At 43.1% G+C, this 288,358-nt stretch overlaps 1 protein-coding gene and 7 long non-coding RNA genes across 16 annotated transcripts; 5 read left to right on the forward strand and 3 right to left on the reverse strand.

Moving 5' to 3' along the window:
* The first annotated feature begins 2,742 nt into the window (after window positions 1-2,742).
* On the forward strand, window positions 2,743-11,930 carry LOC310706772. The gene is made up of 2 exons (XR_014526167.1): window positions 2,743-3,076; window positions 9,618-11,930. It is a non-coding gene; the product is annotated as an uncharacterized lncRNA (long non-coding RNA).
* Window positions 11,931-20,840: 8,910 nt separating this feature from the next.
* On the forward strand, window positions 20,841-110,590 carry SH2D4B (SH2 domain containing 4B). Of its 6 annotated transcripts, none has more exons than XM_083502759.1 (8): window positions 20,841-21,064; window positions 52,806-52,965; window positions 54,528-54,675; window positions 63,018-63,165; window positions 70,541-70,751; window positions 74,198-74,325; window positions 103,250-103,470; window positions 109,447-110,590. In XM_083502759.1, the coding sequence occupies exons 1-8, from the start codon at window positions 21,037-21,039 to the stop codon at window positions 109,537-109,539; spliced, it is 1,137 nt and encodes a 378-aa protein (XP_083358885.1). In that variant the 5' UTR covers window positions 20,841-21,036; the 3' UTR covers window positions 109,540-110,590. The 6 variants fall into 6 exon arrangements, 5 of the variants coding, with proteins under 5 accessions (XP_083358885.1, XP_083358884.1, XP_083358888.1 ...); XR_014525919.1 differs by lacking the exons at window positions 20,841-21,064; window positions 109,447-110,590 and adding exons at window positions 24,767-26,264; window positions 105,250-105,595 and having other exon boundaries at window positions 103,250-105,089; XM_083502758.1 differs by lacking the exon at window positions 20,841-21,064 and adding an exon at window positions 24,767-26,264.
* Window positions 24,390-25,791, reverse strand: LOC310706717. Its single transcript, XR_014526108.1, has 2 exons — window positions 25,691-25,791; window positions 24,390-24,767 (listed from the first exon to the last, which is right to left on the reverse strand). It is a non-coding gene; the product is annotated as an uncharacterized lncRNA (long non-coding RNA).
* On the reverse strand, window positions 75,583-90,366 carry LOC310706678. 3 transcript variants are annotated; one of them, XR_014526050.1, is made up of 4 exons: window positions 90,236-90,366; window positions 83,501-83,652; window positions 78,056-78,278; window positions 75,583-75,707 (listed from the first exon to the last, which is right to left on the reverse strand). It is a non-coding gene; the product is annotated as an uncharacterized lncRNA (long non-coding RNA). The 3 variants fall into 3 exon arrangements; XR_014526051.1 differs by having other exon boundaries at window positions 78,056-78,281; XR_014526052.1 differs by lacking the exon at window positions 75,583-75,707 and adding an exon at window positions 76,784-77,033.
* LOC310706677 lies at window positions 90,499-99,059 on the forward strand. The gene is made up of 3 exons (XR_014526049.1): window positions 90,499-90,623; window positions 94,858-94,906; window positions 98,865-99,059. It is a non-coding gene; the product is annotated as an uncharacterized lncRNA (long non-coding RNA).
* Window positions 110,591-111,347: 757 nt separating the features above from the next.
* LOC310706660 lies at window positions 111,348-125,030 on the forward strand. Its single transcript, XR_014526023.1, has 2 exons — window positions 111,348-117,302; window positions 122,774-125,030. It is a non-coding gene; the product is annotated as an uncharacterized lncRNA (long non-coding RNA).
* A 478-nt stretch (window positions 125,031-125,508) lies between these two features.
* LOC310706689 lies at window positions 125,509-134,731 on the forward strand. Its single transcript, XR_014526069.1, has 2 exons — window positions 125,509-126,346; window positions 131,111-134,731. It is a non-coding gene; the product is annotated as an uncharacterized lncRNA (long non-coding RNA).
* LOC310706724 lies at window positions 133,361-137,308 on the reverse strand. 2 transcript variants are annotated; one of them, XR_014526117.1, is made up of 3 exons: window positions 137,254-137,308; window positions 135,351-135,560; window positions 133,361-133,441 (listed from the first exon to the last, which is right to left on the reverse strand). It is a non-coding gene; the product is annotated as an uncharacterized lncRNA (long non-coding RNA). The 2 variants fall into 2 exon arrangements; XR_014526118.1 differs by lacking the exon at window positions 133,361-133,441 and adding an exon at window positions 134,674-134,868.
* Window positions 137,309-288,358: the final 151,050 nt, after the last annotated feature.

A 288,358-nucleotide genomic window follows, 5' to 3' on the forward strand; every position in this document is an offset into this window, starting at 1 on the left:
CCTGTACTCTGTTCCTCAGATTTGTAGGGATGAGTTTATGCAATTGTGTATAGCATGACTGGTGTGGAAGAAGAAATCCAAACATAAAAGGGGCACAACCCTGGAGAAGTTAGTCATCATAACCAAGGCTCAGTCCACATGAAGCCATGTGGTAAAACCATTTATGTGTTCAGACCCAGAAACGTCCCTCCTAAATAAATTCACACTTGACTCAAATTTTTGGTTGGTTTTTGGCAGAATTTAGGCCACAACTTTATTGATTACAGAAAGTGACTGGTTGCATAGGCTCTGGTTTGACTAGCTCCCTGCCATGCAGATAGCGCTGACCCAGGGCACCAGCATAGGTCAGCCAAGGGTGAACTCCTAGATAAGCGGAAAGCTGGGAACAGGCTATCTCCACCACCCAAATGTCCCCCGGACTCAGGCACGGGCACAACCCCCTCTCAGGGGTTGACCAAACCATCAAGTCCATGGATTCCTTTAACAGAATACCCTACACATAGGGATGGCGAGAGCGTTCTCCCATCCCTATCACCTGAGCCAGAGCCTATCCACAACCTTACAAGTTATGACGATTTGCTACGTGGCAGGTGAAACCCAAATGTCAACAGCCAATCAGCGAAGGGGGGAAAACTCCTGCCGTGCCCCTGTCCCAATGACAGACAACACACGACGGCATAGCAAGGTCAAGCGCAACAAGCCCTAAAAGTAGGGACAGGTGGCCGGGTGTTCCGATGCACAAGCCGAAAGAGGAAGTTCTGGGTCACGTGCATGGGCATAAATTTAGAGTTTTTGCTTAATGGTTGCCATCAATTTGATTTTAATTAATTTTTATAATGAAATGTTTTTAGAATGTTGCATTATTTTATTGTTGTTAGCCGCCCTGAGCCTGGCTTTGGCTGGGGAGGGTGGGATATAAATAAAATGTATTATTTATTCCAGGCCTTTGGTCAGGGCGCAGCCTGACTCCCTCCTTTGGCAATCTGCACAGAATAAATAGGTCCCTCGAACCGTTTGAACTGTGTCCCATTGGCCAAATTGTACCCAGATTCAAGGGACCTACCAATTGGGTGTTGTGGCTTATGAATTGTACCCACCCACAATACATGAGGTCGGTTGTCCAGGTCTCACCACAATACGTGTCCTCTTTAAGGGAGGACCTGATTTCTGAATCATTGCCTGCAAGTATCAGTGACTATCTGTTCCTACCAGGACCAGAGAGGGCATGCTTCTGAATATCACTTGCTGGAGAAGAACCGTGGGAGAGGGTTATTTTGTTCTGCTATTGTCTGCTTGTGGAGCTCCCAGGGACATCTGGGCAGAGGCATAGGATGGGTGGGGCTTTGAGGGTGATTGCCCTGAGTGCATTTTTTAGGAAGATGCACTGCTCAAGCTGCCCTCCCTGAGCCAGCCCTGTGCCGCTTTGCGAGGCTGCGATCAGCCTCACAAAGTGGCTCAGGGATGGCGTCGCTCTGGTGGCATCAGCAGCAAGTGCTGGGCTGGGCTGGGCCCTGTTCACTCCCTGGTGTGAGTTCCCTGGGCACCATGAAAACATGCTGCACCCGGGAGTCCAGTAGGAGAAGCAGGATGCTGTTCTAACAGGGCTTTGGGACTGATGCAGCAAGCATACCTTTCTAATGTTGACTGTGCCCCTTCAGACAACAAACTCTTCAGGTTTTTGCGTGTCTGTGTGGAATATTTGAATATTCCTCCTTGGAAAAAAGAGCATGATGATGAATCCTCTCTGACGTGTTGTATTTTTTGATGTGGAGCAGCCTTCCCCAGCCTAGTGCTCCCTAGATGGTTTGGACAACATCTCCCACCATCCCAAGCATGTGGAGGGTGTGTGCATGTGCAGTGTGATGCAGTGGTTAGAGGAGATCAGAGGACATCTGGGTTCAAATCGCCACTCAGCCATGAAGCTCTCAGGGTTGTTGTGGGGATTAAATGAAGGTGGTGAAAACCAGGTACACCATCTTGAGCTCCTTAATGGAAAGGTGGGATTAAATAAATAAACAGAGGAATTCAATGGAATATCCTTCACCTAACATCTGAAAGGAGAACTTGCCAGGGGCAACTTTTGCTGCATGATCTGTGGTGTATATAGACCAGCCTTACCTTTATAGCACTTAAATTCATTGTTGCTGAATCGTCTTCCATTGCTATCAGTGTAGCACATTCAGTGCCAGATTGTGGTTCATATATTTTGGGGAGTGAACAAGAATTGATTGTCCAAGTGGTAGCTGAAGTCTTGGATTTGGAAAATTTCCCTTGACATGCCTTCTAGCAATGCTGCAATTTGCAGAATGTAAAGTTGACAGCACACCAAGCACAGTTCCCAGGGCAGTGTAGCTGTGCTACACCAGGCCGACACCAATTCCCATATCTTGTCATTGCAACTTGTTATAGGTCAGATCCCCAGTGGCATTTGGGTGAAGCATGACAAATTAAGTGGATGTTAACAGATGTCTTGCATATTGCCTGCTAGTGTACATTTGTCTAAGGAAACCACTGGACAGTGGCTGGGTAGTCTATGGTCTCAGGGCACAGCCACCTGGTTGAACCTAAACAGACCTGAGTTGGGTCAGTTAGCAGACCATAGGAAGGTCCATGTGTGATGCCTTAAATTCTGTGATGGAAAAAAGACAGGATGTAACTATTAATAATCACATTATAATAGCCTAGCTTGGATCCATGTTCTGTGTGGAGAATACAGTGGTACCTTGGTTCTCAAACGCCTTGGTTCCCAAATGCTGAAAACCGGGAAGTAAGTGTTCTGGTTTTTGAACATTTTTCGGAAGCTGAATGTCCAATGCGGCTGTCAGCTATTGTTTCCAGGGCACCTGCACCAATCAGAAGCTGCACCTTGGTTTCTGAGCATTTTGGATGTCAAACGAACTTCTGGAATGGATTAAGTTTGGTGCTTTTGCTATTTATTTTGTATTTTTATTTTTGAGGCTTTTTCGGTTAATTTGTTTTTGTGACTGTGTGGAACCCAGTTCAGCTACTGATTGATTATGTGACTGCAGAAATGGATAAAAGCCCCCCATCCAAACAATGACTATCATCAGTGCAGGTAAGATTTTTTTATATTTTTTTATCATCTACAATACTGTCTTATTTATTTTATAGTATAGTACATTGTTGCTTTTGTTTTATGGATCAATGGCCTCGTTAGATAGCAAAATTCATGTTAAACTGCTGTTTTAGGGGTTGTTTTTAAAAGTCTGAAACGGATTAATCCATTTTGCATAACTTTCTATGGGAAAGTGAGTCTTGGTTTTGGAACACTATGGTTTTGGAACGGACTTCTGGAACGGATTAAGTTTGAGAACCAAGGTACCACTGTAAAGGCAAGAAATATTATGATGAATATTATATCACATTTTACATTATTTATGCACAGTCCCAATAATACTTGTTATTGCTCTGTAAGGTAGGCTTGTGTTGGACTTGCATGTTATAGGTGGTGTTGTTGCCAAGAAGCTGACCTTGTTGTTTTAGTTATTTCTTTAGCACCTTGACTCTGAAATCTGGAGTTTGCTGGGAAAGTATGCAAAGTAAGAACTTTATGTATATGAGGCAAGAAAGTTGCTGTGCATGCTAGCTGACCTCTAACTTTGTAAATCAATAGGAAGACCTCACACTGACTATGCATTAGTGCTTGAGTTCCCATGAAAATGCAAATGTCTTCCTGCCTGCCTGAACTGTAAGCTAATCAAACTATCCAAGACACATCAGAGTAATAAGGTAGTCACAGAACCACTCATTAGCATCACTTAAGGATTAGAACCCTCCACTATGCAGGATGGGATTTAGTAGGTAGGAGAGGATATAGTAATTGCACTTTATCCCTCCACGTACCCATGCGTGTGGGTTGAACTGAGTTTTAAAATCCCACCCAGCAAAAATTAAAAGCATAGGAATTAGGCTGAAGAACTTATTTTGAGCAAGTCCAGCTACGAAGTAAGCTGGCTCCCCTTTCTTACCCTGCTTAACAAAGTATCAGGCACCAACTTGTAAAGTAAGTTTTAAAATATGATTTACAGTCATACCTTGGGTTACAGATGCTTCAGGTTGTGTTTTTTCAGGCTACGGACCCGCCGAAACCTGGAAGTACTGGAACAGGTTACTTCCGGGTTTGGGGAGTCGCACATGCGCAGAAGTGCTAAATCGCGCTTTGCGCATGCGCAGAAGACCAAATTGCAACCCATGTGTGCGCAGATGCTGCGCTGTGAGTTGCGAACGCTGCAGGTTGCGAACATGCATCCCACACGGATCATGGTCGCAACCCAAGCGTCAACTGTACTTACTCTTGCCTTGGCTCACAGCAATGACAGCAGTAAAAACTTATATTTACAGTATAACAGAGGCATGTCTGCATCCATTGCTGCCCCAAGAAAGAGAGAGAGGAGAGAGGAACAGGAAGTACTATATGCTCCTTCTTCTCCAGTGGTCATCACAGTGATAGTTCCAGAAAGTGCAGGCCCACAAATTGAGCCCCTGGAGGTTTGACCTGCACTCGCTGTCCCATTGTTAGCTTCCCTCTGGTTGTTTGTTGGCAAGGAGTCAAGGCATTTGACCTCTAAGACTTGGTCAGGTACTGCCTAAGTCAGTGACGGCCAAACTTGGCCCTCCAGCTGTTTTGGGACTACACTTCCCATCACCCCTGACCACTGGTCCTGTTAGCTAGGGATGATGGGAGTTGTAGTCCCAAAACAGCTGGAGGGCCAAGTTTTGCCATCACTGGCCTAAGTAATCCCTAGTGGCCTGGTGCTTAGGACAAACTTATTTACTGTTACTCCTTGGAGAAGAATTGCTCTCCGTTCCCCCCACCTTGGGATATCCATGCTTATATTTCTCTCTCCACCTTCCTTTCCCAGCTTTTACACAGGCAGCTATGATGCACGGAAGCAACATTCATTTCTATTTGAACTCTACTCTCTGTGTGCATTCCTCTATGGTGTCTGTAAATACACTGCCTGCATAAACAACCTTCTATCTGCGTATTAATCTCTGTCTTTTGTAGTAAACTGTACACTTTCCGATTCTAAGCTTTGTTTGCCATCTCATTGCTGAGGACCCCTGAGTATGCCGTTTACTTCTGGTATACAGTGGTACCTCTGGTTACGTACTTAATTCGTTCCGGAGGTTGGTTCTTAACCTGAAACTGTTCTTAACCTGAAACACCACTTTAGCTAATGGGGCCTCCTGCTGCTGCCTCGCCGCCGGAGCACGATTTCTGTTCTCATACTGAAGCAAAGTTCTTAACCTGAGGTACTATTTCTGGGTTAGCGGAGTCTGTAACCTGAAGCGTATGTAACCTGAAGCGTCTGTAACCCGAGGTACCACTGTACTGTGACTCTTGAGTTAAAGACCCCGAAACACTTGTTTATCCTGTGTACTTGAAAAGTATAATACATGTGGATGAGGACTAGTGACTGAAGGATGATAGGGAAACAAGGAATGTACATGAGTAAATGCAGTCAAATGTATTTAGGCTTTGTTTTGGTTGGGGATGAGGACTGAAAGGGTTAAGATAAAAGGTATTCTGGAGCAAGGCACTGCAGGGAGCTTTGCTGAATTCTATTCCCGAATGCATCTGAGTATAGCAGCAAGCATTATCAGAAAAAATAAGATAAATTCTGCTTCTTGGCAATTAGCCCACTTATAGCTCAAGGGGGAAGTGGCAGCGCAGATGTTTGTTTCTATTGGTCCCCATTTATCTCTATCAGGTTCTTCAGAGTCGGGCTTGGCACTCTGGATGTCAGATTCAATTTATTACTATGTCTCTCCAAAGATTCTTTCTCACGATTAGGTGTCCGGTATGTAATCTATTAATTACATTTTTGGAGAGGGGGGGAAAAACCACACACCCCACCTACATTTCTTCTTACTACACTTAGAGATCACTTATGGTATTGTCTTTCCTCTGCTATTCACGCAGATTGTGTATCACAGTTGCGACAAAGCCGTCTCTGCATATGGATGATCATGCTGCAAAGTTAGCTATGAACCTTCTCCCTGACATTCTAATTCTGTATGCTTGTGGGGGGCATTCAAACCACAACTGTAGTCTCGAATGACACAACCCAGAGAGATGGTCTGCTCCAAGTATCACTAAGGGAGAATTCCTAAATTTGGTAAAACAGGATAAATTATGCTGGTGCAGCTTAAGATGGTGTAAAATACAGTGGTACCTCAGGTTACATACGCTTTGGGTTACAGACTCCGCTAACCCAGAAATAGTACCTCGGGTTAAGAACTTTGCTTCAGGGTGAGAACAGAAATCGTGCTCTGGCAGCGCAGCGGCAGCAGGAGGCCTCATTAGTTAAAGTGGTGCTTCAGGTTAAGAACAGTTTCAGGGACCTCCGGAACGAATTAAGTACTTAACCCGAGGTACCACTGTATGACAGATCCAGACTCTGTTCAGAAGTGGAGCTACAGCCAGCCTATAAAACAGACATTTGCATACACCACTATTTGGGCCAGCATACTATTTGGCTCTAACAGCATACCATGACCAAGCGGAACAGAGTTTGGCTCTAACAGAGCAGGGCTGGCCCACACATGAGGCAAGATGAGGAGGACACCTCAGGCGGTAGGATTCACAGGGGCAGCAGATCCAGCTTCCAAGCATTACCTCAAAGCAACAGCTGTGGCACAATCCTTGGAGACCAGATCTGCCCACCCCATGCCACCTCTATGGTGGCCTCTTGGCGAATAGGAGGTGTTGCTGGTCTCCCCCCAGCCTTACTCTTGATGTACCTAACAGGTACACCGGCTTGTTGCAGTGGGATATTGAGGGGGCCTGGCCCTGTCATTGAATTTTTTTTGGGGGGAGAGGGGACAAGGTACCTCAGCCCCCCTAGCTGGCACTCCTGGTTCCTGATGTAGATCTTCATCCACCCTTCCTTCCCTGGCTGGCAGGTGTGTGTGTGTGTGTGTGGATTTTTTTGTGGTATGCCTCAGATGCCAAAATACTTTGTGCCAGCCCTGCAACACGGTAAGTCCCCCCCGTGCCTGGTCTTGCTCCAGCCACTCCCCTGGAGCACCCATCTTTCACAGCGTACCCAGGAGTAAATTTTGTAAAGCTCAGCTTAGCTGGCTGGGCCTTAACTGAGCCAGGATAGGGGAGTTATGCCAGTGTATCTTCAGCTGAAATGGGGCTGGGGGATTACGCCCGCATAGCCCGGCTGAGATGGGAACCCACCAGCTAAGCCAGAGATCCACCACATCTCAACTTGTCCATCCTGAGGGTGAGGCTTGCACCCGAAGTCTGTGTCAAATCCATTCTATTCCTAATGACTTGGTTGCTCAGATTCTTGTTGGTGTTGCAAAATGACAAAGAATGCTCCGAGCTCCGTATGAGGAGAGCTGACCTGTATTCCGTAGCACATGTTATTTTATTCTCTGACTGTGACAGAAGGAGCAAAAAAAGAGAATTTGCTGATGCTGACTAATCTGCAAGCAAATCTGATGAATCGTAAAGGGGGACCGTAAACTGCTTTGTTTCCATTCCTATAACTGATATTACGATGACAAGTCTTATCATTTTATGAGACTAAAATAAAAACTAAATAAAATTACCAGCCCAAGACTATTGTATTATCTCCATCCCCCTTGGCAGTTATTTGCCTTTAAGTGCTGGCAACTGTGCTTGGTGACATCTTTGTTTGAAAGCAGCCTGCCTTGCTTTGGCGGGAGCTTGTTATATTAGGTTAGAGCGGATATATATAAATGCTATAGCAACACTTTAGTCGGCTGGAATATCAAGCCCTGGATATGTTTCAGTTACTCCAGGGACTTATGATTGAGCTTGCACAATTCATATCCCCAGCAACCAATTGTGATGTCACAAGGAGAGGCAGATCTGGTAGTAACATAAATAGATTTTTCTATTGAATCGTACTGTTTTCAATGGAACATTTGTTACTTTTTCCTGTGGTCAACACTATATAATGAAGAAATTCCACATGCTGTTTAGTGCGGTTTTTGTGATGGTTTTTGTGTTGGACACTTTTACAAATAAGCTGTCCATAGATGTTCATGTAAACAAATAAAATAAAGGTGTGTGATGAGGCAACTGAGGAAAATGAATGAATAAGATTGGTGGTGTGCAGATACGGGTCTGTTGGGGCACATGAACCTCATATATTTCAATGGGGCTTGTGCAGAATAACTATTTATTTATAAAATGTATACTGCTTAATATACGGTAATAATCTTTTAAGCAGTTCACACAAATGAGGGTGGCTAGTACCTATGGGCTATATAATTTGAGCATCCCATGGCTGCCCTCTGCTTATCATATTAGTGGGGACTTTTCTGTAATAGTAGGGGTCACAGAAGTATCACCTGCTGGCAATATAAGGCAATATTTTTTTTTTGGGGGGGGGCAGGACAGACGGATGCAGAGGCCACCAGCTATGGAGACCTCAATATGGGTCACAAGTAAGCTGCTTGTGCCGTACCCACTTCCAATAATATTTCTAGCCTAAGGACTAGAAACTTTAAAATTAAAAGAAATAGGAGCTGCTGAAATAACCATGTCACTGAATTATTATGTGCACAGCCCTGACTTTGGGATGATTGAATTGGAGGAGGAAATAGCTTGAGGCAAGGGTATTATAGGAAATAAGGGCAAAGAGGAAGGGTGTTACTTTCAGAGACATTGTCCCCATTTCAACCTTAAAAGAATTTACTCTTCAAGACAAGAGTTTGATGAAGATCTGCCTACCCCACTCATAACTAGGTCTTTTCATTGGCAAGGAAGAGGCTATGGTAGCTTAGGCGAAGAAAATCTGACTCCCAGAAATGTAGCTGGGGACATGACTAATTCAGTCAATGTCTTCCATAAAGCTACTAGGTCATGTTGATTAACTTCCTCTCCTATCGGTGGCCTCTAATCACACCAGCAATCAATTCAGCCTCCTAACACGATGTGAGGCCAACGCAGCACAACCAATGCATTATACATAATGTTGCTAAATGGTGCTGGAGAGTGCACTAAAAAAATTATTGCGGGAATAACATATTTTGCTGCGTTTAGAGGCAGACGGAAAAGCTATACAGTATCTGCATACCCAATAAAGGAAATTTCCCCAATTCATTAATGGGATATTTGCCCCATGGTGGAAATGTTTGAAATACAGTGGTACCTCAGGTTAAGAACTTAATTCGTTCTGGAGGTCCGTTCTTAACCTGAAACTGTTCTTAACCTGAGGTACCACTTTAGCTAATGGGGCCTCCTGCTGCCGCTGTACTGCCACCGCACAATTTCTGTTCTCATCCTGAAGCAAAGTTCTTAACCTGAGGTACTATTTCTGGGTTAGCGCAGTCTGTAACCTGAAGCATCTGTAACCCGAGGTACCACTGTAAGCAGTATCGCCCAGGTTACGATTGTGATGTCAGAATTCCCAAGCCTGCCAACAGGAGGACAGAGGAATATAAGGAAATCACAACTCATTTTAACTCTGTGCTGAGCAAGCCTTTTCCTTTACAAGGGGGACCCATAGCATTTGAAGAAGGGTGTCTCCTTTCCACCCAGCTTGAGAGGCCATCAGTTCTCCAAACACAATCTTAATACCTCCCCCATCTCTCTTTTTCTGCTACAGAAGTTATTCTCCCCCCACTAGTGAAGGAGGAAGATGAGATGGACAGATATGGAGACATCTCAGACAGTATCCTAGAAATTAGCAGAATACCTTTCATGATGCTGGGAACGGATGAAGGGCAGAGGGAATATGCCATGGGCCAGGAGTCAGCTTTGTCTGCTGAACAGCAGCCTGAGGGGGGAGAAGCCGGAGTGACTCCATCTGCAGCTGATCAGCCTTCAAGGATTCAGAGGAGAAGGTGCCGATGAGAACCAACTAGCTTCTTAAGCAGGGCTTCCAGCCTCACTCAGATGCTGGCAACAACACTTGTTGTTTCTGGCCCAACTTTGCTGTTTCTTGCTCCTCTTGACCTTTGAAAATCGGATTCCCTGGACCCTCTGACAATGTGAACTGCTGGTTGCTTGACCCTAGGACTGGACCTGACTTTGGATACGAATTCTGCCTACAGGCAAGTGCACCTCTGAAAGCATGGACATAGCCAGGATTTATTTTAGAGGGGCAGAACCAAGTTATCTGTGACACAATTGGTCGGTTACATTTAAGTATTTTTATTTATTTACTTGATGGGGGGGGCAGCTACCCCCTCTGCCCACGTCTGAGACTGTCGATTGGCTGGCCTCCCTCTCCCCTGAGATCACTCATTGCTCAACACAAGACTGCGACAAAAGATCACTATTTTGCAGAGCTGTTAATAGAAACTAGACCACTTAGCATTAGGGTGGCAGGATGGTGGGGGAGGAGTGAATTTAATCAGAATTTAATCAGAGCTACTAGTAACTGAGCCCAATTTTATGTTAATAGTTTTGCTTTGATTCCATTTTTTGGACTAGACTGTGATAGAGGGAACAAGGAAATCAAAACATGACTAGAGAAATAAACTCTAAGGCATTCCATGTGCAGGAGAAAATATAGAGCTCTAGTCCTCTTTCACAGATGTTTTACAGATGTTTTACAACTTGTTCTTATCCCAAAACTCACTCTCCCACAGCTCAGTGTTGCTGATATGCTGTTTCATTTTGGTAGTAATGGAAAGCTGGCATGCATTTAGTATTTAGTGTTTTGACTATATTTGATATTCACCATGCAATGTTGTTTATTATCTTACATCATATGGCTTTATTGCATGATGGGTTTTGAAGTAAAATGGCACATTCAGAACAAATTCAAACGTTGAGTGCAAAATTTACTTCAAAATTGAGCAGTGAAATTGTGCCTGGGAATTTAATATGTGCTTACAAAAATAGAGGTATTACTACCCCCCATTTCTTCTATTCAGCATGATACAAAAATGTGTGGCATTATTGCAGTTGTCTACCACAGGAGCAGCTATGTTGTGTAGTGTCTGGGGAAAAAAAACCCTACTTATTGTTTAGCCAAGTTCTTTGGTGCAACATGATTACCAGATCATGGAAGCATCCCAGAGGGCTGCTTGTCTAGCTCTGTGAATGTAGGGGTGTACAAATGCTTTTGAAATGTGCAGCAGTTTTGAACCATTGCAAAGGTTTCACAAAGAAGTCTGCAAAGTAACATGGGAGTCTGCTTTCCTCTAGTGCTCACCTACAAACCCCACAAAACAACTGCCCATAAGCAGTCTCTTGGATGCAGCCCAAGTAGTCCTTAAGAAGTTGCTTTATTACAGAAAAAAGAAGCATGCATTCCAAACTACCTGAAAGATAAACCCATTGAACAACAATGAATAAGCCTAATAGCGAAGCATGTCTAATATATAAAATGAAAGTGGAGCACATCTATCTTGCTATAGAAAAAGAGAAAATTACTGGAACTGGATAAACTACAGTTAGGAAAGTTCGCCCAGTTGTATTAGCCTCCGCCCTTTGTAAATGCGGGTCAGATTTTCAAACACCATCCACCAATTGAAACAAAAATTGGAGTCATGCCCTCTCTGACCAGCTTGTCAAAGCTTTAAGAAATTCTGCTGAACTATGCAGGCCTTTGCCAGACTCAAAAGTAATCATATGTACTACAAGGGCACCAAGGGACACAAATAGACAAACTGAAAAAGTGTTCCGTGTGGCTCAGGTGTCAGCCTGGAAGATGAAACCACAATGCCCTTTAAAACATTAGTCTGGGGTGGTGGGAGGTGCAGTGTTGTAGGTACATCCCACAATGCTAGTTTAACGTTTACAGAACTGTAACCAGGCTGACAGAGTCTTTTTTGCGGAGTTGGTCTCAGAGTGGGGGATAGACCTGATTTCTTGCAGCCAAACAGAGGCGAAATCAAATGGATCAGTAGAAAAAGCTACGTTGGAGAATGAACTCTCAAGCTGAAAATAAATGGCATGCCCTCAAACACTTTGTAGACAAAGCCAGGGATGTTGTTGCGTGCTTGTAGTTCCTCTAACTCACGCCAAGGATCACTGCCTGAATGCCTTCCCATCTCCCCATCTCAAAAACAAAACCAGACTATAAAAACGTAAACACGGACAAATCTAACAAACGACAGCGTATCACATCTGCCAACGATAATTTAGGTCCATCATAGCCACATATATATAATGTTAAGAGCTCATTGTCTCACATTTTCATCGAGTTCTGTTCTGTTCCAGGATCTAAAAATAAAAACACATTTCCCAAGGAATCTCTGTATGTATTGGTGAAGGCTCATTACCTGCTGTGCACAGTAGTGCAGTTAGGTAATTTTAGACTCAGCCTAGACTTAATGGTCTTATGAGGAGCCCCCTCGTTAGAGGTTAATATGTTTTGCTTCCACATGGGGTGAGCCAGCCTCGCCGCATATGGAGGGCCCTCTTCATTCTGCTGAATGGGGCACTCGATTTTTGCCCTGAAGTCCTGCCCTGAAATCACTGCTAGCTGTATATTGCATTCGCTGGCTCCAAAGTTGCCCATCCTGCATTGGCTGAAAGCTACAACAACTGAAGAATGTCAGTAGAATGTTTAATCATTCTATACCTCTGGGTATGGGGTGGTATATAAATTCAATAAATAATAATGATAATAATAGGCCCAAATTCTATTGTGCCACTGGGAGCCCTCACCTCCCTTGTGTATAGATGTTGTATGTACTTCATTCAATAATGCCAGCCTGTTTAGTGTGTTCTGAAAAAGAGGCACAGGTACACCTGGTGAGAGGAGTGGTCCATGAGGTGATATGGTTGATGATACCTTCCTACACTGCTTGTCCTGCCTTTCTTCTTTGCACTGCCATGTTCATGTCCTTTCGCCTAGTACTTTTAAACAGCTGAGCTTCACTGATCACATGTGACAGTACGTTTCCTTCCCCAGGTGTGATGGCAGCTTCCACTTGGCCAAAGAGAATCTCAAAGCAATAGCTCTTTCTAATGACCGACCAAGAGACCACCAGAAATCGGAATGTGGTTCTGGGCATCCTCCTAGCCCAGGCACTGTGAGGGAGGAACTCTCCTCTCTTCCTCCTGCTTTCATTTTCTTCATTGCCATTGAGGAGAGCATACCCTTCTGGCTTCGACAAAGAAAATGAGTTGCCTCGATTCGGTCACTAAAGAAGACTTCAGCCATTTTTTGAGGGCAGCTCATGTGATGCAGGGAGATGCTTTTTGGGATGTTGGCTTGCACTTTTCTCCTGTTCATTGAGGCTAAATATGATGGCCTGGGATTCGGACTCAGAGGCTGAACCTGAGGAATCCCAGCCTGCACAGGAGTCCCTGCCTCCAGAACCAGCTGAGCCGGGGCTGGGGCCTGAGCCTGAAGGGTCCTCACCTGTGCTGGATCCTCAGGTGCAGGCACCAGCTGAGTCTGCTCTAGCCCCAGAGGTGATGGAGGACCCATTGCCTGCAGGTGCTCCACTCCCAGCCCCGTCAGGGGAAGATGAGGTTGCCTCTGGGTCTAGTAACCCTCCAGCCTCTCCTGGTCTGCAGAGGCTCAGGGCAGAGAGGTGGAGGGAACTAAGTTCCTGCAGGAGGAGTGCTCGCCTCCAGGCCAGGAGAGGCGAGTCACCTGTGGACCGGGGCTGCCCTATGCCTTGGGGCAGATAAAAGCCAGTCAGCCCCAGTCCCAGATTGCGGGAGCAACGTTGTTGCTAGCCTGTTCCTGCCTGCACCCTGACCTGCTCTTCTGCCAGAGTTCCCGACCTCAACTGACTCCCCGCCTTGGACCCAGCTACAGCTTTGACAGACAGCCTCCATACCGCACCATCAACCTCGGACTGGACTCGGACCTCACCTCTCGGTTAGCCCTCGGGACCAGACACTAACGTAGTCTGATTTCCCATTCAAGGCACTCAACCCCAAACACCGACCTTGGCAGACAACTAGCCATGGAAGAGATGTGGGCTCTGTTTGGTGCCAGAGCTGTATCTCACACAGGCACGATGCTGTAGTGTCTCTCCCACCTCCATTATATCAGCAGCTAGTGACAAAACTGAGCCTGATGGCTTCCTCTCCCTCCCCAGTTCCCAGATGTGGAGTCACTCCTCCTGGGTTTGATTATTCAGGGATGCAGCACAGCATCTCTGGCGCTTGCTGCAAAATAACATGGCAATCACACTTGCCACTCATGCCATACCAATATCTTCCCTGGGTGTGAACTGCCTTCCTTTCATCCCTCCAATTCTTTTCCATCTGTAAAACTGAGTACTGCTGCTCCCACTGCTGCTCTGACCATTCCAAGCTCACGTGACAGTCAGATATTTTATTTCCACTTCCGTTTTTGTGCTGATACACCAACAAATCCCAAAATTGTATACAGTATATATATGGCTGATTTCAAAAATGCCAAGAGGAAGGAGCTGTTTTCCACCACAACCAGATAAAACTCAGGGAACAAGCTGTGCTATTACAAAGACGAAGGCCTCAGGTGCAAACTCTAGATAATATTTTAGAGACTAAGACCTAAACCACATTTCTAATGGCTGTCATATTCATATGGTTTATTGTCATATTCGATTGTTAATTCAAACTTAATTCTATTGGGCTTCATGTTTGCTTAGCACGGTATGTGAACCTGGTCTGGGACCGTAATAAATTTCATTCATACAACCAGATAACTTTAACCATACCAAATTACTGTGGATTTTAAGGCACTGCAATCTTAAGTGCACTCAGTAGGGAGCAAGACCAGTAGAACCCCATGGAATTTCTACCTCAGAAAACATACGTAGATGGGGATGACAGAGGACGAGATGGTTGGATAGTGTTCTCGAAGCTACCAGCATGAGTTTGACCAAACTGCGGGAGGCCGTGGAAGACAGGAGTACCTGGCATGCTCTAGTCCATGGAGTCATGAAGAGTCAGACACGACTAAACAACAACAGTAGTCTTTCTAGTAGGCTGAACCCCTACATCAGGAAGGTGCCACTCGCTTTAGCTTACATTGTGGCATTGTAATTGGGAATATCGCTGTACATTAGTTCACTTACAATATTGACACTCATCCTTTCACAATCACATCCCCTGCAAATGTTCCAGAAAAACCAGGACATTCCGTTTTTTATCGTGAAAGAATGGCAGCCATTTTAGTTGCCCTGATCTCACACGATTTTGTAGCATGCTTTCCCCCATAAAAAGTGTTATTTTGGGTTGCAATGCTGCATGGTATACCCAAAATGTGTGTTTTGTGGCACTGTGCATGGAAAAGCACTTTTTCGGGGGGGGGGGGGGAGAGGCCACGGCGCATAACTGCACAAGATCATGGCACCCAAGATGGCTGCCGTGCTCTCGTGATAAAAATGGGAAGATGGTGCCCAGAAAGATGGCATCCTGGATTTTGTCTTCAAGGCATTGGAGGGCATGCAATCACACTTTCCAAGGCAGTTTACAGCAGATAAGTGGAGCCATAGTTAGCAAGACTCTCCCTTCCCCCTATTTGAAAGCACCATGTAGGCTGGCCATGAGAGGGCACCATAGACTTAACTATGTCCTTTGAAAGGGGAAACGAAATAGAAAATGAAAGGAGACAAACAAACCATCCATAATTAAAGCAGGGTGGGGAGAAAACAGGGTTTCGGTATTCCATTTTTAAGAATAGACAGTAGCGTTTGGGTAGATCGGAGGCAGGGAAGATTTGTTTGGGTGAGTGTTCGCTTGCATTTTCTTTTCTCATTGACGCTTCTCTGCGTGGGAAGACAGCCACAAATAAAACATTATCGCCCTCACCCCTTTCTCAGGCTGTCAGCTTGCTTCTCCCACTGCTTGATCCCAGATTCCATGGTCTATGGTGACACAACCATTATGTTTCCAAGGTTCACAAAATAATAAATGCTGTGCACCTCTAATGTGCCACATGCAAACAGTATTTATGGGTGCATAATCAAGAGATAATATGACTTTTGTTATGCCTTAACACGGTTTAGCTAGCCGGTTGACTCATACTTATACTTTGAAATTTAATTAGATAAAAGCTTGTGTTTTCCCTCCCTTTCTCATGGCATCATAGCATTGTAGAGTTGGAAGGGATCGTGAGGGTCATCCAGTCCAGCCCCCTGCATTGCAGGTATCTCAACATGAGGTCTCCCATACAATTTGAAATCGTACCAGACCCTGCTTTGCTTTGCAAATGTGCTAGCAGTTTCATTGCTGCATTTATATATTCAGAGTGTACTTTTTATGAGAGCCCATTTCTGTTTTACATTTTGCTTGCTTTTTTCCTGGCCACGTGTTGGAAGCCCTTTGTGGGGAAAATCTGGGCGCCCTTTTCGCAGCCGATGATGCTCTACATCTGTATTGCCACTTCAGCCTGGGCAATTAGTATACTTGAGAGAGATGTGAAGCTTTATACTGAAGTGTATGCAACAGCTTTTTGGCCATGGTAGAAAAGCCTGGGAACCAGAATTCACTAGATGCTTGTGCTGTAGTGATCAGACACCCCACCCCATCTGAACCTAGCTGTGCATTAGGGTTTATTCACCACCCACCTGTTTCTACCTGCAAGGTACTCTTTCGACCTTGTCTGTTAAGGAACCCCTGTGAAATGCAGAGGATCGTGGGACCTATTATTCACCAGAACAGGTCTGTTTCTGGGTGTGAGTGGGTTCTCAGGTGGGCCTCCCACCTTGGTGCCCCTTTCCTTACCTGGTAATGGCAGGTAGGCAGCAACAGCTGTCATGTTCCAAGGGCTGCAATGATGGCACCCCTCCACGGCGAACCTTTCTGAAGGGGGGACTCAACTAAGTTTTATGCAAAGTGGACCCATTGAAATTAATGGCCATGGCCTCATTAAGTCCATTAATTTCAAGGGGTTTACACTGAGTAAAACTGAGTTGAATGCCACTCTATATACACCAGCACTGCTGATACCACTTTGCCCACCTGGCTTTCTAAAGCCAATCTGTTTATCTGGTAGGTGGGTGGTTCTTTGCTAGAGAGAACACTGAGAAAAATTGCTCAGAGCGTTTTATTGTTTCAAATAGTGATGCATTTGGAAGTACATACCTCCTCAAGGTTAGTGATAGCTTGGAAGTTACATAAAGATGGTAGAAATCCAAAATATACATTGTGGAGTATTTTTCTTTGGACTACACTGTTTACAGTGGTGCCCCGCAAGACGAATGCCTCGCAAGACGGAAAACCCGCTAGACGAAAGGGTTTTCCGTTTTTGAGCTGCTTCGCAAGACGATTTTCCCTATGGGCTTGCTTTGCAAGACGAAAACGTCTTGCGAGTGTTCCGATTTTTTTTTGCTCCCCCCCCACTTTTTCTAAGCCGCTAAGCCGCTAATAGCCTTTTAGCCACTAATCCGCTAAGCCTTTAATAGCCGCTAAGCCTTTAATAGCCGCTAAACCGCTAATAGCACTAATCCGCTAATAGGGTTGCTTCGCAAGACGAAAAAACCGCTAGATGAAGAGACTCGTGGAACGGATTAATTTCGTCTTGCGAGGCACCACTGTATATAAATTGAGTGCATCTATTTAAATAGAGTTCTTTTATTTGAATCAAAAGTTCTCAGGTACATTCCTCACCACCCATGTTATTTTATTTATTAAATTTATATACCGCTGCTTCATCCAAGGGTGTTTTACAATTGCTGTTGCTGATACTGCAACTGATGCCACTGATAAATTGGGTAGAGGGCTGGTGGGCCACTCTAGAAATTTTTGAAGGCCATTTCCCTACCCCTGATGTAGGGTGCAGAATTTAAACCAATCTGAGACCAAACTGGCATAATTAGCACTAGTTAAGTCAGTACTCACAATTAGCACTAGTTAAGTCAGTACTCTGTTCATTTTTGTTTCTCAGAATTCTGGTTAGAATAGTTGCTCACTGTCAGTAAATATTTCAATTGCATTGCCCTATAGTCCAGGCATAGGCAAGCTCAGCCCTCCAGATGTTTTGAGACTACATTTCCCATCATCCCTGATCACAGGTCCTGTTAGCTAGGGATGATGGGAGTTGTAGTCCCAAAACATCTGGAGGGTCGAGTTTGCCTATGCCTGCTATAGTCAGTATTGTCATGACATCACCCTTTCTGTATGATATGTGATTGGTTCTACCATGTGATTTTTTTAAAAAATTATTTACTCATCCTCAGTGATGTCCTGTTTGCAGGCTTCCCATTGGCATCTGATTCACCCCGTCAGTACAGGATATGTCAGTGTGATAACATAATGACATCCACCTGTTATCTAGTACCTGAGTGACTTGTACACCCCATGATAAACATAGAACCGAATGAGAACTGTTGCCTAAAAATGACACCAAGAGGTATCAATTCAAACATTGACAATTTCAGAAGGTTTGACAAAGGTTTAATCCCCCCCCCCGCCTGCAAAAAGAGCAAGCTTTAAGAAGGAAAACCTCTGAAAATCCTGAATTCTGAAAATTCAGTACCATAGCTAGGCTAACTGCCTAATTCCCTAAAATGGCAAAATACTACAATATGTGGGATTACAATTTTAATACAGATTACTAATTGTAAATACAGCAGTGGTAGTAATTCCAGGCCAATTAATCCAGAATGAAATGTCATGATCTTGTATATGTCATGTACTTGGTCTAGGATTGAGATTTTTATTTCTAACATCCTCTCTATTTCAGAAGGTCTCCCCCTCCATCTTCCTTTCCACATATGCAGTACCTGACTGTTTTTATATAAATGTCACAGCCGAGGTGGGCTTTGGCTATGTCATAAACTCTGAATAAAATTCTTTTTGTGCTGCTTCAGCATTCTTGCGTTTTAGCCAGAGAGCTGTTTAGTTTAGAGAAAGGAAGTTATGTGAAAATATAAAATCAAGGTGAGCGAATAAGGTAGATTACCAGTTAAAGCAGTGCTGCTTAACCTGTTATTGGCTCACAGTAACCTTTGAAAATCTGACAAAAGCTATGGACCCCAGACCCCCCCCAATACAATTTTCAAAGCAATAGGAAGGAAATAGAATGCATCTGTCTGTCTGTCTGTCGGTCTATCTATCTATCTATCTATCTATCTATCTATCTATCTATATCTCAAGGTTAAAGGCAACTGAACATGAGATACTAACCTTTTGCTGGGTGAATGATCTGGAGATATGAGGTTAAAACTACATTGGCAACTCAAGTACCTTGCCAAGTAAGGAGTTGTGATAAAAGTCAGCACAATCAATTGGTTAGGGCATTGACCTGATGTCCAGAAGTGTCATCTTGTAGAAGTTATTTTCTCTAAGCATCAGTTGTGCTCATCTGTAAAATGGGAATTGAGGTCGTCTTCTTCTTCTTCTTCTTCTTCTTCTTCTTCTTCTTCATGGGCTTGTTATGAAAAGCAAATAAAAAATAATACTATATTTTTATCCTACTTTTCAAACAATGACAGCCTCTCAAAATGACTCTCATCAATTGAAAGAGAGAAGGGTACTGCCATAAGGGTTATATAAAGAGACACAAAGGAAGCGAAGAGGTAGAGGAGAGTGGTCAGTCCTTCAAGGCCAGAACAAAATGGTGAGTTACATGGGAGTTAATGTCCAGTTGCATCCAGGCTCAATTTCCCTCGTGATGTTCTTGCTTGAAGAGCAGTTGGTGGCTTTAATAGCAGTTGGTGCTGTTCCAGAGGTGGGCAACTGGCAGTTGGAGTCAAGTGTTCTTGGAATCAAGATAAGGAAGGGGGCTTTTGGAATCAAGACAGCTCCTCCCAATGAATGAGGCCAGGTTGATCTCTCACTTGCCATGGTATTTGTAAGCTGGATGGCAGGAGGAGACTTCCAAGGATTCCTTGGCTAAAGGTAGAGCTCAGAGTATGCTGTCTTCAAAGCTTCTTCTTCTTCTTCTTCTTCTTCTTCTTCTTCTTCTTCTTCTTCTTCTTCTTCTTCTTCTCCTCCTCCTCCTCCTCCTCCTCCTCCTCCTCCTCCTCCTCCTCCTCTTATTAATATCTACAGAAGTCTGTGTCACCAACAAATAAACTACATGAAAGTTCACAGTAGGTAGAATCTGCCTGCGATTCTACAATGGCTCCCAGGTGATCTTTAGAGAGGGCTCAGAAGCCACTTGCTTGGTGGGGTGAAGCCACATCAATAATCTCCAGGCAGCAACGACATTAGCACTTAGGAGAGGGGTGAGACAGCAGCAACAATGGAGCTGTGTGGGCTTCCCATTGGGAGCACTGGATTGGCACCACCAGTCTGCCCATGCAACCCCAACTTGGCCACCATCTTCCCCTTTCCTCTCCCAGTAAGTGGCAGTGACACGGCTGCTGAGTGGCTACTGCTTTGGCTGCACCCCATTGGGCAAGCTGTCCCTGCTGAGGGTCACCAATACACTGGGTAGAATCCAGACTAATTTAGTTGCACTGAAATTCCATGGATTTCATAGCACAAATCATAACTAGGTTGTCCTGTTGCACCTAACTTAGTCTAGATCTGACCCATTGACTTTTGGATGACCTGGAGAATATATTGGCTAGGTAGCTATTTTGTGTCTTGGAGATGCTAACCCCCCACCCCTATGCTTGAAGATCCTGTAACATAAATCTTCTCCAATGACATTTACAAGCTTTACTATCTAAGGCTGCCTAGTGGCTTCTTGCTTGATAAGAGCGAGCTGACACACATACCTTCAGTTGCTATGTTACACCTACTTTCACTTGAGACAATTGCACTTGGCTGTACAACTATGCTGTGTCCAGCTTGAAGGCTGTGTTGTTCATCTATATGCAAAATATCTGCTTAATAATAATAGTAATTTGTTACAAAAGCACGATAGTTTAGAGGATTTATACAGGCTTCTCTAACATTTGACTGTCAGACATAAACAGGGCACCTCTACACTATTTCCTGAATTCAATAGGTAATTTTTGTATATGGACAGAGTCCCAAGAGCTTAGCCTTCAGTCTGTGAAAGTGGTATATAAACAGCTGGTCCGACAAAACTTCATGTGCTATGCAGTGATAGCAACCACGCGCATAGTAATACATTCTGAACTTTGCTCTAGAAAACAACAATTCTGCTCTTATTTGAAGAAAGGGGAATTATAAGGCAAAGGCCTAGACACCAAGTTTACCAAATGCTGAGTGACAACATTAAAGCAGCAGGTAACAAGAGACCTTTAAGTCAAAGATTTGGCTGGCTATTTCAAATCAATATGTGAGCTTCATCTTTCATCCCTTCTACAGATCCCTAGGCTTGTGCGGGTCTCTTTTCTGCCCCCACTCTCTTTCAGCTTTCCTTCTTTCCTCTGAAATTATTTTCCAGTTTTGTGCTTAGTTAATTTCAGACTCTGCATTTAATAGTCTTGGAGGGATCCCCCCTCCTGCTGTGTGGTAGGTCAGTCCTGTCATGTTTGGTGGCACCCATCCTATTCATTCTACCCCAACCAATTGCCCTGACAGCAGCTCTGTAGATCTTCCTTTTCATTTTCTAATCTAGGCTGCTGCAATTTTGCAGACCACTCTCTTTCCCTAGAGACCTCTGCTTCTTCTGTTGATTCTTCCTGCCTTGCTTTTCTGTAGGATTAAGCAGTCCAGGCAATGATAGCTGGATACACTTCTGCCTACTTTTCCAACCTGTGACATTAGGATAGCTCATCCAATCCCTATCAGAGGCTTCCCTACTGTAACCTCCACAACTAACCTAAAATCATTCTGTTGAATTCATCTCAGACAAGCATGTACCATAAAAAAAAAATCAAAGGGAGAGGTGTGGGGCAAGAAGGGAAGATGTTTCTTTCTTTTACCTTCTCTCTTTACACCCCTCCAATTCCTGTCGATGGAGCTGGCTGTGGGAACAACCCATGGAGCTCCCCTGTTCAAGGAAGTCATCACCAGTCTCAAGCAGAGAGGTTGTTGTGAGTCTCCCCAAATTCTACTCCACTCAATGGAGTTGATGTGCAAGAGGAGCCAACAGGGACTTTGCTGCCCACAAGCAAACTGGAACAAACTGTACAAAAATAGGCATGCAGGTAAGTTTGCAAATAAAAAGAAGAAAATACTCCGCCAATGGGTGTCTTCATGCTGCCAATGAACATTTTTTTTAATTAACATTCTTGTGTTACATATGTATACATTGTCATATTACATTACATGGCTTATTATAATATGAATTTCAACATGTATACAAAATTTATATACAATATATATATACCTAAAGAAGGGGGGGGGAGAGAAAAAAAGAGAAAAACTATTCCAAAATCATATATGTACCAACACTACAGACTTCCTGTCAATCACGTTGTATATTCCTTTTTTACAAACGAATGTACTCTTATTATTGTATATTTCTTTACATTTTATCTGATACATTCCTATATCAATATGTACCCTTAATCTTATTTCTCAACTCAATTTCTCTCCAACGTCAATCAAATGCTAGCATAGATAGCGAACCTTTACTGTATTTCTGAACATATATCTTATATCTATCCCTCATGCTGCCAATGAGCATTAGAAGCAGAGAGTGTCTACAGAAGTCTAGTGTTCCAAACATGGGAAGTAATAGTACTGCTCTAGTCTGCCTTGGTGAGACCACAGCTGAAGTACTGTGTCCAGTTCTGGGTGACCAAGATGCTCAAGGATCTGCAAACCAAGCCCTATGAGGAACTGTTGAAGGAGCTGGGTATGTTTAGCCTGGAAAATAGGTGACTGAAGAGATATGATAACCATCTTCAAGTATCTGAAGGGTGTCACATGGAAGATGGAGAAAGCTTGTTTTCTCCTCTAGATAGTAGGGACCAGACCAATGGCTTTGCATTACAAAATAGGAGACTAAACAGCAGCAAGAACTTTCTGACAGCAAAAGCTGTTGACAGTGGCATGGACTCCTTCAAGAGGTGGTGGACTCTCCTTCCTTGGAGGTTTTTAAGCAGAAGTTGGATGGCCATCTGCCTTGGATGCTTTAGTTGAGATTCTTGCATTACAGGACTAGATGACCCTTGGGGTCCCTTCCAGTACTACAATTCTATGAAATGTACCAAAATGCCTATAATAATGTATATTCTAGGAAAAATCAATTTTAGAAATGCATAATTTGAGAGAAAATTTGTTTAGAAATGTATATTTTGTCAGCAACTGTAAATACAAATTTTCAAAATCTTTTATGAGTTTTTTTATATAAAGAAAATAACAGATTAAAGCAGAAATGGAATAGGACAGAATTACAAATGAACACCCGTGAACCTGGCAGAGAGTGATCCACTCATTCCGATGCTGAACTGCTCTGATAATTAACACAAAGCTTTCTTGGTGGTGTAAACTGACTGTAGAATTTTGCCAAGGAAGCTTCTGCCAAAAAGAAAAAAGAAAGACCTTGACCAGAATAATCATTTAGAGAATTTTGCCCTTTTCTGTTACCTTGAATCATGATCAGTAAATGTCCACCTCTTAAAACAAACAAGTTGTTTGATTTACATCATTCTCACTGACGTTGGGGAAAAGATATGTGAGAAGCTTGGAAACCTTCCATTAGGGGGGATAGTTCTATCAGCAGCTACCAGCTATGATAGTTAAATGGAACCTCCAAGTCCAGCAGCAATATATGCGTATGAATGCCGAGTTGTGGGAACAAAGAACAGAGGGGAAACTCTTCCCACAATGTCTTATGTTGCCTATGCAAAAAGTCACACACAAAAATATTTCACCAAGGGCAACTGTAATACAAAGGGTAGTGATGTGATAGCAAAATGCAATACAGTGGTACCTCTGGTTACGTACTTAATTCGTTCCGGAGGTCTGTTCTTAACCTGAAACTGTTCTTAACCTGAAGCACCACTTTAGCTAATGGGGCCTCCCGCTGCCGCCGCGCCACCGCCGCACGATTTCTGTTCTCATCCTGAAGCAAAGTTCCTGACCCGAGCTACTATTTCTGGGTTAGCGGAGTCTGTAATCCGAAGCGTATGCAACCTGAAGCATATGTAACCCGAGGTACCACTGTATCTTTGTGTGAATTTGCATTTTGTTATTATATCACTGCTCTGTGTATTGTGTTGCCTATGGCAGATATTTTGGTCAGTTTATGGGTGGAAATAGCTGCACTTCGCAGTTTTCTTTAGCTGAAAATGGAGCAGAGGTTTTTAGGTCACATTCATGTCATACATGTAGAGCACGAAGCTTCACCCAAAAATCCTGGGAACTGTAATTGCTGGGAATTGCAGCTCTGTAAGGGTAAACTACAGCTCCCAGGATTCTTTGGGGGAATTCATGTGCTTTGGATGTATGATGTGGATTTCACTGTAGATGGAAGTTGGATTACAACCGAGACTTGCAACAAAATGTTGTATTCTTGCCTTCTAAGAGAAATGTTCCTATTCAGGGTACTAGCTAGCCAGCTAAGTCCTCCTCTGGGGTAGTATAAACTATAAGGGGCTCCAAAACACCCATTTGCTTCTTATCCCCAACTTTCTGTGGCTACTCAGCATGCTTGGTATTCATCAGGCTGTTTTTTAATGGTTCTTTTAGGTTTTATTTTGAAAAGCCTTTTTTTATACGACTCGGTTCTCTCGAGTATGACGATACCTTCCTTAGAGGCACTGGAATTGTTCCAGTCTAAATGCTATGATGTGGTTAAGGTGTCACTCCACCTAAGACAGGCATAGAGGAATCCGATACAAGTTGGCCAAGGATGTGACTCTCAGCCGATGAAGATCTGAAGTCAGAAAGCTAATGTTAAGGTCATGTAGCCTTTTGAATTAATGGTTCTCTTGATGTTCCAGAGAGACTGCCTTCCCTTAGCATCCTGCTTGACCTTTTGCTCTAATCCAGCAGGACTCTTACATTCTGATGATCCAAAAAATAGTTATCTTTTCTAAAAAGCAAGGGGAAAAAAGAGTAGATGTCTTACAAAACTATTTTGATGATATCTGAATAATTCAAAGAAGCCTGAGCATCTTGTTAGACTATTAACATCTCCATGGCCTTTTGGTGGCCTGAGTTCAACTGGTTGGCAGTTTTGTTATGCATTTAGCTGTTTCAAATGGGATTTTAACAGAATTTTACCATCGTCTATTATGCTTTAAAATCTATTATTACACATCTTAGACCTTAGAGGCTGGACTGATTAGTTGCATATAAATTATTGTAATAGAAACCCCGAGGAGCTAACAATAGTATTTCACGGAGAGCAGGAAAATGCCAGTAAACAGCAAAAGGTCACCATTTGCTTAAAAAGCAATCTCGTCTCTATCTTCCCACCGCAGAATGGAAAACACACCGATGGCAGGAGGGTTAACGCAGTGTGCTTGAACTGCCAAGGCCAGACTTTGGCTTAATTAATATTAATTAGCTGCCTTGCAAGTTTTCCTCCTGACAGCTTTGGGCTGCTCTTCCATTCCTTTCTGCAAGTTTGAGAGAGGGGAAAACCCCCTTAAGAAACTTTTTAATCCGTTAGTGCTGAATCACCATGTCTGTTGGCAGTAAGTAAACATGACCCTAGACAGAGCCAGGTGGTGGTGTGTGCTCCAGCGACCGGGGAGAGTAAGCAGCGCTAGAGATAATGTGTAAACGTGTGTTGCCTTTTATCGGAAGGGATCAGTTCCCAAAAGGCGCTGGAATGACATAGATATCACCGGTGTAGTTGTTACTTTTCACCATGACATCATAGATTTAAAAATAAACCCCGGGGCACAAATCCCCAGCACTACATCAAGAGGAACACACCACCGTGGAAATGAGAAGCAAGAAACCTGGGACACCGTGCCATAATCGGATCAGTTTTGTAAAATACTGAACTGTTTCCAGGTATTTAAGTGGCAGCTGTCAGGAGTTATCCTCTTTCCCCTTTTGGGGAGCCTTTTAATACCATCCGAGTGGCTCATCCTTGTTTGTACACCTTCGCCCTGCCAATCTCCTGTTCCATCTCTCTCTCCCCCCCATTGGACACCTGTTGATAGGTGACACAAGCTATTATTATTGTGGCGATTAACGGAAAGCGATCGGAGCATGAAAGAGAACCCAATCCCTCTCAGGAAGGGCCAGCACTTTCATTTCAAGTTGTTTTTGAGGAAGTGCTAAAAGCGTTAAGTTGGCTGGACTGGACAGGGTATTTTTCCTTCGGTTTTGAATTTTGTCTTTTCCACCTGGCCACTGCACACGCGTTGCTTTCTTGACCGGATTGCCATGCTGCAGCAAATTTTGCGGGATATGTACATTGACCCGGAGCTACTGGCCGAACTGAATGAAGAACAGAAGCATGTCCTCTTCTACAAGATGAGGGAAGAGCAGGTCAGGCGATGGAGGGAGAGAGAGGAAGACACGCAGGAGGGAGAGGCGGCTGTGCTGCAAAGGACAGCGAGACTCAAGCAGAGTAAGATTTGACAGCTTTTCTGATCACCAGTCATTTCTGTGGGGAGTTGAATGTCTCAATGTCTGTGTATTCCTCATATTGTCTGCTCTGGCAGTTGCCCTGTGAAGGAAATCTCAAGAAGATGGAAACTGAGACCTCACCCAGGCAACTGCCAGGTGTATTGGTCTTGAACCTAAGCATTCCAAGGTAAGGCCTAGAACTCTGCCCAATGAGTCACAATGGCTCCAGTGCAGAATACGGTAGTTGCAGTTCAGTCGCATTGAAATGAAGGGGGATTAAGTCAGCTCTGAATTTTTTCTCCTCTATGGATTAAGCACGACTCTTTGTTTCTCTTTATGCGTGGGGATTTGTGTCTTTCGACTTGCACACGTAATCCATAGACTCATTGTTTCTGTATAATGCTTAACAGTGTGTAAAACTAGCGGAGCAGAAATGTAGGGCCTACTGGCAGCACCAGTCCCCCTACTGGGGTGTGAATGGGCTAGAGTGGGGTGGTGGGCAATACCCTCCCTCTCTAAATTGTCCTCTGAATGCTTCATGAGGACATGATTATACATTAATTCAGGCATAGGCAAACTTGGCCCTCCAGATGTTTTGGGACTACCATCATCCCCAGCTAACAGGACCAGTGGTCAGAGATGATGGGAATTGTAGTCTCAAAACATCTTGAGGACCGAGTTTGCCTATGCCTGCATTATTTCATGGCACACCCTCCAAGTGTCCCTATTTTCCAAGGACAGTCCTGGATTTACAGAAGCTGTCCCAGTTTCTGATTTGATCCTGAATATCCCACTTTTCCTTAAGGCATCCCTATTTTCCTTGGAGAAATGTTGGGCAGTATGGAGTTATTTGGCCCGTGAGTCAAGGAGATAGGTAACTATACAAGCTTTTGAAGACATCTGAGGGCAGCCCTGTATAGGGAAGTTTTTTTTTTTTTTAAAAAAAGTTTAATGCTTCTATATAAGTTGGAAGCCTCCCAGAGTAGCTGGGGCAACCCAGTCAGATGAGTGGCGTATAAATAATAAAATTATTATTGTGGAATAGGACGTCCCTATTGTCATTGGAGGAATGTTGTAGGGTATGTCACGGTGGCTGGGGGAACACACCCAGATGGGCAGGGCATTAATAATAATAATAATTGCAAATGGAACCCATCCCAGAAAAGCAAGTAGCTCAGCAGAGAAATGGCACCCTGGGATGTCTTTCTTAGCTATTTACTTTACTGTTTATATTCTTTGAATTTGTTCCATTTTCATTTCATATTTATTTTTGTACCTGTTTTGTTTTTGTTTGTATGTAGGTGTGTGTGTTTTTCTTTTCCTTTTCTTTTCTTGTCTTTATTTTTGCCAGATGTATGTACGCTTTGCCTTTGCTTTGTATTTGCATAATAAATCAATAACAACAACAACTATATAGTTTTTCCTGTAAACAAAGCAAAGACTATGAAATAATTGTGTGCTATAGTCGTCTGGGGTCAGAAGCATAGACACACGTCAGTCAGAGGTGTTTTGCAGGCACAGAGTAGGAAGTGCCCCAAATGGCCCATTCACACTGGGACTGAAAGACTTTATAATCTCTGATTCGCTTGTCTAAGACCCACTGTTTTTAAATACAGTGTGAAGGGTATCTCTTCGGGAGACCTTCAAGAGCATTCTTGCATTCTTGCAGTTCCCTCCCATGTGCAAATAAAAGCCTGTTCAGTTTGATTGATCTGTCATTTGTTGGGAGTAGGGGGTTCAGAATGCAGCTCAGCTCTGTGCGCCAAAACAACATTAAGAGGATGAAGATTGTCTTGTGCAGAAGATGAACATAATGCACACTAACACCGAAAAATGTAACTGCAACATTTTTATATAGTAATTTGTCACAGTGTTGACAGCTGCATTTCCATATATAAATTATACATTAAACCTATTCTGCTTTTTAGTGCACAGAATTGTTTTCCGGGTAATTAATTTTCTGGTTTACAAAGAATGATGAAAAAGAGGAGAAAACGATCACAGGAAACTTTATACTGTCTTTCTATCTCTGCATGCATGCGTCTCACCTATGCTCAATGTTTTATGACACTTTGCTCCTTCCAAATGACTTGCCCATCTCTTTAGCTGCAGTTTTTGTGTGTGTGGGGGTGGTGGTTGTGAAATTGGGGCAGAGTGACTGGCGAAAGTTGTTTCCATCCTTCATAAAAGGGAAGGACAATGTTTTTCACCTTAAATGGGAACAAAGGCAGCCTGATCAATTCTGAACTCAGTTGGAGTACAATGGAGACCAAGGTTATGCCAGTAGGCTAAGCTGAAAAACTTACATGGGTGACTTTGAATTGGCACTGCAGCTTGCATGGTGAGAAGGAGTCTCACAGCCGTGTGTTCCACAGAAAGCCCTATGCCAGCCAGTGCGCTGTAGTGGTTAGAGTGTTGGGATTCAGAGTGGGGAGACGGAGACCCTGGTTCAAAGCCACAATCAGTTGTGTAACTCTCACTTGGTGACTAACTTACCTTTGTTGTGAGGGTGAAAAGGGGGCTGGAGAGAACCTTGTACACCCCTCAAGGATGAGCTGTGGAAATATAAAGAGAATTAAAAATATTTCAAATTACCTAGAGTTTTAGGAATGTTACAAGGCTGGTGCACATTTTTCAATGTTTTCTGGCTGCAGCTTATTTGCATGTTTGAGCTATTGTAGCTTAAACACCCCAGACAAATCTTTGGGCTCACTCCTGTTTGCCCCATGCCTAGAAAGCATGGGTTCAAATGGCTTTGCCGATTCCCTCCGGAAAACCTGCTCCTTGGCACTAAATCAGAACAAGCGTCAAGCTGCAGAGAACCTGATTGCCATTTGTTCCGATTCAGCGCTAAAGATCCGGTTTCCACGAGGGAAAGCAGCAGGGCAAACGGAGGTGTGGCTAAGCCCTTTGATTCTCACTTGCCTCCTAGGGCTTCTCTATGTCTAGAGTCATGCAATCCTAGAATTGTACAGTTGGAAGGGACCACAAGGGTCATCTAGTCCACCCCTTGCAATGCACAAATCTTTTGGCCCAACATGGGGCTTGAACCCACAATCCTGAGATTAAGTCTCAGGCTCTACCGATGGAGCTATCCAGCACCTGGCATCCAGATTTCAGCCCATTTCAGAAACACATATTTGCTTTGCTCCTGGTCTTGGAACCCTGTGATTGTGCTAGGGATCTTTAATAAGGCTGAGAATGAGTTTTTGTCCCAGGTAAGTCTTGAACCAGGAGCTTCCATAGCTTGCTTTCTTAAAGCATCATTCGACGCTTCTTTAGCGAGAAGTAGGACCCACAATGCTTAGGTGGATATATATCTCCAACTGAGTGTGCCAGGGATTGCAACCCTAGCCTGTACATTATACCATGTGAATCTGAAAATTTTAATCGCATATATCCTCTCGCCCTCTGAAAGGAAGATTCTTACTTCAAATGGAGAAGCAATACTTTACTGTAAAATTTCACTAGAAAGGTCTTTCCATAGAAGGAGGCAGGTCTCTCTATGCCCTGTGATATTGTGGTGTTTCTTCAGCACATACCTCTCATCTCAGATCATAAACTTGGGAAATACATATTTATCCATTTTCCATTTTAAGCCTTCATTAATACGCATACGTTTTCATTTCAGTGTGAATTAAATCAACTATACTTAGCCCCACACCTGAAATTACATGATGTCAAGTTGTGGGGCAGGTGAACATGGCTTGGCAAAAATGGCCTCACAGGGCAAATTAGGACCAATTTGTCTGGTGGCCAGAGGTTCATACAGTACCTACCCTAGGTTAATCCAGAGGCTTAATCTTGCCTGTCAGTCACAGGGACTGAAGCTCACACACGATTCCCTTCTGTGTCTGTAGACCTGCATACCCTCAGACCCAGCCTTGAACCCGGAGGGTCTCCATTCAAGCCCCAAAGTCCTTTATAATAGGTCACCTTAGTAGGGCTGGTAGTTAGGCACTTGTGTAGAAACAGGATGATTTTTTCTGCCTAATGCTGGGCTCCCTTGTTGCGCATAAATCTTGCTTCTTTTACTTAAGAGCTAAACGATTAAACAAGTCTTGTAGTAACAGATGTGCCTTAGCTTGGGCTCCTGCCTCCATCAGCTCTTTGCATAGCTGTCAGGATAGTTTTAGATGTTATGAATGGGAACTTGGTTTCGATCATAACAGCAAAACCAACTTCAACAGATTCTAAATAAATTGGAAAACCATCCCTGCCCTTTGGACATACTTAAAAAGTGTGTGTTAATGTCCGCGGACTGGTTAAACCATACAGAAATGGAGTAGGAAATCTTTCACAAGTGAGTACCTTGGGCTCAAGAGAGCTTAAAATTATTTTTCCTTTTCTCTTTCTCCCAGAACACAGTTACGTGTATCTTGGAGCACAATATGGGAGTTGCTCTTCAACATGATCTTGCAGAGCTGTATAACTTTTCCATTTACTCAGAGTAGGAGGCTAGAATAGATCTCTGCTTCCAAGGACCTCCACATTAGGGCACCCACAAAGGGGAATTGACCATTACCCCTCCCTGGGGCCTCCCTGACAAAAATGAGAAGAGCAAGTTTGGCAGGTGTCTATACCCTGTGATCAAAGGTTGCTGAGAGAAAAAGTAGGATCAATAGGGCCATATCATTTTCCCTTAGTGATTTCTAAGTGAAGATCATTGATCAAAGCAATAGGTGCCGCCTCTGTGCTGTTTCCAGCATGCAGGCTGAACTAGCAGCACCCGCTTCTTAGCCACATACCTACCATAGAGTTGGAATCATAGAGTTGGAAGGGACCCTGAGGATCATCTAGTCCAACCCCCTGCAATGCAGGAATATGCAGCTGTCCCATGTGGGGATCAAACCTGCAACCTTGGCATTATCAGCCCCACGCTCTAACCAACTGAGCTATCTGGGACACGAAACAACTACTCTGAAATCACTGAGCGTGAGCCTTTCACTAAGGTTCCTTATATGCCATTTGATTGCTACTGACTTGGGGGCTTGTCCTAAAATAGCAAAATCCAGATAATAGCCTGAATATGCCATTTATTAACCACCCACGTCTTTTGTCAACAAAGCATTTGTGCTAATCAATTATGGATAATGCCTTCCTTCATCAATTATAGAATGACAAATCTGCAGGGTTTTTTTTCTTTTTCTTTTAAAAAAATCTGACCCTGAATGGTGAGAAGACCGCCTTCCAGGATGATCAAAGCACCTTTACTGATGAGGGGGGAAACCTGCTGTTCTGGAAAATTCAACAGCATCTGGCTCTGTCCCTTTTGATTATGCGGAAGGTGGAGCCTGTCTAAGAGACCATCTTTCAACCATACAACTCTTCCACTATGGTCACAGTGGCACCATTTTCAAACAATGTTTCCATTGAAATATTTTGCCTTAGGAGCCACTTATAATTCGGGAATAAGTTGTGGCGTTTGTCTCTTCTGCCTATCAGCTTATAAGTGACAATCTGCACAGAGAATTGATCACTACTGAAAAGCGAAGAAATATTTAATGAAATAAATAAATAAATAAGTAAATAAATAGAAAGCTCCACGGCTAAGTGAATATGTCATGTCTCGCCAGGCAAAGTACAATGTCCAGTTTAGTATAGTATATAAGGCAGAAATACTAATTTTAGTGGGAAGCAATGGTGGATTTTTTTTTGCCTGTCTGATTTTTTTGTGTTGTTGTTTGTAGTATGTCAGGAGAAGCCAATTAGAAAAAATTATCATGTACTTTTAAAGCAGCCTAATTAGTATTAGAAGGAAATGGGTCATTTCACCCTCGTTTCAAATCTGCTGTGACGCTAATATTCTATTTGACAGTGCTATCTTTTCCCAAGCTTCTTATCTGTTTTTATATATAAAGCTTGTTGGCCTCTTCTCCACAAAATGCCCAAACTGTTGTACAATAAAACAAATAATTAAAATAGCGTATCTGTTAAAGACAAGCATAACTTAAAACTAGCAAGAGTTTATAACCTGCAGCAATAAAAACACCTATATAAAACCCCCCTCAACTCAGCCTTCCAGCAGTTTTATTTTAAAAGGCTGTCCAATAATGATAACGATAAGAATAAACAAAATACAACAACTTGCTGGAGAAGTTAGCACATGGATAAAGAGGCATATTTAATGTGGCTAGCTGTCCCACAAGACCCCTGAAAAGCGCTTTTTAAAAAACACAGTGCCCCCAAATGCACACTTTGGAGCACTGCACAAGATCTCTGCCCTGAATAAAAGCTTTTTTTTTGGGGGGGGGCACAATCTCATGTGAGTCACATGATTCACACGCAGCCCTGAAAAATGGTATCCTGGTTTTGGGCCACTTCGTATTGGAAATTTTGGGAGTGGAAGCACTGCAGCACTGTGACCACTAGGTCCAACCCATGGAGATGATCCAGTCTCGATGGTATCAAAAGCCAAATAGAAGGAGGAAAAAGCCACTGGACCATACTCCCTGAAAATCCCTTAGGGCAACCAAGGCTGCTTCTGTCCCCGAACCAGGCCTGAATCCAGTCTGAATTAGGCCCATGTGATTTGTTTCATCCAATAACTCCTGCAGCAGAGCAGCTTTGCATATCCCCTCACAAAGTCTTGGCTCCTTTTCCTCACCCTTCTCAGTGGGCGATCACTCGGAGAGCTGTCCACTTGAAGAGGCAGTGAGAGCTCTTGTTCACCTGGGACTCCTGATCAAGGCTGTTTCATTTCCCTTCCTTCCAGGGCCTGTGACTCTTGCACCTTGTCCAGAGGGCATGTCTTTGGGGGAGACCACAAGCGCTCTCATCCTGAAGTCCTCAGCCCAGGAGGAGCAGCTGGCAGGAGATAGGAACAGTAGTTGCAGCATGAACACACAGCAGTGAATAGAAGGCTTACAACGCATGAAACTTGGGATTATTTTTATGGTTTAGGGTAGGTTTAGGCCGCAATCCTAGGCACACTTACTCAAGAGTAAGTACCACTGCAATTGATGCTACAGAACATTGGCTGTGACCTTGTTAACATCCTTAAACTGGGTGTCAAATGTATGAGAGGGTGTTTGGGGGAAGTTGCTAACCTGCCCACCTGCTACACTTTGAGCTTTACTGAACCCAACGTTCAGCATCACCTGGCAGCAAAAGCCACTAGATAGGGTGCTGAACCCTACTTCCAGCCATGGAGCTTTGGTTGTGTGTCGGCAGAATGCGTGGTACTGTTTCAGCATAAGAGTGTGACACAGTTGTGGAAGGGCTAGGTATTCTCTTTGCCATTGCCTTTTTTCTTTAGTGAGTAACAGTTGGTTTCTTGCCTCCATCTGGTGTGGGTATTAGCTTTCTTAGCAGCATTTGCATCCTCCCCCTATGTCTTCTGTATATCTATAGGTAGCTCTTTCAATAGCATTTAGTTTCCCCACCCTTCACTTGGTGTAAGTTAGCTTTTCCCCTGTCACTCCATTTGCCTGTTTCATTGTTGTTCCCAATTGCCTCCCAATTTCTTTATCCCGTCTGCCATCTTGTTGCCTCCTCTCCTCATGTTTGCCTTTTAAACTCAGAAAACACCCCTCTCTGTTTCTTTCCTGTTGCTTCCCATTGGCCAATGAAATTTAAGGCAACGCTTACAAAATCAAGACTCATTTAAGCACAATGGCTTTTTCCAGATGGAGTGGAGCTGGTCAACTACACTAAATAGCAGTCTAAAGCAGGGATGACTATCCCACGGCTTGACTTTGGTAAGAACTGCATACCCTCCAACATTTCTCCAATGAAAATAGGGACATCCCATTCCATAAACTGTTAGAATTCCTGCTCTGTGATTGCAGTCATGGGATTGTTGTCTGCAAGTGATGGAGACAGGATATTTGTGTTACTGTGTTCCGTGAAGTGGAACTATTGTCCTTTGTTTTTTCTCTTTGCTGTCTGATGCTAGAGAGAGAGGGAGCCATGTTGCAGTGCTCCATGTGTGTTTATATAAATAAAGTAGATTAGCCAAAATGCTGAGTTGCTGAGGTCTGTTACGCAAGCTGCGCAAACTCTGCGGATCCCTAAGTGTGCCGGTATCTGTTGGCATCGGTTGCTGTGATGTTCGGGCTGAAGAAAGCTTCTGAAGCTCCGAATCATCGACCAGGAGGGAGGGAACATGCCAGTCGGGCATGTGTCTCTGCCAGGGTCCTACTCGAGTGTAGGACGAGCTCCTGACATGAACACCATTTATACCCTGCCCATCTGGCTGGCTTGCCCCAGCCACTCTGTGTGACTTCTAACATACATAAAAACATAATAAAACATTAAACATTGAAAAAACTTTCCTTTACATGGCTGCCTTCAGATGTCTTCCAAAAGTTGTGTACAGTTGACCCTCCAGATATGAACTTAATTCGTTCTGGAGGTCCTTACGTACCCCGAAAAGCCCACAACATGAGGCGCCACTTCTGAAAATGCACGTGGCGCGATAGAGTGCTTCTGCATGTGGCACGCAGAGCGCTTCTGTGCATGTGTGCGCAGCAAAACCCAGAAGTATACATTTCCGGGTTTGCCACATTCACAACCCGAAAGTTACGTTACCTGAAGGTAACGTAACCCGAGAGTCCACTGTAGTTACTTATCTCCTTGGCTCGGGGGGGGGGGGGTCACATAACACCATACTGTCCAACATTTTTTCCAGTAAAAACAAGATAATCCTAAGGAAAAGCAGGACATTCAAAGATCAAATCAGAAACCAGGACAGCTTCTGTAAATCCAGGACTGTCCCTGGAAAATAAGGACACTTGGAGGGTCTGCAACTGTTGTTTTAAATGCTTGGAGCAAGTTTTTGAGTCTTTGGCATTGAGTGGTGGTGGGAGAAAGCAATATTACATTATTAGGCTGGGTATTTTCTTAATGTTTCTGTGCTATCTATTAAAACAGAGGACCAAGAAGTCAATGCAGGCATATGGCTAGCATTCTGTGTCTGCATTAATTTGGAGTTAATGACATTGATTAGACTCTGTACATCAGTGAGGCCAACACACTGTAGTGCCATTTCATACATTATTTCGGAACCTATTGCCAAACATGCTGATGGCATGCATGTCTATTATCTGCAATATTTGCTGGGAAATGCTTGTAAGCAGGACCCAGGCCCTTAATGGGGCACTGCTTGCAGGGATTTTGCCAGAAAAGGCTATGATTTATACATGTGTGAGCTGAACCATTCATCAATAATGCTGTGTGTACTTTGTACTCAGAAATAGGTTCCCCAACAGGGAAAATAAAAATGAATTGGCCCTAAGATATGCCTTTTAAAATACAAGTCACCTAGCAACCCTAACTCCCAAAGTTCCAGAGGCTCTAATTGGATGATTTTGCAAGTATTCATAAATGATTCCTATTGAAAGAATTTTTTTTACAGGCTTTAATGAACTAGAGGCTAGGCAAGAGTTATCAGCCAGTTTTATAAGAATAGGAAAGGCATTTTGAATCATGAGTGAAAACTGACTGAATTTTCAGCAAGGATGAATGAGAAAACCATATATGATTTCTCACTAGTATAACTGGGATGGGCACAACCTGAACAAGGTGCAAAATTGGCAATAAATATTACATTATCAACACTGAAGTAAAATGATGGTCAGTTGTGCAATGTTTACAGGATGGAAAGACCAGGTATCAGTATGGTTGGTGAGGGTAGCAGACCAGATGGAATGGCACCATTGCAACTTCTGATTGACTCTATACCTGGACCTTAAAACAATAAAGTGTGTTCTGCTACTGAAAAAAGAAACTACAGGTGGTGATGAGAACATCAGACGTTCAGCACTGGAACCATTAACTGGTGAGGTTGGCATGGTGCAAATGCACCAGCAGATCCAATCTGGTGCTGCTGCCAGTGTGTTTGCACCACACTGACCTGCCTGCTATGCTCCTTCCCCTCCCTTTCCCAGTATGATGCAGGAACTGAAGGAGTATACCTGAAAGACCGTCTCCACCTCCATCGTTCAGCCCGGACACTGAGGTCTAGTGCCGAGGGCCTTCTGGAGGTTCCCTCACTGCGAGAAGTGAAGTTACAGGGAACCAGGCACCTGCCCTGTGGAATACCCTCCCATCACATGTCAAGGAAATAAACAATTATCCGACTTTTAGAAGACATCTGAAGGCAGCCCTGTTTAGGAAAGTTTTTAATGTTTGAAGTTTTATTCTGTTTTTAATATTCTGTTGAAAGCCGCCCAGAGTGGCTGGGGAAACCCAGCCAGATGGGTGGGTTAGAAATAAATTATTATTATTATTATTATTATTATTATTATTATTATTATTATTCAGCTGATCAAAGGTCACATGAGCAGCATAGTCTTACCATGCCAATTGCAGCTGCTCAGCAGTGAGAATGTGTCATCTCAGCAGCAACACTCATGAACTTGGTTTATGGTAGAGGGCATATAAGTGGCTAGCAGGGGCACTGCTGCATCTCATAGCAGCAGGGAGGATGAAGGCATGTTTCACAGCACTCAGATAAGGAGGGACTATTTTTGCCTATGGTGTCTCAGCTTCAGCTTAATGGAGAGTGAGAGTTTTCAGAATTCAAAGCTGCCCATCAATTCTTTGCATTTGTGGCAACTGAAAATGGAGAACAGCACACACAGTTCTTAACAATACTGTATGCATGGGGGAAGATAATTAATAAGCTACAGTGAGAAAACAGAGGCATGGAAACAAGGCAAAAATGGGACAAAGCTAGTATGGCTATCAATGGCCTAAGCAGGTATCATGAATATTACCGACATCTAAGCCCAGAAATGTGGGTGAAGAGCTCAAATATGCTCGTATCATGTGCTCCAATGCAGCTTTTATAAGGGCATTATTAGCCCATTGATTATGAAACTGAACAGTATTTATCCTGCAGATTTGACAAATCCATATCAGAACGTGTGACAATTCATCAACAGTGAGCATTGATAAAAAATGTAAGTGGTAGTTAATTTCATTGCCCATCCCCTGTGCTAAACCATTCAGTACATTAGGATGCACTAGGCTTCAAAATACGTGGTGGGAGAGAAGGAGGGAGGGAGGGAGAGAAAACAAGCCTTCAAAAGCTTGTCTCAAAAACTACAAGGAAGAATGATTAGGTCTATGGTGGATCACTGAATGCTGATGGAGCATATTTGAAATGTGCAGAACAGCTGCAGCAGAATATAGCAGAAAGGAAACAAATAAGTATGAAATCTTTTAAGCAGCAAGGATGAGAACACAACTTTCTAAATGTAAGGTCAGGTGATTTGTTTGTTTCAAATAACCTGTCCTGAGCCCTGGGGATGCATGACCTAAGGGTTCAATAAACAAGCAGTTCAAATAAACATACAATAGCCAAATAACGCTTTGACTTAAGGAAAGTGATGAAAATGTGTTATTTTTAACAGATGATGCGTCTCTGCAATTGCGTGTCTCAAGCTTCCCTCCTGAATTCTTTTGGTAGCTAAGGAGGAGAAGGAAAGTACTAAGCTTTATTTGAGGAACTTACTATATTTCTCTTAGGAGGACCCCAACTGCTTCTTCTCTCAAGGGGCTCTATACTGGGACAGGACTGCTTCCTCTTGCTTTAGCAGGGAGTAGCTCAGGGTCTTTGTGACATCAGCAGCTACTGCACAAATCTCCACGGCCAGGTCAAATCTAAATTCCAGAGGAGATTGGTTCAATGGCAGCTGATGTCACAAAGTCAGCTCTTTTCTTCCAGCATGGCTACAGAGGTGGACTACAGCTGAACAGTATAAGGAGGAGGCAAAGGCTGCAGGAAATCTGAGCTTCAGCTGCAGAGGAAGCAGTGGACAGAGTCCAAATGGACAGCGAGAGGCAAAGAAAGTTGGGTCAAAGCCAGCTGGAAAGGGATGTAGCCAGGTATAGCCAACCACTTGATGGTCCTTCCAACCACCCAATGGGCCTCCAGCTTGTTAAGAACCTTGGTTGCCATGGCAGCCAAAACAGAATCCTGTGCTTCTGAATGAGAGTCTAGGATTGAAATTGAAACTGAAATACTTTATTGTCACTTGTACTGAAGCACGTGAACGCAAGCAGGTACTCGCTTGTCGTTAATAAGGATCAGGCAGACGCAGCAATGGAGAATAAGAAGGTGAAGTTTATTGCCAGGCAATAAGGACCCAGTTTGGAATCTCTTCCAAAAGGAACTGGGACCCCGATTGACAGAAATCCAGAGGTCTTTATACCTGAGCAGATCACAGCAAATCATAGATCATGAGACAACCATGAGGCAGTCACGATATTGCCAGCGAAAATTAGCCAATTAGCAAGCTTCTTGCCATGCTTCCAGCTCCTGGTCAAGCACTGGTCAAGCACGGAGTTCTAGTTCTGCTTTCCATTGCTTGCAGTGACGCTCTGTCTAACCTCTCCCCTAGTTATGACAGGACAGGGAGTTTTGGAGATTTTGTGGTTTTGCTCTTCCTGTTCTGTGGATTAATTTAGCCTGTATCTGAGGGGATTTTGTACCAGTATCTCTGATTCATGTCTTCCCCTTGTTCAGGGTACACGGATGTTTGTAGGGGAAAGGTCGGCTCCTAATTTTGCTGTTTCAATCAGTTTGCAGTTAGCTAAGGCACAGCTTCCCTTTGATTCAAAATGGATTATAAAATACTGTAAGCCCTGATTATGTGTGAGCATATATATGAATATATTGATTACTGATAACTGATTATATGGATAGCATAGGGGTAGCCCTTCTTCCTTGCCTCAGTACAACTTGTATACAGTGAGATTACACGAGCACCCCCCACTCGGCTCTCTTAGTCTTAATTCCCCTCGTTTACTGACGCACACCCACCAAACCCAAAAGTCAGTGGCCCTGTTGTTATCTTTTCATTCAACAGCCTAACAGCCCATGGATAGAAGCTGTTCTTTACCCTGTTGGTGTGACTAATCATGCTTCTATATCTTCTGCCTGAGGGCAGGAGATCAAGAAAGTGCCGGCCAGGGTGTGAATCATCCCCGAGAAATTTCCTCACTCTCCTGAGGCAACGTTCTTCTGCTATTTCATCCAGCGGATTTACAGGACACCACCGCCCTCTGTAGGCACTTCCTATCAGATGGTGTCAAACCAGCGTACCACACCGTGATGCAGTATGAAAGGACACTTTCTATTGTTGACCGGTAGAAGGAGATAATCAAATGTTGATTGACACCCTTTTTCCACAATACTCTGAGGAGATGGAGTCTCTGTTAGGCTTTCTTAACCACCTGGGTTGTATTTATTTTCCAAGTAAGGTCTTCACTGAGATAAACTCCTAGTAATTTAAAGGAAGAGACTCTCTCCACACAGCCCTCCCTGATGTACAGCGGGGCTAGTTCTCCTCTCTTCTTCTGAAAGTCCAACACCATCTCCTTTGTCTTGCTGATATTAAGGTGCAAGTTGTTCCCTGTAGATATTTTTTGGACCTCCCCTCTATACGCTGATTCGCCCCCACCTGTTATTAAACCCATTATGGTGGTGTCATCTGCAAACTTAATAAAACTTAATAATAATAATAAACTTAATAATATGGGGAGAGCCATAGCTGTGGATGAACACCACACAAGACAAAATGGTAGAAATCGGGACTGTGCCACAGCAGGTTTTTGTCTTATATTTTTAAATTCTTCCTCATATTAACCAACCGTCCACATGAAACAAGCTAGGACCTTAGGAAGACAAGTTTAGTGCAGTCCAGTTTCTATTATACTAGTTTACTGCATCTAGGGAGCTTTAGTTGTGAGGAACATGTGATAGAAACAAAGGGATTAAACAGGAAATTGTAGTCAGCAGCAAGCAGGATTTGGAAGTACCTTAATGTTACTAAGGTTCCAAGGCAATGATCCACTAAAACGATAATTTAATTAGCAATTAATCTGCCACACAATAGAGTGACTGAAGTACCTGAATATTTCGTTCGGCTGAGTGTGCTGCAACCCTTGTCTAACTAATGGTATTTCTCTGAGATTTGATATCCAATTGGGTTTGCAATGGACTTTCCACACAAAAATGAATCAATTTCAAAAGGCTGTGGAGATGGCAAACAATGGGGAATTGTCAAGGATGCCATAATTGCTAAAAACAATGATAAATGAGCCTGCATGCAATGAGCTGATTCTAGCAATATCCCATCAACTGCAGCCCCAGTTATTTTAAATGGCTTTTAATTAGCAGCATGAATGCAAATGACTTGAGGCCTCAAATGAGAGATGCAGATCTTTCTGTACCTGCCTGACTTCTGCTGGGGCTGGAGACAGATTTTCTTACATATGTTCTTAGGTTTGTTAAAAATGGATGAATATAATATTGGTATGCAGCATCTTAATTCTGGTAGCCATTATCGATGGACCCCGAAAACTGTATTACAGGTTATCACAGGGAATCCTGGATCCAGGTTCTTAGGTGCCAAGGTTTATCCAGGTGAAGGTTTATCCAGACTTGCCTTTGCTGCACTGAGGAAACCCACTCTTTACCATTGAATTGGAGCAAAACATTGATTGGGTTTTCTCTGGGTTGATGTTTGCTCCAATTTATAGTTAAAGAGTGGGTTTTCTGGGGGAAAGCAGCAAGGCAAGGTCAAAACTGCTCTTACCCATGCTAGAAAGTGTGGGGCAAGGGGAAAACTGCTCTGACACCTGCTTTTTTTCAAGGACAAGGGCAATTATGGATGAGCCCTCAGATTGCTGATCAGACAAGCAGACCTGATGGGGGTTTGGGTGTCCTGGATTTGGGATGGAAAAAGTTGGCACGTACGCTGATCTTCCCTCACAAAAGGAAGGGGGAGAGCAACATGTCAGTGGCTCGGAAGGGAAACTCTCAGATCCCTTCCATTCCAAAGCTCTCTTCCCTACCCCTTTTCTGTCACCGATGGATAGAAGTGAGTGGATGGTGATAATGAAAATTCTGAGGAAGTGTGAAAAGTACCTTCAATTAATCACAGGGGACCATAAATGGGGATGCTGACTTAGTTTTTTTTTGGGGGGGGGGTAGCACTCCCCATGAATAATGCTGCATTATTGCCATGAAATTGTTTTTTATTTAGTTCATAGTTTTGCAGGTCAGAGGGTCTTCTTCATAAAATTCTTACTGCCTGGTCTATTGTGGAAGGTTCTTCCTCTGCTTCCCCTCCCCTCTTAATGTTCTGAAACTTCTTTTTTCTTTTAGTTTTGTTGGCCTTTTGCGAGCATGAGGCTGGGAACAGCCACTCCAGACCATGGCATACATTAGACTGGCAGTGCAGTTCATTGGAGACTAATGATTCTTATAGGCCAGAGTCCTAAGCTCCGTATTGCTCTCAAAGGCCTTGTTTCCTGAGTTCATTGCTGTGAAGTTCAGCCAGAAGTGGTTTCTATTTATCTGTCATAGAAGGCACTGGAAAAGGACAAGCAAATATTATGGTTCTGGTGCTAGCGCTGCTTGTGTTTACGAGCAATAGTGAGTATACATTTTCAATGTTATATTAGTCACAGCCTCCTGCCTCCTGGAAGGCTGCCATTGTAGTCACTGGCACTGCAAAAAGAGAATGTGCTGTGTACTTACCACACGGATGCAGCCTAGAATGATATTCGTTGAGGATGTAATCCGAACAATTCTTAGGGATGCTGGTTTGCTTAGCACAGGTGAAGCCAAAGGGCCAGAGATGAGTGAACTCTCCAAAATAGCCTCAGATGGAACTTGTTACCTATCTGTCCTGCCCCCCACTGCTCCACATATCAGGGGAAATAGGATATTTTCCAGTCAATTGGAGGGTACCAGGCTGCCTCCAGATGACCTATTTATTGATATTTATCTTAACTTGTTTTTAGAGAGATTCCTAGCCTGAATTTCATTATTCAGGGAACAGTGACACTCTGGGTGGAAAAGAAATGTTCCTGCATATAAAAGTGATGCCCGTTCTTGGATCTAAGGCAAAGGAAGAAAACTGTTTCTGCTCCAGTTCTTGAGTTTGTGTTTGCTGCAGTGCTACGTTCTCAGAAAGACCTCTATTTAAGTCCGGATGTGCATGCTCTGTACAGAAGAGTGCACTGCAGAAGGCCAGCAGTCACATGCATACAAGTGGGCAAGGGCAGATCTGCTATGAAACTAAGGAAGCTCAGACCCTCCACATGTCCATATTTTCCAGGGACAGTCCTGGATTTACAGAAAGCTGTCCCAAAGTTTGAGAGTCAGTAGCACAAATGTTGTAAAGGTGTGGTGATCTGTCATGGAACAGGCCCATTGAAGAAGATAACAGTGGTTACCCAGACTTTGTTGCTGGTTGCAAAGGGGCCACCATGACAGTTCAAGCTTCAAGGCCCCCAAAATGTAGGTCTGCCCCTGCATGTGGCTGAGAAACATCCATCTCTGCCAGTCTAAACTTATTTCTCATGTAGGAAGCCATCAAAACTAAGGGTTTGCGGCACATCAGAGGTTTTCAACCTTTTTGGGTCCACGGCTCCCTTGACCAACTACGTCCTTTCTGTGGCACCCCTGTGGGGCTCAGGAGCCCAGTTATGTCAACCCTTGCTTGCAGAGCTGGCAGTCTCTCACCCCTTTTCAAACACCCTCTCTTGTGGGGTGTTCCCTCAGCCTCCTCTCCCCTCTTCTTGGGAGTCCTCTGGGCAACCACTGCTAGCACCCCTGCACTCTGACCTGCCCCCCTGCCCCAAAGAGAGGTGCCTTCACACACTGCTCCACAGGGGCTTAGAAAGGACCCCCTGACCAGCCCCAGACATACCATTCTCCTGCTGAGCTTGTAGCCAGGGCTGCTGCAACAAACAGCTGTGCAAGCCTTTGGGAGGCAGAGATGCAAGAGGGCATCAGAGGATGGAGGGAAGGAAAGAGGGACAGAGGCCAGTGTTGCCTGCAGCACCCCAGACGATTATTCAAGGCACCCCAGGGTGCCACAGCACACTGGTTGAAAACCACTGGTTTGTTGATACCACTGTACTTTGGGTTACAGACGCTTCAGGTTACAGACTCCGCTAACCCAGAAATAGTACCTCGGGTTAAGAACTTTGCTTCAGGATGAGAACAGAAATTGTGTGGAGGTAGCAGGAGGCCCCTTTAGCTAAAGTGGTACCTCAGGATAAGAACTGTTTCAGGTTAAGAACGGACCTCCAGAACGAATTAAGTTCTTAATCCGAGGTACGACTGTAGTTGCTGTCCACTCATCAGCTATAGTAATGGGGAGTAGGAGAGACTAAAGACCTTGCTTAGCCATAAGCAATGTTTTACATAGTGTCCATTAACACAAGAGAATGAACTGCGAATTGAAGTGTTGCCTCCTACCATCCATCATTCACATCACAGTAGTGAATAATGAGAATAAAACGTCCACAAACTCTTATTTGATAGGAGTCTTGCTGTTGATGTGTGCCGATGCAAAACAGCCATTTTCCAGAGGTACATCAGGATAATTTTACCTCAGCATTTGTTCATAAAACAAGTCAACTGCAGCTCATGACAGTCTGTTTTATTTATTATTTTAAATAATTTATATACTGCTTACCTACTGTGATGGGATGATTAGCTGCTTGTGCGTAAAATCGTGCTCCCTCAGAGTTTGTGCCACTCCACAAACCTCTGTGTGTGACAGAGCTCCACAAACATGTCTGCCCTAGTCACTTGTAGATTCCGACAGTGGTTGTTTTCGGAATCGTCTCCAACATAAGAGCTCCTTAACGGAAACCCGCCTTCTGGACTCACGGCGTGACAGTTTCTGGCGAGGCGTGGGTCTCCCTATGGGAGCTTCAGATACCTCCCCACTGTTCTCGCTGGAAGCGTCTCTGAGCCCTCCCTCCTGCTCGCATTCCCTCAGAGATCCACTCCTCCCCCTGCTGGTTCCTGCTTCAGCTGTTGAGTCTCTTCCTTCCTCCCTGAGCCCCTCCACCACCTGTCCCTCCGATGGCAGTTCCCTGACATCCACCTCCCCTCCAGGGCCCCCCTCACCCCTCCCATTTCCTCTCCTCTGGGAGGTGAAGAGGTAAAACCCCGAAAAGAATCTTCTTCATCTTCAGACGTCTCGAACAATTCCCTCCATCGATCGCCGTCCTGGCTCGCTGAATCCTCCTCCTCCTCTGAATCTGTGAACCCCTCCAACTCCTCTTCTTCGTCGGTGGTGGCAAAGTATTCCCTCCGGAACCTCGCTTCAGGCTGAGGTTTACGTGGGAACCTCTGATGAAAAATTTCTATTAAAACTTCGTCATTGACATCCTCTGCCCTAACCCAGGTGTTTTCCGACTCCGGTTCCCCTTCCCACATTACCAAATACTCTACTTGATCTCCCTTCCACCTGGAATCGAGGATCTCCGCTACATTGTAGCTTTGTTCCCTTTCCTCCATTGCTGGTCCCCGAGTGACCCTCCCTTCTCTGTCCCCTTTATACAGTGACAGCAATGACCTGTGGAAAACTGGGTGCAGCTTCATGTGGTTCGGTAACCGGAGTCTGAAAGCCACTGGATTTACCTGTTGTGTGATTTCAAATGGGCCCAGTCTTTTGGGTCTTAACTTCTTACAACCCCCTTTGAAGGGTAACCCTTGGGTTGACAGCCACACTTGGTCCCCCACCCTAATGGTTTCACCTTCTCTCCTGTGTTTGTCTGCCTGCCTCTTATATTCCTCCTTGGCCCTGTCTAAGTTAAGTTGGAGCTGGCGATGGATGGCTTCCATTTCTTCTACGAACTGTTCGGCAGCTGGAACGCTCCATCTCTCCCCTTCCCCCCCTGGGAAAGCCCTGGGATGGCACCCGTAATTTGCCAAAAAGGGGCTCATCCCCGTGGACACGTTTTCCGCATTGTTGTAGGCAAATTCTGCCAATGCCAACTTCTCCACCCAATCATTCTCTCTATCATTGACGTAACACCTCAAATATTGTTGGAGGATGCCATTGGCTCTTTCCGCCTGCCCATTGGTTTCAGGATGCCGGGCAGTCGAGAAATTTACCTCTACATGCAGTAAGCTCATGAGCTTCCTCTAGAACCTGGAAGTAAATTGTTTCCCCCGGTCTGAAACCACCCTCAAGGGGGCGCCATGCAACCTAAACACATTTTCTACAAACAATTTAGCGGTTTCTTCTGCCGTGACCGCATGCGAGCAGGCTATAAAGTGTGCCATTTTGGTTAACAGGTCTACCACAACCATGATGGCTGTTTTCCCTCTGGACCTTGGCAGATCAGTCATGAAATCTATAGCCACTGCTTCCCATGGTCTTTCTGGTGTGGGTAGCGGTTCTAATAACCCTGCCGGCGCCCGCCTTTCCCCTTTGGCTCGCTGGCATTGGTCACAACTCCTCACATACTCCCGCACGTCTTCCCTGACCTTAGGCCACCAAAATTCCCTGGTCACCAGCCACATGGTTCTGTGTTGCCCAAAATGCCCCGCTGTGGGGCTATCGTGCAGCTGCTTGAGTACCTTCCCCCTCAACTCTCCTTCCGGTATATATAACTCTCCCTTGTAGTACAACGCCCCGTTTCTCTCCTCAAAACCTCCGGGTTTATCTCCCTCCCTCCTGAGTCCCCTGAGTTTGTCCTGTGCGTATTCATCGTTCTCCGTTCCCTCTACCAGTTCTCTTTGCCCCACCAATGCCGCCCCACACACCCAGCGGTCCTCTGGAATGACATGTCTCTCTTCGGGTGCTCCCTCCCCCTCCAAATATTCAGGTTTACGTGAGAGAGCATCCGCCCTAACGTTCTCTGGGCCTGGCACATAACAAATCTCAAAGTTAAATCTGGAGAACTCCTGGGCCCATCTCAACTGCCGTTGGTTGAGCACTCGTGCCGTTCTCCAATACTCTAGGTTCTTGTGGTCAGTGCACACTTGCACCTTATGTTGTGCGCCAATTAGCAGGTGCCTCCATCTCCGAAAAGCCTCATGGATAGCGAGAAGTTCTCGATCGTACACCGTGTAGTTCCTCTCGGATTTGTTCAGTTTTCGCGAAAAAAAAGCACACGGTCTCCACTCTGACTCCTCCCCCCCTGGCTGCAGGAGAAGCACCGCCCCAATGGCTCTGTCTGATGCGTCTGTTTCGACTCTCATCTTTTTTTGTAAATCCACATGCAGAAGTTGTTCTTCAGAGGCGAAGGCCCTTTTTAGCTCCTCAAAAGCTTGCTCCGCCTCCTCAGTCCAAACAAATTTCTTCTTACTGCTGAGACAGTCCGTTATGGGCGCCGTCAAGTGGGCAAAGTTTCGGATGAACTTACGGTAAAAGTTCCCAAACCCTAGGAACCTCTGCACATCTTTCTTTGTTTTGGGAGTTTTCCATTCCAGCACTGCCTGGACCTTGCCGGGATCCATAGCCAATCCCTTGTCTGACAGGCGGTACCCCAGGAACTCCACCTCCTTGGTATGAAACTGACACTTCTCCAGTTTCACCCACAGCCGGTTGTCTAGCAGCCTGCGCAACACTTCTCTGACGTCTCTCACATGCTGCTCCTCATTCTCAGAATACACCAACACGTCATCCAGGAAGGCCACACAATTCTTGTAAAGCAAAGGCCCTAGTACGTGGTTCATCAGCGATTGAAAGCACGCTGAGCCTGCTTGTAATCCAAATGGCATAACGAGATATTCAAATGCCCCCAAAGGGGTGAACATGGTGGTTTTCCATTCATCCCCTTTCCTTATACGTATCAGATTGTACGCCCCCCTTAGGTCCAGCTTAGTAAAAATCTTTCCCTTCCGCACCCTGTTCAAAATGTCATCTATTCTAGGCATGGGAAAGGCCAATGGTTCTGACACTGCGTTTAAGGCCCTAAAATCACACCCAAGTCTCGGCTTGTCCGTGTTTTTTTTATCCACAAAAAACACTGGACTCCCCCCCACTGCCCTTGACTCTCTGATGAAACCCCTCTTCAGGTTCTTGTCAATGAATTCTCGTAACTCCTGCATTTCTCTGTCTGACATGGCATACAACTTGCCTACAGGGAGCTGTGCCCCAGGGAGTAAATTGATTTGACAATCAAAGGGTCTATGCGGGGGTAGTTGGTCAGCTTCCCTTTCGCTGAACACGTCGCTGAGATCTGCGTATTGTTGTGGTACCTTCACTTTCTCCGTTACTTCCGTCCCTGCTAGGGTAGCTTGGGCTCCTGCTGAACCTTTTCCCTCCCTGCAGTGTTCTAAGCAATGTGCGGAACCAAAGGAAACCACTCTCTGATGCCAGCCCACCAGTGGATCATGTAACGCCAGCCAGCTCATCCCCAAAATAATGGGAGCCCCTCCCAAGGTAGCCACATTAAACGCTATCAGTTCCGTGTGCCTTGCCACCTTCATTGTCATTGGGACGGTCTGCAAGCTGACTTCCCCTCCCAACAGCTCCCTGCCATCGATCGTGGTCACCTGTAGGGGGTTGCTTAAAGGGATCGTCTGTATCTGGTGTTCAGCTGCAAACTCCTTGCTCATGAAATTGCAGGAGCTGCCTGAGTCCAACAGCGCCTTAATCTTCAGAGGGTATCCGTTTTGCAACTCTAGTGACACCTCTATCACTAGGGCAGGTTTGGGGGGTTCTGGCGTGGGCACTTTCACTGCTCTTTGGCCTGGCTGCTGTGCCCTGACGGTGGCAGCCAGGCGTTGGCTTTTACTTGCTCCGATATCTCTTCCACTCCTCCCTCAACAGCTCCCACCATTCCTTGCCATTCCTTCCTCTGGGGGCAGACTCTGGCAAAGTGACCTGGCTGTTGGCAGAGATAGCATTTCCGGGCGCCTTTTCCCTCCTTCCTACCCCCTTCGCTGGGCTTTGAAACTGCGCGCGCGCGCGCTGTTCCGATTTCCATCGGCTCTGCCGGCGGGAAAGCTGGCTCAGGAATGTCTGGAATGCGGAACTCCTTCCAACGTTCCCCTTTACCTTCCCGCCTCTCCAAGGCTCTTGCCTCCTGGCGCGCTCCTATGGTCAGCGCAGATTTGGTCAGCTGATCCATAGACACCGCCCTGGGGCTCCGGGACAGTTCGTCTTTCACAGCCGAAGAAAGACCTTCTTCAAATAGCATCTGAATGGGTGCCGCCGATAAATCCCACCCCAATCTGTGAACCAGCATGGTAAACTCAGTCCAGTACTCACGGACAGATCTGCTCCCCTGCTTGCAAGCCATTAGCTGTCTGCGCACCACTCCCTCCTCAATATCGCTGGAAAACATGATATCCATTGCACGAAAGAACTTCATGGTGTCCTTTAGGACGTCATTATGCGTTGCCATCAGGGGTCTAACCCAGTCCCTTGCCCCCCTCTCAAGATGCCCAATCACGAAAGCAACTCGCGATTCCTCATCAGGGAATTCATCAAACTGCACATTAAGGGCATATTGCATCTCTGTCCTAAAGGCATGGTAGTCCTTGGGGTCCCCCCCAAACTTCTGCACCAATCCTGGTACCTTTCTGGTGAACTGGGTGGCTCTCCCCTTCTTGTCTGCATCCTGAGCCCTTCTCTCCTCAAGCCTCGCCGTCTGCAGCGCAAGTTGGATTTCCAACGCTCGGTACCTTTCTTCCAAGCTTGGACCAGCTCCAACCCCTGCTCCTTCGGTTCCGGCTGGGTCGCTCATGATGCCTGCTCCTGCACAAACAGCTTACAAAGACTGTCAGAATGCTGTGATGGGATGATTAGCTGCTTGTGCATAAAATCGTGCTCCCTCAGAGTTTGTGCCACTCCACAAACCTCTGTGTGTGACAGAGCTCCACAAACATGTCTGCCCTAGTCACTTGTAGATTCCGACAGTGGTTGTTTTTGGAATCGTCTCCAACATAAGAGCTCCTTAACGGAAACCCGCCTTCTGGACTCACGGCGTGACAGTTTCCGGCGAGGCGTGGGTCTCCCTATGGGAGCTTCAGATACCTCCCCACTGTTCTCGCTGGAAGCGTCTCTGAGCCCTCCCTCCTGCTCGCATTCCCTCAGAGATCCACTCCTCCCCCTGCTGGTTCCTGCTTCAGCTGTTGAGTCTCTTCCTTCCTCCCTGAGCCCCTCCACCACCTGTCCCTCCGATGGCAGTTCCCTGACACCTACCATCATCTCGACTGTGTTGCTGAATTCAGGATCCTAGAGAACATGACCAAGCATTAAAGTTCACCTTACTTTAAATGTAAGTGTCCCATGTTTTAGATTCCTTCTGTCTTTTATTGGTGCGCATGATGCAGGGATATATGAAAGTACCTCAATCTGCTCCATCAAAATTTTTTATTCTGATTTTAAATTATTGGAATCTATTCCAACTGGGACCAAAGGGTGGGTTATAAATGTTTCTATTTTTAAAAAGTATCACATAACTTCATTAGGCCCAATATATATCTAGCATAAATGTATGTTGTTGATTCATCATAGTGTTGGACACTGTCTTCCAAATGTGCTAGATTTGCACAATCATGTGCCTTGTACTTCTTCAAAATTTTGTTTCATGAAAAGCAGCATTTGAACACACGCCAACGTTTATGTGGGTGAAAATGTATTAGGTTGTAGGCAGTTCTATTTTTTTCCTAGAAAAAGAGGTGCCTGAATGCACCATAGACACCCCCCTTGTTCTCTTTTAATGGCACTAGCGCCCACCTGAGACATGCCGGAACCGAGTTCCGGCAAGTTCTGGCTGAAAAAAAGCCCCAGTTGTACTTCTCTATTGCCTGTGTACAAGCATACACTTCAAAAACCTTTTCCAGTTTGAGGAGTGTTGTTATGCCTCCTCTTTTCATGGCTGATGGAATATTCTTGGGATTACTTTAATTATTCTAGGTCTAAATGCAACATTCTGACACAAATAAATACATCTGAATTCATTTGTTTGATGAGCAAGGTTAAAACAGTTCTTGATTTTCTGCTCATTGCATTCTTAAATCACTTGGTTCTAATATATCTAAAACCGCTCACAAGCTATTCTTCGGGATACAGGTTTGTTGTTATGACATACTGTTTCCTGTATATGAAAACATTATACTCCATGTCCATGTGGAGTTTTAAAATTGGTTTCCACAAAAAAGTGCACTGTTATCACTGTCTTTGCCCTATTGTTTCTGCCTTTAGGGAGACACATAAACAACTTTGTTTATACTTTGCTGACTTGTGAATTTCTCCCATTTTTTTGGATGTTATATTTATACTGCTTCTGCTTCTTGACACTTTACTGTATGAACCCCTCTACTTGGTTCCTGGTAGGGGGTGTGTGTGAACTTCATTTACTTCCTGAATTATGAGGCAGATAGGAGTGATATGGACGAGGTTTCCACATGCCTGAGTTGGAGCATGCTGTTTAACAAGAGCTTTTGAGTCAGATAAGGGGCTCCCTAAAGCCCCAAGTTACTCTGTGAAGTCAGGTGCGCCCCCCCCCAGCATTTTCAAAGCTATCACTGCGTTAAAATAAAATGAAATACAGTAAAAGCAAAATGAAGCTGATAGCAAAACATCCTGAACTTAAGTGGTGGAAAGATGCAGGGAATCTTTTGTCTAGGCTTTAATCACAGTTAATTATCCCATGGCACTCGAACCACGGTAATTTGTGGGAGAGATGTTGAGCAAAATATTAAAAAGTGTTTGTTTTTCACACTGATCTGTTCTGTTTTTTCCTACCATCACCCTTTCATGTCTCTCTCCCTGGGAGAAGTGGCTATATCCCCAAAAATCCCAGGGGGAGAGCAGAAGCCCACCGTACCAACAAACTTTGTGGTAACAGGGTCTTTTCTGGGTGCCAGGTAGGTGGGTAATATTTTCCCCACTTCAGAATTTCTTTGGGATCTATACTAATTACTTCAGTATCCTGGTCACCCTATGATTTCTATTGTAACCTCTCCCCCCCCCCCAAGTATGTTCTTGAAGAAGAATCACTGCACTTATAATTCTGAAATTTGGCAGGCTTCATCTTTTCAACAGGGCTGATCATGCCTCCATTTCTGGCAGAAAACAAGATACAGATATCAAAAATAATAACAATTAAAGATCAAACTTCAAAGATTTCTTGCACAAAACTCATGGAATGTGTCTGCCTATGATTTGGCAGGCTTAATCCACTCTGGAGGGGCTTGTATGCCTGCGATTTTCATTCACTTCTGTGAAAAAGTGTGTGTGTGTGTGTGTGTGTGTGTGTGTGGAGTTTTAGTCTTTTTTTTTAAATTCCCCATAATTGAATGTGGGCGGGGAGAGTTTTGTTTTAATCAGATCTAATTTGGTCCCAAACAGGAAGGCACCAAACAGCTCTCAAACTGTCTCAAGCACCCTGATCTACAAATACAAACACAAATCGATTTTTGTGGCCATTGCATGCCCCTAGTTATTGATACGGTTTCAAACAGTTATTAGACAGTATTTCCCCATGATTCCCCTCTCTCACACACACATTTCTTTCCCCACACATAAACATTATTTTCAGTCGATCTGCTTTGGGACTTTTATCATTTTTCTCTGGCTTGACTTAAATTGAACAACTTTTTTCTTTCTCTTCACTGCCTTTTTGTATATGTATGGAAACATCCCTTCATGTTTTATTTATACAATTATATTAACTTTTTGATTTGGTAGCTGTTCTGTTTCTTCAAAGTAGGAGCTGCTATCAACTCTCCCCCACCCGACGGCCACCATGCTTTTTATGAGATTTCTGTTTAATTTTTGCAGACTCTGATTTTTCTTTTTTTCATTCAGTTCTGACCATTCAGTGGCAGCTGGTGACATTTTCACTTCATAGGGCTGCAACTTTTAACCTTGCTGTTTCCATCAAAATAGAACTTGTGCCACACTTATTTAGGAACGTGTGCCATTACACATGTGCAGTGTCATTGTCTCATGCTCTCTAAATAAAATAAAATCAATTAATTTCTGCACATATCTTGACAAGGAAGCAGTTTCCATTTAAGAGACCTAAGTATGTTTTTCAGACAAGATTGACTCCATAATGTTAATGACCAGAGCTGTGGGAACTTCTGGGATCATTTGAGGTTTATATTGTATATCTATATTCATTTCACATGATTCTTGCTCAGGAACTCAAAACATAATTTTAACTTCTAACCCAATTCTGTTTGATAGGTTTGGTGTGTCTTGTTCTTCCTGGGTAGCCTGGGCATATATCCTGTTGTAACAGACTCGGGAAAAGGTTATGGGTAGCCTCCTTCACACAGTTCTGCATTTACAGAAAGATTTCACACTTCAAAAGACTGTATTTTTTACCTCCGGTGATGTATTGTGATGTCATCTTGAGTGATCAACAGCCAGCATTATGAAGTCAGCAGTAAACTGCTTTGTTGCACAAAACCAAGTGCAATAGCAGGAAAGGGAAGTTTATATGGGAGCAGGGAAAGGCAAGGAAGTGAGTAAAACAAACTGGTGAAGCTGATGGGAGTCTGCCGCTTTCTTTCTTTTCTTTTCTTTTTTTACCAAAAGAGAAGTGATGGCTCAGAAATTGAAGCCTGCAGCTTAGCTCCCAGGAGGTTAGTTGCTGGTCCTGATGTTCACTCAGAGTGTTGCCACAAATAAGCACAGGGTTGGTGTAACATATGAAGGTTGGCTTCGCTTCTGTGAAACAGCTCATGTGCTTAGGTCCATGATTTGTATTTTGATCCTTGTGCCGACTGTGTGTTATTGACTCTTGAGAACATCATTCCCTTGTTGTAAAGCCTTTTTATTGTGTATTTTGACGGCTCTTGCAGGTAATGACAAACGAGTGCAGTGGCTCTGTGGGACTGATGGTGAGGTCTGGGTTTGGATTATGGGAGAAGCTCCTGGAGACAAGCCTTATGAGCAGCTTACAGAGGAACTTATTGCAGAAAGAGCCAGACAACAAGCCCAGAAGGAAGCAGAAGAATTATGGTGAGCATTTTGCAAAACCAAAGTTACTCATGTCAGCGATGTTGGATAAGGAGGCTCACATTTCTAGAACACTGTCTCCTCAAAGTATAGGACAATGCTTTCATTTCAAAACCGTTTTCAATTTTTAATCTAAAATATCAAGTAGATCCATCTTTGCTTTTGTTATAAATAACCCACTTTGGTTAGGTCAGCTATGACATTAGTGCTAAACAAAACAAAAACCCAACCAACCAACAAAGCCATAAAACCTAATCAATTTGCATTTAAGTTTTTTTTTAAAAAAATCTTAAGTATATTATGTCTCTTGCTTTAATCAGGAATCTTTTCCAGTTTTTGCCATGATCTTTGATACCCACAAAGACCTCTATATGGATGAAGAGGTTGTAAATACATGGACCTCTGTGTTTCCATTGTTGTTGGGAATCATCTGAATCCATGGAGCTTTAGTCTTCAGTTCTGAGGTTTTGTCTCTCAGACAGTAGGGTGGTTGCATGAAAGAATGCCAATAATTACCAGTCTCAGTGATATCTTGCTGTGAATTACAGTCTGAGATCCTGCCCCCACTCTCATGACACTACAGGCAACCTATTGGGAGTAAAATGTTATCCTTGGTTGGCAGGTATATATATATAGAGGGGAGGAAGGAAATAATAATAATAATAATAATAATAATAATAATAATAATAATAATTTATTTGTACCCCGCCCATCTGGCTGGGTTTCCCCAGCCACTCTGGGCGGCTTTCACAAAGACAAAAAATACACTAAGATGACACACATTAAAAACTTCCCTGAACAGGGCTGCCTTAAGATGTCTTCTGAATGTCAGGTAGTTGTTTATCTCTTTGACATCTGATGGAAGGGCGTTCCACAGGGCGGGCGCCACTACTGAGAAGGCCCTCTGCCTGGTTCCCTGTAGCTTTGTTTCTCGCAATGAGGGAACCGCCAGAAGGCCCTTTGCGCTGGACCTCAGCGTCCGGGCAGAATGATGGGGGTGGAGACGCTCCTTCAGGTATACTGGGCCGAGGCCGTTTAGGGATTTAAAGGACAACACCAACACTTCGAATTGTGCTCAGAAACGTACTGGGAGCCAATGTAGGTCTTTCAAGACCAGTGTTATGTGGTCTTGGCGGCCGCCCCCCCAGTCACCAGTCTAGCTGCCACATTCTGGATTAGTTGTAGTTTCCGGGTCACCTTCAAAGGTAGCCCCACGTCTCTACTCTGCAGGCCAAATTTGGGCCACTAGGTCTTCCCATTGGGCCCATAGCAGATGTCATATGTGGGGCAGGCAGAGATGTAGCTGGATCCTGCAGCTGGAAAGCAGGACTCCCTGCACATCAGTTCATGAGTGTGTAATTCAATCTTGCTTGGTCTTTATCTCTGTCCATCCTGCAGGCCAACTTTGACTGGTGGGTGGGGAGGTAAAGATCTGGCCCACCAAGTCTGTGTGTTTCCTAATCCCTGGCATACCTCAAAATAAACTTGTGAGCTTTTAAGGAGTCACAATTCACTTTGCTGTTTTTACTTCTTTTTACGTGCCTACCTGCTCCTCTTTTTTAAAGGAAGCAAAAAGAAGCGGAAATCACAAAGAAATTTCGAGATGCTATGGCGAAGGAGAAAGCTCGAATCGTGGCAGAGAAGTGGAAGATAGAGACAGAAGATCGCAAAGCAGCCAAAATGATGGAGGAGAAAATCCAGGAGGAACTAAAGGTTTGTTGACTCCCTGAACTTATATGTTTGCATTCTGCCATCGATCTTCCTGGGATGGCAAGACTCTCTTGGAATATCACAGCATTTTCACTTATGGTGAAGGCTATCTCTGAGGTGATATGTACAAATGGAGTTGGCCCTTAGGATGTGTGGTAGCTGAAAAGAGCAGCCCTGTGTAATATTCTCCAGCTTATTTCCCCCCAGATTTACCTGTGGCACTTCCCAAAGTTTTTTTGCCCCTGCCAGTAGCAGCCACCCAGTGATGGTGACCAGAGGTGACCCAATACATTTTGCTGCTGTAGTTGAAGGACAAATGTCCACCCTTCTCCATTCCACATACAGAAGCTGACTGGACTGGCAGCTGAGGTTTTCATCATTACTGGACTGGACAGTGTAATCCAGTCACTCAAGGGTAGCTGACTAGCTTAGGTGGACACAGACAGATCATGTGGCATGTTCTTCAACCTCTCGCTACCATTCTTCATTTGCTGCTTGAGGCAGCTGTCTCACTCTGCCTAATAAGAACTATTGACTAAATGTTCCAGGAAATGGGAGACCTGCAACAAACATCACATCTAGTTTCATGCCCAGGATATATCCAAAATTGAAAATTAACACATGTTAGGGACTGATGGCACATGGCAGAAGTTCAGATTTGATAGGAGAACTAGCACTGGGGAAGAGAGCACTTAAATATTTTCCTTTTGGTCCATTTCTGAGCAAGACCACCTACACTGAGTTGTTTTTCTACATGTGTGTGTATGGGGGGGGGGGAGAAATATTGGCGTCATTTGAAAACTATTGAAAACCATTGGTAACATGAACCCCAACCTACAAATTCCAGATTTGTAAGATCCTAAAAAGTTCTTATTATAGGAACCAATTCCTAGGGCCCGAGATCCCTTCTTCCCCTCCAATAAGATATTTGAGGGGGTGGGCCCCCCCAAGTTGAAGCTGTTTGTGCTCCATGTCTTGTATTTTATTCAATTCCAACTGAACCTGAAGTGTGTGAAAAAAAATGTACTTGTGTGCATTTTCTAGTTGGCTCCACAGGAATGCATTTCAAATAATAATAATAATAATAATAATAATAATAATAATAATAATACCCCACCCATCTGGCTGAGTTTCCCCAGCCACTCTGAGAAGCTGTATTTAGTGTGTTTTCTATAGCTTCTTTTGAAAGATTTGGATTTGAGCTCTTCTTTACTGCAGCAAAGCTGTGGACTTTGTAGGCAGAAGGTGGGGATTTGGCGCAGGGATGGGAGGAAGTGGCTGCAAGGATAATGTGGGAAATGGAAGAGCCACCAGGTTGGATCTGGGTCCTGGAGACTTCCCTTGGAACTTTTTAATCTGCCACTCAACCAGAAGATGAAGCAGGCATTTCTCCTCCTCCTTTCCCCTTTGATGTGATTCTTTCCCACCCCCTCTTCCTCCACCCTGCCTGTGGTTTGACATAACCAGAGCCCTGTTTGCTATAGCTTGCAGAGATGAAATGTGGATGAAAAAAACCGGGGAGCAGGAACACATTGCAGGAGAAGCCGCAAGTACCTTATCTCCCAATTAAGTTAGAGATTTAGAGGTCCAAGGTTGCAACCTAGCAACCCTAGTAGAAGATGAAAGCTGTTTTTCTCCTGTTTCCTACAAATAAAAAACTGGAGTCTAGTTGGTGGAAGACACACGCAGAACAACAGTTTCTTTATCTGTTCCCTTGTGCACAACCCCTTTTTTTTGGCAGATTCACAATTAGTCTTCCTGTGCTTCATGAAATGAGGTGCTCTGCAACTCCCCCCCCTTTTGTAAGGGAGCATATGAGTGGCTTTGTTAAGACTGTACTCCAGATTTAATGAGCAGTTATAATACACCTCTGCCCCCTAAAGTGCAAAAGCCTCTTGACCTTGGATGACCCACCTGCCCTCAAAAACAGCTGCTCAGCCTGTGTGCTAGAATCAAACGGCACTTTCCACAAGCGCAATGGGTGGAAATGTTTCATACGTAGCGATCCATACAGATAAGCTGTAAGAGGTTCAGCAGAAAACCTCACAACAGCTTCCTTGGCTACTAAAGTGGATGGGTCAAATGCCACCTCCACTAACATTAGTATGTTAGTAGTAGTGAGAGCCAGTGTGGTGTAGTGGTTAAGAGCGGTAGTCTCGTAATCTGGGGAACCGGGTTCGCGTCTCCGCTCCTCCACATGCAGCTGCTGGGTGACCTTGGGCCAGTCACACTTCTTTGAAGTCTCTCAGCCCCACTCACCTCACAGAGTGTTTGTTGTGGGGGAGGAAGGGAAAGGAGAATGTTAGCTGCTTTGAGACTCCTTAAAGGGAGTGAAAGGTGGGATATCAAATCCAAACTCTTCTTCTTCTTAAAAATTTTTTTTTGTTGTTCTCTAGGATTTCCACTCCCTGCCCCGCTCTCCCCCTTTAGCAGGAGTTGACCAGAGTACAAATGATTGAGGTCAGGTCTGGTTACTTTACGAAATGGTGGATTTGCCCTTTGAGATGATGCTGGTACAAAGTGCCAATTTTTAAAGATAATCTATTCACCGCCCTTTGTGCAACAAGCAAACAGGTTCTTAAAAATTTGTAAAATAATGCAACTCTTAAAACAAATCACAAACTCCCCCTCCAAAAAAAAAAGAAAAAGGAAAAGGAAAAAAATTAATAGCAGCAGCAGTCAGGTCTCTCCTTCAAATGCCAAGAAGGATGCAGCTAGTCACCTAAAATTATAAAGAAATGAGATCAGATATACCTTAGTAGGGGGGAAGTTCCACATACAAGGAGCCACCATGCTAGGTGTTCTGGGTACTCCAGAACTACCACAGTTTGTTTGTTCACTTTTTACAGGAATCTACTTGGTGTGACCATCAAACTGTTGTTCTCCTGTGTTTTCCCGTGCTTACTCTGTCTATTTTGAGAGCTTACAAAAGGTGATGTTGTGGAAAGAGCAGTGTAGGGTCTGCAAATGTAGACATTTCCATCTTTTTAAAGAGTCATGGTTTTGATGTGTGCAGTGACATTTTGAGTATATGAGCATATTGCCACGTATGCACACATCTTCACTATTACCTTATTAGCAGTGTTTATTTTTTTAAAAAAACTTTTAATTTGTGACAAAAAATGCTTTTTTGCCTTTTGAAAAAGTAAAATAAAATCCTGCAATAGCACTTAAATAAGGAAATGTTTAGTACACATATAAACTTTGATTTAAAAAAGAATGTGTGCTCCAAAATAATATGTTTGGGTGTGGTGTTGTTGTTGTTAGAATTTATATAGCATCCTATACCCAATTGTCTGTCTCATGTCCACATGACTATAGCATGGCTACTAGGGTTGGATAGAACTTGGCTGGATGTACAGACACAAAAAATTGCTATACCTCCTGACACTTGCAATTCCACACACACTAGTCTGGAACCACCCCCAGATCTTTCTTCCCTCTACAGGAGACATTTCCAAAGTCTGCTTCAGTCGGTTTAATCTGGCCCCTGTAGCAGTTTATTTCATGGGTTAAAATCCTAAAAAACAACTTCAACTCTAAAAAAAGGTCAATAACCTTGGTTGGCCCTTTGGTCGGCCCTCACAGCCCTTCACTTCTTCAAATCTGGCCCTCTTAAAAAAGTTTGGACACCACTGCTCTACAGGAACAAATGCTATTACAAGGATGCACATGGGTGCTTCAGTTACAAATCTGTTCATGCTTGAAGAAATGAAGAAACGAAACTTTAATGAATGGTTCAGCAGGGGTGGAACAGTTGCAGACCAGTTAACATGCTCATTTTACAATGCTTAAAATATTTAATACACCATTAATATATATTTTTTCCTGGGAAAATGACCGGGGCAATATCTGAAACAATCTTCAGAAGAGAGAGAACAAAAACCATGAACTCCATTAAAGTTTCATCATCTGGAAGCATTTTGATTTGGGAAATGAAAGTGTGCTGTCCATTGTGAGAAGGTGTCTAACCATTAATCACACAGTATTATCGGACCCCTCTCTCAAAAAAAATCACTTTTATTCCTTCTGCTATATATCAGGATCCCAAAGTTGGCCAGACGAGAAAAATTATATCTTTACTTACCAAAGTGAATAGGGAATCCTTCTTCCTCTTGGCAATATTGTAATAATGGTGGCTGGAAGAGGAGTCTATGAATGGACTCTACTGGAAAGCAAGAGATGATGTAATAATTCACTTTTGGGATGTCTCAGGATAGTTCTGGGTCATTTGCACACCCTGTTGTGGTAACCGAGTGATGGAAATTCATATGCGAACCAACCCGTAGAATTTTGGGTGTGAATTCGGAGTGTGCTGTTTGTGGCAAAACATTAACAAACACCAATGGATTGTGTGATGTTACCGTATATGAGAGAGTGCTGGAGGGGAAATAGTTAAATAGGCTGCACAGACAGGACCCAGGGGGGGGTGGAGTCAGTGGGTCTATAAAGGAGTTCTGGGAGGAGTTCTGGGGGGTTAGTTCGTTGGGAGTTGTGCGTGGGTGGGTGGTCGGTTTGAGTGGGTTGGCTGGTTGGGAAAGGCAGTTGGTAATAGAAAGACAGTTAGGGCAGTTGGTCCCTGAGTGTGGGGTGGTAGCAGAGATAGAGAGAGGAACATAAGACTAAGAAAGTAAAGAGGAACACTGTTTGGAATGCTGTAATAGTTTTGTTTTAAGTCTGAAATAAAATACACTCTTCTTTATGAATTGAATAGCTGACTGAGACTGAAGTGATTTTACCAGGGAGGACCTGGTTGGTGGCAGCGGATTAGTGGTGTACGGGTCAATAGTCCGTGAGACGACCGGGGGCTCTGTACAAACGCCACAGATTGCATGTTCAATGTTTCTTTGTTATACGTACTAGCTTTCATAGACAGAAATGAAGGAACTGGCACAGACAATTTAATATGGTATTTTGCTACCCTAAGCTGAATTCCAGTGTGTCTCAGGGTGGTGAAATGTTCCATAACAAATTCACTTATCTGTTTCCATGGGCCCTAACTTTTTTTTGCTTGAAAAAACTACATGGGACTTTTTTACTCCAGTGTATTAACTTTAACTGATACCCAGCAAAAAGCATCCCAATTGCAAAAATCAACAGAGTTCATTAACTAATTTTTGCCTCAGCACTTTTTGTTTATAGAAGGAAAACTGTAAATCGTAGGTGGCTGAAGTGTGGATATTGTTTACTACTATGCAGGTGACACTATTCTAGAAGGACTATACTGTAGGTTTGCTTCTGTTCAAATTCTGTAATGAAAAGTGAACCTGGGGTTGATTTCAACCCTGGTTTTGGTAGGAAGGCTAGAGGAGGAACAGGAAATTACTTCTTATAGCATCAGAACTGAGCTGTGCATTATAAAGGACAACTTTTTTATTATTATGCACATATCTCCTTTGACTTTAATTAAAACTCTCTCCATGCTTGAAGAAGGCAAACAGTTTTCTTACTAGGAAATAATTCTCTTCCCGCCCTCTCAGGGCTCCACCGTAGTTTTTGCTGGTATGCCGTTACTTGATTAACATAACAAATATAAGAGGATCCTGTAGAGCGGCATCTATTATGTGACAGGTCCCATTACCATATGCGGTAGATGACATCTGTTTTATGACTGTAAAATGGGCATAATGTTCACACACTATGAGTAACAATGTCTCAATAGAACCTCAGTAATGAAAAAGTTCCACTAACACAAATGTATGGTTTCCAGCTCCGGCGCCATGGAAAAGTCCACACCATTGTTCTCTTTCAGACTTGTGTAGAATAGAGATGTCTGCCAGGCGCCATGCCACATTTTAAAAGGAATTTCTAAAGCAGTGATTTCTAAACTGTATTCAGGGCACACTAGTTAGGGGAACTGAACATTGGAACTGCCATGTTGACTACAAGGGTGGACTTAGGTATTATGGCACCCTGTGCAAGGCCAAAATTTGGTGCCCCACTCAGCCCTCACGCTGCCTTCCCAAAGGTGGGTAAAGAGGCAACTGGCTTTGGGAAGGATGCATGAGGGCTCCGGCAGGATCCTAGTGCCCTCCTACTTCCTTCTCAAAGCTGGGAAAGTGCTAATGAGGTTTTGGGAGGGGAGGACTATAGGACCCTGTCAGAGCCTCACACCTTCCCAAAGTCCAGCGCCTTGCTTACCTGGCTTTGAAACAGCAAGTTCTTGGCTCAGTGTCTAAATCTGCCCCCGTTGAGTACGTCTGCCACTATATCTGTAGGAGCAGATAAGCCACATGCAGCAACCACTGTCCTATGTTAGGGGAGGGAAGAGACGTAACCTCTAGGAAGGATGTTCTGTAGGCTTTCTTATGCAACCTGTTCTATGGCTGTTGCACAGAAAGTGCAGGTTGTCTCTGGACCATGACTGACTGGAAGGCTGAAGGCAATGAACTGGGCCATCCCAGAATTGTGAGAAGGATATCTACCTATTATTCTTAGAGATGATAAAGAAGCTAACTAAGTTTTGCATTGTGTTGAGTATGCCTCGAATATTTTTTCCCTGGGCATTAAAAGGTTGAGGAACAACTACCTTAAAGGGAGAGAAACCCTCTTAGGTTTTGGCCTGGAAACCCTGCAGGGTCTTGTTAACTTTCATGGGTCTCTTCATGCACCAACATCCTCTGTAAAACAAGTTGCTGAGTTCCCAGCTGATATAAACGGCAAGTACGAAATTTCATGATACCTACTTAACTGAAGCTGAACGAGATGTCACCCTTATAACGGTATTCAGACCACCTGGAATAACACCTTGATTACTTCCCAAAGGTAGAAAGTTGCACTCTTTCCAATTTTATATTCCTTGAATATCATAATTGCCTATAATTAGCAAATTGCTTACTTTATTCCAGTCATTTTTGAAATGTCATTGGGCAGAAACCATCTAGAGAAACCATCCTTGTGAAGCCTAAGACACCTGTCTTTGTTTATTTTCTTCCCCTCTCCTTACTAATAGAAAGTGCCAACTCTCCTTAACCGTATTCTTAAATAAATAAAAATGTTTGTCTCTGAGCAGTGAAGCAACCTGAGCACTTGCTGGTATTTTAAAGGTCAGGAAGAAACAGTGTAGGATCTTCTTTTGAAAGATCTTTGAATGTTGACAGTGCTAAAACTCCCACTACGCACCCAGCATCTCTCAAGGTGCAACAGCGCTGAGAACCAAGCTGTAAAGAAACAAAAAGGCAACGCTCTTCATAGAAACAAAGCAATTTCTTAAGTCTCCTGCGCAGCTTCTTGGATTTCTCTGCTGTCAACGGCTCATCTGGTTTGTGTGTGGATACAGCAATTAGTGGAAACTTTTATGACAAATTGCGTAGAGTTAGGGCACACTCCTGACATTACATTTGCACAGATATATATGTAGCTCATTTATTTGTCCTTGTTTGAAGCAAGGACCCCAGGAGCCCTGTGTCTGTCTTGTCTTTACTCAATGGCATGCCACCATCTTGTGCAATGGGACTTACCGTATATACTCATGTATAAGCTGACTTTTTCAGCACATTTTTTATGCTGAAAAAGCCCCCCCGGCTTGTACTCGAGTGAGGGTCCCACCCCTTTCGGGCTGCTTGTTCTTCCTCCACCGCTGCCGCCACCAGACTCTGGTAGGCAGGGGGACAGGAGGGGCTGGGGGGGAGAGAGAAGCCCCCTCTGCTGTGTGCACATGCGCGTGCACACACATGCACTCTGGCCCACCAGGAGGTTTGTGGTGTGGTAAACCGGCTTATACTCGAGTCAATAAATTTTCCCGTTTTTTGTGGTAAAATTAGGTGCCTTGGTTTATATTCGGGTCGGCTTATACTCAAGTATATACGGTAATTTCCAAACAATAGGATTGCTTTCTCTCCAGAAAGTCTTGGACAATTAGAGAAGTGAGAGGCTGCATACTTCCTTTCCAGTATTTATTTCTTTGCTCTTCGTTCTCATTTTCCCCCGCTTGGACTACTGCAATGCGCTCTACGTGGGGCTACCTTTGAAGGTGACCCGGAAACTGCAATTAATCCAGAATGTGGCAGCTAGACTGGTGACTGGGAGTGGCCGCCAGGACCACATAACACCGGTCCTGAGAGATCTGCATTGGCTCCCAGTACGTTTCCGAGCACAATTCAAAGTGTTGGTGCTGACCTTTAAAGTCCTAAACGGCCTTGGTCCTGTATACCTGAAGGAGCGTTTCCACCCCCATCGTTCAGCCCGGACACTGAGATCCAACGCCGAGGGCCTTCTGGCGGTTCCCTCATTGCGAGAAGTGAGGTTACAGGGAACCAGACAGAGGGCCTTCTCGGTAGTGGCGCCCACATAGGAAGTTTCCTTATTTGCTGTTTGATTCCCTCCATCCTTTTTTATTTTTTTAGAAAAGAGAGGAAGAAGAGAGGCAAAGAGGTGAAGAGCAGATACGGCAACAGGAGGAACGCAGAGCTCAAGAGCTGTACCTGAGCCTCAAGCAAGCCCAGCAATATAGCCCGCAGAATGAAAAGGAAGACCATGAATGGGAAGAACAACGTGAGTAAATTCTAACCGGCAGAGGGTTTTAAATGATGCCAAGATCTTGGTTTAGCCTGGGAAAACGGCAGTGTGATGCCGTATGATTTGTGAGCCGGGCCTTGAATGGAAAGCATTGTGATCTGGAAGAACTGGTAGGATTAGAAAGGACAAAAACACGGTGCCTTTCTAAATGGCTCAACAGGAAGAAAGAGCTTTAATAGCTTAGATCAGGGATGGGGAACCTGTGGCCCTACAAACGCTGATAACTGCATTTCCCACCACCTTGACCTTAACACCATTGGTCATGCTAGCTGAAGATGATGGGAATCTGGAGTCAGACAACAAGAGGAGCGGGGGGTTGGAGAAGCAACACCTCTCCTGTTGATCTTACAGGAATTTTAACACAAACACTTTGCTCCAGTTTTGAGCTTTCAGTGTTGTTTTTGCTGGACTGATGTGATTTTCTGCATATTTTCCATTTTCCTTGGTGAGTTCTTGTTTATGAATCTTGTGCTAGCTTATTGCTACTTACTGGGTCTCAAAGAATACAAAACAAATTAGTTGGCCCAATAAAATGCATAACCACCTTATCTCATTTCATTTTCATTTTCGAGTTTATGAAGAATGCTAATAAAAAGCACCAGAAAAAAGCAATATGAAAGTGAATTTTATCTGCATCATCATTGTATTCCCTACTTTAGTCCTGGAAGAGAAATATATTGGTGTGTTGAGAATCCTAGTCAAGGACAGTGAAACTAGTAGTAATAAGTGGAATTTACTGGTTTTAAACCTCAGACTCTAGCCTAATTATTTTTTAAAAAACCAAAAAACCATAAGATGAGCAAACTTTTGCTGGGGCTGTACCACTTCAGACTACAGGTACGGTTCACATGGTTGAGAGACCATGCAAAAAGATAGTAATCCTGCACTTTATTCTTAGTATTTCTGAGTTGTCTGTATCTAAGGTCCCATCTGCACTATACATTTAAAGCAGTATCATCCCACTTTGTACAGTGGCTTCTCTTGAAGCAGGCTTCCTCAAACTCGGCCTTCCAGATGTTTTTGGCCTACAACTCCTATGATCCTTAGCTAGTAGGACCAGTGGTCAGAGATGATGGGAATTGTAGTCCCAAAACACCTGGAGGGCCGAGTTTGAGGAAGCCTGTTGAGGAAACCTAGGAACTGTAGTTTCTTAAGGGGGATGAGAGTTGTTAAGAGACCCCTATTCCACTCACTGAGCTATAAATCCCAGAGTGGTTTAATAATTCCGCCTATCTCCACAGTAGTGTGGTGTTGAGGAATAGGGCCAGCCTGCTGCCAAAGCAGTCCCTGTGCTGTGTCTTCCCACCAGAGGGAGATGTAACAGGCCTTTCCCTGTGGCTGGAAAGATTCCAGGTGAGCCTGCTGGCCAGATTGGCCAATGGATTGGTTGCCTGATTGAGCCCAGGAATAAAGGTGGGCCCGCTGCATACCTTTCTTGGGTCTCCCACCGTCCCTCCCGATTGTTGTGCTTCGAACACCCACTTCAGTGGGTAGGTTGGATCTGATCTTGCTATAGATGAAGTCGGTTGCCATATTCAGGGCACCAGGGAGGAATTTCACTACCTCTGGCAAGGGAGGAGTAAGGATGCATGCAAAATGCCAACTTGATTGTTTTTATGTGCTTAACAAGTTCAAACTGGCATTCCCAATATATAATGTTGCGCCCTGAGGCCCCCAAGCCCTTTCCCAGTAAATAACTTCAAATGGACACATAATTTTAGTTTAAATTTTTGGGCAAAATTTAGGCCACAGCTTTATTGATTACAAAACAAATTGAGCAGTATTGGCCTAGGCATTGGTCAGGGACTATAACTGACTCCTGCCTCTCTGGCTGGCAGTCTGAAAAGGTAAACACCAAACGAGGGGCAACATCGGTGAAGATTGATTGAAGCTCACCCCGGGGTTCCTGTGGTCCTGGCATGGCCCTAGCCCCTCAAGCGGACTTTGGACGAGATCCAGGACACCCAGATCCCTTTAACCTATTTCTGGAGGGGCAGGTGATGGCCACACCTCCCCTCCCGCACATTTCTATAAACCAATGCCTAACCGCCAAACCTTACAAAGTTCTGATGATTGCTAAGTTGGTAGGCGAAAACCAAGTGGCTAAAGCCAATCTGCCAAATGGAAAAATTCCTACCCAGCCCCTGCTCCAAAGCAGGCGACCCAATCCAAAGCAAGGCCAAAGCAGCAGTGCCTAAAATAGGGAGGGAGGGAGGGCGGGTGTTGGGCGGGTGTTGGCAGCATGAAGCAAGTGCCCACCCCCATTGCGCTGCCGCATTTATAGGTCCCCAGGATCATGCCACTCACCCCATTGGCCCAAACAGCCAAGCGCGATCCCGGGGCCCAACAGATAAGGCTTGGGCCACGCCTAGCAACAACACACCCCGTTGGGGTGGCTGAAGGGTCCCAAGCGCAACCACGACCCTCAATTTAGGAGGATCCCATTTGCTGTCCTTCTGATTCCCTTTGTGTCGTATTTGTTTAGATTGCAAACTTTTGGGCACGGGCTTGTGATTTGTTTTAATTTTCTGCTGTGATCTGGTTAAATGTTAAGCTCTTTACAAAGTAACAACCAAAGTAACGCTGCCTTGCGTTGAGTGCCGTTGTGGGTCTCAGTTGTGTTATAGCTGGGGCCACATTATCTATGAATACAACCTTATTAATAGAATTTGGAATAATTTATTGAATGTCAATGACCTAAGGGCCGTGACCTGCCATTCATATGAGATCAGGTCACTTTGAACCAAATTAATTTTGCATGTGACAAATGATATTCCCATTAACTATGATTGTACCTGGCTTCTAATCAATGGGGGTGGGGGGTGGGATACTGATTATTTCAGGAATAATTCTAAGCCCTGTTGCTGAAAAGGAGATACTGTCTCTTGAAGCAGACTTGGAAGGAACCTTTGTATTGGGATTGCCTGATTTCTGTCATTGGGGTTACACAGAATAATAGGGTTGGAAGGGACCACAAGGGTCAATTAGGCCAACCCCCTGCAATTCAAAAATCTTTTGCCCAACGTGGGGCTCAAACCTGTCACCCTGAGATAAGGAGTCTCATGCTCTGCCAACTGAGCTATATCTGGGTGTCACGTGATTTCTGCCCTTTTATAAGTGATCCTGTGTGGATATATGGGGGAGTGGGGAGACAGGAACTTGGTAACTGTAAAATAAAAATATATCTTCAATAATAGTAAAAAGCCTTATCTCATTACTTGAGAGAAGTGGTAACTTTATCACCACTGAAAGGGGAGGTCTAGACCTAAATGAGAGACCACTGACCCATTTCTCCCTCCTAAGAAAGAAGGATGGCTTTCTTGGAGGCTGCTCCCAGATCGTGGAACTCCCTTCCTTGGGAAGCTAAGCTGGTATTGCTCTGGTTTGCTTTCAATAGCAGGCAAAGACTGTTTTGTTCTGACAGGCATTGGCAACTAACTGGCAGAGTCTTCTGAGGGTGGGTGTTGTATTTTTGTTTGTGTGTATGTTTTTGTGTTTTGTAGTACAGTGGTACCTTGGTTCTCAAACGCCTTGGTACTAAGACAACTTGGAACCCAAACACTGAAAATCCGGAAGTAAGTGTTCCGGGTTGTGAACTTTTTTTGGAAGCCGAATGTGCTCTGTTTTGAGTGTTATGCTTCCAGTTTGAGTGTGATGCTGAGGCTTGCCTGATTTTACTATTTATTTTGCGGTTTTGTGGCTCTTTTTGCGGTTTTGTGGCTCTTTTGTTTTGTTTTTGTGGCTGTGTGGAACCCAGTTCAGCTACTGATTGATTGATTGATTGATTGTGTGACTCCAGTACATTGTTTATTGCTTTCATTTTATGGATCAATGGTCTTGTTAGATAGTAAAATTCATGTTAAATTGCTGTTTTAGGGGTTGTTTTTAAAACTCTGGAGCAGATTAATCCATTTTGCATTACTTTCTGTGGTAAAGCACAGCTTGGTTTTGGAATGCTTTGGTTTTGGAATGGACTTCTGGAACGGAGTAAGTTTGAGAACCAAGGTGCCACTGTAGAATTTTATTAGAGGTTTTTAACATATTAGGAAATCAAATCCAAACTCTCTTATACAAAGATAATAAAAGGATCAAAAGAAAAGAGTAATATAGAAAAAAGAAAATACGAAATACAATATTCATGATCCTCATAAAACACAGTTATATCTATCTATAGTTCTCTATCACCATTTTATATCAATCTTCCATCCATGTTTTCAATGCTGGTTTTACTTGGGTCACACTTGTTTTCTTTTTAATCTATCTGTTTATTGTGTTTTAACTTATGCTGTGAGGAGTCTTGCCCCATTACTGAAATAACACCTCTGGTCCTTGCTTGTATCTCAGGCTTGTGCCTTCATATGATCCAAGACTGTATGGACTAATCATGCCCTGTTGTTACCCCTCAACTGTATGGCAATGCCAACCTGGCTTCTGTCCACCAGCATCAGAGGCCAGGAAGATGCAGCGATGTCAGTGTTTGCGTCGTTTTGCTATTATGTGCTGACTGCGGGAGCCAAATTATCCATTAGGCGCAGCGCCAGGTCCCATCATGTCTTGCCACCACCAAGTCAGCGGCTGTGCTCAGCAGTGCCAGGGGTCGGGGGGGTCGAAGAGGTGCATTGCTAGCGCAGCTGCTGTGGAGGGTGAACGTTGCAATGATATTGATGACACTACTAATTTATTTAGTAGATGGAATTTCCAACGGAATGGGGATTCATCTCATCATCCCACCGCTATTTATTGCCAAGTCAATAGGCGAAGCGTTACTAATTTTAGTGTTCGGTTTAATTCACTGCTGTGGTTTCTTTCGTCGAGCCAAACAAAGAACAACACCATTCTTCTATAGGTAATTGAAATATATAGCCTGCTAGTGCTAAAAAAACAAACTATGTTACATGGGCATTTCTCAAACGTGGACACCAGCGCTTCATTTCATTGCTGGGTCCAAGCAAGGTCTGGCATGATAACATTCGCCCAGCCAGATTCCTCTGGTTCTCACAAGTAAGACATGGTGGTGATGGCTTCCCTCTTGACCCCAGTAGGGAGCTTATAGATGAGACCCAAGCCCACAGTCCTGAGGGCGAGATGGCCCCCTGGCCACAAATGGCTGCCTTATGCTTCTTTGGAGAAAAGCAAAACATTGCACTTGTGAGCACGCTTGTGCGATCAGGGCAACACCTGACTTTGGCTCTCACTTGCGCTCCTGGAGAGATGTGTCTGTTCGTAGATCGCACAGAAATGCACTGTGGTGTGCCATTTCTTCCCTCTGCACACATGGCACCTGTCATAATGGTGGGCATTTTGCCAGTGCATGGATAATAGGCATGCACTACTTGAATTTTCATTGATGCGATCTCAGCTTGCGTGTTTTCCTGTTTTCCAAGAATTACCCCCCCCCCTTCAACTGAAGAACAGAAACATACCATGCAATGTTTGCAGTCAAATACCATTTCTATCTTGAATATTTATTGCGAGTTGTTCCCAAATTAGCTACAGACCAAGGACTATTAACAAGCTAGCAGCTGGAGCAAATCATTAAAAAAATGTGATGCATATTCATGCGACATTCTTATAATATACATCCAAGCCTAGCCCTGTGACTCACTGCTCTTCAGAAAAGCAAAGGAGGCCATAAAATATGGAGATCTCCTAATCTGTCCCAAATGATGCGACTTGCTCAAGTTCATTCCCAACACAGTAGGAATTCGTTCACATCTTTATCAAAGAACTTGCGGTTAGAAATCCTATCAGAGCAGCCAATATGTTTTGCTGTTAGGATTATTCTGCACTTGTTTTTCCTGTGCCAGTAATGCATTCTCCATTTTGGACCCTAGCCCCAATTTCTGTCTACATTTTTTCCCCCAATGAAATTTTGCCTCATTTACTCATTTATTGCATTCATACACTGCTTTTCTGCCACGGCACCCAAGGTGGTTTATAATTATAAAATACCAAAGCAAATATTTGGGATAAAATATACAGCAACAGAATCCTCTCAGGATGACTGATGGTCCCTTCAGGACCTGGTAGCAACATTCAGAGAAGTGCCCGTTTCATAGCAGAGCTGCAATTTGGTTTGTGCGTTAGTTCAAGACATGTGAATTAGGCAGGTTCATATTGAATTGAAAACAGATCCCCCCATTCCCCCCAATAGGAAAGATGCATCCTGGTTGCTAGGGGAAAAGGAAGGACAAACTATGGTGATCCCAAACACTATAAAATAAGACAGAAGCAGGAAAAATGTACCAAAGGGGAGGCAAAGATGCAGCACTTTAGCACCTCAGGCAGTGATGTAGCATGTGTTGCTGGTGCCCAGGGCAGGCAAGCTGCTGACATCTGCAAAGCGCCCCCCCCCGAGCCAAGTGGGGGGTCTGTCTGTCCTGGGAAGGCCCCAGCCAGCTTCTGCAGCCCTTGGTGGGTGAATCCCTCCAACGCCCACAGACAGGAGCTCTGGGCTGGGCTTGCCTGCCTTTCTCTGTCCATGCCCACTCACTGTGAACCTGGGCTGCTCAGCTGCCTTCACCACAGTGGGATGGGGATCCCTGCAGAAACCGGCACTTGCATGGGGGCACCTGGTTGTGTCACCTCAGAATTTTGCGTCTGGGGCTATGGCCCCCTTGGCCCCACATGCTATGCTACTGACCTCAGGAATTCCTACTGCCTGGCATTAAAACAACTCACTTGTGAATCACAGTTTCTGACTTTACTCACTGGCTGAAAACACAGGTAGAAGCAGCCAGGCTGGCTCATTTCACAGAAATCATTTAGAAAGGCGCTTGCACATTTTGGTTCCATAACTTTATCTTTAGGAGAGCTAGAGGCTTACATTTTTTTAAATGGAAGAACAGATTCTCGAGCACCTGCCCATGGGTGCCGATGAAGGTCTTTTTAGTGCCCACGTGCACTGTGTTGGCAACTCCTGCTCTAAACCCACAGTTATATTAAAAAGTCTCTGTACGGAAAAAAGCAAGCAAGCTGGTAAGGCGAGGTGAGCATGTCACTGTGGCTTAGCCAAACAATATAGAGTTTGACCCTTGGTGCCTTATTTGTGGAATGTTATGTGTGATTTTTCTATTAGGTACAAAAGGTCTTCCAGCCTCACCTTGATGTGTTGGGATTCGATGGCTTTCCATGTTGCTGACATGTTATCTCTCAACTTAGAACTTGAAATATGGGTCCCCCCAACAAAATTTAAAATTCGGCTTTGTAATTCGGAATTTATGTGATATGATTTAATTTGATGTGATTGGCCAGTTAATAAAAATTATTTTTTTAAAAAAAGAACTGCATGTTCTGGCTTGCCGAAAAAGCAAAGACACTCTGACGAGTCTCTCCTTCCTCATCCCTACAGTACGTCGCTCAAAAGCCGCGGATGAGGAAAGGAGCCATAAAGCACGCCGGGCCCGGGATGAGTACCGGCGGCAATCCTTGCGGGCAATCCAGAAAGGAAAAGTGGCGGGTCTCAGTAACCTGTTCCAGGCAGCCGGTCTGAATATCGAGCCAGAAGCGAAGCTGAATGACGCCTGTCCCATTCCAGCATTCACCATGACGGTATCAACCAGGTTTGTTTGTATTAATAAGGCGACCCAGGCCTAACTGACATGTTATGACTCCTATATGGAGGCTGTTGACTCCTATATGGAGGCCTTTTCTGGTTTCCCCATGGGAAGAGGCAGTGGAGGAAGCAAGATTCTTGACAACATTGCTCTGGAATGCATTCAGAATTAAATGGCAAACCAACAATTTTAAATATCAGTGCATTTTAAGGTAGTGGTTACTTTTTGCAGAGAGTTGATCATGTCCATATGTTACAGCATAAACAATCAATCTTGGGACACCTTAAAAACTAACTAATGTATTATGGCATAAGGTTATGTGGATTCCTTTTAGATGCCTCTTAATTATACCAATGTCATCAACAAACTGGCACCTTGTTTATTTTTATTTATTTTTAAGCAGAGGGATCTGCTTAACATTAAGAAGTAACAAGCTCTTCATGTTGGCACATTGTGTTACCTCCAGCTATGACAATGTCAACAATAGCCACTGCTTCAATTTTTTTAAGCAGGGGAATTTACTTAACAGCAAGGAGCTATAAATCCTGTACATTCTTCAGACTGGTGCACGGCCTGACCTCCAACTAAGGCCTTATCATTTCTGCTTCTCACATTCCAGGCAGAGAGACTTTTGTATGCTTAAAGAAAGACAACAATGCCTGCTTAAACCACAATCTAGAGTTCCTTGAGTTTGCTTCCACTCCATAGCTGCCGTGTCTGCCATACATACAGTAGTTCACATACCGCATCACCAAGCAAGCTGAGTATTAGGAGTGGACCACAGGCAAATGTAGCTTTGCCAATACAGGCTGTAAAGCACCTGGGTTTTATGGACAGAGTCCCTATCTGAGGGCCCTTGTACAGTTCAGTACTTTTGCACCGTTTTCCTCTAAAACTAAAAAAATCAGAAATCTTCGTAATCAAGAATGCAGCAAATGAAGCAAGTCAGGTTGTGGTTGAGAATTTCTTTACAAAATCCATTTCAACTTAGTTGTGAGTTTTCTTTTGGCCAAATTAATGCCCCCTCTGATTGTATTTTTATTGATCCCTTGCCTGTCTGGTAAGTTCTGTGGGTTTCCAGCAGTGAAAAACAATCCGACATAGCAGATGGAGTTAGGCAAAGTTTTATCAGTGGCTCCTCTTGGGTTTACACGGCACCATATGATATTATTAATTAGTCTTGGTGTTATGAACAAGAGAGTGGAAACCCGAACATGCTGTTAGTTGTTTTTTTTTTATAATGTGCAACGGCATACACCAAAAGTTCCACTAAGTAAGTGCAAGTCTCTTTGCGTCGATTTGTATTTTCATTTTTAATACCGAGACTCTCAATTGTCAGTCTTTGCTCCTGTGAAGTCTGGCAGCTCAGCAGGGCAAAAGGAACCCTAGTCCCTTCCTGCTCGGCATTTTGCGTTCCACTTTGACAAGCAATCCCTTTGTCTTGCTGTGTTTTGATATAGAATTGTGCCTCTAATGGTTGCTGGCATTCCCAGCTTGATTAGGGAATAAAAAAATGTAGCCTCCGAAAGGCAGTGAATTCTCTATGTTTTGCTGGTGAGTTGCTTCTTGTAGCGATACTGTGGTTATTTTTGTTATTCCAAGCCACTTAAGATGAAGGAGGCTCTTCCAAAATAAAGTCATAAGAGCATTAAGAAAAGCAATAATTGTGAAGGGCTATTAAATATTATTCAGCTTTGAGTTCTAAGCCTTTTAAGTTCTAAAGTGCAACTGTTTAGTGTGGAATTCAGCAATAATTTAGATGCGAATGCTTTCTTAATACTCAAGTGAGACCAAGAAGATCCTTACAAGGCTATGCCAATTATTCCGTACTTACCCAAAGCTGTTTATCCATCTCTTAAGTGATATTATTGTATGATCAAAGAGTCAGGTTGCCTTGCTATCTCATCCTTGTGGAGAGCTAGAAAGTTGATGCTCACAGGAAAATACACTTAGATCTTTAGATCATCTTAGTGGAATTTGAGGACTGCAGCGCAATATCTCCTGTATCATTGCAGTAGCCTTATTTGTGGATTCAGAAGAATGTGAGAAGGTTTGGGGAGGGGGAGCCCACTCCACCCACCTCAACTTCCCCATATTGCATGGGAAGGTATAGAAGGGGCTTGACAGCATGTTCAACTGAACATGCTTACAAGCACCTTTGCTACCAGGAGCCCTGGTAATTCAGGATTTCCCATCACGGGGAAGGCTTGTGAGCATGTTTAGTCAAATTGATGAATATGTTTACATGGGAATGGTTCCACGCTATAATTTCTGTGAAGGCATCTCAATGTGTGGATCAGCTTTCCCCACATGCCTTACCATTCTGGCTTGGGCTCTCTGAATCGCCTTGTATTTGACAACTTGCTTGGTCACCACAGGTGACAAGGGATTCTATGCAGGTGGCTGAGCAATGTTCCAACCCTCCACGTAAATGCAGTGGGCTGGTTAAGGAGGGTTGGAATAACAACAACAATTTATTACTTGTACCCCACCCATCCGACTAGGTTGCCCTAGGCACTCTGGGCAGCTTTAGCCAATGATCCAATGTTGACTTTGGAAGAATGAGAGAACACACCCTAGAGCAGCAGCAGGGAACCAAATCCTTGGGCTGGGCTGGGCTGGACAAATGTGGTCAACCAGGCATCTTTATCTGGCCCCAAGAACTCCCCTCAATCACACTCATAATTGACTGCTCCATTCCCCCCCCCCCCCGGCTGGAACGTTTCATTGAACTGTCAGGATGCCTGTAGCTTATACACGTACAGGCTTCAGTTTTTGTCATGGTTGGACTTGCATCCATTTCTCCACCCACTGCTAGCATCCAGGCCTGAGAAGGTTGCCCCTTAGGCAGTGTGGATCTCAGACTGAAAATGTTCTTCATCGCTGCTGTAGAGGCATGAAGGCAGACAAATGGTGCAAACAGTGCCCTCCCACATCAGGAGCTCTGGGTGGAGAAGATGGGCAAAAGATAAGGTTCTGTTCCACCTCCAGGATGAAAGCCAACAAAACAAACTAGGCCTGGTTTTTCCATAGACTCATGTTTCTTATCACTTTTCAGGAACTGGGAGAAAAAGCCTCAAAACCATTTTAGTGTGCTGCTTCATTGTACACTGAAAATTACTCTTTGCTTTGTCTCTTCTCCTTCTTGAACCCTGGGTGGGTGGCTACTATGGCCTTTTTGGTGGCAGCCCCCTGGTTCTGAAATGGCTTTGGCAAAAAGACTTGCCTGGTGCCTTCTTTATGCACCCCCCCCCATGTTTAAGTAATCAACCCTCATGTTTAATTAGCCTGAAGAGTACTATAGAAAGTGGGAAATAGCATTTTCCAAACCATAATTGCCTCATTGACTGGTTAGAAAAGAAATCCCTTTTATTCCATAATGTGCAATTTCATTTCGGCACAGCAATCTCCGTGTGACTTTAACCTTCTTCTTTTCTTTTCATTTAATACAGTAAAGCCTGGGAACGGCCTCTGAGGCCTTTCTCCAGAGAAGTTATTATTCAGTGGTTCAAAGAAGAGCAGCTTCCGCGCCGTGCTGGATTCGAGAGGAACGCTAATACTGTGGCACCTTGGTTTCATGGTAAAACTGTTATTTGTTGGCGTTCTTAAGGCTGAAGTGCTTTTCTGGGAAGCTTATAGTGGCGGGGGTGGGATGCTCGAGAGGTTTGTTTATTTCCTGGAGGAAGCTATAGCATATGAGACGTGCTCATCCTGAGCCCCAAAACACAGATGCCTTTTCACAGATAAAAAAAGGGAACAGCTACATCTCTCTCGAAACACTATTTCGTTAACCTCGCTGACGTTTAATAGCTGGTGCAGTGCAGTGGTCTAAATAGGCATGGGGCAAGGGCATCAGTGAAGTCAGTCCAGTGCTCCCACTGTTGTGTCCACACCGTTCTACCACTTTTCCCTGCTGGTAAGCCCAGCAATATGGCTGACAGGAGGCTAGGTGTTCTGTGGTGTCTTCTCCATAGGCATTCCGTGTACCACTTCAGAATGTGCAAACACGTATGAATTAATGCTGTCCTGTACAGGCAACTCCCCATGTACGTGTGTTTGCAGAACATGTGCACATGCATGTGCCCACTGCTGCTAACCTGGAAGTGGCATGAAAGGGTGCAAAAATGGCACAAAAATAGCATCTAACAATCCCATGAGCCTTTGCAAGTACAAGCACCGAATTTGACGCCTGTGGAAAGTTGGAGTTTGAACAAGGAGGGTTGAAGGGAGGGATTGTCATGGAGTTTAGTTTTTTTTAAGGATTTTTCAAGGGTTTCCAGGGGTATAGAGGGTGTTTGCAGGCTTTTTCAATGGCGTTCCCAAAATATGTGATTTCTCTTAAACGTGTGGTGCTTTGGAATATGACGCTTGCGTAAATGGGGAGTTGCCTGTACTGTACTGCACTTAGAAAACTAGCATGTTAGGGAGAAAGCTAGGCTAAATCCTTTCTCCCTGACATCTAAAGTTCCATGTGCAGGGACTATTTATATCAAGGAGATTTCAGGCGTGTGAACTTTCACCTGCAGTCTTAGGTAGTACAGCCCAGTGAGCAATGGGTTGACCTCTGAGCTTGGAAGCTGACAGCTTTCTGGTTCTTAATCTCACTTTAGCTATAAACTCTCTAGGTGATCTTAGGCTTGCCATTTTCTGGCATTGTCTTAGTCCTCTGGTCTGCTCATAATAATGATAATGGTACCACTGGCCAGCCTTAGAAGGTTGTTGTATTACTAAGGTGTTAAAGGTTAAATATTCAATAGTCACAAAGTGCTAAGAATGACTGTTATTATATGATTGTTCCGTTGCTTTTCTTTCTCCCTAATATTGTAGCTCACAGTGCCGCAACTCTTGCATTTTTGTTGCTGTCTTGATTAATTACTGCATTGGTTCCAGTGACAAAGGTCCATGCAAGCCAGCGTTTTGGCGGAAGGAAACATAACCTGCCTCAAACTGAACTGAAGAAATCTGAGGGGGGGAAAATATTTTAATGAATCAAAAATACTTTCAGAATGCTGTTAATTCTGGTCCTGAAAATCTAGCCTAAAACGTTTAGTCTTATTTAGAACTGTGCCAAATATTTATCAGCTTCACTTTTCAAGCAGTATCAAACAGGGACGCGGACTTATGCAAATAAAGTGGCGCCACCTCCTCGTGAGCGAATAGGGGAGAGTGTGCTGCGCCTATTAATCAGCTCCGAAGGAAATTGGGTGGAGCTTTTGCTTGGGAGGGAGGGCAGGAGGCATGCAGCCCGACCCTGTGCATTTTGGGCTGGGGGAGGGGCGGCGATGGCGCTCTGCTGGAGGGGCGCCGGAGATTATTGGGGGGGCGGAGCCCCCCCAAATGAATTTTTGAGGGGGCTCGGGCCCCCTCAAGCCCCATGGAGTCGGCGCCTATGGTATCAAACAATTTTGATATGGTAGAAATTTTCTTTTTAAAAAATACTTAGGTTGTGCAAATAATTATCATTTTCAGTGATATCTTTGCAGCTTGGTGGTTGTTGCTTTGATTGCCTTCTTTGCATGCTAGGCAGGGCCATTCCTACCATTAGGCAAAAGGCAACTGCCTCAGGTGGCAGATCCAGTGTGTGTGTGGGGGAGCAACAGCATTCACTTTTACCTCTGCCCAGCTTGTCCTAAGTCCCCTATTCTGGTCTGCTGTCTCAGATGTGGTAGAGGATGCTACACCTGTCAGCAGTCTCAAAGTGAAGATTTAGCTGCCAGTCTGGTGGGCTTCTGTGTGTGCAATGGGGAAAGGGGTATCGTCTTGGGCTGGTCAGAGGCTGCTTCTTCCTTCCTTTCTGTATGAATTACTTTGGCAATCCCACCCATCCAAGGATCACAATGTAAACAGAGAAATGTCTCTATTCTGTGTGGCCAGTCAGATTTGCCTATCTGATGCTGTCACTGATAGCAAGTGATTGTGCAAGGAAAAGTAGGAACACCAATAAGCAAGTAACAGCAACGAAAGGTGAGTAGTTTTAGCTTTCCTGTGGTTTTATTGGATTCGAGGACAGATCTGTGCAGGCAGTGTAAGGTCAGGCAGAAAGCATTGACAACAGGCCTGGGTGAAATCCCTTTGCTCATGAAACTGCTGAGTGGTCTGAGAAGATCTGTAGAGCACTTGACTTAAAATATCAGCTGCTTCTGATGACCACTTGAGCTGCTCAGCCGCTATCGACTGAACATCACTTTTTTGCCTCTGTCTCAGCAAAGTGCGAGAAATTCCTTAATACAAGGACTGAATCTGGCCTCCACTGCGTTCTGGCTGAAATGAAGCCCTTTGGAACCAAGCCTACATTGGTGAAGAAAGTGTAGTTGAATAGTGCTCTTAGAGTCTCTTTGCCCCTTCCCACCCCCCGCCCTGCAGAAAAGCAAGATTTAAGTATATATAACGGATGAACTATTAAATCAATAGGTTGTTGTATTAGAAATAATGGTAAACCTGCTCACACTCACATGCAAAGTGCTTTGTGAGGTAATGCTGCATTCATTGAATTTTATTTTATTTAGTCATGGCATTTATAGGCAGCTCAGTTGGTTAGAGTCTGAAACTGACAATGCCAAGGTAGTGGGTCCGATCCCCATTTGGGACACCTGCACGTTCCTGTGTTGCGGGGAGATGGACTAGATGACCCTCGGGGTCCCTTCCAACTCTACAATTCTATAATTCTGACTTTTTCTCCAAAGGAGCTCAAGATGGTGCGAATGGCAAAACTCTGTTCACTGTGGGGATGGAAATTGTGGTTTGGGCATGCCTGTAAACCTTGATTACAAGGGGGAAGATATTATTGCAGGGCCGATGGGAATCAGTAGGATTGTTCCAGTTGACCTGGAGGGGCTTTGAATGGAGGCTGACTGAACTGGTGAACAGCAGGAAATACTTGAATCAAAAGCGCCTTTGTGCGGTGTCACAAATCGCTGACATATCTTTGATAAAATAAAATAGATGAAAGTTCACCTCCATGTATCTGGGTTTGTGAAAAAGAAAAGAAAAATAGAAGAGGTCTGAGTGTTTACAAGATGCCAAAGAAAGTCAATTTCTATGTGATTTAAATCCAAGCTAGTCATTACACAGAGTGAATAGTACAGATAAAAGGGCTGTATTGTGATGATAAAATGAATGCAGGCAGAACAAGCTTCCTAAACTTGAAATAATATTTAGCGGAGTTGGCTAAAACACACAATTTTTAAAAAATTGGGAGGGGATTGTCTGACATAAGGATTCCCCCCTTTCTTTCCAGAAGCCCTATCAAGGTGTAGAGATCCTACTCACTGAAATAGATTTGCACAGGAGAAGTTCTTAGTGGGTTATACCTTAAATACCCAGTGTCATGAGTGAGGTGCTGCAGTTGTCCAAGGACACATTTAGAGTACTGGTGGAGTGGATACAGTGTTGGAACAGGGACACGTGAATTCAAATCCTGGCCAACAAGCTCATGAAGAGTGACCATGACCCAACTGCAGTCTTTTAACTTAAACTCTCTCTCAGGTTTGTTGTGAGCATACCGTGGGATAACTTCCTATGGAGCCTGCTCTGCTGCTTGGAGAACAAAGAGGAAAATGATTTTCTAGATCCATCTCAGTCGGGGTTTAGACCTAGTTTTGGCACAGAAAGTGCTTTGGTCACCTTGTATGATGACCTCTGTTGGAGGAGAGATGGGTGAAACCTGTCCCTGTTAATCCTCCTTGACCTCTCAGCAACTTTTGATACCATCAACCATGGTATCCTTCTGGAGCCGCTGTCCAGGTGGGTGGCACCGCTTTGTGGTGGTTCTGCTCTTACTTGGACGGTCATTTCCAGAGGGTGATGCTTGGAGGAGTGAGTGCTTTTTGGCCCCATATCAGACTGAGGCACTCTTAGTTGGCAGTTCCCTAGACTCGATGGATGGGAGGTTGCTGTTTTTGATGGAGTTACACTCCCTCTGAAGGAGCAGCTACACAGCTTGGGGGTACTTCTGAATCTTCTGCTATCACTTAGGTGCCGTGGGCTGCCTTCTATCACTAGTGGACCAACTACATCCCTGTCTGGAAGGCCTAATTCTGCCTTCAGTGCTCTGGTAACCTCTACGCAAGATTACTGCAATGTGTTATATGTGAAGCTGCCTCTGAAGTTAGTTCAGAAACTTCAGCTGGTGCAGAATTCAGTGACCAGGCTGCTCACTGGGGCAAGGTGCTTTGAGCATATACTGGCCCAAGTGCACTGGCTGCCGATTAGTTTCCTGGCCCAGTTCAAAGTGTTGGTTTTGACCTGTAAAGCCTCAGATGGTTCAGGACTGCAGTACTTCAAGGACTGCCTCTCTCCATATGAACCTAGACCCTGCAAGCATCATCAGGGCCTTCTTTGTGTGCCTCCTCCATGAGAGGTCTAGAGGGTGGCAACAGGCCTTTGCTGCAGTGGCTCCCTATTTGTGGAACGCTCTCCCTAAGGAGACCCACCTGGCGCCTTCATTACATATCTATAGGCACCAGGGGAAAATGTTTCTCTTCTCCCAAGCCTTTGGCTAATAAAACAAGCTGGCCTTTCTCTCTCTCTCTCTCTCTCTCTCTCTCTCTCTCTCTCTCTCTCTCTCGGGATATTGTTACTGTTTGTTACTAAGTTATGTATTTTTGTGTCTTTATATTGTAATTTGCCCTGTGATCCTTGAATGAAGGTCAGCATAGAAATTTAATTAATAAACAATGATAAGTTTCATGGGCAGGGGATCACCTAAGAATGATAAGTAAGCCATTCCGTTCAGAGGAAGAGTGAAATGTATTGTGAGTTGTAAGACAAACCTTTGTAGGACAGAGCCTCCTATACCTATGGAGATTTAGAATCCTGGAAGAATATTACACATGCTAGACATTCTAGAACAGTTGGGGGTGTTATTTCCTTAAGGACCATTGTGTTGCATCATCATGAAGCTGAAGCAGAACAAGGGCAACACTTCCTTGCTCTCACTGGTTTTGCCTCCAGTCGTGTGAGAGCAGAATGCTAGACTTGATGGGCCATTGCTTTGATCTAGCAGGACTCTTCTTACATTCTGGAGCTGCTGAGTTAAAAAAATATATATAGAGAGAAATGGGACCCAGCAGAAACAGGGAATGTATTTGCTGCCACAGTAAATGGGATGAGAACGTTTCTGGTGCCAATCAGGGGGTTGGGAGTGGGAGAAGAAAAATGAGGCAATCTGCAGAGGGCATGAGAAAATCAAGCAGTGCTTGGGGGCTGAGGGCTTACTGGAAAAACTGCAGTGGCTGTTTCTTTTCTTGCTTTTCTCTGGCTGTTTTAAGGTGGCCACATGGGCCACCGTGTTCACCACAGATGTCTCTGAAATTATGTTTTGTCACAACTTAGTGCCTTTCTGAATGAGGGATCTGGGGGATCTGGCTGTGTTATGTAATTTTGTTTCTCAGCATCCCAGATGCGGCATTGCAAAATCATGGACAAATCACATCAGCTGTGTCAGACAATTGGATTAAACATCAGTGTGGGGAAATGAGGCTGACAACTCGATGGTGAGGGCATGGAGGAAACAAACCTGACATTAACAGCCACATAACTGAAACTGCGCAAATGTATTTTCAGTGTGTGCCATGAAGAAAAAGCGAGGCACTTTTGGACACTTAGGAAAATGTAAGTGAAATGAAGTAAACAGGTTCAGCTACACCGTAGCTGCAGTACTCTTGAGGTGAACGATTAGACAAAAATAAGGAAGCATTTGGTCGAGGGTTCCAATGTTCATTTGTAATCAGTGCCTCTGTGGTTGTAGAATACTTGCATTAATGTTTGGTGGCGTACAAGACTGTCTCCAGGTGATTATGGCTGTTTTTCAAGGTCAGTCAGTCTTCAGCAGTACCAAGGGGGAAAAAGTTGATTGCCTTGTTGACTCCAATTCACCTCCCCTGGGAAGCCACCGTGGTGGTTATTTCCCTCCTTTGTTCTCACAAATAATTTGATCCTTCGTACAACATGTCACCTCACTTTAGTTTTTAATAATTGTTGAGAAGGCTGCCCGTCCTTTTGAAGGCCTCGTGATTGTCATTCTAGGGCCATTGTAGTTGAGAAGTGTCTGCACCAAGACGTTATTAGCAAACACGATAAATGTTTTAGAGCCGTGGCCTCCTGGAGGAAGAAAGAAGAGTATCTAAGGGAGGTAACGTGATCTGGGGCATATGGCAAGGAGAAAGGAAGCGAAAAAGGCCAGCACTGCTGTTGCTCTGAAACCGGAGAGCCAGAGGGCTGAATAATTCATGCCGACGGTCTAATTGTCAATGTGGAAATAGGCCTTGCTAACCCTCCACAATGCACCGAACATCTTTCCTTTGTGTTTAACTGGGAGTCAAGTGCTTATGCACCAAGGCTGTAGATGATGGATGGAAAAAAGATTGCTTTATTGGAGAGCTGCTACTGATTCAAAAGAGGGGGGAAATGTGATTACATCAGGTGCTAGCACAGATGTGGAAACAGACTTGCTTGCTGAAGCATGATGAAGGCTTAAGAAATAGAAGCAGTCCCCTGTACTTTGGAAACGAGTTGCCCTGGGCATGACAATGCTCAGTATTAATGTAAAATTTTAATCTAATCTTGAGGCTTAAGCAATGAAAGACCATCCATGTCACTAATTAAGGATGTGCACCAATGCCAGGGCATGTGGATTTGCAGGTGTTTTTGCTTTTGATTCCTGTTTTGTTCTCGTCTGACCGTTGGTGAATCCTAGCAACTGCTAATTAACATGTCCAAGAACTTCTCTTTGTGTACAGAAATGGAAATGGCAGCAATAGCCAGTCATGGACTACTCTATTGTAGGCTAGTTAAGGGTTTTTTTTTTTTTTGGGGGGGGGGGTGTTTCCAGACATTTCTGAGTCTGATGAGTGGAGCATGATAGCAAAAGTCAGGCCAGGTCAGAATCCCACACATATACTTTTGCAGGACCCCAAAAGGGTGTGTGTAGAATATTGGTGGCTTTCAAGGGGTGGGATGTGGGTATATCTTTCAAGATGAGGTGGCTGAGTTTTTAACAACAAAAAGCTCCACTCACCAGTCCAGTGGTGACACAGATAACTACACTCACTGGCACTATCCTCAACACTGCCACTGACATGCATCCATACGGAATGGTACTGGCATAATTAAAGATGATGTAAGGAAGTTCAGGGGCACAAATCCGGAGCTCTGCTTACTACCACTGCTGCTTGGCCACGAGGGCTGTTCAGAAAAGCTTCTTTCCTTTCATTTTAAGCTCCATCGCTTGATTATGATTTCTCCTGCACGCGAAGACAGTTTTCAGTGGATTGAGTGGCCAAACTAATAGTGGGTCCAAAGGTCAAGAAGGTGCTTTCTGCACCTGCTGTAGAGGGAGATGCGGGGCAGATGGGGCTCATCAACCTGGGGAGAGAAGGAAAACTCTGGTCCTAAACGTCTGCTGCCTTGTAGGGTATCCTTAGGAGAAGAGAAGACTAAAGAGTAAACCCTACAAAAATCAGGAGTGGACTCCCTAATATGGTTGGATGGTGCCTTTCGGCAACACCTGCAGCCACACTGGTGCCAATGTATTGCTCTGCTTTCCTTTGGACCCAAAGGCCAAGAAGGGGGTCTTGTCGTCTGGGCAGCCCAGGACCTCCATACACACTGCCCAGGCTTGTGCCCCAGGGAAGTCACTTCAGTGCTGCTAACAGTGTTTTGGCTTCACCCCTGGAGGCACACTCCCTTGTCTCTTGAGACAGACGGATGCCAACAACAGCTTGATTATCCAATGCTTTCATGTCATCAAGATTGCTGTATGATGCTTACTATTATTTATAGTTATGCTGGGACAGCTTTCAATACCTTTTCCCAACATACCCTAGCAGGGCAAACCTATATCTCTGGGAACTTATGTCTCTGAACTGTGGCTCTCAGCATCCTTTACCATTGGTCATGCTGGCTGGGGCTGATGACAGCTGGACTCCAACATCAGGCGGGCTGCAGGTCCCTCATCCCTGCTATGCATGTGTACTCAGAAAATCCCATTGAGTGCTACAGTTTCAGCCTAAAGAACACTTCCTTCTTTAGATGAATTTCATGTTCAATACTATTTATTTATTTTATGAATCACTTCCTGTGAAATATTCTGAAGTGAATTAACAATAAAGCATTTATAAATTCATTTTCTGGCCAATGTAGATAAAGGCAAATTCCATTTAAGAGCTATTTCAAAATAACTTTAAATGGGTTAGTAGATGACTATCTGATAATTAATCCAATGTTTTGACTCTCACTCATATTAAATATTTCTTACATAGATTTGGCTCAAGCTCAATGTTTGCATAAAACTACTAATGGAATTGGACACAATGCTTGCTGAAAATAGATTCCACAGCACACATTTTAAGTCTAACATGTGATCAGAACTTGGAAAAATGACTTGGCTTTCTGCATCTCACTCTCCTGCCTCGGGGAATGTCCCTTATAGAGGCGTGCAAAAGAACTGATCCCAAATCAGGAACCAGGTGGATCCACTTTGGGTAGATTTGGGTCTTGTCTGAGCTGAAGTGGGATCTCTCCAAAGCACCACAAATTGAAATAAGGATTTTAAAAGTCCTTTGGGGTGCTTTGGAAGTTTGCATATACGGTAACTCTTTTATATGTGTCATTATATTGCGAATTGTTTTGTGATGCTTCATGGGAAGCCATTCATAAAAGAAATAAAGAAATTGAAGAGAAATACTGCAAATATAATGGTAAAAGTACTGACGCTACAGGTAACTTTTTTGCAGACGACCTTCCTACTGACCTACCTCCATAAGACTACATCCTTATCGATTTCAGCCTCTAGATGGAAGTCGCTGAAGCTGTCAATCTGAAGTTTCTTTTGGAACCACAATATTTTTGAGGCTTGACAAGGCAAAATTATGCTCACGAACAGGCTCTCAATGGGGTTGCTTGCACTCTGCAATCATGCCAAGGGAAAGCACGTGATTACAGAGAAATATGTAGAGAGATCAGACTGCAAAATGTTGTCACTCAGGAAGCAGTGGGAGACAATACTTAACCTACTGACATTACAATGGAGAAATAGCAGAAGGATTATTAGAAAATAAAAAGCAGGCTTTGGGGGGTAGGTTTTCATTAGCTGTTTTGTACACATATAAAAAATGTGAGTTTATTTATGTGGACCAAAGGGGTCAGGTAAGAAACCGTAAGCCTGTGGTGAATATAAATTAAGGCACTTTCTTTGTAGCCTCTCTCAGACACTCGAGAAAGACTTTAGCCCCATTTCCATCCTTAGCAGTTATATGGCTTGCATGTTTACCTACAGTAAAAAGCTTATGTTTACCTACAGTAAAAGCTATCTATCTATTATTATTATTATCGTTAAAAACCCACATACATTCCCAGGTGCATACAGTTCTGAAGGATGTAGATTATGCAGATGCAGGGAATTTCAGGCTCCACCCCCACCCACCACCACCAGGAAGAAGAACAACAACAATGAGCTGTGCAGAGACAAATTCCAGAGCACTGGTGTGCCCCCCTCCCCACCTATCCTGTAAAAGTTGTCCAGAAGAATCGCATGGTATCAGAAGCTGCTGAGAGGTACAGGAGAAACAACAGGGCCACAGATCCCTTGTCTTCGAGCATAGGTTGTCTTCCAGAGTAACTGAGAGAGTTTCAGTGCCAAAAGTCTGCCCAAACTCTTCAGCTGGCACTTTTGTGGGCTGGCGCTCCTCCCTGCCCACTGTGATATGTTGATGTAGGTGTTGGAAAAATGCCCTGGGGTGCCTGCAAGCCCCCAAAACTCTGAGCATCCTCCAGTATGCACAGCTCTGGAAAAGGCATTTCCCCAGTGGCGTAGCGTGGGGGGTGCAGGGGGGGCCGGCCGCACCGGGCGCAACATCTGGGGGTTAGGGTTAGGGGGCGCAAATCCACGGGTTAGGGGGCGCAAATCCACGGGTTAGGGGGCACAAATTACTTGCCTTGCCCCGGGTGCTGACAACCCATGCTACGCCACTGCATTTCCCCTCATCTGCAGTGCGCTCAGCGACATATACCAGCTGGTATATGCACACTAATCTTCTGGCATAACGCAGCAAGAAGAGTGAGACATTGTAGATCTAATCTACTACAGTCATACCTCATGTTACGTCCGCTTCATGTTATGTTCTTTCAGGTTACGTCCTGCGGCAACCCGGAAGTACCGGAAAGGGTTACTTCCGGGTTTCACCGCTCGCGCATGCGCAGAAATGCAAAATGATGTCACACGCATGCACAGAAGCGGCGAATCGCAACCTGCGCGTGCGCAGATGCTCTGCTGCGGTTGCGCTCTTTTCATTTTGCGAATGGGCCTCCGGAACGGATCCTGTTCCGGACCAGAGGTACCACTGTATTTATTTACACACTATGTACAGACAAAAGCATAACGGCGTCCGTTCTCTCCAGCTCCGATAGAACAAACAGAACAAGTAAAAGTGAAAGTACATTATGGTCTTCCGTTTCCCACACTCTCCCCAGACAGGCATGTGATTTACAGCAATCTCATCTGCAGCATCAGAGGAGTGAAATTGCTAACAGGAGGTCCCCTTTGGATGGTGGGGTTCAGCTTGCTGCCTGTGGAAGGGGATTCTACCCGCTCACATAATTGGCCAATTGTTAGCAGGCAGTTGACTATTGACTAATAGACTATTGTATTTTAATATTCTGTTGAAAGTCGCCCAGAGTGCCTGGGGAAACCCAGCCAGATGGGCGGGGTATAAATAATGAAAAATTATTATTATTATTATTATTATTATTATTATTATTATTATTAGCCAATTGCGAGCAGGCAAGGGGGCAGGCTGCTTCCGGGGGGCAGACCAAACTGGGCTTGCGGGCTTCGCTTGGGTCCACGACCTGGGAATTTAAGGGACCTGTGGCCTACCTTCCTGGGGGGGAAGAAGGTGAATCATGGGAAGTGGGTCCTGGGACTTGAAAGAGTATATTCCTTTGCTATCAGCTTTCTTTCTCCCAGCATTACCGTGCCTAGTTACCACTTCTTTAGTGTTAAGAAGACAAACCTTTATTCTAGCACCCATTAAATAAAATCAATATATAAATGCATCAGAAGCAACTAGACAAATATTAAGTTCACTTTGTTAATTAGAAAGTTCTCACTTGAGCTTAAGCAATTTAGAAGAGGGGGGGGGGAGGGAACTGTTCAAATTCCCTGGAGCTATTTAATCTTTAATTGAAATGTGGGTTTCTAAGGAAAAAAATTATTTCCAACTTGTGTGCTTTTAATGTGCTTGTTTGGGCAGGGGGGGGGGGCTCTGTGAAGGGTATAACATTCACCTTGTGGTGGATTTTGGACCTGTTTCATTTACGCAAAGCAACTGATCCAAAAAGAGATACCATGTATTTGTATGTGGCAAATATGAATTCATATATTGCAAAGAATTAGTAGAAGTGCACTGATATTTGGTTAGGTTTGGCGGCAGTTCCCTGTTGTTTGTACTTTCTACACTGTGGCTACTGTAGCACTGAGACTTAAGACATTGCTTCTTAGGATGGCTTTAAAGAGAATTGTGATTTTAATTTGTTCTGGTTTCAAAGTCCTCTTATTCCTTGGCTTTGTAGTTAAGTATAGACGGTAATTTGCAATGCGTCGTAAATATATATTTTAGTAACGCTGCTCAATAAGCTGCAAAGAATGATATCCGCCTGCCCCCCCAGCTGGGCAGCATACAAAATTAATACCCTATTTTAAACAACAGTTTTCTTTTGCAGCAGTGTCACTGAAATTAAATAATTCAGATTAAGTGGTTCACGGGCTCTAGACGAGGTGCTTTGAATCTGAGCTACGATCAGAAATCTGTTGGAAGGCATTAGGAAACCAGTTCCGATTCGGATGCATTGTTGGAAAAGGCTGGTTCCTTGGCCATCAGGGATGATGGCAAACTGAGAAGCAGGTGGACAGGAAAACAGGGAAGTGGAGACAGGCAGCTTGGGAGCAACTCCGAGAAACGAGTTGGTTACTAATCTCTTTTGTTTTGTTACTGCAGCAGCCTCAGAGGATTTCCAGACCGTTGCAATTTGGGATGGAGGGGTGAGAGTCAGTCACATTCTGGCAAATTCAGGTTGCACAATTAAAGCTGATTTGGTGCTCTTGTGCAAAAACCTGCTTCCCCCCCTCTGCTTTATGCAATAAGGAAAATGGTGGGGAAATGTACCAGATAGTGTGGGATAGTAATTGCTTGACACAAGGCTATCTAACCTTTATCTGAGGTCCTTTCTCCAGCTCTCTCCTCTGCGAGGAGGCTTGGAGGCTGATGACAAGGGGAGGTGTCCTTCTCAGTTGTGGCTCCCCATCTGGCTCTCCCCAGAGAGGATCACCTGGTGTTTTCAGTGACATCTTTTCAATGCTGGTAAAGTCTTACCTGTTCCCCCAGGCCTTTGATGGACTGAGATGGTTCTGTTTTATCGTGCTGCCAAAGCTTCTTATGGCATTTTACATGTTGTATGAAAAAGGAGGATTTTAGCTTAGGCCTCTTCACATGTATTCTGCAGTGGTACCATTCCAAAGGAGCTTCCCTATACGTTTTTCATGAATATCTGAGATGGCTCTTTATGTCCTGTTTTGGGCTCATTTGCCATCTCTCTGACACACAGGCCGAGCTTAGCTTTAACTGGCTTCTACAGCAAACAGTTATTTTCACATTAGCAACAAATTGCAATTAGGGCAGGCAAGACACAGTTCAATATGACTTGCCACCAAAAGGAAAGCAGTGAAGGGTGTGTGTGAGAGAGAGATCAGCATCTCTAGTAAATTAGTAACTTCTCAATGACAGTAATACAATGTTTGGTCGTCTTTCAGGCTGCCCAATTAACCTTTTTGACTATTCAATACGTAAAAGCTGGACCAATCATTTTACTCGTCCATCATTAAATAATTGAAGTCATGTCAAAGATGGTGTATCAATGAAGAACTGAAGTTGTTGACAAAACATTTACACTCTGTGGATGGTGAACTTGAGACGGAGATGAAATGAAGCCGATCAAATCAATAATAGACCTTCGATACTTGTTGATTATTGATTGTGGTCATTGGTTTAAGACCAACGAAAGGAAAGACTGCTTCACGTAAAGTGTTTCTGACATATGGAATCATTACATTCAAGAACTGTTGATGGCCTCTTGCTTCAATGGCTTTTGAAAAGGGATTAAATTTATGCATTGCTTTTTTGGGGGGAGATGCAGGGGTATACATACCCCTAAACATTTTGTGAATCTAAGTTTGGCCTCATTGAGGGGCAGTATTTCAATATGAGTAGGAAAATGAGAGTACCCCTAATTTATTTTTTTAGAAAACCCCCACACTGAATTTATTTATGGCAGATCTAGGTCCAAGAGATGGGATCTTTCCCCCCTTTTTAGGACTTCTCATTTATTCTAACTTTCAAAACATTTCAACATGAGAATCAGTTCAACCAAAAGGTATTTGGTGCAGATTAAAACAGAATGCTGAGCAGACATCTAAACAGAGTCTTATTAATTCAGAATTGCACAACCTACTAGTAACTACTGGAAAAGGGTCAAAACTCAGAGAGCAAAATTGGTGAGACCCCTTGGGGAGTCTTTCATATTCCATTGAAGGCCTTGTAGATGAAAAGATCAATGAGTCAATATGCAATGACTCAGCCTATGTCACAAAATTCATAGTTCTTTGAGTTAATTCATCATGGTGCAGCACAGCTGAGCAATAATGCAACCCTGCAGTGTTAGGAGACAGCTGCTGTGACATACATTTGCAATACTTTAATATATCCCAGAGGATCCCCCCCCCAAGTGTACTGCGCTCAGCAGGGTTTCCTAGATGAAACTTCTCAGAGTTTTTGAGAGTTAAGGCTGTGGTTTGTATACGTTTGGTTCATAGCTGAGGAGACTGTCGTTCATCATAGTGCACGGTAATATTTTGAGGCGCTTGGTGATAACGAGAGGACCAATTGCATTTGTATATAGTTTAACCTGATGGGTGATGTTTATAATCCAGGCCTGCAGCTTTCATATGAAGAGAACTCCTGAAAACAAGCCCCAAGGGTTGTGCGGGTGGTGATACATGGACACACTATTTCAGATTTCCAATTGTCTTACAATGTCTCTTTAGGTTTTATCTATTAATAGTTACTTGTTTAATTATTTTCTTTACTATGAATTGTATCGCAAAGTGGCACAAAGAGAAGGCGGCTTGTGAAAACAGCCTTTTCCTTTACTCCTACAGTCTCCTGTACTCACACTCACACTCACACCCACACCCCAAAACCCTCTCCAGACAGTAATCCCTATTGAAGAGAGGGAGGTGTATCATATAAAGCTGCATTGTAAGAGGGGAATTGCCCAAAACTGGGTGGAGGGATCTTCTTTCTGGTTCAAAATCCTTTTCCTCAATTTTTTTTTTTTTTTTGGGGGGGGATTTCTCCTTCCTACTGCAGTCCTGTACCACACAACTCCCATTGCTGTGCATGTGTCTCTCTGTAGGGGGGTAGTCGAAGAAGCAACATTTATGATTTAATTATGTCTGTCCTGAATTTCCCACCATCATGCAACCCTGATAGTAGCTTTGCAGATCATGAACTGCAGCGCTCTAGTGTTTATATTCCCACTTGTGGCAGAGCTGTCCTAAACATGAACATCAGAAGGGAGTCCCCGTGCAGTCAGTTGAACACTTTCCTGGGAGCAGGTCTGATTGTCTGCTAAGATGAGCTTTCCAATATACCACTTTGTGATGCAGTCTTAGGTACCACACCCAGAACACACAATTCATAGAATCATAGAGATGTAAGTGTTTGCTAATACCGGGGGCTGATGTTACATTCCTCTTTTGTACCCACAAAATGTATCTTCCAACATTCCACCAATGAAACTAGGGACGCTCCCTTGCATGAGATCATGGGGTGGGGCGGGGCTAGCAAATGCCAAATCAGGGGAAATACAATCCAGATCCAAGAAGATCTACTAGATCAGGATTCCTCAACCTTGGCCCTCCAGATGTTTTGAGACTACAATCCCCATCATTTCTGACCACTGGTCCTGCTTGCTAGGGATCATAGGAGTTGTAGGCCAAAAACATCTGGAGGGCCGAGGTTGAGGAATCCTGGACTAGATCTACCCCATGCCTTGGAGGAAACAACTGCAGCATGTCCACACACTTAGGGTTGAAGAGCAGGGATACTAAAGCAGCTGGCAACGCCCAGTTTAGAAACAATAAATGCTACCTAAGAAATCAAGCATTTCCTCACAGTAATCTGGTGCCTCTTTTGGATTCTGATTGAAGCACCCATCAGTTAGGCTGAAACTATCAGAACTGAGCCAGCATCCATCCATCCACAACCCTGCTCTGACCTACTCCCATCTCTTGGCTCTTCCGTCCCAGGGAGATTCCATCTGCATCCAGACATAGTCAGTTTCAACCCCACCCACGACTGTGTCTTTTACACAAATCCAGCCATCCTTCTCTTGCAGATTTTCAGCCCGCCTGCTGCTGCTCCCCACCAGCTTACCTCTTCTTATGCATCCCTAGTCCCCACAGGTACATTAAGGAGACATGAAGAACATTTGTCCACCCACAAAGGAGACAAGTTTGCAGTATGGCAGCTGATCTATCAATAAAGGCAGCCAAAGTCCAGCTCAGTACAGGAACCTCTGTAAATGTAGTTGGACAAACAGACCAGTGATGTCATAATGACCGTATCGGCCAATCAGGAGGCATTTTCATTTTCTTCTAGCTATTGACTATGTAACTGATGTAGTTATAACAGACTGGCAATGAAGTTCTAGATTTAGAAAAACTTTCTAAAGACTTCTCTTCAGACCAAGCTCATTAATTTTGCCTGCACAAGAAGTAAGAAAGTGTGTTGCAGTTGAGACACCCAATTTTATCTATAACAGGTAGAGTGAGCCCTCAGAAACAGCAAACCATTAATATAATTATAATCAAGTAGAGTTGTGTAAAGGCTGGATTGCGGTAGCAGATGCAATGCACAGAGCATCAGAAACAAGGAGATACAGAGTTCTGCTTTTCCTAGAGCTGAGATGGGGAACTTGTGGCCTTCCAGATGTGTTGGACTCCAGGTTCCATCAGCATGGCATGGGGTTATGGGAGCTGTAGTCCAACAGCATAAGAAGGTCCATAGGTTCTCCCTCTCTGAGCTAGAGTTTAGGTATGTTTACATTACAGCTTTTTCTGCATCCAGTGCACACCCACTGCTAGTTTTCGAAGCCTCATTTAGCCACAGCCCATATCGATCCTGTAGTTTCTTGACAAATACTGCTTTTTGATGCATTTCCCCTCAAACCAGCTTCAATTCAAAATGGATGTGGAGTAATTGGTAATGTGAACATTGGAGATAGCTGCCACACGTGTGCATATGACTTTCTGTGTGTGTTGCAGTGGGTGGGAAACCAAACAGTTCATGTGTCAAGTGAAGACATCCCTGACCCCTCTCTGATGTGAACAACAGTGTGTAAATGTGACTTGAAACGCTGCTGGTGTGAACATACCCTATATGACAATCAAGGTATGGAACAGCTGCTTTTAGCTTATGTGCAGATTAGCACAGCAAAATCTACTGCTTTTGCTCCAAATGTATGAGCATCTGAAGGAAAGCTGAGGAAGCAAAAAGACTGCCTTTCCTCTTCACAAACTAATTAGCTGGAACAAAGGCTTTCACAGCTTCCCACAAAGCATAATAAAGGCAGCACCACAAATTACCTATCTTTCTTTGCAAGCATGCACAACACAATATGCACAATGGGCCACATGTTTTAGGTTAATAACTGGTTTCACACTTAGGAAAGAGTTGTGAAGTGAACACCATCTTGCTTGCTTGCTTCTGCATATTGTATTACATGGGCCAAATGATGTTTGCTTAGAACTGAGATCTCTTTAACTTGCTTGGCTGTCAAAGGCTTTGAATCTTTGAATCTCTCTCTCTCTCTCTCTCTCTCTCTCTCTCTCTCTCTCTCTCTCAATGGTCTGTTCTATATGAGTGAAGGGACGCAGGTGGCGCTGTGGGTTAAACCACAGAGCCTAAGACTTGCCAGTGTGGTGTAGTGGTTAACAGCGGTAGTCTCGTAATCTGGAGAACCGGGTTCGCGTCTCCGCTCCTCCACATGCAGTTGCTGGGTGACCTTGGGCCAGTCACACTTCTTTGAAGTCTCTCAGCCCCACTCACCTCACAGAGTGTTTGTTGTGGGGGAGGAAGGGAAAGGAGAATGTTAGCCGCTTTGAGACTCCTTAAAGGGAGTGAAAGGTGGGATATCAAATCCAAACTACTCTTCTTCTTCTTCTTCTTCTTCTTCTTCTTCTTCTTCTTCTTCTTCTTCCCCATCAGAAGGTCGGCGGTTTGAATCCCCGTGATGGGGTGAGCTCCCGTTGCTCGGTCCCTGCTCCTGCCAACCTAGCAGTTCGAAAGCACATCAGAGTGCAAGTAGATAAATAGGTATCGCTCTGGCGGGAAGGTAAACGGCATTTCTGTGTACTGCTCTGGTTCACCAGAAGCAGCTTGGCCATGCTGGCCACATGACCCGGAAGCTGTCTGCGGATAAACGCTGGCTCCCTTGGCCAATAAAGCAAGATGAGTGCTGCAACCTCAGAGTTGGTCACGACTGGACCTAATGGTCAGGGGTCCCTTTACCTTTTTATATGAGTGAAACTGAGGGCTTGCCATGGCACTCTCCTTCCTGTTTACTGCTGAGTTGGAGCAAATGTCAACCAGGAGAAAACCTGAATGGCATTTGCTCTGATTTAGCACTAAAGTGTGGGCTTTCCAGGGGAAAGCAGCGTGGCAAAGGCAAAAGAGCTCAGATCTGTGCTTTCTAGGCACAGAGCAAGTGGAGGTGTGGACAAGCCCTGAGACAATATTGAACAAATCCTGATTGAAATTTGGTAGGGCCATGAGGGGCCAAATAACATTGCCTCATGGCTAGATTATGTTCACAGGCTACCAGCCAGAGATCATTCCCCGCCCCCTTTTCTTTTTACATAGATGACATTTATATTCACAAACCTCTTTTGCTGATAGACACCCCCCCAGAGGCTGTCATGGACTGGTTGGATGCAGAAGAATGGTGGGGGGCACTAGTTGGGGAGCCATCAAGAGAAGAAAGCTCAGACCCCAGTGATTGGTGGTGAGATGATGATGAGTGGTCAGAGGGAGAAGACTGGGAGGAGGGAGGAGGTGTGAGAAGCTGAAGGGGTACCATGGCTTAGTGAGCTGGGAGCGTCTGAGGCAGGGAGAAGTCAGGAATTGGAAGGTGAAGCTGGCAAGTGGGAGGAGGGAGGCCAAGAGGCAGAGGTGACTCAGGCTGTTGAAGAGTTAAGGTCCCTCTTTTCTTTCTTCTTTCCCCTCCTCTGTCTCCCAGAACCAGAAGAGATATGAAAAGGGTGGAGTATATTTAAAGTATACTGTAGTTCCTGTTTTCATAATTCCCCCGTGGATTATGCCCAGTGTTTTAGGAGACATATACCTCCAGCATGGAAAATGCATTTGTATTCCAGCTCATAAGATTACACTATACTTGCGCTCCATTATTCCAATGAAATTTAATTTTGACACAAATTATGAGCAATTTTTCTGCAATGAGGGAACATCCAAAATTATCATGACAACCATTTGTTAAAGTTTTAAAATGATTGTATAAGATGTAGGCAAATGTCATCTTCTTGCTTCTTTCTTTTTGAATTTTGCAACGACTTCCATTTTTCTTTTTCCTTTTCCAGACCATTTTCTCCCGGTAACAGTGCAGATCCAAATAGATAGGCAGCTTCCTATGAATGCTGATGAAATGCATAGGTGCTTAAGAAAGAGCTGAATAAATGAGATTAGGTTTTTGGTGTGTTAGTAATTAGATTTTTTTTCCTGGAATGATGAAAGGGTAGCAGCGCTTTATGATACTACTGGAACAAGGCCACCATTTCATCATATTTATATTGCGGTAACATCTAGTGGCTGCACTTTTGATCAGAGTCCCATTTCATTTGGAACTCTGCATGCAAATGAGTTCATGTCTTTAGTTTACAATTTGGAGGTGGTCTTGAAATATATAGGACATATCAAATGCAGCGATACCCTAATATGAGGTGGCTGCTTCAGTAGCAGGACTCTTTTTCAGCCAGAACTCACCGGAACTCAATTCTGGCACCTCTCAGCTGGGTGCCATTGCCATTATAAGAGAACAAGGGAGGCATTCATGGTGAGTTCTGGCACCTCTTTTTCTAGAAAAATAGCACTGGTAGGGAGAGTTAAGAGGTCAGGGCAAAAGGTGGGCAGTGGAGCTGAGCAGAGACAGAAGTGTTTTGAGAGGGCAGAATGGGGAGACCCATTGGCAAGGCAAGACAGCAGTCATCATCAGAAGCAATAAGAGAACTGAAACAGAGGGAGTGGAGTGTAGTGGTTTAATATTTTGTTGGGAGCTGTCCAGAGTGGCTGGGGCAACCCAGTCAGATGGGTAGCAGTTGTTGTTGTTGTTGTTAGATTGTTAGACTCAGAGCTGGGAGTCAAAGGTTCAAATCCCTACTCCGCCATGAGAAATGTAGTAGCACTACTACTAGTAGTAAAAACAACAATAACTGCAAAAGGGGCAGGTAAATATTTTCATGGTAGATAAATTCAGAAGTGTAAAAAAAGAGAGAGCTGTGTTTCCTGTTTTTCTTATCTGCATTGTGAAATAAATTACGGCTCTGAGATCATGAAATCTTTTTGTGCAAACTGAAATGAAAGACAGAGGAGGGGAGAAATGAAAGGAAGCAGCAGCACAGTTCAAAGAAGCATTCATTTGTGGCTCTGCGTTACAAGCAGTGTGCTGTGAGGAGTAATACGGTGGCCCACCTTTCTTGTGCGGCACAGAGCTTGTTAGTGAACGTGGGGGAAATATTTTGACAGCAATCTGAAAAAGGTTTACAGAACTTGAGAGCTTGAATTCAGGAAGAGGCAGGGGGAGACAATGAGAGTTTTAACCACGACTCACAGCAGTGGGTGTAGCACATCTAATTTGCAAGGAAAGCTGCTAGGGAATTCATTCCTGAGCTGCGGAATTCATTTCAGAGAGATTCTGGTGTTCAATTCGTCCTGACACTTCAATATTATTTGGGCAGATAATTCTGTAGAGGTTTCTGTTTCAGAAATCTTGAGTAACAAAGCATGGGCAGAGCTACAGTGCTCTTTCAACAGGTAGGTAAAAAGTTAAGTCCAGCTCAATCCTGGATGGTTGTCTAGTCAAAGGTGACTATGGGGTTGCAGTGAATTCTGGAACAAGATGGAGACAGATTAAAATTGCAGAGCTTTGAAAAATTGAAAAACAGAGTGCAAGATTGGCTCCATTATTATCAAATAATGGAGGCATACAATCTGGACAAAAAAGTTGGTTTCCAGGTGGAAAAATCAAAATTGGAAACAGAATTGTTAGATCCAAAAATCAAGAATTTGTCAAGAATGTATAACTTGCTGTTGAAATGGAACATTCAGGATGAAATGGTGAAATCAGTTATGATTAAATAGGCACAAGATGTTGGACATAACATAATGATGGCTGACTGGGAACAGTTATGGACCACAGGTATGAAATTTACGGCATGTAATGTCCTAAGAGAAAATTTAATGAAAATGATTTATAGGTGGTACATGACACCAGTCAAGCTTGCAAAAATGTATCATTTGCCCGACAATAAATGTTGGAAATGTAATGAGACTGAAGGTACATTCTTTCACCTTTGGTGGACATGCCCAAAGATTAACATATTCTGGGAGATGATCTATAACAAAATGAAAAAGGTATTTAAATATACCTTTCTGAAGAAACCAGAGGCCTTTCTCCTGGGCATGGTTGGCCAATTGGTGTCAAAGGATAGAACTTTTTTTATGTATGCAACAACAGCAGCAAGAATACTCATCGCGAAGTATTGGAAGACACAAGATTTACCCACCCGGGAAGAATGGCAGATGAAGTTGATGGACTACATGGAATTGGCAGAAATGACTGGCAGAATCCGAGACCAGGGAGAAGAGTCGGTGGAAGAAGACTGGAAAAAGTTTAAAGACTATTTACAGAAATACTGTAAAATTAATGAATGTTAGAAAAATGTTGGAATGAAGTTATATGGCCTTAGTAGAAATGCTATAAGGAAATAAGTATAAATAGATTAATAGAGTATTAAAGGAAAAATAAGGTTAGAATGTGTTAAGATAATTATAGGATAGAAAACAGAGGAAGATAGAAAGGAATTGCTGAAACAATTAATAGAAGTGGAATACAAAAAGGGAGGTGTGAGGAGGTCATTGAAATAAGTGAATGAAAGATAAGATATTGAAACTGTTTGATGTGTTTTAAACTGTTTTTGTTTTGTTTTGTTAGTTTAATGTGTTAGTGTTATGTACTGTTTTTGTATTGTATTGTATTGTTTATTTTTTTGTAGTGTTTAAATTGTTGGAAAAGTAATAAATAAATATATATATATATTTAAAAAAGACTATGGGGTTGCGGTGCTCATCTTGCTTTTGGGGCCGAAGGAGCTCATGTTTGTCCACAGACTGCTTTCTGGGTCATGTGGCCAGCATGACTAAACTGCTTATTGTGCAACGGAACACTGTGATAGAAAACAGAGCGCACAGAAACCTCATTTATCTTCCCGCTACACTGGTACCTATTTATCTACTTGCACTGACATGCTTTTGAACTTCTAGATTGGCAGGAGCTGGGACAGAGCAACAGGAGCTCACTCTGTCTTGGGGAATTCGAACTGCCAACTTTCCAATCAGCAAGCCCAAGAGGCTCAGTGGTTTAGACCACAGCGCCACCCATGTCCCTTTCAACAAATACCAGTCAACTGAGGGCAGAACTAGGGTGTGATGCTTGATGCAAGACTGCTACCAAAAATGGTGGCTCATTTTTTTTATTCCACAAAATTTATATACCACTTACTAGAGCAAGCAGTTTATGCTAGTCTGAAACAGTAATTAAAAGCAAGTTCCATATGAAGAAGAAATCAGGTAAAAAAACCAGTAAATATAAAACACTTTTACTTCCAAAGCCCACACATCTAGTTTACATGCTGAAATTACATGCCTGGGTAGACTTTCTGGAACAACCCAGTTTGAAGTAAATGCCCAAAATAATACAGTTACAGTGGTATCTCAGGTTAAGAACTTAATTCGTTCTGGAGGTCCGTTCTTAACCTTAACCTGAAGTACCACTTTAGCTAATGAGGCCTCCCACGCCGCCACGCCATGATTTCTGTTCTCATCCTGAAGCAAAGTTCTTAACCCGAGTACTATTTCTGGGTTGGCAGAGTCTGTAACCTGAAGCGTCTGTAACTTGAAGCTTGTGTAACCCGAGGTACCACTGTAATATAAGGAGCTCCTCTCCCCCCGCAAGCCAATAACATTTAATCTGATTTTTTAGTGTTATTTCTGCTGCTTTTTGCTGTCTTTTCACGCCCCCCCCATGAAGCACAACGGAAACAACATGAGGTTGGGTTGCAGCCCCATTGAATTGTCATATATTGTGAGCTCACTGGAGAATGTGTGCAGCCAATGAAGAAGCTTATATTTTGAAATTGGGTCCTAAGACAGAAAATGGGAAACCTGCGCCCCAAACCACAACTCCCACCATCCTTGACCTTTGCCATGCTGGCTGGGGGTGATGGGTGTCCAATACCAGGAGGGCCACAGGCTGCCTTTCCCTTTCCTACGATGTGGGATTTTGGGTGCTCCTTTTTGGTCTTGTTTCCAAGCTCTTTGTTACAAGAAGATTTCAGAGCAAATAGACTTGGAAGTGGAGAATTGTGGTTCAGCACAAAGCACAGGAAGTAGGCCGCACAGGCGTTACCATAACCAGACCTACTTTGGAAAGAGTATTTCCCTGACAGCTTCCACCCCCTGCAGCCATACAATTTCCATTCTGAATTTTCAGTAAGCCAGCTTTCCTTACCTTTGATGTACTATGACACTCCCCATCTTGCTCAACCTCTTTCCAGATCCCTTTCCTAAGATCTCCCTCTGTGGTGGCCCTACAACCACCCCAGTTGCATTAAATGGATGGAAAGCAGCTTTGAAGTGAGGGACAGGTCTCCAATCAAGACCCATATAACTAGATGATGCACTAAATATGTCATTGTATTTAAAGTAGGGACGCAAGTGGCGCTGTGGTCTAAACCGCTGAACCTCTTGGGCTTGCTGACTGGAAAGTTGGCAGTTCGAATTCCCCAAGACAGAGTGAGCTCCTGTTGCTCTGTCCCAGCTCCTGCCAACCTAGCAGTTTGAAAGCATGCCAGTGCAAGTAGATGAATAGGTACTGCTGTGGCAGGAAGGTAAATGGTGTTTCTGTGCACTCTGGTTTCCGTCATGGTATTCCGCTGCGCCAGAAGTGGTTTTGTCATGCTGGCCACATGACCCAGAAAGCTGTCTGTGGACAAACGCCGGTTCCCTCGGCCTGAAAGCGAGATGAGCGCCGCAATCCCAGAGTCACTTTTGATTGGACTTAACCATCTAATTGTCCTTCACCTTTTTTACCATTTGTATTTAAAGTATCTAATTTTATTCCTGTTAATAATTGCTCTGGATGCATGGGTGGTCATAACTGGGGCTGTGGGGAGGTTGAGTTAACCCTTTCCCCCCTGGTGCAGTCCTGACAAAGATCTCACCCCTGAAGCTGCTCTTCTCTTTGATAAAGCTCTATTGGCAGCAATGACAACTTCTCTTCTGGGGCAAATAGGATCTTCAGAAGGGGTGATTTTTGGTGGGACAACAGCAGGTGGGGGGTGAAGAGGGAGGAATTAACCCTGTATGGTGTGGTTAATTCCTCCCACCTCACCCCCTGCCTCAAAGCTGTTAATCTAAATGGGAATCAAGAAACATTCAGTGCAGCCATGGCATTTAATATATTGTCTCATATGTCCTGTACTTGAGCCTTTCAACTTGGATTGTGCAGGAAGAATTAAATTACTGCTAAATCTCCAAGGAACTGCCCACACCTAGGGTGATTCACATTTTGAGCACCATTGAAGTTATCCTTGAAATATAGCAGCTTTTTCCCTGGGAATCACTCTCTAATTTATATATTCTCACACCTGGGAAGATTTGTTTTCTTTTACCTTTTATTCATGTCAGTTAAATCCTTATTGCTTGTTCCCAGCTGCAAAATTGTGCTTTTGCTACCAGCAGTACAAGCACGTCTGGTGCGATTTTTTGCGAGCGAGTCTGTGAATTCAGCCTGCAATACCAGCAGATGGTGAATCCCTCCAGCAGTTTAGTTTCTAGGTCCAGCTGTCTTTTGATTCACTTTGCACTGCATTTCAATATATATTAAATAATGCTCCGAGTTAAACAATGGAAGAACTGTAGTATTTGCAATTATAGCCATTCACAGTGCGCTACACCTGGATCAGGGAGACCTGGGTTCAAGTTGTCTCATCCATGGTGCTCAGAGCTGAACAATTGCAGGGAGGGCAGTTTTTGCTGGGTTGTACCATACCAGCGGACAAGCGAGGGGAGGCATGTTTGAAATCTTCAGCACATTAAAAACTGTGATGCCACACCTCTGCGTGTACAAAACAAATCCTTGCAGGGACAAGGATGAATGGAAACTGTCTTTGCTGGTATGTTAGTTCTGTATGCTTAGGAAGGTTTTTGTTGCACATTCAACCATATAATTCCCCCCCTTAACAATCTGAAATTGCCAAGTTTGTTCTGACAAGCTCAGGGATATCTCCCAAAGTGCTGGTGCTTCTCTTAACCATATCCTGTGAGCCAGTAACTCAAAGACTACAGAGCTCTCCAGAGCCTTAAAAACCAGCCTATTGAACATAGTATTTTTAGTGTTCAGGACTTCAGCAAAGAATAAACAAAATTTCAGAGGTGGAAGGCAGCATTAGAAAGCACACCAAGATGGAGATATATTTTGGCCACGAGAGTGCAAATAAAACTACAAATGCTTTCTGCTCAGCTTTTGCTATGAACACAGTTTTGCTGTTTTCCCCCGACCAGTTGCATACCTGGTCTTGTGTGTACCTTTTTCAAAACCAAAGAAAAGAGGAAAACGGTGGGAAGAATGGAAGGGGAGAGGTCAGCGCTATGGATTTCTGCAGATAACATAATATCTCAAATCACACTAATAAAGGCATCAGTGATTCAAAACAGGGAGCCTCAGGAGAACGAGATGGGATGCCAGACCACTTGACTTGAATTCAGACTGTTTCAACTGGTTTTCTACAGATGTTGTTTATTTTCCAATAACTGTCCCGAAGTGAGTGGCTTCTGTAAGCCCCCACCCTTCTCTGTTTGCTTTCTTGTTGTCATGGGAACAGTACAGTATATTTTTTTAAAGCAGAAAGGATGAGGGCTTCCATTTCTCTAATTAACACACACTTGGCAAATGACTGGTTAGATGCAAACTAAAACAAAGAGGTGTGGAAGAGCTGAAAAAGGAAGGTACAGCTCTTGACGATATCAGAAAACTAAACACAGAAATAACAAGAAAGCTTCCTGAGAATTCTTTCCAGGTTTTTTTTTTGGGGGGGGGGAGAGAACTAAAAAAAATATGAGTGTTGCCCTAAGCTAGCTAAAATGTTATACCCATGAAATAACACCTGTGCCTCAGAACAAAGGTATGCTCTGGCAGGAGAAAAGGTAATGTGGAAGCCTGCTATGTTTTCCTTCCAGTGGTGGGTTTGGGGAGGAGGTGAACAGCTTGTTGAAAATGACCGCATTTGGTGGTGTGTGTCTGATAATGATGGCCAGTGAAATGCTGGATGGTTGTCAGCTCAGTATTTCTGTTGTATATGCAGGGTCCAATCTGCTGTCCAGCTGGAATGGATTGCTCAGATCGCGTCAATCTCAGTGGGCAGCCTCAGAAGAGTGACGCTGCAAAGATTATAAAATCAGAGAGCTGGTGTGTGCAAGGTCTTGGATTTGAGCAGGAATAGGGCCAGCTTCAAACTCTATTCAGCCATAAATCTCACAAAATGATTTTGGTTTGGTCACTGTCCATCCACCTAACCCCGCTCTTAGAATTGTTGTGGCAATAAATTGGGAAACACCTGGGTTCCTTGGAGAAAGGGCAAGACGGAGGTATAACAAGTAAAATGCACCTTAAGTTAGAAAACACTGGCATAGTTGCATTGTCCTTGCCACCCTTTCATCTCCTTAGCTATGTGGGTTTTTTGGGGGGTGGGGAGTTGTCAAGGACATCACGATGGTACATCTCATATGACAACACCCTGGACATTCATAAACAAAATCATGTGGATCAACGCAGCCTTTGGGATGATACAGCAGGTTGAGCGAATGAAGCCAAAGGCAATGGGAGCAGAGAAAAGGGGGAAAGATGCAATAGCCAGATGAACTAGGGGACACCAAATAGCGTCAAAACAGCACGTGTGTTTGGTGACGTGAGAATTTTTTCTGTAATTTGCCTGTAACACGCATGCTACTTTTGAACTGAATATTGAAACCGGAGAATATTTGTCACAGCTCTGACATTAAATATGTGGAATACATGTGCATAGATTTGCACATTGCATCCTCTCCAGCTTTAGATGGAATGTACATATTTAAAAGGGAGGTGCGCAGCAGGGAAGTCTACTTCAAAACCTGAGGATCAGCTTTAATATTTCTCTTTACAATATAGTCTTCTTCTGCTTGCCACTCTGTATGTATTCATGCACACTCCGAGCTGGCTGCTTCCCTACCGGTCCAGCTGTGCTTTCCGGATTGCAGTTATCCTTGAGTGAGCATTGCTTAGCTCTGTCTACCCTAGGCACAGGGAACCCTTTTCAATTCATGGACCACATTCCCTTGTGGACAACCTTCTGGGGGTCACATGCCAGTGGTGATGGGCGGGGGGCAGAAGCAGAACTGGGTGGCACAACGGATGTAAATTTTACCTTGTACAACAAGCTAATTTATACATACACTCACATACATACACTACTGGTTTGGAGGCAGGATTCTAGCTAACTGCAGGCTAGAATGCAGTAGCTATATTTTGGTACAGCCAGCCAGCTTTAAATTGCGTGATACGGGGAACGGTAGAAAGGAGCCAAACGAGATAGCCACTGGGGCCAGTTCAGCCCTCTCTAATATCTGTGATTCCAAGAGCTGTTTGACATTTGCCCTGTATGGGCAGCGGTGCATGCTGCTTTAACACAATTTGCCTGGTGGACGAGTGAAGGCTCCCTGATGAGAGCATCACCATTAGAGAATCACAATGTTGTCAACTAGAAAGCCAGCCACTTCGAAAACCCCAGCAGCTCTCTGTGAACTGATGGCATTACTCTTCCCAGTGCAACCCTCTTTACCGAGGACAAACATGCCTGATCTCTCTGTGTGGTGTTTAAACTGAGGTGGTAACCATCAGTAAAAGGAGATACTATATGAGCACTGCCAGCCCTTCCATTTGCATATTCAGAGAAGGCCAGAAAGGCAGAGACGTGAAACCTTACCTATGCAAACAGAGCTCTTATTTCCAGTGTGATTCTCTTTGGCACATGGCACATTGTATTAGAATCTAATGATGCCTCTTCAGACAATCTGTGTCACATGGGGGTTCTATCTATCAGCCTGTGTCCCCCTGCCTTCCTTGCAAATGTGTAACCAGAGTTATACAGATCTAGGTACTTCTTGTGCAATTCTGGAATGTTTAACAATTGACTGCTTTGGTGGCTCTTCATCTATTTATTGTTATCTATTTATTTTTAAAATTTCTATACCACTTTATATTTTTAATAAAAACCTCAAAGCAGTTTACAGCATATTAAATCAATAAAACAATAGCCGGGCGATGTTCCTCTAGCCTCATGAGGAGTCTCTTGAGTAGGGCTGGTGAGTCTGGGCACTGTCTTCTAGGCCAGGTGGAAAGGGCCTTGCAGGGAATGGCCCTCACAACTCACAGCTGGGCAATGTAATTGTCTATTTACATGCCATGATGAAGACTGGCTGTTGTCTTTCCTTCCTGAAGAAAAAAAAGCCCAATTTGAAGTGCTTCATACCACAGTACTGTAATTTACATATGTACTTTCCCAGAGTCTCCAAAATGTTTGCCTGATACTGTAGATTCATCATTTGGACATTTAAAAATTCCTCAATCTCACAATGCTCTTCCACAATTTATATTACACCTCCAGATGTTGTTGAATGCCAACAATAGCCCCGTCACAGCATGGTCTGTGGGAAGGGATGGTGAAAGCTGTAGTTCAACAACATCTGGAGGTTACAGCTTTCCCATCCCTCCCTTAAAAACTATGCCATTTGATGCATTATAAGATTTTATATGAAACAGCCTGCTTCACCTGATGTCTAAATGCCTTTATTTAATGGACTATGCATATGTTTCCAGATCTCTAGGGCAGGCTTCCTCAAACTCAGCCCTCCAAATGTTTTGATACTACAATTCAGATCATCCCTGACCACTGGTTCTGCTAGCTAGGAAACATGGGATTTGTAGGCCAAAAACATCTGGAGGGCCGAGGTTGAGGAAGCCTGCTCTAGGGAATACTAGTTTTTTTGCTGTGTTTTGGGCAGGAATTATTAGTCGCCAGGAGGCCGAAGAGCTGCTGATGAACAAGTCTGAGGGAGCATTCCTAGTGCGGGTCAGTGAGAAAATCTGGGGATATGCCCTGTCCTATCGCCATCAGAGTGGATTCAAACATTTCCTGGTGGATGCTTCCGGAGACTTCTACAGCTTCTTAGGGGTGGATCCCAACCGACATGCCACACTCACAGACCTTATCGATTTCCACAAGGTATTACTTGCTATGGGCACAGAATATGAAAAACTGAACGTGATGGATGAATGTTTCAAAAGGAAGAAGCAGTGTCAGCCCGGGTCTTATACAGAATTAGTCTTTACAGACAGGGCTGGCTCCAGGTTTGGGGAGTGAAGGCTAGCTCTAGGCATGGTGACTGTGGTGGAGCATTATCCGAAGCACCAGATGGCTGAGTCTAGTTACCATTTTCATTTCCCATAATGCCTCAATGGTGCTGTGGCAAGGGCATTGTGGGAAATCAGTATAGCAGTTGGATTCAACTGTCCAGAGCTGGTCCAAGTGCTGAACCTCCCCCTCCCCGAAAACACACACACACACACACACACACACACACACACACACTTGACTGCAGGTTCTACATATTAGGGAGAAATGCATATAAATGCCTATGAAAGGGAAAATAAAATTCAAAAACAACCATTCTAGTAGGGGAAATTGTTTGTAAAAATGTGTATGTTTTGGGTAAGTGTGCACTAAACTGTTGACAAATGCAGTGCAGCCCAACCCATGCAGCTCCTATCACTTGGGAGCATGTGAAATAGCGGAACAAGCTTAATCCTCTCACAGTCTCCATATACATATTAAATCACACTATTGGCTCATTCTCAGCTGCTCCCCAATTCCTCTCATCAAGGTTTTGCACGGCCCTGCTACCTGCGTGCCTTTTTAACTGGAGCTGTCGGGGCCTGAGTCAGAGGCTTTGTGAATGCAAAGCACATCGTCAGGCAGTGTTGATAGAGCTATTTTTCATTCTGATGTAATGCTTCTGGGAGAAAGAAGATGGGGAACCGGTAGTATACATGATATAGCAAGGGACCTGTGTATTTTGTGCAAAAATGGGGAGGGGAAGAGCCCATCCTTATTAAAGTTCTGTGCCAAGGCAATCCGAGTCCCATATCAGGAAAAGCTCAGTTCATCAAAATAGATGATGCAAGTTTATTGATTTTGTGTGATTTCTTTATTCCCCCATAATTCATTATATGGCATTCTTTCCTTCTTCATTAGCAAGCAGGGGCAAGAATTATGAGTGCCCTTACCCTGCACCCAAAGGTTGGTAGTCTCAGTTAGACACCCTCCTTTGATTTCTGAGAACCCAACTAGATAGGCGTTTGTTTGTTTGCTTTGAAAAAGACTAAACAACCAGTCAAGAGTTGGGGGGGGCACGCCCCCCCATTCAGAACCAGTCTTCCCTATGTGCCAGCTATTTGAAATGGGAGGAAAGCTGACACAGGCGCCATTGGAAACTTTGCTTCCATTGCAAATAGCAGGCTTCTGGTTTGTGATTCCAGTTTGTACCATGGCAGATGTAAACGGTTAAAGCTCTCTTTCCCCTATACAGTGTTACCTCGGGTTACAGACGCTTCAGGTTACAGACCCAAATGCTATGGGTCCCCCTTATAAAGGAAAAGGCTGCCTCAGCACACAGTTAAAATGAGTTGTGATTTCCTTATATTCCTCTGTCCTCCTGTTGGAAGGCTTGGGAATTCTGACATCACAATGGTAACCTGGGTGATACTGCATACAGTGGTACCTCGGGTTACAGATGCTTCAGGTTACAGATGCTTCAGGTTACAGACTCCGCTAACCCAGAAATAGTACCTCAGGTTAAGAACTTTGCTTCAGGATGAGAACAGAAATTGCGCCGCCGCAGCACGGCAGCAGCAGGAGGCCCCATTAGCTAAAGTGGTACCTCAGGTTAAGAACAGTTTCAGGTTAAGAACGGACCTCCTGAACAAATTAAGTTCTTAGCCAGAGGTACCACTGTACCTGTTTTTGCGGTGGAAGGGATTGGTCACCTGCTCTAGCAATTGGTTTTGATATTTGTTTGTTTTTGTTTTTAAAAAACTTGCAATGCATATGTAATGACATCACTGTCAGCTTGGCCCGAAAATTTTAGCTGATGTTGTCCACATATTTTCAAGCTTATGTTTGCAGCCACAAAAGCTAGAACAAAGATGGGAAGGCTGGGACCCTTCTGCTATTGTCAGCTCCATTCAGCATGGGCATTGCCCGGGTATGATGGGAGTTGTAGTCCAACAACATCTGAAGGGTCATGGGTCTAGAATCTTGCAGTAAAAAGACCATAAAATAAAATAAAATAGACAGCTGAGATAGCCGAGAAGCTGAATTGTGGACTCAGTCTCACTTTCTGCAAGCTTCCAGATAGGGATGCACAAATCTACCCATTTTGGTTTATCTTAGTTTCTCATTTTTCCAAACTGAATTTTAAGTTCTCCACATTTCTGTTGGTTTGCGATTTTTTGAAAATTGACCAGTGCGAATTTCTCCAAATGTATACATCTTTGTATGCAATCTTACACAATTCATATTTTTGCAGAGCAGTTTACCTTAAATTAATGCATTTTGGTATGCCATTTTCACTAATATATGCATTTCTATGCACAATTTACCGTAGTATACAATTTTTTTTCCTCCATCTTGGCTGGCGAACTGAATTGCAAAATTCAGAGAAGTGTGAATTTCAAAAGAGAACAGTCGTTCAGTTTGAGCATTGCTTTGAAAAGTGCATATTAGGTGGGCTAACCTTAAAATGGGAACTGAATTGCCCTCCTCTCCCACTGCTCCTTGCAGAATCACAGCATGCACACAACCCTGGGCATAGTTACAGAACCAGCGACAAAAAGTTCTACAAACTTCAGATATAGGGACTGCGGCAAGTTCAGTATCCACCTTCTTTCCCTAGAGTCAAGCTTGCACGAAAACTTTTGTATTTCTCTTCCTCCCAGCTTGCTCATCATAGGCAATAAGAGCACAAGAAAAGCCCATCCATCCAGGGAGGAAGCACAGGGACACCTGTCAAAAGCAAAACGTCCATTAGCCTCTGACATTCAAAATAAAATAGATTGGGATGTCCCCCGATGAGAAAAATCAATGGCTGCAGCTATGACAAGCTTGTTAGAGGACTTGCTTGGCCCCTGAAGTGAGCAAGCAAGTCTCGCTTAATTGTCTGTGGTCAAATGGGAAAGAGATTTAACAGTGCCGTCTTGGGATGTTGCCCCTTCCTTATCTCCCCAGCCACTAACTCCGGTGCCTTTTTCATCTGAGTGCACTCTTAACGATAAATACAGGAAAAAAAGTCAGAGCCAGCTGTGGTAATGGCAGAAAAATGCAATGGTATACAGGCACCAGCCAGTCTACCTGCTATTATTAAATCTTATATATAGAGAGAGAGAGAGAAAGAGAGAGAGAGAGAGAGTTTATAAAGACCCCAAAGTCAAGTTCATGTACATTTAAACACAATGCAGAAAATGCTACAGGTAGCCCTCCTGAACCAATGATGTGCAGGTTTGTAGATACAGTGGTACCTCGGGTTACAGACACTTCAGGTTACAGACTCCGCTAACCCAGAAATAGTACCTCGATTTAAGAACTTTGCTTCAGGATGAGAACAGAAATCGTGTGGCGGTGGTGCGGTGGCAGTGGGAGGCCCCATTAGCTAAAGTGGTACCTCAGGTTAATAACAGTTTCAGATTAAGAATGGACCTCCAGAACAAATTAAGTTCTTAACCCGAGGTACCACTGTACATTGGTTTTGTATGTGGATATCCTTCAGATGTGTTCTAAAAGCACTTTGCAGAAGCAGGGTTGTGGTTAGGGTCATCAGTGGCTGCGTACACACACTTAAAGCACATTTGCCCACCACCTAGAATCCAGAGAACTATGGTTTGTTAGGAGTGCTGGGAACTGTAGCACTATGAGAGGTATACTACATTTCCTGGAATTCTTTGGAGGAAAGATGTTCTTGAAATGTATGGTGTGTACGTAGCCATTGCCAGAACTGAGAGACTCTAGTCCTTTGCCTGCCTCAGATCTACAATCCAGAGTTCCACAGGGAGAGGGAATGGCTCTTAAACCAGTTTGCCAATGGCACAAATGCATGCCCTCAGTCCCTCATGTCAGTTTTAGATACATAAAGAGCAAAAGATTGTGTTTCCGGCAACCCACCACCATGACAACACTGGGGTAGGGGAAGGAATTCTGCCCTTTAGTCTCCCTCAGCAGCTGGAAGAGCACTTTATTTCCTGATGTCATTGTGGAGTGCCACAGCATTAAGAACAGGAGATTAATCTGTGGGGACTAGCAAGTGACTTTCTGTGGCTTGTCAGGCCAGAGGTGGTCTGTGAACTAGCTAGGCCTGTCACAGAGACATAGCTTCACCATGGAGCCAAGAAAGGGATCCATATTACACCAGGCAGCTGTGATCATTGTGCCAGGGTCAAGAGTGGCTCTTCTGGGCCATACAATTACATTTGCAGTGTATTCGTGTAACTTGACTCCAGTTATCCAGAAACTACGCTAGAGAAGAAGGAACTCTTTTACAAGACCCTTGGCATCCTGACATAGGATTGCCTCTTTCTCCATGAAAGTCAGTTTTGCTACTGATTTCAATAGGCTACACCCTTTTGTCTTTGTTTTTTTCCAGGGCCAGATTTAGGTTTGATGAGGCCCTAAGCTATTGAAGATAATGGGGCCCTTTTTATGTCCAGCTGTCCTTTGTCAACAACAAATTGTCATTTTTTGTGTGTTCAATATATGCTATATGGTAATTTGTGGACCTAATAGGTATCTAAAGACATTTGCCCATAACAAAATATGTATTTTATCAAAGTACATCCAGTTTTTTCCCCTTTAAATTTTTCGGGGGCCTCCAAGAGAGTGGGGCCCTAAGCTATAGCTTGTTTAGCTTATACGTAAATCTGGCCCTGGGCTTTTCTGATCTCTGGTTTTGGTTGTGTGTGCATGCACAATATATATTTGAACAAAACAAACTATACCCCCCCTCCTGTGCACACACACAGACACACAGAGACAAAACCTTTTCAGTTCTCTTGAAGCATCTTAATGTACCAGACATGGCAAAAAGTGAATCTTCAATGAGTAATGGCCTGTAAGCTAGGGCTGTCGAAAATAGATTCATTTTAGAAATGTTTCAGATGATTGCTGTTTATGTATAAGCATCAGATGATCTAGATACAAGTGATTCAATTGCAAACAGGCAGCAGGCAAGAGAACATGCATTTAAAAGGAGGTGGGGCTGGCAGAGGGTGGGGAGGAAGAAACTCATATCCAAGGCAAAGATGAATAGGAATGGGTGAATAATGCATCCTTCGACTTCTGCATGATTAGACAGTGCCACATCCTAGATGGAGAAAGATAATAGCTGCTATTTCCAGACTGAAAACAAACAGTGGTAAGTATGTACATGAGCACCAGCGAGTCTCTTCTCATTGAGCTGAGCTGAGCTGGAATGATTAATCATCCTAGCCGTGGTCCCACCTGCATCCCATGTTTATTTGTTTAGCATGGAGGTAATGAGGTTTTCACGTGAACCTTAGGAGCTGTGCTACACGATTAGCAGGCCGTTAATGACACAGCCCCTGCTTAACTGCAGCACCTCAAACTTCAGGTGAGGGATTAAATGCTCGAATGGTCCCTCATCTCAAAAATGACAACAACATAAAACTTGCCAGTTAAGCTTTCTCCCCAACATGCTAGCTCTGTGTGTGTAGGGAGAGCTTTTTTTATCATCTATTTTAATATCGGAGTGCATTTGAACACCCAGTTGCTATGTCAGAAATAGTTCGCTGCAGTTATAGATACATTATATCAGTCTGCTAATCATGTGGCTGTGAGTCTGTGCATTCCCTCTTTCCTCTTTAGAAAAAAATCCCTTGCTGAGCTGTTAGAAGGCAGAACAGGATGATTAATCATGAAGATCTCCCTCTTCCCCCCACCCCAGATATTAAACACCATGCTAATATGTCTCCTGTCAACTGGTTTAATATGAACCATCAAAAGAATTAAAACACTTTACAGCATGAACCTAGATGTGCTTATGGGACTTCATAAGTGCAGTATATAGTAAGCCATATAGTCATTTCAACATGATTATTTTTCACACTGATGATGCAATTTATTTTCTCTTTCTAGGAAGAAATAATCACATCCTCTGGCGGAGAGTTGCTTCTGGAGCCCTGCAGACAAACAAAGAACCCACCTGATTATAGCCCTTTATTTGAATGACTGTGGAGACTATAGTAAATATTTCTGGAGAACAGAAATAATGAGTGAAATGACTCCACCTTGAGATATAAGATAGCAGCTTATCACCAGCTAATGAATGGCAAATGTTAACCAAGAAAAAGTATTATGTAGGCAATCCAATTTTTAATTCGCAGCCATTATTTATCTTATTAGCCATTTAAAACTGGAAGCATGAGAAAGCAATTCCTCTACAATTGTTCTTCAGAATAGGGTTAAACCACCAGTGATGATCAAAAATCACCCCCCACAAAAATTTCCCTAATAGCTGTAGCAAAAGAGATGGTTGGTAATGGAACTTATTTAGCATATAGTGAGTTGTGGAATTCTCAAAATGGTAGGATTCAGGAGCTAGATGTATGCGACTGAAAAAGATGCAGATTAATGGTATGGCTATGTAGTGATAGGTCTTTTCTAGTCTTCAAACGATGCATGATGTTAGCAGCCCCATTTGCTTAAACCTCGTCTTCCCCAGGTATGCATAAAGTGGGAGTCTGATTTTTATTTTTACCTCAGTAAGGAGAGCAAAACCATCCTTGCACCCACCACTTTCCTTCCCATAACCTTTCTTCCAGCCAAGCTCAATTCTGGCATCACAGCTTGGTTGAAGAGAAAGGTATTGGGGGTGGAGTCAAAGGTAAGCTATGGGGAAGGGGTTAAGTACCCCCAATCATAGGGGCAGCTCCTGGCTGAAACCAAGTGGCAGTGGCTGTTACATGTGCCTTGAGCCTATACAGAGAGTGGAAAGGGAGACCACCGTTTATACATTTCACAGTCCTTTAGCAGGGGTGTTACAGCCATTAGACCCTCCTCCCCTTTCCCAGAATGACTTCCTCACACTGCTTGCCTACCATCCCATTATAAAGAGGGATTTCCCTTTCAACAGGCCTTGACTTGTATGCAGGATTGAATTGTCAAGTGTAAAAGTGTACATATTGCCACCTGGCAAATATTGGAGGATAAAACATACTGACTTCTAAGTTGCACTCATTACCAACTTTTTATAAGGCACAATAAACACTTGTGAAACATCGACATGTTATGGATATTTTTGCTTTTGCTTTTATTTAGCTAGGAAAATCTCTTCCTTCTGTCCCTCTTTGTTTTCAATAACAAGCCTATATGGGCAACTATACTCATGCATTTTTATACTTTGTACCAAGCCTCAGTTATGATGACAAATAACATTATGACTGTGTGATACTTTGGTGAGTTTTTCATTGGAATATGAAAGGATCTGATTTATTTCCATCTTCTCCCCTCCTCAGATTTACCCTATAAAAATTGTTAGAACAATCTGACTATTAAAAACTGAGAAAATAATAAGACTAAAACACTGGCAGCACAAATGCAGAGAAAGGACTGACACTGCAGCCTAAAAGATAGCAGGAAAAAGGGCTTTAGCTTGTTTTCTAAAAAGTCATCAGCAGGAACTAACATTTTGGACTTCCAAGGGAAGGCGTTTGACAAGGGAGGGGTCACTACAAAGAAGACCCTTATTCTGCCACACAGCCTAAATCTGGACAAGAAATGCACCTTCAGCAAAAACCCATTTGAGAATCTCAAAATCTGTAAACTCATGGTGGAAAAGGGCAGTCTCTATATTTTTCCAGTTTTAGGCCATTTAGGGCAGGAATAGGAAATATGTGACCCTTCAGATGCTGCTGGATTGCAAATTCTACCATCCCTGACCAGTGGCCATGTCTAGCATCAAGAGAGCTACTGGTTCACTACAACTGATTAGGTCTTAAATATTATTTATATCTCACTTTAGGGTTTAATTAAAGGCCACCTAGGTGACCTGCATTAAACATTAAAGATAAAAATAACATTAGGAACAACAAGCAAGCATCTCTTATATCAAAGCATTAAAAAAGAAGAAATAACAGTAAGATGTTAACAAAAACCGTAAAATCATAATGAAAAGTGGACAAATCAAACTTCTGCTACTCCCAAATAAAAAGACTTTGACCACCTTAAGCCACAGCTGAAGAAACCTCCTTGAGCACGAGTCTCCTTTCTGAAGGCGGAGATGTTCAGAGCACTCCCTCATAAGATGGTGTGAGTACATGGGAAGGGAAGTATTGAAGGGGGAAAGGCAGGAACATGAATGGGAACCAAGTTGTTGCATATGAATTCCTCTCAGCTCCAGCCAGCATGGCCAATGATGAGAGATAATGGGAGTTGTAGTCCAGCAACACCGGGAGAATCAAAGGTTGCCCACCTGATTTAGAAACTTGACGGTCAACACCAGAGCAGTTGGCAGTGGGCTAAGAAACCAACTGGATGGCAGAGGATCTTCAGACTTGATGCTCCAGGCTTCCTGCAGCCAATCCTGGTTAATAATTAGGCATCTTCCACATTTTGGATGCTCTTCAAAGATGGCTTCATGTAGCATACTTCCAGCAGGAAGAAAACAAAGGATGCATGACACTGACTGGATCGTTCTCCTTCAGGAGAGGGCACTGATGATCACTCAACTGAAAGCAGTGAAAGGCATCTCTACCAACAGATGCTTGTTGACGTGCCATGATCAGAGCAGAGGTCAAGAGTAACCCCCAAACAGAGAACAGCTTGCAGAAAGTTTGGTCTCCATCCCATCTTCCTTGCCATTTCCTAATGAACATATATGGGACAGCAGTGTGATTTTTCATTTGGTAATCCATTTTCATTTTCCCCCAGTCTGCATTTCATGCATGCCTCATATTTTAGGTTTTACCTGGCTTTAAAATAAATTCCTTGTAAGTTCTCTGGCAAATGAAATTACCGGCTGGAAAACTGCAATTTCATCTTGAGAGTTTTATTATGCTAATAAATGTCAGGATTCTCAAATAAAGGAATTGCTTTTTTTTCCAGAGTCCCAAAGAATTAATGAAAAACAGTCAGCCAACTCATAGAGTACCAGAAAGGAAAACCTCGACAATATATAACCAGAAACAGCAGCCGTATAATAAAGTGGAACTTAACCGAAGATAAATTTCAAAGGAAACAAAAAGAGATCATAGCAGGGAAGAATTTAAAACAGCAGAAGCCTTACTTGGAAAAGATGTAGAGCCACTGCTAATACTCTGGGGGTGGGTTGGGGAGCAAATTAGAAGGGGGTGCATTTTACTAAGATTATATGTGTGTATTGTTGAATCTGAGAAAACAAACAAACCTTTAAAAGCTAAACAGTGTGTAGGAGGTAAACAGGGAGGAAAATGATTTTGCAAAGTTTTACCTGAGTTTACCAGAGACTTTGTGATATGTCTCTCTGTGATATATACACACACACAGAAATGCACACAGTGCTTTTTGTGATGGTACTCACCTGTGCGGAATCTTTCTTTCTTTCTTTCTTTCTTTCTTTCTTTCTTTCTTTCTTTCTTTCTTTCTTTCTTTCTTTCTTTCTTTCTTTCTTTCTTTCTTTCTTTCTCTGCCACTGGCAGCCATTTTGTACTGGGGCCCACAGCACTTTTATCAATAATTACTCTGCTTGAGAACCTTACAGCTTACGGCTTCTGGAGAAGGACATAGCTGAAAGCAGTCCTGAACAGGAGGGCAAAGATACAAAGAAACATTTTGTCACAGGTCCCAGTTGTATACTCTACTAGCAACCTTTATCCCCAACCAGGAAGAAAGCCACTTCCCCACCCCTCTTTATCATATTGGTGAGTATAACTGCTAGTTCTACTTTCTGTCTGGGGTGGAAGGCTTTTGAAGATTACATGGGAAAGTTACCCAGTTGCCCTAGTGCGGTTGCACTCCATGGATTTGCTTTGTGCTGTTCGCCACAAATTTCAATAGAACCTCAACGGGTCATAGATGTCAGAAGTTTGGTTTTTCAAACACAGAAGTTAGAGTTCATCACCAGGGCCCTGAAAGAATCAGCTGCCGTTCCATGCCCTTGCATTGAATTATGTGCCTACCTGTTCATTGTTGTTTCATTTCCTTCATTGTCTGGGTTTAAGATATTACGGCAATGGCCAATGCACCCATGTTCATAATTTACTACCCCAGCTATAGTTAGCATTGCATTCAAGGGGCTTTGGATTTCCATTAGGCACCTCCCTGCCAAAAGAGCTTGTCACTGAGATCTCTGGGAATTTATTACTAGACACTTTATGTAGTTTTATTTTTACAGGAAAACAGACCCCAGTCATAAAGGGAAATTTGTTAATTCTTATAGGCACAGACCATCCACTTCCAATTTTATGTGTGTAATAGGAAGCTCGCAAATATGAAAACCAGGGTTGCACAACTGACATGTACACTATTGTGATGTGTTTTCAATATTTTGTTGGGAGCCACCCAGAGTGGATGGAGGCAACCCATTCAGATGGGCAGCATATAAAAAGAGGAAGAGGAGGAAGAGGAAGAGGAGGAGGAGGAAGTTGTTGTTGTTTACTAGGGTTACAGCAGATGATGGTTAGCAGCTCATCCATGTTTATGGCATCTTTTGTATCTGTGGGGCAATACCTACTTGGGCAAGGGAGTGAGAAGAAGCTCTGCACTTATGTAAATCTTTTTTGGGGTGTCTCTGTGTGTGGATGATTAATAGCTATTCAGCCTCATCAGCTAACCAGCCTATATAAAAGTCAGTTCTGGCATCTTATTTCCCGTACCTCCCACAGGCCAAATTTGACAGATGGGTGGGGCTGCTCACCTGTCAATCCTTAACATTACAATGACATCACCTAGTTGTTGGACTTCAAAACACAGTGCAAGGCTCTTTGTAAGCTGGCATGACACTTTAAAGTCCTGCCAACCAGCTGATCGCCAGAACTTCAGAAGCATCGTACACGGGGCTCTTGAAGATTGGCAGCACTCCAAAAGCTCCTCTTGGCCTGGCCCAGCTGCCTTTTTATCTGCCCACATATTGGCAGGTAGGCATGGCTTGGAGAAAATGGCATAGTGGTCCAATTGGGGAGGCCTGGCAATGAGGTCTACAGGCCAGAGGTTCCTTACTCTGATCTAGTACAACCCAGAATTAGAACTGAGTGCAGAGCTATTTAGAGACGCAGACCCTCCAAGTGTTCTTATCTTCCAAGGACCGTCCTGGATTTACAGAAGTCATCCCAGTTTCTGATTTGATTCTGGAATGTCCCGTTTTTCCTTAAGGCATTCTTATTTTCATCAGATAAATTTTTGGAGGGTATAGAAAGGAGCCAGCTCAATTCTCAGTGTCTTTCACTGAGTTCCACAGACTGGCTTCTACTGACGGAGACTCATGTGGGGGGGGGGGTCATTGGAAAAGTTTTAGATAATCAGCCTTTGATCCACCCGATTTTAAATGAATTAATGAAAAATTGATTGATTGATTGACTGATATATTGAATGAATAAGAAAACAACACACTAGAGCAGGAGTAGCCAATGTGGTGCTCTCCAAATATTATGGACTACAACTCTCATAATCCCTCACTTTTGGCTATGCTGAATGGGGCAGATGGCAGTTGAAGTCCAATATCTGAAGCACTCCACAGCGGCGACCTCTGCTTTAGGGCTTGGGTGATGGCAGCCTGGTTGACAGGAAAATAACAGCCTCCGTGTGGACAAACACCACATGGACAAAGTCCATGTCCCAGATTAGAACTGGGAAATGGAGACAATAGAACTGGGAAACAGAGACAATAGATCCACAACAGCAAAGCCATGGAGCCAAAGAAAAAAGATAAAAGGATGCATTCACAATTGATGTAAATTCGCTTACACTTCCTTAACTTATAGCTGAAATTACCTCAGCTTGAATCAAGTGAGTGTCTATAGATAATGGTTTCTGTTATGCAAACACAGGCCTTTATAGAGTAATACATTCTAATGGAATCCCCATATATCATTGTGGCTTTAAGTCTCACCTAATAAATCCTTCTCTCCTAAGATTTTATATTCTGTTGCATCACAGCTTTGTGTTAAGGTGAAAAGTCCCTCTGTTTAATTTTCAAAGAATGATCTCTTCTTTCCTCTTATTTTTTTTTATAGGAATGTATTCATTGATATCATTTATGGGCTGGTACCTGTTGTTCCCAGGACTGCAAAAGCTTGACATTCTTTTGTCCCATGTACACACTATACCTTTGAACCACATCCTGGGCACTGTAGTTTATCCCTCACAGATTTAGCACTCCCAGCAAGCCTTAACAAACTACAGTGCCCAGAATTCTTTGAGGGGGAAAAGTATTAGAAAAATTTATATCCCATATGGTCTCAGAATGGGTTACACACTCAGTTAAAATAATAAAATGGCAAAATACAAACAACATATCCAATTCAAATTAAATAAACCAGTGTTGTTAGGCAGAGGCCTGGATAAAAAGAATGGTTATCACCCACTGTTGGAACCCACCTGGTGTCTGTGATTATCTAATCTCAGGGAACAACATATTCCCACATTCCAGAGCTGTGATGTTGCTATCAAGAAGACCCTACATAGGACTTTTTCTGCGTGAGACTTAAGCTGCCCTTGAGCTTCTCATATGCTATTTAAATGGGTGTAGGTAAAAAAAGGTAAAGGTAAAGGACCCTTGGACAGTTAAGTCCAATCAAAGGTGACTATAGGGTGTGGTGCTCATCTCAATTCAGGCTGAGGGAGCCGGTGTTTGTCCACAGAGAACTTTCCAGGTCATGGGGCCAGCATGACTAAACCGCTTCTTGCACAACACATCACCGTGATGAGTGTCAGAACGCATGGAGACACTGTTTACCTTCCTGCTGCAGCGGTACCTATTTATCTACTTGCACTGGTATGCTTTCGAACTGCTAGATTGGCAGAAGGTGGGACAGAGCAATGGGAGCTCACCCAGTTGCGTGAATGCGAACTGCTGACCTTCTGATGAGCAAGCCCAAGATGCTCGGTGGTTTAGACCACAGTGACTAACTAAATGGGTGTAGGTTGCAGTGATGCCATCAAGAGTGTCAGAATTTCCGCCCAGAGTGGGGAATCAAGTCATCAATTTAACAGATGTCTGGTGAGGTTTCAGCATGGGTGCCATTCCCAAGCCCTGCAGAGAACTGCAAAGAGATCATCTGCTATAGTTCAAGAGACCTCCTTGCATCATTAAGCCAGAGTAGGCCATGTGATATTCCCTGACCCCTGTGAAAACTTCCAAGACATGCTTCCTCAATGGTTTGAGATCTGGTAATAAGAACTGTACATGTGTAGGTTCTGTACATGTAACCCCACTTTTGGGGGTTCCTTATGGTGTAGTCTAGTTGTACCATTTGCACAAACACACACAGAAGAATAGGAACAAGACAGGAGCACAAGTCTGTTTCCATCACATTGTAATATATGGCAGATCCTTATAAAAGGCCACGATTCCTGGAGCATGTTCTTGTTGGTCACTGTACTCGCTGAGAAACTTTAATTGGTGGTGTGCGTGATCATTCACACACATTTGCAGTATGCAAAATTAATTTCTCCCTGGGGTTCCCTGTAATAATATCAGCTGACAGAGTATGACTAGACAAACTACATTATTGGTTTGCAGATGAAACATAATAATAAATTAGTATCTGTGTACTCGTTCACATTAGACTATGTTTGGAGGTCATGACTGCTTCGAAATGCCTGGGGTGTGTGTGTGTGTGGGTGGGTGGGTGGCTGGGTGGGTGTAACTGCCAAACATAGACCATCAGCCACACATTGTATCGTCTGTGCTTCTTTTTCCTTTCTTTTTCTTGCAGATCCAGGAAGGCAGAAGAACAGGAAGTTAATACTCTCCTGGTGGTCTCCATACATAGGTGGTGAGCTGCATATTTGGCTTGGTGGGTGTGATGGGATGATGAGCTGCTTGTGCGTAAAATCGTAGTCCCTCAGAGTTTGTGCAACTCCACAAACCTCTGTCTGTGACAGAGCTCCTCAGACATGTCTGCTCTAATCACTTGCAGATTCCGACAGTGGTTGTTTTCGGAATCGTTTCCAGCATAAAAGTTCCTTAACGGAAACACGTCTCCTGGACTCACGGCGTGACAGTTTCCGGCGAGGCGTGGGTCTCCCTATGGGAACTTCAGATACCTCCCCACTGTTCTCGCTGGAAGTGTCTCTGAGCCCTCCCGCCTGCTCGCATTCCCTCAGAGATCCACTCCTCCCCCTGCTGGTTCCTGCTTCAGCTGTTGAGTCTCTTCCAGCCTCCCTGAGCCCCCCCACCACCTGTTCCTCCGATGGCAGTTCCCTGACATCCACCTCCCCTCCAGGGCCCCCCTCACCCCCTCCCGTTCCCTCTCCTCTGGGAGGTGAGGAGGTAAAACCCCGAAAAGAATCTTCTTCATCTTCAGATGTCTCGAACAATTCCCTCCATCGATCGCCGTCCCGGCTCGCTGAATCCTCCTCCTCCTCGGAATCTGTGAACCCCTCCAACTCCTCTTCTTCGTCTGTGGTGGCAAAGTATTCCCTCCGGAACCTCGCTACCGGTTGAGGCTTGCGTGGGAACCTCTGATGAAAAGTTTCTATTAAAACCTCGTCATTGACATCCTCTGCCCTGACCCAGGTGTTTTCCGACTCCGGTTCCCCTTCCCACATTACCAAATACTCTACTTGATCTCCCTTCCACCTGGAATCGAGGATCTCCGCTACATGGTAGCTTTGTTCCCTTTCCTCCATTGCTGGTCCCCGAGTGACCCTCCCTTCTCTGTCCCCTTTATACAGTGACAGCAATGACCTGTGAAAAACTGGGTGCAGCTTCATGTGATTCGGTAACCGGAGTCTGAAAGCCACTGGATTGACCTGTTGTGTGATTTCAAATGGGCCCAATCTTTTGGGTCTTAACTTCTTACAACCCCCTTTGAAGGGTAACCCTTGGGTTGACAGCCACACTTGGTCCCCCACCCTAATGGTTTCACCTTCTCTCCTGTGTTTGTCTGCCTGCCTCTTATATTCCTCCTTGGCCCTGTCTAAGTTAAGTTGGAGCTGGCGATGGATCGCTTCCATTTCTTCTACGAACTGTTCGGCAGCTGGAATGCTCCATCTCTCCCCTTCCCCCCCTGGGAAAGCCCTGGGATGGCACCCGTAATTAGCCAAAAAGGGGCTCATCCCCGTGGACACGTTCTCCGCATTGTTGTAGGCAAATTCCGCCAATGCCAACTTCTCCACCCAATCATTCTCTCTGTCATTGACATAACACCTCAAATATTGCTGGAGGATGCCATTGGCTCTTTCCGCCTGCCCATTGGTTTCAGGATGCCGGGCAGTCGAGAAATTAACCTCTACATGCAGTAAGCTCATGAGCTTCCTCCAGAACCTGGAAGTAAATTGTTTCCCTCGGTCAGAAACCACCCTCAAGGGGGCGCCATGCAACCTAAACACATTTTCTACAAACAATTTAGCTGTTTCTTCTGCCGTAACAGCATGTGAGCAGGCTATAAAGTGTGCCATTTTGGTTAACAGGTCTACCACAACCATGATGGCTGTTTTCCCTCTGGACCTTGGCAGATCAGTCATGAAATCTATGGCCACTGCTTCCCATGGTCTTTCTGGTGTGGGTAGCGGTTCTAATAACCCTGCCGGCGCCCGCCTTTCCCCTTTGGCTCGCTGGCATTGGTCACAACTCCTCACATACTCCCGCATGTCTTCCCTGACCTTGGGCCACCAAAATTCCCTGGTCACCAGCCACATGGTTCTGTGTTGCCCAAAATGCCCCGCTGTGGGGCTATCGTGCAGCTGCTTGAGTACCTTTCCCCTCAACTCTCCTTCAGGTATATATAACACTCCCTTGTAGTACAACGCCCCGTTTCTCTCCTCAAAACCTCCAGGTTTATCTCCCTCCCTCCTGAGACCCCTGAGTTTGTCCTGGGCGTATTCATCATGCTCCGTTCCCTCTACCAGTTCCCTTTGCCCCACCAATGCCGCCCCACACACCCAGCGGTCCTCTGGAATGACATGTCTTTCTTCGGGTGCTCCCTCCCCCTCCAAATATTCAGGTTTGCGTGAGAGAGCGTCCGCCCTAACGTTCTCTGGGCCTGGCACGTAACAAATCTCAAAGTTAAATTTGGAGAACTCCTGGGCCCATCTCAACTGCCGTTGGTTGAGCACTCGTGCCGTTCTCCAATACTCTAGGTTCTTGTGGTCAGTGCACACTTGCACCTTATGTTGTGAGCCAATTAGCAGGTGCCTCCATCTCCGGAACGCCTCATGAATCGCAAGAAGTTCTCGGTCGTACACCGTGTAGTTCCTCTCGGATTTGTTCAGCTTTCGCGAAAAAAAGCACACGGTCTCCACTCTGACTCCTCCTTCCCTGGCTGCAGAAGAAGCACCGCCCCTATGGCTCTGTCTGATGCGTCTGTTTCGACTCTCATCTTTTTTTGTAAATCCACATGCAGAAGTTGTTCCTCAGAGGCGAAGGCCCTTTTCAGCTCCTCAAAAGCTCGCTCCGCCTCCTCAGTCCAAACGAATTTCTTCTTACTGCTGAGACAGTCCGTAATGGGCGCCGTCAGGTGGGCAAAGTTTCGGATGAACTTACGATAAAAGTTCCCAAACCCTAGGAACCACTGCACATCCTTCTTGGTTTTGGGTGTTTTCCATTCCAGCACTGCCTGGACCTTGCCGGGATCCATGGCCAATCCCTTGTCTGACAGGCGGTACCCCAGGAACTCCACCTCCTTGGTATGAAACTGACACTTCTCCAGCTTCACCCACAGCCGGTTGGCTTGCAGCCTGCTCAACACTTCTCTGACGTCCCTCACATGCTGCTCCTCATTCTCAGAATACACCAACACGTCATCTAGGAAGGCCACACAATTCTTGTAAAGCAAAGGCCCCAGTACGTGGTTCATAAACGATTGGAAGCACGCCGAGCCTGCTTGTAAGCCAAATGGCATAACGAGATATTCAAATGCCCCCAAAGGGGTGAACATGGTGGTTTTCCATTCATCCCCTTTCCTTATACGTATCAGGTTGTATGCCCCCCTTAGGTCCAGCTTTGTAAAAATCTTTCCCTTCCGCACCCTGGTCAAAATGTCGTCAATCCTGGGCATAGGGAAGGCCACTGGTTCTGACACTGCGTTTAAGGCCCTGAAGTCACACACAAGCCTTGGCTTGTCCGTGTTTTTTTTATCCACAAAAAACACTGGGCTACCTCCCACCGCTCTGGACTCTCTGATGAAACCTCTCTTCAGGTTCTTGTCAATGAACTCTCTTAGCTCCTGCATTTCTCTGTCTGACATGGCATACAACTTGCCTACAGGAAGCTGTGCCCCAGGGAGTAAATTGATTTGACAGTCAAAGGGCCTATGCGGGGGTAGTTGGTCAGCTTCCTTCTCGCTGAACATGTCGCTGAGATCTGCGTATTGTGGTGGTACCTTCACTTTCTCCATTACTTCCGTCCCTGCTAGGGTGGCTTGGGCCCCTGCTGAACCCTTTTCCCCTTTGCAGTGTTCTAAGCAATGTGCTGAACCAAAGGAAACCACTCTCTGATGCCAGCCCACCAGCGGATCATGTAACGCTAGCCAGCTCATCCCCAAAATAATAGGAGCTCCTCCCAAGGTGGCCACATTAAACGCTATCAGTTCTGTGTGCCTTGCCACCTTCATTATCATTGGGACAGTCTGCAAGCTGACTTCTCCTCCCAACAACTCCCTGCCATCGATCGTGGTCACCTGCAGGGGGTTGCTTAAAGGGATAGTCTGTATCTGGTGTTCAGCTGCAAACTCTTTGCTCATGAAATTGCAGGAGCTGCCTGAGTCCAACAGCGCCTTTATCTTTAGGGGGTGTCCATTTTGCAGCTCTAGCGACACTTCTATCACTAGGGCAGGTCTAGGAGGTTCTGGCTTGGGCACTTTCACTGCTTTTTGGCCTGGCTGCTGTGCCCCGACAGTGGCAACCAGGCGTTGGCTTTTACTTGCTGCGGTTTTTCCTCCTCTCTTCCCTCAACAGCTCCCACCATCCCTTGCCATTCCTTCCTCTGGGGGCAGACTCTGGCAAAGTGACCTGGCTGTTGGCAGAGATAGCATTTCCGGGCGCCTTTTCCCTCCTTCCTTCCCCCCTCACTGGGTTTTGAAACTGCGCGCGCGCTGTTCCGATTTCCATCGGCTCTGCCGGCGGGAAAGTTGTCTCTGGAATGTCTGGAATGCGGCACTCTTTCCAACGTTCCCCTTTCCCTTCCCGCCTCTCCAAAGCTCTCGCCTCCTGGCGCGCTCCTATGGTCAGTGCTGATTTGGTCAGCTGATCCATAGAATCCGCCCTGGGACCCCGGGAGAGTTCGTCTTTCACAGCCGAAGCTAAGCCTTCTTCAAATAGCATGTGAATGGGCGCCGCCGATAAATCCCACCCCAATCTGTGAACCAGCATGGTGAACTCAGTCCAGTACTCACGGACAGATCGGCTCCCCTGCTTGCAAGCCATTAGCTGTCTGCGCACCACTCCCTCCTCAATATCGCTGGAAAACATGAGATCCATTGCACGAAAGAACTTCATGGTGTCCTTTAGGACGTCATTATGCGTTGCCATCAGGGGTCTAACCCAGTCCCTCGCCCCCCTTTCAAGATGCCCAATCACAAAAGCCACTCGCGATTCCTCGTCAGGGAATTCATCAAACTGCACATTGAGGGCATATTGCATCTCTGTTCTAAAGGCATGGTAGTCCTTGGGGTCCCCCCCAAACTTCTGCACCAATCCTGGTACCTTTCTGGTGAACTGGGTGGCTCTCCCCTTCTTGTCTGCATCCTGAGCCCTTCTCTCCTCAAGCCTCGCCGTCTGCAGCGCCAGTTGGATTTCCAACGCTCGGTACCTTTCTTCCAAGCTTGGACCCGCTCCAACTCCTGCTTCTCCGGTTCCGGCTGGGTCGCTCATGATGCCTTCTCCTGCACAGGCAGCTTACAAAGACTGTCGGAATGCTGTGATGGGATGATGAGCTGCTTGTGCGTAAAATCGTAGTCCCTCAGAGTTTGTGCAACTCCACAAACCTCTGTCTGTGACAGAGCTCCTCAGACATGTCTGCTCTAATCACTTGCAGATTCCGACAGTGGTTGTTTTCGGAATCGTTTCCAGCATAAAAGTTCCTTAACGGAAACACGTCTCCTGGACTCACGGCGTGACAGTTTCCGGCGAGGCGTGGGTCTCCCTATGGGAACTTCAGATACCTCCCCACTGTTCTCGCTGGAAGTGTCTCTGAGCCCTCCCGCCTGCTCGCATTCCCTCAGAGATCCACTCCTCCCCCTGCTGGTTCCTGCTTCAGCTGTTGAGTCTCTTCCAGCCTCCCTGAGCCCCTCCACCACCTGTTCCTCCGATGGCAGTTCCCTGACAGTGGGTCACAAGTTTACTGGATTAATATATCTTGTAGAGTTGGACAGGGGTTTCCAAAGATTTGAGGCCACTGGGCACATCTGGATTTTTGAAAAGGTGCCTTGGGCAACAGTCACAAAATGGCTTCCGTGGAGGTGTGGTGTAACACAAAATGGATGCTCTGGGGTGCATATGAGAAGCTGAGCAAGTGTTCACATGAAATAAGCAGGAAGGAAGAAACAGTCTCTCATGCATTCTGGATATTTAGCCTATTTATTTTCATGGGTGCTATACGAGGTACTGGTGGGGGGCACACTGGTGCCTGCAAGCACTGCATTGGTGGCTCCTGTGGTCATATAGCTTCATATTTCAGCTGGGATTGAAAGAGCTACTTAGGAACACAGGCAACTACTTTATACCATGTCAAACTATTGGTCCATCTATCTCAGTATTGTTGAAACTAATAGGTGGCAGCTCTCAAAGGTTCCTGGACATGCAAAGTGTGTGCCCTATCACTAGGCTGTGGCCCTTCATCTTTATCGACATCAGGGTTAGCCATACCATGTTGAGGTGATTTGTTTTGGATGGCACAACAAAGGTGAAGGAAAAGATGAAGGCTGGCATGTATGTCTGAATTGCATCAAAATATGTTTTAATGAGGAGAGGCCTCTGTTACAGGCACCGAGATGTCTTGGACCCCCACCATTAATTATCCTCTGCTACAGCACTCTTTGGCAAAGGCCCTAATCTGAATATCACCACCAGCAAAAAATAGAGCCTTTCCTGCTGTTTTTAGGAAAGGCAGAAAAACACATTTGTCAAGAAAGGCTTTTGGCCTGCAGACCGGGATTTCATATTGTAGCGATGGTTGTAATGCAGCTTAATGATGTGATTCAATTTTTTAAAAATATTAAAAAACGTATGTATTTAACTATGATTTGATTTTTTGGGGGAACTTTTTCAAGCTGATGGAGATGTGGAATATATATTTGGTCCAGTACTTGAGGGCATAAGCCTGCAGTTTGCAGAACTTGTTGAGAGTCAAATAGCCTAAAAATATTCTAGATATCAAGGAGACAGTCAAGGTGGATTGGAAAGGCTTGGCTGCATGATCTGTAGGTTACGATTTACAGATGAATTAAGAGACATACTTTCTATCCCTCTCTCCCAATCTATTAATAATGAAAGACGTTCACAACAATAAAGGAGAAACTTGCCTGCTGGCTAATATACAGTTTGTAAATGTAATACTGTCTTTGCCTGCCTGCCTGCCTGCCTGAGGAACTTTTCACTTCTTTCTTTTCTCTCTCTTTTGTAATTGATGATCACTTGCATTGTCTTTTATATTTTTTTTAAGAAATCAATTTCCTGCATGTTTCATTTTATATCAACAGTGAATCGATGGAAAGTTAATGCAAGTGAAGCTTCAGTCTGGATTAATGCCCTTTTCTCTGTTTCAGTATGAAGCCCACACTTCCAAGCCTGGGAGCAGAAGAACCTTTGCATGCTTGTCTTCAGATGGTAGCAGTGTGGTTGGACTTCCTGTTAAGGTTCTAAGCCAGGGATGGGGAACCTCACGCCTGGAGACCAAATATCCCTGGAGACCACTCTCTCATCCTCACGACTCTCCACAGGCCACACCATTCACCTGTCCTGCTTTGCAACTTCCTTGAGTTCTTTTGACTGGCTGGAATGTGTCCCTGAACTCAGATGATATTATGGACTGGCTGGATGCAGAGGAGTGGTGAGAGGCACCAGCTGGGGAAGCCCCAGGGGAGGAAGGCTCAGACCCAGGGGATTGGTGTTGGGATGGCAATGAGTGATCAGAAGGAGAAGAGGAAGCAGACTGGGAGGAGGAGGTATCAGGTGCTGAAGAGGCAACAGGGTTGAGTGAGCAGGAAGAGGCTGTGGTAGAGAGCAGTCCAGATGCAGAAGCGGAGGCTGGAGAGGAGGGGGGGGCAAGAGGCAGAGAGGAGGCAGGTTGCTGAAGAAGCCACAGGGTCTCCTGGTCCTGCTTTCACCAGCTCCCCTCTACCCTGTTCTCACACAAAAACAGAGAGGAATGAAGAGGGCGAAGCAAGGAGAGACAAGATGACGAAGCCTTAGGCTGATGGGGAAGGAATCAGCAGAGGAGCCTTAGAGAGTGGTGGGAAGGCAGGGGACTTCAGTCCTTGAAACTGCCTCATTGGGGCAAGACCTACTGGGAAAGTCGCTGTGAGTACTAGGCCTGTGTTGTTTTTGGCTTCTTTGAATAAAGAGTTAACTTCACTGACACCAAATGGTTTATTGCTCACCCGGTTCCTGACAGCTGATGCTTCTTGCCTGAATGGAGGAGGGGGAAAATGTCTGAGTGTCAAGAAATTAGCCTACTGCACAAAGGCAAAATTCATATTCATTGCTCCATCCACTTTTACCTCTGGCCTCAGCCATCAATGGTATGTGGCCCTCAGAAGGTTGACCAGGAGGGAATGTCGCCCTCAGACTGAAAAAGGTTCCCCACTCCTGTTCTGGGCAGAGAAGTGCTAGCAAGATGTTCAGATTCCCAATGCTGTTGTGGAGACCTACTGCTTTGTGCAAAGTGCCCTTTCTCCTTGTTTCCTGTCGTTAAAGTTCTCCCTTGTGGGCTCTTAAGTGTATGTAATCTGAGGTTGGAGAGATATAGTTCCATGTTCTCATCTGAATTGTACTTCCCACCCCATATACTTATGGTGGTGGTATGTGATTGTGCATTGAACACTATAAGGCCATCACAGCGATGCAAACAGGGCAATGGCCAATACAATAATTTTCAAATCACCTTTGTGTCCAGTCTAGTTCTGGTGTAAAAACTGCACTGCCAATACACAGGGAATCTTGTCCGACTGGACGAAACTTTGGTTTGATCCAGCACTGATTCTCTTATGAATTAAATCCAACTCCTAAGATGCTCTAGTTCTCTTCAAACATCTAAATTCAACACATTCTCGATGTCTTCCAAGGCCATTTAAATGTTGCATTGAATAGGTTTTTTTGTAAGCTTTTAATATTGCTAATGGGCTAATAGACAGGTAGAAGGGTGTTAGCAATAAAAATGAGATCGGGCCAAGAATATTATATTCATGTATCCTTCAAATCAAACTCTCTCTTTAAGTTTTAATTCCCACACCATTCTCTCCCTCCATTCCATTTTAACATTTCATGAGCAAAAGAAAACCATGAGAGGAAGCATGGAAAATTTAAATTAGGCTGCACTAATTCAATACAAGCAGGGCTTGGATGAAGTTGCTTGTGAAAATTATTGCCATTATCAAGAAATGCTTTAATTTTTCACCCCATTTTTTTTTTTTAGCTAATTGGACTTGCCTATGTGACTGATAAAAACAACAATATTGTTTCTCAGTTGCCACCCTGTTGCTCTCAATCACATCATAATGTAGCCCAAATCTGACTGGATACAGTTCACCATGAGGTTATCACATTCACTATGTGAATCCTGATTGGAATATGGGTTCATGTGACAGAGTCAGGAAGGACAAAGCATCAACAGCAGCCAGGGAGAAATGGTGTCATAGCAGTAGCCATAGGAAACAGTGACAATGATCTGGATGAAAAGTAGGTGAGTTTTTACGTAATTTAGTCGTTTTCTACCCCAATGAAGTCTCTATTTTCAATTTGAAAACTCTGCAGCTGTGGGATGCCATCCATTGAATTTGCTCAAGTTCAATCAAACACTTTTGGTTGTGTTGTTCAAGATGCATTTATGACCGAACAAGAAACGGCAAAAGCAGAAAATGACAGCTGAATACCTGCTTCTTCTGTAGGTCTTTATAGCAATTTTGCTAGATTCAAGAGGCTTGTAGTTTTTGGAGAAGTTTCTAAGAAGCATCTGTATAGTTTTGTGAATAAATGAACTCATGAACTTTTGGAGATTAACTAGACTCTAATAAAAAATGTCCTTCTATAGTTTTTAATCTACTCTGGCAGAAGTGTGGAATAAAGATGTTAAGTTCTTAATATCTCTTGAGAAAGCATCCAAATGTCAGGTTGTACAATACAGTGCCTTTCTTTGTAAAACCCTGGAAGCCTAGTTTACAAAAAGGAATGTAATACAGGGGGAGATCATTGTGGATTACAAAGCAGCTTCTGAAAATGTCAGTGGTAAATAGCCAGCAAATCCCTTATTATCAATATCATGGCATTGATATACAGCACAAAGGCATATATGATACTTGCAAATCCATATCGCATCAAACATTTTAGTCAGTAGCAATCCCTCAGACCCAAGCGAAACACAGGTCTAATACATGTGGGATCTTGGGTTTTATTAATGATTAAGTTACAGGGACTCCTCTTGCACAAATGAACTTGATTTTAATTGAGTTCTATGAAAATGTGCCTGGGGTGTTCCTTGCTTTCCTTATGTCTAAACATCACAAAAGAGATTAAAACCCCTTTTTGGGAAATGAGTCTTCATTAGGAAGGAATAAACTGCTTCTACATTAGGTTTCCCATGAAGTGAAAAGTGTCTCGCAGTGGAACACAGGCAGTTATTGACCTCAACCTCTGTGGACTAAATCAGATGTAACCTTCATGCCATTTGAGCTCACGCACAATCTGGTACAATCTGGTCTAATGCTACTCTGATCACCTATTGTAACATAAATGCTATCTTGTGGCGTCAAGTGAAAAGACAGCTGTCTTCTGTTCACGTCAATTGCTTACTAATCAGCATGGATGGACATCTGATGCTTTCCAGACTTAGCTGAAGGTGCTTGGTTTTTGATGGCTATTTCCTCAATGACCACTGCTAAGGAGCTAGGTGTGGCCTGAGAAGAGGGGGAGTGGCTGAGGAAGAAATTTGGCCTGTAGAGAGTCCCAAAAACCACACAGAGAGAGGCCTGGAGGGCCACATCTGACCTGTGGGTCTGAGGTTCCCAAGCCTGGTCTGATATTCCTGTCAACCATGAAGGGATTAATCAGCATTTATGGTTTTGCTTAATTAATTCAGACTCAAAAGCCTGAAGGATAAAGAACATTGAACCATTTCCCACTAAAAATCATGATTTATTGCAATTAGACAATTACATTAAAAATGGTAATTTTGGTGCAAAATCCTTTTTTTTTTTTTAATTGACAAGGCTCATCAGTTCCAAGCAGAGATTGATTCATGTTGCTTGGAGTTCTTGTTAACCAATCCCATTATTGTTATATTTTTTAACTTCTCTGGGCTGTTTGTAAGAAAGCATATTCGCCCCAAACGGTAATTTGCCATCAAAAATAGATAAAATATTGCAGTGGTAACTAACCAGAAAGAATAAAATGACGATGGAATTGAGAAAGTTGTACTTGCCCAGAAAGCTTTCAAGATCAGCATCCTCAGGCTTGATTAACATGAATGAAAAAAAAAGAAACCTCACATAAATAAATAGAATGCTAGCAACTGCTATCTCCTACTTTACTTGTGGGCTCTGCGGTGTAGGGAGCAGAGGGTGGGGTGCTCTAGGAATCTGAGGGAAGCAAGGGCCCACAGCCCAGCTCCCTAACTGGCCAGGTGGGGCTCGCTAGCTCTGGAAGGAGGTGTGTGATAACTCAGGTGGAGTAGGCTTAGAACAGGTGAGGGTCACACGTCTCATCAGGCCCAGATGCTGTAAGAGGCATGCAAAGTACAGAAGGGCAGCAGAGCGAAGGTTCTGTTTCTGTTGACCTGCCCAGCTTGTGAGACTCTGTTTCTGTATGGACTTTGGACACTTGGATTGATCCTGGACTGGGGACTTAACATACTGACTTGTTGCCTGGTAGGCCAGGGGCTCAGGACACAGGAGATGGTGAAAATTCAACTCTTGATTGCTTAATCACTGCTAACAGGAGGGGTTGTAGCTCAGTGGTAGAGAATATGCATTGTGTGGTTTGATTCCTGGCATTGTCAGGTAGGGATGGGAAAGTCTTCTAGCTGAAATTCTGGGAAGTTTCAGTTGGTGTAGAACAGTGATTGCTAAACTTGGCCCTCCAGCTGTTTTGGGACTACAATTCCCATCATCCCTGACCACTAGTCCTGTTAGCAAGGGATGGTGGGAGTTGTAGTCCCAAAACAGCTGGAGGGCCAAGTTTGGCCATCACTGGTGTAGAAGATCACACTAAATTGACAAGTGCTCTGACTTGGTTCCTAAGTTCCTAAACCAGAAAATGGGTCATGGGATTATGCCATCCCTCCTGGAATATGAAATCTCATAAATTTGAATATGGTTTCAAACCCTGACTAAGTAGTAACCCAGTTTAGTTCTAACTAAGTGCTGACATAATGATCTACTGCAGAGAATTTATGCTCTGCGAGAGGTATTGGAAAGATCATTGTTGAACCATGTTAAGCAATTGGCAGTGTTACATCTCCAGAAAGATATTTCTTTTGAAACAGGTATAAGATCTCATGTGTTAGAAGCATGACATGAAACCCGTTATAGCATCTAGTGCGAATCACACTGCCTCTTTGCATGCTTACCAGTGGTGAATCGCTCCAGAACTTGCCACCTTGGAGATATGCCTAGCATGAGGCTGTAAATCAGATGTAATTCTCTGCTTTAGTGCTGCTTATATGAGTATTGGCAAAAAAGAGGTCTAGTCTGTTGATACAGCTTCAGTCAATTAAAAAAGCAGAATGAATTATTAGAGATACAGTTAATTTGGCTTCTCTGTGAGTGCATAGATAAATTCCTTGAATCTCATTAATTGTTTTCCTGTAGTGAACAGGAAAATGTAATCCCAGAGAACTGAGCTGAAAATGGTATCTCATATTCTTAAAATTAACTGGGGGGGTGGTGGTGGTTAGAAATGTATAACCTAGCGGATAATGTTAGTGTTTAATACAGATGGGAAATGGTGTGTGTATAAAATCCCTGGTGTTGAATTAATATAAAAAGTGGCAGTTCTCTGCTTTAGCATGCTGCAGCCCCTTAGATTTTGTTTCTTACACCTGGCTAAGCACCCATTCAATATGAGTAATCATTCAGAATGATACCTATAGACTAATAATGCTCAACAGACCTCTGGTTAATTTTGTGGTTAGTGAGTTGGGAAATTGTGGAGGTACACCATGAAAACATTGCTAAGCAGTAAATTATCCTAGACTTGGTTGCTGGTAAAACCTTGGAATCAAAGCATGTAATACACAGAGGAACGGCTTTCACTCTGTCTTCCATAGGCTTCCTCAATGAGAAGATCAGAATGGTAGGCAAGGATAGGTGGGCCACCGCTGACAATCTTCCCTTGCCGTTGTTCACTGTAGCATGGGTTTGGGCAATGCTCGCTGCATGAACCATGCTGCTAGAACGTTCCCCAGAGTCCTCTGCAACAAGCAGGGGGTTCCTGGCAGGTATTCCACAGCAGATAAGTTGAGATAGAAAGGATTTCCCGAAGCCAGACAGTTTGCAAATGACTAGTATAGACCTTACAATGGAGCAATGGGTATTTGGACTCTACACTGAAATATATTAGCGTGGTTTTGGTGGGTGGGGAAGAAGTCTCTGCCCTGAGGAGTTTTCATGAAAAGGGAGGACAAGGGGGAGGGGGGATACAAATGAATGCAGTTGCACAATGCTTGGGAACAAGCCAACCAAAGTTACTTGGATTTACTTATGAGTAAACATGCAGAGGATGGCACCATGGGGGTGAGGACTAATCGTTAAGTCAGACTTTCCATGGAAAAGGTGGGTTTTGTTTAGGGATTTTCCTCTATTTATTTACTCCTGTCATATAATTAAAAAAGGTATCTGGGCAGCTTATAACACCATAATAAGGCAAATTAAGAATGATAAGCAATAAAATAAAAGGTAGCAATAAAAAATAATGCAGCTTGAAAACACATGGAGAAGACAAGGCTGAAAACAGGTCAGGTTCGAAAGGCTTGGGGAAAAGAAAATGGTCTTTGATGTCAGGAAGGTGGGCTTTCTCTGGGAAGGCCGGCACCGAAAAGAGCAGAATGGGCGCAATACATGGTACTGCCACCACCCCATTGCTGCTCCTACTTACTTTTAAAGAGTTTTGCCTCCACTGATAATGATGTTATGAGAGGCTCTTCCCTCAGAGCAAAACATTCTAGGCAAGGTGGCCCAGAAGAACAGTGGCACTGCCACAAATTTTCAATGGCAGCTAAAAATGACCTCTAAATGTTGAAGCAGGAGTTGTGTCCCCTGGATGTTTTTGGATTCCAACTCTCATCGGCCCCAGCCATCATGACCAATGGGCAGAGATGATGGTTTGTTGTCAATATTTATTCTTGCCATCTCATTTTTGACCACATCCAACTTACCAAGGTTCATGGTTCTTACATTCCAGGTTCCTATGCAATACTTTTCTTTACAGCATTGGACTTTCCTTTCGCTTCCAGGCATATCCACAACTGAGCGACCTTTCGGCTTTGGCCCAGCCACTTCATCAGCTCTGAATCTACTTGTACTTGTCCTCGGCTCTTCCTCAGTAGCATGTTGGACGCCTTCCGACCTGAGGGGCTCATCTTCCAGTGTCATAACTTTTATATGCCTGTTGTCTTTGTCCATGGAGTTTTCTTGGCAGGGATACTGGAGTGGCTTGCTGGTTCCTGCTCCAGGTGGATCACATTTGGTCAAAACTCTCCACTATGACATGTCCATCTTGGGTGGCCCTGCACGGCATAGCTCATAGCTTCTCTGAGTTATTCAAGCCCCTTCGCCACGGCAAGGCAGTGATCCATGAAGGGGATGGTAGTTGTAGCTTAACTCCAGCATTACAACACACCACTTGGAACGCAGAAGAGACAATGTGTGTGAACAGCCTAGACATGCAATGTTTAAAGCAGGAGCCTATGAGTGTTTACTCCCCCCCCCAAACAAGAACACAGGCTCTGTAATGTATTTTAGGATAAAAATGTTGCACAAAACAGGAGGGGGAAGAAAAGGCTAGCAACTTCTGTTTTTAACACTAGCTTGTGAGTGACTTGTCTTCCTACTTAGAATGCTGAACATGTAAGCTTCAGCATCCATAATGCCACACAACAGATTTCAGGCCAAGAATTTAAAAACATAATGTTTTCCCCTTGAAGCTAAAGGAGGAATGATAGGTAAGCAGAATTTAATAATCGCTCAAGTTGGGATTTGTACAGAAAGAATCGCTTTTGCAATTCCATTGGTATTTCAGTGTTTCTGCTGCCAGAAGATTAGCAACCTTTTTTTATATTTATTTAATACTATGGATTGTTTATTTGGGTGGGAGAAAAATGGGATGTAAGGGGCAGGATATGATCAGGGAAGAATGCTCTTTGGCTCATTTGAAAGTGTTCTGAACCACTCGAAAAAGAAAAAGAAATACTCCGCTGCAATTCCCCCCCCCCCCAGATACTAGAATCCAGGAGATCAGCATAAGCTCCTAAAATCTGTGACTTGCACAGCATTTCCTGATACTTCCTGTCCCCATTAGGTCACTCAGTGTTTATGATCAGAGCAACAGCACGGCAGGAGTTTGCCAAAGTTCTGTAGAAATGGCTTGCTGTATTAATTGAAGAAAGAGCATCCTTCTCCTTAGAGATTACTCTAGTTTCCTGTTCCCCACACTCCCCAGGGAATCAGGGAGGGATTATATTCAAACCCATAAGAATACATCCAATGTATAAATTGGGACAGCAGCAATCATTTGAAATTTGTAATTAATTTGCACACCAGTCTGTGGTTGCTTGTAGGCATTGATGGTCAGTTAGGTCCTATATCTGGCTTTCCCTTACCCTCAGATCATTTAGGTTGCAAACCTGTACACACCTACCCATCAGACACAATGGGTTTACTTCTGAGTTGGCATACATAGCATTTCAGTGCTAGCTGGCTGGGCAAACCAACACCCAATGTGCATTGTGCAGGCTACTCAGATTCTATGAATTCCATTGCACACATGTGACACTCTCGGCATTGTGGAAAACATTGTTCCCCTGTTCTTTCCGGTAGTCTGAGCTTCCAAGCAGCAGGTATATCATTTTTGCCACACTCCCTACCCCAGATTGTTCTGCAGGGCTCATGAGATTGATGGACAAGACTTAATATAACACAAAAATAATTAAAAAAAAACCAACAGACTTTTCAGAGGCTTGCATCTCATGACATACACTGGTGATCTTGCTGGCTTACAGCAGGGTGATGATTGTGCCTGGGCCTAACTGTATTCATTTCATACCTTCCATAGATTCTGTTAATTACAAATTAGCTTCAACATGCCCCTACATGGGCTTGAGGAGGGCACATGAAATCTGCCACCAAACATGGCTTCTCTGATCGCCATCTTTGCGAATTAAAATCAGGATTGATGATTGCGTTGATTTGGTGCTTATCCTAAGTAATTCATTCTCTTGAAAGATGGGTCTTGGTATCCACGACTGAGCAGCCCTATTTAGGATCCACGCTGCTCACCCCCAAAAGGGGGAGGTGCTAGAAAAACTGCCCTAAACATAGTCTGCCTCCCCCCCCCCCAGACATTGGTTATCATGCCCAGTGGGGTCATCACCAAGCGGTCATAAAAGACAATCCCACCCCCGGAAGGCGAAATTCTTTAAAAATAACAATTGACAAGTCATTTTGGAAAACACTCACTATTATTTAGAGCCTGATTTGAAAGCCAGCTTCATTGTATCACTGTAGGTGGTATGTTGACCTGTTGATGTTTGCCTGGTCAGTTTTATGCTCCCTTCCTGTACTGTAACCTGTTTTTCATAATAGAAAAGTGAGTATGGATGCAATCCTAAAGGGCACGGTGGGGGAAACCGAAGCCATTGAGCCACCTCATCCAATGCTCTACCAGGCTTTCATAGAAGTACTTGTGTGTCCCTTTCTCTTTTTCCATATTCTCTCTCTCTATATTATAATTCCCATTGTTCTCAATGGGAAGGAAATAAACTATGCCAGCTCAAACTGGCGTAGTTTGGGCCCTAGTTTAGGATCCAATACTTTTCACTAGCCAGGCCTGAACATGTCCCCTTTTCTGCCTTACTGACATCAGAGCTCTGACATTAGCAGGGCAGGGGCCACAGATATTTTTTGTAGTGGCCGAGATGTAGTGGGTCTCCCTCTCACAGCTCAGTGCAGCCCATGGTTCCTCCTAAGCAAAAGATATATAAAAAGAAAAGTACAAAAAATTAGCTGCGGCTTGTGCATGCAGCTCTTGAGAAGATGAGTGGGCTTCTATTGTGATGTATCTGAGATAAGGGATGGGCAAATCAATCAATTTCGGTTTCTCATTTTTCCACCCTAAAGAACAGTTCTCCATATTTCCACGACAATTTGCATTTTTTAAAAAACTTATGAATCCCCCCCACATTTTTGTGTAAGTTTCTGCTAATGCACTGATTTTTGTATGCAATTTACTTAATATACACATTTTTTTGCAAAACATCTTCCCCAGAACAATGCATGTTTGTTATTTTCATGAATATCTGCATTTTATCCTAACGCGCGTCACCCTCCCTACTCTCCCTTTGTTTAATGTTTCTTGTTTGCAGGTTAACTTTTTCATCCTGTTTAGTGGGTGCTGCTACAGTGTTTGACTGGTTGCTGTTGGTGGACCAGGAAGAAATTTTCCTGCATTGGCAGGTTTTTGTCTTCCCCATAGCAATTCGTCACAACTTTGGTGGTTATGGCCTTGGGTAGAATCCTTTAGTCTTTTCTTCCCTATATGGGTGTGTGTGTGTGTTGAAGTGGTGACTCACCCCCCTGCGGCGGCGATTCCAGGGTCCCCCTCTTAAATGGGTTACATAAATAGGTGTCACTGGTCATACACTGAAAGGTTGTCAGTGAATTACCCTGTGTGCAGGGATATGGGCTGGGTTGTCTGCCTACAATTATGTCTCACAGAGCACCCCCATATCCCATTTACCCTATGAGCCCCAATTCCCCCCGGCTGGGGGGGCTGGGAGGGATACAAGCCCAAGGCCTAAGCGAAGGTCTTCCTACATTCAGAAGTTTAATAAAGTTGTGGCTTAATTTTAATTCCATAACATTGTCAGAGTCTTTATTTCCTTTCCTATGTTCCCTGGGAGTTGGGGCTGTCGAGCCTGGTCACACAATACGAGTGGCAACCATTTTAGGTGTGTCCGATTGACATCCAACTGCCAATGTGTGGCTCCTTTTGGACCTGGAAGAGGGAGAAATGGGGCAGGATGGGCTTATGCACACTTGGCCAATGCATGCTTTGACACAAACTCCATGAAAAAGGGCAATTGCCTTTATAACACATTTTGTACACATTACTTCATGGGAAAACTGCATTGCCAAATGCGGAGAAGCATGAATTTTGAAGGGCAGCTGTGTTTGGGTCCACATATTAGATCAATTTGCATTTAAATACAAACTGAATCTCCTATCCCTAACCCAGAGAGCAACGCATGGATGATAAAAAGGAGCCCTTTAACCATTCCCCTTACTGCAGGATTTAATTCCAAAGCTCACTTCTCTTCCCTCCTTTGTGACCTTGAAATCTTGCCTTTCATTGGGGTTTTTTCTGGGGGGGAGGAGAGGGTAATATTACAGATGCATGCTACACATACTTGTGTTAAGATGGTCCAGAAGCAAGACATATTGGGAGGGGCAAGCTTTTCTGACGTGAAAGCATCCCACCTGTGTAGAGTGAGCAGGATTTTTTCATTAGGCATGCCTTGTGGTCCTTTCAGTTTCCCAAGTGTGGCAGGGTAAACTTCCGTGTCTGCTTCCCTTCCCCTCTTCTGCTCCCTCCATGCTACAGCTCACTCACTCTGTCTCTCAAATGGCTCGATTCTGTGGGTTGCGGTGACGGAACAGACAACATATTCCTGGAGCCGTTGGTGTTTACTAATCGGAGTTGATAGAAGCCAGAAAGGGAAGCCTTCTCGCCAATAAATAAAATATGATCTGCAGTTAGATCACTTAAGCCCTTCATTGTAATGTGAGGAAGAAAAGGGGGGAGGGTATATACCCTCCCATAAAAGCAGAACTGCTCTCCTTTTTCATTCCTCAATCCAAATGCATCCAGGAGGCAGCCTCTCACGCTGTGTCTTAACCTGCCTTTTGCAGCTATAGAAGAATACAGATGACGGTGGTTTGAGACATTTTCCTTTGTGCAGCGCGTCTTATGCAAAGTGGGGATAAGGAGAGAGGAACGATGGCAGCAAACTGCACAGGCAGTGTAAAGAGAGACATTCTAACACAGAATGAATGACTTCCTGATTGCATTGAGGTTTATAACGCTGTGTGCTTTTGTCCCAGTGGGTGGTGCAATTGAGCTAACCTTCCCAGCAGACTAGTTTTATTACAAGAGATACCTTATTAATTTAAGGGGGGGACATAGAAAGAAAAAAAATATAATAAACATCCATATTACAAATTGCAGGTCATTATTTGATACAGCTGCATGGCTTTAAGAAAGGATGGCAGCTGGAACATTAAAAGGGAATGCCACTGCTAAACTTGCTCTGGCCAATTTGCTTCTCATTAACTCTCGGGTTTTGCCCCCTCCTTTTACAAACATGAATTATTCCTGGATTTTCCATGATTAACATTTTTTTATAGAGATCACAGTTTTTGTGCTCGGCTGCAGTACGTGTAATGTTTTCTTTACTCTCAAAAACAAGCCCTCACCCCAACACTTCTTTCTGATTCCCAAAGCAGGTATGGATTTTGAGCTTGGGGTTCATCAATGTGTTTGGATGGGTCCACTGAAATTCTGGAACTTTATCTGCATAAAAGCTGGTTTAATAATAATTCTCTCTCCCCAGTGAACTCTTGGAATTGTAGTTCAGGGGTGGGTTAAGGATATCCAACAGAGGATTCTCAGCATGCTTGAATTTCCGTTTGCTTCTTTCTTTGTGGGACTCTAGGACCACATATGCACCTAGCAGAGTTCTCCATGAAGTGGGACTGGTTATTAAACCACTCTGGAATCTGTAGCTCAGGGAGGGGCACAGGGGTCTCCTACCAACACTTGGCACTCAACAAATTACAGGGTTTTGTTTTGTTTATTCACTTTCAATTTTAGGTTGTTCAATTGAAATATTCTCATTTTTTTTTAAAAAAACACACCCACAAACTACAATTCCCAGTTATTCCTTTAAGGAAGCAGCGACTGTTAAAGTGGTATATGAGAGCAGTGGCAGACCTTGGGGTCTCAAATTTCAGCAGCACCCTGTGCAACACCAAAATTTGGTCTCTCTCTCTCCCCCCCCCGGCCTTTGCTTCTGCATCACAGTTGCGGTGCCCCCAACTCTCTGTGCCCAGTGTGACTGAACCAGTTGTGCTCCCCTAAATCCACCTCTGATGAGAGCTTTATATGTGTGGTGCAAATGTGGCTTATGACAGCTGAAATGCTGCAGAATTGGTATTAGCTGCTGATGTAAACAGACTTATGAACTGTATTACATAGTTATAGTGCCCATCAGGTTATGTGGGGTTGTTGTTAAGCCTTGAAAAGGAATCACACTCTACCACAGTCCAGGTCTGATCAGCGTAAGGCTTCCACTGTCTCTAGTTCCTTGCAGAGATAACTTACCAGGGAGTTTCACAGGAGCTGTCCAAGGTACTCAATGCTTGACAGGGAAAGTGCCATTGTGAGCCTCTACAGACCTGAACAAGTCAAAAGAAGAAAAAAACCCCATTAAATTGTGGGGTGATGCTGAGGAGCTATGCACACACATTTCTTGCAGTAAGGGTAGCCTGGTTGTAGGGTTGAAACTCAATGGTAGAGCATCTGTTTTGCATGCAGAGACTTCTAGGTTCAATCTCCAGGTACAGCTTGGAGAGACCCTCTCTGAGTTGCTGCTGGTTAGTGCAGAGACACTAGCCTAGATGGACCAGTCACCTGATAGCTTCCTATGGCAGCTTCCACCCACAATTCCCTGGCCAGAGGTGGCTTGCTTTGTAAAAAACATCTCCTAACCATCAAGTGCTGTTGAGAAAGCATCTTCAGCCAGCTCTAGAAACACTATCAGTATTCCCTAGGGAGAAAGAAAGTGATCCAAAAGGCAGCCTTCTCTTCACTTGATCCAACACTAGAGGATTTCTGTGTTAATAGATAGAAAGTGGGGAGAGTACCCTTCTTACCTACTCTGCATGTATGCTAAATGGGTAGTTAATATGAATGGATGGAAAGAGTACACGCCTCCTGAAATCTTAACATTAGAGGATGGTAGAGCGATGCTCCCATCTGATTAAGCAACAGGATTCCATTGATGGTGTGGCACAAACTGATAGCAAACCTCAGAGACCAACATGAATTGTGCAGGAGGTATCTGTGGGACAACAAATGTGTTCTGTGAGATTGAAATCTATGCTCCACACAAAATAGCATCTGTAGTGTTACACTGGATGACTCTGTTATCTCCTGCCCTCTTGGGTACTCCTTGCTCCAGAGAATCTCCTACACGATAGTGGCATTATCTTGTTCCCGTAAAAGTAGTCAGCCTCACCATTGCTTGTGTGTCTGTATGTGAAAGAGAGAGGAAGAAATGGAAAAACAGAGTGCCCACCATATATCTTGATCAGATTATGTAAAATGATGGCAGTTCCATCATCTACTCTTCAGATCTTATGATGTAATGTCCTGTTACAACATGCAGAGGTGTGTGTAATAAATGCCTAGATCAGCCCCCCCTTTTTCCTTTAGGAGTGAGGAAGGGGCTATGGCACAGAGGCTCAGTAAATTAGGTTGACTTAGAAAAAATGGGTGCAGGTAACTTTTATCATGAAAAAGTTAGTACATGGTTTCTACTGTCCCTCCAGATCAGCCTTGCCCTCCAGTTGCTTCCCTTTCCTAGGAGCTGGGGCTCCCCCATGTCTTTTGGGTAAAGAGATCTGCTGGGCATGAGATCCAGCAGAAAGGAGCTGACAGGCTGGAGGCAAATCTCCCTGCTTGGTTTCCTTTCCTGGACAGCAATCTATCTCTGCTGTCAGAGATTTTTCTCTTCAAGTGGGGATATATTCCCTTCTATCCATCGAAAGGAGAGAGCTAATCATGCCACATGGGCATTGGGCTAGCCCTCTGCTTTTGAGGATGAGCTGCAGAACTTGGACCGTACTGTCTTATTGCTGTCCTCACCCACCAGGTTTGTAGATGTCCCCACAGGTAGTCAGCAGAAGCATTGAGCATTCTTATTGCTAGGTACAAAGATGCTGTAAATAACCAGTGGAGGTGACTGGATATTGTTGTTGTTGTTGCAACAACCATTCATCTGTCTTGAGAAACAATGGAGTGCAACCCCGGGAGTGAAGTCAAAACTGCTGTGTTTGCAGCACTGAAATGACCTCTCTGGGGCACAAGCCCATGCAGTATTTATGGAGGTCCTGAGTTGCCTAGATGACAAGACCCTGTTCTCAATCTCGCTCGTGTAGTTTAGCACCAGCTTGGCCACAGGAGTTGCTGGAAGGAGGTGTACAAGGCATCATCCAACTGTCTTAGGCACTCTACTCCAGATTTGTGTAGGGTTTACTCCTTAGCATTTTCTTCTCCAGAAGATATCCCACAAGACAGCGAAGGTTTAGGAGCAGAGTATTCTTTCTCCAAGGTGGGCTACCTTCCCAGGTTGACGAGCCCCATCTGCTTCCCACTACCCTCTGTATCATGTGCAGAAAATGCCTTCTTGACCATTGGACCCACTATAGGCCTTGTCCACTCAATCCATCAGAGCCTGTCTTCACATGCAGGGGAAGTCCCTGACTCACCAAGGGTTTGAGATCATTGGCTACCCTCACCTGGTTTAGCCAGCCAGTCAAAGCCATTCCTGGACTGTAACCGCTGTCATACGCTGACAGCTTCTGGAAGCCACAGGTGACAGCTAAATGCAGGGTAGAGACCAAAGGTGTACAAACTTCCTCAGAAGGAGGACATGTCCCCTATCCTCTCCCCTAACACTCCATACACACCTGATGTACACCATCAGGATCATGCTTCCCAGGAATGCTTGATCTCCCAAAGGATTGATGTGTACTTTTGAATAAAGAACAACAGCGCTGATTGTCATGGTATACTACTTTGAGTCAAATGTATAGGATTGTAGCCTGAGACGCTTTTCCTTCTTAGTTTAGGGTGTGGAGGGAGCATCTTACTTACGGAAAAGTCAATTGACAGATATCTCTGTTTTTCCCTTTGAGAGGAAAAGGTATTTGTCTGGTTTTTCTCCTCCATACTAATATGGTCTGAGTATAAGAAATAGCCCAGCCCAGCAACAAATACAATCCACGGGTCTTCCACTCATTTGTGTTAGCTCTTAGGCGGGAAGCGTCTGTGCTTGTGAAAGGGGAGCATGATGATGAGCCATTAAGCCAGCTGCAGATAATGATGCTTATACAAACTGCAACAATCGTTTTGATCACTGCGCTGTGAAAACCACATAGGTGGAAATATCCATAGCTATGCTTTTACCTCTCTGTCTACACATACACGCCAGCAAGCTCTGTTTCCCATGAAAGGTCATTTTGCCTAAAGCATTTCTTGATTTCTCGAGCGGGTGAAAAATAATCATGCACTTAGCAGGGATGTGATCCTTGCAAGATGAGATTTCCAAAGATGGCTGTGACAATCACAGCCTGTGTCTTCCAGGCATTTTGCACACATTAAGCCTCTGCCACAGCTAAGCAAACCAGTTTGCGCAAAGAAAGAAAAGAAATCGCCCGGACTATGTTGTCACTCACTCGTCACTATCAGGCTGCAACTGAAATGGGTACAGAAGGCCAAATTCTCAGTTTGATTCGGAATTGGGCTCAGCTAAAGCTCTTTTTACATGTTAAATACGCAAAGGTGGCTTCAAGTGATTATTGGGCATCTGGGCTGCACCACTGCCCCTGCCTCCAAGGGCACACAATGTCATGCAGCTGCTTTGGACACACATTGAACAGTGGTGAAGCCTATGCTCATAGACTTTCCACATGAGGTGGGGCCCTCTAGTGTAATCTTCACTCCTGCAGACATTCACAGTACACGGACATTGGAGGCAGGGCCAGGGAAGCTTTATAATTTGAGTGGCAGGAGCAGTGGTGTGGCTCTGTTTCCCCTTCATCATGTGGTCTTCCTCTCATGTGTGAAGGGTGTTTAAGGCTCTGATCTGGAGTGCACTTACTAGGCAGCAAACTGCATTGAGCTCAATGGGACAAGCAAGGTTCATGGCAGCCCCCATGATAGTTTTCTTGTCTGTTTTCTTTTTTAGGGAAAATGCTCATGCAAAGGAGAAAGATGAAGCAATTGTGCTTTTGAGTTTCTTTTAAGAGTCAGCCTCCTTGAGCTATTTCTACAGCCACACAAGGCTTCTGGAAACCGAAGAGTGCCAATCCAGATGTGTAGGGGTTCAACATTGCAAATGTTAACATGACCTCTGAAAAGGTGCTCCCTTTTGCGACTTCCTTCTGGGAGGGAGTCTGGAACAGTGTGCAGAATTGTTCGTGATGGAAGGGAAGGAAATGCATTGGCTCACTGCCAAATAAAACAAGGCTGGTACTCCTTGTAACCACTGCAGAAATACAGGCACTTCAGCCAGGTGGTTTCAGCAATAGATGAATATGTTCCCTCTTATCCCCTCTTATTCAAAGAGAGGGCTTTGTTCACAATGTGTTCCCTTATTGGCTGAGATCACACAAAGAAGACAAACTGTGCATAGAGGCAAAGCAGTACTTCTGAACAGCTAGCAAATATGTACATTTGATGTCAGGCATTGTGGGACCTCTGGAAGCCCCACTGTCAAGACATTTTATCAAAAAAACATATCATCCTTAATCTCCCCTGTTTTCCCCCTCCCCATAAAGTACCCCTTCCGACTTCCCTCAGCTCCTCTCTCTGGTTTATCAACAAATGTTATTTTCTGCATGTTACAAAATTGTATAGATCCTTAATTTATCTAACTAGCTATTGTCAATAAAAAGTTTGTAAGTGTTTATTCAAAACCTGCCAAGGAGTCCAGTTCATTTTGTTGTTTCTTTAAGTACTTTGTAAAAGGTTCCCATTCATCTCTAAAGTCACAGTTATACCTGTCCTGTAGTTTGTGTGTCCATTTTGCCAATTCTGTGTAGTCCATCAGTTTCTCTTGCCATAGTTCTTTTCCTCGTTCTTCCATCTTTGTGCTATTAAGACTCTTGCCAGCATTGTCGTATACAAGAAGATATATTTCAATTTCCTTGGCAGGTCTTTTCCTACAATCCTAGCATAAATGCTTCGGGGTTTTTTAACAAATGTTAGATGGAACATTTTCTTCAATTCATTGTATATCATTTCCCAAAACTTTTAAATTTCATTACAATCCTACCACATATGGTAAAAGCTCCCTTCCTTTTCTTCACACTTCCAGCACGCATTTGAACTGGTTTTATACATTCTTCCTAGCTGCACTGGTGTTATATACCATCTATACATCACCTTCATATAATTTTCTTTCAACAAGGAACAATCTGTAAATTTTAAGTCAGTTTTCCATAAACTTTCCCAGTCTTCCAACATAATATTATGCCCTATATCTTGTGCCCATTTAATCATAACTGATTCCACCCCGTCGTCTTTCCTCTCCCATTCTAGCAGGATGCTATATGCACCCTTCAACAATTTAACTTTCCCTTCTACCACTTCCCTTTGAAACTTGGATATTGTATAACTGAATCCTTACTGTCTTCTTTGCATGTTTCATGTAATTGTCGATAGTGCAACCGACTCTGAAAACGATCTTTTATCTCACCATAATCTCTTAATTTCCATTTTCTGTCTTGGTCCTTTAACAAGTCAGCATATGTAAGCCATTTTCCTTTCTTTCCAAGTGGTTTGAGCAGTAACACTTCATGTGGTGAAAGCCACCAAGGAGTATTTTGTTCTAGCAAGTCTTTGTATCTCTCCCATACTCTCATTAGTGATTTCCTAATTATATGGCTGTAAAAACTTCTGTGTACCTTTCCTTTCCCATAGCTTCTGGCTCATTTATGACTGGGCTACTGAAGAGAGGCTAACCCGCTCATGAGCTTAAGTGAAGGCTCAGGTTGTAAAAATGCTCAATTCAGTGCAGAACCTAGGTCAAGAACTACAAAGCAACGGGCCAGCCTGGCAGCTTCCTGTAGCAGAAATAGCAGGGCTATGAATTCTCCGAGACTTCCTGACCTCCTTTGTGGCAGAGAAAGGGTAGCTGGGGCTTACTGCTATTTCCAATCATCAAAAATAACACAGAAGAAAAATGTCTACAAAAATATGTGTGTGTGAGAGAGAGACACCCCAATTGGTGGTACTTTTACATTTGCTAGTAAAACAAAGGGGTGGGACAGTAGTAGGGAGAAATAACAGAGTCTTTGGAAGAAGCAGGAGACCTTTTAGCAACTGGTGGTGGTAGAGATCAAGGAGTGAAGGTCAGAGGCAGGGGTATATTGAGAATAAGACTGGGGAGATGAGGGGAAAGGGTATGGAAGACTTTGAAAGCAAGGACAAGGACCTTGTACTATAGCGGCGTTTCTCAAACTTGGGTCTACAGTTTTGAACTACAGTTTTTGAACTACAGTTCCCATCATCCCTGGCAACTGGTCCTGCTAGCTAGGGATGATGGGAGTTGTAGTCCCAAAACAGCTGGAGACCCATGTTTAGAAAACACTGTAGCACAGGGATAGCCAGCATGGTGCCTCCCAGCTGTTGTATTACAAACTCCCATGAGCCCCAGCCAGCATGGTCTATGGGCAGGATTTATGGGAGTCATAGTCCAACAATATCTAGAGGCCCTCATTGGTGATTTCTGTTGTACTTGGATCCAGAAGCAGTAAGGAAACCAGTGCAGGGATTTATTCAGGGCCAGAGGGATCAGAGGGAGATGGATGATTTTAGCATGAGAGGGCTGGATAATCAAAAGGGAAGCAAGACAAGAGAATGGAAGTCAAGGGAGGAGAAACTTGCAGTAGACTAAATGAGAGCAGAGCTCTTGCTGATGGGGCAGAGATGCAAGGCCATATTCTTTTCAATGCTTTGGAGGAAGGTGCAACATTGCTTGTTGAAAGGTTGATTGTGAGGAACACAGGAGACAGAGGTTGAAAATAAAGCCAAGCTACATCTCTGTTGAACAGGGTGGGTGGTAACATGGCTGGTGAATAAAGGGAGCAGGTTCATCTCTGTGGTGGTCGCTGCTTATGAAATTCTCACCTGACACCTACATTGCTATCTATTCAGTAGAATACCATTTATTCTTCCAGGCTTTTTAAATGTTTAAACTCATTGCTGCTAGCTTTTAATCTCCTCTTTTATTTTTATTGTTTTTAGAGTTGCTAATGTTTTCTGTTATGAAATTTGTTCTATTCTTTTATTGCATAAGCTGCCTTGATGCTTATTTTGCAAAGTGGCATAGAATAATATTAAAACAACACAAACAATTATCCTTTCCTTCTCTTTGGCTTCTCCTACCACTTGCTTACACCCCCTAATGCTGACAGCTTAAAAATAAATGTGTTATGTAAAATATAAAATAAAAGCAACTTTCCAATCAAGATTCTGCCTTCCCATTCCATCTTGTCCCATTGAAATGAAAAGGCCACACTCCCCTGATCTCATGCACTCCGAATAACCTATCAAATAACCCCTCAAATCTACCCAAACTCTTTCTCTTCCAGAGGGGAAGCCCTGTTGTGCTAATGGGAGTCCTTGCACTGGCTTCTGCTAAGGCACCAGCTGGTTGAATCTGGTCCTAAGTATTAAAGAGCCAGAGTAGCACAGCGACAAGAATGTTGGACTTGAATTGGGGAGAACAAGGTTAAAATGGTAAAAAGGTAAAGGGACCCCTGACCATTAGGTCCAGTCGTGACCGACTCTGGGGTTGTGGCGCTCATCTTGCTTTATTGTTCGAGGGAGCCGGTGTACAGCTTCCGGGTCATATGGCCAGCATGACTAAGCCACTTCTGGTGAACCAGAACAGAGCATGGAAACGCCGTTAACCTTCCTGCCAGAGTGGTACCTATTTATCTACTTGCACTTTGACGTGCTTTCGAACTGCTAGGTGGGCAGGAGCAGGGACCGAGCAATGGGAGCTCACCCCGTCGTGGGGATTCGAACCACCGACCTTCTGATCGGCAAGCCCTAGGCTCAGTGGTTTAACCCACAGGTTAGCCATAAATCTGACTGGTTGACTTTGAGCAAATCACCATCTCTCTCGAGTTGTGTGTGAGATAAACAGGAGTCTGGGGATAGACATCAAGCATGTTGCCATCAGACATCAAGTATGCTGCAGGATAAAACTAACAAGGTAACACATAAATTGAAAAATTCACTTTTTTAAAAAAAAATCACACATTCTTAGAAATGTAAATATTTTTACAGTTGGGAGGTAGGAATAATTGTTTCTCTATTTCTGCCTTTCCTTCCATTATCAGGAAGTACCAAAAGCATATTTTGTCATCAAGGGACAAAGCTGAAAATAATGTGAATAGTTGGGCCTCTGGTGATAATTCGCTTCCAATTCTTCTTGTGAATTTTAGCCCTTCATACCAGGCAAGAGCTTAACTATAGTGCTTTGCTTCAGAGATGTTCAGGAGCAATGGAGCGTGCCAGACTATATTGGAAATTGGAACTCGGCTGTTGGCCTCTTTCCTCTTTTTCTTTTTTTCCCCTTTTCCCCTCCTGACGCTCGTCCTATTCAAACAGTAAATTTACTATCTAATCACAAGTTGCCATGTCATTCTAAACAGACTAATGCAGGGGCTTCAAGCGATGTATAAAATCATCTAACAAGACTGGCAGCCACTAAAATTACCCTGTGTTTGCTTTGTCATTACTGAGGCAGCCTTTGATTCTGAAGAATTAGAAGCCTTATTTGCAGTTCAGCACCTCTTGGCGTGAACAGCTACAGAAGGTGCACAGCAATTGAGGTGTGGGTGAGGAATGGATCTCTCCGGTGGAGAGGGTTAAATCTGGATTCTGGAAAGTGAGCCTTGCTGCTGTGCTGATTGCTTGACCAGGTTTTTGAAATGCAAGGCGATGCTTATTCTCAACAACCTTGCACAAGATCATATGTGTCCCTGGCATGCGGCTGAAAGTGAATATATGGCACCTGAACAGGAATCCTTATTCACTCACGAAGGTGAATAATTTTTCATGCTCATTATTTTACTCTGCCCAGCAGTATGTAGCGCTGCAAGACGAAACAGGAAAGATTCACACCCATCTGGCTACTATTAAAGATGAACTAACGGAGAATTTTCCACCAGGAAGTGACCTTGTAGCTAGACTTCCACATAAAAGTAGGTTCATGAGAGTGGACGTACATGAGTTATGAAAACCCGAGGCTTACTAAATACAAGTTAGCACATTTTTATCATAATATCATTCCACAAGGAACTCTACGAAGACCCCATTGCCTTTCCCTCCACACACTGACATGGGACCCCTTCCTCAAGGTCGAGCTTCTTGGAATTGTGCATGAATGAATACAGGTAAGGCAAATCACCTGGGTCATTCTTGCCTAACCAGCACCCTCCCGACGGATGGGTGATGCTTATTGGATGGGGAAGTCACATGTAATTCACCTTGCACACATGGTTATTTACTGATTAATACATACTCCCCTAGTGGACTGAGATGGAGACTAAAGAGGTTTCCTCTTTTTTTGGTGTAGGAAATTGCCAGACCATTTCATCTTTTCTTTTTTTCAATTTCACAATATAAATAAGTATTTTGTTTTGGTAACGAGAAAGAAATGAAAATTTGAATCAACCACTGAGACTGGTTACAAAAGAAAAACAAAGAATAATGAATGGGGCGTGTCTCTGTTATCCTGTTCACACCCATTCAGCATTCGTTGGTGGAGGTTATTTTCTCAGAAGTCTCTCAAGAGCTTTATCCAGTTTGACCTGAAGTCTTACATATTAAGGGGTGCAGGACAGGACTTGGCTTTGGAAAAACGCATTGTGGGAGAAAGATATCTAATAAAAGTGATTGTGAAATCTTGTATACAATTTCATGAGAATAAATTCTAATTAGTTCAATGGCTTGGGCTGACTTCTGAGTAGAGTAGACGCATAAAGGATTGCATTGGGAATGTGTTCCTTTAAGAATATTGCATAAGCCTGAGCACTGACTTAAAAACACATTTAATTTTTAACAGAATGACACGTTACTCTCTATTACATGAAATAAATCAAGCCTGTATAAAAGATGCATAGGCTGACATTTCCCTACAAGATTAGTATTTGCATGACAAAAGCCAGCAGCAGTGGCAAAAAATAAACATTACAAAACTGATGTTGAGAGGAATACACACACACACACACACACACAATTGACCCAAAGCAGCAATTTTAGACAAAATGAGATTTTCCCCTATCACTCAACCATCAATTACCAGTTTCCAATTAAGTCTTCCCATCGAGAAAACAGTTTTTATCATTAATTTTTTCTGATATGTCAAAGCAAACATTTGTTTGTTGACCAAACTTCAGCATTTTAGATAGAGAAATACTTTACAATGAATCCAAATGCATAATCAAACATTCACTTCAAATTTCACTTTAAACAAAAATTGTTCACAACGGAGATGAGCTATTCCATCCTCTGCAAATAAAATTCTATCACCTTATTAAAATAGAATTTCTATGGATGGCTCACCTCAGCAGGGGAGCTTAACCAAACATTTACATGGGCTTTATCATCATCATCACCACCCTCACTCATTGCATCACAGTATAAACTCAACTGGCCATCTACACCAATAGAATATGCCTTGTTCTAAAAGTGGCAGAAGGTGGAAAGACACTATGAAGAAGCTCCTTATAGCCCTATAATATCATACCATTAGCTGATAGAGTTTGGGGTTGTTAGCATAATTCCCCTAAAAAGTAATTTAAAAAACCACAATTGCATGTGATTTCTTTCTTTACCTTCCTCGTTGAGTGGCTTTAAATACTTCAATAGGAATACTGGATTTATTTGACAGCGACAAATGGATTTGTCATTCAGAAACATACCAGAAAGTAACAAAGGTAGCTAAAAATCTATTATTGCACTGACTGACATACAAGCAGATTACTATTGAGTGTTGCAGCTGTAAGTTAACATTATGTACCTAATAGGAAAGGTCTAGTTTAGAACCACAAAAGCCAAGAAAAATAACCCTGAACTTTGGAAGTAATTGTGGCTTTTGGATTTCTCCCCCCTGAACCAACACAGATTTTGATCTGTGTGTAATTTTTAGTTTCCATTTATGTCAGAGTTGGACAGCTGCAGGCCTCAGGTAGTGATTGTTGTTTCTTCTTCTTCTTCTTCTTCTTCTTCTTCTTCTTCTTCTTCTTCTTCTTCTTCTTCTTCTTCTTCTCTCCCCCCCCCAAATTTATTTTATGACACACATACATTAAACATAAAAATAATAATACATAATCAACACTAAAACTTACAAAAAACAAAAAAACAGAGAAATACAACTAAAACATTGTTACTTACAAAAAATTATACAAACAAATGAACACACACACACACACACACACACACACACATATATATATATATATACCATACTTCATTTTTTCTTTTCCCCCCAATTGACTTCCTTCACCCTCAACACAGTTCTCTTTTCGTTTTTGGTAAACTGTTTCCTTCTTAATTCCGTACTACCTTTTTTTCTTTCTGTTTTTCACTTACATACCTTCATTTATTTTGCGGACGTTAATCGAAACAAGTCAAAGTATTAATTTGAGGGCACTGCTTTTTAAGATATTCTCTATATTTCTCCCCGTCTTTTTGAAATTTTTGTTTGGGCTGATCCCTGATAGCTTCTGTCAATCTGGCCAGTTTGATATAATCCAATAATTTATTTTGCCATTCTTTTTTTGTCGGTGTTATTTCTTTTTGCCAATTTTTGGCAATTAATGTTCTTGCGGCCCCTGTAAGCATAATCCCCCCCCCCGGCTAGTGTTTGGGCACTGGTTGGGGTGAATGACCACTCCCCACATCAAATGGGGTTGCTTTTTGTGTGGTTGTGTGCAGCCCACCAGGCCCTATGCGGCTCCTGGCAGTACAGCCTGGCTTCGCCCTCCCCAGGCTGGATACCTGGAGGTCTCCGCCTACCTCAGCCAATTGCCCAATCCCACCTGGGGAGGCTTTGCCAGGGGATAGGACCAGGTAGGCCCTGCCCACACAATAGAGGGTGGATCTCCTTCTACCAGTCCACAATAGAAAGTGTCCTTTCATACTGCATCATGGTGTGGTACACTGGTTTGACATCAACTGGTAGGAAGTGCCTACAGAGGGTGGTGAATACAGCACAAGATATTGTGGGCTGTCCCGTGAATCCGCTGGATGACATCGCAGAAGAATGTTGCCTCAGGAGTGTGAGGAAAATTCTCAGGGATGATTCACACCCTTGCCGGCACTTTCTTGATCTCCTGCCCTCAGGCAGAAGATATAGAAGCATGTTTAGTCGCACCAACAGGGTAAAGAACAGCTTCTATCTGTGGGCTGTTAGGCTGTTGAATGAAAAGATAACAACAGGGCAACTGACTTTTGGGTTTGGTGGGTGTGCGCCAGTAAACGAGAGGAATTAAGACTAAGAGAGCTGAGTGGAGGTGCTCGTGTAATCTCACTGTATACAAGTTGTACAAGTGACAATAAAGTATTTCAATTTCAAGTCAATCTTACCTGGGAATCATCAGTTGGCTCCAGAGTGAATGTTGGGGTGAATATGTATCTGCCAGATCCAAAGCTCTTGCATTCCCCCCACATGCTCAAAGAACGAACCTGACAATATACCACCCCTGGGGCTGAAGCAGGCACCGTATTTTTCGCTCTATAAGACACACAGACCACAAGACGCACCTAGTTTTTGGAGGAGGAAAACAAGAAAAAAAATATTCTGAATCTCAGAAGCCAGAACAGCAAGAGGGATCACTGCGCATCTGGCTTCTGAGATAGCTGCGCAGCCTTGCATTCGCTCCATAAGATGCACACACATTTCCCCTTACTTTTTAGGAGGGAAAAAGTGAGTCTTATAGAGCAAAAAATACGGTATTTTGCTCCCTCTCTCCCACCCACCTACCATGGCTATTGCAAAATGGCAGGACACGGTGCAGCAATCACTCTGCTTGCTGACTTACCTCTCATCTTAATGCCTTAATGGTGAATTAAGATTACTCTTCTCAATCCCCCCCCCAATCTGTTTGAATTAAAACAACAACAGCCAACTGTGGGAGTGCAATTATGCACATGAGAATTAAAAATATAAGCAATTAAAATCTAGTGTGTTGGCAATCAAAGGAAAAATACAGACATCAAGGAAAGAGAAAGTCACCTATTTGGAGAAAAATAATAACAACATTTTAGATTAAAGACTTGGATATCAGCAATCAAAGAAGGAAAATGATGTTTCTTTTATTAAAAGGATGAACGTGCTGCAGCTCTTAGTGAGGAAATGGCTGCTTCTAGAAAGCATTTTAATTCAAATGAATGCTGCCATTTTAAATCACTCCTCCCACAATATTCTGCTTGAAGTTCCGATCCCTTGGATTTGGATATTTTATTTTATTCTCCTGCAGGATCACAAATGAGCTTCTGTAGTAAGATCCAAGGAAAGCCATAAATTTGTTTGAAGAAACATGGTGGGGGGTTGTTGCATGTAATTCCTTACCTGCATTTAAAAACTGGCAGCTCCTGCCAGAAAATATACAAGGGATATCCCCCAAGGGATGTCAGAATGGCAGAAGAACAATAGAGCATAGCTGGAAGAATACATTCACCTGGGATTGTTGTTTTGTTTTATCGATGGTAATTTGTCTATACGCAAAGGCGAAATATTAAGAAAGCTATCAGAAATAACTACTGGAGGAAAACCCTCTTTATACAAAAATAATTTTGTACCAAACCCATAAATAACAGGCTGTGTGATCACGGCAGCTAGAGCTCTTTTTGTTAAACATTAGAGGGACTATTGAACTCCCACACTTGAAGAATGGGAGACAAGAATGCAGCAATGTGCCATTATGATTAAATGAACACCCTTCATCGTGTCTAAGGAAGGGAGACAAAAGTGTAATCTCTTTAATGAAAATTGGCATTTTTTGGAATTGATTACTGGCGTAGCGATGCACATGCATCAACTAATGTTCATCAGGTATTTAATTTGTTATAAATCATCAGCATTATGGGAAATAATAGTTTATTCTTGTATATATGTTTACTTATGCCTAAACTGTAGCCTGTGTTGTAATTCTACAAGAACTTGCAGGTTGTGAGAGGAGCAAGTCCGACACACACAATGCAACGTTTCTCTTTGGGTGATATTCAACACTAGTCATATTCAGAGTTGATCTACTGAAATAAATAGATTGGAGATATTTAAATCCATTGGTTTGAATGGGCCTGCTATATGGCTTGGCTAGATATCGCCATTTAGTTTTTCTGTGGAAAGACACAACATGAGCTACTTCATAATTCCAAAGTCCTGAATTCTAACTGTCATCACCAACTTTACTATAGAGCATGTTCTCTAGATGGTGGTCCATATGTTGTTCAACAGCCTTTGGGCCCAGGCAGAATGACCAATGGTCATTGGTGATGAAGTCAATGCCTGGATGGCCACAGGTTCAGCATCCTTCTTTTAATAATAACAATAAATTATATCCCACCCTTCCCCTCAAAGAAGCCCAGGGCAGCATGCAACAAGTGATAAAGCAATAAAAATATCTTAGAAACAGTTCCAGTTCCAATGCAGACTGGGAAGAATCTCAACTTGTTGGAAGAGGGAGGTTTTCAGTAGGCAGTACAGTGGTACCTCGGGTTACAGACGCTTCAGGTTACAGACACTTCAGGTTACAGACTCCACTAACCCAGGAATAGTACCTCGGGTTAAGTACTTTGCTTCAGGATGAGAAGAAAAATCGTGCAGCGGCAGCGCGGCGGCAGCAGGGGGCCCCATTAAGTAAAGTGGTACCTCAGGTTAAGAACAGTTTCGGGTTAAGAACGGACCTCCGGAACGAATTAAGTTCTTAACCAGAGATACCACTGTAAAAAGACAACAGAGATGATGCCTGTCTAATATTTTAAGAGAGGCAATTATATGGAGAGGTGCCACAGTGCTAAAGGGCTGATTGCTACATTGTGCAGAATGGACTTTCTCATCAGATGGTTTCTGCAAGAGAGGCTCACCTGCAGAGCACAGTGACTGATGAGTATATAGAGGGTGAGATGATCTTTCAGGTTATATAGCATTTAACCACTCATGCTACGGGACTTGACCAACAATGAGGTCAGTTTCAGTGGCAAAACACATTTTTGGCTCAGGGACCAATGGCTGGAGGAGAATGCTCCCCCAAGAATGTGGAAGCTGGCAATCCTGCCTTAGATTAAAGCCCATTAAATGAAGCTGATCGCTTCAGGGTGTGAATTATTTCAGACCGGTGACAATAATGCCACCTACTTGGGCAACCAGAATTAGTTACTTGCTGGAGCCTATAAAGAAAGACCCTGCTTGTCAAAGATCCCTTGTTCAATTTATGGTCACACTTCCCATTGTAATAGAAAAATCAATACAGCACAAGTAAATGGTGATTCCCACCTCATCCCCTTAGCCTGAAAAGGATATGATTATTAGACTTGCAGTCCTTTCTTTTTGGACAGCGGCTCTGTGTTTTTAACACATACATTGCAGTTGGTGGTAGGGAATCATTAGGTACAATGCTCACAGTGAGCACCTTCTTACCCGATGAAAGCAGCACCTGTTTAATTTCAACCCACCATGCAGCTGTTCTGACCAGAGAGCTTTTGCCATTAAAAGCAACAGCAACTGGTTCCAAACTCTTGGAATTATTAAAGGCTTCTTCCTGCCTTGCTTTCAGCTATTTTGGTTGGATGCTGTTGTCAGTTAGTATCATACAGATTGGAACAGCCAGAGTCTTTCTACGCCTTTCTCTGATTGCTTCAGGGCCAAAACAACCCTTTGAAAGAATTCAAGTGTCTCCAACCCATCAAATGTAGCTAAACTGCTTGTCTAGTGATATTTGGGATTGATCTAATTGGTCCAAACTCTTGGGTGTGATGCAATGCCTTCCTATTATCCCTTCAAATATTGCTCTAGACAACGAATGCACGACCAGGGCTGTTGTACTTTGAAGTCATTGTCAAGACTAGGTATGAGTGAATCTGTCAATTTTGGTTTCTATCGGTTTCTCAGTTTTTACCAATCTTAAATTCAGTTCGTTACATTTGCAAATCAGCTTGAGATTGAAAAACATCACAGGGAGATTTCTTCTGGATATTGTTAGAAAGACACAGATATAACATATAGAAATTCTTACTACCTATGAGCAACAACAATCCCGCCCCATGCTCCTATTTCCACAAAATTCTTTTACCCCTACTTTAATGAAAGAAATTTCTGTTGATCAATGAATTACTGTATTTTTCAGTGTATAAGACGCCCCCTACTTTTGGAGACTCCAATTTAAGAAAAGGGGGGGGGGTTGGAGATGGCCCAGAGTTGTTGAGATTTTTGGGGGAGGATTGCCACAGTTGTGAAGCTTTTTTTTGGGGGGGGGGAGGATTGCCCAGATTTGTTGAGCTTTTTTGGATAATAATAATAATTTTATTATTATTTAACATTTTCTCTTAGTGAGTGATGAGATTTTATTGTTACCAGTCATGCTACACATACTGTAGAACCTTTGGCCTTCCAGATGTTCTTGAATTGCAAGTCCCATCAGCAAGAATGGCCAGTGACGGGGATGATGGCAGTTGTAGTTCATCAACAACTAGAGGGCCACAAGTTCCCAACACCTGCTAGAGAGCTTAGCATTAGCTTTCTTGCTGTGCGAAGTTACCCTTGCCTTCCTTTGGCAAGTTTGTTTTGATTAGCAATTTGCATTTGAATGTTAAGGATCTGCTCATTAAAACAAATTATCCTGTGGGTTTGCAGACTGTTTTGCTTGACAGCACATTGTGGAATTGCTGCTTGCATGATTTGATTGCAATGAAATGTTGGGTATGGTATCTCAGGGTTAGTATGGTTAGAAATAAAACTGATGTTTGAATCGAGAATGGCATAGTTTTGCCACAGGGATCACAAGATAGCTGGCATGGCTCTTTATGAGTCTTTTCAAGCCACTCCATTTATTGCTTTCCCATTCTCTTATCCTGGATAAGAGGAGACTGAGAGAAGAGATGATACCCATCTTCAAATATCTAATGGGCTGTCACACGGAAGATGCAGCAAGCTTGTTTCCTCCCACTCTGGAGGGCAGGACTTGAACCAGTGGATTCAAGTTACAAGAAAGGAGAAACTGAGGGTGTTGTGGTACTGTCTTTGTTTTCTAAAATTGCAAATCATGTTCAGAAAGCTGCTCTGTTTTGCTATTACATTTTGCTCCACTGGCCTTTTAGGCAATGTCTTTGGCTGCATAGATACTGTACCTTTAAAGCTCACTCAAAGAACAAACATTCCCCCCTCAAAGAATCCTGGGCACTGTAGTTTAAGGGTTGCCAGGGATTGTAAATCTGGGAGGGATAAACTACATTGCCCAGAATACTTTGAAGGAAATAACGTGCTTTAAAAGTATAGTGTGTATGCAGCCATAGGCTTACTTGAAAGGGAAGTTTACAAAGGATTTATAATTAGGTAATTGCGCACTGTGAAGATTGCATGGAGTTTCCAGAGAAAATATCGCATGCCAGTTCTTGACGGGCTTGTAACCAGGCGTTACTGCTACTGACGGAATAAGGATATGTTTCTGACACACAGTGTTGCTTTGTATGTCAGTGCAGCTTGGAAAATTTGAGAAACATTTGTATCTAGCCATTGAATTAACCCCTGTAAGACACACTATATCTCTTTTGTGATAACCACAGGTTTCAAATTTATAAATGGAATAAAACTTGGGCAAACATGGTAGTATTCTCTCTCTCTCTCTCTCTCTCTCTCTCTCTCTCTCTCTCTGTGTGTGTGTGTGTGTGTTTAATGATCACTTTGGGCAGACTCAGACATCAACTTTCTTTTGGCGACTTTTCAGTGATTGTTCTGAAAGTGTTTGTATTGTCCTCACTCTTAATTGACTTCATTTGCCTTTAATGATATAATCACATAGCCAAATGTGGCTATATATGACATTTTGTCATATCCTATGACCTGCGGGTGTAGGGCAGTATACAAATTCATTCATTCAATCAATCAATCAATCAATCAATCAATCAATCATATTCACTATGTGATAGTCACATGTGTGATTTCAGCAATTTGGATAATTCAGAATGTGGCAAAATCAGCAATTAAAAGTGTGTGTGGGGGGGCATCCTTGCAGCTGAAGACAGATGAAATAACGGTAGCGAACAGGATTGTAAAAAGATGAAACCTACTCACCGTTAATTGGCTTTTAAAAATTAACAGGGTTTCAGGAAGTATTTCTGTCTGAAAGCACTACTTTGAAAGATCAAAATGGGAGGATATTCAAGTCTTATTCAGGCATTTCATAGAACTGTGAGGGCTAACTGGGGAGGAGAGGGTGGATATTTGTACCCTGTGCCCAATGCTCCAGGTCTCATGTTCACATGTTCTTTGAAGGGCTGAAGTGGGATTCTAAGAATGTTCAGCTGACAATGCTTAGAATCTTCCCTGCAACAGGGAGCCTGACTAAGACAGATCTCTGTGCATGGAGGTCTGAAGCTTCTTCCTGTGAGGTGGTCGAAGTAGAGCTAACTTGTGTACTCCCGAAAGGGCATGCCATGAACAAAACAAAAGAACACATGGAGATGACATGCTCTTTCCAAAAGCTGCATTTGACCATGTCAGATTGGTTGTTTGGCTTTTTAAGTAAAGAGAAAGCAGTCTTCCTCCATCAGATTCAATAACCTTGTTTTAATAACATTTTAAGAGCATTTTGCTGATTAACAAATGCAATATAACTCTTGTCAAAATCATCTTTGATCAAAGCAAATGCAATCAGTGTTGTAGTACATCATGCAAAGAACTCAATTTTGACTCTCTTTATTGGTGTGTGTGTGTGTGTGTGTGTTTAGTGTACACAAGCAGATGGAAGGCAGGGTTTATATATTAGCCAGTCATAAGAATCTGCTTTGAAGTATTGCATATGGTACCCAGGAACAATTTAAAATATACTTGGCTGATATCAGGTGAGGTTTGGGGGAGGAGCATTTCTGGAAAGGACTCCTTCAAAATGTTGTTGTCACAATAGACCACACTTCCTTAACCAAAAAGGAAGTGTGATTTGAAGCTATGTACATATATTATTGGCACATTTACTTTTCATCCTTCTTCTTTACATAACTGGGACAGAGAACTTCCAAACAATAAAACATAAATTTTAATCTAATTAAAAAAGGAAAAGCACACAGCTCAGCTCTTTGTTCTGTCAGCTCCTATAGAAAGCCATTGCATAAAAGTCAAGATGGAAGTCTCTGATAAGTGGGGAATTCACTCTCACAAGGTATTAGAAGTGGAAGGAGCACTAACAGTAACTCACCCGGTACCTTAAATGAATTCTATTAGACTGTGAAATAAGACACCTTTCCTAGGTCATCCCAGGGAAGAGATCGCTAGGCATTTCATAAATTACTTTTAGAGGTACAATGTTTTGGAAAGGGGAATAAAGCAAAATTGGGTTGTGAGCCTAAGAATGCTTTCTTGAGATTAAGCTCCCATTGAAATTGATGGAGCTCGCTTCTAGTAAATCTATTTCAGCTAACATGCCCTTCAAATGTCAAACATGAAAATATTATTTATTATTTCTGTTTACATATCACAGAATGCTTCACAAATATAAGTATAAAATGCATGCTATTTGTTTTTTGCAATCAATGCATAAAAGTAGCGTAACATCAGCAGCAGCAAGAAACAACAGCAGCCAAAATGGGACACTCTTGTGGACTGCTAATACACTTGACTGCCATGCCAACGATCACTACTCAAGCCACATATTCCATGATTAGACATTACATTCACAGATAATAAAATAATTGAATTGTAGAGTTGAAAGGGACCCTGAGGATCATCTAGTCCAGGTTTCCTCAAACTCGGCCGTCCAGATGTTTTTGGCCTACAACTCCCATGATCCCTAGCTAGCAGGACCAGTGGTCAGGGATGATGGGAATTGTAGTCCCAAAACATCTGGAGGGCCAAGGTTGAGGAAGCCTGATCTAGTCCAACTCCCAGCCATGCAGAAATCTTTTGCTCAACATGGGGCTTGAACCCATGACTCTGAGACTAAGAGTCTCATGCTCTACCAACTGAGCTATCTACAGGGTGTAATCTATATGCATTTATTCTCCAGTGGCTTGTTTTCCATTGGCTTCTGAAGCAACTTGAGCTCCATTTTGAAAACTACAGCAATCGGTTTGCAATTAAGCACAACAACCGTCTTGCAATTTTTAGTTCAGATTCTTGTATGGTAGGGGTTTGGACTGTTGGGGTCCCTTCCAGCTCTGCAATTCTTTGATTCTATGATTCTAAGCACTCACCTAGTCATCTTTGGAGAGGAACTGCCTCCAGCGATCAGCTAGTCTCTAAAAGCAAGGGAGTGGACTTATTCATTCATTTCAGGAAGTGCCCAAAATGATAAATAATAATAATAATAATAATAATAATAATAATAATAATAATAATAATACAGTCATACCTCGAGTTACAGATGCTTCAGGTTGCGTTTTTTCAGGTTACAGATGCGCCAAAACTCGGAAGTACCGGAATGGGTTACTTCTGGGTTTTGGAGGTCATGCATGCACAGAAACGCAACCCACGTGTGCACAGACGTGGTGCTGTGGGTTGCGAATGTGCTTCTTGCACGGATCACATTCACAACCCAAGCATCCACTGTAATAATAATAATAATTAATAATAATAATAATAAAATTTTATTTTTACCCTGCCCTCCCCAGCCACAGCTGGGCTCAGGGCAGCTAACATCATAAAACTAACACAGTATACACTGTTATGCATGAGCAGAACATTTTCGTGAGCCAGTATGTTCTGCAGATTTTTATTTTTTTGTAACTCAATTCACTCCAAAACAAGAGTGGCAACAACCCGAAGAATGTTTAATCTCACAATGGATGCGGCTGTATGGAACAGATTCAGCTCAAAACATTTAGCAACATTTAGTATCTGGAAAGGCAGTTATTCTTGGATGGAAGTGAAGCAGTGCTCTGGGATTTTGTGTTCATGAGCACACATTTACATACATATACACACTAGAATCAAAATGGATCCAATGTAGAGATTGAGGTTCCGGAGATTTTTCAGGGAGATTATAGTCCCGAAGACTAGCAACTCGACCAGTTTAGACTAATGGTATTTTATTTTATTTTTAAATCCCCAATCCCTCCAAAATACAAAATAGAGCCAATAAATTAGCAGGTACAAGAAAACAGAGACTGTGCCTGATACAAGCAGTTGAGTAAAGGGGACAAGAAGGAAATTTCAACATACCCAGCAAGACACAAGTTTGCATACTCTTTTTCTGAAACAGAGTCATATTGCTGTTTCATATTCAGATTATAACCTGGAAACCCTGGAACCTGGTCTTTAGATTCTTTTCCGCATATATTCTAATTTATTTTTGTTAGATATAATTTGGCTACTGTTCAGTGCTCCAGATTAACACTGGCATTTCATCTCCAGAATCCATGCATTTCTTTCAAAATCTGTATCATCCGCACATTTTGATGGACACATCAACGATCCACATCATTTATGAGGATGTTGAGCATCACTGGAGTGGAGCACCGCTCTTTATCTCTTCCCTGTCTGACATTGATCCATGAACTAGCACTTGCTTCTGGCAAAGTGAGCTCTGGGGTGATGTGGTACTTTGCGCCTTTCTAACCAAAGGGATAAATAGTATTAAAAGGCAATTAAAATGGTATTACCTCCCTTTTATTGGTTTCCCAGGTGAGCAATTGCAGTGGATAATTCAAGAAATGTTAAGAGCTTATGAAAGTAAGAATCGATGTTCTATCTGCTCAACAACTAAAACAAAACAACACACAAATGCTATCTGAAAGCTAGAATTATTCATCTCTCCCTGTCCCCAAAGGGGGGGGGGAATAGAACTAAACTTGGGGGAGGGGAGTTTTGTGGACATTTTTGTTTCCCATTTTTTTCTGTGAAAAGAGAAGGGGGTTGTTTGTGGTGCTGGGAACTTTGTTGTAGTATGGGCTCTTGCTCACAATGATCTCAGGGGCGGGAGGGGATCCTTATGTTTGCCATTACAAATGCCAAAATCCCAAACTTTAGCATCACCACAAATCTATGATGACAATTTGATAGCTACACATTGCAGTAGGACATTGTTAAAAGGGGTGGAAAATTATGATGGGCTGTATCTGCTCTCCAAACATATGTCTCCCTTTTAAATGGAGACTAGAATGCTACTGAATTATTATTATTTTTAAATGAAATTTGGCATTTTCTCATCAGGTGAAACCAAATGATTTACAATGGCTGTGTTGAAGTGTTGTGGTTGACTGTGGTTTAGCATTACAGTGGTGCCTCGCAAGACGAAAAGAATCCGTTCCGCGAGTCTCTTCGTCTTGCGGTTTTTTCGTCTTGCGAAGCAAGCCCATTAGCAGCTTAGCGGCTTAGCGCTATTAGCGGCTTAGCGGGCTTAGCGGATCAGCTGATAAGCAGTTTAGCAGCTTAGCGGATCAGCTGATAAGCGGCTTAGCGGATCAGCTGTTAAGCGGCGTAGCGGCTTAGCGGCTTAGGATCAGCTGATAAGCGGCTTAGTGGCTTGGGAAAAAGGAAAAAAACCCCGCAGGAACTCACAAGACATTTTTGTCTTGCGAAGCAAGCCCATAGGAAATTCGTTTTGCGAAGCACCTCCAAAACAGAAAACCCTTTCGTCTAGCGGGTTTTCCGTCTTGCGAGGCATTCGTCTTGCGGGGCACCACTGTACATTAATGAGCCCAGGGTCCATGCACTCTCTTTCCCCATCAGACACTGCCACAAGAGGAAGTTATAGGCTTCTGCTTTCAATTAGCCATGTTATTCTTACCAATGGAGCTGTGGTTAATTTTACCTGTGGTTTATTGGGAAAAACCAGTTTTGAATCTTGGTTTAGTGGCCAGCAGGGCAGAGTGAGGTGGGGAAGTGTTGCTCACCTGACTTTCCAACATGAAGGTTTCTGCCAATAACTGAAAGGGGGAAGGACGAGGCAGCGGAGAGGTCAGTGTAGTGTGGGCACAACATCTTATTCCCCCACTGCTCTGCCCATTCTGTGCCAACCGCCCTGCAGCCTTGCCCCTCCTCCTCTCGATCAGTGACAGCAACCATGTTAGGAAGTCAGGCAAGCCATGTCTCCTCACCCTGCCGCGCCCTGCCACCTGCTACTGCTTCTGAAGAAATTGGAGGGCAGCTTCAAGTCTTGGGCTGGCTACATGTCAGAGCGAACTCTCAGACATCTCTAAAATTGTCCCAGTGGCACATCCAAAGTCAAATAGTTCCAGCTGTTCTGCTGTTCAGGGTTCCTTCCCAAATCTTTCAGTGGATGCCTGCTGTTGATGTGAGACATCGCTTTATGTTTCTGAGGCTGGAGTCACATATTTCCCAGGGAAGCAGTGTCTTTCTGACAGCTGTCCCAACATTTTCAACATTTTTGGGGGGTGGGTGATGGGCAGAAAGAAACCACCTGATAAAAGTAGAGGTTGATGTGAGAACGATGAAGCAATTTTTGAGTGGGGATGGGGGGTTTGTCTCTTGCTCTTGCCTTCCAATATTGAAGTGCAGTCATAGGGTGCGTAGTCTTGCATGCACTGTTTAAAAAGATACATGCAGGTGCTTCACATTGGCCAGCTTAATAACATCTCTGTGCTTTTTTGTTAAATGAAACTTTTACATTTTAAGGCATGGAATTTGCCTTATTTCGCAGCCATTGCACACTGAGTTGAATCAAAAAGAAAATCCATTATCCATTCAACACAAACTATTATATTTATACAGTATCAAAAATGTCGATATCTGCAGAAGCGTTTTCAAATACATAGACTTGTCTGTAGTTTTCCCCAATACTATAACTCTGCACCATGAATTATAAGAGAAATTCAACTGCAGATAACTTGATATAATCTTTCCTGACTTTTGGCCTTGTTGGCTGAGGTTGATGGGAATTATGATTCCGCAACATCTGGAGGGATACCCAGCTCAGAATGACATTATGGAGACAGAGGCTTCTAGAATGCAGTATGCTTCTTCTGCTTTAGAATTATACTAGCAGTCTGGGACACTTTAATAGTAACACTCTCTTCTGCAAAAGTCATTGTACTCATGTATCATTGAATAAGGATGAGATAGATGAGCACAAGAGGTTAATCTGTCTATCAGAGATTTTAGTAATCCCAAATGTGAAAGAGAAAGAGAGAGGGGGGGGGAGCATTGTTCTGTGTAGGAGTGAAATCAAGCTATAAAAATAAAGGGGGAAATAACCTATTCCCTCTAATGCTAAGAGTAATCAGTTTATTAAGGAAATGCATGGATAGGACTAATGTTGTGTTAAGTAAAATGGCTTGGCAAGCAATAATAGGGGAAATCATTCTCTCTATGTGTCCAATTTAATACGCAATGAAGAGAGTTTATCTAGGGCATCATTTGATAGCACCATTCAGATGAGCTGCACAATGGTTCCAAGAACTGGTAATGCAATCTTACAGATATTCATCTTGTCATCTGCAGCTAGCAGCTAGCCTGGGTGGTAGTAACTGAACGATCCCGTCTATTGTGTGACCTGAAAGAAGCTGATTGTAAAATAAATCTTGGGACCTTTTTGTTTTAAAAGTAAAGTATGGTGGAGAAGGTCACACCACAGACGGTCAGGAGTGCTTAGAGTGGTAGTTTATCGGTATCCTCGCAGGGACAATAACTTCTGCCATGTTTCAGATATGTGGGTCTTTCAGTATCAAAATACTGTTATCAGTGAGGGGTGCTGAAGGGGAGTGATTTTTTAAAAAAATGAAACCTAAAGCCCACACAAGTACATATTGTAAGTAATAAATCTAATTTACTGAGATTAGTTCTCAAAGATCTAAATAGCAATGTGATTGGTAGATTCTTTCAGGCAGACTTCTCTTGTTGACATGGCAAAGGAAGGAAGGGGTCCTTCAAGGGAGTGTTAAGTCACAGCTCCCAAAGCTGTTCCCAAATAAGAACAGGAATGCAAAAACTTGCACCTTTCAACCTAAAAACTTTATTGAGGCCTGTATTTTTGTAGGTGAAAGTCTACTTCGATCAGATGTGTGGAGTGTGCAGGGCAAATACTAGATACACATATTCACTCTGTTTCAGGCCTGGGGAGGAAACTGTTCTGAAATATTAAACTATTTTAAAATCAGATATGCCATACATTGAGGAGTGTAGGAAGGGGTGTGTGTCACGCCCTGGGTGTCATCCTGAAGGGGGGGTGGCATTTGTCATGCCCCCCCATGACTCCCAAGCCTACAGTGAGCGGCGTCCCCAGCAGCCCATTGGGGCCACCAGCAAAGCAGTTGCTGCACCACTTCTCCCAGCTCACTGTAGCTGTAGGCTTGGGAGTCATGGGCAGGGGGGCGTGTGGTTGCTCCGCCGCACACACTCCTGGCTAGAGGAGACAGGCAGGGGAGAGGACAGGTGTCATCTCAGTGAAGGGGATGACATTTGGCGCGCCCCCTGTGGGCAGATCGGCGCAGTGCTGATGACACCCCCGGGAAGATCAGCGCACCCCGGTGGGCTGACTGACCCGCCCCCTGGGCAGATCGGCCCGCCCCCAGGTGCACGTCATGCTTACCACTCTGAGTGCCCATGGCTTCCTCTGCCACTACATACATGCATAAACAAGATTAAGTCACATGGTATAGAGGCTTACAGATGCATCCAGCCACTGCAGCAAACTCAAAACTCATATTAAATGTTGATAGATGTCAGACAACCAAAAATGGTTCAGCTCCCATCCAAGCAGGTGAGGGAGAACACAATGTCCAGCAGTTGGTGTAACCCTCAGACATCACAAACCTTCCTATCATCCTCCATCAAGTGCTAGGCTAAAGAAAATCCCTAGAGGAAAATGCAATCCTTCATTCTCAAGGAGCACGTTTACAACAATATGTAAATCACAGCAGCGTCTGCAGACATATTGACTTGAACTTTTAAGAGCAAAAGGAATTCAGTCTATAAAATATTGCTAGCTACATGAATAAGTCATAAATTGTATTCTGCAGTAACCGTATTTACTGCTGAGACTGAGAAATTAATGTGATCCCCCCCACCCAGTATTTACTCACAGAGACATATATTATTTAATTCTGGAAGTTGATTCCTTCTCAAATATTGAATTAATGTGACATCAGTTTGAGGGATTTAATTGATTTGTTAGGTTTCAGTTATTCATTCAGCGGCTGTCTTGGAAACACCCTGACCTATAGAACAGCACAGTGTGCTTTAGCTGTAAGAAAACTCAGGGTGAAAGAAATAGGGAAAAAATCAGGATAGTTAATGTAGGGGACTCCTAAGCAGATAATAGATCTTAGTTTAGACTAAACTGGAGATTAATTGTACTGAATTTCTCTCTCTTGTTTTATTGTGATCTGTGTGATTGAAATATTATATTGTCTGAATGATATTGAGGTCAGGGCCTAGTACAGGAAAGTTGATCACTGACTGATCTTGGAAAAATGGGGGGGTCCTCTCTCTTTTGAATTTTGATATCTCAAAATACATTTCATTCATGTTTTCAAGTTGTATTGAGCTGGCAGCAGTGTGGGCTAGAAGCCTGTCTATTCAAAATTGAATTTGGTTTTTCAGGAAAACTGCTGTGCCCAAGCATAGCCTTTGCTGTTGCACAGATGTGATGTGTGATCAGAGTGTTTCATTAGCTCATCTGATGTGTTGTGTTGACACTGTTAAAATGGATTCATCAGAACAAAGGGTGTGTGAATCTGCACCCCTCTGTTATGTTGTTGAATTGCAGCTCCGACCATACCTAACCACAGGTCATGCTTGCTGGGACTGATGCGAGTTGGAATATAACAACATCTGGAGGGATACAGATTCCCCATCTTTCAGTAGCTGATAGGCTTGTTTCTGATCTTAGCAGAAATCCTGGTGCATAGTGGTAGAATTTTCATTTGAAAATCTATTCTGGAGGACTTCCAGTGAAGCTATATTGCCATCTTCCCGAATTTCAGATCTGTAACAGATCTGCTCAACAATATTTGTATTGCTTTTTTAAAGGACAGATTCTACCAGTTGTCTCCCCCTTTAGGGAAAATAAAATTTAAAATCTGCATGGTCCTTTACACAATTGGTTTAACATCTTTAGAAACTGTCCTGGTGATACGCTCAAGTGGTATAAGGTCATCATCAGAGATGGGCTGAAGCAGTAACAAACTTTTTGAAAGATGTCCTAATTGTATGTGTGTGTGTGTGGGGGGGGAGTTTGACCACACCTCCCTTAAAACAGGGGAGGTTCCTGAAGGGACACCATGTTGTTTTGGGATATTGATTTGGACCTCAGGCTGTTAAGTGGCCATTCATGGCCTAAACTATGGTGTGTAACATTTCTATGGTGTGTAGCATATTGACTTTGAACAAACTTTTCCACAGCTGTCAATTTGATCAGAAGGTTTGCAAATGAGCTCCCCTAATCCAGCAATATCTACCTATTCACTCCTTTTGCTGAATTGGCTTGATAATATCTGTAGGAAAGTGCTGTGATAAAATACAAATTCATTTCCTCCCTCCTCACCCCATCACTCAGCTGTGATTGTTCTGTTTTTGCAATGCAAAATCACAGCCGATCCACCAAGGGTGACAGCTTTGTTTATGCATTAACGCTCTGTCTGCATTATTTGACGGTGCTTTTTGAGATAACATTTTATTAGTGAGAATACTTTTCCAATGGGCTTTCTCATTTGCCTCTCTTGAGATAGCACATAAAGGGAAAAGATTCCCGTTTCAGATGAACAGCATGTTTTGGAGATCACCTGCTGTTAAGAATGCCCGGCCAAAGTTTTCAGGGAGGTATTTAAAAGGTAAGAGGAGACGTGTGTCTTATATGGTACAGATAGAGATCTGAATGAGCTATTCAACATAGTTGGGGCCCAGAGATTAGGCTGCTTGGATCCCAAAGTTTGAATACTTTATCTGAATTCTGCCGCTAATTACCTTTGGCACTCTTTGTAAAACTGTAGTACAAACTGCAGAAAAGGAATAAATTGTCTTTATGATATTTTTGTCACTTCTGCAAGAGCATACTGTGTCTTTACTGTCTACTTAAACTACCATTTCTTTTGCCCAGGCTTGGCAAAATATAATACTAATTCTCTGATGATATGATTATTATTGCTTTTTAAATGTTACACTGTGAAGAATTTCAGACCAATTCAAGAATGGAAAGGTGTGGCTGGAGGCAGAAATCTGTCAGTACAGAAGCTTAGAGGGTTAGCTTCAACTCCACCAAGCCCACCTCCTCCCACCCACAGCAATGGAAGCAGTGGAAGTTTTATTTATGACAATTTTCACCCAATGGATTTATGGGTCTGTGATGCCCTCCTTCTGATGGTTCTGCTAGGTGCTTCTTTTACTGATGGATAACCTGCTTAGATAACATTAGCTACCACTGGAGCTGATTCCAACATCAGCTAAACCTCAATAGAGATCCTATTACAGGACCCTTCCTTACTCTCAACTTTTGGATTGACCCTTTTGGACACATTGGAGGCATGTTCCAACCAGAACCCACAGGGCCTGTGTGCCAGAAGAACATAGGTGGCCTGCAAGACAAGATGCACGTATAGCATACCACTAGTCCCCATGTGCAACCACAGTCTGAACGATAGCCGAAAAATAGCTCTCTTTTGAACTGTTCCCGAACTCTTGGAGATCTTGAGTCATTCCTGAAGAATATTCAGCAAAATAGCCACCCCAGTTTCATCATCTATATATTTCAGATGCAACTGCGGATCCAATTCTAATATTGTTTTGATTTTTATTTCAGTTTTGTTGAAGGAAGCTTAGCTCCTTCCCAACCCACTTCTTCTCTCTTAGCCCGTACCTTCCTCCCTCCACTGAATAATCGAGTTTCATTCAACATCAAGTGAGCCGAAATTTCATCAGTGGAGACATTTCTGAGGAACAATTATAGTGGGCCTTCACCCTGCCCCATTTTACCACCCACAAATACCATGAAGAACATTAGAAGACCTCATTTTTGCTCAAAAGCCCCAAAGCTTTCTCTGGTGTCCCCAAAGTTTCATTTATCCTTCAGTGAAGAGTGACTAGTGGGGTGCCACAGGGTTCTGTCTTGGGCCCGGTCTTATTCAACATCTTTATCAGTGACTTGGATGATGGATTCAAGGGCATCCTGATCAAATTTGCAGATGACACCAAACTGGGAGGGGTGGCTAACACCCCAGAGGACAGGATCACACTTCAAAACGACCTTGACAGATTAGAGAACTGGGCCAAAACAAACAAGATGAACTTTAACAGGGAGAAATGTAAAGTATTGCACTTGGGCAAAAAAAAATAAAAAATGAGAGGCACAAATACAAGATGGGGGACACCTGGCTTGAGAGCAGTACATGTGAAAAGGATCTAGGAGTCTTGGTTGACCACAAACTTGACATGAGCCAACAGTGTGACGCGACAGCTAAAAAAGCCAATGCAATTCTGGGCTGCATGAATAGGAGTATAGCATCTAGATCAAGGGAAGTAATAGTGCCACTGTATTCTGCTCTAGTCAGACCTCACCTGGAGTACTGTGTCCAGTTCTGAGCACCACAGTTCAAGAAGGACACTGACAAACTGGAACGTGTCCAGAGGAGGGCAACCAAAATGGTCAAAGGTCTGGAAACGATGCCTTATGAGGAACGGCTAAGGGAGCTGGGCATGTTTAGCCTGGAGAAGAGGAGGTTAAGGGGTGATATGATAGCCATGTTCAAATATATAAAAGGATGTCATATGGAGGAGGGAGAAAGGTTGTTTTCTGCTGCTCCAGAGAAGTGGACACGGAGCAATGGATCCAAACTACAAGAAAGAAGATTCCACCTAAACATTAGGAAGAACTTCCTGACAGTAAGAGCTGTTCGACAGTGGAATTTGCTGCCAAGGAGTGTGGTGGAGTCTCCTACTTTGGAGGTCTTTAAGCAGAGGCTTGACAACCATATGTCAGGAGTGCTTTGATGGTGTTTCCTGCTTGGCAGGGGGTTGGACTCGATGGCCCTTGTGGTCTATTCCAACTCTATGATTCTATTCTATGATTCTATGAACTGACATCCTGAACATTACCCCTGGCTTATTGTTATTGCTTTAACATATATAGCCAACTTCCTGCCACAGTTGCTGAGTTTTGTCCCTCTTTCAAAAGAGAACAAATGTGACACATGTTCCATAATGACACCAGATATATAGAGGTTGGCCACCTCCACTTGAACCACAGGCCAGGGAAGAGCTACCAGCAAGTCGGGAGGGAGTGGCAAATAAAATATCATATTAAAGAAAATCATGTCATGTTGACCTCTGAGCTCTAAAGCTTGGGAGAGACTCTGCTAATGAGGAACTGTAATCTTTTGAGAAATACACAGGCAAAGATTTTCCCCACTGTAGTCAGCAGGGAGATTCCACAATAGTTGTTACAATCATGGTAGTCAACTTTGTTCTAATGTAGGGTCACAAGACTGGGGCAGCACATGTCTTGTGGCATGGATCCTTTTCCTCAACACTGCAAGAGAAGGCCATGGAGGTACATCATGAGGGAAGAATTGAGGCCAGCTTTCAGCACTTTTGTTGGGACCCCCCAATGAGCTTTTAATGCAGCTCTTTGTATGCAAGACCATGTTTCCGCTAAGTAACCAAAGAACGATAACTTTTCTGGCTGTTCTTGCAGTTGTGTTTTGGTTTGGCATCTTGCAGACACTCCCAACTAATGGTATCATTTGTAGAGCCAATAGCCTCTTAAATAGCTCTTTAAGAAAACAACACATTTGTTTGTACACTGAGGGCCAAGGAGCCTACTGATGACTTTTACGCTATTATGCTTTTAGAGCTAATTATATTTCTTTAATGCAGCCAGCTTCTTGACTTCAGCAAGCCATGTTATTAATGAAACCTTAATGTGCTCTAATTCTGCTGAGTGCGGCTATTGTGCAGAAGGCTAGGACAGTAACTTCCTTTTTATATCCTTTACATGAAGTCTGTGTGACAGTTTGGAGGCAACTGACTTCCACAGAGGAATCAGTTCATGAGTGCCGCGGTGGATTACAAATTCATAAGGCATTTTAAAACATTTGTCAACTTGTGATTTCAGAACTTACCTTCTCCTGCCAGGAGGAACAAGGATGTGGAGTCCAGGGCACTGAAGCCATGTCAGAACCTGCCAGAACCAGAGAGGATCTGGGGGGTCAGGGAAGCCAGATGAATCTGGTTTGTCAGAAGATTGAGCTTACTGGTTTTTAAGACCTCAATTGTGGATATATGTCAGAACAAAATCTTAGCTATGCCAGAGTGCTAATTAGGCCTGCCAGCCTCTCCATTTGTCTCATGAGGCTGTTTGGGCCAATCTGCCCTACACCAAACATCCTATATGGCATCAGATGTAGGGCAGGTAAAAATGGCTGGGCCGAAAGGTGGCTTATGGCACTGCCATTCACCAGCACCCAAAAAGCCTTCTGCAGGGTGCTTTGCAAGCAGTGACTATCAGCTGATCATCAGGGTTTGCAAAGTGCTGTGCCATTACCTAGACAACTTGATTTCAAACTGCATAGGCAAAAACTGCATCATTGTGATGTCAGGTGATTGACAGGTGGCTGCCCCACCCATGTCAAGCTTGATTTGGGAAGGGAGGATGAGAAAGATAAGGATCCAGTTCTCCAAACCTGTTGGATAGACCAGCAAAGTGCTGGCTGGTTGGTTACTCTAGCCAATGACATTACGTCAAGAAGGGGTGCTGATTTCTTGCACAAATACCCTTTCCCTATCTAGATAGGGAAAGGGTATTTGTGCAAGGGTACCTTCCTGGGCTCCATGATCACGGCAGATGGTGACAGCAGTCACAAAATTAAATGACTCCTGCTTCTTGGGAGAAAAGCGATGACAAACCTAGACAGCATCTCAGAAAGCAGAAACATCACTTTGTCGACAAAGATCCGTATAGTTAAAGCTATGGTTTTCCCAGTAGTGATGTATGGAAGTGAGAACTGGACCATAAAGAAGGCTTATCGCTGAAGAATTGATGCTTTTGAATTGTGGTGCTGGAGGAAACTCATGAGAGTCCCATGGACTGCAAAAAGACCAAACCTATCCATTCTGAAGGAAATCAACCTCGAGTGCTCACTGGAAGGACAGATCCTGAAGCTGAGGCTCAAATAGTTTGGCCACTTAATGAGAAGAGAAGACTCTCTGGGAAAAAAAAACTCTGGTGTTGGGAAAGATTGAGGGCACAAGGAGAAGGGAATGACAGAGTACAAGATGGTTGGACAGTGTTATAGAAGCGACCAACATGAATTTGATGAAACTCTGGGAAGCAGTGGAAGACAGGAGTGCCTGGTGTGCTCTGGTCCATGGGGTCATGAAGAGTCGGACATGACTAAACGACTAAACAACAACAATCTAGTAAATGCAATGATGTCAGGGCAAGAGCCTCCTTCAACCAAGAGGTGGCCAGGCAGACACAAGCAGAGATGTCTACTGCTTGTATTTGGGTCAGGATGCCTTATCCAAAATTCTGGTTCCAAGGAGGTAGAAAGACTATCCTGTTGCTTCACAACTTTCAGGCTCTTGCTGCAGATTGATGGCTATAAATGTGAAATAAAAGTTGTGGCCCTCAGTTAACCCAGTACCTGTGCCTTTACTCTTTATTCCTGGTTGAGGTACAGTTTTGTCAAGTGGCCTAGATATTTAGTTCAGCTTTCTTTTGAGAATAAGGTCTGGTGCAATGTTTAAGGTGATGATTATTTACTGATATATTTGAGACGACATGATGTCTGCCTTGCTTAGTTTTCATTATTTATTCATTCAATTTACAACCCACCTTTCGTTCTGAAAGCAAACTCAAAGCTGCTAACACTATCAAAATGGCAATTTAGTTCCACATGAAGCATTAATTCAGAGAATAAGAATAAGTAAAATATAGAGGATGCATAAGTCTGGTTTACACCTGCTCAAGCTCAGAGGGTGCAGAATGAACATCCCTAGCTGGATATGAAGACCCTTACCTAGATCCATTCAATGTTGAGAGCTTTTTCAAAGGTACTGCAATGAATTTTGCTGTTCTGAATGTGATGTAAGCTGCCAATATATTCCTGAACATTTTACCAAAGTTCTCCGGCCTGCCCCCAATTTTCAGAAATTTCACAATTTTTGGGGAATTGGGGTGGGGGAGGGGACTTGACCAAAATCATCAGAACAGGACAAACCCAGTTGTAAAATTTCTCGACTGCCTTGAAACTGATCTGCACCCATAAATATCAAACAATATAACCACTTTCTCTGAGCAGAAATCCAAGAGATTCTTTTAAGCGTGAGCAGAAGGAGCTTGTCCCCTCTCCCCCAATACTTCAGTTGTAGAAAGCCAAATATGCTGTATTTAATAGGTAATCACTGCAGCAGCAGAGTCAGACAGGAGCCAGAGAGCTTGGTAATTTTCATGACTCTGGCATTTACTTTGATCCCAAATACAAATTGCTTTGCTCAGCTGAAGACAAAGAATAAGCTAATCTAACGAAACTATAGTTTGAAAATTCTCGAAGCTTATATTTCAAATGATGTATGGGGTGTGATTGATTTTTCAGATTACTACTTCAAACTAATCCCCAGAGGGCTGAGAATAACAAAGAGAGGCCCATAAATGTATTGGTTCTTACCTGGATTACTTTATCAATGAGCTTCATGTCTGTAAAAGTGAAAATAAGAACATAAGAATTGCCTGCACAGATTTATATAATGGCATTTATGAGCTAAAACTGTGTTGCTAGTTGATATAGAAAGGAACAATTTGGGACTGAAATTCATTCAATCTACTAAATTGTCAAATACAACTGAGAAAGTTCAGGAGGATATAGCAGTAGTGCATGTAAATTGCAGGTAAATAAAAATAAAAATACCTACAGTGGTACCTCAGGTTACAGACGCTTCAGGTTACAGACTCCACTAACCCAGAAACAGTACCTTGGGTTAAGAACTTTGCTTCAGGATGAGAACAGAAATCGTGTGGCGGCGGCAGTGGGAGGCCACATTAGCTAAAGTGATACCTCAGGTTAAGAACATTTTCAGGTTAAGAACGGACCTCCAGAACAAATTAAGTTCTTAACCTAAGGTACCACTGTATTTCTCAAATTAAATATTTTCCATGCATTCATTTTCTAGGAGTTAAACTGTGACTGTAAAAGTTTATTTATTTATTTAATGATTCTATTTACAGTTCAGATTGGTTCCAATTTTGCCATGGAAGGCTTAGAGGACACACTAGTCAGGAAGCTAGATGGAAATTTAATTGTTTCCCTTAGCAGAATGGAATGGAATAGAAATCTTCCAGCCAGATAAAATAAGTCCAATGCTACCTAGCAACTAAGCTACATAAAGACACCATCCACACAAGTCCAGTTTCTTAAAGCTGGTACATATGTCTAAACCAGAACCAGACTGGATAGTTATATACTCATGAACCTGAACTGAAACAGAACCCACCTTTTAAAGTTTGATTCGCTATCAGTTTTTGCCAAACTTGTCCCCTCCAGATGTTTTGGACCACAACTCCCATCCACCCTGGCCGGCATATGGTCTGGGTCCTAATCCAGAATGGGTTTCCAATATGGATCAGGGCCCTGCACCAATTTACTGCTGAAAATCACTTCTTCCCTGTCTGTTATTTGAATCTGAAGGTGCTGTTTGCATTAATGCATGCCTTCAGGATGGTGGAGAAAGGGTTGGCAGAAAGCTGGTGTGGGCCTTGATCTGGATTGAGGTCCCACAGGTGCTTTTTCTTCTAAAGAAATATAGCCATGAATGAATAACTGTAATATGTAGTTTGGGGCTCAGTAGTCTAGAATGGCCCATGTTTCTTGGCTCCCTGAATAATTCCATCTTAGAACTTTTGGTTCCCTAGTGTGTGATGTCTAGCCAATCATCTCACATGGTAGCTTGATAAGTCACTCAGAAGCCTTCTAACCACAAACATGGGCTCCAACCCAATATAAATAAATACACGTGCAAATAGGTACACACATGCTGTGTATCTGTGTCATGGACGAAGAAGTCTAGTCTAGCCTTGGCTCATAGAATCATAGAATTGTGGAGTTGGAAGGGATCCTGAGGATCATCTGTCCAACCCCCAGCAATGTAGCTGTCCTATGTGGGGATTGAACCTACAATCTTGGTATTATCAGTGCCACACTCTAACCAACTGAGCAATCAAGGCATGATTATATCCAGGCTCAAGCCTTTTCATCTCTGGGGACATGTATAGATCACCTGTTGTATTAGCATTTACCTCTGTTGGATGAGGCAATAATGCCTTCATATGGACCGCAATCCCCACATCCCAATCAGCTGTTGTTTCCAGTTCATCCATCCCACATTCAAGCCTAAACCCTTTGCTAGAAGCTTCACCCTCTATGTCACCCTATAACTCAGGTTATAGGGTCTGTCATTTCCTCTTCCCGAACATCAGAAGAACATTCCCCGTGTTCAAGAAGGAAAGGGGACCATAGCTCAGGAGCAGGGAACATTATTTGCATACATAAGATCTCAGGCTCACCCCCCTGACCTCTCCAGTTAAGAGATTCCTGCACACAAAAAATGGAGACCAAATGCCAATTATAGACAATTCTGGGGTAGGTGGGCCAATGAATTAGCCTATCAGAAGGCAGTTCCATATGTTCCTGTCCTGTTCTGGGCAGCACTTTCTATCATTAAATTCACCCAGTCCTATTTAGCATACATATGTGAACTGAAAGTGTTTGTGGAAGCAATGCTATTAAGGCAGCCTGGCATTTTTGTGTGTGCTAACCTGAGATGGGCTTGTGTCTATTGTGTTTTGGTGCACACAGAAGGAGGGCTGTACCACGTGGAAGAAAAACAAACAAACGGCCAAACCAATTTCTGCAAGAGGATTTGTTTACAAAGTTGTCAGATTTACTGACACATTCCGAGTACATTTTCTGTTCTTCCCCAGGGAAAACTACTCAACAGCTTAGAAGAGGAGTAACATAAAAGAAGTTAAAGCAAACATTCTGGTAACATTCAGCTTCTAGCTGCTACCACCAAAGGAACCATTTTGTTCAACATTTAATCAGTAATCCAGTATCAGAAATAGCTGCTGTCTCCAAGCTGTACTTTGAGGATCAGCCCATCCCTAGGGCAAGGTGCAGGGGCTGAAGAAATCTGGGTAAATGTATGAGGGAGGGCTGGAGGAGGAGACAGTGGACAGTCATAAAAGCAGTTCTTTGCTTAACACGTCCTGCCCACTTGCTGTTGGGTCTTGCTTGTGGGCCTTCAAAATCTTGGAGCCAGCCCAAAATGTCTGTCTGGCTTCTTCTATTTAAAGGCATTCAGCCTGGCACTCAGCCACACACTCGATGCTCTCGCCACTAGAGCAAAGCCAAACCGATAGAGGAGCTAAGAGCTCAAGCAATTCTCCATAGTGTTCTTTGAAAGCTGGAATTTAAAGGGCAAGAGGTTTTCTAATCTCCAAAACTCCAAGGAGTGGATCACTAATATTTTGTCTTGCTATTATTTTGAAATAGATTTTCCCTTTTGCGAAAACAGTGTTATTTCAAAGATCTCCTGGCAGTGACTCAGACTGGAGAAGCAGCCCGTGCACAGTCTCCCTATGCCACCAGAATTTAAGGGATGTAGAAGTGATGCCCTGGTTTATGGGAATCAATAACTCCTTTTTGCACTTGATAAGGGTTTGAAGTGAGGAGCTTTGATTTAAATCCACCCAAATCGCATTTGAATCAGAAAAGGTTTTATGATGTCATTTTGATATAGATAGCAATAATCAGCAGGTCTTGATCATAGAGAACATAGTAATATAAATAATCCAGGGGTCAAGGATTCAGGTGCTTAAATTTCCATTGTAAATCTTTTGTGAGCTGTTGCTGGCAAGTTTTTTTTTTTTTATTAATCCCCTTTGAAACACCTACAGTACAAATTTTAAACTGGGTTTGCGTAATGCTTCCCATAACTAACCCTGGGACTCTTTGGTGTATGGGGCAGGTGGGTAGGGCAGGGGATCTCTGAAAATGGTCCATTTGAGAACCTTAACTTCATTGGAGAACTACAACTGTCCGGGTTCTTTGAGGCTGAAGCAATGGGAAACTTTGATGCTTTCTAAATGATGGACAAGGAACATGTCACCATTCAAGTGCTAGTGAATTACCATATTTTTTTGCACCATAACACTCACTTTTTTCCTCCTAGAAAGTAAGGGGAAATGTCTGTGCATGCTATGGAGGAAATGCCTACGGGTGGCATGCCTACGGATTTTCCTCCTCTAAAAACTATGTGCGTGTTATGGTCGGGTGCGTGTTATAGAGCGAAAAATACGGTATATCTTACAGGGTTAATTTACAAAGCCCTGAACAACTTACGTCCAAGCTACCCTAGCGACCTGAAGCCTTATATTCCAGCTCAATCACTGATAGCATCTGCCACTCTGCCAATAGAGATTCAGCAGGTGCTTTCTGTTTCAGCTTTTAAATGCTTGTCGAAAACTTCTCTCTTCCTTCAGGCCTATGCAGGCAATTAAGAATACATATTTTCACAATAGTTCACTGGTCTCCCTTTTTAACTTCTTATATGGTTTGAATTGTATAGTTTTATGTGCTATCATAAACCACTTTTTAAATGAATAGCAGTATACAGTTGTACCTTGGAAGTCAAACGGAATCCACTCTGGAAATCCGTTTGACTTCCAAAACATTGGGAAACCAAAGCTCCTGCAGCCAATCAGAAGCCACAAAAGCCCCGTCAGATGTGCGGCTTCCAAAAAACGTTCACAAACTGGAACAATCACTTCTGGGTTTGCAGAGTTCGGGAGCCAAAACGTCCGAGTACGAAGGAGTTGGGGATCCAAGGTATGAATGTATAAAAATATTTTTTAAAGAAAAAAAACATTAATCCTGGAACAAAGGATGTGGCTGGAATAGATGTGGCCTTAGGAGAGACATAGCAAGGGACGTGGGTGGCGCTGTGGGTTAAACCACAGAGCCTTGGACTTGCCGATCAGAAGGTCGGCGGTTCGAATCCCCGCAACGGGCTGAGCTCCCATTGCTCGGTCCCAGCTCCTGCCAACCTAGGAGTTCAAAAGCATGTCAAAGTGCAAGTAGATAAATAGGTACCGCTCTAGCTCCACGGCGTTTCCGTGCGCTGCTCTGGTTCGCCAGAAGCGGCTTAGTCATGCTGGTCACATGACCCGGAAGCTGTACGCCAGCTCCCTCAGCCAATAAAACGAGGTGAGCGCCGCAACCCCAGAGTCGGCCATGACTGGACCTAATGGTCAGGGTTCCCTTTACCTTTACCTTTAGCAGAGACATAAACAAGTGGGTTGTACCAAATCCTACTCCTCTCCTGGTGGCAGCCGGTTACAAATTCCTGATAGATCATAGGAAAGTGGAGCTTCTCAACTGATTTCACAATAAGGGAGCTGAAAGCTACTCTCGGGGGAAGGTGTTGGGTCCCTGTGATATAAGCTGAAAGGCAATCTGTATCACACTCTGCACCTGTTGAAGAATCTGGCACTGATTGGCTGATCTGAAGTGATGTCACAGAGCACAGAGGCTCCACATGAGTCCCATGGAGATGGAATGTAGTGGGCGGTCAGATGAGAAGGTGGGAGAAGATGAGGGAGTTGGAGGAGCCTGATTCAGGGGAAGGTCATAACATAGGTGTTTTTTTCCAACACTGTTTTTACTACAGGATTCTCCAAGGGCGCAGGTGCATCTCTTCCTTTGCGGCCCCATTCTGGTTCCATTTCTCTTGGCATTTGCCAAGAGAGTAACTGGGAACAATGGTAAGAACTGACTGGGCAGCAGTACTATCACTTCTAGAAGAGGCTAGCTGGGTAATGAGCTGCTTCATTAGCTTCTCAGCAGGTGGGTCACTGTTGCTCACCTGGAAGTGGAGGGGTTGGTGGCAGGGAGCTCAGTGCGATGGGAATGCATTGGCAGAGCTTATTTAGCACTCCTGCTGGTGCATTTGCACCTCAGCAACCTCCTTGCAACCGCCCAGTAAACAACAGCAACCCACCTCTGGGAAGGTGGCTCCTCTGACTGCTTCTGTAGGGCCCTCTTCTTGTTCTGGGTGGCTGCACAAACCCAGTGCTTCCATTGCTTCTGTCGCATCAGCCACTTTGAGTAATATGAATGTGGCTTCTATGAGGCAGAGGTCTAGAAAGGTATTTGATGGTTTGTTAGAAGTCTCCAAAGGGGCCTATGAAACTGTAGAGCAGAGCCATCTGCCATGTGGAATTAAGATCATTCCGCGAGGCTACGTCCTGGGTATATGAGCTACATTGAACATTTAGCATATCCATAAAATGTATCTGGAGGAGGTAAAATCTTTCCCGTAAAGCTTGGTTTTTCACCCACACGTGGATTTAATTTTGATGGATAAATGATGGCAGCAATACTGGCTGCCTTGAAACCAACTCTGGATTTATCTTTTGGAGAGTGAGGTTTTCACTGTAACTTCGTTCTCGTGCAAATATTTACTTATTCAGAAGTGTTACCGTAACATCAAAGAACATCATAACCTGGAAAATAACTTCAGAGCTTTTTTTCACAATCCCCCCTAGGCTATTATGCATTGAAAAATTGGGCACATTTTATTGGGGCAGGCAAAATGTTGAACAGCATATATACAGTGATTAGGCCTGGCGTATTGCAAGCCTGATCTGTGTATAAATAGGCAAGAATGAGTCAAAGACGGTAGCTGAGCATTCGATGGTTATAGAGCTGAAATGAAACTGCTTAGCTTGTTTAATAAATGCTGAAATGCCCTGCTTGCTTTGGAGATTTTTGTTTTCTCTCTTCTTTGCCACCATTCTACTTGACTTCATTTGCCCACATCGTTTTTTGATCGTATTGACTGTGATGAGCCATATGATTTTATCAGTGCCACAATGTACATTTCACAAATGATGTCAAGGGCATGCCTAAATACTTATTATCTGTTTTCTACTCCTGATAACTGATTTTGCCAGGCATAACCATCTCTACTCACTGTTCATGTGATCTTGAACTCAGGAGCATCTTCTCCTGTACCCTCAGGTGGTGCAATGGGTCGATGTGTTTGGCTGTTAACCGGAAGGTTGGTGGTTCAAGTCCACCCAAGAATGGCTGTGGGCAGGATTCTTGCATTGCGAGGAGTTGGACTTGACCCTCTGGAACCCTTCCAACTCCACAAATTTTAAATAATTGATAAAATAATTGATTTTAAAACAAGTTAAAACCAATAAAAACTAAATTAAAACCACATGATCTGCGGAGCCCCGGAGCCAGCTATCTGACCGGTTGCCATCTTAACCAGAGTGGTCCAGTCTTCTTATTTTCACATCACCCATCTCTATAATTCTATGATTCTATGTTCCTCCCTGCTATTTGAAACCTATGAATGAGGCCTTGCTACATATTCTTTCACACAATGAATTTAGATTGTTTAGGCCCATGGAGCAGGTCCTTTTCTGTGGTGGCACTGACACTGTGGAAAATTCACAGTGAAAATTCATTAGCCTTAACTCCTACCATTCAAATGGAAAAGTGCTTCTTTTATTCTGCAGAGCCTTTTAGCTACCGTGACATGATTTTGAGCAGCGATTTCAGATTGCCTTTATTGTCTTAGCTGAAATTTACAGCCTTTTACATTTTGCGTTTAGTAATGAAATATAATTCACATTGATATGTGTAGCTTGATCTGTGGTGGTTCATCCACACAGACAATACATCATTTGATGCTATAGTCAACAAGTGATGAATATTGCCTGCCTGAACCAGCCCCTGGTTTCCCTTTCTCATCCTCTCCTTCAAGATCTGAGAAGGCAGGATACTTTATGAAAGAGGAACTCAAAACGGAGCCATGCAAATGCTGTTTCATTATACAGTAGTATTGAACGACAGCTGGCAGAGCAAGAGGAATAATTTATTAGGATTACAAAATTGCTTTGGTGTCTGTTATATCTACCTTTTGATACCATACTAACATTTTATGGATGTGGCCTTATCCCTTTTTGCAAATTTGTAATGGCACACCGTAAACAAGTAAATTTACAAACTGTAAAACAATACCTGGCTCAGCATTTTGATTTCCCAGTCCCTAGTTCCCCAATTTTCTGTGAATCAAACTTTGGCAAGCATTGCTAAGTGTGTGATACTGTTACACATAGTAATGCCTTTAATGGGCTTATTTCTCTTACATGTATTTATTTAATGTGACTCACTGCGATTTTATGCACAGTTTGATTCCGAGATTATGTTCTTTAATCATTCCTACCCCCATCTCTCTCTCTCTCTTTCAACAGGTATCTTCAGGCACACTTGCTAGAATTTGATTACATTTGCATTACAATTCTTTCCTTTATAGTTGGCTTTTTATGATTAAGGCTCCTACTCAGAATGGCTCTTTTCATGTGTTTTTCCCCAAAATAAAGATTTCATACCCGGGCACTTGGACAGAATTATTTTTTTAAAAATGCTTCTAGACAGTGGCTATCTTAAATCTATTCCGTCACACAGCCTAGCTGCACAGATCTGGTTTACTGGATCAAACCTTTCAGGAAAGAATGACAAAGCACATGTGATGGAGAACATGTTTTGAAGCAATGAGTGAAGCCCTGTGAGCTATGTACCCCATTTGCAGACCCTACAAAGGAAAGTGCCTTTCTTAAGTTTAAAAGGAAGAAGCCTCTTAACGAGGCACATGACAGAAACATTTCTAAACTACAAAACTACATGTGTGGGTGGTTTCGTTTGTAATTACAGCAATTTTATGAAATGCACAAGAGCATTATTACCTTCCCAGACACTTGTGGATTTCTGTTAAAAATCCCAGATGTTTATGAAAAAGTAATAGGCTTTGTGTTTTTCTACTTCTAAAGATGGGTTTTTACAAAATGCCACACCCCCTTTGAGTTTTTGTCTCGCTTCTCAAGGGAGCTCTCTGGCCCATCTTTTCTACTGAAACAAAAACTGTGAAAGCCTTTAGGCTGTCAATGTGACCATTCACAGAACTGTAGATGGAAGGGATCACAACAGCCATCTAGTCCCCTTGCAATACAGGAATCTTTTGCCCAATTGGGGGATCAAACCCGTGACCTTGAGGTAAGGAGCGGGGTAGAGAATTTGAATAGAATGGCATTCTGAACACTTCACATACGCAGAGGTGTACCTAGAGTCCCTTGTGCTGTATCAGTGGTGCCCCCGGGGGGGGGAATGCTTTACTGCTATAGTCATATAACAAATTATTACATTTTGTGTGACCCTAGCACTCAAAGCATTTGGGGTGAGGGCAAGGCAAAGAGGAAGGGCAGAAAGATTCACATGCTTTTGTGTCATGATGTTAGAAGGGCAGGAAGCTTCTCCCACATTCAATCTCACTGTGACAGTGCCGGCATATCACAACACACATAAATACACCATGCACTCCATAGTCTGACTGGTGATTTCTGTGTGTGTGCATGTGCGCGTGCATACACACACTCACATACTGGACCCGTGCCCACAGCGGAGGCCAGTTTCACCAACCCTAGGTAAGCCTCTGCACATACATTATCTCAGCAATCCATACAACAAGTTTATAAGGTAGGTGAGCAGAGGGCCAAACCTCCCATTAGACAGAGTGAGGTGACCACCTCAGGTGGCAAATTCTGAGGGAAGTAGTGTCATTGCAAGGTATTGGCAGATAGTACAATTCTGCATGTGGCCTACTGTACATCTCCTAAGCAAGCCTGGTGCCCTCAAGTACGGTGGAGGATGTTGTCCTGTTGCTCTTGCTGAAGGAAGATTCATCTGCTAGTCTACTCAGTTTTCCATTTTCTTCCTTGCCTCAGGCAGCAAAATATTTTGGGCTGACCCTGGATCAGTACTATCATTAGAGCATGGCAGATGGAAAACTGAGGCAGAGCTAGTCAGTGAAAGAGAAAGAGAGGATTTCAAGGAAACAGTGAATGCATCATTGAGGCAAGACTTGAACTTGGGATTTCCCTCAAGCCGCATAAACGTATTGCCACTAAAGACTTGGAAAAGGCCTAAGAAAAAGTATTTTTAAAAGACTTTTAAAAGGAGAGGAATAGTGCCAAGAAAGACATGTACTGTATTTTTCTGTGTATAGGTTTTTTTATTAAAATATGTTGAAATTTGGGGCTTGTCTTATACACAGGTAGTGCATTGGGGGGGGGCGTGTTATATGTTGCTTCCAGAAGCCGGAGAGCGTCTGTGGCTATTGGGCATGTTATTGTTGGATGTGGCAAGGGCTGGGCTTGATTGGCTGTCACTGTGGCAGTTGGGCGGGCACTTGGCGGCTTCTGCTGGCGAGGGGACAGTGGATAGGAGGCGTTTGCGATGCGTGCAAGTGGCATTGTAAGTCTGGTGGCTGGGTGATTTTTGGTAATCCCCCCTAAAAAAGCTTGACAACTCTGGGCCACCCCTAGAGGGGCCCCCCAAAATAGGGGACATCTTATACATGGGGGCATGTTATACATTGAAAGATACGGTACCTCAGCACCATATGCTACCAGAAGATATTCTGCAAGTCTAATATCGAAGACCACATCCTCTTGTTGCCTGAAGTGACAAAGCAACCTTCCTTCCGTCTTCATTTTGCCCTCCACCATTCAATTGCAGGCATGCATACTTTCTATGGGTTTATTTATTTAAACATTTTATATACCACTTTCCATGTCTTGAGCACTCAGAATTGGTATTCAGATGTAAACTGAATCAAATTCAGTTCAGTTGATATTCAGACAATGACTTTAAATAAAGTCACATCAATATTTACAAAAACTACCTTTGACAAGAAATCCACTTTTTTTTCTTTATCAGGGAAGGTTCTGTCTTCCAAGGTGTAAATGATGACTGACAAAGAACCCTTCCACGGAGGGTAGAATTTGGGGACATGGATTTAATGAAATCAATGTGCGCATTTCTATTTTGCCTATTTACATTTGTTGACCATTCAATCAACAAAGTCCTCTGGGTGGTCAACACAAACAAAATGCAATTAAAACATCAAAACATGAAGTAGAACTTTAAAAACCAATCAGTGCAATTTCTTGCTTAAAAATCAAGACAAGCAGCATTGCAGCATTTAAAAAACTAGCAGACATTATTCATTACAAGGACAAAAACATTGCTTTGAAAGACCTGAGAATGTGTAGACCAATAGGTGGTGACTGTTTCTCTTGTATTCAGTGGGCCAATTGAGCAGCAAATATTGGTGGTGGTGGAGTATTCTGACTATAACTCTAATCTGAATGCAGTATGGTTTACAAGTGTTAATTAAAAGAGTTAATGTGATGGTTAAATTGCAAATCAAATTCATTATTGGCAGTTCTTTTCCCGTTTGATCTTCTTTTTGAAAGGTAGATGGTACCGTGAAATGTTTGCCCTGTGTGTGTGTTTTTAATGTAATTGTAGTAAATCTGGTCTCTTCTGTTCCATGGAGCAATTAGGGATTCAGAAAACGGCTCCTGCTGAGAGCCTATTATCAGAAATTGTCTGTGACCAGATGAGAATAATTATTTGTGATGTTAGTAAACTGTAGGGCTCAAAAGAAACACAATCTTCAAGCACTCACACGCTCTTCGGTTGCAAGAGTCTCTGTTGATTCCTAGTTGATAGATTTACAGAGTAATCTTGAACGTGTGTCTACTTGGAAGCATGCACCATTGGGCTTGGTGAAACATACTCCCAGGTTAGTGTACACAAGATTGTAGCACTATATATTTCCTCTATTTTCAAAGTACATCACTTTGGCTGAGGTTGCTCAAAAATGCAGTTAAGAGGAACTGCTGCAGTATGCACATCAGTTCCGTGCTACTTCAGTCCACTTTGAAATAGCTCAGTCGGTAGAGCACGAGACTCTTAATCTCAGGGTAATGAGTTCAAGTCCCATGTTGGGCAAAAGGTTTCTGTATGTCAAGGAGTTGAACCAGGAGACCCTGGTGGTCCTTTCCACCCATAGCCACTATCTGACTTAATCAAAATCAGAGTTCATGTTTGTAGTTAAAGAAGCTCTTGCATTCAGCATCAAACAAGCAAAGGGTATTGTCCCTGAAGCTCCTATACCACTGGTACTTTCCTTCCATTTGGTTCTATTATATGAGCAGCTCCTTCTCAATATTGTTTTGGTGGAGCAGTGATGATGTGGCACAATTTGCAAGCAGTCTCTGGAATTACTTATTAAACCTTTAACCTGGAGCTTAAGCTTTTACTCCAATCAACAGCTGTGTTCTCATAAGGGTGACCTGCACAAAGAACCAATTGTACAGCTCTTGGTGGCTGAATGTATAGAAATTGCCTGGTAGGAAGATACCAGCACAACGTGAGCTAAAAGACCAGTTCTCTCATATATGGCATCTATCTCTCCTATAGAGGCTCAGTGCAGCAGAGATTTGGCCAAGCCTGATATCTTCTATGCTGTTTGGTTTCTCTTTATATCAAAGGTGGCATCTTTTGGCCTGCAGGTTGAATACAGTCCTCCAGACCTCTCTGTCTGATCCTCTAGACTTTACCCCAGGCTACACTCCACTTGCATCTCTTCCTCCTTCTTTTCTACCATTTCTTTGGCCTCTTTAATTGTGCCTGTCGCATCCTGCATTGCACATGCCTTTGAGTTTTCTCATTCTTTTGTTAAAATCCATGAACCAATATGACAGCCAAGGAAGCTAACCCTATTTTGGTTCTAGGTCATATGTTTTCTCATTGAACACAGCATCTTTCACTCTGACTTGCTCTGTTTGAAATTCTGTAAAGAACAGGTAGGACAAGCACAGAACTCTTCTATAAGGGAAAAAGTTGGTTGCCAGGCTACTAATGACTGGAAAGGCTGGATTAGTTGAGCTTTCTGGTGACTCAGGTGAAACAGGTGAGGGAAAAGGGGAAGTCACAGACACAGGAAACAGTGTAAGAAGCCCCAGGAACTTTCAAGAGAAATAACATTAAAGAGTGAAATTCTGATTTGAAACTGGTTTGGAGCCTTAATCCAATTTTAACAAAATATTTTGCCATGATGCATATCATTGTTGTTCTGCATAGAATCAGTTTGATTTCCTTTTTCCCATCATGGGATGACTAATCCATTACCTGTTTCTTTCCCCCTCAGACGGGAGCAAGGTTAGGTCTCTGTATAGTTGAATAAAAGATGTCCTATTTTTATGTAAAATGGTTTCTTGTTGTCTGCTCAGTTTTAACTCTTCTTTCAACCCAAAGTCCTGCGGCTGATTCACTTTTAGAATTGGATAATGCAACACAAATGACTTGTGTTTCAATGATCCCTATTTGCCTAGGGGCACTCCCTAATTTTGAGGGCATGCCCCTAGATAGCTCAATCTTTTGGAGAAGCTTTTTGAAAAGGCATACTAGAGCACTAAAGGCTTCAATCCTATGTGCATTTACCTGGGAGGAAACCCTATTGAAAACAACATGCCTTACTTCTGAGTAGAACTGTACAAGATTTTGTTGTAAATTTCCAAGACAAAGTTGGGGAACCCATATTCCCCCCACTGTTGCTGGATTAGGTACTGATGGGATTGAGGGTCCTACAACCTTGGGTGGGGGGGCACAGATTCTCCACCCCTGTTCTAAGTGTTTGTTGAGGCTAGAATGTTTATCCAAAAATTTATGAGCATATTACTGCATCCAGTGATAGTTGGTGTCCATTGGGACTGGTAGGGCACCAAGCAAGGAGACCAACAGTAAGTGAAACCATTGCCAATGAAAAGCCAGTCAGTAATGTCACTAATCTCTTTGCTGTGCTTCTCAAGGACAACATTGAGACTATGGAGAAAGGAGCTGAGAAGTGGTACCTCTACTTGGACTGGTTGCAAGTAAGACAACAGGCAGCTGAGAGGCTGATAGCAGACTGAGGTTGATGGGGGATGTGCCCTATTTGCCTAATGGGCCAGCCTCCACTAGATGTGTTTATGCCTGTAGAGGCAAAGCCATGAAGTCAGGCACAGCCTACCATCTCACACACTGTAGCAGCTGTTAACTTTGAATGCCAGGGCACTGTCGTCCTTGGATGTTGAAAACCTTTACAACGATCCTTCAATTCTGTGCTTTCAACAGCAGTTTGATTGGTAGCAAGTGATAATACTGTCATGAAAATCTCACTTGCTGATATTTGCAGTTCAAGCTGCTGTTAGAGGGGCAGGAGCTGGCAATCCTGCTTCCTCTCCCCATAACTGCTAGCCGTGTCTAGCTTATTGAGTGGCCTTTTTCATATGTAACACTAAGTAACAGTTTAGCACTGTGCCCTAGAAGTAGCAAATCTCAGCTATGAAGAGGCACTCTGAAGCTTCTGCTTTGAAACTAACCAGACTTCCTCACTACATCCAAGCTGGTTTGTTCAAACAAGCCAGGACCCAACTGCAGTTCCTGACAGTGGCTTGTTAACAAACCATAGTTTAAAGTATATAGTATAAACTATGTAATTCCCACACAGCTTAGATCATAGATGCCACCTTCTCCAGAGGATTTAGGGAGCTGGGCACGACAACCTGGAGGCCCCTCTGAACATTGGCTTAGATATAATTAGTAGATGGTGGCCATATGTCTTATTTGAAAGTAATGTTAATGGATCCTGTTAAATACAATTCAATTTAAGTTGTAGTAATGTCCACCATGAAGAGAAGGTTATGGTTCAAGCAAAATGGAGAGAGGCAGGCCAGGGATTCTGGAAGGAAAGTTCAGGACCTTGGACAAGGCCAAGACTGTGGCTCAGGACAGTGGTTAGCAGTCTTGCAGTGTAAGCTGTTTCAGCAGAGATATGAACGAGGGGAACTGTGTGAATTTGGGTTACAGGAAAGTGCAGATATAGGGTTTGAAGATGTATGTGAGAGAGAGAAAAAAGAAAGGAAGGAATTCAGAGAAAGAGAATGATTGGAAGAGAAAATGAATAGATAGTAGAGAAGAGTAGTGCCACACCCATTTTGGGCTTTCACCCCATCCACCATCTTGAGATCATGTGTTCCTCAACCACCAAAAGGTTGACTACCCCCGGCTGTAGAAGTTAGAGCTGCACATATATAGATGAATGGAGAGATCTAGTTTTAGCATAACTGTCATTGGGCAGCAGGTGTTCCCCCCTACCTTACTGAGGAAAACCCCCAAATGATCATGATCATTCGGTCTTATCCAATCATTGAAATGTGACTTGTTTTGGATTTTAAACATTTTATAAACAGCTCTGTAATAAAGGCTCCCCTAAACCTCTCAGCTGGCCATACTACCCTGATATATGCCTCCTGTCTCCATCCTTATCTCCTTACCTAACATTAGACAAAGGCAGGGGTCAGCAAACTTTTTCAGCAGGGGGCCGGTCCACTGTCCCTCAGACCTTGGGGGGGGGGGGCTGGACTATATTTTTTGGGGGAGGGGAAAATGAACAAATTCCCACAAATAACCCAGAGATGCATTTTAAATAAAAGGACACAATCTACTCATGTAAAAACACACTGATTCCCGGACCGTCCGCAGGCTGGATTTAAAAGGTGATTGGTCCGGATCCAGCCCCCAGGCCTTAGTTTGTCTACCCATGGAGAAAGGTCTCTGCCACTGAGTATGTAGGGAGGCTGAGCTTAAAGCAGGGAAGCAGGCTTCTGGAAAGATTATTAGGTTTTAATGAAACCCAAGAGGTGAAGATATATGGAGTATGAATGCACACAGAAAAATACCTCTTGGATATAAGGATGTAATAGCATGTCCTTTCCCTAGGGTGTGAAACCTTAGGCACAGGCCCCAAATACATCTCTCCATCCAACCCACCCAAAAATGCTGGGTTCCATTTCTCCCTGCTGTCCCTAAATACTGGATCCTAGGCTCTTTCTCCAGCTCTTGCCCACTAGCGCACTGTTTATTTTCAGAAGCTGGCAAACCTATCTGAGCTGTCCCTCTGCTGTAAAAAGTGTCCAGTGAGTCAGACATTCACAATGTAGGCTGGAAGCTGAACTTATTTGGGGCTGGAGGAGGAAGGGAACAAAACATGGTGTGCCGGTGAATTTTGATGTGGGAATTCATTTGATAACTGCACTCCTCTGCTTTGACACTGGCGCGATAAGTAGGAGAAACTGCCGAGTCAGGCTGCTTTGCAACATCGTCAAACAATGCAACAAACACAGGGAGATAAAGTTTAAGCTCCCACGTTTCTCCAAGTCAACCTGCCAAAGTAATTCTCACCATTGGGGAACTGTGTCCAGGAATGGGTTTTTGAAATGCCAAGTCGGAAGGTGTATAATCGCTTTTCTATAAAGTTGTCGAGAGCACTACATTGTCACATTATGTTTCTTCCGCCTCCCGAGTACTTTCCATATTTTTCATTATCTAAGAGTACTCCCTGCTTATCAGATGAAGCAAATGAGGCTCATTATTTAAAAGTGAGCTGCAGGGGCAGAAGGGAGAAAAGAATTTAGCTTTTTTAATTTGATATATCCTCTTGAATCTCAGTTTTACCTATGTATTTCTTTCACGTTTCCTGATTGAGTATTTCAAAAGGTATGGTGGGGAAAGAAATATCAAGAGACTCTTTTTTTTTAAAAAAAGGAAGAGGAAGGGGAAGAGTTTACATGGAGTCAAAGTCAAATTTAAGCATTTAATCTCCTTTGGCAGTCCATGACTTTCACTGGACTCCAAGTTTCTCCTCTAGGTACATAATTCTAACCAGCTGATCAACTGGGTTGGGATAATGTATCACATCCTGCAGTTGAATGTTTTTGTTGCTGGATGTCCTGCTCTCTCAAATGGGGTATAGGCTTTATAAAGACAAAGTGCTCCCTTTGGATCTGATGTTCAGTGTTGAGTGCTGCTGCTTATATAGTCCAAACAGCACCATTCACATACAGGAGAGAGGTGTCAGGAAACTCAAAGAAATAAAAAGGTTTCCAGAAATGCAAAAATGTTTTGTGTGTGTGAGAGAGGGAGGGGGTGGGAGAGAGGGAGGGAAAAAAGCAACCCAATAAGGCAATAAGGACTGAGTTGTCAGGAACCATGGAATGCTGATTGTGTGTAGAAATGGAGAGCTGGTGGGGGAATGGAATGGAATATGCTGAACAAGAACATTCCACATTTCAATGTTTAGTTCTAGGCCAGGGCTCAGCAAACTTTTCTAGCAGGTGGGCCGGTCCACTGTCCCTCAGACCTTGGAAGGGGGGGCCAGACTATATTTTGAAAAAAAAATATATGAACAAATTCCCAAGCCCCACAAATAACCCAGAGATGTGTTTTAAATAAAAGCACACATTCTACTCATGTAAAAGCACCAGGCAGGCCCCACAAATAACTCAGAGATGTATTTTAAATATAGGGACACATTCTACTCATGTAAAAACACACTGATTCCCAGACCATCTGTGGGCCAGATTTAGAAAACGTTTGGGCTGGATCCGGCCCCTGGGCCTTGGTTTGCCTACCCATGTTCTAGGCCCTGCTTGTAAAATACGGTATTTTTTGCTCTATAAGACTCACTTTTTCCCTCCTAAAAAGTAAGGGGAAATGTGTGTGCGTCTTATGGAGCGAATGCAGGCTGCGCAGCTATCACAAAAGCCAGAACAGCAAGAGGGATTGCTGCTTTCACTGCGCAGCGATCCCTCTTGCTGTTCTGGCTTCTGAGATTCAGAATATTTTTTTCTTGTTTTCCTCCTCCAAAAACTAGGTGTGTCTTGTGGTCTGGTGCGTCTTATAGAGCGAAAAATACGGTGAATAAGCTATTTATGGATCTCTCACTGATTAGCTCACCACTGGTAGATAACCTTTCTAGAGGGACAGCTTGTCCACACTACTGAGATTTCCCCACATATTTGCAGGGTAGTTTTGAGGGTGTTCTAAGGCTGATGCAGGATGACATTGAGTGAGGCCCCCAAGAGTCTTGGCTGTGCCCTGCACACACTGACTTGTGCACCTTAAAACATGCCCCAGCATGAAGGGATTCCATGGCAGATGCTTAGGAGTTCCACAGCAGATATCTCAAGGTGGAAAAGCTTTCGTAAAGAGAGAAATGTTTGCAAATTTCAGTTAAGCTATTTGGGTTGGGATGTTGACCTCAGCAGTAGCTTAGCCGTAATGGTTTTTGCTTGCTTGAAGAGATGGGAAACCTGTTGCCCTCCAGATGTTGTGAGCCTCTAACTCCTATCACCCCTAACCATTGGTAATGCTGGCCAAGGCTATTGGGAGGCCAACAACACCCAGAGGGTCCCAAGCCCTTTACTTCTTTCTTGTCATCTAATGGCAGGGATAGCTTTGCTTCAGGATAATAAATTTGAGCTGGGGCAGGAAAAGATTGCAAGTCTATGTTGGCAACGGAAGCTTTTCCTGAGAATTGTCTGAGGAAGCTCAGAAAAACTGAGCAAATTATGGCATGAGGCAGGAGTGGGCACTTATCTAATGTTTAGTACAGAATCTTCTCTATCACTGATTACGTCAGGATTATTTGCTTGCTGAAGTGAATCATATTTTCTGTCCTGAACTGACTTCAGGGAAAAGGTTGTTGTTTTTGAAATAAAAATAAAAAGCTGAGCCTTCTGAATGATGATCAGAACTTCTATTACCTTTTCCTCCTAGAATCTAAATGACTTTGAGCCTGTATCAATTCAGAAGGGATTAAAAATTACAAACCAATCAGAATGATTGCCCTGCAAGACTACATCCAACTGCCTCTCTGAATTGTGCTGCTTTTGCATGTTTCATATTTGAGGGATGTTGATGATGCTGAATATAAGTGATGGTGACGAAAATGTCAACCCAGCTGACCGTGTCAGAGGAAGCAGGAATGTGATGATGCTAATAAGTTTAAATTGCTGGATGGGAGGGAAACAGGTTAGGTGTTAGGAAGAATGTCCAAACTCTGGAAAAGTTAGACAATAGAAGGAGGCACCAAAGGAAATGTCAAGTGTCATTTGATGCTAACAAGAATATTCATGAACGTCCCCCCCCCACTTTAAGTTCAGCACTAATTTAAAGGTCCAGAATTCCACCCCCCTCAACTATTTCTTGCATCAGGTATCTCAGGTATTAGTCTAGCTGCCTGGTTGTGGCATACGTAAACAGCCTACTGGTGGTTTATAGGTTAAACTATAGAATGTTACCTTAATAGCACCTCCTGGCCCCTTCCAGCTGTTTTGAACTACAACACATTGGCAAATGTGGCCTAACAGGCATTACTGAAATCTGGTGGGATGAGATTCATGACTCAAATGCAGACCTTCCAAGTGTCCCTATTTTCCAGGGACGTCTCTGATTTAGAGAAGCTGTCCCGGTTTCTGATTTGATCACAGAATGTCTCACATTTCCTTAGGATGTCCCTCATTTCATTGGAGAAATGTTGGAGGGTCTGGAGTTATCCAAACCCTGAGCCATTTGAAGGAAATCCTGTACAGGGAAGTTATTTTAATGATTAGTATTTTATTGTGTTCTTACATATGTGGGAAGCTGCCCAGAATGGCTGGGGCAACCCAGTCAGATGGGTAGGATATAAATAATAAACTTATCATTATGGAATGGGACATCCCTATTTTCATCGGAGAAATGTTGGAAGGTATGTGAATGTAGAAATTGAGGGGTATATCCTATTCTAAAGAAATAGATTGAACAGGAAGGGAATAGTAGCAGCAATATATACAAAGAATGTGAATGATTGTGTGGAGATCCATGATTTGGAACATGGAAGGCAGATTGAGAGTATGTGTGTAAAAACTATAGGGGAGGACAGTAGGAGCTGTTTAACAGTGGAAAGGTCTCCCTCGGGAGGTGGTGGACTATCCTTCCTTGGAGGTTTTTAAGCAGAGGTTGGATGACCATCTGTCAGAGATGCTTTAGTTGAGATTCCTACATCACAGGGAGTAGGACTCGAGTCCCTCAGGATCCGTCCCAACTCTACTATTCCATGAACTCCCATCAGCACCAGCCAGCATGGCCATTGGTCAAGAAGGATGGGAGTCATAGTCTAAAATGTTTGGGGAGCACTAGGCTGGGGAAGGTTGTTTGAAAACGTGCAGATTCTGTAGGTCATATATCTCTGGAGAGATATTGAGATCCTTTGCAGCCATCCAGCTCCACGACGTGCAATAAATTCCTTCATGAAACCCATGAATTAAAAAGCAAAAACCGTCCATGCTGCCTGCCCTTCCTCATGTCTCCCCTGTTCACCTGCCATAATTTAATTGTCATTTATCAAATGGAGTGTTTTGTGCCATCAGAACCAATTAAATGCTCTTTCTAAGGTCCATAAACATTCCACCCCCAAGAAAAAAGTAAAGGAAGCACAAACAGGAGATAATAGCTTCGTGCAATGTGCTCAGTCGTATTCTGAGTGGAATTCTCTAATGCAATTCCTGTGTAGTGTACTTAGCAGCAACAGAAGCCACTCTCAGTGTGTGATTATGTATATTTTATGTTTATTTTTAAAACTATAGGGAACATAATATTATTATTTTTTTCTGCCACGGAACCATATAGCTGAAGGCAAATGATTGTTTTTCACTTCTCATGTAGGATGACGTGTCCCCAGAGAAGTGCTTTTAAAATAGCTTTTAAAAAACACAACAACTTCTCGAGATTTAGCAAAACTTTGTGGGTGAAGGAAGAAAGACTATAGGTTCTAGCCAACGCTGCCGATCTGCTCATGCCACAGTTCTGCTTGCACAATGGAACTTCCCCTTCCTCTCCAACTCCAATACATCCTAAAACTCTACGCCAGAGGGTTGGGGGAGCCTCTGGAGCAGATTTGGGGGGCACATGGAGAGAGGAAGAGGCAGTCCCATTGCATGAACACAATGCCACCCATACAGTGTTGGATGCAAGCCTACATTTTGATAATGCAATTTTTGGTTAGTCGACGCTGACTACGCATTATGTGTCTCAGCCGGGTGATGAGCTGGCCCACATGAGCATAATAGGGAATGGGCTTTGGTTACTGTGGTGCAGGTAGGACTGGACTTTCAAGTCCAAGAGCCCAGAGCCCCCCTGTCAGGGAGGATTCAGAGGAGCAATGGAGAGAAGAGGCGGAACAGGGGCTCAGGGATGCTGAAGAGCCCTTCAGCCAACCAGAGACAGAGGAGGTGGAATAAAGGGCAGAGAGTAGCCAGGGAGAGCAGGCGCTCAGGTCCAGAGGCTCGGGAAGGAAGTTCAGACTCAAGAAGGGAGGGGACTTTCAAATCAGCACAGGCAAGGAGGGAAATGAAACATAAGGATCAAAGACGTCTTGCGCAATTCCCATGCCTACTTTGTTGGGTGTGGGAATCGTAGGAAGCCACTCCCTGAATCTGACTCAATGGGTTTGGATGAGTAATTCTGAACTGTAGCTGTTTCTTGTATACATGTAATAAAGACTGTAAATATCAATGCTGACTGTGCCGGAGTGCTAATGTGTAGGGAAAACACCACCTTTACACCCCCAAATGGACACCCAAAGAGCAGCTGATTTAAGTGGTCCATGGCAAAAAAGCCCAAGATCAGCATTTCAGTCAACCTGACCATGGCCAGCTTGACCAGTCCTGAAGTTGGTTGCTGCGGCATTCTTTCTACTCCCTCCCTCCCTCCCTCTCTCTCTCTCTCTCTATATATATATATATGAAGGGGTGGCTGCCTGGGCATAGTTTTCCGGCTGAAAACTGGAAATAAGAGTTCATTCATCTCTCTTGCGAAGGCAGAGTTGTCTGGGTGAACAAAATTCAATCAGCTGTGTCGTCAGGTTAAAAAATGTGGGGGCTGAGGGAGAAGGAATGGAAAAGAAGTAGGGAAGAAAAAAGGGGGGCAGTGTGCTTTTTTTAAAAAAAGAAAGAAAATAGGGGAACTTGTATGGAAATACATCACCATCAATTTACAAAGCACCTAAAACATTTTGAATTCTGTTAGGATATAAAGAAACAAGGCAGGCCCTTCCTGCAAGCTCACACTCAAATAGGCAGGACACAAGAGAAAAAAGGAATGGGGAGGAAAGAGAGAAAAGAGAAGCAAGTAAATGCAAGTACCAGTTCTATAAAGCATAACATTGCTATGTAGGATATTAAGGAGTTATGAGGACCACTAAGCACCTGTATCCTGCTTTCCCAACTCCAACATTTAATCACAATAACAATGAATAGGAAGTACCTAGTGTATGACAGTCAGTCATGCATCACTGAAAAGAGGCACATCTGTGCATAACATTTTCATATGCAAATATATGTGTGTTGTTGCAAAAAACTGAACCAAGCCTATAGTAGGAGCAAAGGGTTAAAGATCCCACATTGCACTGAAGGGCAGAACCACGAGACTAAGACCATATGCAATTTGGCCATAAGAAAAGTATGGAATGAGACACATTCCTGAATTTCTGGTTCTGAACTGCAAGTTGCCATTGGAGTGGCAGTAACATGACACAGACAGTGTGGAGTTGCCTTGCCACCAAAGGTTTATGCTGTAAGACCTGTTTGTTTCCCCATGCAGTTCATTTAGAAATAGGACATTGGGATGCAACTGTTATGGGACAGGATTAATGGGGGGATGGGGTACAGATGGGGGATGACAACAATGGAGGGAATGACCCATGCAGTAAGAAAAAGTAAGGCCCTGGCTGCCTGAGCACCCACAAAATTCCCCATGAAGGGGCCGGGCACCCACAAATTTCAGTGCCAGGGCCATACACGCTGCATGGCACCCATGGCCCCAGGTACCCATGGTTGCGGGGCCAAGTTGGCACTCCTGATCAATCATCTACTCAGGGCAACAGAAGGATGGAGGCCCTTTAACTATCAGCACCTGTAGTGGCTGTTGAAACTGGTGACCACTGCAGGTACACGGAGGCTTCTCTATACTTGTTGCCTCAAAAGGCTAATACATTAATTAGCCCAGTCTGAACCATAGGGCCATTTTCAGATGCCTGCTAATTGGCTTTGGTTATTTCTCCACTACTGGAATTCTGGGATAGGGCTTCTACAGACATATTCTGCTCCACACATATTGTGCAAAGAAAAGATCGTTAATACATTTTTTATATGTTTTTTGCAGGATCAATAATGCTTATGAGGAATGGATTACTCGCTCACTGAGGCAGTTAAATTTTTGTGAGCTCTGGGCAAAATTAATAATTCTAATAAAGCCTAGGGAGAATGAGTGTGTGTTTTATTGGAATGGGGGGGGTATTTCTCTGATATGCCAAGTACTTTTAAAGGCCTCCCCCTAAAAAAACAACACAATTTTGGATATTTGCAGAAGTTCAATCAGCCCTGTTTGGAGCAATTTACCTTCCTGGCTAATTGCTACATGGGTCTTCTCATTTGCTTTTAAGAGATCTTTGGAGCTGTAAGTACTTATTCCTCCTTATCCCTAGCTATGCATACATAAAGTTATATGATCCTGGCAGCCTTTTACTGGATATTACACTGCACCAAAGGCTAGCCTCTTAATTAATAGAGTTTCCCTCTGCTGAAATAATTTGTTTTTTCTTACTTTGCACTTAGCTCACAATATGCATCACTTTAAAAAGGCACTGAATAAACTAAGCATTCATTCTTGAATGGGCAGAAACTTGAGGGTGACTATTACTTCCTGCCAATCTGAAAATGATGAAGATCATTACGATATGCCCCATGCTCCAATCCTAACCTGAAACCAGTGTGGCGAACTAGAATCCAGGAGGCTCAAACCCTCACTCAGCCATGAAGCTCTCTGGCTGACGCTGGGCCAGTCACCAACACACCGTTTTATTTACTTCCCAGGGTTGCTGCATGCAAAAGCACCCGAGCCCCAAAGTTCCCAGGAGAACAATAATTCACACTGACACGGAATATTTGGTTTATGGGTTCATATAAGTCACAATTTTGTTGGTTACAGATGTGAACGGTTTGGCTTAGGCATTGGGGTGAAGCCAGGCTATAGTTTGACTCCTGCCCATCTTCAGGGAGTCCATGGAAGGGTAAACCACCAATAGCGGCATCAGATAGCAGCACCCCATGGGGTCCCTATAGGGTCTGTGACATGGCTGCAACCCACGCCCAGGCTTTGGACATTATTCACACCCCAGATTCCTTTAACAGGACACCCTTACTGAGGAGGGGCAGGCGAGGCAGCAACCTCCCCTCCAACCAACCAAAGGCTTACCCAAAGAAGAGTGAACCGGCTGGCTGCACCAAAATTAAATGGCCTGTGGCCACACCCTCCCTGACAGCAGATTGGCTGGGGCTGTCCCCAGCACAGATAACGCAGCCGACTGTGACACAGGGGGATGGGGAGCCCTACGCCAGAAAACTGTTGTGGCTCGGCTGACTGCCTGCAACACCGTACACCAGATAAAAGGTGAATGGACTTGTGAGGATAAAATGTTCAGGGAGAAGTATTGGTCCTGATGTTGAAGAAGACAAATGTGGCACTAGAAAGAAATATGAATGATAGGAACTGTATTGAATCCTTTGGTCAAAATTTAAGCAATTTATAAATTAGATAAATACAGATTTAGTTTGGAAGGGAAATTCAGTACATCTAAATAATCATCTAAAACAAATATGGGCACAAGCCTGGTAAATGGAAGAGTTCCAAGATTCCCTATGAAATAAGTTTGGGTTGAAATCCTATGCACACTTACTTAGGAATGAATCTCATTGACATCAGCAGGACTTACTTTTTATATATAATATTTTTTATTAGTTTTCAATTACAAAAATCCAAAACAAACCTCATTATATGCATATCGAATCATAATACCAAATCAAATAGCAATTAATCAAATATCCAGTTATATAATTTGGATGACCTTCCGCTTGCTGGATTACAGGTTCAGCAATTCTCTCTCCCCCCCCCCCGCTTCCAAAGTCTTATTTATTCCAGTCGTATTCCAATATTAATCACAATCCATTGTTGTTGTTTGTTTGTTTTATTGGGTTTTATAAACAAGAATAATGTTATTCAAATAAGTATGCCAAGTTTTCTCATGTCGTTTGTATATCACAAAAATAGGATAATAAATGTGGGAAAATATCTACAACACATGTTTCGTTATTAGTGGTCAATGTATAAGTTCCTGGTTCATGAACTGGTTTAAACAATTAGGAAGAAGAAGGAAGAAATGGGGGAGAGGGGGATGGGGAATGGCGAGTGGGGTGGGGTGGGGTGGTTAGGCTTCTGCTTAGTGTCTGTGGGGGGGGGGTGTTGTGTCAGCATTAGTTGAATGGGTTCTCTTACTATTCACACCTGCTTCAAAAATACACACTCACACACAAAAACAATTCTCACTACAACCAACCAAAGACAACCAGCCACCCCCTAAGCCACCCCTAACCTCTCTTGCCTCCAAGCAGGACTTACTTTTGAGAAGGATTGTGTAGAACTTGTTTAACTCTCCCACTCAAATCAATAGGATTCCAACCAGCTTAACTTGGGCTGGGTTATGGTGACTTTTGTTTTATTCCTCTGCAGGAATAGATATATGTATTTGCAACAATTTTTTAATGTAAAGGTAACTGGTGTTTTACGCCACAGCAGGAATAATCAAACCTTTGCTAAAAATTTGACCTTTTCCTGTTAGGCAAAGATCAGAAGATGACCTGGATGGTCGCCAGATTCTGTGTACAGATCTGTAGGCACAGACCATCTCCCAACTCAAAATAGTCCGTCATGAAAATCCCAAAACTCAGTTCCATGGGTGACTCTGAGTCAACTCCCTGGGATAGTTTATTGTTGTACATTGTTTTTAAATTTATTGTTGTACATTGTTTTAATTGCCTGTTTTACTTCTGTGACTGTACCCCCAAGTGTGTTTTATAAGCTGGTCTCTGACCGTAATAAATTATCTAATCTAAAAAACCTTTGCTATATTTTTTTGTAGTTAATTGTGATATTAGAATAGTTTGTTTCACACCTTTATAGCCATTATTAAATGTGGTACTTACATGAATGGAAGGAGTCCTCCTGTTAGTGGAACAGCCTTTGGGAGAGGAAAGGGGGCATTTTTCACCCATGCTTCCTTCTCCCAACAGCTCCTACCCCACTGTCCCATAATGTTCAGTGAATCTTGAATAGTTGGTGCATTCAGAAGGCCAGATTCAGCTAATGGAAGCCAATATAAGGTCTGTAGTGGAAGCCAATACAAGGTCTTCTGCTAGTCCAGCAGAGCTTTCCCCCATCCTCCTGTGAGCCCCCACCCCAAATTGGCTTGGAAGGAGGTTGGAAGAACCCCAAAAGAAAGCACAGGATGAGGGGGAAGGGAGATTGTTCCATCTGGCAAGCTGAAATGCTCGATGGAGTGATCTTCTTAGTGCTACATTAAAACCCTGCCGCAATATTTTGTATCTTAAGGATATCAAGAGGTGTTGAGTTTTATAGAGAAGCCAGTCAAAAAGCAAAAGGGGAAACTTAAAAAAGGATGGGGGAATTTCCCGGGAGGCAACTTTGCAAGCCTTCTTGTATTTGATAGAGCACATCAACCCAAGCATTTAGTGTAAGGTCTGCTTTCCTTGCAATTTGTTTGGGGTTTTTCGCTAAGCTCTTGGCTGAGCCGGTCTATATCTCTTTCGGTTTCACTCCCATCTGCAATGCATGTGTAACAGCACAAGCCCATTTTATAGGGCTGTTTTGAGGATTAACGACAATATCTGCAGCACTTTTGGTAAAATAACTATTTCTTCCCTCTGTATTAACTGCGCCTCCACAACTACTCGTGTCGGTTTGTGTAAATCAAGATTGAAATTGAGGGAGTTTGCTTGAGTTAGGAGACTCAGAAATAAAGATCTATTTGTTCTGTGTAAATTATCTCTTTACTACAAAGTGAGGAATTTTCCAGTAAACATGCCAAAATTTGCCCCTACACATAATGTCTATAAAAGGCTAAATTACCTAAAAAGCTCTTGAGAGAGAGGATCACAAAGAACACTTTGGGATGCATATGAAAAAAACAACCTGTTCTCATACAATTATAAAGATTATAAGCCTGAACACAAATCTTCTGTAGCACTGCTACCTTTGGCCTTCCATGCCAGACATCCAAATGAGTGTTCCAATCTGTGCAGACTTACAGCCGGGTGACAATGCAGCGATTAGTGACGAGGTTAAAGGGACCCATTCGCACAGGTGGGAGAATTAATTCCTTGCTGCTGCATTTTTGGAGCTCTTGCGATATCTGTAAACACATTGCTGGCAAAGCTGCAAACAAAGAATTTCCATAATCCAATCTGGAGGTAACAAAAGCCAAGCGGCATGGAACAAAAAAAACCCCCAACCATTTCCCAAATCCTCCAGAGCTGGAGCAAGATTTTAATCCTTGCTATTTTTGTAAGATGATACAAAGCTGGATTTTTATTTTTCTTTTAAAACCTGGCCCAATGGCTTTGTTTTGGTAGCCCGGCCCAACTCTATTTCAATGAAAGCAATTGTCGCATGGGAGAGAATGAGAATCTTGTTTGAGCCTATCGCAACTGTGTGATAGCAGACGTGGAAGGCCTTTTCGTGACGGCTGGTAATTTGTCCCCCCCCCCCCCGCATAGCTTTTGATGCTTTGAATGACCCGAGGCCTTCCTCAAAGGAAGGAAGAGAAATTCAACCTGTTTAAAACAGTGGGAGTTCTGCAAATAATTTCCTCTGGAGTCAGAATTCCATTCCAGGGCCCGGATACTGCCTGTTCCCCCATTTCTATCTCAGGAAGAGAATGATTGTGCTTGTTGGCAGATTTAGGGCGAACAAAATAATTTCTTCCTGCAGTACGTAGTTCAACTACAGAACTCATTCCCATAGGAGGGCTGTGATGACCACCAATATAGGTAAAGGTAAAGGTAAAGGGACCCCTGACCATTAGGTTCAGTCATGGACGACTCTGGGGTTGCGGCACTCATCTCGCTTTATTGGCCGAGGGAGCCGGCGTATAGCCATGTGGCCAGCATGACAAAGCCGCTTCTGGTGAACCAGAGCAGCACACAGAAACACCGTTTACCTTCCTGCCAGAGCGGTACCTATTTATCTACTTGCACTTTGATGCACTTTCGAACTGCTAGGTTGGCTGGAGCAGGGACTGAGCAATGGGAGCTCACCCCGTCACGGGTATTCGAACCGCTGACCTTCTGATCGGCAAGCCGTAGGCTCTGTGGTTTAACCCACAGCGCCACCTGCGTCCTGACCACCTATATAGATGGCTTTAAAAGAGGACTGGACAAATTTGTGGAAGGTAAGACTATCTGTGGTTACCAGCCATGATTGCTATGCTCTGATTGCATGGCTGGAGGCATGATGCTTCTGAATACCAGTTGCTGGAAACTGCAGAAGGGGAGAAAGATCTATTGCATGAATCCTGCTTGTGGGTTTACCACAGGCATCTTGTGGTCTCTATGAGAACAGGATGCTGGACTAGTTGGGCTGTTAGCCTGAACTAGCAGGCTCTTCTTATGTTCTCAAGTATGCAAGCTAGGGATAGCGGAATCTCTTTCAGTTTCTCACTTTCCCATTCTTGTCCAGTTCTCCACATTTCCACATCAGTTTGCAATAATAATAATAGTAGTCATGACAATTAAAAATATTTTTAAAGTCCTCATGAAGATTCACCAGCATTTTAGAGTAAGATTCACCAGCATTTATATGCAATTTTGCCTAATAAACACAATTTTGCAAAGCAATTTCCCCAAATATAATGCATTTCCCTATGTTATTTCCATGAATACATACAAATACTCACACCCCCCCTCCAGTATATGCCTTTTTGTACACATTACTTGGCTGGACATGGGCTTTACATTGCAAAATTCAGAGATGTGCGAATTCACCTTTTTCAACTCACCTATTGGTTCAGAAAGTGAAGATTTCAGGTTTGCCTTTAAATGCAAATTGACCTGAATTTCTTCCCCATCCCTAATGCCAGCATAGTGATTCCACTTGCTCACATGAATTGAGCCCGTGTGTAGAAATAGTGCTTTGTGTGCCATTGTAATGCCAAACTTGGGCACAACAGAAATTTTCAGCTAAGAGAAGCCATAAACTCGATGCTGTGTATATTTATTTTTGCAGAGACTGTATTAAAATTTATTTAAACACTTAAAAGAAAAAGGTAAGAAAACCCATGTGATGGGAACAACGTGCTTTGCAGAATGAGGAAATTTGTTTCTCACTAACACATCGCAATTGACATACGATGATGAAGATCTGATTTGGGATGGGCAGCTGTGAATAAATATAACCCGTTCCGAACTTGTTCCAGCTCACAGTTCTCCATCTCAGAATTAGGTCTGAAAGGTACATTAGAAAACAAATCTCCTGGCCTTGGCAATGGTATCTGCCCTTTACAGGACCCAGCAAGTGGTAAATTCCCATGGCAGGTCTATAGACACTTAGGAAGTTGGTCACTGAGGTGACTATTTGATAGACTACCATTTCCCCACAACATGTATCTGATGTTTGGGGATCTCGTTAATTGACTGACAGTACCCCTGGTTACCCCAGGGTGAGAGAGCTCACTTCCAGCTGGCTTGAGGAAAATTTTACAGTCCTTTGCTTCCCCAAATGTACAGGGCAGAACTAGTACAATTGAATCTTTCTGACTAGCTGGTGGAATAATATTGATGGCTAGCTTACCAAGTGATAGCCAAACACATACTGAGATAATTTACAGCTTGGTAAATGATTGTTTGTATTCACCCTGCTTTAAGGAAATTGGGCGGTGGGGGGGATATTGAACAGAGAGAGCAGTCATAGACGAGTTTCTTTAAGGAATTGTCGGAACTCCAGTTTAACCAGGTTCTTTTGAATGTTATCAGCATTTTATTTTTGAAAAAGACTCAGAAACTTCAATTGGTCCAAAGTTCATCAGCCAGATTGCTTACGGGCTGGGTGTTCGTTTAGATCTCGTATAACTCCTATTTTAAGATGCTCACATTGGCTTTTAAATAACTCAGGCCTTTAATAACTCAGGCCTTTAATACCCAAATGATCACCTCATTCCCTGCCAACCTTCTTGGGTGCCAAGATTGGCAGAGGCAGGCTTCTAGCTGACTCCTCCATCCCCAAAAGCCTGGGGCATGGTGACCTAGCACAGGGTGACCTAACACAGGGCATTCTCTATGGCAGTCCCTATTTTTAGGACTCACCTTCTTTCTGTGATTGTAAGTGATTTTACACTGTTTTTAATATTGAAAGGAAGAGGAAGAACTGGATGCAGATGACCTTTTTCTATGTTCTCCTTGGCACACACCAGCAAAGAAAAAAGGAGGGTGGAGTGGATATTTTGCTTTTCCCCTGGGCTTTTGAGATAGATTGATATAATTTCAGCTCCAGGGTGATACTAGTGTACATCAAGATAATTGGAAGGTGATGCATCTTTCAGATTCATACTGCTTTTCCAATCCAACCCACCTTGCTCCCTTTCTGCTCTGATGTTGGTAAGGCAATGGCTTGAGGAGGTATTGGGAGGGGGGGCACTTGTGAAGTTTGATCTGAAACACCCTGTGGCCTCTGGGCTGTTCCATCACCCTGGCACCATAGGACCGAAGCCTGAATGTGTCTGCCTTAACTAGCAATGGATATTTAAAAATCCAGTGGGAAGCTAATTGTTAGCTTCAAGTGCCAAACATATGAAGGCATTGTCTGAATCAATGTTTACTGAGGTTAACATAATTATGGGAAATATGAGGGGGAAGAAGTTGCTGCCACATCCAGGAGAGATACATAATAATTGAAGAGCCCCAGGACAATTTCAAGATGACTACAGTATGTTAAGAACAGTTAATTTTGAATCATTCTCCCCCAACAAATTACTTGATGCAGGGCTACCTACTGAGGTTAAAAACAACAACATCTCCCCTCCCTTCTGGGATTTTATGGCTTGAATTAGAAAGTGAGTTCCATAATTTAATTTCTGATCTTTGGTCTGAAATGTTCAGTTAAGCTCATTCACCAATGACCCACAAAGGTCTAATTTAGAAATAATGGAATTACAGCATTGCAGGGTTGAGCGTATCAATAATACAACAAAGAGAACAATCAGTAATTAACCACAGAAAGTTTGCCCAGCAGCTACACAGAATGAATTTAGAAGCATGAGGGGGGAAATGTAAGAGTCCTCATAGCTTGGTGATATGTTCTTTTAAAGGCAGAAAAAAAAATCCAGGCAGGGATAAAGGAAGGGAGATCAAATAGATTATGTGTATGAGTGGACTTGAGAGGGTTGCGTGTGCTTGAGCGTATGTGCGCGCACACACACAAATAGAAGACAAGGTGTGAATTACCTGGAATTTCTATGTTTCTTAATATCTGGTCACAGAAAGCACGACTCAGCACTAATATTTAATCTTCATATAGATTCTCTGTGAAAGTTGCTCATGATCAAAGATCACATCAAAGCTGCAAACATTAAAGCCTGGTGGATTCACATACTTGCCATAAGGCTGACGTACCTTTTGGAAAGCCAGCCTTCTTCTGTAGTTGCATTGTAAATAGCTCTATGAGGACAAGAAATCTTGAGGAAGAGACCCGACATGATGGAGGAGAAAAGTGAAAGTGATGTTAGTGTCCTTTTGGGGGGGAGGGAGGATGCAGCGGGATCAAATTTGGGGTGCCAAATTTAAGTGTTGCATAAGGCGCCGCTGAAATTGGAGAGCCGAAAGTCCAACTCTTTAGAAACGTAGGAAGCTGCCTTCTACAGAGTTGGATTATTGGACTGTCTAGCTAGTATCTTTGCTGACCAGGGCTAGATCTAGACACATCAAATAAGTGTTTTTGGAAAGCACATTGTAAACATTATACAGTGGAACCTTGGTTCTCAAACAGCTTAGCTGATGAATAAATCGACTCCCGAATGCCGAAAACCCAGAAGTAAGTGTTCTGGTTTTAGAACGTTTTTTGGAAGCCAAATGTCTGATCCAGCCAATTGGAAACTGCGCCTTGGTTTTTGAACAGCTTTGGGAGTCGAATGGACTTCTGGAACAGATTAATTTTGAGAACGAAGGTTCCACTGTATGAGAAATTGCATTGGCAAAAATGAAACTCCACAGCGTCATCTGCTGTCACAGTATTGTAATGCATATACAACACATATAAAACACTTTTTCTTTACCAATCTAGTTAAGTCCCAGAAGTGGTTTTCTAGGGTTTCAGAAAGGGGTGATGCCACAGCTTGAACCTGAGACCTTCTACATATACTGTAAAGCAGATGCCACAAAGCTAAGGCCTTTTGATTTGTATATCCTTGTCCTAAGCTCCAGTTCTTGGGATTTCACTGGAATGGGACAGAACATTGGGTGCTAGCTTGAATCTGTATAGAGATTCCCCTTTGGGGATCGAGATGTCCCTCACGGTCCTCCGGATTCTGCTTGCTTGTCCTCACAGTGACATAATGAGCAGTTGGGGAATTCTGTCAGCCCTCTGTAAGCTTGAATTGCAAATGACAGTTATCTTGGCATTCCTGGGTTGCTGTGCCTGCAAACAGCCCTTATGCAGGGAATTGGTTGTGGCGTGAAATTTTAGTGGCAGTTTTTTAAGAAGCAGGCCAGCCAACTTTAATATGTGTTGAAAGTAGGGCTGCTAGGGAAATTTTCAGCACAGAGGTTTTATAAAATTTTAACCAAGTCAATAGAATGCATGCAAGCTGGGAGATTCTGCAAATAAAGCACCAACAGCAACGGTGATAGGGTTTGTTTTCTCCCTTGGCCTTTCCCTCCCTCCCTCTCCCTCCCTCTCTTTCTCTTTGCTGATGTACAATATTATATTCTCCAAGGGGAGGCTGAAGTTTGAAGACATAACAAAGCAAGGATCCCTTTAGGCTTAATTATCTTCCTATTCGCATTTAGCCTGCCTTTCCTGTTCCCTCTTAGTGTTATGGCCACCTCACTTAGTGATGACAGCACTTGAACAACCCTATATTTAAGCAAGGGGTGATCTGCTGGAGGGAGAGCAGGGCAAGATGAGTGGCAGTCTCCAGTTTAAGCTGCTTTTGTTGTTTTCTTGCCCACTGTGCGAGCTACGCTGTGATGATTCAACAACATAATGTTTCAAGTTATTATTGCTGCTATTATTATTACCAGGGTGTTTTTCCCCAACCAGAACTCACCGGAACTCAGTTCCGGCACCTCTCAAGTAGGTGCCATTGTCATTCTAAGAGAACAAGGGAAGAAGTTCCAGCACTTTCCCCCCTAGAGAAATAGCACTGATTATTACAATTACAATTGTTATTGCAATTATTATTTTGAAGAGTGGAAGCAGTATGTAGTTGTTATTATATAACATGTGAATAAGCGAATTCAGAAATAATATTAATAATAATAAATAGTATTAACAGCCACTACCACCACCTGAATTATAGAAGGGGTGTGTGTGTCCAAAATTATCTTTCCAAAGCCACTTATCAACTTCAGGTGCTCCTGCAGCAGTGGCTGGGGAAACCCAGCCAGTTGGGTGGCCTATAAATTATTATTATTATTATTATTATTATTATTATTATTATTATTATTATTATTATTATTATTAGAGTTCATTTCTCTACTCCTGACCTTCTGTGCCGCTTTGATTTTTGTCATATTGGCCTGACACTTGATGATGATCCTTCAATTGTGCTAACAATCACTTGTCAAAATTATAGGATGCTTGTAGCATTAATTGTGAGAATAGGTGAAAAATGCAATTGTGGCAGATATTAACCCCCAAACTGCTTTTATGTTATGTTATGTTATGTTATGTTATGTTGTGCAGCATGTAGGATTCAGCCCCCTCCCTGCCCCAGTGAAACCCTTTTGTATCTATTTTGACATTCTGGCACTGCATATGGTAAGCCTGAGGCACTGCTGAAAATACCTTCAGGATACAACCAAGCGATGTACCATTGCCTCGCCACTCTGACACCATTATGTCAGCATTAGGTATTTGCTCAATGATGAGTGCTGTTATGAGAAATTCCGTAGCACCAAGAGAACGTTGAGAGATGATGGGATGGAAAAGGACCCTTTGAGAGAGAAGCTGGTGGTCTGTTCAGCCAGAAATCAAAAGCATAGCAGCTGTATCTATAAGTTGCTTCAGAGATGAGGCACACAGTGATATATTAGAGGCTGAAATGTTATTGTCGTGGTTTCATAAAACAGGGGACCATTTCAGATTATTGTGACAGAAGTCAAGCCCAAACTCACAGCAAGGTTCCAGAGCCTCCTTTGGATATATTTCATACTGAATTGCAAAAAGCATTCTTCTACCAGCACTAGAAGTGCATTTTAAGATTGCTTCTGATTTCTTTTTATACATACTGTGGAATAGCTATAGCATGGTCACTCACACCTCCACAAATATTTCTGCAAACAGCTTTGTGTCTTTGATATGCCCACATAATATATTAAGACCACCTAGTGGTTATAGCGGTTCAGCATAGAACAACTAATATCAGCTGGCCAAAGAGATAGTTGCCCTTGATGAATAGTAAATGGAATCTGAAACACTGAGGGAAGGGGCAGGAAAATGCCTAAAATATCTTTCTTCATAGCACTTCTGGCAGAAGTGCAACCATGTCATTCTAAGATGCTTCCACTCTTGAGCTGGTGAGGTTCAGACTTAACTCAGCCACACCTGATTCCAGTCTGGGTCCTGACTATCCCCAAAGAAAAACAACAAATGTGGTGTAGAGGGACAGAGAGGAAGTGGTTCCTGTCAGGGAAGCTGAGGAGAAAACATTTGATTATTATTATCTATTTCATGAAATTTTTAGACCGTTTGATTGCTTTTTAAAAAACCCTCAAAGCAGTTTGTTTTTCTTTTGAATTTTGCTTGTGTGCCCTGCCCCAATTTTGTGCTTGGGGGAACAACCCCTCTGCCCCCCTTTTCTACGCCACTGAATCGGAGGCCCTGATTGGAAGGCAATGCCTTGCTGGCAGGCTGGGCATTGGCTGTTGCCCTGACTGGCCTACCAGCGAGGCTTTAAAAGGCCAGGGAGGGGAGGCACTGTGACTGGGACTGCAATTCCTTAAGAAGCCCAGCTCCTGTGGCAATCTGTGAGCTCAGCATGTCTTGAAGACAGTAGAATGAAACACCCTTCCAGGAGGGTTATGAGAAACTTAAGCCATGGGACACTGAGTGAGGAAGACTGAACTGAACTGGGGATTGAGAGATTTCCAGGTTTAGGGAAAGCACTTCCTGATGGGCATGAGCGCTGACGTTGAAGGTAATCTTGCTAACCGGACTGGATAGGAGAAAATTGCACAACAAAGGACATTCTCCTGCCAGAGGGTGGCAAGGGAGTCACACCTGGGCCTCTTAGCCAATCAGAGCATGTTATAAGATGATTTGCTGTGTCCCTTGCAGGAATTGAGCATGTACTTCAGAGGAAATGCAAACAAGGGTGCTTAATTTAATAAGGCATAATATGCCGGCTGGAGGAAATCCAATACCCACAAGGGATAATTAATGGCCAAATTAGAAGTGCTACCTGCATTAGATATGGCATTGATTCTGGGGGATTAATTAGGCATGTGCATACATGGTTAATAAAGCATGTTGGTTACTGCGGGAGAATTTCTCACTATAGCAGCCATTCTGGGGAGGACCTCTCATGGGCTTCCTCTAAATAACTGATACTAGGCTTCAGCTTAACTCAGGGGTCAGCAACCTTTTTCAGCTGTGGGTCGGTCCACCATCCCTCAGTCCATGTGGTGGGCTGGACTATATTTTGAAGAAAAAAATAATGAACAAATTCCTATGCCCCACGAATAACCCAGAGATGCATTTTAAATAAAAGCACACATTCTACTCATGTAAAAACACCAGGCAGGCCCCACAAATAATCCAGAGATGCATTTAAAATAAAAGGACACATTCTACTTACTTATGTAAAAACACACTGATTCCCAGACCGTCCGCGGACCAGATTGAGAAGGTGAATGGGCCACATCCGGCCCCCAGGCCTTAGATTGCCTACTCCTGGCTTAATTTATCCATGGCTTGAGCATCCTTTGTTTACTGGCACAAATGCCATGCTCTGCTCAGAGCAGCATTCCAAATAGACACACAGTCTTGAGGCATATGCAGAGTTCTAGTTCAACCAGCCTTCTTGTTAACAGCCCTTAGTCTCTTGACCTGCAGAGCCTCATCCAGTATTGAAAATATCAGTTTCCTCCTACAGAAATTCCAGGAGTCCTGTCTCCTGCTTGTCCCTTAAAAAATACAGGAGGGGGGGGGATATGCCGTGTCTTCCGTGTGGTTAATGCACACATGCCAAGGTGCATTAAAGTCTCCAGCCTAATTTGTTTTACTAGTAGGTTTAGAGACATTTAAAACAAGTTTGTTCAAGGGGAGATGCTATGAAGCAGCAGTTCGCATCAGGAAGAGCATACATCACACATAAAAATAGCATGCAGGAGGCACACATTTAACGAGATGGGGAACTTTTGTAAAGGTCACCAAAACCCATTTCTCATACTGAATAAGTGGTTGGGTTGGGATGCCAGAAACAAACCTCTGTGGGTTTGCGGTGGATCAGTGAGCTGTAAATACATTCAAACAAGTCATGTTGGTGCTTGTGTGCTGCCAATTTATGACAGCTATCTGTGCGATTGGCATGGGCATGTGTGCATATGTTGGAAAGCAGCACTGCTAGACACATGCTCACTTTGATGTTTTTGAGAATGATTCCAACATGACTGTTTCCTCCAATCAGGATTAGGTACTCTGTGGGGTAGGAAGCTTCAGTTCAGCCTTTCCCTCAATCAGATTTTTATTGTTATTTGGTAACTGGAGTATTGCTGACTTGTAATGTTTCTGTAATATCAATTTATTTGCAAGTAGACAAGCTGAAGAGGTGAGCTCCCAGGCAGTGCTAGTTTTGAAAGATGTGTTGGTTTCATCAAAAGGAAACCGTATGCCCCAGGGTCACCCACACATATAAGCTCCACACAGAATACTGTATCTTGCCAACCAGTTGGAAGACTCAGACTTTTATTTCATTCAATGGCTTCTATTACTTCTTCATTGTTGGCATATTTTGTTACTATAATTTCAGCATGAAATGTTTCCTGTTCATAGATACTGATTAATATGGCCTTTTGTTGAGGTGGCAATAGGGCACCTCAACATTTCTGAAAAGGATATTCTGAAACAGCAGAAAGCTAATCTAATTCTTCAGAACCTATCTTTTAGGTGCCCTCCTTGATAGCTAATTTGCAGTTAGCCATATTAGAACAGGGAAATTTGAACAAATTTGAACAAAATATGTTCTTTATTGATGAACCAGAGGAGATTTGGGAGGGGGGTTAGAGAGAAGGAGATAATTTGAGGTACTCAGGAACAAGAGATCAGCATCAGAAGTTTCTTTTTTTTTTAAAAAAATGATATTTATTGAAAGTTTAAAATTGCAGAGAATAAAAAAGAGAGAAGGAGAAAAAGAAGAAGAAAAAGAAAAGAAAAAAAAGAGAAAAAAATATATAATCAGAAAAACAAGGAATTGAACAATACAAGTCAATGAAAAGAAAAAAGAAAAACACAAAACACACAATACATCAAAACCAACAACAAAAAAAGGAAAAACAAAAAATTTAAAAACAAATCCAGTATTCCCAAATCTTTATCTTTCGTTAACTTGTTTCATCAACCTCCTCACACCTCCCTTTTTTGTATTCTTAATTGTTAATTATCTCAGCAAATCCTTTCCATCTTTCACTATATTCTATCATTAAATTACCTTAATTTATTTTAACCTTATCTTACCATAAAAGCCCTAGAGCTTAAAACTTAAAACTTATTTATACATAATTCCTTATAGTATTGCTACTAAAGCCAAATAGTTTCATTCCAGCATTTTTCTAACACTCGTTAATTTTACAATAATTCTCTAAATGAATTTTTAAACTTTCTTCCAATCTTCACCCATCGTCTCTTCTTCCTGGTCTCGGGTTATGTCAGTCCTTTCTATCCCTTCCATCTAGTCCATTAACCTGGTGACCTTCTATCCGAGGCTCTTAAGTCTTTTCCATGTCCCTTCTGCAGATCTTCTTCATGTTTATACCTGCACTTTACTTTATCTTCTGCTGATCTTATTCTTAATTTCCTTCCTTTCTCACTGAGGGGTAGATCTCAGGGAGACTCCAACTTGACAATGTCTTTATCCCTGCATAGGGGGGTCCATCCAGCTTCCCATCTCCAAACCAAACAGTACTCCATCTCTCCCAATCTGACTTTCTCCAGGTTCAGTCGTCAGAAACAACAACTTATTTTCCTGCAAGGCTGCGGCTCTCTCCATTTCTATTACATGAGGTTCAGCAACAACCTCCTCCTTTGTCTTCTGCACAACTTGCCCTGTCAAAGCAAATTCCTGAGATGGTTCCTGAGTAGTTTCTATGTAGGTATTCGCCGTTTGTCCAAAATTGCTAACTGCAACAGTCATCAAATCCATCTTTTCATGTAGCCGCCGGAAGTCTCGATCAGCATCAGAAGTTTCAAAAAGAATTCATCTTTTCTGTGCTTTAGATATGTCTGAGCAGTTCTGACTTTTTGGTCCCAACATTCCCTGGTCACAGCTGTGTACTAAATAGACTTTATAGTACAATCCTATGCATGTCTACTCAGAAGTAGCGGAGCAATATAACTCCCTCCCTACATCTGGCTGGATTAAGAGGAGGGGTGTTTCTCTCCTTGGCTCTCTTGACTAAGAGGGATTCCTATCGGCCATGAAAGAGTAGGCAGGAGGCACACTGGTGGGTTCCCTGCCTGTGGGATCCAGCAGAAAGCCTAGAAATGGGGTGTTCTGAGGGCAGGGAGGGGGTGGGTTCCTCTAGATCCTGAGTGGGGAAAATTGCTGTTGTGTGATTGCATCCAGCCCAATCCAGACCTGATTGCTGTGCCAGACTGTATCACTGTCTCCCTCTTCCTCCACAGCTCTTGTGAGAAGCAGGACTGTGGATGTGGTTCTGCTGCTCTGCAGTTTGGCTGGTGGAGGATGTGAGTTCAGATGGTGCCCTAAGTCACATTTAGCTTTTATCCTGTGAACCAACATGAGCCCTGTGGGTACAAGGCAATATATAAATTCAAATAATAAAAATAATAGCTTCAACAACACTTATTCCCAGTTGGCTAGAGCATGGTGCCAAGGTTGCAGATTTGATCCCCATATGGGACAGCTGCATCACCCTGTAGATAATCCTCAAGGTCCCTTCCAACTCTCTAATTCTGTGAGTGCTAAAAGTTACAGGATAATAGCCATACTGTCCTTTCTCAAATCCTATATCTTCCTATATACATAAAAATGCAAGGCTGTCATCATGCTGCACCCAGTGCAGGATGTATTTTCCATGTATAGCAACTGACTATTTTAAATTTAAAAAAAGTGGAAACTCGGTGGAACATTTTAAAATATTCACTGCTTTAGTTTTATTGCATTTTTATTAGATATCACGCCCCAACCAACCAACAAAGCTTTGGATAACTAATTCCTGTGATACTGGAAGAGATGAAAAAGCCCTGTAACCTATCTCCTAGCTGTGAAGCGGGATGATCCATCCACCTGTTACCCACAGATCAACATTGCAATCGAGGTCAGGTTATGCTACAAGCAGAGAACAGATACCATCTGCAAAGAAGCCTGAGGAGCAAGAGCTCCAGATGATTCAAAGAAGCCAGCCAAGCCACACGTTACAGGAGAAGGCAAAATAACAGTGTGTGTATATATGTGGAAATACACCCCTGCTCCCATGTAAGCAGAGATTTAACTTTGCTCATTGCATTCCACAAGGCTGCGAGTTTGTGGGGGGAGCATTAAATGTGTTGTGTAGAAGTCAGCTTCCCAACTATCTTACAGATCATTCAAACAGTATAAGGAGTGTGTATGAGCAATGTCTGTCGAAATCTCAAATCCAGGGCAATGGATGAATAAGGCTTCCAATAATAAAAGGAGTTGTGTAGCTTTGGTGCAGAACTCCTCACCCTTCTCCACGATGAACAAAGCCAGGAAAATGGCAGCCCTGTGCCAAATGCTATGTAAATTTGCTCTATGTGCATAATTGATAAAGGTCACAGAATCCAGCTTTTCTTGGTGTGGAATTTTAATTGTCACGAGTCCAAGGCACAGCCCCGTAGAAACTGATTTCCGATTTTGTAGCCTTGATCACTTTCAGAGAGAAAGACTGACACACCTTTGGCTTTCCTGCCATTTGAGGGCTAGTTTTGTTCTGCACGATATGCAGAGAATAAGCCAAATGATCTATTCATCCAATGCAACTGACCTATTTTGTTCTCACTTACATTTAATATTTATTTTCCTGCTGTTTGGAGCTGTCTCTTTTGTGATCAGAGCCCGCCCAGCCATTAAGTTGTGAACTGCCTTGAACTTTATGGGTGAAGGGCGGTATAATACTACTACTACTAATAATAATAATAATATGTGGGGTGAGGCAGCTACCTCAGGTGGCAGAAGCCCCACAGATAGCACTTCCACCAGAGATTTTGGGCAAAATTGCATCCAATTGGGGTGAGATCTCACCCCACACATATGTGATCTTGCCTGAAATTGGCACCGCCTGGCAGGGTGTGTAGCAGTGGCACAGCAGGCGATGACAGTGGTGGCAGCAACAGGTATCGTGGTGGTAGGAGCAGCAGGGTACCACTTTGTGTTTCACCGCAAGCTGCGAAATGATATGTGCCACCACTGCTTGCTATACACAATGATGCTCCCCCAGTAAGAGAACATACAGATTGGTTCTGCATGATCCTGTATAATATTACAGAATTTCTCTCTCTGAAAACCAAATGAACTCAGCCAGCACTGGGAAGCTGTAGGGTTTTATTGTCTTTGCATCTTATATGGATCACTGGCACTTTGACTCTAGGTGAAGGTCTTCCAAAGTCCCTGCAATTCTTGGTCTTTCTTCCACCCATCTCCAGATTCTGCCCCCTTTCTCCTGTACTTTCGGTTTGCATGACATTATTAGCTTGTGCTTATCTGAAACATAGGGCAAATAATGTGCGTATTATTTTAAGCATTGAACATTATATGATTTGACTCATTGTCTCCAACGCTTTCCCTTCTTCTCCTTCCCAGATCTAGTATTCATAAGAGTGCGCATTTGACATAAAGGTTAGTAGACTTGAGCCCTTGTTAGGCATTCAAGGCAAAAAAAAGACAGGGATTAGGATGCATACGAAAGTCTTGGCCCAAATATCCCCGCACGGGCTGATTCCACTTCAGACCTTCCCATGTTGAGGTGGTAAAATCTGAAGGAGATTCCATGAGTATTTAGGAGACCACAGAATCATCTCCGCAGTCAAGAACCTCAATCATGGGAAGAATTCTTAGCACATTCAGTTAAATAAAAAATGACAACCTTATTTCAGGGACCAACTACAGGTACATGCTACATGCAAATGTGTGTGGGGAATTTTTCCCCGATTCTGTTATGGAACAGCAACTTCAGGAAGGGTCAGTTTTCAGGGGTGAGGCAGGAGATGTTTAACCCATTCCCCCCTCCTGTTTTTCTGCTGCAGCCCACTATATATATATATATATATATATATATATATATATATATATATTGCACTATTTTAGTGTTGTTAGCCGCCCTGAGCCCAGCTTCGGCTGGGGAGGGCGGGATATAAATTTTATATATATATATATATATATATATATATGCTTTCGTAGATTTTCACGGGTACAGGAATGCAGGTTTTGGTGTCTTCGGGTGTCTTCCCGTGTAAGAGTTGGGGTGTCTAGGCGACGTTTCGACGAGGTCTCACTCGTCATCTTCAGGCTGGTGCTTTCGGCTTCTTGTTACTGGAACAGAGCAGGATCTCAGTGTTTGAGTTCCTATAAATACTGTTGAGGGGGTGTGGTGTATAGCCTCCAACGTTCTGGGCAGAGAGGAAGTTCCCAGGTTAGTGTGTCTTTTCTTCTTTTGTTCCTTAATTACTTGAGGGATATCTTGAGTGATTTCTTGAGTGATATTCTGAGTACCACTTAGGTGGGTCATTAGGTGTGGATTAGTTGCTAAAGCTTTCGTGTCTTGACCTCTTGAGCTTGTGAAGAGTTTTTCTGAGAAGATGGCTGTACTGCACTTAGTTGTGCTCTGGCTTGGCTTCATGTATAGGGGCGAGCTGTGGTTTTGTGCCCTGTGCCAGCCAGATCTGTGTAGGGATTGCAGGGGGGTGCAGCATCCGGAGGTGCCACTATGGTTTGGCTACTGGATGGTGTCTGAAATTTATCTGTGGAGAGGGTCTGGGTTTGGGTCTGGTGTGGTTGATTGTTGATGGCGTTCTGTGTGCCTCTGGTTCTGGTGTCGGTTTTTGTGGGGAGGGCTAATTTCCAGATGTCTGGCAGGCGGGACGTGTCGTCACGCTTGTTCATGTTGTGAGGGTGTTTCTCTATCTCGATGGCTTCCATGATTATTCTCTTGTGGTGATGTTCCATGTTAAAGAGCAATTTGGAATCTGCAAAATTAATTTCGTGTCCTGTTTCTTTCATGTGTTGGAAAAGAGAGGAAGTTTTTTCTTCTTTTTTGACGGCATTCTTGTGTTCTGCGATACGTGCATTTATTCGTCTGTTTGTTTGTCCAATGTACGTGGCTGGGCAGACTTTGCAGGGTATTTCATAGACCCCTTGGTTTTCCAACTGGATTTTATCTTTGGGGTTTCTGAGGATATTGGCTATTTTTTGGTTGGTGCAAAAGGCTGTTTTGATATTGTGTTTATGGAGGATTTTGCTAATTTTATCTGTAGTGCCCTTGATATAAGGAAGGAGGGCCATGCCATTGTTTTCTTCTGTGTCTTGGTTTTTTGGGGGTGTTTCTTTTTGGATTAGCTTCGTAACCCTGTTTTGCTGGTATCCATTGGCGATTAACACATTTGAGAGATTCTGTAACTCAGTTGTCAAGTGGTCTTTGTCAGCCAGGCGTTTGGTTCTGGAGATGAGAGTCTTGGCTACGGAGTTTATTTGTGCAGGGTGGTGGTGTGATTGTGCATGTAAGTAGCGGTTGGTGTGTGTTTTTTTCCGGTAGATAGTGTGTCCTAGGGAGCCATCAGGTTTTTTGTAGATTAGGACGTCAAGGAAGGGAAGTTGGTTGTTGGCTTCTATTTCCATAGTGAATTGTATTTTGGGGTGTAGGCTGTTGAGATGTGTGAGGAAGCTATCTAGTTTTTCTTTCCCGTGTGGCCAAATTACAAAGGTGTCGTCAACATATCTGAGCCAAAGTTTGGGTTTGTGTTCTGACTTGTCTAAAGCATTGGTTTCAAAGTGTTCCATGTACAAATTTGCGATGACCGGTGAGAGGGGTGATCCCATAGGTGCTCCTTCTATCTGTTTGTATCTTTGTCCATTGTGGATGAAGTACGTGTTGGTTAGGCAGTGGTTGGTCAGGTCCAGGATGTATTCGGGGGGATTGTATTTGTTTTGAATGGCTGTCAAGGCTTCATTAATGGGCACTTGTGTGAAGAGAGATACAACATCGAAGCTCACAAGTAGGTCATCGGGATGTAGGTTTTGTTTCTTTATTGTTTCTATGAACTGGAAGGAGTTTGTAACGTGTGAATCGATGGATTCTGCATAGGGCTGAAGTTGCTTAGCGAGAAATTTAGCGAGATTTTGTAGAGGTGAGCCTATGGAGCTGACTATTGGTCTGAGTGGTGTTCCTTCTTTGTGTATCTTGGGGAGACCGTAGAGTTTGGGGCATCTGGATGATTTTTCTCTGGGGATGATTCTTAGCTGGATTTCTTCACTGATAGGAGAGGCTTTTATTTTGGATTTGGTGGTTTTTTCCAGATAGGTGGTGGGATCTGTTTTTATAGGTTGGTAGGTAGGGTCTTGGAGTAGACTTGATAGTTTTGCTTGGTAGTCCGATGTGTTCATCACAACAGTGGCATTACCTTTGTCTGCTGGGAGAATGATTATGTTGTTGTCTTTCCTCAGGTTGGTGAGTGCTTTCTGTTCTTCTTTGTGTAAATTGCTTCTGGGTGGTTTGCTGGAGCAGAGGATGTTGGTGACTTCAAGTCTGATTTTATTGGCTTCATCTGGGTTGATTTTGGTTAGGCTAGCTTCGACTCCGCATATGATGTTTTCCGTGGGGATGCGTCTCGGGGCGACTGCAAAGTTGAAACCTTTGGAGAGTACTTTGGTTTCAGTTGAGGTGAGGATCCTGTCTGATATGTTATGTACTGTTTGTTTCATGGGTTGTTGTGGAGGGTGGCTGGGCTTCTGGCGTTTCTCTAGTTTGTGGAGTTTGTTGGTGTGTCTGTCTGTCTTATGTGGAGAGCTGAAACTGAGACCTCACATAAGACAGACAGACACACCAACAAACTCCACAAACTAGAGAAACGCCAGAAGCCCAGCCACCCTCCACAACAACCCATGAAACAAACAGTACATAACATATCAGACAGGATCCTCACCTCAACTGAAACCAAAGTACTCTCCAAAGGTTTCAACTTTGCAGTCGCCCCGAGACGCATCCCCACGGAAAACATCATATGCGGAGTCGAAGCTAGCCTAACCAAAATCAACCCAGATGAAGCCAATAAAATCAGACTTGAAGTCACCAACATCCTCTGCTCCAGCAAACCACCCAGAAGCAATTTACACAAAGAAGAACAGAAAGCACTCACCAACCTGAGGAAAGACAACAACATAATCATTCTCCCAGCAGACAAAGGTAATGCCACTGTTGTGATGAACACATCGGACTACCAAGCAAAACTATCAAGTCTACTCCAAGACCCTACCTACCAACCTATAAAAACAGATCCCACCACCTATCTGGAAAAAACCACCAAATCCAAAATAAAAGCCTCTCCTATCAGTGAAGAAATCCAGCTAAGAATCATCCCCAGAGAAAAATCATCCAGATGCCCCAAACTCTACGGTCTCCCCAAGATACACAAAGAAGGAACACCACTCAGACCAATAGTCAGCTCCATAGGCTCACCTCTACAAAATCTCGCTAAATTTCTCGCTAAGCAACTTCAGCCCTATGCAGAATCCATCGATTCACACGTTACAAACTCCTTCCAGTTCACAGAAACAATAAAGAAACAAAACCTACATCCCGATGACCTACTTGTGAGCTTCGATGTTGTATCTCTCTTCACACAAGTGCCCATTAATGAAGCCTTGACAGCCATTCAAAACAAATACAATCCCCCCGAATACATCCTGGACCTGACCAACCACTGCCTAACCAACACGTACTTCATCCACAATGGACAAAGATACAAACAGATAGAAGGAGCACCTATGGGATCACCCCTCTCACCGGTCATCGCAAATTTGTACATGGAACACTTTGAAACCAATGCTTTAGACAAGTCAGAACACAAACCCAAACTTTGGCTCAGATATGTTGACGACACCTTTGTAATTTGGCCACACGGGAAAGAAAAACTAGATAGCTTCCTCACACATCTCAACAGCCTACACCCCAAAATACAATTCACTATGGAAATAGAAGCCAACAACCAACTTCCCTTCCTTGACGTCCTAATCTACAAAAAACCTGATGGCTCCCTAGGACACACTATCTACCGGAAAAAAACACACACCAACCGCTACTTACATGCACAATCACACCACCACCCTGCACAAATAAACTCCGTAGCCAAGACTCTCATCTCCAGAACCAAACGCCTGGCTGACAAAGACCACTTGACAACTGAGTTACAGAATCTCTCAAAAACAGGGTTACGAAGCTAATCCAAAAAGAAACACCCCCAAAAAACCAAGACACAGAAGAAAACAATGGCATGGCCCTCCTTCCTTATATCAAGGGCACTACAGATAAAATTAGCAAAATCCTCCATAAACACAATATCAAAACAGCCTTTTGCACCAACCAAAAAATAGCCAATATCCTCAGAAACCCCAAAGATAAAATCCAGTTGGAAAACCAAGGGGTCTATGAAATACCCTGCAAAGTCTGCCCAGCCACGTACATTGGACAAACAAACAGACGAATAAATGCACGTATCGCAGAACACAAGAATGCCGTCAAAAAAGAAGAAAAAACTTCCTCTCTTTTCCAACACATGAAAGAAACAGGACACGAAATTAATTTTGCAGATTCCAAATTGCTCTTTAACATGGAACATCACCACAAGAGAATAATCATGGAAGCCATCGAGATAGAGAAACACCCTCACAACATGAACAAGCGTGACGACACGTCCCGCCTGCCAGACATCTGGAAATTAGCCCTCCCCACAAAAACCGACACCAGAACCAGAGGCACACAGAACGCCATCAACAATCAACCACACCAGACCCAAACCCAGACCCTCTCCACAGATAAATTTCAGACACCATCCAGTAGCCAAACCATAGTGGCACCTCCGGATGCTGCACCCCCCTGCAATCCCTACACAGATCTGGCTGGCACAGGGCACAAAACCACAGCTCGCCCCTATACACGAAGCCAAGCCAGAGCACAACTAAGTGCAGTACAGCCATCTTCTCAGAAAAACTCTTCACAAGCTCAAGAGGTCAAGACACGAAAGCTTTAGCAACTAATCCACACCTAATGACCCACCTAAGTGGTACTCAGAATATCACTCAAGAAATCACTCAAGATATCCCTCAAGTAATTAAGGAACAAAAGAAGAAAAGACACACTAACCTGGGAACTTCCTCTCTGCCCAGAACGTTGGAGGCTATACACCACACCCCCTCAACAGTATTTATAGGAACTCAAACACTGAGATCCTGCTCTGTTCCAGTAACAAGAAGCCGAAAGCACCAGCCTGAAGATGACGAGTGAGACCTCGTCGAAACGTCGCCTAGACACCCCAACTCTTACACGGGAAGACACCCGAAGACACCAAAACCTGCATATATATATATATATATATATATATATATATATATATATATATATAACATTCTATCCTTGTGTGGTTTTTGTTTTTTAAAAAGGCTGATATCTGGGGAAACCTGAAGCCCAAGGTTATTGCCCTAGTCTTCTGGGCAAACCCTTACAGAATTATAGATGCTTTTTCTTCTACTTCATTGGGATTTAATTTATTTGGGACAACACTGAATTTCAAATAAAAGACTAATGAGAAAATTAATTACAAGAACCACCAATCTGAGTTATTATACAAGCCTTGCAGCATTTCAGGATTTTGCATTGTGTTTTTAAAATGGTTCCCACCCTTTACCCCCCCCCCCCCATTTAAATACAACCAACAGGCTTCTTTGGCTGAAGCAAGCAGCTTATTGAAGCAATTCAAATGGAGCTTTTTAAAATGCATTTCTCTATTCCCCTTCCCTGCTTTGCTGCCTTTCTGTGGGACACTGTGCAGACTCGCTAATGTTCTGGCATTACCATACAGGGGAAGGAGGAAAGCAGGCTGGAGAACGTACATAGCGACACCTTTCTGCAGTCCTTGACAGAAGGTCTAGTGAGAGTCATCACTACCATCACAGTTCTCTTCCTCCATAGTCCATATAACCACATGATTGTCCGTCTTTTCTTTCTAACTAGGCTGTGGTAACTTTCCCCATTCTCTGCACCTTAGCCATCCCTCCCTGAGAGGGGAAAAAAACATAGCCAAGAGTAAAGAGTATGCCCTCACGTTGTGCTTTATCAGCCACAGATTTCAAATCAATTTACAGAAAGTGGATCCGTGTGACTAACTCATGGTGGCATTTGACCTACATATTGCATCACTTGCTCTGAAACTGAAGTGGCAAGCAAACCAGCCAACTGGAGAGAGGAGCGTTTGCTAGTCACCTCCAACCATGAGGTTTCTGGTGGTATCTTGCCTTTCTTCCCAAAGGGATTCAAGGCTGTGGTGGGGCTCACCTTTTTGGCTTAGGACTGTTGGGTGGAAGAAGAAGGAACAAGGTCTATCTCTTTCTTCTGCACCACGAGTCTGATCTGAATCACTAGTCCCTGCAGTGACGATTACAAGGAAAGAAATTGCACTGGAAAAGCCAGTGACTGATATTTCATATAACACCTAGTTAGGCCTTCAGTCTCTCTGCCTCACAAAACGGGAAAGACACTACGGTATATTAAAAATACAGCCTTATACATGTCTACATAAAAGTAAGTCTCGCTGGGTTTTATGTGTAGGGGATTACAACCTTTGGGAGCAATCCTATGCACAAGAAGCTGGATTAAAACAGGTTGGTGTAAATTAACTTGCTTACACCAGGTAGAAACCCCATTCAGCAATGGGGTTACCATTGCTTCTGTACCTAAGCCTGGTAAATAAGTTTTTAAAACTGTGTTTCTATGGTGGGTTGGCAGGCAATGTGACTGAGCTGAGCAGGGTTAGGATTCAGCCTAAATCCTCCCTCTCTGTGTATCTTTCTCCTCCCCGCCCACCAGGTTTGGTCCTGTAAGGTGCTGCTGATGCACAAAGGGAAGCCAGCTGCTCAAGAAGGAGCAGCAAGCATCACCATGCAGGATGGGACCCTCCAGCTTACCTGCTGGCAAGTGGGAGGGCCCATTCCTACGCAGTGCTGCTCCTCTACAAGCAGCTTCAGGGGGCAAAAAGAAGAAAAGATCTGACAGAAGGAGAGGTCGAGAAGGAAATAGATGCACCCACACTCTCCCGTTATCTTCTTCTGTAAAGATGCAGCTGCCAGGTAGGTATACCACCCTACTTTTTCAAGCCCCAAACTGGGATGTGCATCTTCTGGGACATGCTCCCAGGTGAGTCACGTGGCCTGTGCCTTACCCTTGTCCCAGAAAAAGCACGTTTGCAGCACCCAAAATGGCCGCCGAGATCTTGCACAAAGAAACAGGATGTCCCTTTTTCCCTGAGGAACTTGGAAGGTACGGGCAAGTCCTTCCTTTTTTGTGGTTTCTCCTTCTTCCTGTCATGCCCCCTGGACCACTCTCTTTTTTATAATAATTTCTAATTAATTTTCAACTCAAATATACAATTATATCCAATTTTTAACAAATTAATCCTTTTTTTACTTCCTTCGGCTGCTCTGACAATCATCCATATTAATCTCTCTATTTCGCATTCCTTATTTTTGTACTGCCATTTTCTTCCCTCCCACTTCTATTTCTTTTAAACAATACATCTTATAACTCACAGTGCTTCTTGAAACCCCACTAGCGTTTGCACATCACATATACTTTTCAGAGAATCCACAAATTTCCCCCAGTCACCAATAAATTTTTGGTCTCGGAGATATCTATTTTTTCCAGTTAGTTTGTCCAACTCTGCATAGTCTGTCAATTTCATTCTCCATTCTTCTATCGTCGGTAATTCCTCCTGCTTCCATGCCCCCTGGACCACTCTCGGTCACCCAACCCACAGCAACCCGGGCCTGTCTCAAGCCAAATTGACTGCAGTCCAGATTTCATCATATCAGCCTGATTTAATTCAGGCTTCAGACACATCCAGTGCCCAGCTTGAGTTTTTACAGCGCAGTTTTTGCAAATATTTTAGGAAGTGGAGAGATCACACAGAAATAAGTACTGTTCCTGAGGCACCCAGGAGTCAAGTCATGTGGAGCACTGAAGATCAAAACCAGCACTCTGAATTGTGCCTGGAAGTCAGCTGGGAGCCAGTGGAGGTTTATAAGCACAGGTGTATTTAACCCCCATTAGAATCCTTGCAAGCTGCATTTTGTACCAGTTGTAGCTTCGAAAAAAATATTCAGGGATAGCTCTTCATAAATCAATTTGCAGTAATTGAGCTAAAGAATTCGCCAAAGCATGTATGAGTTGCCAGATCTTGATCCTCAAGGATATTGTTCTCTGTCAGCCTACAGACAATCTTGTTTCATCCACAAAGCTCACCAGGTGTTCCTAGGCCAGGGAAACTGGGATAAAAATGTAATAAAGAAATAAGATGCATTAAAAAAAAATGCAATTCCAAGTTCAACTGAAATTGTTAGAGTTACAGATAGGTAGCCATGTTGGTCTGCCATAGTCAAAATAAAAAAAAATTCCTTCCAGTAGCACCTTAAAGACCAACTAAGTTAGTTCTTGGTATGAGCTTTCGTGTGCATCCGTGTATCTGAAGAAGTGTGCATGCACACGAAAGCTCATACCAAGAACCAACTTAGTTGGTCTTTAAGGTGCTACTGGAAGGAATTTTTTTATTTTGAAATTGTTAGACTTTGTGGACTTTACAAAGTCCGCTTCCCCACCCCTTGAATTTGAGGGCAGAGGCTATTTTTTTTCCACCAACTGCTACGTATACGGACATGGAAAACCTCCATGTGCCCATGACACCCCTTTCCCAAGCAGAGAGGAATTCCAACATTTGGGTGGATCCTCATTTGAATATTTGGGCATGATTGATTCATACTTTTTATCTGAATTTTGTTCCTGTTCCACTTTTAATACAATTATTCATGTGCTCAGTCCTAGGGAGCTGTGCAGTTCTGGCTTCCTTATCTTAATAACGGTACAGTAGAACTGCAAATAGCTCAGGACAGGCAGTGAAATGATTATGTATATGCTAAGGTGAGAGCAGAAGCCCTGCTTTAAAAGATTCGACTTCAAAAGAAGAGCTCTCTCTGTGTGTGCGTGTGTGTTCCTGTGTGTGTAGTATGGTTAAATTCTATAAAACAGGGAACTGCTCATATATTTGAAGTAGGTGATGTTTGAAGAGGAAAAAGGAAGGTCTAGAATACCGCATTAAATAATTTAAAAATCCATCACGTGAAGACCTATACTGTATTCTGAGATTGGAATGAAGTTGATTTGGTTTTTGCAATGGCACCATTTGTCTCCAGGAAATATATTTAAACTGAAGCCGCACATCTACATCTGCATGATGTTGCTTGGTTGTAAGCTTGTGGGTAGGAGCTATGGCTCTTCTTTAAAAAAAATAATTAAAAAATATATAAAAAATCTGGGAGACAATATTTGTTTGAAAAGCAGGACAAAAATGTGATCCAAATATATAAGAATTTGGCTGATGTGGCGAATCAACTGGTAAGACTGTAGGTGGACAAACTTGTTTTTGAATAGTCCCTGTATTGTATTTGATGGAACTCTTAATTGTAATACAATGAAATGCAACATATAAGCAATAAAGGAAGCAACAAGAAGACCATCGAAAACCATACAGCTGTGGTTTTCAACCAGTGTGCCGTGGCACCCTGGGGTGCCTTGAATGATGGTCAGGGGTGCCACAGGCAACACTGGCCTGTGTCCCTCTTTCTCTCCCTCTGTCCTCCGATGCCCTCTTATGTCTCTGCCTCCCAAAGGCTTGAAGAGTTGTTTGTTGCAGCAGCCCTGACTACAAGCTCCTCAGGTGAATGGTGCCTCTGGGGCTGGCCAGGGGTGCTCCCCAGGCACCTGTGGGGCAGTGTGAGGAGGCACCTCTCTTTGGGGCAGGCAGCACAGAGACCAGGGGTGGCAGCTACAGATGCCCAGAGGACTCCCAAGGAGAGGAGAAAGAGAGGAGGCTGAGGGAACACTCAAGGGAAGGTGCTTGAAAAGGGGTGAGAGGCTGCCATCTCTGCAGCCAAGGGGTGACATAACTGGGCTCCTGAGCCCCACAGGGATGCCACAGAAAGAATGTAGTTGGTCAAGGGAGCTGTAGACCTAAAAAGGTTGAAAACCTCTGCCATGTAGCATCTAGCACAAGGCATTACAATTGCTAAAGGAGGTAGAAAAATCAAAACCCTGAACAATTTTCCAGCAGCCTATGGAGAAAAAGTGTTTGGGACTCCCGGTATTAAAGTACAGTATATGAAATTTCTGGCAAATGTGTTTCCCCACCTTTCAAGCAGGTTTTGATGTCCAAATTTCAGCATCCTTCTTCTGGTGGAAACACTTCCTTTGGATACCACCCTAGGCTCTCAGGCAGTAACTAAATGTTAAGCAGAGGCATAGTTTGAATGGGGGGAAAGCAAGCAATATCAAACATGCTCGAACACAATCCAAGAAACAGGCAGAGGTCTCTTTTAAGCCCCTGCTTCTCTCCATGCAATAGATGTTTTGGCAAAGCACAACTTACTGCCCTCATGGTTTGTATGCAGGAGCGACCAGTTGAGGGACATGTTAGAAGTCCCACCCAACCTCTTTTGCTCTTCACACTTTGCCCATGACTGCGGCTTGGGAAGAAAGTAGCTGAGGGGCGGAGGGCTGGGGGGGGGTGTCCTTGAGATAAAGGGATATTTGGTGGCTGGATAGGAATGCTTTGGGGCAGGATTTATCCCTAATCTATATTTTTCCATCTGTATGCCGCTGCCTGTTTGTCTCCTCAGAGCTACCCTCTCTCCAGCTTCAGACATTTCAGTGTTGACAATTGATTTGCTTTTCGAAAAGTGCATGTCCTTGACTAATGAACTTTGCATTCTGGGAGAGTGTGCAGGGACTGTTCTCCAGGGCTCAATTAGTCATTTCAGATGCACACTGATGACTGTATTGTGTGAAACTTCAGGGCCCTACAAGGAATTTCCCTTCAATAGAAATCTTTGGATGTAAATCTTAAGTTAACTGCTTTTTAAAAACAAAACAAAAGAAACAAAACAAGTGATTGGGGGATATTCTTTTAATCTACATTTTAGATTTTCAGAAATAAAAATCCATCTGCGTTATGTGCTTATTATTTAGCATTTTGCATCCTCCTGCTGACAGGCTTTCTGTGGTACTGATGACAAGGGTCTCTTCAGCAGCAAGATAATCTGCTGCTCTATTTTCTCCAGTCCTGTTCAGGGAAAATGCAGTCACCTCCTCATGTGTCTGATGATTGTATTCAAAAGTTAGAATGAGAGAAGTTCAGAAATATTCAAACTTTCCAGAGTTTGCTTGCTGCTATTTTCCTTTCCTTTTATTTATTTTAATAAAGAAAGAAATAGGCAGAGGGACAAGTGTAATGCCACCTCCAGCTTTGCATCACAAAACACTTGCTAGAGTTGGAAGGATAAACCCACTTTCAACTCCAGTAGGCTATGATGTAAACTCCTCCTCTCCTTTCTGGAGGAAAGGATTTTCCTGGGCAATTGCTGCGAGCCAAAGATGGAGAGGAGAGGTAGGATAGTTGCCACCCCTTTGGGTGGAAGTATCTTGATCCTATTTGGCAGGCATATAAACACACAGAGAGAGACACAAAACGTTGATATGTTTCCTGCCTTCTACCCGTTCCCTCCATAATTGTCTGTGTAGATAGCAAACAATGTTGAATGTCTTGGAAGTTGGTATTATTTTATAAGATGAACCAGATCCATTATGAGGTTAAACATTCTATTGAACATTCTTAAGGTTAAAAAGAGTAAGCTGTTATGGTCAGCTTACAAAGAAACTGATTCAAAAGACCGTGTGGGTCAGACTGTTGTACAATAATTAATGTTGCATAAGACAGTTTTGAGCAATAAGCAGTTGTGGAAAGTGGAGGCGATCAGGATCAGGTTTTCAATGGATGGGTGAAAGAGTTTTACACTTTTCCTCTGCAGCAGTTGGGGTGTGTGCCTCCCCCCTGGCTGCTATTTGCATTGGGAAGGAAACTCTCATACATGGGGCACAACAGTGTAACTGAAGGATGCACTTATGTTGTATTCATGGAGGGTTGCTTTTTTTCCAGCCGGAGTTCACCAGAACAGAGTTCCAGCACCTCTTTTGTGCATACCTCTGTAGCTCAACAACTTAGGCTGGTTGCTCCCCACCCCCCAAAAAAGATGTACCTGTAATTAGCAAATTATATGTAAAGCATCTTTACAATAAGCTGGTTGACTGGATAACCGATGAAGTTATTCTTACTGAAGTGTAAGCAGGATTTAGACAAGGCAGATCCACTACAGACCATTGCTGTGTGCTAGCCCATTTTATAGTTTCCTTTGTGACATCTATTGTTGGACATCCATTGTAACTGACTGCCTTGGAAACTGAATTGAGTATCCTGGAAACTGAAGGATCCCTTTTAACTAAGCTTTCTATGTTTATATCCTACTCTTTATCTAAGGTGATCAGAGTGGTGTGTTATCCTCACAACAACCACACCATACATCCCCACAATACATCAAAAGCACATTTATACCACTTTAGAAGTCAAGGTTTCCCCCAAAGAATCCTGGGAACTGTAGTTTATCCTCCCACAGAGCTACAATTATCCGCTCCCTTCCTAAACTACGGCACCCAGGATTCCTTGAGGGGAAAGCATGTGATTTAAAGGCACTTTAATTGCATGGTGTGGATTTGACCCAAATAAGAAAGGTTTGTGGGCCACGTTGCAGCAGTGAGCTTTAGAGTGAAGTAGGGAAGGCTACATTCCCCACAAACCAACCCTAACTGACCTATTCACACACACAGACACCCATTTCTAGGGATGTAAGGGCTGAATCCTTGGAAGATTTGCTTTCCCTCCCGTAAAGTTATAGCCAAGTTAAAGGATGATGAACTATGATTAAAGCAAACTCTCTTTCTAACGGGTAATACCATGGGACCACTGAAATCTCTTTTAACAGCAGTCTCTCTTATCTGTAGGAACATACTGTGCTTTAACCAGAAAGATGCTGTTTTTCTCTCCTAAATGGAAAGAAAAGCCTCTCCAGTCTTTTTGCCAATCCCCATAACACACTCAACACTCTCCAGAGGTCCTGTACAGCCTAGGAAATATTTTCATGTCTAACAATATATATATATGTGTGTGTGTGTGTGTGTGTCTTGTGCATCAGGATATTAGCAGATTTTCTTTTCTTTTCCTTTTGATTTCGTGTCCTGAAGTAAACAAGAACTGTTGAACTTCCAGACTGAGATTATTAAAGAAAAAAGCCAAAGGGGATTTTGCTGCGTGATTAAAATTAATGGGAATTGGGCCTTTTCAGCCCCCTTTGGTGGTCTTAAAAATCACAACGGTGTGCCTCACAGTGCAGTTTCATTGGGAAGCATCCCAAAGGGCTGTACAATAACAATGAAATTAAAGGTTAATCTGTCTTTCAGAGTCAAAGTAGTTAAAATGGGTAAAAGCTGTTCCCTTTAAGCAGAGCTGGGCAGAATAGATAATTCAGCACATCTATCCAATACATTAATTATCCACAAATTTTTGGAGCAGACGGAAGTTGTCTTAAAAACAGAGGAAGAAGCCAGTGCAGTTCAGATATTCAGGAATCTCATGCCCTTCACATGTAAGGGTATTTGTGTCATGCTCCTGTCTTTGCCCTCAGACTTGATGCTTTAGTCTCCTGTGAATAGAAGCTGTGTTCAAGTATTTGCATGTATAGAAGGGTTAAACCGGGGACAGGATATGCTCACAACTTTCCCTCTTTAGATCTTTGCATATTTAACACAAAGGAATCTGAAGCATGTTTTTTAAAAATAAAAAAGCATTTGATTGGGCGCACATGGAAACCTCCCCTTGAGAATGAACCCTGATTTATTGCAGTGTCCAATCAGGGGGACCGTTTCTAAGTGCATTCAATTGAAAACACTTTTTAAAACCCTTCACCCCTCATGCTAATCACACAGAGATCTAGAGAGCAGCCTGTATACTGCCTGGGGATGTTGTGAGGTGGGGTCCATGTGCGCGCACACTTGTGCCCATCTCTATTTGAACCCTTCAAATGCTTGAACACAGTACAGTAACTGCATACTCAAAATTGTTGTGTATGGGTTCTGTACTTTCAAATCTGGGACCCTGCAGCCTTCCCAGTCATGTGTGGAATGACTTCACAAATACAACTGGTATTATTCTGTGCCTCTTATGGAGAGGGAGGTGGAATTCAACACAGGACAGCTGCCCCATATGTCCTCTAATATCAATTACCCTATGTAGGGCTATTTTCCTTTATTTTATTTATTGTTTTTATATCCCACATTTCTCTTAGTTGCTCAATGTCAGAGACATTCCCTTCCTGACAAGCGGTGAAGGGGCAGACACAGAAGAAGAAGGAGGAGGAGGAGGAGGAGGAGGAGGAGGAGGAGGAGAGTTTGGATTTGATATGCCGCTTTATCACTACCCGAAGGAGTCTCAAAGCGGCTAACATTCTCCTTTCCCTTCCTCCCCCACAACAAACACTCTGTGAGGTGAGTGGGGCTGAGAGACTTCAGAGAAGCATGACTGGCCCAAGGTCACCCAGCAGCTGCATGTGGAGAAGCGGAGACGCGAACCCGCTTCCCCAGATTACGAATCTACCGCTCTTAACCACTATACCACACTGGTAGAGAATTCCTAAGGGAGGGAGGAGAAGCATTGAGCAGCAGTAATCTGACCCCTGTACACAGAGAGAATGAGAGGGAGTCACAGGGTGCAGAAATGCAACTTGCTAGCTCTGATAATGGCACAACAGAAGGAGAGGAGCGAATCGGGGGTAGAATCTCTGAGGACTCATAGATTAACGCAGCTAGCAGAAAAGCGTATGCCTGGGAGAAAGAGAAGGTGGGGGCTTTCCTGTTGGGGCCGGAAGACGAAGAGCCCAGTTTTGGCAACTGGATCATCAAGTGAGGAATGAGTTCTGACTGGAGCTCTCTGTAATTGACCAATAAATCTGGAATAATTACCTGTCTGAGGTTGCATCTTGTGTGACAGAGACATCCAACCGGACACTCAAGGTAGCACACATGGTTCTCGCCTTCCTAACTGAACCCCACAACAACCCTGTGAGGTATGATAAGCTGAGAGACTGTGACTGGCCCAAGCCCACCCAATGAGTTTCTTGACCAAATGTGGATTTGAACCCTGGTCACCAGGTCCTCGTCAGACACTTTAATTACTACATCACACTGTACCAATGTTAAGGAGGGTGCACTGACCATATACTATTGGCTGCATGTCATCCTAAATTAGATATGTCTAGAGAAGCCAACATTTAGGAGCAATTACTCTCGTTCAACCATTCTATGGGTAGCCGTAGATTCTGCACGCCTTGATTCTCCACCGTCATCCTGCCATTAGACGATAATCCAGGTAATCCTCTTTCCACCCACAGCTTGCTCTTCCAACAATTGCCTCATTTATCCAGTGGATAGGCTGGCCCCGTGTATTGATGTCAAGATGTTCCTCTATTGACAGAAACACCATTCTGTAATTTGTCTTGCCTTGTCTTGACCACTTCCTTCAGTCTTTCCCCATTAGTGCAACATGACGTGAACCATGTGCCCAACTGATTAACCATGCTCAGTCAAAGGTACACCTTCAGTAGCTTTGATGTTGCCTGTTTTCCAGGGTCTGTTTAACTCTGCATACAGATGGATAGTTGGTTCAGCAAGCCAAACACCCTATTATTCTATACATGCAAAGGCTAAAGAGGTATTTCATGCAATAGGCTTAAAACATCCATGTGAGATGCCTGGTGTCTGATCACATCACTGTGACTATAACTTATACAAATTCTGCCACCCTCTCAAATTATTCCAGTAAAAGTCTCTCACTTCAAAGGTAATATGATCACAATTTCTCTTCCAATTTATTTTCTTCTCACTGTACTGGTCCACCACGTAGTGGGCATATAATTTATGATTAACTGTGAGCTCTTTATGAGCTTCCCATAAAACATGGTCCACAGAATGCATTTCAAATTAATAAACAGTAAATATTTGTGGATGGCTCTTCTCATCTTCTTATCATAGGGCAGTAAACTAAAACAACAGAGCCATAGAGACGGAAAATAAAAGTAGATTTCATGTAAAAAAGATGAACAAGTACCTTCAACTACGATGGGGCTGTTATTGTCCTTATTTTTACCTTACAGTCAAATGGATGCTTACCTACAATCTGTGCCATACTTGCTCTGTTGTTATTCATTTTTTATGTTATTTATGGTAAGCTGCATGACATGCCTTATTTGAGTGGAAGATGAAAAGTAATACATAAGTTAAGTTCTAGGTTTCCATTTAAGAGATGTGAAAAGTGAGGAGCACATGGGTTCTGAGCACATCAGGGGGAAAGGTGGGAAACAAACAAACAAACAAACAAACAAACAGGGATGCATCAGTGGTTCGTATAGGGGTCACATCTGGGATTCCAACTAGCATAATGCTGCTGTAGAAATACAGAATCTTTGTCTAAAAGGCCATAGAATCTGTCTGGTAAAGGTAAAGGGACCCCTGACCATTAGGTCCAGTCATGACAGACTCTGGGGTTGCGGTGCTCATCTCGCTTTATTGGCCGAGGAAGCCAGCGTACAGCTTCCGGGTCATGTGGCCAGCATGACTAAGCCACTTCTGGCGAACCAGAGTAGCGCACGGAAACGTCGTTTACCTTCCCACCGGAACGGTACCTATTTATCTACTTGCACTTTGATGTGCTTTCGAACTGCTAGGTGGGCAGGAGCAGGGACTGAGCAACAGGAGCTCAGGCCGTCACGGGGATTCAAACCACCGACCTTCTGATCAGCAAGTCCTAGGCTCTGTGGTTTAACCCACAGCGCCACCCGCATCCCTTACCACAAACTAAAAGCCAACATTTTTGTTACAGAGGAACACTGCAAAGAGATGCTGGGCTTCCGTTGTTGCAAAGTTTTATTTAGCTGATCTGAAATGTGCCTGGTAATTTATAATCCTCATTTTAGTCCTCCTTGCAATAACCCTGTGATGTTGGCCATCACAGATTACTGATTGTAAACAAAATAAGAGTATACCTTTTCAGAGGTGTCTCATGGAAGGGTACTATGCACTAATCTGGCGCCAACATGGGAGCCACTTTCCCACTGCTTCTTCCCATTCCGCTTTAGGACCATTTGCATACAAGAATGACCTGAGTGAGCCAATGACTTGGTTCATCCTCCTCCAGGTGGAATTGGCCCTGCCCTTAGTGTTCCGACATCCAAAGTATCTCAGAGAATCATGGGAATAATTCATAGTGTGGCTGCAGCTGACTACGTAGCTAACCTGGAATTTGATTCTAAATCTTCCCTGCTCCAACCCTACGTCCACATTGGAACGTAGGGAAAACTGGAACAATACACATTTTATTTTATAAGTTCTGACCCTGCTGAGTGGTTTGGGAACATATCCCTAAGTAGTCACATTTCTGATTGGTGCCTGGATGGGAGACCATTGGAAGTCTGTCTGAGTTTCTAATTAAAGAACGAGATTAGATAGAAGTGAAATAAAGATTAGCATACTCTTCTAGCATACTTGTTTTATTTAACAGAATGTTTGAAGCTCCTCAAACGCAAGCCTAAATTGTAAGGAATCAGTTCAGACCAAGTTACTTCCCAGCTTCTGGTCTTCAAGGAATTCACATAGGCTGCTTCACATCTGACTGAAACATAGAAGAAGTTTTGATAGTGTACATTAAACATTGAAGCTTTATGGATTACAGCACAAGAATCAGAGCTGCCTCCTGAGGATACTGTTGTGGGGCATAAAGTTGCATTACTGGAGGAGCATGGATTCCCCATGATACAATATTTACATTGCTAAGCCACTGGGAAGTCACTTCTGAAACTAAGTGACTTCAACTAGCAATGAGCATCATTCTTTAGAAAGTTCTTTATCCTATCACACAAGAACACACTCTCTCTCTCTTTTCACCCAGGCATTTCTCAATTTTAAATAGCTTCTATTCCAAAAGGAAACCGTGCAGTTCAAAGGCATCCCAACTCACTGAAAACTGCTGGGGAAGAAACATATTTTATTTCTCATATATTTGACAGCCGCGCTAAACGTTTTCAAAGAGCCTTTTGTCTCTGCTAGTTATACTGCCTCTTATAACATTATGCCCAATGCTCAATCCCACATGCTTGTATAGATTTAGAGCTAATAGTTTCTACAGCAGCTGGGATTCAGTTGTCGACTGAAAGATGTCAAAGGCATCCCAATTGTTGGGGGTCAAAAGATACACAGACTCTCTTTAATGATGGTTGTACTTGAGATGATTGTATGCATGCAGTTGAATCCATCCATCCCCTTGTAGACCAGAGAAGCACCATCTAGAAGTTTGAGAGGTAGACGGCATTTGAGGAGCCCATAGGCTTTCAGCTGGGAGAGGCCCCCACTCAATGGCCATTCCTGTTCAGGAAGTGCATGCAGGAAATGAGTAGTTTTGCTTCTCTGGGACAATGCCTTTGCGACATTAACAGCCCTTGTGCCATCAACTCAAGACCATTTTGCATGCCTTGCAACAAGCACAGCTACGGAAAAGGGGAAAGAGCTCTTGAGAGGAAATATGGAGTTCAGTGCACTGGCTGCTGAGGTCACAGAGGCATTGAAGTGAAAAGAAGAAGGCAGAGTGAGGGCCTTGAGGTAAGGCAGACAGGTAGCAGCCAGAGGGCACCATTCAAAGAGATGGAGATTTGTTGGGGGTTTCCTTTTACTAGTATCTGCACAACAAGAAGATATATGAGACCACAAGCAAGGGTCCCTTCCATCAGAGCAACCTGCCCTCAAAATATTTCTCCTTTTTGACCTGCTAATTTTATCGATTGCAAAGGGAAAAGTCAGAAATCATAGGACTGCCAGCTCAAAGAACGATTGGCCATTGGAATAGACTGGTTTGTTTGAGGCAGCGGTATCATTGAGGGAAGTAATTTTTCAAGCCTTTTGCTTTGAAGAGGCCCTTTCTTTGAATGTGGGGAAGAGTTGTAAAACTTAGAAGCCTAGCTAGTAAAGACAGAAGATGTCAAATTATTTTCCTATGTACAGCAGATGTGGTAAGGATTTTGCTTGCAAAGAGACGAAGTTCCCAAGCAACACTCACTATTAATGAATGGATAGGCAACATTTGGAAATTTGCCTTAATGTCAGGACTAAAATATTTTTTCTGAGGTAAAAAGAAGTACAACAAAGAAGGAACAACTTCAGAGTAAACTGAATTTTGTTTATTGAGTATCGTCGAAAGGACCTTCCTTCCAAAGATACAGTATGATTGTGAAATGTTCTGAAATTAAAGAACTTTCCTATATAATGATTATGTGCACAGCTAATACTCATCCTATTATTTCTGGCAATGGCTTTTCAAGATCTTACTGAGGTCTTTATATCCTTGCTGCCTGAGATTATTTGAATTGGTGGTGTAAGTGATTAAATCTGGAACTTTCTTCAGGCAAAGTCTACTCCACCACAAGGCTAAGAAATGGACAAAGGCTGAGGTGTTACCATAGGCCTCATTATTAGTTCTTCCATCTTGACACAATGATGAGCACAAGTGTGCTTGATGGGACATTTGTAGGGCTTCCATATGTCTGGATTTTCTCAGACATTACCAGGATTTCAAAGGCGGAATTGATGTCTGGGGGGAATTTCTGAAATTGAAAAATCCTGGGTTTTTCTTTGCGTTTTTGTAAAAAAAAAAAAAAAAGTTTTTCGAAGAAAAGCTCAACAATTTGGGTGTCCTGGTTTGCTTTTTGAAATATGGCAACCCTAGACATTTGTAATTCTCATAAATAACAATAGGTTTGAAGAGAGAAAGGACTGCTAGCCATAGGAAGTGTCCCTTCAAGAAGCCTGGAGAACTTTTCACAGATAAATCCAGCACACCATTCCACCCCCACACAGTGAAAAGCTCCTCTCTTTTTTATTTCATTAGCTCATATAAATGAACCATGCCACATATGCCCCCCAAAAATCACCTCCTCCTGCTTCTACCACCTTCTCTTCATACCTCCCCAGGGGCTACTCCTAACAGCTATCCCTAAGAGCTTTCGCCATCTCCACTTGCTCTCTGCTTAATTCATTCTAAAGTTCATGGCTGCCGAAAACAAAATCACCATTGATGTACAACCTAGTTTAATTTCATTTTCAGCCCTCTGCCATTTTGTAGTTTACTAGCTTACAGTAAATCTCATGAAAATTGCCTTATAATCTTTTACCAGCTGCTGCACTCTATCAACTGCGTGGTGACTTTCGGGATATTTCGCCCGCTCTCTGTGCATTGGCTTATGTGGCAGAGTGTTAAACTGAGTCCCTGTGCAGTTCACCTTTCCTTCCTTTGCTTCCTTAATGGATTGGAAAATCATACTTTTATGTGCACCTAGGGAAGCATGAAATTCCGTTTTCTGTGAACTGGTATGCGGATGTAATTAAAATGTATTGCTTATCATATGCTTAATGATCAATTTTGATTAAATGGCAATGAACAGAACAGAAAAGTCACTCTAGGAAGAGCAGTATATGAACTGTGGTTGTATGCAAGCCTGTTTTGACTCAGGCTCTCTTCTTTTCCTGTTCGAGATCTCCATGCACACATGATTAAAAACAAAAGCAAGACAGGGAATGATTTGCAAAAGGACCTGAGTCCACAGAAAAACATGGTGGGGCTTATGTAGTCAGCAAGCATATTATCAGTTTTATGCCAGTTTAATTGTCATGGCTTCCCTTTCCCCCCAGAATTCTAGGAGCTGTATTACGATGAGATGATGATGATTATTACAGTGGTACCTCGGGTTACATACGCTTCAGGTTACAGACTCCGCTAACCCAGAAATATTACCTCGGGTTAAGAACTTTGCTTCAGGATAAGAACAGAAATCGTGCAGCCGAGGCGCAGTGGCAGCAGGAGGCCACCATTAGCTAAAGTGGTGCTTCAGGTTAAGAACAGTTTCAGGTTAAGAATGGACCTCCAGAACAAATTAAGTTCTTAACCCAAAGTACGACTGTATTGCTATTTTGCCCGGAGGATCCTCTCATTCCACCAGCAGAATAGAGTTCCATTGGGTGTGGCAATGACAGTTTAAATCTGTAGTATAATTTCACATCAACATCATTTGATTACTTATCTTCTTCTGAACATGTAGGTCTTTTGTCTAAACCTTGGATCCACCTCTACACTGACCCACTTCACCCCTACCTTCATCCTGGGAAATCAAATGACATTTCATTTGAGGAAGAAGAAGAAGAGGAAGAGGAGGAGTTTGGATTTGATATCCCGCTTTATCACTACCCGAAGGAGTCTCAAAGCAGCTGACATTCTCCTTTCCCTTCCTCCCCCACAAAGGAAGCAAATATCTAACTTTTGTGGTGTCTACTATCAGTCATGAATATAGCAGCAAGTTTCTGAAGTTATGGAAGATCAACAACAGCAACAGGGATGGGGGAGGAAGAAATGTCTTATACAAGAGGATACATTTATAAGCCTACAGAGCTAAAGCAGACCATCTATGAAAAAGCAGGACAGATTGAATGGAGAACTAGATAAGCACCAGGAACAAAGTCAGCCAGCCAAGGCTTTGAATGAGAAACTAGATGAATACATTTTGCTGCTGAATTAGTGTATTGGGGTACAATCCTATGCTCTCTGACCTGGGAGTAAGCCTCACTGAAACCAATGGAACTTCTCAGCAGGCATTGTAGGATTTCCCTCTACACGTTTCATTTTCTTCAGCTAGCAGTGAATTTTGTCAACAAGTAGGCAGTTCTGTAGCAACATATTACAATTTGTTATCATTGCGAGGCAGAATACTTTGTTTGGACTGCGAAATGCCTTTGAAGTGAAATATTCTTTGCCACCACGATTCAAGCAGACATGGAAAATGTTGACTTGGTGATGCTAATATGTTGGAAAGCAGCGCATACGGGAAATGTCAACAGAAAGCCTCTAGCAAAGGACAGATGGAGGGTCCCTGACTTCCTCGAAGACACTGTGAAGACTTCCCCTCGCTAGAAGTTTGTCCCAGCTGATCATCCTCTCTCATTTTCAAGAAGGCATTCTCCTGCACAGCTAGCATTTGCCTACAAAATGTGGCAGGTCATAAATCAGCAAGTGCTGAAGAAAGGGCATTTCCCCTCGTCTTCTTCAATTTGTGGGTCATGAAGACAATTTGGTCTGACACTTCTTTGCCAATATGGACAGGTAACTTCCAGCATCAGCTAGATTAGAAGACAGCAATTAGAAGACAGCAAACACAGGCAGAACTGGTGGATGAAGCTCATTTCCCTTTTAAAAAATACTAGCATATTGCTTTACTTGTCTATATCAGTTGTAGTTTATTGAGCACCTTGGGTATTGCACTGAGCTTTCTGGAGGAAAGTGGGGATACAAATGTGATGAATATCAGTAGCCCCAACGTTCTGCTGGCGACAGGAGAAGGGCTTTACCTGATCTCTTGCTACTTGGAAGGAAGGCGGCGGGTGAGGTGGCTGGGCAGGAGTACTTCACACTGCATCGTTTTGTTCATTCCTAAAATCGTTTCCAGTACAGAAAGACAATATTTGAACAAGGAATGAACTATCAAATTAAACAATAGTTCAACACCATGAACAAAACGCCCCCCCCAAAAAACTAAACAGAGGAAAAGAAACTGTAGGGTTGAGGAAAAAGTAAACAACAAATTGCGCATTCAGACAGAACTATTGTAACATGCAATCTGCATGTGTTCAAAGTTGTAATAGTAATAGTAATAATTTATATAATACCATCAATGTGGGTGTATGTGGGTGTTTACGGTGGGGTGCATTACAAAACAGCTGTCATGAAGACTGACGCCCCAACTGCAATCATATATCCACTCTCCACGGAGTAAGCCTTGCTGAATTTAATGGGTCTTACCTTTGGAGCAAACTTGTCTACGATTGCACTGCTAAGAGCTGGCAATGTAACATTTAGCATTGAGAGGAAGCTATGGGAAACTGCAGTGGGGAAAGGAGATGTACCCAGTTCATTCATTACTCATACTAAGGCTTAGTTTCAGTATAGGATAAAGACTAAAGGGTTAAGCCTCCGACATCATTGAAAAGCCACTGGGCTTTGAGAAGGGATTTGAAGGATATGAAGAGAGGCAAGAGCAATAAGAGCTGCTGTCTCAAAAGGGTCAGAGTTATTGATGAATGAGAGGCTTCAGCTTAAACACAATGGCCCAAGGAAAGCAAAAGGTATCTATAGACGGAAGAAAGCATACCCACCTGAAGTCAATGTGGATGGATAGAGGCGCCTGCATCCACACGCCAGTGTCAATTGAACTGCTTTGCTGCATCTTTGGATACTGATGGAAATGTGCCACAAGTTGCTGTGTGGCACTTGTTGTGTGAAGTTGGATGAAGGCTACCTCTATATTATAGCTAAACTTCTGCAACAATTTCCCCCCTCTGTTACAGGTTCCTTCCAGGCATCTATTTGTGTGTGTGTGTGTGTGTGTGTGTGTGTGTGTTTGTGTGTGTGTTCATTCATTATGATTTGTGCACATATATCAGGGTGAAAACTGCTGCATCTCTCCCACAAGTGAATGCTGAAATTATCACAAAATAGCATTTCCTTTCCATGTAACCATATGGGATCCCACTCAGAATACTATTGTCAAAAGATTTGTGATGGTCATACTGCTTCATTTCCAATTAGTACATGCCCTGTAGCTTCCTGCTGAAATCCTGCAATATTTATACAGTGGTACCTCAGGTTAAGAACTTAATTCGTTCTGGAGGTCTGTTCTTAACCTGAAACTGTTCTTAACCTGAGGTACTACTTTAGCTAATGGGGCCTCCCGCTGCCGCCGCAACACCACCATGCGATTTCTGTTCTTATCCTGAAGCAAAGTTCTTAACCCGAGGTACTATTTCTGGGTTAGTGGAGTCTGTAACCTGAAGTGTCTGTAACCTGAAGCATCTGTAACCCGAGTTACCACAGTACCACAAATGTTCCAATGTTTTGTTTTTGTCTGGCTTTCATTGCATTATAGTGCAAGGGTGCTCCTCCAGATGGCAATAATACAATAACCTTGGGGGAGCGTCACTGAATCACTCATACTATGGAACAATGGATGGATGGTTCAGTATACATCCACCACTGTTACTGCATCAATGACATGTCTCAGAAAACATCCATGAAAAAACCCACCAGTCTGGAGGGGCCCACAATGATTTACTCCCATTCCTGTTTTGTACAACCATATAGTCTCTCACTCTGATACTACTGTTTATCTCTCCTAAGGTTGCTACTGAATTTCACCTAAAGATTAATTTGAAGTAAACTTGGAAGTTCATAGTTGGGCAAAAATATCGAAGGAGTTTTCTTTTCATAAGCATTAGTCATGTCCCCTTTTGATAAGTTCACATAACCAGCCAGATTGTAAAACAAAGCTCTCTAATCAAAGTCATGGAAGATGATAAGAGGGAAATATAAACCTTTTCATGACAGTTAAGCCCCTCTGCTGGCAGCTGTATAATTTTTAAAAAGACTCGTATCACTTTGATTTTAGCCACTGTCACTGTTGCAAAGAGCATCCTCTTCACCTCCTGCCAGGTTGCCTGACCCACACATTGAGGAGTGCTGAAACTAGGGATGCAGGACAAATCTCATTCAGATCACATTCAAAGACGTTCCTACCTCATTTGCAACTTCTGAAACAATGGACAAACTGAAATATTGACATCGTTTGAAAGATACATTTCTCTGAATTTTGAAATGCAGTTTTCCAGCCTAGTAATAAGTACAAAAATGTGCATACCAGGGTAAAGTGTGCTTAGAAGCACACATGCATTTTGGGAATAACATTTTAAAAGGCATTATATCAGGGGAAATGGCTTTGGAAAATTTGTGTGAGGCAAAATAGCATACATAAATGTGTGCGTTAGGAGAAACTGGCACCAATGGATATTCTGAATATTCTGATGAATATTCATGAGGACTTAAAGAAAAATCACAGGCTAATTGGGAAATGTGTAGAACTGGAGACTGAAACACTGAGAAATGGAGAGGAACCAAAAAGGTCAGATTCACTCATCCCTAGCTGAAATAAAGTATCATTCAACAGAAAATCCAGGGCTTTATTATTATTATTTTTAGTTTTGTGTGTGTGTGGGAGTTGTGGGATGGAAATCCTCCTTCATCCCAATTTAGCTTAAAGTTCCTTTCTGCTGTGGCTGTTTGTAGCTGTAATGACCGCATCCATTTTGTTCTTTCCAGCAGAACACAGAGCTGGAAAAGTCAAAATGGCAAACATAAGTAAGTCTGCAAACAATCACAAAACACATGAAGGGCATAAGGAGGGGGCAGCAGTTCAGTGTTAGGGCCAAACATCACACATCCTGCTGAAGTTGGGCCAAAACAATTGGTTCACGGTTGACAAACATGGCTGCAAAACTAGATGTTTAAACTTGGCTGAGCCCTAATATTGAGTTCTGCATTCAACATTGATCCATGCCCTCACTGAGCAAAATATATTGTGCTAGAACACAACAAGGAGGAAGGCACTGCGGGGTGCCCAGCACTTCTCAGATGTCATCTCCAAGTACTTCCTGCTGCCTAAATTAAACTTCCCAAGCATGTGGGAAGTGGGGAAGCATAAACTGGGAAGCAAAGCCATAGAGGGTATTGCAGTAACTCCACTGAGCATCTTACGTTGCTCTGAAATGAGCAGCAGGATCCCCCCCCAGTAGATCATTTCACTGCTTCCCTAAAGCTATAAGGAATCAAAGATCTGTAAAATATTGTTCAAAGCGTGATAGTTTCCAGCAGCGTGATAAACCACAGCATTGCCATTGCTCATCCTCTCTGCCCTGACCCTTTCCCAATTCTGGCAACAAACTCCATGCAAAAAATAAAATAAAATAAAATAAAAAAGGTGGGGGAGAGAGATGCTGGGCTTGAATCTAAGCCTGGAAGGGAGTCCTTATTTTTCTCTTAAGTTACCATTTCCTGATTTTCTGCATCCCCTTGCAACCTCCTCACATCCGTCACTTTGATTCTCAGCTGTGGTCCTCTGCCTTTTATCAATTTCTTCTTCTCCCCTCTGGCTGTTTGGTCGGCTGCTTATTCTTCTCAGTGGTGTTTGTGTCTCTTTCTCCTTGCCTGTTTCTTGCTCCGGGCTCTCTGCTGAAGCCCGTTCCCTTCTCTGCTTCTTATTACACGCTCCTTTTCTTCTGCACTTACCCAAAAGATCTGCATCCTCTAGCCGATAGTTAGCCTGTAGTCCCGTCTCCCTTCTTGCAACTGTGTGTGTTTTAAAGCATATATCAAATCCATGGAATCTCAGACAACAGCTCAGTGTTTCAAGCATGCAGGCCCAGCTGCAGGGCAGCATACTCTGGACTCTTCCATTGGTCAAGGGACCAAGGGGAATTGGGGCTCTGCTACCCAAACTTCCAAGGAAGAATGGCACGGCAAAGGAAACACAAACCTTAGCCAGATAGGGAGTAGCTGCAGGGAGCTTCCTTTGCTATAGTGGTGGACCCTGGGGTCTCAATTTTCATTGGTGCCCTGCACGATGCCAAAATTCAGCGCCCCTCCACTTCTTGTGATTCATTGTAAATCATGGTTGCATCATCCCTGGCAGCACCCCAAAACCCACTGGTTGTGGACCCCTAAATCCGCCATTGTTTGCCAGAAAGAATACTTTTTATGTTTATGTTATTATATTGTTGTGATATATTTTTATGATACAGCAGTGTGTGTGTGTGTGTGTGTACTTAGAATAATTTTGTAACTAAGAATTAGTGCTCCTTTCCTTCTTTCTCCAAATCCCTTTTCCCTTTTTGTCATTTATTTTAGACTGTAAAGCTGGATACACAGCACAAGTAAAACTAAAAAGCAGAGCAAAGTGAAGACCAAGAGGAGTCTCTTAATAGTAAAAATTGTAATATTGAACATTTTGATGTTCATGTTACTGCACAATCTGTCCCCCCTCATCACTTAAAGTAATCACATCAATTATTAGCATGGGAAATCTATTCTGAACGAAGGGAAATCTTGAATGAGCAAATTTGCGGGGTGATACACAACTAATTTTTACTCAGAGTAGACCCAGTGAAATTAACTAAAGTGAAACTTTAGTTACATTCATTCATTTCATTGGGTCTCCTCTGACCAAAACTTACTTGACTTGCCACCCTTGGAATCCTGCTATGCTTTTAGAGCACCAGCATCACCTGCCGTATTGCTCTTTCTGTTTTTATTTAACTAGAATGGTTCCTTTTCTTAAAACAAGCTGTCATTTTTTTAATGGAAGCTGTCGCTGGCATGTCACAAACAGGAATTTAGCAAAACTCCACAAAACTCAGACTCACCTGGTTTGATCCAGGCAGATCATAGAATCATAGAATCATAGAATCATAGAGTTGGAAGAGACCACAAGGGCCATCGAGTCCAACCCCCTGCCAAGCAGGAAATCATGTGCCGGATCAGACCATGAGTCTGTTACAGTCTGCTTTAGAATCTGTATTCCTGCTGATCCCATTACAGTGGAACCTCGGTTTTCGAACGTAATCCGTTCCGGAAGTCTTTTCAACTTCCGAAATGTTCAAAAACCAAGGACCAAAGGGCTGTCAGCAAGTTCAATGGGGAAAATTGAGAAACGTGCCTCAGAAGCTATTCGACTTCCAAAACGTTCGGCAGCCGAGACATTCGGAAATGGAGGTTTGACTTACAAGGCAGTCCAAGCGCTGCCCATCCTAAAAATATTCTGATAAAACTAAGGGTTGTCTTCAACTAGGTTGTACTCTGAGTAGACTCACTGAAATTAATGGACCTCAGTTGGTCTTGTCTGATTATGACTAACATTAGATACAACCCCATGGCCTCATCCCACCTACAGTCACATTGGCTAGGGAAGGGTAAAGGAAGATGGAGGAATGCCCAGGACCCTTGAACATAAGGCTCCTCAAAGCTGGCAAATCAACCTTTAAGCTGGCATCAAGCATATATGTTTATATGCATTTGCTGTTAGTTTTCCCCATCACAACTTTCTTCCCCCAAACCTCAGCATTAAATGCAATTGAAATGGACTTTGATATGGTGCCATGGGATTTTATTTTATTTTTAAGTTATAAGTGGGGCCAGTGTTGTAAGTTGGTGCTAAATGTGCTTCCCATGTCTGAAAATAATACTGCTATAAAGCAATTGGTTTTGGAATTGCAGCCTCAAGGGGCATCATCTCACCTTCTGAAAATGACTAGTGGATCAATGTCCTTGGATAATTGATGAATCGAAAGGCTCATCATTAACTGGCCTGCTGGTGTGCACAGTGGAAAAGAGGAGGGAGGTGAAGGGGAAAGTAGGAGGGAATGAGGTCCATTTTCTCTGTGGGGCATGTCGGGAAACAGGAACAAAATTTATAAATCAATCGTCTTTTCTTTTGCTCCCAGGGCAACGCAACCATTAGCCCCTACTTACTGATGAAAAGTCGCAAACTTTAAACATCCCCTTAATGGAAAGATGAGATTGGCTTGTTACTGAGTGAAATATACTCAGAGTTGAGAGTGGATTTCATGCCCTTTATTCAGCTCATAGTGGTGAGGAGGAATGAAAGTTCCCCCAAAATATCTGCTTTATATACATTATTTACACAATGGGCTCCACGTGATTGGCTAATTCTGGGATTCTCCTGTAGGCCAATGAGGTTGTGGATTCACTTCCACCTGGAGCTGGATTGGGTGGCTCCTGTGGACCAATCATACTGCTGCATTGTTCTAGGACCAATCAGACTGCTGCATTTTGGATCCTATTCAACTCAGTACATAACACTGAGGTCCAGCAAACAACACATTTCTTAAAGTTTTCCTTCTGCATCACTCAATATGATACCAATAACACCTTCTTTCTTAAGTATAAGGTTACATTTATACAAACTCTTAGAAATCGGGACCAGGTTATTTTGGCCATTTTGTATTCATTTTTACATGTAACCAGATATCCGATACAGAGTTTGGATTCTTTGTTAACATAAAATACCCACCCCAAAGCCCTATACCATTCCATTTTAATCATAATAGATCAAATGAGATCATGCCTCTTTTACAGGATGCCAAAATACAATACTGTGTTAATATTTAGTAAATATCTGTATATTCAGAGGGTGTCTAGAGCAAGAGAGGACTGGTTTCAGGATTATTTTTGTTGTTGTTGTTTATTATGCTAGGGAAAATTGTTTCCAAAAATATTTGTGTTACTCCAATCTGCATCCAAAAATGTGTTTGTTTGGAAAAATTCACACTAATATGCTGATGAATTTTCATGAGGATTTTTATTTTTTAAATCAAATGGCTGTGGAAATATGGAGAACACAGTTTAAGATTTGAGAAGTGGAGAGAAACTGAAACTGTCAGAATTATCAGTCCCTCACTATAGCAAAAATTGTGCACTCTGGCCATGAGAATTTCACCGGAATTTCCTCTCCCCTTTGATAAATGCAATTTCTTTTCTTATTTATTGAAGGAATAAAGGTAACATAAAATGTGGAAGAGAAAAAATTTGTATGGTGCTAGCAAGGGAGAAGGATTGAAAATAAGTGCTTTTAAAAGTCCATGAGTATTACTCAACAACGTTTTACTCACAGTTAGACCTATTGAGGGTAATAGACCTAACATATTCATGGTTGCTAATTTCAATGCATCTACTCTGAGTAAATCTTAATTGACTACCACCCTTTCTCTTTGCACATTTTGAATGCTTCAATGCTGCAATCCGAAGGAGTTATTTACTAGGGAGTAAATCCCTTTCAATTCAGATTAGGTTTGCGGCTGAGGCAGAATTCTTGACTTCCTGCAGATTGGTAAAAGATAATATACACTCAGTTAGGATATTTCATTTCAAAAGGAACTCATGGGGCAGTGGGGAAGATACTTCATTTCAATTCACTTAGCCATGATTGGAAAAGTATATCTTAAAAAGATTCATCTGGGAGGAGGAGAGTGCTACATCTGAAACTGTTTGATTTTCCTGTGAAAGAGGCAGAAATTGAATGCACTCGAAGCTCAATGCTTTTAGGAATTTGCTTTTAATTAAAACCCGTGTCTCTCTCAGGCAGAGTAGAGTCTTACAAAACGCCTTCTTTGTCTATTCACTGGGAAGCTGGCAGTAGAGATAAACTTTCTATCCCTTCACTAATGTGCCCCTGTAAAGTATTCCCTAAGGCCACTAATTTCCCCTACAGAGGTTGTCCTGTTCGAAGAATTCAAATTTTCCAGAATTTTTGTCTTCTGTAGAGCATGCATTTGGCCTACCATTAGCTTCACACTGAGAAGCCTTGCTGAAGTTTAATTTTCCATTTCATCTATTTCCTCACTGACTCTCCCATTCCTTTTTTTTTTTTTATCTTCTACCAAATGTGGAATACCTACAGAAACCAATACTCTCCCTAGGACAACTGTGGACTTCCGCAGAATTTTAAGTAGTGCATTGACCAAACATTCACAAAGCCACTACGAAGCAGCGTTCTGGTGAATGCTGTAGCGATCTCAATATTGCTGACTTTGCTGTGAAGCCTCATTACATCCAACACTGAGTTATAAAAGGCAGTGTAACAAAACATCATCTCACAGAGGTCAACGGAGGTTGGACCATGTTCTAAAATGTGCAACCAAGAGCTCAAATAAAGCAAGGTAGTATATAGGCCGATGTTAAAGCAATAGAGCTTTTTATTTTATTTTTACGTAGCATATTTACTTAAGCAGACTCTAGTCCTGCTGTTTTGGCTTAACAAACACCTAGTCGTGATGTATAAATTAGACTGAGAACCGAGCCTTGGTGATCAGAATTTGTGTAGAGATATTCTAAAGTTGGTTAGTGTCCATCCAATACCAATAATTTGCAACTAACACTGGCAATTTATACAAGGCACAACTTAAAATTTAAATATAGGCATTGGGGTGATAAAACCAGGACAATGTGAGGCTGTAGACCTGGGCTTCCATTTTCAGAAATGAGTCTCTGCTAATCCATTTCGAGTATATTAAAAATGCCACGTGACTTGCTGAACCAATAGCAATTAGGGGACATGGCAGCTGTGAAAATGGTAAAATCCACACTAGGAACACTAGGAAAAGGGAACACTAGGAAAGGGTTGGAAAGTAAAATAAAATGTTAATATCATAATGCTGTTATACCAGCCTATGGTATAACCACATTTGGAATACAGTGCACAGTTCTGGCTGCCTCAACTCAGAAAAGGAAATTTTAATTAATAATAATAATAATAATAATAATAATAGGGGGGTTGTTAACATGGTATACATTTTTTTGTAATTTATTTATTTCCACCTACCCCACCCATCTGGCTGGGTTTCCCCAGCCACTCTGGGCAGCTCCCGACAGAATATTAGAAGCAGAATAAAACATCAAACATTAAAAACTTCCCTAACCTGGGCCGCCTTCAGATGTCTTCTAAACGTCAGATAGTTGTTTATGTCTTTGATATCTGATGGGAGGGCGTTCCACAGGGTGGGCACTACTACCAAGAAGGCCCTCTGCCTGGTTATACTGTGATCTTCGGATGAAGGTTGGTATAGAAATTTGATAAATATAATTATTATTAGTAGTAATACTAGAGCTAGAAAAGGTTCCGAAAAGGGCAGCCAATGTGATCAAGCAAACAGAGCAACCCTCTGCCTATCGTGTATCAGATTATATGTGATTTTGACTGAAGAGCACATGTATTTATTACTGACTGACTCATTGCCTTCACATACTGAGTCACTTTTGCTCAGAATGCTGAGTCATTCTGGGTCATTTTTGCTCAGTTAAATAGGCTTAGGCATGCCAAAGACTCAAAACTCTTTATTTTAACAGTGAGTGTTGGTTTAACTTACACACAGTGCTTTTCCCCCCCAGCCAGAGCACTCCGGAGTGCAGTTTCGGCACCTCAGGTAGGCCCCATTGCAGGCCGGCTGTCTTCCCACCTGCTTTTTGGCTTTATGTACTCCTGAGAAGCCCCAAATGAACCTTTCAATTCAAAACAGAAGCTGGCCAGCATGTGCGAGTCTACTTTAAAAAAGAAAAAGGTCTATGACTCCACCTTGCTCCAAAGTGCTCCTAGCTGCTCCTAGCCACAAGCTTCAGGATGGGGCCAATTCCCATTTCTTTTTCTTGAATCCATCTCCCATGTAGTGGCAGCAGACCTTAATCTTTCCAGCCAGACCTCTACCATTGCATCTGCATGAGTTTGCCCGAGAGCTCTTCTGATCTGCCCTAGAGAACAAGGGAAGGGGGGACACATTTATTTGACCTGCCCCACAACCAGGGATAACTCCCAAACCAGCTAGGGAGACAGCTTGCTGAAGTTTTTAGCATCTCTACAGGTGGTGAACATGGCTGTTGTCCAAACAACATCTGCTCAGGGCTGCCCCAAGTCGCCCAGCGACTTACTGTAACAATTTCATGGTGAGTTCTGGCACCAATTTTCTTGAAAAAAGGGCACTTTCTATATTCATAGTCTTACTATCTATATTATGAATTATAAAAAGGAAAATAACCACTGCAAATGCATGTAGAAACCACTGCTGTCTTTTCAGTTTAATATTGAATATATCCAAAAGCAGACCTTCAAACCTTAGAGTTGGAACCAGGCTTATTTTATAGGGGACCCATGGAAATAAATTGAACTTAAGTTAGTTACGACTAATTAATATCCTACTGATTTCTGTGGGTTTGCTCTAAGCACAATTAAGTCTGGATCCGGCCCATTCTGCTGAGCCCACAACTACAATCATCTTGTCTCCCCTCTCTCACATTCACCTGCTTCAGAAATCTCCGGAACATTTGTCTTTACAATGAAATGTACTGAACTGCATTCTTAATGTGATTTTGAAACAGCCACAATTGTAGCTGCATGAAGCAAAAGACTTCCGTGGTTAACTGCCGTCTCTTTATGAACCGAGAAAGGGCAGCGAAATAGACAGTTTCCTTTGTTTTCTTGCTATTTTTGTACCAGCCCAAGGATGATAGATGCATTTTCTGTAATTAGCCCACTCTTAGCTGAAGTAGTTGCTGCGTGCCAACATATGCCGGCACCCCACATGTTTCAAAAATAGCATGGATGCAGGAAAGCTATCAAAGAAATGGTGGCGGGGTATATACGCAGCCCGAGGCTGAAAGAAAACGCAAGAAAGCTGCTGAAAGGCACAGCTGGCTCACTCATGAGGCTGGGTGAGGGGGCTGCCTCAGGGGACACCCCAAAGGAGTGTAAACCCCTTCCACTGCCCAGTTTTGCTCTTGGTCTCAAGGGACCAAGAGGGAGTGGGGGGAAAGCTCTGTTGAATGCCTCCCATCTTGCCAAGTCAGTGAGAGGGGAGGCATTCTGCCACGTAGCTTTGCCTCTTGGCTGGCAGGTCAGGAATCTCCCCTCCGCCTGGTAGTATGACAGGGGTATAAGCATCTCCTGAAGGGAGGAGACGATGCACAGTCCCACTGCTAGGCAGGAGGGGGGAGCCCACAAAGCATCTCTCCCCTCATCCAGCACAGGAGACTCCTTATGCAGTTCACACCCCATTGCAGGGGTGCCAGCATACCACTGAAAATAGGGACATCCTATTTACTTTTTATTACTTGTTTACTTACTGTACACATACATACATACATACATACATACATACATACATACATGCATACAACCCATCTGACTGGGTTGTCCCAGCAGTTCTGAGCAACTTCCAATATACAGTGGTACCTCGGGTTAAGAACTTAATTCATTCCGGAGGTCCATTCTTAACCTGAAACTGTTCTTAACCTGAGGTACCACTTTAGCTAAAGGGGCCTCCCACTGCCGCCACGCCACTGCCGCACGATTTATGTTCTCATCCTGAAGCAAAGTTCTTAACCCAAGGTACTATTTCTGGGTTAGCAGAGTCTGTAACCTGAAGCATTTGTAACCTCAAGCGTCTGTAACCCGAGGTGCCACTGAATATAAAAACATAATAAAACATTAAACGTTAAAAAAAAACAATCTCTATACAGGGCTGCCTTCAGATGTCTTCTAAAGGTTGTATAGTTATTTATCTCCTTGGTTCGAGGGTTGCATAATTTCAAACCCTCCAACATTTCTCCAATGAAAATCTGGGAATGTTCCTAGAGAACAGAGAGACTTGGAGGGTCTGTGCTAGTGGGGCATTTCACTTCAGGTGCCACCCTGCTGAAAGGCAACAGAATATAAAGGTATGTGGTTATTCTAACAAGGCATTTATTGCCCTTGTGAGAAAAGTCTCAGTATCTATTGAAACAAGGTATATACGTGCTAAGGTAGAACATATCATAGAAAGAAATCTACACAAGTAAGGGGCCATAGATGGACTTTTCACTGGGCCATTGGGCCCTCAACTTGTACAAATTACCAACAATAGTTGCTGTATCAATTGCACCGCTCCATTCAGGAGTGTATACTTTATAAGACAATTTGATACAGAGCTAAGTCTTGTAAAAGATTTTAAAAATCCAGATGGGCTCACTAAACTTGCCCTGAAGTTTATTTCTAGAATTCTCCTCCCCCTTAAAAATAATAATAGTGATTTCCCATTGTATAAGACAACAACCAAGATTTCACATTGAGAAATAAAATACCGTACCTACCCCATTAACAAATATGGTCTGCATTTTTAATTTATACATACATACATACATACATACATACATACATAAATGATCTGTGTGAAGGACCGGGTGTGCAGCTTGGGAGTCATTTTGGACTCACAGCTGTCCATGGTGCTGACCTTTAAAGACCTAAATGGCACCAGCCCTAAATACCTGAAGGAGTGTCTCCACCCCTATCGTTCATCTCAGACATGGAGATCCAGGACTGAGGGCCTTCTGGTAGTTCCCACATTGTGAGAAGTGAAGCTACAGGGAACCAGGCAGAGAGCCTTCTCGGTAGTGGTGCCCCCCCCTGTGGAACACCCTCCCAGCAGATATCAAGCATATGAGTAATTATATAACATTTAGGAAACATCTGAAGGCAGCCCTGTATAGGGAAGCTTTTTAAGGTTTAATGTTTTACTATTTTTTTACCTATGCTCGAAGCCACCCAGAGTGGCTGGGGCAACCAAGCCAGATGGGCAGGGTGCAAATAAATTGTTGTTGGTATTAGACAGTGAATATCCAGATTCTGACTGCATATACCTTACCAAAAAGAAAAGAAACAAGTGACTGGATGCCACACTGGGCACCAAGGCCAGGGGATGCCGCTGGGTGGAGCAACTATGACCTAGTGAATTGAGCAGAACAGAAGGCAAGAGGTCAGGGAGGGGAATTTTGGCCTTGCAAAGAGTGCTGCTGAAATTAGAAAGACCAAAGTTCACCCCAGTTCCCACTGATATGGAAGACATTGTTTACTGTATTGACCACTATACATTGGACCCAGGAGGTGATTTCTCACCTTATAGGAAATATGTCTCTCTCCCGCCCCGCCCCCCATAGCTTCTGAGTAATGTAAATGCTTCAGTGACTCATAAACTCACCCTTTTTGCTTTGTTAGCCAAAGAGATCAGAAAGAAGACCCTGAATAATATAGCAGTGTACTGAAAGGGAGACACAGAGATCTTAATAGAGACCATTATTTGTGGTGTGACACCCCTTTTGCTTGTATTTATTTTTGATTCAGATTCATCATAGCCAATAACTAGTACAGTGGTAACTCGGGTTACAGACGCTTCAGGTTATAGACACTTCAGATTACAGACTCTGCTAACCCAGAAATAGTTCCTCGGGTTAAGAACTTTGTTTCAGGATGAAAACAGAAATTGCGTGGAGGCGGCGCGGCAGCAGCGGGAGGCCCCATTAGTTAAAGTGGTACCTCAGGTTAAGAACAGTTTCAGGTTAAGAACGAACCTCCAGAATGAATTAAGTTCTTAACCCAAGGTACCACTGTACAATAAAGTTATTTGTATTTGGAGTCCCGCTGATATGCATGGGCAAGAACATTCCATTACTATCATTTGTATTCCTCTTCAATGACTGTTTTGGGAATACTGGGAATGTGTCTTGGATCCTAAGTTAAGAAAATTGGTGGAAAGAAAGTTTCCTGCACTTCCCTGCCCTGTCTGGGGCACAAGATATCAAACCCAGGAGTCCTGGGTTCAAATATCAGTTAACCCGTCAACCCAGTGGGTGGGGTTGGATAAGATACTGATTGTCCGGATCCTAACCACCACCATCACCACCTATCATGCAAATTTTTAGTTGGGAAGAATGAAATACAGATTGTAAAGGACTTAACACTTTTAGGAATGGTGCATAAATGCTTAATGAAACAAATTAAACCTAAGGTGAACCTAAGGCTTGAGACCTAGGTTGAAATAAAGGCTTGGCTGCATTGATTGTCCATGTCCCTGGCACTTTTGGATTGCAGTGAATATATTTTATTTTACTCTTTTTTTAAAAAGTGAATGGGGGTCAGAGAAAGTATGCTAATTGAGAGTTCCATGTATCCTTGAGGTTATGTCATTTAGATCTCAGTGTGACGTTCTTTTCCAGAGAGGGAAATTTTCAATTACTAACACATTGCTCTTGCTGAGTTTCCTCTTTCTTTTCCCCCCCCTGTTCTTGGAGCCTGCGTCTAGCTTCCTGCTGGGTGTTCTTTGTTCCCCCTATTTAAGGATAATATCAGTAGTCTTCCCTTTTTTTAATAAGCCACATTAAGCTATTCCACCTGGTCCTCTAAGGGTGCTATCAGAGCAGTTCTCCCTTCTAATCAGTCTTTGTCTGATGGCACAAATATATATTAAATTGTCATTATGACACCTAGGAGAGCTCAGCTTAAGTTAACGTCCTCAGGTCAAGAAGTAATTTGAGTTAGCAGAAGTAAGCCACTGTTTCAAATTTGTCACGGTTCTTTCAATCTGTTACAGCTAATTAAGGTTTGGCTCATCTCCAGTGAACACCTAGCTGCAATTGTTCTTTTCCTTTATATAAAGATATTGCTCTTTACTTTACCCTTAAGACTTCAGAGTTGTAGAGCACTGGTTGTTAACGAATGTTTAAAGACAGGTTTGAATGGAACAAGGGTTAGGAAGGAAATCCACAGCATACATAGAAAGCACGCTTGTACCCCTTTAACAGTCATGGCTTCCCTCAAAGAATTGTGGGAGCTGTAGTTTATTCATGCTCTAACAAGTCTCAGCACCCTTTACAAACTATAGACCCTCCAAGTGTCCCTATTTTCCAGGGACAGTCCCAGATTTACAGAAAGCATCCCGGTTTGTGATTTGATCCTGGAATGTCTCTCTCTCACTTTTTTCCTTAAAGGTAAAGGGACCCCTGACCATTAGGTCCAGTCGTGGACAACTTTGGGGTTGCGGTGCTCATCTCGCTTTATTGGCAGAGGGAGCCGATGTACAGCTTCCGGGTCATGTGGCCAGCATGACTAAGTAGCTTCTGGTGAACCAGAGCAGCGCACGGAAACGCCTTCCCGCCGGAGCAGTACCTATTTATCTACTTGCACTGGCATGCTTTCGAACTGCTAGGTTGGCAGGAGTCGCTATTTTCATCAGAGAAATGTTGGAAGGTATGGTAGGACATCCCTATTTTCATTGGAGAAATGTTGGCGTGGATGGAGTTATGTGATCCTCAATCCAAGGAGATGACTAGCTATACAACCTTTAGAAGATATATGAAGGCAGCCCTGTACAGGAAAGGTTCACGGGAATCTTTGGGGGAAGCCATGACTATTAAAGTGGAAAAAGAGTGTTGTGGGTGTGATAATATGTAGCACTCAGACATTTGCTCCAGATCTCCGAAGGACTGCTTTGTTACAACTAGATTTAAGTGCTGCAGTCAAGCAAAGAATTTTTTTTTTTAATGAAACTGTGGATTTTCTGGTAACTTCTAAAAGAGTGTGGGTGAATGTCTTCTGCACATCTATGGTCTCAAACATTCTTGCAGGTTTATTTTGGTACTTGGTATAGAAAATTCTGTTTCTATTCTACATGCTGGGTGAAAGTCACCTTATTACCTGGTATGACTCTCCTTTGGTCCCCTGCTCCCTTTTCAATCCTTGGGACTTCATTCATCATTAAGGTACTGTCTGCGTAGGTTCGGTGCATTCCCCTTGGCAGTGGTGCCTGTTTCCTGATTTCCCTGGATTAGTATGCATGCAATACCTATTTCTTTTATCCCTGACAGAATATATATGACCACCCTGACCACCAAAAGGTCATGCACAAATAGAAGGATGCACCAATGCATTTTGGGTAAATCCACAATTGCGATGCATCACCATGCATAATTCAGAGTGCATTTGCATTCATGTCAGAAGCATTTAGGTATTCCAGTGATTTTTTAATGTGGTTTTACAGGGGACCACTATTCTAGCTGGGTTGCTATCTATCGATCATCTATCCTCTATCTATCTATCTATCTATCTATCTATCTATCTATCTATCATCTATCTATCTATCTATCTATCTGTCTATGTACAGTGGTACCTTGGGTTACAGACGCTTCAGGTTACAGACTCCGCTAACCCAGAAATAGTACCTCAGGTTAAGAACTTTGCTTCAGGATGAGAACAGAATTCGCGCTCCAGCAACACGGCGGCAGCGGGAGGCCCCATTAGCTAAAGTGGTGCTTCAGGTTAAGAACAGTTTCAGGTTAAGAACGGACCTCCAGAACGAATTATGTTCTTAACCCGAGGTACCACATCTATCTATCTATCTATCTATCTATCTATCTATCTATCTATCTGGATTGCCACCGTATTTTCCTACCCTACAGTTGCCATGTGGGAGGATGCTGAAAAAACTTACCATTTAAAAATCTGTCCATCACAGATTCACTTGGAAGTGCTTTGGGCTGGCTAGAGCTGTTTGACAGTGGAGCAGTCTCCCTTGGAAGGTGGTGGACTCTCCATCCTTGGAGGTTTTAAAGCAGAGGTTGGATGGCCATCTGTCATGGATGCTTTAGCTGAGATTCCTGCATTGCAGGAACTTGGACTAGATGACCCTTGCGGTCCCTTCCAGCTCTGCAGTTCTATGACTGTGATTATTTACATACAGAGATATATGTGCACCGGCACAGCTGTACTGTTGGATGAGGCCCTGGATGCCTAAGTAATGGACTATCAATGGTTCAACTTGAGATCATCAGAGTGGTGGGAGGAAAGACCTGCCACTTCACCACAAGGAAAGGAGCACTACATCAGGATGCAGGCGTAGCTAATGAGATGTGCTCCATATGTTGCTTGGCCCGAGTTGATAATCAACTCCAGTCAGCATGGGATGATGGGAGTTGGAGTCAAGCATCATGGACAGCTGAATGCAGAGGAGAGGTGGGAGGCACCAGCTGGCGAACACCCAAGGGGAAGAAATCTCACAGAGAGTGGATTGGTGGTGGGGCGGCAGTGAGTGTTCAGAGGGAGAAGAGGAAGCAGACTGGGAGGAGGTGTTGGAAGCTGGAGAGGGAACAGGGTTTAGTGAGCAGGAAGAGGTTGTGGCAGAGAGCAGTCAAGAATCGGAGGCTAGAGACAAGGGGGGCGGGCAAGAGACAGAGGTGAGGCAGGCTGCAGAAGAAGCTAGGGAGTCTCCCCATCCTGCTGTGATCAGCTCTCCTCCCGCCTGGTCTCACACAACACAAAGAGGAATGAAGAGGGTGGAACAAAGAGAGACAAGGCCAGGCATAGGCAAATTTGGCCCTCCAGATGTTTGGGGAGTATAACTCCTGTCATCCCTGACCACTGGTCTTGTTAGCTAGGGATGATGGGAGTTTTAGTTCCAAAACAACTGGAGGGCTGAGTTTACCTATGCCTGGACAAGACGAAGGAGCCTCAGGTTGCTGGGGAAGGAACCAGGAAAGGAGCCTTAGAGAGTGGTGGGAACTGCCTCATAGATGTAAGACCTACTGGGAAGAGTTGCTGTGATCACTAGGCCTGGGCTGTTTTTGTTTGTTTGAATAGAGCTAACTTCACTGACAATGGGTGTTTTCTTGCTGACCGCTCCTGACTGCTCCTGTCAGCTAGCAACATATGGAGGACACCATATGGGCTACTACCCCTGATGTAATCCTGGAGATTGTACAACTAGGTGTCACTCCACTTTCATAGGAGTGAAAGTGCTCTCTCTCAAACCCAGCAGGAAGCTGTAACTGAGGGCTGAGTGTGGGTGTGGGTGTTCATTGTACAAAATGTGTCTTCTCATAAAAAAATGCTACATAGTATGTGTATATAAATTCCCATGGGGCTGTAGGAGATTTTATTTTAAGAGGAGAACATTTGAGGAGTAGAAGAGGGGTTTTTTTTTGTTCTCTGTAGTCCATACCTCAAAAAGTAAGACTCCACTGTGTGTTTTTCCATAAATACTAATCACCGAAAATAACTGCAAAACAGTGAAAGCATAGAGCGAACACATAAATAAATCATTGCATGATGTCAGACCAAACCTGCCTGCCTGCCTGAAAGACTCCCTTCATTTCTGGTATATTTGACCTTTTGATGGGGAGATGTTTGCATATCTCTGAAATATCCCCTCTTTATTATTGCCTGCTTTCAGCAGGTTGCAGCTGTATCGAACCTCATTAAAACAACAGTCTTTCAACCACTTACACTGGAGCGGCCCCATTGACTTTAGCGAAGCTTCTCCCAAGAAATCTATTTGAGCCTGGAAGCTTTAATCACTGTATAGAACAGGTGAGCGTGAAAGAAAGGAAATGATGGCAAGTTGACTGCATTTCAAAGAACATTTCCAAGGCTGAAGCACAAATATGGAGCACACTAATGTGGAGGGGGGGGGGAAGTATTGTGTACAAGAAATATGGTTTTTGGAGGAAGTGATCCTAATGTTTCCATATATGTTTTTAATTGGTTTAAATGTTTTTAAACACACACACACACACACGTATTGTTATAGCTGTTGTTTTATCACTTTGGTGATAGCTAGCCTGGGCTCATTTCAGAGAGGAAGGGTGGGATACAAATTTAATAAGAAACTAAGAAGAGTCTGCTGGATCCAATATGTGTGCATTGGGGAAAGAGACCCATGTGTGTTGCCCTGAAGAAGGACAGGATATCAATGCAGTAATTTATTGCCTATTTCACTTTAGAGTTTAGATGCTATTTAGAGCTGAAGGGTTTCAGAGTAGTTCAAGCTATAATGAGAAAGTAACATTTTGAAATCTTCAGAGTTGTTCTGCAGCCTTATGTTGAGATGTTTAGGCCAGCAGTTCAAGGTGTTGTTGTGTTGTTAGAGCATTATAATCCTGTATCTTTTCCTACATGGGAAGGGGCGGGGGAGCAGCTTGGGAACAAACAGCAGGAGTGAGAAAAGGTAACAGTTCCCCTGCAGTTGTTCTGCTGTCCAGCACTTTCTTCCCAAACTGCTTCTCCTTAAAAGAAAGAAACTGGAAGAAGTGACCTGGCTGCCTACAAACCATACATTTCAAGGACATTTCAAGGACATGACTTTCCCCAAAGAATCCCGAGAACTCTAATTTACCTCTCACACAGCTACAATTCCCAGCACCATGAGCAAACTACAGTTGCCAGGATTTGTTGGGGGGTAAGTCAAGTGTTTGAAACATACTTGTGAAAAGTATAGGGTGTATGCTGGCCCAGCAAAGCTTAAGGAACAAGACAATTAAAAGTAGCAACAGTTTCCACAAGTATTATTAACAAAATGAATAAATTTTGCTTTAACGGTGAAGACATTTTGCCACTGGAGTGGATTTGCGGATGAAATCAGATTCTTTTGAAGACGAACCACTTCGTGAGATAAAAATGTATGGACTGAATTCTGTGGTGACACAAGGGCACCACCATTTTGCAAGGGAATGTTTTGTTGTCGTTACCCAGACCTGACTTAAAGAGCAATGCTATGCACAAGAAGCTGGCGTAAAACAAGCTGGTGTAAATTAAGCTGGCATTACGTTATACCAGATCCAAACCCCATTCAATTGTGGGGCTTGTCAGGTTATGTGACCAATCTGAATGGGATTTGTGATCCAACCCTACCGTTGGGGGACTTGCACCAGACAAGGCTCCACCAGCAATGTCTCAGCCGACTGAGGCAGGATGAGCATGTTATGCTGGTGTATCTTTGGCTCAGCCAGGGTTGGAGACCTAATGCCGGCTGAGCCAAAGTCTCACTGAATCCTAAGCTGCTTATCCCGGAGCTTGTCGTAGGGCTGCCCCCTGAGTTTTAGACAGTGTTGGGTTGCCAAGACAACAGAGGTTCTTGTCAGTTTATTTGCTGCCTGCTGTCAGAAAGGCATGCTTTGGAGTTTACTCCTGTGAGGAAGCTTAGCACACGTACTGTACCCCACATTACAAAATAAAAAAATTCCTTCCAGTAGCACCTTAAAGACCAACTAAGTTAGTTCTTGGTATGAGCTTTCGTGTGCATGCACACTTCTTCAGATACACTGAAACAGAAGTAGCCAGATCCTTCTATATAGTGAGAAGGTGGGGAGGGGGAGGGGTATTACTCAGAAGGGTGGTGGGAATGGGAGATTGGCAGATAGCTGAGATGAGGCCCCACATTACAAACATTTGCAACGTCAGCTCCCAAAACCCGTAAATTGAATCTATACACCTCTATCATACATTAAATAATTAAAAAAATGACTCATTTATTTCAATACTGTTTGTCTTCAGTCAACACTGGAGCGACTATGTATGTGGGATGGGAAGAAATGCTGTGGGAAGGAAACAATATTTTATATTTTATATTTTATAATCAAGGATGACTTATCTCTCTGATTTCGGGGTGCCCGTGTATGATTAGTCCAAGCTGTGCCCTGTCAAGTTTGATAACAACATTGATGTCACATGACACTAAGGTCACATGCTCTGCGATGGTACAAGGTCATAATGGCGGAATGAATGCACTTTCTGAAATCTTTCCTTTAAGGACGGTGGTAGTTCAGTGTGGTGGTGCTTACAGCCTTTGAACACTAAACCTGCTTTAGATGTGAAGAGCAAGTCAACAGATTCTTTGAGCAATGTCAGACAAGACTGGGTGCTTGGAAAATCAAGCAAGGAGTGGCAGTCCAAGGTCAGTTCAGCATGAAGATCCGACAACTTTATAGGATCAGTGTGAACCCTATAGGTCCCTTCTGTCTTCTGACCTCTGTTTTGTTGGTTAATTATTGCCAAGCTACTCTTTGGATGAGTTTGACCAAACTGTGGGAGGCAGTGGAGGACAGGAGTGCCTGGCGTGCTCTGGTCCATGGGGTCATGAAGAGTCGGACACGACTAAATGACTAAACAACAACAACACTCTTTGGATATTAGCAGTGCTAGCAGGGAACTGCCACAGTGAGCATGGCAGCAGCTCCTTTCTCTCAAAAGCTGCTACTGTCTTAGAGAATAAAGTTTTTGGAGCCTATTAGATTTTCAGAGTTCTGGGGCTTTGCAGTTCCAAGCCACTCCCCCCTCTCTCCGTGTGTGTGTGTGTGTGTGTGTGTGTGTGTGTGTGTGTGTTGCAGGAAGTAGAATCAAAAGCCTCCTAGGGATGCCAACCCATATCAAATGTTTGTCAATGTGATTCTGAAGAAGAATAGCAACAACAAACAACCCCACAACAACTTCTTTATGGGTTGAGAAATGCTTGCACAGGAAGAACACTAATACCAATTGACTTTGGATAATAACTCAGTTGGTAGAGCATGAGGCATCTCAGGGTTGTGGGTTTGAGCCCCACGTTGAGCAAAAGATTCCCGCATCGCAGGGGGTTGGACTAGATGACCATTGTGGTCCTTTCCAACTCTAAGATTCTATGATTCTAATACAGATAATTTGCATCAAAGCAATTTGCATGAAGACAAGCACAAGTCTGTGAATTTAGAACCCAGCATGGAACATGATGGTTCATTGCTTCTAATACAGTTGGAAACATTTTTATATTTACCATATTTTATGGGGGAAAGTGACATGTGACTTGTTTTGTAGCCAGGGCCCCAATCCAGCTACACAGACTGGAAGAAGGCTTCCGTGAGTATATGCTTAGCTTGGTGAGATACTAAATGCACAAATAAGTACTGCGGAAGTGATTTCCCTCTCCCTGCCAGCAGTCCTGGCAAACGGCTGTTGAGAGGGAACAGAAGGGATGAATACCGCCAACCCGAACCCACTTATTTTCCTTGCCACCTCTCCCAAAAAACTGATCAGAGGGAATTTTGATTTTAATGAAAGGTTCCATCTGTGCAACTGTCTCTTTCATATGAAACTCCATTGGATCCAAACTCAAATTAGAGTCCCACCTTTATGGTGTGGGTTTTGAGACACTTTAAAAAGCAATTCCTGCGCTGATGATTCTTACTTTCCAGAATCCAAACTTCTGTATGCAAAAGAGCCAAACCCTGACTCCTAATAAATAGTAATGTTGTGCTTTGTGTTGTTTGTTGCATAATTCATTGCTCATGTCTGTGTTTCTCATTGTCTGGTCTCCTTTCATGCTAATTTCTCCAAAGGCTGGATTCATCAAAAGGAATAACCAGGAGATATTTTTCATTTTAACAAATACAAATGGCACCCTGATGCTCCCCAATCTATTTTTGAAACGCACAAAATAGCGCTCGGAATAATGACTAGGTTTTGCATTTGTGATAAATTAAAATAAAAGCAATTGCACTTCATAAATATTGGAGAAAGATAAAAGCTATTAGAGCATCCATTTTATACTGTGAAAGTACTGGAGATAAGTCTCAATAAAGGACATATCACCCACTACAGCAAATATTTAGTTTCTATCTTAAAAAAAATATGTGATAGTTGTAACACTAGTGCTGTCCCACTAGTTATATTGTAATGTTGGCATTGTTGACATGACCACCATTGTTATCAGCAATTGCTATAACTATCTAACACTAACACAGGTGAGTATTTCCATGACAAAAGTGCTCTCATATATAGATAGGGATGCCAGAGTTCAGTATTTGTGAATCGCAATATGAACTGACCCTGATCGGCATCTCCTGAACTCATGTGTGGATTAGAACATAGTTACCCATCAAATGTCACATTACTCCCAGATGTTGGGGGAGTGGTTTTCAGCTCAAGAAATGTAATAAAATGCATTTTTCAAGGGAAGATTTGAAATGTGCATTTTGAGAGAAAATACATTCAAAAATATTCATTCCACTGCAAATACAATTATCATGAGTGCGGTACTGATCGTCTTCAAAGTTGACCTAATGTTGCACAATGCCTTGGATGGACCTCTTATGCCTAGCCATTCCTTAGAGTTTCCGCTTCCTTGTAAGCCCCAGGATAAAGGGTTGCCTATAACCCACAACTGGGTTATTTTTGAGGCCAGTGCTGGATTTACGTATAAGCTAAACAAGCTATAGCTTAGGGCCCCATTCTCTTGGGGGCCCCCAAAAAAAATTAAAGGGGAAAAAAAACACCTGGGTGTACATTTCCAAATATAAGATAAAAAACAAATAAAATAAAATCTACATACAGCAACAGTGTTTTGTCTTGTGTAGGCTCCTATGCTGTAAGTGATGGGCCCCGCCTGCTAGCCTGCTCCCTAAAATATCACTGGCTAGATACCTATTAGGGCCATAAATTACAATATAGCATATATTCAACACAAAAAACAACGACAATTTGTTGTTGACAAAGGACAGCTGGACATATAAAGGGCCTCAAGGACAAAGCTTAGGGCCTCATCAAACCTAAATCTGGCCCTGTTTTAGGCTGCTGCTTTTCATCATGACGTAAGCTCAGCTGGGTTGGCATCAGTGCTTCTCCAGGTTTTCTACATGTGAAAGGATGAGCCCTTTCTCTTGGCTTCCACTCCTCCTTCCTCCCTGTCTCCCACTGTTTCCCCTTCTCCCAACCCTTATGTCCCCTGCTGTCATAGGCACCACCAATTGGCAGGGCCGCCCATTTCCTGAGACAGCATCTGTAACACAACAGCCCTCCCACAGCTGTCCTGTTGCCTTCCCCACCTTTCTCCAGGCCCAGTCCTTTGTTTCTGATCCCTTTCCTCAGTGCTTCCTGCCCAGAGCAGGCGACCATTTTGGAACCCACTGAGCTCCATTCATGGTATTCAGTCAAAGTGCTTTAATCACCTTTCAAAATATCTCATACATATCCAACAGTGATTGGAAAGGAAGAGCAAAAGAAAACTCATGGGGGACAGGTCTCATCAGCACTACAGTGTGGTGGGATGCATCGTGATCCAAACAAAGATCTATTAGATCAGTAGTCTCAAGGTAGTGGTCTGCGGAACCCACCCATGGGGTCTGTGGCACCATTCAGAAGACCAAAGCTACTATAGAGATATCAACATTTTCAAAAATAGGGTGTCCATGGCTTAGCTTTTGAAAAACAGGGTCTGCTGTGCTTAGCTAATTGGAAACCACTGTATTAGAAGCTTTTCCCCTCTAAGGCCAATTGCAGCACAGGGGTGTTTTTTGTCAGGATCACAGCTGGGAAGGGAAGGGATTAACCTCCCCTCTCCTTACATTGTATCCCTGATGAGAATCGTCTCTACTCAGTGGAGTATTGCATTAACAACAGCAACAATACGTGACTGTGAACCACACAATGAAAGTAACATTGGTTTGAACCTTCCTGGCTCTCACTGGTGGGGGTAAGGAAACACATACTTTATCCGGATATGGGGGAACTGTCCTCAACATTATGGCGACAGAAGTGGGGATTTAATGGGCAGCTTCTGTTTTTGGCTGTTCACATTGAGACTTTAATTGGGCTCTGTTTGACCCCTATGCAAGGTTACGGAAATGCTTTTCCAAGGATAGAATCTTTTTTTAAAAAAATAGGAAAACTCTGAGCAAATAAGAAAAGAGAGAGGTGACACCATGTAAGTAAACTACTGAAGTCACTACTATGAATTTTGTTGTCCTTAAAAGTTCAGTCAACATGAAAAAAACAACAACCTTTGGGTTCTTCATATATATATTTTTAAGGAAATCCTCAGTGCTGCAGTCCAGAAGCATTGCTTTAATATTAACACAACAAATGAATGAGATGGAAAATTAAAAGAGATTACGCTTCCTGCTCGGCATGTTTTCATTTTAATAGTTTGCAGTTTAACAATTACAAACAAGCCTTTCATTATTAAAATTGGTGTTTGTTAATCAGGCTTAAGTTCTGTTTCATAATTAATTCTGCAAAGAACTTGATGGATCTGGTTATTAAAAATGTGACAAAGCAAAGCACAAATGAATTTTGGACTTTAAAATTATCCTTCTTTAGCACACTTGATAGTTGACGTTCATTAGCATAAATGATTATATTGCCAGAAAATGGGTGAATTGTAAAATGTAAAAATAATGCAACTTGACACCCACTCACCCGCTATCTTTTTCCTCACCCTTATATTCAATAATGAAGGCATTTCCTGCTGGCTCGTTTGAAGACATGTGATGTATCTGATCAGATTTTGACTACCAGTTGCATATGGAGTGTAACATGTGGGAAATTATTGGACACACCTATAGAGAAGGAAGCCCAGGATGGTCACAGAGTGGAAAGGAACTGGAACAATCTTGGCTCCCAGACAACTGCCTCATAGTATCGTCTTCCTTCTTCCTTACATATTCCTCTATCACTCTGTGGGAGGGTGGCAAATCTGTAGCTCCCTGGTTGTTGGACTTCAACTCCCATCAACCCCCAGGAACATAGCCAATGATCAGGAATGATAGGAGCTGTAGTCCAATCACATCTGCAGGGCCTCCATTTCTCAGTCTGTTCTGTGCTCTCCGGGAGCATAGCCTGTTGTAGAATAGGAAACTATAAACGGACCAAGTCAATCTTTATCATTTTGAGTGTGCACCAAAGAAAAGGATGGGCACACATAATGGAATGCCAGGCAAAGCGTTGGCTGACTATGGTGCCAGTTCTCCAGGAATGGCAAACAGGCATGGAAGCTAAAGTTCTAGCAGAAAAATCAGGCATGGGAGGAGTGCCAGTCAGTCAATACTGACCTGGTGCAATCCTTATGCCTACATGACATAGATGTGTAATGCATAAATGGCATGGATTTCCCCCAAAACTTGTTAAGCAGCTAGTCAAGTAATGAAGGGTTGGGATTTCATTCTGTGGATACTTTGGCATGCAAACTCTCTGGTTACTTGACTTTTGATGCAAAAAATGGCAAATGTGGTGGCAACTGCTGACAGGCAGGGGCAATTAGGGCAGAGGGCCTTCTCGGTAGTGGCGCCCTCCTTGTTGAATGCCCTCCCATCAGATGTCAAAGAAATAAACAACTATCTGACTTTTAGAAGGCATCTGAAGGCAACCTTATTTAGGGAAGTTTTTAATGTTTGATGTTTTATCATGTTTTTAATATTCTGTTGGAAGCCACCCAGCATGGCTGGGGAGACCCAGCCAGATGGGTGGGATATGTATAAATAAATAAATAAAATTATTATATTCCGGGTGGGGTGGAGTCTCTGCTCAAATGTGTTTTGAGTCAGATGTGCCTCAGTGTGGAAAAATATATATGCTCCGATGCAGTGCTTTTTTTCTTTAAAAAAATGTATAGGGGTACTTCATTTTCCTACTCATATTGAAATACTGCACCTCAATGAGGCCAAACTTAGATTCACAAAATGTTTAGGGGTCTACGTACCCCTGTGTCTTGCCAGAAAAAAATCACTGCCCCGATGACATCTATATGACATAAGTCTAAACTGAACTCTCACTTGGCACATTTCCTCTGCCCCCCACATAGTATCAAGCTATAAAGGAAAACATAGTGATCCAAAGGTGTTAGGAACATTGGCAATCAATGCAGCTAAGCATTCATTTCATTCTGTTTCTCAGTCCTTAATTTTTTTCCTCCCCCTCCATTATAATTTAATTCATGAAGCCTTTATGCAGCATTCATAAAAGTGCAAAGTCATTAAAATATTTACTTCATTCTTAACAGCTAAATTCTGCATGGCAACTGGTTGCTTATCAGAGAGGAGGAAAGCCCCATTGCACAAACAAAAGTCCTTGTGCAGGGCTTCTCCTGACAGGCACGTTAGGTGAATCCTGCCCTATGTTTCTTTGGTTACATCTTAATTTGAGTGTTATTTTATTGAAAACAATAAAAGGAAGTTTAAAATACTGCAGGAGGAGAGAGTGAGGTTTGGAATCTTTCTCCCCCTACTCCCCCTTCTGATCAGTGGGATTTAGCTTTCATTTTTTATCCATCCTGCCTTCTCAGTACACACCCCATTGGACTGTAACACAAACATTCAGAGTCACACTCTTAACGACATGAATTTTGAGCTCTAGTTTCCATGTCTCTTGTGCCAACGAGTCATTTTTTCAGCATCCAAACTTCCGCAAGCCAGACTTTGGTTCGTAATATGCTACTGTGGTGTGCAAATTATACAATTTACTGTGGTGGGGGGGGGGGCAGCAAAGAAAGATCTGGTATGTTCTATGATAGTATTTGCTAGATTCACCATTAGCCAGCAGTGGAAGAATGCACTGGGCCAAAGACATTTTATTCAAACTGGCATGGCTTTATTACATATGTAAACAATACACAAATGCAGAGAGAAATCCCTTAATGATATAACTTATTTTGGAACAAACTGTAAATCTTCATTTCTTTCTTGAATTCTCAACCTTCTTTTTGTCCTTCTGATTGTCTTCAAGCTGGAGTACTTTCACAAAAGGTCAAATTGTGGAGTGGAAAATAGATCTGACTCATGTGTGGGTAATTGGCTGAGCACCTAGATTCAAAACATGGGGCTTTGTGCACTTTTCAGTGGGTGAGAGCCCCCAGCAGAATTTAAAACACTCTCAGAATTAACCAACAGCACAATGTGGAATATAGGTTGTTAAGCCCTTTTGCATATCTCATTTAGTCCGTCTGAAAACGCTTGCACCTTCTCTCTACCCCTCTAGCAATGAACAGACTACACACTATTAAGTAAGTTTAAACTGTATAATTACTAAATCCAAAGGTCTGGTTCATGTATTATTGCATGCAGCAGCAAGGAGAACACAGGTAGATTATTATTCGGTGCAAGATACATCATGCAACTTGGAGCAAGTTCTAAATGGGACCATTTAGAATTGAGGTCCAGTGAGCTTGCCTCTCTTCATCTAGACAGTCAGACCTAGGGCTTTGTTTCAGAACCATCCCAGAATTACAGAGCCCTGTGAACTAGCTTTTAGACATCAATACTGACACCATCAATCTAAGCGATATTAATGTTAATTAATATATTATAATGTGTTGTTTTTAATATATGCATTTAAAGAGTGGCTTGAGGTGCTTGTAATGATATCATCCTTAGTTCCTTTATCCTTCTAATTCTCCCTTCTTTTCTGTATATACCATAAAAGCACACAGATCATATTTGTTATCCAGTGTGTTTTATTTCAACACATATGAAGGGATTTATATTATGATTTTCCATTAGAAACATAGAATTTAGAGAATATATATATGTGTGGGTGGGTGTTTATTATGTATTATTATTTCACAGTGATCTATAAATATGTTTTGTGTGTCATATATTATGAATAGTTGAGGTTTTCCATACATAATGACGGTTTATTTAATATAAAAAAACTTAAGAGAGGTTTTATGGTATTATTCATGTATATAATTATCTGCATAATGGTTTTCTTACATATTAATTACATGATATTTCAGTGCCCACAAGAAAGGTTATCATTAATGGAGACAATGGCATTTTATTGTTTTACATGAACAATTAATTATTTGATTTTTTAAAAAATACATTTCAACATCACTCTGAGTTTTGGCTCTTTTGCTGTCCCCCTTTTCCTTCCACTTGCTATCAAGTTTGTCCTAACTGAGGTTTAGATTAGTCCTCATCCAGCCCATTACCTTCTCAGGGCATATATACAGAATAGGTATGACAGATAAACAGAACAGATCTGTATAGAAGTAGAACATTTGAGTTTTGATTTCTTTTTTCATCTTTGCTAATTTAGTTCTAGTTTTTCAGTGTTCTCTGTGGGGATAATCACATCCTCTTTCAAGTTGGCTCTCCTCTGGTGCTTTCAAATAGCGACTGCTATCTCTTCAAGGACTCATGTTCCTTTGCTCAGACATAGCCCAGCACACAGAGATGACTTCACTGGCAGAACACAAACACCAGAGCATTCTCGCCTCCTGTCAGGATGCTGTCAGCGGCTCCCAGCTGGTTGCCCAGGAAAGTATAAAGACAAGGAAAATTTCTTGCCATCCTTTTTTTATTTCAACATTAAAGAGAGAGGCTATAGAACCCAGCCTCTTGGATAATGGCATTGCTCTGAGTGAATCTTCACCCCCCGTCTTTCCCACTTCCTCATTTGTCATCATCATCATCATCGCCTCTATGGGTACTGTCTTTGAGCTCTTTGCTCTCCTACTTTTAAGGCTCGCCAGGTTCTGGGAGATGGAGGGTCTGGAATGCTTTCTAAAGACAACGTTTCAGCTAGCTGCTGTTCCGGTCCTGCCTCCTCCTCTCCCATTATTTCCCAGCTCCCCCCCCCCTCATCTGCCTCTGAGCTGTGACCTCCCTCAAACCACTGTTTTAAAGCTATACTGTCTTCTTCTTCGTCCTCCCTGGAAGGGTCAGGATGGGGTGGCAGACTCCACGATTCCTCCTCTGCTCAGTCCCTAACACCTTCTGTGGTTTCCAGCACCCTGGTATTTGGAAGCATTTCTGCCACTGATAGCCCTCTCCCCCATGTAGTTGTCCAGTCCTCTTTTAAAGCCATCCAAGATGGCAGCTATCACTGGCTCCTGTGGGAGTGAGTTCCATAGCTGACTATGCGCTGTGTGAAGAATACTTCCTTTTATCAGTCCTAAGAGATTTGCTGGCACATGAGGAGGTGAACAAGCCCAAGATGTTCTGCCTGTTGCATTGCCTGTTGCTGGCAATAATTGTTCTAGAATAGAGCTAGAAAATAAAATAGATATTCCTGCTTTCAGTTACCATATACATACATGTGCATGGTCACCAATGCCAAAAAGAACAATGGCAGTTTCGAATGTAAAAACAAAAACAAAAAACCTGCTTTGGGTGACTGGGGGAACCACCAAAATAATAACAGAAAATAAATTCCTATAAAATTTCACTGGGAATCCTGGACAAGTGCTCACAACAAACAAACGGAGCAGTATTCAACTAAGTTTTACTCAGAGTACACCCACTGAAATTAATGGTCCAAATGTAATCATGTTCATTAATTTAAATGTGCCTCCTCTGAGCAAAACTTAGTTGAATATCACCCATAGTTGTGCATACTTTTTACAGAGAAGCTGCCCCAAACCACCAACAAATTGCAGAGCCCACCTTTCTCCGTGGACTGAACAGTGTTTTCCAGTGCTACCCTGGTACAACAATATGGAACAAAGTCATGATGAATCTTCATGATTTTTCCATGGGGATTGTTCCCTTGACGCATGCAGAACTGTGGCATGAATTGGTTAGTTCTAAAGGGGTGTTGGGTTGAAATAACGACAGACGAGTAGCAGGTGTCATCAAGAGGCGTCTGCCGGGGCGAACCCCGGGAACTCTCTTTTATTGAATATTACAAACATTGCCACAGGTGTGCTTGTGGCTGATTGGTTGATACAAACACAAACACAAAACAACTTGTTGCTGATTTGTTAACATAGGTACAAGGCGGGAATTACATGTGATCATTAATCATCGATAGATTAAAGGCTGGGAAACGAAGCTGGAACTAGACAGGCATGAAACCTCCTAATTAAATTATAACTAAAGATTAATATGGCTAAAACAATTACTAATGATTGATCATAACATGAAAGAATACAACAATTGAATTCCGTAGATGTGGTCAGCTGTGCATTAAGTACAGGTCATAGTGTTTTTCATGAACTTAGCAATGAGGGAATGTCTTGGTCTTTGGAACAGGAACAGGTTGTGCAGTGTGTGTGTAAAAGCAGAGAAAAGCCTACAAGCAAGACTTCCCAGAATGCAAGAGAAAAGAAGCAAGGCTTCCCCATAATGCAACAGCTATGACTTCCCTTTATCTCCCCCTTTCTTTTCTTGTTTGCGAGGCGTTCTGGGTAAATAAGGCAAAAATATTTCTGGATTAGTGGTGTGCCAGCGAATGCCCAAAATAAGTTCGCCAGGGTCAACGGGACAGAAATATTTCGGGATATGTGGTCTGCCAGCGCATGCCCAAAATAAGCCTGCCCATCTCCCCTTAGGGTTACTGTTGGTGTTACCATTTCGCAAAGTAGGCAGCAAGGAGTTTATTGGGTGGTGGAGGGGGAGAGAGAAGCCGAGAAAAAAGACTTATGAGGCCAGGAACACATTGAAGGAAGCAACATAGAAGAATTAGTATACATATTATAACAATGGCATATTGGAAAAGACTACGAAGCCAAGTAAAGTTAGGCAGCCAAGCAATAAGCCACTGGGTGAAAGAATCCCAGAGGCCAGAGAATCCAACGTCTTGTGTAATGTGGTGTGTAAGATTTTGCAAATGAGAAATTTGGCTTTGGATGGCTTTAGAATTATCAGTAATATTAAAACAACACATGTTGTCAACTTGTTCACATCCATAATGATGAAGCATCAATAGATAATCAATAGCAGCCCTGTTCTGCAGAAGACCATGCCGGAGTTCACTCTGCTCTTTATTCAGAAGATGAAGCGCTTGAGAAGTAAAATTCAGGGCTTTTGCAGCAGAACAAGCTAAAGAGTTAATGTTCCTACTATTGCGGACAGCCAATCCAGGGACTCCTAGGAGAGAACCAGCTAAAGAGATATATTCAGACCCAGGACTGTTAACAAGGGACACCTTTCCAGACCTGTGGGAAAAAATCATCCCTCACTTGTTGGCTAGTTCATCTCTCCTTCAGGCAGGCAGCATTGGCACAAGGTCACAAGGTCATGAACTCTCCTTCAGACAAATAGTAACAGCATGACGTCACAACCACCAGTCTTCTCCTATAGACAAGTACTATCATCAAGAAGTATCAGCTTGAGGCAAAGGTGCCATTTTCTAAAAAACATTGAGGGGACCTGACACAATGATGTCTTGATGTCACTCTGTGCCTGGCTCCACGTTCACCCTGAACAATCGGGGCCCAGCCCCCTAAAAACAGCATTGAGTGCCCCACAGGGCTTGAGGACACAGTAGCCAGTCTCTCACAGACAGGTAGCACCAGCATCATCACAATGTCCAGCCTCTCTTCAAACAGGCAGCATCACCATGATGTCACAATAGCAGTTTCTCTTATGGGCAGGTGACATCAGCCTGAGGTCACAATGTCCAGCCTCTCTTACAGGCAGGTAGCATCTCCCTCTTTCAGGGAGGTCCTCATGCATCAGTATGAGGTCATACTTGGCAGTCTTTTTTATGCTCAAGTAGCAAGTCTCTCTTACAGGCAAGGAAGAGGGCAGGAGTTGGGCGTCATCAGAGTACCGAAGACCCCTCACTCCAAATTGGCAGGTGAACTATCTTACTAGTTTTATGTAGATGTTAAGTAGTATAAGGGACAAGACTTGCAGAACCTTGTTGCATCAATGCCATAGGGCTGAGAGAAGGGCATATAACACATGCCAGGAGTAGGACTTTTGAAAAAATCGTGTCCCCAAATCTCTTCACTCCAATTTTCTGCCCAGGAGGCCTACAAGGAAAGCTCTCAGTCACACACACCGCAGTAAACCTGAATTATAATTTTACATTTAACAGAAAAATAAATAATGTAAACGCATTTTGGTTTTTTAAAAGCACAGCATTACAAAATGAGCCTCACTACAAAGATATGCAAAACAGCACAAGGGCAAGGTTAAATTATTGAAGGATGAGTAAAAAAGTAAAGGGGAAAAAGAAGGATTTGGTTTTTTTGGTTTTTCTTTTTTGTAGAATATATTGTTTCACTAGGTTTCTATGTAATCCGGGAAATAGAGTATTCATTCACTTAATAGATCAATATCATATTTGTGTGTGTGTGTATTCTGAATATGATTAGTAAATACAGAACATACTTAAATATAGATAGGGTTACTAAAGCTGTAACTTTATAGTACCTATTGTTTTTCCTTTCCCAACTTTTTAAGAGTTTTCTTCTCCTTTCTTCTTTTTCCATATCCAAGCAGGAAGTCCATGGACAAATAATAAAACCAAACAAACTATTAATGTTAGCAACAAACTGAAACCACATCTCTCCATGATTTTTTCATCTTTTTCATGATTTTTATTTTAAAATATTGTTAACAGCATTGTGCTCACTTTTTTTCTTTCCCCCTTCTTTTCTTTTCTTTTCTGTTATGAATAAGTTAAAAATTTTATCGTTAAAAAGAGAAAGCTGCTATGCACCTGATTCAAGCCGGAAGTCCTGTTTTTGCTTCCCTTTTTGTTCTTTTGTTCATTTTTATGTAAGTGGGTAAGCACTTTTTCAGTTTAATGTTTTGCTTCTTCATTGTTCTCTTCTTCTTCTTTTTCTTTCACATTTGTATTGTTACTAAGGTGGTTTTTTTTTAATTATAAGCTTTATTTTTGTCCCATTCACTTTTTCTATTTCTTTTTTATTATTTTTACATTGATATGCTTTTAAAATTCTTCTTCCTTTTTAATGGTGGGTTGGGATCCCACATTACAGAACTCCAAAGGTATTCCACAGACAAGTGCTACTGAAAAGGTCCTAAACATTTGGGATTAGCAACCTCACCACTGAAAAGGAAGGGACCCAAAAGGGAAGATCTTAACAGATAGAAGGCAAACTCTGAGATACCTGAATGGATCCAAGTCCAGGTTAAGACCTTGGAGTGCCAGTACCTTGAACAGACTCCAGAAATGAATAGGAAATCTGTGGAGGACTTGTAATATCTAAGTAATATGGTACAATGCTTCGTAAAAGCAATTCAAATTCCCACACCTACGCTTGCAATGGCTGGCAGCTCTAAAAGGACTCCTGATTCTTCACAATCCACTACTTTCCTCCTTCAGCTACAGCAATTCATTGATCTTGCACCTGAGCTTCATCTGTGTCATTTGTTGCTGGTGTTCTTATGAAGGACTTTGAGCAAACACAGCTGCTCACAACAATTTGTTTCGTATTGGCTTTATGATAAAAGCAGCAGCAAAGAATTGCATAGCTTGGTGGAACTGATCTCAGTTCCTTGCATCAAGTCAAAACAGCTGGCCTACATTTCCAGAGAAGTAGACGATGTCTCTCTCTTAGAACTAGACTGCACCACTTTAGAATGGAGGAGACTACTGCATTCCTTTTTATCCTGTCCTTCACAAAGTTCAGGGTAGTCTACATGGTCCTCCTGCTCCCTACAATGACCCTAAGCAGAGGGTTGGTTGATGGGTGCGATTGGCCCATGGTCTCCAAGTGAGCTTTATGGTGAAGTGGGAATTTGAACACAGAGCTTCCTGCTTCCAGTCTAGCACTCTAACCACTTTATAAAACTGGACCCCCCATATAAAAATAACTTCCTGAACATGGAACCCCCCCCAAAAAAGGAGTGCCAGGGTAAGAACTAAACTAGAACACTTCTCCATGTAACTTTCCATGGCAAAGAGCTTTTGATTTGAGGATGATATACCTCACTATAGGTGGTATAGTTCCTGAAGGAGTGTACTACACACTTTATGCATGAGTGTATTAGCCTAACTTTTTATAACAACAACAACAACAACAACAACAACAATAATAATTTATTTATACCCCGCCCATCTGGCTGAGTTTCCCCAGCCACTTGGGCGGCTTCCAGTCAAGTGTTAAAAATAATACAGCATTAAATATTAAAAACTTCCCTAAACAGGGCTGCCTTCAGATGTCTTTTAAAGAGAAGATAGCTGCTTATTTCCTTCACATCTGAAGGGAGAGCGTTCCACAGGGCAGGCGCCACTACCGAGCAGGCCCTCTGTCTGGTTCCCTGTAACCTCACTTCTCGCAATGAGGGAACCGCCAGAAGGCCCTCGGCGCTGGATCTCAGTGTCCGGGCCGAACGATGGGGGTGGAGATGCTCCTTCACGTATACAGGGCCGAGGCCATTTAGGGCTTTAAAGGTCAGCACCAACACTTTGAATTGTGCTCGGAAACGTACTCGGAGCCAATAATAAGGCTAAGGGAAACTGTATGCAATCACATGCCATCAAAACATAAACTGACAACTTTTGGGGCGGCCCTAATTTGAGGGACTGAGAATGCCGTTCCACCTAGGGGTATGGAATTCTCTGTCTGAATTCCATTTGCTAAAGAAGTTGACAAAGGGAACTTGCATTGGAAAAATGTTCCATGGACATGGCTAGCTTCTCATGGGATCAGTGTACCAACTTGTTCCAGGTCACTTCGTGGGTCCCTGAGTGAGTGCCACTGAATCAAATCAAAGAGTGGAAAGCTGCCATCTGGATGAGCCTTTTGAAGAGGAAGCGCTGAAATCTGAAACACAAGATGCCTTAAAAAACACGAAGAAAGTGTTCTTGTTTTTAAAATGTCGCCATCTGAAAGCGAGAAATGAGACCAGAGTCATATTTTGTTTTCTCCCTGTGCTTACTAGCGGGGGGCAAGGGGAGCTCGGCTATAATGCGTTAAGACACTCAATGCTACATACTTACAATTTCAAAATGCATCCTGTGGGATTTTACAAGGGCAGGGTGAGATGAACGAGGATCTGTACACTCTTCAGGCCATGCTGAGAATTTTAGTGTTTCATTAGGTTCTGGTGGATGCTGTGAACTAACAGATCATCTGCCAGCACTTTGCACAAGGCAGCAGTTGCTGAGCTTAACTGATATGTATGAGCATGTTCCCCAGTGAAGTTGATGAATGGCCTTCAGTGATTGCAGTTCCATATAGTGAGGGATCCATGCATGCATTCTTGAGGCAGTTGCCATGCAACCATTCAGCATTCCCTTTGAATGGGCAAGATAGCCCCCGAGATGGAAGTGTGTAATTTCTGTTGTCTGTAAAAGTCTGCTCCTCCGACTAACAGCCCTGCCCGTTATCTTGGCTTAATCACCTAGGGCTGCATGAAGACTAATCTCCAATGCAGAGCTTATTCCTACCAGGATGTGAATATTTCATAGAGAAATGTTGATATCAGAAGGCATCAATATTCAATATGACTGGGTAGGAAGAGGCTGTGATAGTTTGCGATAAAGAAATTTCTAATTGCAAGAGAGGATTCTCATGTAGGTTTAAGCCAAGAGGGGCGAGAAAAGAAAAAAGGGAATAATAGCTTGGTGGAACAGCACTGCTGAGAGAATAAATTATATTAACTCTAGAATCGCAATTGCTGTTGGTGGAAATATGGTGAGAGTGTATAATAACCTCTTGGAAGGAAAAGTTACCAGTTTAATTTTCTTCTATTCTGTAGGCTTAGCCAGTTGTGCAAACAAAGCAGATGTCTGTGGATCACATTTTACTAACAATGCTATTAGGGATTCTAGAGGAAATTTATTTTTCTGAACTCCAAAATAAATTGACCTCCTGGACAAATGTGCAGATGGGAATTTACATGTGAATGAGTCGTTATAATTCATATTTTGCACATCTCTGAATTTTGCAATGCAGTTTTCACCTAGGACAAGTATCAAAATGTGTTTAGAAATGCTTGTTTTGTGAGAAAATATGTTTAAAAAATGGTATTTTTTAATTAGGCTTCTTAACAAAAAAAAAGTAGAGATTACTAAGGAAATGCTATGCAACAGACTTGAATGAAGATATGTTCAGCTCACACATAGCATAAAACAGAGAAGGGGAGAGGTGTGCACTTATGTTTGTCTTAAGTGCTATCTTTTATTTGATTTTAAAAAGGTATGAACTTCCCCAGTATAGTTCCAGAACAAAGCAGGCTACTTCCCATTTCCACATCTAAAGCAATGCGGACAATTATAGATAGGGTGGGCTGCTAGCTTTGTACACCTTTCAGGGTCTAGTACAGGTGAGGATTTTGGAAAGGCAGAAAAGGAGCAGGGCAAAAAACAACAACAACAACAGAAGAAAGGAGTGGAAGCAAAGTATCCAGACATTTAAAGACTTTTTCAGTCTTGCCACCAAATATATATATACACACATATACATTATACACCCCCCACCCCCACACACATATACACATACAACTTAAGATGCTGAAGACTCAACACTGGACTTTCAACATGCAAAATGTGCTCAGATTATGTATTAAATACATAGTTTGCATAAAACTATAGTTTTAAATGAATAAAGAGACAATGGATAGGTAGAGAAACAAAAACTATCATTTGCTCTAATGCTGACTGAAATCTCGTGATTAACTATTTCTAGTTTTCTGTCTTTAACCTTTTGCAAACATAGTGACATCACATGGTTCCAGGCAATGTGCCGAGGGTATGAATATCTGCACAACCATGAAGGACAGAAGTTCTGACAATTCCTATGCTAGATGACCACCTTTGATAGAACTTGTTATCCACTACAACAAAATAACCCAAGCAGACTCCTAAAAATATATTTGATGAAGGTTTGTAGAGCATCTGCTTTCAGTAGAGAAGGTTCCCTGGCACCTCCATGTGGTTCTCGTGGGAGAGACTCCGAGCCGTTGCTAGTTAGTGTAGAAAAAACTGAACTGGGTGGACTAATGATATATGACTTTCTTTAAGGCAACTTCCTGTGCTTCTAATAAGAGAATCACAATAAGCCTCATCAAAACAACTTAATCCTTATCTAAAATGCGAAAATGGACACATGAATCAGAGAATGAGAAGCCATTGGCGGTGTAATGATCTCAGGCAGGCAAGCAAGCTCCGATAAGAATTAACGAGTCTCTGGCAGTTTTATGGTACGTTTATTCTACAATTAATTACAGAGAGTGACTCCAAGACTCCCTTAGCTATGAGTTGCTCACTCTGAGTGTCCATGCCCATCATGGCACGAAGGGCACCAAAGTCCAGTCCTTCCATTGCATTTTAACCCTTTCAGCTCTTCTGGTTTGGGGAGAAGGTGGGTGGAAATCCCCCCCCCCCCGCTCTCAAAAGAAGAGCCCTCAAGAAGCTGTTTCTCTCCTGGTTGCATAACAACCCACTCAATGCCGTCTATCTCTTCCCCTCCCCTGGCCTGCAAGCTGTCCGAGTCTGAGAACTCTTGGTGTTTTGTCCGCATTCTTTCATCTTCAGAGTCAGACTCTGGCTCTCTCTGTACAGTGGTACCTCTGGTTAAGAACTTAATTTGTTTTGGAGGTCCGTTCTTAACCTGAAACTGTACTTAACCTGAAGAACCACTTTAGCTAATGGTGACTCCTGCTGCTGCTGCGCCGCTGCTGTGCGATTTATGTTCTCATCCTGAAGTTCTTAACCCGAGGTACTATTTCTGGGTTAGCAGAGTCTGTAACCTGAAACGTCTGTAACCCGAGGTACCATTGTACTGGCATTCCTTCGTCTTGAGAGTTTGACTCTTCCCTGGCATTTGATTCAGCCACATCCCTGACAGGTGGCTTATGTAAAACTGGGAAGCATTGTTCAATGCTTGATACATTGTGTGGCTTAGCTTGATACACCATGTGACTCAGGATATATCATAGGCGCCAACTCCTATGGGATTCAGGGGCTTTGGTCCCCCAATAACATATTTGATTGGTCTGCCCCCCCAAAGTTGATGGGCATTGCCATTCAAAGGGTGTGGGTGCACTACATCATGTGATCAATTAAGTGGGACAGGGCTTACCTAAGCCCCTCACCCCCAATAGTTTATTCAGGTTGGCACCCCTGAGATGGGTTCTGAAAGACACAAACAATGGCGCTATGCTAACAAGAAGTGAAAGGTTGCTTGTATGAGAGCTCTTTCATCATCACACATTCATGTTTACTGAGTGCAAAAGTCTTTTTACATTAAGGAATTCCAGTTGTAGACTTGTTTTGCTGGGTATTATTGTTCATTTTTGCTAATTCAGTCTGAAGGTTGCTAATGCATGAGGAATTTATCAAATTTAATTAATAGGGTGTATCGTATCAACACTTCACAGAGCTTCTTGCATGCCAGTGATGGAAGAACTCGTGCAATGGGGGTGGGGAGAAACTGATGAGTGTTAGGCTCATAGAGATCCCTGATGAAGGGACAATCCATGCATATATGCACATGTACACGCACCTACATACCATAATAAGAAGAAAACACACACTGCTTTTCATCCTTGTTGTTGCAGGTATGTTTGTTCGAGTGTGCTCTACATTTAAATTCGACAGCAAGAAGATTCAAATTGCACCAGTAAAGCAAAACAGCACAATTTATTCTGCTTCTAAGACTGAGGTGCTCCGAGAATTTGGAATCTTATGTAAACAAACAAATGTCATGAGTACAGTGGCATGGAAATGTGGTTTGTGCCAGCCAGTTGTTTTAAAGAGGCATGCAGTAACAGTCAAGAAGGCAGGGTCAAAGAGACTGGCTGATCAAAACTATTTGTTTTGTTCTGGCCAGAGTGGCACTTGCTTCTGAGTAAACAGACATAAAAGTGCCAGCCCTGGCTTCAAATGCTGGCTCATCCTCCTTGCATCCTCCAGGCCCAGTATACCTGAAGGAGCGTCTCCACCCCCATCGTTCTGCCTGGACACTGAGGTCCAGCTCCAAGGGCCTTCTGGTGGTTCCATCACTGTGAGAAGTGAGGTTACATGGAACCAAGCAGAGGGCCTTCTCGGTAGTGGCACCCGCCTTGTGGAACGCCATCCCATCAGATGTCAAAGAGATCAACAACTATATGACATTTAGAAGACATGTGAAGGCAGCCCCATTTAGGGAAGTTTTTAATGACTGGTGTTTTAATGTATTTTTAATCTTTTGTTGGAAGCCGCCCGGACTGGCTGGGGAAACCCAGCCAGATGGGTGGGGTAGAAATAAATTATTTATTATTATTATTATTATTATTATTATTATTATTATTATTATTATTATGACAGAACATGACACCAAAAGACACACACCTCAATTTTCATCAGAGGAATGTTGGAGGTTGTGCAACATATCTTAGCCCATTGTCACAGATGCGGCTGGAATTTTTTCTGGTAACTGTGGCAATGTATAGCTGACGTATAAAACGGAAATACTTTTCTCAATATTTTGTTTCAACAAGCCTGTAGATAATGTATTTTGCTTATCTGATCTGCATGGTCTGTGCTTATCAAGAGAGCTTGTAAAACGTAATTCAGTTATAGAGCCTGCTTCGAGCAATATAAATAGTCATCGTTTGTGGAATCGAAAAGTGAGCAGCAATAAGATACACATTCTTTGGGGACATATTGGATTCAGAAAGTGGAGATATTATCTTTCTTACACCTACTAAATATAAAAAGTAGGCTTTTAACAAAATGATCCAAAGGGGAGAACAAAGGCAAGAGAGTTGCTAAATGGTAAAAACTCAATGTCTGCTAAGGAATGTTCCCTGCATAGTACTCTACCTTTTCACACTGCTTTATAATGTAGTTATGAAGAATGAAACTTGCAGAATTTCATGTGCAAATTTTGTGAGGCATGTGATGATTCAATTTTTCAAGAAGTGTTGGGTTGTAACACCTAGAGGAAATAACATCCAAAATGAAAAGACCTGGCAGGTAAAAATAAAAATAAACCAACAAACCATTAGGTGAAGCATTTGGGTGGGGGAAAGATGGATTGCTAGCCATGAGACCAGAATAAGCTCTTTCTAAAAAGAATGAAAGTCTGAGGCACAAAGAACAAAGATTCAGCTGGCAATGGATATGGATATGCCAAACCAGCACCTGATTTTCAGATGCTTCTTTTGTGAACACTGGAGTGAGGAGTGGGTGTGGTGGGAGCTGGGCCGACATCTTCTGATGCTACTAGCAATCTTCTCAGAAGGAGAGAGGGGTCCGACCGTAAGGCAATTGAGGGAGAACACTGGAGACATGGATATGCCTGAACTGTGGGACAATAAAAGAAACACAGGCATGGCTGTGTACACCAAGACAGAGGGATGGTAGCAAGGAATGGAGGGAAACATGGCAAGCAAAAGTAGAACCAACAGCCTCTCATAACTGAGAATGAAAGAGGAGACAAAGGTGAGAAAAGTGGTGTGTGAAGGTAAGAGTGGAGGACAGTATAAGGGGAGAGTAAGGCACCACCTGCACTATAATTTAAATCAGTATCATACCACTTTAAATAGTAATAGCTTCTCCCAAATAATCCTGGGAACTGTAGTATGTTAATGGAACTGAGAATAGTGAGGAGGCCCCTGTTCCCCTCACAGAGCTATAATTCTCTGAGTGGTTTAACCAGTTTAACCAGTCTCTCTCCCCACAGGGAACTCTGGGAACTGTACCTCTGTAAGAGGAAAGAGGGGGTCTCCTAAGAACGCTAAGCACTATTAAAAAATGACAGTTCCCAGAATTATTTTGGGGAAGCCATGACTGTTTAAAGTTTTACAGCATTGCTTAAAATGTTTATTGCACATGCGGCCTAAGTGTGGCTGGGTGGAATGTCAGAAGGAATGTGGGCAGAGGCACCAAGGTCCGCCAAAGTCCACCGCCACTGCCAGGCCCAGTCTCTCAATATGGGGAACAGCGGGAACTTCAAAGAGACACAAAAGGAATTCCAAGGAAGAGTGGCAGCAGGAGGGAAACCAAAGGGAACAGATTTGTTCAGCAAAAGGTCAGGTGGACAGTGCTACCTTACAGGGTTGGAACACATGAGGGCAGGCAATTCTGAATTTTTGAGGTTAGCTCCTCAAAAATAGGTGGGCCAAATAATATGACTACACAGAAACCTTATGCAGAGGGTTTTCCTATGATAAAAAGAGTTCCTACCTTGTGTGATGGGCTCACCAGGTATCTCTCCTCGAAACACAAGGGTTTTGAGGATGCTTGGGACTCACCAGGGGAGAAAGGTTTCACACCTTGCATATTTGATAGTTAGAACACTTGTTGATTTTCACCTTGCCATGGTTTTTGCAGTTCTTGAATTGACTTAATTGCATATTGTTCCCCATTCGTTGTTCCATTGGTACAGCCTACAATATATCTTTGTACTTTCCCATTTGGTCCTCTTCGTGTTCTGCAGGCATTCATATTAATATCATTTAATTTGATATGCCTACCATTTCTCACATAGGCAAAATGAATGCCTACCATTTCTCACTTACCTAAACACACAGACAACCTTTCCATTGTATAGTAGGAAAAAAGGAAACAACAATGGCTAGAATTACTGCTTTCTCAATGATATGTAACTACAACTGTTGAGATACATTAGATTTAGATTAGTGGCTTGATGATTGATAAATGAATCCCTTGCCTATCATTAACTCAATCTGTCATGGTGAATCTATTTGTTTGTTTGTTTGTTTCAAATGATTATAAATCAATTCTTGCCAGAGGGGTGTGTGTGTGTGTGTGTGTGTGTGTGTGTGTGTGGAGAGAAACACCTGTCAACAACATTGGGTGAAAAGAATTCAACAGAGGCCATAAATATTGGCCGGTCAATCTCATCTGGAGTTAACAGCAATGAAGTTGAGCGAGATGTTAATGAAATCAATGGAAATGCAGTAGGCCAAGTCTTGAGGCAGACAACAGTGCTTTTAAAAAGAGAGAGATTAAAGTGGTTTATACATTGCCCTCATTTTGTTTCCTCTGGACAAACAGCTTGTATAAAGTTTAAACTTTTAACACAGGACCCTTATACTAGGTCACAGCATTGGTCCTTCTAGCCAATGGGATTTTTTTGGCTATTGTGGTGGTTGCTGTTTTTTACTCTATATTTTGGATTTAGTTAGGAACTAGTAGGTCAACAGAAGGTGTAGCCAGAACCAATGACAAGCAGAGTCAAAGCCAATGATGGGAGGAGCCAACAAATTTTAGTTTTGTCCACATCTTGGTCCCTCCTGAATTCTACAAGGGCAGCATTATGGTTAAGGAGGAGAAATCCATACTTAAGTCGGTCTTGAACCTATGTGAGGTTGTCAGGTGGAGATTCAGCTCGTGCACTGCGATCTGCTGGAGTAGGCATAGGCAAATTTGGCCCTCCAGATGCTTTGGGACTACAATTCCCATCATCCCTGACCACTGGTCCTGTTAGCTAGGGATCATGGGAGTTGTAGTCCCAAAACATCTGGAGGGCTGAGTTTGCCTAGGCCTGTGCTGGAGAAAGAGCAGGAGATTGACCAGACCAGTGAGAAAAACTCTTACGAGAGCCTGTGTTTTGGAAATTAGAGTGTTGGACTGGAGCCTGGGAGATGAGGGTCTAAATCCCCACCCACCTATGAAGCTCACTGGGTGACCTTGGGCCTGTTGCATTCCTGCAACCGACCTCACAGGGCTTTGGTGAGGATAAAATTGTGCTGGGCCGGGGGAGAAACATGTATGCCTTGTTGAGATCCTTGGAGGAAAGGTGGGGTATAAATGTGGTAAGAGATACCATATTTTTCGCTCTATAAGATGCACATTTCCCCCTCCAAAAATTAAGGGGAAATGTGTGTGCATCTTATGGAGCAAATGCAGGCTCCTTGGCTTCAGCAATAGCAACACGAAGCCTCCAAAGTGCAGTGGGAGCGCTCCCACCACACTCTGGAGGCTTCACGTTGCTTTTGCTGAAGCCTGGCGAGCGAGAGGGGTCTGTGTGCTTCAAAGATAGCCGTCTGAAGCCTCCGGAGCACAGTGGGAGTTCCCACTGTGCTCCAGAGGCTTCGGGTTCCTTTCGCTGAAGGATAGGTGCCCCTTCAGCTAAGGCGCAGCACCCCTTCAGCTAAGCGGGAGGAGAAATGGAAGGGGCTCCGTTTCTCCTGCCGCTTCGCTGAAGGGGCGCTGGGCAGATAGGGGGATAATTTTTTTTTTCAGACAGCTATCTGGAGAGCGAGAGGGGTCGGTGCGCACCGGCCCCTCTCGCTCTCCAGATAGCCTCGGGTTCCTTTCGCCTTCAGGTTGCTTTCACTGAAGCCAGGAGAGTCTTGCTCTCCAGGCTTCAGCGAAAGGAACCCGAGGCTATCTGGAGAGCGAGAGGGGTTGGTTCCTTGTTCTCCCCCTCTAAAACAAAGTGAGTCCTATGGTCCTAAAACAAGATGTGTGCCATAGAGTGAAAAATACGGTAAATAAAGATCAAGAAGTAGCAGCAGTAGGCCAGAGGTTGTCAGGAGATACAGCCAGATTCTTTTGAAGTCACCCAAGCTCACCCTGAGTAGCTTTTCAGCTTGATAATCTCTTCCTCCCTATGTTTTCTTTCATTTCACCTCTGTCTTGTTCTGCCTCCACCTCGTCAGCCGTTTGATCCAACATTTGTGACCTCAGGGCAATTTTCATCTTCAATTACTCTCTTTGCTATAACATGAGTATAATCCAAGTGATTTGTGGTGTTCAGGTCCATAGTGAAAAAGGCATTACATGGAATTGCTCTTGTTACCATGGAAGTGAAAGGGTCCTGTTTTCAATGGTGATTCTACTTCTGGTCAGGATGCCAATTTGTCTCTTCCAAACAGTGTTATTTAAGCAGTTCTTCCCTGAAAACTTGTTAAAAATGCTGTGGTCCAACATGACACCTTGGTGAATCCTTTGGGGTTACTTCTGTGCCACTTGGCTTAGCAAAGCTGCCATGACATGAAAACTATATATATATATTTCTATTATTTATAAGATTTTGGTAAGAGAAATTAAGAATTTATGTTGTTGTGAAAAACAGGACTTCAAGTCAGTAGGTTGTATCTGCCAACTTTAAAATGATTTTTACACTCATCAACATTTTTTCTTGTTATTACATTAGTTGCAAAAATCCCGCAAGTAGCCGTTTTCTGAATGTTGAAATGTTCAGAATATCAAAAACATGAGCATCATAGCCAGTAATTACAATCAAGTCAAGCGCTGAACAAATAATCCCAGGTAGCAGAGGATTTTATGCTAATAAGAGTACTTGAAGCAGTCCTTTCAGGTTAAAAACAGTGATATTACAGGCAAGTATCCAAAGGAAAGCCAGCAGAATAGTGTAAGAGAACTAGTCATCAACAAAGAAAAGCTGTGCCTCTGTCTGCAAGTCCATCTATCCAAAACCCACAGAATTTGTGCTCCTGTAAATGCTAGATTTAGAATTCACTAGGGACATGCAATGCGCCTTGCCTGCTGAGCAAATTTTCTAGCCTTATCTTATCATAGCTCTTTGTTGTTGCTTTTTAGGTTAGTATAGTTCACTTATTATTTGTGCTCTGCTTATCTATTCAAACAATAGCTGAAACAAGCTTACAATAAAAAATAATATAAAACTGTCGTATCTTGAACAGAGGAATAGTGGGAGACTTTTACTAACAGAAAAAAGGCTGTTTTGAAAAGAGCTGCCTTTACAAGCTTATCTGACACGTTTTAACAAGTGAAGCTCCAGATAGTTATGTCCACCATCTTTTGTTTTCCAGAATGCTGCGCCTCTGGTCCCAAGTGGGGTTGAGGGAAACAAAGATGGTAGCTCAACAATTTTCAGGGTCTCCTGCTTTTTACTTTTTGAAATATGGCAACCCTATTTAGAACAGGCAATACAAGCTCATCTGCCATCTTCTATATTGAATCTGCCTGGCTCTGCAGGTGCCTAGAATGGATGTATGCAAAGCAGAAACTGCCCTGGTGACTCCTAGAACACATCACAAGGAGGAAAACAAAATAAAACTTCCACATAATATACCATTTAAAATGATAGTTAAAACATCCAAAGACAGTGGTATGAAAACTTCAGCAAAACATCATGAAAAGTAACAGATGTCACTGATTAAAGGCTAGGTTTTTTGTGGGGAGGGAAGGATATTTATCATCTGCTGAAAGATGATCAGATATGGGCATGACATCCTGCTTTGCCTCTGAGATTACCACAGACTCTTCATTTTCACACTTCCTAGGCACATTAGATGGGACTTCACAATTATTTTTGGGTCAAGGCTTAGAGTTGAGAGATTTGTCCTGGATGAAATGAAGATGCTGGTTTGAAAGCAGAGAGGCTTTTGGAGAGAGAGAGAGAGAGAGAGAGAGAGAGAGAGAGAGAGAGGGAGAGAGAGAGAGAGATGAGCTAGAAAACTAATGGAGGAAAACAAAACAAATTCTTAATGCAAGGTTTTGTTCCCTGGATTGCTTGTTCTGCCCCAATAATGCACAGTCTGCATGGCGTTAAATTGTACTGTCGTATTTGCTTCATTGTGATTGTGTGTGTAATTTTGCGTGTTCAGACCCAGAGACCTCCCTCCTAAATAAAGACACATTTGACTCAAATTTTAGTTTTGGTTTTTGGAAGAATTTATGCCACAACTTTAGAAAAGTGTGTGGTTGCATAGGCTCTGGTTTGACTAGCTCCCTGCCATGCAGATAGCGCTGACCCAGAACTCTATCATAGGTCAGCCAAAGGTGAACACCTGAGGAAGGTGAAAAGCCTGGGAGCAGACTCTATTCACTCCCCAGATGCTCCCCTGGACTCAGGCATGGGCACAACCCCTTTCTGGGGGTTGGCCAAACCAAGTTGAGTCCCTGGATTCCTTTAATGGAATACCCTTTATGTAGGGATGGCAAGACCATTCTTCCATCCCTATCACATGAACCAGTGCCTAGCCACAACTTTACAAGTTGTGACGAATTGCTACATGGCAGGCAAAACCCAAATGGCAACAGCCAATCAGCCAAGTGGGAAAATTCCTGCCCTGCCCCTGTCCCAACGACAGACGACACACGATGGCATAGCAAGGTCAATTGCAAATGGCCCTAAAATTAGGGAGAGGTGGGCGGGTGTTCCAATGCATAAGCCGAAAAAGGGAGCTTTGGGTCATGTGCATGGGTTTATATAGATCCGTTTAGACTGCAACCCCATTGGCCAGATTAAAACCCAGCATCGAGGGACCTACCAATCGGGTGTTGTGGCTATCCAATGGACCCACCCACAACCAAGAGGTCAGTCTTCAGATCTCACCACAACACATGCCCTCTTTTAGGGAGGAAACTATTTATTTTAGCTTTTCTCAATAAACAAAAGTTTCTGTTGAAGATACAGAAGTTCTGTATCTTGAAGCTAGGACGTACATAGCTCAGTTGATAGAAAATGAGACTCTTAATTGCAGGGTTGTGGGTCCGAGCCCCACATTTAGCAAAACATTCTTGCATTGCAGGGGAGATGGACCCCTAGATGACCCTTGTGGTCCCTTCCAACTTTGTGATTCTAAGTTTTAGGGGTGGGAAGAGAGAGACCATGGTATATGAAGAAATGTTTTTTAACCAAGTTTGATCATACTTCTGTAACTAAAAGCTGAGTTCAATTGCTAAGGTAAGATCAATAGCGAAACTCAGTTAAAAATATTTCTTCCTCAAAGCTGAAATTAGCTGTCAGTGTTCTGAATAACTTGTGTATAGACATAAAAGCAGGTGCTATAATGGTAAAATGTTACCACCATTGAAACTAGTGTGACTATGTTATGCACTAGAATATATGAGTTAGGGTTAGGGAAAGGATCTTTCAAGGAAATTTGCAGTGGTCTATTTTTTCCTGTTTATCATGGCCTATTCTTTCAGTCAAGTCTACATTGTGCAACAGATCATATTCTTGTGCAATGTATAGGTTTCTTTACCTTCTTCTAGAATGCTGGGATTCTTTGCTTTATAGAAAAACGAGGGGTTTCTGAGCTAAAGGACATAATCAACAATGCGTTGCTGAAGATCTAAATATTGACAGGTTCACTGTGCCTTCAGTATGTGGTGCCACACTCCAATATACAAGATGCAATGCTGAATTTTGTCTAAGTCTATTTGCCCTTCTCAGGCTTTGTGGGCAGGCACCGGGTCTCCCCTGTGAATTGGCCTATAGCAGGCCGGATTGTCTTCCTGACACTGATTGGTCCAATGGCGGCAGGAATTCAGGGAGCATTCCCCTGGGTGTGCTGCCCATCTTCCAGAGGAAGATTAAATATCTGGGCTGCGGCGCCTTTCGGCCTCATGCTCGCTGCACCGGTTCTCCTACCCACCTTCCCTTAGTTCAGGGTTTGTTTGGGGTTTTTTTCTGTGGATGGTACATCCTAGCTACAGACAATGTCAGTCGCTGGATTAAGGGGTTGGGCAGGAATTTTTCCCATCTGGCAAATTGGCTCTGCCATTCGGGTTTTCACCTACCTCATAGCAATCATCACAACTTTGTAAAGCGGATAGGCATCGGGTAAGCCTAGTCTTGGTTGGAGGGGAGGTTGTAGCCTCCACCTGCCCCTCCATGAGAAAGGTTATCCTGTTAAAAGGATCTGGGAGGAGTGGCTCTGTCCACCCAGATGGGGGCTAGGGCCATACCACTCCTCCAGTGGGGACCGCTTGGGGGAACACCCTGATTCGCCATAGGTCATATGGTGCCCCCCGGCTTCACCCTTAGAAACACTCCCAGTGGACGGGTGGGAGTGACATGCACAGTTGCTTACCTCTATGTCTATGGTCAAACCAATAAAGTTGTGGCCTTAATTGATCCCAAAACCCAATATGCCATGTCTTGTCTGGTTATTTGCATTTTAGGGAACAGGGTGGTCATGGGGCCTTTCCACACAAAGCAAAATTTGCCATTGTTCCTATGGAGAACCATCTGAAAAATTTTGGAATAAGCCAAAAGGCTAGTAATAAGATTAGTCAAATTTCTCCAATGGATTTCATGCATCTAATGAAATTTACAGATACTAAAGAAATCTCCCCAGATATTAAAGAACTCTCCCCAGAACTAAGGCAAATTTGGAGTTCCTGCTTGAGCAGACTTGAAAAGAAAGAAAGAAAGAAGTTTACTAATAAACATATACACTACAAGTGCAGACTTATGCTTCATAGTCACAGGGACTTTGCATTCAGCTTGAGCCAAAACATTTATATTGTTTCAGGAGTATGCAGTTATCAACATCACTCTGATAAGTCTTTATCTTATCACAATATGTTCCCACTGAGCCATTTGCCAATCTCTAACACTTTGTTATCGCCATTAATTATTTGATTGTCTCCCTCTTGTGAAATATCACCTTTCTGTTTGTATAAGCTCAACACTCCACTCGCTTCATTGCTCTCTTTATAGTCATGTTGCATACATAGCTGGAGTAAATAATCCATTGTTTTAATCAAAAGGCTATTAAGCCTCCTGCAATGGCAGCAAGTTCATGGAGCATGTCAGAGGACTAAGCAAGCCTGCAGATCTTCTCCAAGAATTCAATTTGTACTTCTGTGAAGTTCTGAGTAGACATCAGTGTGATCATTTTCTCTCCAGGGGTGTATTAAGGAAATATATGTGTCATGGGAGTTTGCATTAATTGTTTCCCACAGGAGATGCAGGCAAGTCATTAAATTCTGTGGAGTTTCTAATGTCACTCTTAATTTGATCAAGTATTATGGGATCTTTGAGGAAATCAGTATTTAGTGTTCAGCAAGGCTGAATTGAGAGTTGATGTTTCTGGTGCATAGGTTTTACGAAATTACTCCGAGGATTATTGCAGTAAATCATTGAAACTGTCATCAGTAGCACATGATCATCATTTGGAAAAGTCAGGTTGACATAATAAGATGAATAAGAAGACAACGAACTCAGTGCCGTGAAACATATCGTGTAGATTCCATCTGCCATGCATTGCACTGAGAATAATACTGTGCTGACTACAGCACTGTGAAATGTAGAGCTTTTGTAGCAAAAACCCCAACATATCATGCAGGTTAAGCAAATCTGATCATTTCCTTCTGCAATGAACGGGTGTGGGTGTGTGGGATGGAATTAACATGGCAGAAGCTGGAAATATCAGGGAACAATACTGACAATCATTAATTAGTTGATCCTATTCTCAAGATCTCTCATGAATGGGCAGCTCAACACTAGCACTTGAAGGAGAAACCAGGGTCCAGTTCCTATTAAGGTGATTAACCTGCTGGGCTGAATTGTTTCCCATTGCAGGTTGACTAAATGCTGGATTTCATGAATCTATGTTAGTCGTGTTCATTAACATCAATGGCCCTACTCTGAGTAGGACTTAATTGAATGCTACTAGAAATGAGGGCAGCTTCAGAAGAAATATTCATCCATGTAAGCCCTCTATGAAGCTGGGTTTCTAGTTCAGGAGAACACCATTGCTCCAAATTGGAAGCCCAAAATCTGGGATAAATTTCAGTTGACATAGAATTGGTGGCATCTCTAGGATTCCATGCTAAAATAACTGGGAAAATGAGCTTTGTTTTGATGACTTTAAAAATAATGTGGTAACTAGGCCTGGAAATCAACCAAGTTATAATAGATTGCAAGACACAAGACCCATCTGACAAATATTCTGACCTCGTCTGCATGCTGAAATTTGCCTCCTCCCTAGTCAGCGACTATACAAAAAGAAGATAGCACAAGACACTCTCTCAGCTAATATGGAAAAGAAACTTATATCTCTTACCTCATTCCCTCACAAAGCCAGGCAGTCAGGAAAAAAATGGGTGAGTTGCATGGTAACAGTTATCAAAATTAAATGAGATTGAAAATCACAAACATCTCTTCCTGCAATTCAAGGAACATTATTCAAAGAACACAATAGAAATGGAACTAGAATGAAATTTCACCAAGTTTTTGGAGCAAATCCATGTCATCTCTGAATAGTGTCTCTCTCCCATAACCTAAGACTTTGACTCTTGCTTCTTCTCTTTTGTTCTGATTGGCTGCTGTGCTCATCATCTCGCTAGTACCCACTATTGTACATCCACTCTCTTATCATGCTATTTCTCTTGTCACTCTCTTGTCATATTTTTCAACACCTCAGTTGAGCCCTTGTTTCACTTAAACTCATTCTCCATAATTAGACTGGAAGCTCTTTCCAGGGAGGGATCTGCCTCTTTTGCTTATGTAACTTGGCAATGTACACCGAGACTGCTCTCTAAATCATTAATAACCTTTCCCTCTCTTTCACATTCATGAAAAGGGAACACTCAACATAAATGAAAGTCTGAAAAGTCAAAGCCTGAAAGAAGGAAATATGTTAACAGAGAAAACAAGAAGGAATCCAACATTGCCTGGGGACATCCATCAGGCTATGCTAGATCTCACCTCATCTACTTCTGGCCCACAAACAGGACCATCTCCTTATAGAACCATAGGGACAGATGAGATGAGACCTAGCGCACCTTAGGGAACTCTAGTGCATGGCAGCATCACCACATCCTTACATGTCTGAAATAGGAGGTGAGCATAGTATGTCCTGTGTATGTTTGGGTTTCTTTACTTTGCCTATATGGTGGCAGAGGTGGTATTTTGTCTGCCCCTGGCAGAAATGTTCAGAGTTACAACAATTAATGTTAGGAAAGTTGAGATGGGCACTAATTGAGCACTAAGATGGCCTTGGTAGTCCACAGGCCTGCCTGGTCTTCCTGTTATATACCTGCTGGGATTGACAAGGCATCTGACCCTCACCTGAATCTCATAGCTCTCCTGACAAGTGCTTTGGTCTGCAGCCACAGTGTGGAAATAAAGGATGAGATTGCCCACCAGATACCAGACACTTTACTATTCAAATTAGGCCCCAGTGTTTTTGTTACAATCCCCTTCTCAATTAAGTAATCAATTTTAATCTAGAATTTAAATTCTCAAAACTTTCTTATTTGTTAATTTGAGCAAGCAAACTACTGCTCTCGCTTCATTACAAACAGTATTTCTACCAGCAACACACTTGAGCAAACCTGCTCCTCTTCCTTTCACAGATATTTTGTTGCCATTTGCAACTGTAGCTGCCTCTGATTAGTTATCATTTAACTCTTTGGGGAAATAATTAGCATCACACGTCATGTGCATGGAAGTTGCCGAACCAATTAACCAACTAGAAGGATTACTGTTAATAGCACCAGTTTTCATATAACTTGATATTGCTGGATAGTTTGGATGAACTGCAAAAGCATTTTTTCTTTGCTTTTTGTTGCCACCCTGGAACCTTTTTTTATTAGTGCCACTTTGTTTTGTACGATTCCTTGCAAATGAAGGAAAACAACTTTTCTTCTAGTATATGTTGATAATATAATTTTGGCTGTTGAGAACAAACAAGATTGTACAAAAACAAGATTGGGTGCAGGCATGGCCAGGACATAGGCATCTTGACTGTGACAAAAGTGACCTGTGTGCTTGCTTGCTTGCTTGCTTAACAGCTGTTGGGAACTTCAAGGTCCCTGCTCTCCCTTCTTATGGTCTTTGTACAGGCCCTGGAGACTCCAACAGAGAGCATTCCATGTCAAGAAGGAGGGCAAGTGGGCACCCTCTCAAATGACAGGGCAGGACCTACACGGAGCAGGGCCTTTTCACTGGTGGTGCCCATTGTATGCCTCGTTCTTCTCAGAGCTGCTCACTTTTGGCCTGTATTTTGGAGCTTTATAATTTAGGAAGACTTTGGAAGAACTGGTTGACATGGATGAGCGGATTTTATTTGCTGCTATTCTGGGCTTCTGGTGCACCAGGGTTTACACCAGCGTAATAGAGTTGGCCAGGATGCCAGAAGGGATACAGTTTATGAGCTTTCTCCATTATCTGCACAGCAGGGGGTGTTCAGTCAACGGTGCAAAGGCTGAGCTGAAGCATTTCCTGCTGCTTACCTGCTTTCAGCAATAGGGGTCACTGTTTGGTAGTACCCAATTGGTTAGCTATCAGATTCTAGAGCTCTCTATTGGTGGTTCTTAGGTAATTCACAAAATACAGAGTCCATTCATAAAACATAGTGCTCATTCATAAAGCAATAACATAAATCTCCATTGCTACATATTGGGTGTATATTTCAGCGGTTGAACATACAGGTTTATGGCCATGCTGTAGTGTAGTGCTTATACGACTGTGAATAAAAGGTGACTGGGCTCATTGTCTCAAGGTTTGCGGGGGGGGGGGGAGAGGTGACAAAACTGATTTTCAATAAGTGCCCCCCTTTATTTCCATAACAAGTCTTTGAGTCTAGTGACACCAGTGACCTAGAAGGTGCAGGGCTTGTCAGTTCAACCCCTGCACAGTCTCATCAGGGCTGACCTTAAGGCAATTGGAGCAATTGGGCCAAACTGGGCCCCGAGTGCTGCTCCTAAGGGGGCCCTCGCACCAGGGCAATCTAGATGGATTTTATTTATATCTATAAGATTTTGCAGACTTTGGCTGTGCACTGGGGCCCTACAAAAAAAAAATTCAATTTGCGCCCCACTGCTTCAAATTGGGCCCCACTGGCTAGCCCTGAATCTCATAGTTGCTGGGCCTGAGTTGCCCTGCCCTTGCATGAAGCCTTGGGTTGACAATTTTGGGAAAGGGGAGACTGTGGCACTGGGGAGCGGGCAGGCTGGCGAGGCCCCCTAGATTTAGAGGCCCAAGTTGTCCTGCCCTCACATGCAGTCTTGGGTTTGCGATTTTGGGAGAGGGGAGACTGTGGCACTAGGGAGAGGGCAGACTGGTGAGGCCCCCTAAATTTAGAGGCCCTAGGCTTCAGCCTACTTAGCCTATACATAAATCCAGCACTGTCTGCTGTTACTGATTGTTCTCATGGAGGAACTCCTGCTCAGCTTCCAAGGAATCCCAAGGTTCTCTGAAACCCAGTGTAAAAACCCCTGCTCTAGGGCTCTGATGCAGAACACATATAACCAGATGCTAAGTTAGGCCATATAATATCCAGTTTCGTAATCCTTTCTGTTCTGATTCAGGTCCTTGATTGAGATGGCAGATTGTTCTATAATTGGGTGTTAATTAGCAACTCATTGAACTGTAATACTCTGTACTAGCAACTGAGGTGTACTCAGAAAGGTGTGAAACTTTCACCTCCCTAAAAAGGAAAAAAAACCCAAAGGTTTAATTTCATTCTGATGAATACAATTAGATGCTCTGAAAATTTTGGGAAATTGTTGGGCAGGTCTGGCGCTATATTAGGCAGAGTGAGGCAGCTGCCTTTATGCCAAATGTTTGGGGTAGGGTAGGGCATAGGAAGTGGCAGTGTGGGGTAGAGATGTGCATGCCACATGATCTGCCCTGTATCCTTTATGCCAGCCTTCTGCCTTCAGGTGTGGGTGGATGACGCTGTTCCATCATCAACATGAAGTAACATTCAGCTGCCAGTCTAGGCATCCCCAATACTTGGAATGTGGAGATTGCCATCTTTTTAAAATATATATATGTTGCGATTGAAATATTTTCATGGATAATAAAGGTACATTTAATGTCTCTGTTTTCAATTCATAGAGTCCTTTCTACAGGTCAGTTACATTCAGTGTGAGATACTGCTATCATAAGCACTATGAGGTTGTGGGGAAGAGAGATGTGTGGGATAATGATATTTCATTACAGCCCTGTTTAGGGAAGTTTTTAATGTTTGATGTTTTATCGTGTTTTTAATAGTCTGTTGGGAACCACCCAGAGTGGCTGGGGAAACCCAGCCAGATGGGCAGGGTATAAATAATAGTAATAGTAGTAGTAGTAATAATAATAATAATAATAATAATAATAATAATAATAATAATAAATTAATTAATATTTTGCATAGTGTATGTGCAGAGTTCTGTGCCAGTGTCACATGGATAGGCTATGTATGTATGTATGTTGCAGTGTGAGAGGTTGGAGAGCCCAGAGTGTGGTTTGTTGCATTCAGTTGATTGCAGTGAGTTTTGTGTGAGAGGGGGAGAGAGTTGTTGGGTCAAATTAGCGGTATCAATTTGAATGTTGTTGGTGGGGTTAGATCTTTGTTGGGCTGTATATGTAATAAACAGGAACCACATCGGGGCGAAGGCATCTCTTTTGTTTGTCCCCATGCTAATTTCAATTTGTTGGTTAGCTTTTCTAGTAGGGTTGTTTCCCATACAGTTTTGTACCCGTGGTCCTTGCCTCAGGTAGCAAAACGTCTTCAGCTGGCCATGGTGACCAACGGACTTCTCCTCACATCTGAACTATAGTTTATTTACAGATGAGTGAATTAAGAAGGCATTTGTCATACACTGAAATTTATCCTTTTTTAGGCTTCTAGGACCTGTCAAGTTCCCAATGGTTGCACGAAGTGAGGTGGGGATGGACAAGGATGGAGGGAAGCCCCACCCACTGGCCTTTGCTCTCTTTTCTCACCCAGCTATGCACATGAAATGAATAGAGAACTTTAGCATGGTGGCATTGAAAGCTGCTCAGCCTTTACTTTTGACCGCCAGACCAACTTAGGCCCAATAAATTTGGCTAACTGAGCTGAAGGACAAGATGTGCCCCTCTCCCTCATTCCATATATTGGAGATGATTAGCCAGGCAGTTGAATAATAACTCAAAATAGGTGACAGGGCAGCCCAGGAACCATCATGGAACCTAAAATCCAGGAGGGTTTCACCATTTCGCCT

Source organism: Podarcis liolepis (genome assembly GCF_965112155.1).
Source record: "Podarcis liolepis genome assembly, chromosome: 5".
Lineage (NCBI taxonomy): Eukaryota > Metazoa > Chordata > Lepidosauria > Squamata > Lacertidae > Podarcis > Podarcis liolepis.

Bases quoted from the DNA above. Each gene is read 5' to 3' on its own strand.
- SH2D4B (XM_083502758.1), top strand. From the start codon at position 26,078: ATGCTGCAGCAAATTTTGCGGGATATGTACATTGACCCGGAGCTACTG. The intron at 74,326-103,249 runs GTAAAACTGTTA...TGTTTTGGGCAG, and splicing joins TGTGGCACCTTGGTTTCATG to GAATTATTAGTCGCCAGGAG. The intron at 103,471-109,446 runs GTATTACTTGCT...TTCTCTTTCTAG, and splicing joins ACCTTATCGATTTCCACAAG to GAAGAAATAATCACATCCTC.